Genomic DNA, 288,358 nt, shown 5'->3' with positions numbered 1-288,358 from the left:
AAAACTCAGTATGTTCTCGACGGCACACACTCATCCACACAGGTCTTGATGGAGTTGGTGATGGCCATGGCATATTCATTCAGATCCGAAGATGAATCCCTAAATATAGTCTAGTCCACTTATTCAAAGCAGTCCTGTAAATGCTGCACCGCATCCCTTGACCATACCTTCGCGATCCTCACCACTGGTGTTGTGGTCCTCAGTCTCTGCCTGTATGTCAGGAGTAGAAGTACAGTCAGGTGATCAGACTTGCCAAAGTGTCACGAACCAGCAACAAAAGAAACACACTGAGCATGATTTAGTGTTAAAAACTATTTTATTAATCACTACTTATGATAATACGTAAAATAAAAGTAAAAATGTTAGTATGTTAGAATTCAAAAATGTTAAACCTCGAACGTTAACCCCAAAACTAAACTCGTCGTGTGTGTGTGTGGCAAAGTCCAAAACTCCCAGTTCCGGAATGGTTCTTAAAGTTCAGTTCTGCAAGCCATAAGGTGAAACATGAGCAAGGGCTTCTTCAACAACCACCATTGTCTGAAGATAAGATGTAGATATAGAAAAACATAGAGAGAGTACATACGAAATCCAAATGTTCCACGATGGAACCCAAACGGCACTCCAGTGTTTACTCGGTAGTGACTTCCTCACCCCGAAAAGCATCCGAATCGTGGTCGTCCACACAAATATACCTGTTTCCTTCTACAGGTCAGCAACAAAGTGAACTCCACCGGATTACTTCCAACTTCCATACATGGATTTCAGTAGCAAACACAGTTATTGTTTCTCATCCATCGGTAGAGAAAACAAGCAGGCTGGTGTCTCTCTCCCTTCTCTCTCTCTCTCCTTCTTCTCCTTCTGACTTCTTCAACAACGTCATTACATCCTTTATCTTCTATTGACGTAAGCACGCCCCACACACACATACACACACACTCTCTATCTGAAAGGGACTTTCACTGAGTCCGTAACAAAAGTGCGGGCGCGGGATGGCAAGGTAAGCATTCTTAATGGTGGTGTAGCAGTGATTGAGTGTGTTTGCTCCTCTGGTTCTGAAGGTGATGCGTTGGTGGTAGTTTGTCAAAGACTTCTTCAAGCTGGCCTGGTTGAAGTCCTCAGAGATGATCTGGAAGTCATCAAGGTGCACTGTCAGGTGACTGTTGATCACGGTGCTCAGCTTCTCCAGTGCCAGGATGACAGTGGAGAACTCCCTCGGCTGATAAAGCGGATGAAACTTGATCACTAGATGTTCCAGGTCGGGGGAGCAGGACTGTGACAGAACTGCCATGTCTGTGCGCCACGAAGAGTTAATCATGAAGCAAAGGCTGCCACCTCTGCCTTTACCTGACGCCACTGTCCGGTCCATGCGGTGGATGGTGAAGCCCTCAGGCTGGAGCACTGTGTCCGGAGTGCCTGGAGTGAGCCATGTCTTTGTGAAGTAGAGTACACAACATTTTAGTATCAGCATTCCTGTCCAAGCAATCATGTTTGACTAACACTCTCTCACCAGTTCCCGTTGCTTTCAATCCTGCTCCTAAAAGAGGGCTTCTGGAGGATTGACAGCATTGAACCAATGTTTCATCTCACCATGCAGCCTTATTCATTTTCCTCTCTCTCTCATAGAAGTCCTTCCCTCACAGTTGTTATCATAAGCATTGTAAGAGCAGAGAGCAGACAAAGATGCTGAGAAAGGAATCAACTTCACATTGGAGGTGATGTTTAGTTATTGCCAGAACAGTATGGTATCTGTGGCAGCAGCCAAGTTATTTCATAATCACGTGCTCTAATGCCATGTGGTAGTCATTTGTGACGGCAAAACATCACTCGCTATTGAGCAGTAATCACTATTTTCCTGAACCATATTGGCACGAAATGCATGACGTTAGAAATCTTACCAGCTGATGCAATTCAAGGAATGCAACAACACCAAAACATTCTGCACCAGTGTGACTTATCTCTCCAGTGACATGTACCTTAACTAAAAAGGTGGGTATTGAGAATCATTTGTGAGCAGGGAAAATCAAATAATACATAAATAAATGTCATGATCTTCCTTGTTATAAAGTTAAACATCCTAATATGCCTTTCCCATTTGACAACCTTTTGATGGGTTTTGGTGTCCTAGCACTATGTCACTGCGCCGCCTTTGTGACAGCAGTTTGCCTGCTGAAAGGCTGCTCCATTCCTCTTTGAGTCTACACGGTTGTGCTTGATGACCAATACACGATGCCCTCGATGGATCAGCTTCAGGCTGTTTGGAACAGACAGTGATGGTTGGATGTAGGATAGGTGAGCAGACTGCCTGGTAGGCCATGGTGGGAGATGAATTGGTGCCCTCAGAAGGAATGGGCATCATATCCTGAACATGCACACCAGGTGATCTCTCATCTCTTCGGCAGTGCAGATACTCCCTTCCAGCAAGCTTCCCACACCAGATTCCCTATATCTTGTGCCATACTGCAGCCTGCTAGTGTCTCTGTGACACAGGTCCTTCTAAACTAATCTGCTCATAATGCTTGGTGCCAGTTTCTAAGGGTTGCTATGAAGTGTCAGGCTCAATGAATCACTATGGCCATCATCCTCCTCCTCTTCTCCACTCTTCCCTCCTGCTCCTCCATCTGCTGTGTCTTCTCTTGATTGTATCATGCTGTTCAGATGAGGGGGAAATGAGGGAGCCTCTCCTCATACCTTACAAAGACAGAATTGAAATAAGAGGAGCCAAATGTGGAGCAAAAAAGCAACACAGACAAATTAACTCTTTGGTTTATTTCTCTCCTGCATGAAATGTTTTTTTCTTGTTTTGGGAATGAGGAACATTTTTAAATCCAGTTTTCTCATTTGCCACTTTGTAGGACAGCAATTGTTTTGAACTGCAACAATTTCACAAAAGGTGGCTAACAATTTTGCTAAACAAAACTAAACTGTTATTTGGACAAACTGCTGAAATGTTCATTGAAGGAAAAATAAGATTGCATTGCTAAAATGTCTTAATATGTCACTCAAGTATCCTGAAGTGTTTAATTTATGCTGAATTACTTTTGAGATGTTGTAACTACTATTATGTACACTAATACAGCAGATAGTTTCCACATAGATAAATTCCATCCCCAAAAAACAATGAATGCAAGTTTACCTTTATATGGAATGCAAGATGCTGGGAGAGCTCACTGTTCTTTGAAAAGTTTCATGGGATCTTTAAATAGCTAACTAAACAGTAAAAAGAGAATAATTGTCTAAGTTTAAAGTTTGACATGAAGGGGAATTGTTTGGTAATTGCCACATTGCTTCAAATTGATTTTAGGCATCACAATCTTTCAAAATATTGGTAAATACTGTTTTATCATCTTACTTGCATACCAGAAGAAATCATAAAATTTATATATAATTGATCTTTTTAAAAATTGTTTCCAGGTGCGAGAGACATTGTCAAGCCCTGCATTTTCTTTCAGTATTAAAGCCTGAGGATGGACTTGGGTGGAAAGCCTCGAGCAGCTCTCGGTCTGGAAGTCATGGTTTTGGACTGCAGTTTCTAAATGTGAGCAGGAGTATTCCGTTAGATGGCCAACAAGATTGGCATTGGCAAAGATGAGATAAAAGATGCTGCCCCTGAAGGAGAAAAGCAAAGTTTTGATTGGAAGACACTGCCAATTTCCTGGACACTGCCTCAGGAATTCAATTAATATGCTGCAGAACAGAATGATGAAGCCTTTGTAAGTCTTTTTGGCTGCAGTGGGAGCTTGCTTGGCAGAAGTCAGTGATTCAACTACAGACATTGAGACAATCAGATGCTACATGATGCAATGCACTCAAACAGCTCGTTGGGCCAAATCAGTACATTCCATCACTTTTCCTTCACTTGAGCCTTTTCCTGTCTTTCCTCAAATAAATCTTTCCATGTCACCCTATATTCCCTTGCTCCTCACATGCTTCTCCAGGCTCCCCATCTATAATAGTGGCTTCAAGCACTCTGCAGGAGCAAGTTCCACATTTCATTCACAAGCACGCAGTTTCTTTGGGCAATATATCGAGGGCCCAACTAGGGAGAGGGTAAAGCTCGACCTACTCTTGGGTAATAGGGCGGGGCAAGTCACTGAGGTGACAGTGGGGCAGCACTTTGGGACCAGTGACCACAGTTCAATTAGCTTTAAAGTAGTTATTGGAAAGGGACAGAACTGGTCCACAGGTTCAATTTCTAAATTGGGGCAAGGCAAATTTTGACGGTATGAGACAGGAGTTTGCATAGGTTGAGTCTGCATAGGTGGTTTGCAGGCAAAGGGGCCATAGGCAAGTGGGAGGCGTTTAAAGGTGCCATCGTGAGAACTCAAGGTAGGCATTTTCCCGTTAGAGTGAAGGGCAAGGCTGGTAGGAGTAGGGAACCCTGAATGATGAGGGATATTGAGGCCCTGGCCAGGAAAAAGGAGGCATGAGTCAATACAGACAACTGCGATCAAGTGAATCCCTGGAGGAGTATAGGGGATGCAGGAGTGTACTCAAGAAGGAAATCAGGAGGGAAAAAAGGGGGCATGAGAAAGCTTTGGCAGAGAAGATTAAGGAAAATCCAAAGAGATTTTATTAGCAAAGGAAAAAGAGTGACTAAAGAGAGAATAGGGCCCCTCAAAGATCAAAGGAGATACCTTTGTTTTTACAGTGGAGGAAGACATGAAGACTTTGAAACAAGAAAAAGTAAATGGGAAAGTCTTGGGGACAGTCTGCTTGGCAGCACAGGAGGTGCTGGATGGATGTTTTAAAAGGTATGAAGGCAGACAAATCTCCAGGGCCTGACCAGGTTTATCCGAGAACACTGTGGGAGACTAGAGAAGAAATTGCGGGAGCCCAGGCTGAGATATTTGCATCATTGTTAGCCATGGGTGAGGTGCCAGTAGACTGGAGGGTAGTGAATGTTGTGCCTTCATTTAAGAAAGGCGGCAAAGAAAAACCTGGGAACTATAGGCCAGTAAGTCTAACGTCTGTGGTAGGTAAGCTACTGGAGAGGATTCTGAGGGATAAGATATATGTAGATCTGGAAAGACAGGGGTTGATTAGGGATAATCAGCATGGCTTTGAGCATGGGAGATCATGTCATATGAACTTGATTGAGTTTTTTGATGAGGTAATCAGGAAAGTTGACGAGGGTAGTCTGGTAGACGTGGTTTATATGGACATCAGTAAGGCCTTTGATAAAGTTCCACATGGTAGGCTCCTCTGGATGGTTAGATCACATGGAATCCAGGGAGAGCTGATGAATTGGATACACAATTGGCTTAACGGTAGAAAGCAGAGGGTGATGGCAGAAGGTTGTTTCTTGGACTGGAGGCCCGTGACTAGTTGTGTGCCTCAGGGGTCAGTGCTGCGCCCATTGTTGTTTGTCGTCTATATCAACGATTTGGATAAGAATGTACAAGGTATTATTAGTAAGGCAAATGGTATGCTGTTTTTGATTGCAAGACAATTTGACTACCAAAGTGAAGACAGCTCATTCCAATTATATAGGTCCCTGATGTGACTGAACATGGAACATTACGTATCGGTCTACAATCACTACCAAAGGAAGAAAATGCATGCAATGAAGATTCCTAGATTGACTTCTGGGATGGCAGGTTTGTCATATGAGGATAGATTAAGCAGACTGGAGATGCATTCTCTTGATATTTTCGAAAAATGAGAGCTAATCGCATTGAAACATACAAAATTCTTCTAGGGTTTGACAGGATAGATGAAGAGATTACATTTTCCTGGCTGAAGTGACAAGAAACAGGGGTCATACTCTCAAAATGAGGGGTCAGCATTCAGGATTGAGATGGCAAGAAACTTCTTCACCCAAAGGATGGTGAATCTTTGGAATTCTCTGCACAAGAAGGCTCTGGAGGTCCCATTGCAGAGTATATTCAGAGATAGAGACAGACAGAGACAGACAGGATTTCTTTGGAGTTTTTAAAGTATATATTAAGGAAATCAAGGGATTTGGAAATGCAGAAATGTGATGTGAGCCACTGAACACTGAAGCTGGTGGATGTAAAAGGCCTTTATTCATCACGACAAGCAGACATTCTCTACAGACATTCTCTGTCAAATTCATCTGAACTCAAAGTACATTGAACAAGAACAAAGATAACAGCAGGTGATTCAATACAATTTCAGTAGCTAAGATGACATTATTTACTTCAATATTTTGAATACGACAAATGGTTCCATTGAATTACATACATACAATGGAAGCACACTGTATCTGACAAGAAACCTTTGAATACTTTGCTGGAAGAAGTTCACATGGATAGTCGAAATGTTTCTGAGGACAATGAAACCAGACAGCTAAAATTCGTGTTGTGAGGGCTGATTCTCTGGGTACACAAATTTTCTAATTATTGATTGACATAGTAAATATGCCTATGACTCTGTTGATGTGCTAAGTGACAAAATAAGTCTAGTCTGGAACTTTCCTTGATCTCAATCACAATGATGCAAAATAAATTAGCTGAGGTTTTCTGATGCCTGGTTTGATGTAAGCCGATTAAAATACCCTCATTGTCCAACATTTGGCAGATGCACACAAGAATGTCTCATGCTCATGTCAATTTGCAAACCCTATCTCTTAAGTGATGCCCTGCTGTGGGACAGTAGTCTGTGCTGTTTCTTACAAAGCTGTACTTTTAATTTCAAAATTGTTTGTAGTGCATTTGAACAGGTTTTTTTGAAAGCCTGCTACCTACATAATTCCTGACAGATGCCGTATTTCTAACAATCTCTAACAGAGATAATGAGGTTATTGAATGGCAGTGCAGGCACATGGGACCAAACAGACTCCTGTTTATTTTTTGTTCTTATACACAAATATATTATTATGTATAACTATAAACATTCCTGTAGACTGCCCCATTGAACACTTTTCTGCATCCTTGTACATTCTTATCCAAATCCTGCAGGGTTGGTTATGACTGGTCATCTTGTTCTGCAAGAGAAAGGGAAGTAGTAGTACTGACTTGCAGTGGTAGTGGGAGGGTTTGAGTGTGATGAATCGTGTAAATGTTAGGTCCTGATCCACATTGATGCATGTCTTGTGAATATATTGGTGCACTTACTGGGATATGGCATTTGAAGATACTTTCAGTAACCTTAACCATTTGGATGGACTCTTCAATCCTTGCTGCACTAAATCCAAGTCTTTGATGTTTCACATCTTCAATTTATCTGCTCCCACTCCTCTTGTGCTTGTGCTTGTGCTTGTGAGTTTCACCTTGCAGAAGTCTAAAAGAGGCACATTTGAGAGTTTTTAATAGTTGATTGGCTCACTGGCTGATTATCAGCTGCCAATAATAAGAAGTAAGGGTCTAGCAGAACGGCCATTTTGGGAGTGGCCATTGTTAGAGTGTGCCAGTGTTAGCGTGGGGAGCTGAGGCTTTGGCTCAAGAGGCTTCTGCAAAAGAAGGTGGAGGCCAAGGAGTTGGGTGACTTGGAGCAATAATGGGAGAATTGAGAAGAAGTGAGTCTCCTTGCTTGCTTGTGAGTATCACATTGTTAGTTAATCGGCATTTGGCTAATTAGCTAATTATCAGCAGCTAATGAAAAGAAGTTAGGGTCAAGTGTAGTGGCCGTTTTGGAGCAGCCATCTTGAGAGGGGCTGCTGTCTAGTCAAAGTGCTATGGGTTGTCTAAGAGTGGGCTTTGATGAATACCAGGCTTCAGTGAGGAGGGCGAGCAGCACTAAGGTAAGGTGAGGGAAGGTTCTTATTCTTTTTTTCTGTCTTTTTATTTTCACCCAAAGCTTTTTAGTCATGGCAGGTGAGCTCAGACCCGTGTCATGCTCCTCCTGCGCAATGTGGGAACTCAGGGAGGCTGCCAGTGTTCCTGATGACTACGTGTGCAGGAAGTGTGTCCAGCTGCAGCTCCTGACAGACCGCATGACGGCACTGGAGCTGCGCATGGATTCACTTCGGAGCATCCACAATGCTGAGAGTTTTGTGGATAGCACATATAGTGAGTTGGTCAAACCACAGTTTAAAGTCCCAGGAAAAGATAGGGATCAGGTGACCAAGAGGCTGAGCAGTAGCAGGAAGGTAGTGCAGGAGTCCCCTGCGGTCATCTCCATCCAAAACAGATATACCATTTGGATACTGTTGGGGGAGATGCCTCATCAGCAGAAGGCAGCAGTAGCCAGCATCATGGCACCATGAGTGGCTCTGCTGCACAGGAGGGCAGGAAAAAGAGTGGCAGAGCTATAGTGGTGGGGGATTCCATGGTAACAGGAATAGACAGGAACTTCTGTGGCTGCAAACAGGACTCCCGGATGGTGTGTTGCCTCCCTGGTGCAAGGGTCAGGGATGTCTCAGAGCAGCTGCAGGGCATTCTGGAAGGGGACGGTGAACAGCCAGTTGTCATGGTGCATGTAGGTACCAACGATATAGGGAAAAAGCAGGATGAGGTCCTACAAGCCGAATTTAAGGAACTAGTAGATAAATTAAAAAGTAGGGCCTCTAAAATAATAATCTCAGGATTAGTACTTGTGCCATGTGCTAGTCAAAGTAGGAAGAGCAGCATAGTTAGGATGAATATGTGGGTTCAGTTATGGTGCAGGGGGGAGGGTTTCAGATTCCTGGGACATTGGAACTGGTTCTGGGAGAGGTGGGACCAGTACAAGCTGGACTGGGATCAATGTCCCAGGGGGATTGTTTGCTAGTGCTTTTGGGGTGGGTTTAAGCTAATATGGCAGGGAGATGGGAATCCATGCAGAGAGACAAGAGGGAAGCAAAGCAGAGACCAGAGCAAAAGTTAGAAAAGAGAAAAGTAAGTGTGAAGTTCAGAAAAGTCAAATGCAAAGGACACAAAGGTTACTAGATTCTAAAAGGACAATGAGTGTAAGGGCACTTTATTTGAATGCCCGTAGTATTCAAAACGTCAGTGAACTTGTGGCACAAATCAGTGCAAAGGGGTATGATTTAGTGGCCATTACAGAAACGTGGTTGCAGGGTGGAGATGACTGGGAATTAAATATCCAAGGGTATCAGGTAATAAGGAAGGATAGGCAGGAAGGTAAGGGAGGTGGGATAGTGCTCTTAATTAAGAATGAGATCAGGACGATAGTGAGAGATCTAGGGAGCAGAATGTTGCGCCCATCTGGGTAGAGAATAAGAATAGTAAAGGAAAGAAATCACTGGTAGAAGTCTCTATAGGCCACCGAATAATAACATCACAGTCACACAGGCAATAAACCAAGAAATATTTGATGCGTGTAAGAATGGAATGGCAGTTGTCATGGGGGATTTTAACTTCCACATAGATTGGGCAAATCAAATTGGTTGAGGCAGTCTTGAGGAGGACTTCATAAAATACATCCGCGATAGCTTTCTTGAACAGCATGTTAGTGAACCTACAAGGGAAAATGCTATCTTTGATCTGGTCCTGTGCAATGAGACAGGTAAAATTAATGATCTTGTAGTTAGGGATCCTCTGGGAAAGAGTCATCATTGTACGATTGAATTTCTCAAACAAATGGAGGGTGCAATAGTTCAATCTAAAACCAGTGTATTAGGCCTGAACAAGGGAGACTACAATGGAATGAGGGAGAAGTTGGCTAGCGTAAACTATATGGTGAGATAGTTGAGGAACAGTGGAAGACTTTCAAAGAGAATTTTAACGGTGCTCAACAAAAGTATATTCCAGTTAAAAGCAAGGACTGTAAGGGTAGGGAGAGCCAGCCTTGGATAACTAAGGAAATAAAAGAATGCATCAAGCTAAAAACTCAGGCATACAAAGTCGCCAAGAGTAGTGGGAAACTGGAAGATTATTATTTAAATGGTGAAAGATTGCTGTATGCCGTTGTGCAGAGGGACTAGGGAGTGCTTGTGCATGGATTGCTCAAGGTTGGTTTGCAGTTGCAACAGGTTATCAAGAAGGCAAATTGAATGTTGGCCTTCATTGCTAGAGGGATTGAATTTAAGAGCAGGGAGGTTATACTGCAACTGTACAGGGTACTGGTGAGGCTACACCTGGAGTACTGTGTGCAGTTCTGGTCTCCTTACTTGACGAAAGATATACTGGCTTTGGAGGCGGTGCAGAGAATGTTCACCAGGTTGATTCCCGAGATGAGGGGGTTAGCCTATGAGGAGAGATTGAGTCATCTGGGACTATACTTGCTGGAATTCAGAAGAATGAGAGGGGATTTTCTTGAAATATAAAATTATGAAAGGGATAGATAAGATAGAGGCAGGAAGGTTGTCTCCACTAGTAGGCGAGACTAGAACTAGGGGACATAGCCTCAAGGTTTGAGGGAATAGATTTAGGACGGAGATGAGAAGAAACTGCTTTTCCTAGAGAGTAGTCAATCTGTGGAATTCTCTGCCCAGGGAAGCAGTAGCAGGGAAGCAGCATTTAATGAGACTACCTCATTAAATATATTTAAGACACAGTTAGATAGATTTTTGCACAGTAGGGGAATTAAGGGTTATGGGGAAAAGGCAGGTAGGCAGATTTGAGTCCATGGCCAGATCAGCCATGATCTTATTGAATGGCGGAGCAGGCTTGACAGGCCAGACGGCCTACTCCTGCTCCTATTTCTTGTGTTCACTTTGTGTGAATTGGGAGGTTTCCAGTCTCCAACTGAGGAATAACATCCTCCTCTCTTCCTCCTTCACCAAGGCTTCCAGTGCAGTGTCCAAAAATATAGATCCCATTCTTTCTAGTTGAATAGGTAACTGTACATTGTAACCTTGGTGCTGTTTTCAGCCAGTATCCAATTATTCCATTGAGCAAACCCAGAAAATTGCAGGTTTTGTGGATTTCACACCTTATAAACAAAATAACATCAAACTGCAATTTAATCCAAAAATCTCTGCATAAATAGTAAACTATCTTAAAATGTGACACATGCCGACCCCAGAAAATGACTTTGTGCACTAAATTCTTGAGGGAGTTGGTAATTTTGTATTGTGAAATGCTGATCTTCAAAAATTGTTTGGTGAGTATAAAAGTGCTCTTTAGTTCTGGTAGAGATTATTCTTTATTTTGGCTCACTTGACTATGAGGTGTCATCAGAAGTGACTTCTATGAAGTACTTTGCTTCTAAAAGTAATGTATTTTATGCTTTGTGTTTTTTAAGTAGAATTAAATTTGCAGTGGTGGCAATGCTGAGTTCATTAAAGTCAATTAACCAACCTTCTTTAATACAGCTCTCAAAAGTTGACTCAAAGGGCAACACTTTTGATTCATTATCTTAACTTCTATTTGAACTTGGCTGCCCTGTTTCAGTTGTTTCCTAACAGACATGCAGACAAAGGGAGATTCCTCTGAACACAGCAAGTTGTGAAAAGTGGAAGAAAATGCAAACCTCTGTGATGTCTTGTGTCATTATATTCACTGCACACAGCATGAAACAGTTCATTTTAATTGGAATGCAGACCATTTTTAAGACCAATTTAAAATCTGAATTTTTGAGAAATACTTATTATAAGATGAGAGCACTCTTTTCTTTGATCTATGTTAAGATCAGGGGAGAGTGTTATTTTTGAGTGTATTTTTTAATAAATCAGGTTCATAAGATAGAAAGCATTTCCATGGAACTCAAATGTCCTCTGCCAAATCATTTATCTGTAATTCTTACAAGGGAAATGAATACTTTGGCTGCCCAGGTTGCCCAGGTAGAAACCTGGACATTACGCATAAATGATGAAAAACAACTGGCAAGCCTTCACTACAATTTACTGTAAAGGATAAACACTGCAGTGAAAGTACTGATGAGTTTTAGTTCCCTGTGAAGTTGAGCCTCTCTGTTTTACAGCCATAGAGTTATACAGAATAGAAACAGGCCATTCTGCCCACCCTGTTCATGCTGACCATCATGCCTTTCCATATTAATCCCATTTACCTGCATTAATTCCATATCCCTTTACGTCTTGATCATTCAAGTACCTGTGCAGATGTCTCCTAAGCGTTGTTACTGTTCCTGCCCCCACCAGCTGCTTCCAGATACCAACTCCTCACTGTGTGAAAAAATTACCCCTCAGATCCCCTTTAAACCTCCTCTCTCTCACTTTAAATCTATGGCCTCCTGTTTTAGACACCTCTGCCATGGGAAACAGACACTTGCCATGTTTCTTATCTATGCCTCTCATAATTTTATATACCTCTATCATGTCACCTCCCAGCCTTCTTCGCTGCATGGATAACAAAGTTAGTCTTTCCAATTTCTCCTTATAACTCAAGCCCTCCAAACTAGGCATCATCCTTGCTTAATCACTCCCTTCCTATCATGTGGCAACTGAAATTGCACACAATATTCCAAGTGCGGCCCAATCAATGTTTTTCACAACTGAATCAAGACGGCCCAACTCTTATACTTCATGTCTCGCCAATGAAGACAAGCACAAAACGCCTTCCTCATCACCCTGTCTATCTGTGTTGCCGCTTTCAGGGAACTATGTACTTGTAGCCCAAGGTGTCATTGTTCAGTAATGTTCCCCAGGGCCCTGCCATTCTCTGTGCATGTCCTGCCCTGATTTATCTTCCTAAAATGCATCACTTGTCTAAGTTAAATTCATCTGCCATTCCCTTGCCTACTTTCCCAGTTGATCTCTATCCTGTTATAATCTTAGATAATCTTTGTCACTATTCACTATACCACCAATTCTGGTGTCATCTGTTTTATAATAATAAAGGCATTGATTCCCAGTGGATAAAGAAAAAACGTATTATTACAGATGGTAGGAGAAGAGGTAATAAATGATGCAAATATCAATCATTTCTATCAGGTGTCATTTGAGTTTAATCCAGAAATGTATTGTTCGTCAAATTATCATGATTGAATCATAACTTGCATCTGCAGTATGTTATTGTTGCACTTACTCCTTGTAATCATGTCACAGAATAGTCAACACTTGGAATCCCTGCCTGTGTAGCATTCAGTCATTAATAGTTCCATGAGGAGATTTTTCCTTTCTTGCTCCCTGTGTTTCACTTATGAAAAATTAGAACACAGAGACTGAAGACAGCAACTTGTCAACTATTTATTATTATGCCAAATAGGGCATATTACAGTTATAACCCTTTTGTCACATCATTTGTGAGTAATTAGATGTTCACTAATTTTGCATCCTGATTCTAATTGCTACTGAATATTACATATACCAGCATGCATATGCCAGCATAGGAAAATAAACTGACAGTGAAGCAGATGTTGTCTTCCATCTTTCTACTTCTAATTTCTAGATTTTCTTCTTATTTCTGATACCAGAAATATATTGAGGCCTGATGCAGCACTCTCCCATTTAAATAGAGCTGTGCCTCACAGTGGAAGTGACCCAGTTTCAATCCTGACTGCTGGTGCTGTCTGTGTGGAGTTTGCATGTTCTCCCTGTGACTGCATAAGATTCCCACAGGTGCTCTAGTTTCCTCCCACATTCCAGAGATATGCAGGTTGGTAGGTTAATCAGCCACTGTGAATTGCCATTAATGTGTAGGTGAATGGTAGAATCTGGGGAATTGATGGGAATGTGGGGAGAATAGGTTACAGGTAAAATTAGTTAAGGAATGGGATTGCCCTTTGAGCCAGCACAGACTGGAAGGACTGAATGGTCTCCTGTGTTATAAGGAGATATGGAAACATGGAAAAATTAAATGCATTTCAATAGATTCTCTGGTTATTGTCACATTGATGTTTATGGGAGCTTGCTATACAGAGATTAACTGCCATGTTTCTGATGTTATCACATGTCTATACCTGAAAAGTATTTTGTTGGCTGCGAAGTACTTTGAGATGACCTAAGCCCACAGTTTGTAACAGATCCCCACATTGCCTAAAATCTTCTTCCTTCATCTTCTCTTCAATTGCTAACCCCTGTCAGAAGGTAGTGATCCCCATGTAGGAGAAAAATTGATTAAGAGATTAGATGGACAAAAAGGGGCCATGAAATGACTTTGGCAAGTAGGACAAAGGAGGAGCCTAAAGCCTTTTATAAGGACATTAGAAGCAAGAGGGTAGTTAATGAAGGAATAGGTCCCCTCGGGGACCAGAGGAGTAATCAATATATGGAGCCAGGTTTTATGAGTAAGATCCTAAATGAATACTTCTCATTGATATTTATAAAGGAGAAGGACACAGAGGATGATGAGTTGAGGGTTACACTGATACTCTGGAGCATGCCTGTATCAGGAAGGAGGAGTTGCTAGAAATATTGGATCATATTAAGGTAGATAAATCTCCAGGGCCTGACAGGATCTCTCCCAGGATACTAATGGAAGCAAGAGAGGTGATTGCTGGGACTCCAACATCTTCATTAGCCATGGGTAAGGTAGCAGAAGATGACAGGATAGCTGTTCCCTTGTTCAGAAAGGGCAGTAGTGATAAGCCTGGAAACTACAGGGTGGTGAGCCTTACATCAGTGGTAGGAATGATGTTAGAAAAGATTCTGAGGGACAGGGTTTATGTTCACCTGGAAAAGTAGGGACTGATTAGGAGGAGTCAGCATTGGAGGAGAGATTAAGTCTTATAAATTTGAGGTGGGGATGAGGAAAACTGATGAGGGCAGGGCAACCAAATTGGTTTAGATGAACTTTTGACAAATCCTGCAGAGTAAGCTGATCTAGAAGATTAAGGCACAAGGGATCTGAGATGTGTTGGCAAACTGGATCCAAAATTGGTTTGTTTATAGGAGGCAGAGGGGAGTGGTGGATGGGTGTTTTTCTGCTGAAAATCGGTAAAAAGTGGTGTACCACAGGGATTGGTGCTGGGACCTTTATTGTTTGTAATATATATACATGACTTGGATGTGAACGTAGAAGACGTGATTAGTAAGTCTGCAGGTGACACGAAAACTGATGGAGACATAGATAGCAAAGAAGCTTGTCTCAGAATACAGCAGGACAGATCAGCTGGAAAGTGGGCAGAGTGGAGGCAGATAGAATTTAATCCAGACAAGTGTAAGGTAATGCACTTTGGGAGTTCAAATTCTGGTAGGACATATAGAATAAATGGCAGGGACCTTAGAATGTACAGAGCGATATTGATGTGCAAGTCCATAGCTTGCTGAAAGTGACAACACAGGTGGTTAGGGTAGTGAAGAAGGCATTTGGTATGCTTGCCTTCATTGGTGGGAAACCCATGCAGAGACAGAGAGGATGTGCAAACTCCAACATAGACAGCAGCAGATCGTACCTGGGTCTGTGGTGCTTTCCTTCACAATTCAAGCACTTCTCCACATTGTTTTTAAATGTTTTGAGAGTCCCTGCCTCCGTCACCTTCTCAGGTAATGTGTTCCATATTAAAACCACTCTTTGAGTGAAAAATATTTGCTTAGATTCCCTCTAACCCATTTACTTCTCACCTTAAACCTACGCCCTCTGGTTTTAGACTTCTCAGTTTTAGGGTAAGGTTCTCATTATCCACCCTACTTGTGTCTGTGGTCAGTCTCAATCAAAAGCATCCAGGTGAACTATAGTCTGCCCAAGTTTGGCTTTAGATCCCTGGATGACAGTGCACAGACCTCCAGTCATCTCATATCTTCCTTGGTGGAATTATTCATCTGTTTTTAAATTTCTGATTTTGAATCCAACAATAAAAATCAATAACAAACGTGTTTTCAATCATGATAAAAGAAGCACACTGATTATCAGTACTATTTTCTGAAATTGGTGTCATCATCTAGACAATGGGTCTGGTGGAACTGGAGTTTCTAAACATTTAAAAACTTTTAAGATTGTTTAAATAATTGAAAAATAAGAACATAAAAAGATAAAGTTATAAAAAAATTAAAAACACTAAATCATGAAGAAATAAACAAGACTTGCCTTCTCTCATCCAATCTACAGGATTCCCAATTCAAGGCAGTGTGGTGGCCATTGCTATGCTTGGTTTGGCTGCCATAAGATTAGAGGGGAGGATACCCCATCATAATGCTTGTTATTCCATGTGGAATCCAGCAAAGGAGCAAAGTGAAAGATGCACAGTAGTCTATCACTGAGCCCATACACAGCTTTACAGCAGGTCCAGGAGTCTGAAACTCATTTGCCTGGGAATGGCTGAACACTAGCAGCACTGAGAGCACAACCAGCTCGATTTGACCCATTGATTCTTTCTTGATGGGTGTTTCCTTTGCTGTTACTTTTACACATGCATGGTTTATAGGCGCTTCTGATTTTACATTCTCAGTAAATCATTGAGGATTAATGCAAGGATTAAAGGAGTGGTGAAGCATATAACAAGAACAGTAATGCAAGAAGGATTAGTGTAATATTTCAGGGCAAACAAATGGGAGATCACTAGAAACTCCTTGCAATTAACTCATCCTTTACACCTTTTGTTGAAAGGCACTGCAGGGGAATTGGAAGAAGGAATAATTAAACAAATTGCACCTTTGCAATTTAATCACCATTTTAAAACCTACATTCTATCCTTAAATTCTTCTGTACACACTTAGAATAGAAATTGTTGTTGTAAAACTGTAAGCAGTATTTACATTTTCTCCCCAAGTTGTAGCATTTCAGTACTTTCATCATGAGAATGCATTGTATCAGCATTAGGTTACACAAGCAATTTCCATTTGTGGATTAAGAAATAAGAATTCATTGTCAGAAAAATGGCACATAGCACAACAGAAATGACAAGGGAAGTGAGTTTCACAACAAGAGGAAATGCAGCTGTTGTAAGGTTTTGAACCTTGGTAAATAATATGAAATACACTCGGATGTTTTGAAATGTACCAATGAAATCTTCCACAAAGGATAATAATTACATTTCATTGTGCATTTATCCAACCACTGTCCTCTCTTACTGAAACAAGAATCCTCCTAATATCAAGAGATTACTTTGTTTAAGTGAGAGTACTAGCAATGATAATTTGTGGCCAATTTTTATCCCTCAACCATGTTAACTGGTAATTTGCAATTTGCAACTTGGCTGTCATGTCTCCCACCCTTCAACTAAGAGTATATTTCAAAATTACTTTATTGCCTACAAAATGCTTCTAATTTAAAGTGAAATCCACATTTTCAAAAAAAAGCAATGCAACGTATTTTAATCTTTTTCTATCTGTGACACCACCACCAAAGCGATGCCTTCGGAAAAGCAAAATTTGTGTACATTCTCTTATTTAATGAACATGCCATGAAAATGGGAAAATAACTGTTCAGATACAGTATAGCCATTACAAAATCTGGTATAATTTTGTTTGGAGCACTTACAAGGCAGCTTTGCTCAATAATTTCCCTATGGTAATAATTTCCTTTGTGTTTCCTATCACCTCATTTTTGGTTGGAAGTGATAAGTTCAATGTAAAAAAGTTATCTCTATAATAGTTTTACAGTCGTGTTCTAAACCAGGTGGAATATGATTGTGCTCATTGATAAATTCCCTCCAATTTGTTTCATATAATTGTTACAGAGCTCATTCTAGATCTGGGAAAGGTTTTAAAAAATGTTTTAGCATTAGCTCCTTTTGACACCTCATTTGGTTTACTCAGTGCGCTGCTCACTCTTGTAGACATGAGACACCTCAAATCTGATCTAATAACTGCAAATTAGACCAAAACATTTGTTTTCAGTTCACATTTGTGAGCATCAGATAAAGGCCAAATCAACATTGATTGTGATCAATAACCCACATGCCAACATCCTACCAGCATTCACGATTAGTGAACTTGCTGACAACTGCTGTAAAAGCTCATATAAGTAATAATCATGTGTGTTTTTGTGCAAATAATAATTATGATTGTTTTCATGTAAATAATAGTCATATTTGTTCTCTATGTAATTTTGAGTAAACAAGGAATACGAATTCTGAGATGTTGTACATCACTGCCAATTTCCAAATTTGGAATCTCTGGTAGAGGACAATTAGGGAATATCATTGCAACCTTCCCTGAGTGAGCACTCATTGAAACAAATCTTGCTGGCTGTGGCCAATGATTGCAAACAGAACTGTTGGTATGCATCCACTCAAATTGGATTAACTCCCAGACTTGTGCTGTGTTTTCAGGGCTTGCTGACAGGTTCAGGGGACAATGGAATTCAATGCTGGGGCCCAGTCTTGCCAGGAGAACTCAGCACAATGCTGGAGCATGATCAATCAGATCTGACACCAACCAGTCAGATTAGGCATGAGTTCTGAAGCTGAGAACTGTGATTTTAATGAAGAAACAATATTAAATGTAATTATTAAAATATGTTTTACTTTAATTACCTTCTTTATTTTTCAAATTGATTATTATTTCATTTTAATAGTTTTTAAATGTCTCTGATTATAAGATATTTTAAAGTTATTAAATTCAACGACAGCTTTGACAGCTGGCAGAGTATCCCCTTCTTTATCTTCCATCAAAACCTGTGGGGCATTCCGGGTTCTGGGCCTCTGTACTATGCTGCCTAAGGCCCTGTTGCTTTTTGAAACTCACTGCCCAACTCAAACGGGTGCAGAGCCAGTGAGATTGGCTCTCTGCATCTGGCCCAGATAAGCACAGGAGTGCAAGGTCCATAAGCAGTGAAACCAGTCCCTTACGATTTGACCCACTGGCTAAGGAACAGAGGTACGCAGATTTTTTTAACTCATTAATACTGTGAATTTCCTATTGCTGCACACTTATAAATAGTGCAATTGACGGCAATAATTATTTTCAAGACATATTAATGGCCACTGCCATACAATTTCCTTAAACTAATTAATCTTTAAGCCTTTCAGAATAAATACACCAAAACTGAAATATGAAATTCCAAACTCACTTAAATTCAGTTAATTATTTACGTAATATTTCTCTAAAGATTTACATGATCATTACAATTTTCAAAGTTATCAATAACAAATTGAAATGGTAATGAATTACCAGAAGAACTTTTTCTCAATCTATCTGACTTTTTTTTGCTCTATCAGATTAGCACAATTGAAATATTTTCGTCTAGTCTCAAGAGCAGCCCCTAACTTCTAAAGTTCATATTAGTTTTTTTAACTTATTGATATTCACATGAAATCTTCCATTACTGTACATTTGAATCCCATGTACCACTTCCAAAAAGCACTTGTCTCTCAGAAGCCACTTGTGCTTTTGACTGCCTACCCTGAATAAATCTGAGATATCAGATTCTGCACAAAAAAAAACTTCCTTGCGGCTCCCTTTTGATATGCTACCAGGAGTCTTTGTATCTGGTGTCACACAATTTGCATACAGGGGGAGTAAAATCCCATTTCATTTAAGAAAATCAATTGCAGTATGGTATGACCCACGATGCAATTTATTTCCCACTGGCCTGTGGGGAGACTAAATAATGTAAAAGAACTGAGTGATTTTTTATGTCGTTGCCTTCAAAATAGATCAATTGCCCAACCCTACAGAGAATAGTGTGAGTAGCCTGTCATCTACAATATTGCCAGATATTAAGTTGTCCCATATTGCAGTTTGCAAGAAGATTGGGAGGATCTTGCAACCTGATTTTTGACTGCCAACACTGTGCAATGAAAGGAACCATTCATCTCTGGCTCCCATAATGAATCAACATAGCAAAAGTCAACATTCTGCAGCCTACCGCCTCATAAATTCATTAGTACTTGTGAACTTAGGTGATGCAAATGGCTTCATTCTTCATGTTCTCCTCCTCCATCCTCTTGCAAACAGGTTAATTCCACCATAACACTCCCCATCAACCACCCAAGATAAACCTATGTTGATCCATAATAGCATTTTAATGTGGGTGATTTGTCCTTTCAATAAAAGCTGTGGATTGGAAGATGCTTGCTTACATGGTTCAATTATGGAACTCGTAGCAGCACATCACTGCTTTGACTCCCATTCATCAATCGTGAGGAGTACAAATTAGGTGAAAAGCAAGATTTTGATGCCTCGATTGATTTTTAGTGACACCTGCCCTTGAGTTTGCTTCTTGTATAATAGTTGCATGACAGGCTCTTCCTGATTTAGAAAGGATTGGCAGCAGAATCCCAGGAACACATTGGTCAACTGATGTGGATATTACAGAATGCAGAGCTGAGCCTCAGTGAATATAAGCATAGAGACCAACTTAATTAGTGTTTCAAGGGAAACAAGACAAGACATCTTTATTAGTCACATGTACATTGAAACACACAGTGAAATGCATCTTTTGTTCTTTGATCCCTTTGAAGACTTTCTTTGCTGCACTTCCCCAGTAATTGCACAATTAAGTGATTGTAGGCTACACACAAAATCAAAGGATGTTGAACAATCCATTTCGGAGCCAGATGAAGAAGAGGAATGGAGTTGGCAGCTGAAGCGACGCGTTTGTGATAGGAACTGAACACAGTAGCTTCAGTCTTCCCAATATTTAATAGGATGAAATTTTCCGCCGATCCAGTGCTGGATATTGAACCTGCTGTATGATGAAACTGAGACTGCAGAAAGCACTACTGGGATAGTCATAAAAACTGACTCTCTTATGACAGATGATGTCACTGAGAAGGAGCAGGAGGGTAAGGGATGAGGGTGTGGGTTGGGCGATAGGGGTAGCGGCATGTAGCTAATAAACTGGAAGGGGCCAACTATAAATCAAATCTATTAATTATTAGCCATGATCATCTAATTACTTTTTCTTCCTATACCTTGATGTACTTATTTTGTTTTTTTAACCTTTTTTTGAGTTTTGTTTAGCTCCCACCCATGAGTTACTGTCAGAAAAGCTGAATTGGCTCTTATTCATAGCCCCCAAGATCCTTGTTGGACATACTTGTCTCATCTTTTATGTAACTATATAATCAAGTTGGTTTGGTAAAATAAGACCGGAAAAGGCATACAGAGTCTGGAAAAATTATTAAATAAATTAACCTCAGTGACAGGACACCGTTCAAAACTGCCTTCTTACTTTTGGCCTAAACACCTGATATGTCGGGTAATACAAATAAAAAATACTCCATTCTCAAACCTTGTTATAAACCCGTTCTGTGTAAGAAATGAAAGAAGGAAGCAACTTGATCCAAAACCTTGAAATGGCTTTTTTCTTCATATTAGAGTATAAACAAGGTTTGCTGGAAGCAAATGATAAACTGGTCCCCTGAACCTCAGAAGGAACTCCTAGCTAATGGGAAAATGTGCAAATAGGAGAACATTGTACACTGAAGCAAGAAGAAAAAGTTGTTGATATTCAGGATCATATCTCAGAATAAGTAAAGTCTTCCATAATAGCCAGAAAAATGATACCAACAATCCAAATCCCCATAAGATCAGTAAGAAGACATTGCTTTGTAAAATGTTTGCCCAAAGCTTTTTTTAAATTAGTTTAGGTTTATAATGTTCTGACTGGAGTTGGAAAAGTGAGCCTCGTGGCCAACTACCTGCAAATAAAGAGATTAACTGCAAATTTATGAGCAGGCAACCCAGTCTCTCTGAGGAGATTGTGTTAAATCTTTTTTTATTATTTCATTTTTTTCACGTGCAGGTGCATTTCATCAGCTTATATGCCTGGAACTTGTTTCACCACAGGTATTTAGGCCATTTAAAACTCAAGTTTCGAAAACCCAATTGTAGATTGAGATGGGGAAATGAAACCTGTGAAATGCTTAAACTGACAAATGACTGTACATTCAGAAGAGAAACAGAAAATGCTGGAAATGGTTAGCAGGGCAGACAGCACCTATGGAAAGAGAAACAGAATGAACATTTCAGGTCCGAGATCCTTCGTCAGAACTAGGAAAGAGAGAAGATAAGTTAGTTTTCATTTGCAGAGAAGGTGGAAGATAAAGGTGGATAGGATAAAGGAAATATCTCTAATGGGGTAAGACCAATGGATTAATGTGCTTGTTAGAAACAGATGTGAATAACATTCCTAATAACAAACCTGTGGGACATGCCCAGCAGGTCAAGCTGCACTTATGGAGAGAAAGAAAAACTGAGGCACTACCACAGGTGCACAGCTGGCAGAAATTGCCAGTTGTGATACAGACAGAAAAAAGGTGTGTTACCTAAAGAATTCAATATTGAGTCCAGAAGGCTGCAACATGCCCTGATGGAAGATGACTTGTCATTCCTCAAGTTTGCATTGGACTTTGTTGTAACAGTGCAGGAATGGGATGGACAATTAAAGTGACAGGCAACTGGAAGTTCTGTGGACTGAACACAGGCACTCCACAAAGTAATCACGCAGTGTGTGTTTGACTTATCCATTGTAAAGGAGACCACATTGTGAACACCAAATGTAGTGCACTAGATTGGAAGGAGTGCAAGTGAATTGCTGAGTCCCTGGATGATGGGAAGAGAAGAAGTGAAAAGCTAGGTATTGCATTTCCTGTACATCCAGGAAAGTTGGCCATGTGTGGCTTCCCTCTAATGAAGCCCGTGGAATACATAGGCTGTAGCAACATGGACACAAAAATAGCCAAATGACATGAAACAGAATCCGTGAGCAATGGTTTTTCAGATAGGAAGTAACTACAGTATGGTATTCCCCAGGGGTCAGTATTAGGATTAGCTTTCCTTAATATATATTAATCCCTTAGACTTGGGTGTACTGGACATAATTTCCAAGTTAACAGACAACACAGAACTTGGAAACGTTATGAACTGTGAGGAGGATAACAATAGATTTCAAAAGGTATAGAAAACCTGGTGGATGGGCAGACAAGTGGCAGATGAAATTTAATGGTGAAAAAATTGAACTGCTAAATATCAGTCAGAAGAATGAGGAGAGGAAATATAAATTAGAGGGTTACAGCAGCATAAATGTATAAGACGAAATGTGCATAAAACATTGAAATTTCCAGGTCAAATGGAAAAAGCAGCTACAAAGATTGTACAGGATTCTCAGCTTCATAAGTAAAGGCAAGGAGTACAGATACAAGGAAATAACGTTGTACTTCTCTCAAACACTGGAGTCTTGTGTCTATTTCTGGGCACTACACTTCACAATGCATGTAAAGTCTTTAGAGAGAGTGACAAAAGAAGTTTAGTAGATCGAATGAAAAGACAAGAGACTTTAGTTATGTGGACAATCTGAAGAAACTGGAGTTGTCCTACTAGGAACGGAGGAGTTTGCAGATGTTAAAGTAAGCTAGTTTGTGCCATCACCTACTTTCTGAGAACGTACTGTGAGCAATTCAACTGTAGTCAATGCTCAACAGAAATCTATTTTGCAGTTGTATAATGAGGCAATGACTGATACTGCTCTTTGACCACTTCTATAGAAACACACATATTGATGCTGGTATATAAAAAGGAAATGACGATCAAGGACAAATGTGAGTCCTTTACAGAGAAAGATGGAAGAAATTAGAACAAGGATTAAAGAAATGTCAAAGGGCTTAAACAATTGATTTGTCTGTCTTCGTGAAAGAAGACACAAAGTATCTTCCAGTGATACTGCAGAAGCAAGAGTCCTTTGCAGATGAGGAAGTAAAAGAGATTAGTATCAGTGAAGAAATACCTCTAGAGAAGCTAACAAATGTGGAAACTGATAAATTCTAAGGACCTGATTATCTATGTCCCTAGAGTTTAGAAAGGGGTGATTTTGGAAATGATGGATGCTTTTGTTACTATCTTTCAAAATTCTATTGTTTCTGGAATTGTTCCTGGAATTTAGTGTGGAGTAAATGTAAGCCTGCTATTTTAGAAAGATGAAAGAGAAAAAACAGAGAAGTGCCAACCTGTTAGCCTGATATTATTAATTAGGAAAATGTTGGAATCTTTTAGAATGGAAATGATATCAAGAAACCTTAGAAACTTAGTAATTTATAATATGATAGAGCAAAGTCAGCATGGATTTATGAAAAGGAGATCATGTCTGTCTCATGTATTGGAGTTCTTTGAGAATAGAGCTAGCAGAGGAAATGAGGAGGAACTTGTGGATGTGGTGTATTTGGACTTTCAAACTGCTTGCAACAAAGTCCCACACACTGAGGTTGGTGAATAAAAAGAGTATATGAAATGTGGGGTAACTTACTCATGTGGATTGACTGTTGGTTAACTGAGAGAAAACAAATGGAATAAATTGTTCTTCTCTGGTTGGCAGCCTGTGACTTGTGAGCTATCAGAATGTTCTGTGCTCGGGCTCCAATACTTCATAACCTATTTTGGTTATGTTGGTTATAACCTATTTGGTTGAGGGAACTAAATGCTGATGACATGAAACTAATTGGAGATGTGATGAGGACACAAAGAAACTTCAAGGGGATATAGACAAGGTAACTGAATGAATAGGCAACAGCATGGTTGATGGAGTACAATGAAGAAAAATGATGAGATCATCCACTAGGTGGAAACAAAATACTGTATACTTTTTTAATTGTGAGACATTGGAAAAACCCAACGTCCAAAGAGACTTGGGTGTCCTAGTACAATGGTTGCTTAAAGCCAACATGTGGATGCAGCATGTAGTTAGGAAGGAACTAATATTTTGGCCTTCATTGCAAGGGGATTTGAGTACAAGAGTAAGAATGCCCTACTACAATTATATAGGGCCTTAGTGAGGCCACACGGAGTATTCTGCAGGATGTTGGTCTCCTTTCCTAAGAAGGGAAGTGCTTGCTATAGAGGGAATGCAGAGAAGATTCCTGGGACACAGATCAGTCATATGAGGAGAGATTGAGTAGGCTAGGCCTTTATTCTCTGGTGTTTTGAACAATAAGGGCTGACATCATTGAAACATACAAAATTCTGAGAATCTTGGCAGGATAGATAGAGGGATGAGGTTTCCCTCTGGCAGTGGAGTCCAAAACTAAGGGGTCACAGTCTCAGAAAAAGCGGTTGGCCATTTAGCACCGAAATGAGGAGGGTGATGGATGTTTGGAATTCTCTACCCCAGTGGCCTGTGAAGGCTCAGTCATTGATTGTACACAAAACGGCAATCAATAGATTTTCAAATATTAAGGAAACCAGACAATATGAGGGTAGGGCAGGAAAGTGGTTTTGAGACAGAAGAGCAGCCATGGACGTTGAATGGCAGAGCAAGGGCTAAATAATGAACTCCTTGCTTTCATATTTTATGTCCTTACGGCAATGATCCTCATTTCCTGGTCGTTGCTACATTCTAGGTCTAATTTGTGAGGAATATTTGTGAAGGTTCATACAAGGGACATTTTAGTAATGAGTTGAACATTTTAATTAATATTACAAATTATAGGGCGGGAAACTCTCGATGTGGTTTGATGTGAGATCAAGATTGGAACCCTCAAGGAACTTTAGTAACTGTGAATCAAAGTGGTTCCACACATAGTTCTACAAAGTGATGTTTAGGCATTATGGGCTATTTCTTGATAGACTTGATACATGTTAAAAAGTTCCTGGAGGAATTGTCAGAGAAGCAAGATGCATTAGAAAGATCATAGGGAAACTTATGTCTTAGAATTGTAAGGAATTACCTTAATGCAGTGCCTTCACCATCACCAGAATCTCTCAAAGCATTTCACAGTCACAGAATTATTCTCGAAGTATATGTTAATTTTATAGATGCAAATGCAGCAGTGAAATTCTGCTTAGCAAAAGTGAAGTGATTTGCCAATTAATCTAGTTTAGCTTTGGATGTATAATTATTTCTTCTTCTAAAGGATATGGTTCACATCTGTAAACTTGAAAAATTATTACAGCATTCTGGGCTACCATGTGCATTGTATGCTACATACCTCAAATCAGAGAAAAGCAGCTGAATGATATTTTTGATAAAATTAACATAACTGAATGGAATCAAAATGCTTGCTGAGCCTGCAGTTTAGTAAAAGTCACATTTGACTCACTGTTAATACTAAAAACAAGATATGAGGACACATTCACCTGAAAAGAGCATCTGTCAGTTGAGAGAGAAAAAGTGATGGATATTATCATTGAATCTATTCACATAAGTTCCCTGCTGGTATCTGAAATAAACCTGAGGCAATCAGAAAAAGTACTTGAGTCCTTTATCACAGGCAGGTTGTACTCTGACTTCAGACAGCTTTGGTTTTGATGTTCTGTATTGGTTCATGGAGAGAAATCTACTACCCTTGGTCAATAAACCTAAATGTCTTAATGATGTTGTCTCCTTCCAAGTGCTTGAACACCCATCAGTGGGCAGGAAGTTCTCTCCCTGGTGGAAATAACTATGGAATTTTCTTCATTAGATCTCTTTGTAACTTGGCAGCACTTACAAGATGATGGGTTCAAGCCTACACCAGAGGCTGAAGCACTGAAGTCTAGAATCACACTCTTGTGCAGTGGTAAGGGATGTTTCTCTGTTGGCAATGCTCTTTTTCAGATGCAATTTTAAAATGACGCCTTGTCAGCTCTCTCAAAGAGACTAAAAGATTGCATGGTACCAGTTTGAAGAACAGCAAAGGAGTTCTCCCATTTGTCTTAGCTTACATTTATCCGTCAAGAAGCATAACTAAAGGTAGATTACCTGGTTATATCATGGTTATCAACATGATAATAACCAGGTAATCTACCTTTAGTTATACTTCTGTGGCAGCTTGCTGTGCTCAAATTGCTGCATTTCCTCCTTTACAGCAGTGACTTCACTATAAAAGTATTTCAGTAAAGCACTTTGGGACATGCTCAAGTCCTGAAGAGTATGATATCAATGCAAACCTTCTAAGTCTTAAATACAAAGGAGTCACCAGGTAAAACAAACGTCTATTATTATGTAATTAACACCAGTGTGGGACTGGAGAGAAATTATATATTTTCTTAATTGTCTCCTTTTTTTGGAAAAATTGCTAGTGCAAATTGAACAATCTTTCAGGTACAAACAAATACTCAAAATCTGAACCCTTCAGTAACTGAGATAGCATTTCTGCTCAAGAATAATTAATAATTCATCTTTCTTTGTTCAAAGCAGAAGGACCATAATCTAAAAAAATGTAATCTCTACTTTCATCCAATTCCACTTTTAATGCTTGCTTTAATTAATTTAACCAAAAGACTGCAATGAATTTTGCACAGAGTTAACATCAGTGCAAACTGTGAACCAGTTGGTATTTCCATAATTCCACAGTCTGTTGGGGAAAAAGAAACATTTTCACACAATAAAATTAATTGGCAAAGCCTTTCTGCAGAAAACTTTATTTTAAGCACAAAGCTTTGTAAATAGATGGCATAAGCCAGATAAAAAGCCTAAATACAGCCCCAGAAATTGTAATATCAAGAAGATACCATCATAGCCAAAGCGTCTTTTCTGATACAAATAAGTAATTTGTTTCAAATCCTACACCATACAGATCTTTGAGATTTTGTCCAGGGGGTTCTACAGTAGCTTGCATTTCCTATCATATAATGCTTACAGGACACCAGCAAATTTTAACAATATTTGAAGCAAAACCCTATTACAAATTCTGTATCTTCCATTTGCATTAGGAAAACAAAATGTTGTTTCTTTAATATACTGTCAGATTTTTAATGGATGAGTCTTTTTGGCAAACCATATGCCTTTAGGAGCAGCACACAGTGAAATTGACAGTTCATTATTCTCCTCCTCCTCGACACACATTCTTATCTATTTCCCCTTGAAATACATGAAAGCAGGAACAGTGCACTGTTAACTCTTAACCTTATCAAAAACACACTTTAAACAACTAAGAGAAGTATATTCTTTTCATTGATATTTGTGCTGTTTGTTTTGCATACTATCTAAACCATAAACTGGCAGAAAACCTGATTAATTTTTTGCTGATTCAAAGTCCTCATTTTCTTCAGAACATGCTCTTGATACCAAAACAATGAATTACAGACTGGTGCTCAGAGTGGCAGTCTGTTTAATGTGTCATCACAAACTGAATGCAGAAGCATTATAAAAAAATTGCTTTATGTGCATATACTCCGTACATCCAATGTCTGGTGAGAATATTTATCACAATTATCAGCTGTCAAAGCATCTTTAGTAATCTTTTAAACAGTCCTAAACTTTTAAAAGGGTTGGTTTTACAAACTCACATTCTTGATGAAAAGTTTCATGCATGTGCAAATGTATGTGCGGACATGAGCAAGACTTTCAAGGTCTTTATTCTTCATAATAACAACAAATAATATTGTGATAAAAATGGATAGTGCTGAAAACTCTCAGCAGGTCAGGCAGCATCTATGGAAAGAGAAACAGGGTTAATATTTTAACCTTCATCAGAACAGCATTTTCTGTTTTTATTTCAGATTTCCAGCATCTGCAGTTTTTTTGATTTTCAAATAATATTGTGAGTAACTTATTTGCATGTTCCAGATCCTCAGATGACTTTTCAAAGTATCAAATTAAGGCATCAAGTTAACAAAATACCTCCTTGATATGCTATATTTGAGGTTTCCACTGGCTAGGATGTCTAGGACCAGGACTCAGCCATTCAGTACAGATACAAGGAGAAATTACTTCATCCAGAGGTTTGTGAATCAGTGGAATTCTCTGCCAAGATGGTTGTGGAGGCTTAATTACTGAAAGTATTCAAGTCAGAGATCAATAAATGTTTAGATATGAAGAAAATTTATTGGTATTGGTATTGGTTTATTATAGTCACTTGTACCAAGGTACAGTGAAAAACTTGTCTTGCATACCGATCATACAGGTCAATTCATTACACAGTGCAGTTACATCAAGTTAGTACAGAGTGCATTGATGTAGTGCAGGTAAGAACAATAACAGTACAGAGTAAAGTGTCACAGCTGCAGAGAAAGTGCAGTGCAATAAGGTGCAAGGTCACAACAAGGTAGATCGTGAGGTCATAGTCCATCTCATTGTATAAGGGAACCGTTCAATAATATTATCACAGTAGGGTAGAGACTGTCCTTAAGTCTGGTGGTACGTGCCCTCAGTCTCCTGTATCCTCTACCCGATGGAAGAGGAGAAAAGAGAGAATGACCCGGGTGGGTGGGGTCTTTGATTATGCTGGCTGCTACACTGAGACAGCGGGAGGTAAAGACAGAGTCCAAGGAGGGGAGGCTGGTGTCCGTGATGCGCTGGGCTGTGTCCACAACTCTCTGCAGTTTCTTGCGGTACTGGGCAGAGCAGTTGCCATACCAAGCCGTGATGCATCCAGATAGGATGCTTTCTATGGTGCATCGACAAATGTTGGTGACTGCCAAAGGGGACAAACCGAATTTCTTTAGCCTCCTGAGGAAATAGAGGCGCTGGTGAGCTTCCTTGGCCATGGCATCTATGTGATTTGACCAGGACAGGGTGATGTTCACTCCCAGGAACTTGAAGCTCTTAACCCTCTAGGCCTCAGCACCGTTGATGTAGACAGGTGCATGTACACTGCCCCCTTTCCTGAAGCCAATGACCAGCTCCTTAGAAATATTGGATTGGTGCAGGAAAGTAGCATTGTGGTGAAAGATAAATCTTGTTGAATAACAGAACAGGCACGAGGGGCAGAGTGGCTTCCTACTGCTTCTTAATTTGTGTTTTTATGTTCCTTGACTGATTAACTACAATTAGGCAAATTAAGAGAGCCTCAGGAATGCAAAATACTTCACATGTACTCAACTAATTACATATAAAGTGCTGTTCCATCACTGTTACTGATAGCAGATCCTGCAATCGAGGCGCATATACCAACTCATTTTTGTTCAAATTTCCACAGTGGATCTTAACTATTCCACCACAACAAATGGTGCGATTGATGAAAACTCTGGAGAAATGGGGTAAATCACCAGATTTCTACTAATCTATCGCCAAAGTCAGACAATATCAGCAAAAGTGTTACCAATTGATTATATATATCCAATTATGATCTGAACATGATTTGGAATTGGAGGAAGATAAAGGCTAATGAAATTTCTATAACATGTCAGCACGTAATAGTCCTTTGCTCTTTCATGAGTATATCAATAATTATCATCTGAGTGAATGTTAGCAATGGTTGCTGGTGTTAAATGTGTGCTTGAATATCAACTCCCTTCATACATTCGCATCCATTAAAGTCAATAGCCCAGCACATATTTAATGCCAGTGGCCAAAGACAAATGTTCTCTGAGTACAATAAAGACCAAAGTGAACTCAAGCCAACCAATTCTTTTCTGACATTGGGCTTTCTTTCACATTTCCCAGTATCTTCTTTGGAATCAGCCAGTCAGTGTTGTGAGAAGCATTTGGTTGAATATGTTTCACAGTGGGAACATAAACTGTGAGGAATGTACAAAGAGCCAGCAAAAGGATAAAGAAAGATTTAAGTTAGCAGGGAAGAAGGTAGCAGAGGGTTTATAATGTGTGGAAATGTGACATTATGCCTTGGACTGGATGAATGGAAAAATGGGGAGGTGAGTATATGGACAAAAGGCCATTTTTATTTTTACCTCCACCCCACATATCATTCCAAGACTCAAATACTCTGACCAGGTGATGCAGCAAATTACTTGTTCTTCTCTCAACTTAGTGCATTGTATTTGGTCCACATGGTCCTCTATCTTTGATTACTTCAATGAAACCCAATGTATCTTCAAGCAGCAGCATCTCATCTCCAGGCTTGACATATTACAGCCTTCGTGACCCAAAACTGAATAATCAGCCATTCCAGTCTTTCATTTCATTCACAGTTCTTGTGCTATCTCTTGGTAATTTCAAATGTCCATTCTGTCTTCCGAGTTACATGTCCTCCAGACACAGGTGGTAATATCACCCCTTGGTCATTCAATTTATCTTGGTCTCCGCCCTTACAAAGATCTTTCCTTAGATATTTCTACCCCTTCCCCTTTACTCTGCAATTTCTAAGCTTTTTCATTTCTAACTTTGTTTGGTTCTGATGGAGGGACCTGAAACATTAACTTTGTTTCTCTCCTCACAGATCCTGCCAGACCTGCTGAGTACTTCCAGCATTCTCTGGTTTTATATGAAAACATAATACACGGTGGAGTGCAGATTGATCTTAATGCACTGGCTCGTGAGACACAGAAAGTAAACATGCAATCAGCCAGGAAGAAAAAAGATATGCCAGCCTTTATTGTAAGGAAGTCAGAATCTGAAGGCAAGGATGTCTTGTTAAAGATACTGGACTTTGCTGACACCTCATTTGGATGGGCGTGTGCAGGATATATCTGGCTTAGAATCAGTATAGAGTGGACTCGCTAAATTTATTTCTGGGATGAGTGCAGTGTCCTATGTGGGGAGATTGACTGAGATTGGTCTGAGGTCACTGGAGTTTAGAAATTTGTGCTATGAAGCCCAGTTGTCTAATCCAGGTTCTCCCCACCTCAGTAAACATCAGTAATCCTGCCAAACTCCCAAATGGATTTAGCATATTGCCCCAGTGGCGTAGTTAGTGCCTTGCTAGTGGCATCAAAGCATAGGGGTTGTCACATGACAGTTTGGCTGAGTGTATCTTGAATGCTGATGGCACAATGTGGAAGACACATCTTTCAAAAACTGAGAAGCAGGTAAAATGGGCAAATAAGAGATTAGCAGAGTCTGCTCCAATTTCTTCCATAACTGCAGATCCCTAGAAAAAGCACAAGTGCACAGAAAATGAAAAGATTTAAACATTAATGCCTCTACCGGAGGGTTGCAAACCGGGCTCAGTTTTATTTTTGAAGGATTAAAAAGGCTGTAATAAGGATTGAAAAGGGATAAAGTTAGAATTCAACGGTCAGACAATCAGTTGCTATTTGCATTTGCCATTACTGCACCTCCCGACCTGTTAAAACACAATGAAGACCTAATGCTGAAATTGTGCAACCGTTCAGAACAAAAAAAAGCTCCTAAAAAGTGACTTACACAGTGGAAAACCAAAAAGAAAGTAAAGGGCATTAGCCAAAACTGGTCATTATCTTCCTCACTCAGTTATTTTTCAGCCAGAAGAAGCAACATTGCACATCTGTAACATTGCTCAGAGCACGTCTCCATTGAAAGCAACAATACAAAACAGGCCTACAAATTCAATAGTGTTAATGCAGTTATTTCTGTACATTGTTGCCTTTTAATCTTAAAATTATAATGTCTCCACCACCTAAATGCAGAATATCCCAGGTTTTTTTACCTCTTACTTTCCACCAAAATAAAAGAGAAGACAGAATTGATGTTTACTTTTTACATTTTTAAAATAGTGATCTTCAGGTCCACTTATAGAACTTGTGCTCATTACTGTAATAGTACAGAGTCTAGCACAAGAGCTGCAAAAAAAACATACAAAAATATCCAGAAAGATACTAATTTCCTTGCACTGATGGCAATATAAAACTTAATATGCAAAATAATTCTGTACAGTTATTCCTCAATTTACAAAAGAGTTGCATTCCTGGAAAACATTTTGTTCAGTGTAATTTATGAATTAAAGAGGTTTTTCCCATTTGATTTGATGTAACAACTCTGTTTGCATTCCCCAGCTTAAAAATTTCAGTCTTCAAGACAAGAATCTGAAATAATAAAGTTTCATTTAGATTAAAAATTAATCTTAAATTAGCTAATAAAATATACATGATGTATTCTGTAAGAATACTCAGCATGTGAAACAAACAAATATTTTGTGAAGGTCATGAGTCTTTAGAACTTCCTCAAGTTCTCAGTGGTTGACTAAACAAGGCTTAACTTTAGTCACCCTTGGCATTGCCTCCAAGGTGAAGAGTAACATGATCTCTGGCTGCATTGAAGCCTGAAGCAGCTTTCTCCTCCCCCATGAAAGACATACACAAGGGCATTCTCTCTCAAATGAGCCCCATCTCATCCACTTTAACCATTTGCTTCAGAGAGTAGTCACTTTCCTTGACGATTCATTAATTTCCTCTGGGAAAATTTCCTGCTGCCACAATATTTGCACTTGCTGACTCCCCACATGATGGGTATCATACAGTAAAAACAAAACATGTTGGAAACACTCAGCAGGTCAGGCAGCATCTGGAGATTGTTTGCACTGGTGATGCTACAAGATTTAACAAACAACTCATGTTCACCAAATGCTCTTTAATTACATCAAGCTTAGTATTAATGCTTATAGCTTGCCTTATTTCTTAAAGGAGGTGTGATCCTCAGAACTGCTGGGGTGTTTTGAAGTCACCTTGAAAGATTTGCATAATAAACTGTGATGAATCCCAATGACAAGTAGCGCGTTGTGACCTCAACCATCTCCATAAAGACAAAATAGCATGGGAGGGAGTACGAAATGCAATATGAGTGGAGATTGGTATACTTTTAATTATAGCAATAAATGCTTTACAAATCAAGCCTAAACATCCAATGTCATTATAGCAAAAATTCAAAAACTGAGCATTTATAAATTGAGGGATATCTATAGTTTGTAATAAATTTTTGTTATCTAAAATATAAAAGATCCATTATTTCTTAGATAGCTTGCCTCGACAAATAACTACAGAGTTGTAATAAGATAATCACTAACTGCAATTACTCCAGTATTCTATATAAATCCGTAAAAAAAATTACTTCAAATAAGTAAGCAGTTGCATTGTTCTTATATTACTGTATAAGAAAGGATAAGCAAAATAATCATTATAAATAATTAAAAAAATAAAAATCCAGGAACAACAATGTGTTATTACTGAACAATTGTGAACCTTCTGCAGTGGGTAATTACTGAGCTGAGGGTACTTGCATGTCTCTGCCTCCAAATTGGCAATAATACAATGTATGATACACATTTATGCACTAAAGCACACACCTGAATAGTCAGCTCTCATTCTTCCACTGCAATTGGATAGATGTGGTCTGCATTTCATGAACCTGTTTAAAGCCATTATGTTGTCATGTTATTCCTTGCACATCAATTCTTCAACATTTGTAAATGTACAACACCACCGTGCAATGGCTGCTTGTTAGTCAAGGGTGAGGAACTTGTTCCAATTTTAGTCCAAACTCTCAAAGGTTCATTGCATTTATGTCTCTGCATCAATATGGCTTTAACTCAGGTTATTATGGATTGCTGCTGCAATTCAACATTCTAACAGTGTTGTAACTTAGCATAAGGAAAGAAATTGCATTGTAATTTAGCAAACTGAAGAAACACGTTCTTATTTTCAAGGTCAGGAAGGAAAAAAACGATCTTATTTCAAAAGAAATATGAACTGGTCTGAAACAGAGTTGGAGGTATTTGAATTATGCATGGTAAATAATGAAGTTGCAGTAGGTGTGCAAAATCATAAAAATAACTTGGCTTTGTTAAGCAACGTATTAAATGTAATACTGGTTTTGAACAATAATCGTGGCTGTCATCTGCTTCAGGATTGTGCCATGTGACAATTGCAAATGCTCCTGGGTTGAAAGTTTCACATGCAGTCCATGGAATGTATTTGAATAAACCAGACACACCTTGTTTGAGTTCCGAGTGCCTCATACAGTATGTAACAGTCTGTACAGTCTGCAATGGATCTTGTTTAGTAGCTAAGAACCCAATAATTATTTAATCCTTATAAACAAGAAGAGTTCTAAATAAATCCATGAAGCCACAACATGAATTACAAATCAAGATCAGCTGAGATCACACTGAATTACATTTCTGGTTTGACCATGAATTTTCCAGCAGGTAACGTAGACCTAACTTTTGTAATAAAATCTTAGTGCCGCATAGGATTCCATTAAAGTAAAAAGAGCTTGCTCTTATATTGTACCATGACATATCTCCAACTGTAGTATGGAAGGCCATGGCTGTCAGATGACAGTGACAACACTACTGACCACCATGGTCGGATGATAGCATTGCCCATCAGGTCGGAAGCGACACCACCGTCAATCAAGGGTTCAGCTCTGCCCGACCCATCAAGAGCACACCTAAGGATTGGCTTTGTAACACACCTTTGTTCTTGACCCTGAATCATTGACTTGTTTGAATTACCTGAGCAGGCTCCACCCAGCTCCAGCCCTATAAAAGATGGTACACGTGGGCAGCTCTTTCTCTTTTCCGATTACTGCTGGGGTCGAGACCACAGGTGAGAGGGTGCACTTCCACAGGGGTCTAGGAGCATCCTAAGTAGATTCCCAGTAGCATAGAGCTGTTGTTTGTCCAGATTCAAGGGGTTCAGACAACGTATTTGATCGTTCCCTGATCATTCGTACTAGTTCGTTGTGTGTGTGTGTGTGTGTGTGTGTGTGTGTGTGTGTGTGTGTGTGTGTGTGTGTGTGTGTGTGTGTGTGTGTGTGTGTGTTGTTGCGGCTCCCCTCACGATCACCCGAGTGCAAGTGTGCGAGTGTGCATTTGTTCCTTCCCATTCTGTGCCCGCGTCTGTCTTTGTAAATAAAATTCTCCTTTTTAAAGTACAAAGACTGTGTGTCCAGATACCCCAATCTTTGAGATCCAAAAGAACCTTTCTCATAACACCAACATATCCAAAATGTATCAGAATTAATGAACTGCTCTTATGTTGACATGCAGCCAATTAGCAACTAGCACAGCTCTTGCAAAGCAGCAAATAAGAGAAACAAGCATTTAATTTGCTTTAATGGTGTTGGCTGGGGAGGAACACTGGCCAGGATACCACACAAATCTTGATTCTTTGAACAGTGCCATGAGATTTTTTGTTTGTTCACCATTCCAGTCCAACAACACATAAAGCATGTGTCTTCAGACTAGAAAAATATTGCCTCCCAAGCACCGTATTTTTCTGCCTTCAATCCAACTGATTCATTCTGGGTCAGGAAAACCTCAGCTGGAGCCAAAATCACTTTTGATTTTCCACCTGAGGGTCTGTGTTACTTTTGCTGAAATCATTAATCTTTGAACATGCACTTTGTTGAAGAAATTGTCTTACCTTGAAGGTAAACTGTTATGAACTGGTGAAGGCCCCGGAGGATACAAGGTCAGGAGAGGCCCAAGAATGTAAGATTTTGCCTTGTTTTATTTTCCATGTCGAAACAAAGGCAGCAAATGTGCCTCCTCATGCTCCAAGACTGAAGTCTGCATTGCATTTGCCACAAATTTACCATCGCCCAATCACACATACAGGAGAGACTCTAATGGAATGACTACCACTTACCTGTTGTCAGCAGGTGCCAAAACATCCCACATTTAATTAGTATGAAGTCGGTAACCAATAATAGGGGTTGTCGGGTATGGGACATCTTTCAGGAGTTATGGGATAGGGGTAGCAGCCAGTTAATACAAAACCTGTTCACATCCATTGTGACATCCATTGATACTTCAAGGACATTGAAACTAACCATTTGCTATGGGACATTTTGATTTTGCACCATTGTAACTACACAGGGGAAAAATTATATTTTTTTAATATTAAATTGGCCCTCATTGAAACTCCCAGGATGAGATCAGGGATAGTATTAAAGTGGACGTCTCCTGTATTAATACATAATATATACTTAATACATTTAAGGCATATCACTGCCACTTAACACATAGTTCAAGATATACTTGTTTAGTCGATTAATATTTTGGGTGTTGGTACATACAGGGAGCTATAATCAATGCTGTAATAAAGTAACAATACTTTGGATGTCTGGTGTTTTGTGCTCAGAACCATTTGGACCATTCCCCAGTATTTGAATATTCAAAAGTGTTCACTCAGTTGAGATGTGCTCCCATTGTAAGTATGTAATTCTTCAAAACTACCTGTCTACACCAAAAATGTTGAAGTAGGTAATAATAACCATTTAAACTGTATTTCATTACTTATTGTTATTTTTGTATTTTAAAAGCGTAAAACCTAAGTTTCTCCAAAGTTTCTCTGAGATCAATTCTCCAGAATGCCCACTTGTCATACTGAATAAAGATCTTTTGCATCTACAATTCCAGTCTCCGCGTGGCTCATTGACAGTCACAACAGCCAGGATTTAAATGAGATCCAGTCAATCAAGTTACCTGTTTCTTAAAATGACATGGAGAGATAAGAAATGAACTCAGCAACAGCAAAAATCCACAAATATGAAAATACTGTAAATGGTCCTACAACAACTCCAGTTGAACTTTTTGCCCACAGTCTGTTCTCAAACCCTGATAAGGGTTAAATGAAAGCATTGTAATCAACGCTGCTTTTCATAAACAGGAAGAAGACACACAAATTGTCTGCTGAGATTAGTCTGTGACATTCCTAAAATAAAGTCATTTATATTGTCTTTGAAATTCCACCTGTCTACCTTCATTTCAAAATACTCATTACCTAAGCATTGTCAACAATGTTAACAAGCCTTTTAACTCAATTACATAATCTACAGCTTCTTATTTAAACAACATTATTTATATTTGTTCAAAACATCAACTACATGATTAATTACCCAAGAATGATTATACTCTAAGGCAAGGGCAAAAATATTATTAATGAGTTTTCTGTCTTGTACAAGGTATTGTCAATTTCAAAATTGTTACTTGCTGCAAGTGTAATTTGTTATTTGGTAAGCATCAGATATTATGTCTGTAGCAAAGCTCCATGAGAGTTTAGTCCTTTATGAATGTGAAATGCTCATAAATCAGAACCTTCAACAGGTAACGTTTATTTTGTGAATGACTTATAATGGGTTTGTAAGGGAAAGAACCTGTGAAATGCCCCAGAATTGATGCATGTTTTATTTATTACAGAAGTACCTTGACATATGTCCTAGAGCATGCAATGTTATTGAGACAAGGTAGCAGCATACATGTCTACAACATTTTTCACTTATTGGAAGGTGTTTCAATGTATTTAATATTGAACAGGAAAAAAAGTACCTACAAAAAGAGTGAAAATGGAGGGACAAGTGATGAAGCCATTGGACAGAGCCAAGTGGCTGAAAGAGCAGTTAATACTGAAGGATAAAGGGAAACAATGGGCAGAGGGTATGTGCAATTATCAGTGAGTGAGTTTGCTGTCATTGTATTTAGAACCTCTCTTCAAATTATGCCACATTTATAAGCATGGTATGACCTATTCATGGTTCTGAATATTATGGCAATAATTTTAAGCATTTTATTTGTCCTCACTGGATCCTGCTCTGTATGAGTTCATTTTATAGTATAAATATTAGTCACAATAAAAACTGAAAAGCTTCCTTCATTATAGTTCAAAAACAAACATGTGTCTATTATGCATGAGCACTAGCTAAATGGGTTTGAACTTCAAAGTGTAGCGGTTAGCGTAATGCTATTACACTGCCAGTGACCCAGGTTCAATTCCGGCCACTGTCTGTAAGGAGTTTGTACGTCCTCCCCGTGTCTGCATGGGTTTCCTCTGGGTGCTCCGGTTTCCTCCCACATTCCAAAGACGTACCGGTTAGGAAGTTGTGGGCATGCTATGTGGCGACACTTGCAGGCTGCCCCCAGAACACTCAATGCAAAAGATGTATTTCACTGTGTGTTTCGATGTACATGTGACTAATAAAGATATCTTAATTTCATACTTGCAGAAGAGATATATGGTGAGAGTTCAGCACTCTTTGTTTTATACTTAAGTTGCTTAATTTATGCTTAATTTGATGTTTGAGCATATGTTAGTAATATTGTCAGGAATTTAAGCATAGTTTGAATTGAACTTTATTGGAGCGAGATTAGTGCTAATTTTACGTACAGTGACAAGAAAATCATAGCTGTTTTTGTTGCACAGTTACAAAGTGAAACAAAGCTTTGAACAGATTTGTTCTGATGGCAAATAAATATCACTGCTTAAAGCAGAATTTTTTTCCCCTTGTGTTGGGGTCACTGATGAGGTTAAAGCAGATGAGTATTGCTTTATCTAGTAACTGTGATGAAGTATTTTTATTCATTAAGTGTTTTGAACTGACTTTCACTGAATGGACAAAAAGTCAGACTCAAGCCTGTTCTTTTCATAATGTCTCTTTAACTTGCGCCTGGATACAGATGCAGGTCCTCCCCAGTTTATAAATGCCCGAGTTATGTATAACCCATATTTATGAGCAAGCGTTTGGGAGACCAGCAGGATGTTTTTGCCAGCTGTTGTGGATCTGCAGGCATCTGCTGACCTGGTTCGCGGCCGCATTTCCAACTTGCAAACTGTTTGGATTACGAATGGTTCACAGGAACAGAACCCTGCCGTAACCTGGAGAGGACCTGAATCAGAGGATCTTTGGCTGCTCGAAACAAATCATGAGCATTTCAGTCACCAAACTTAGCAAGCTCATGAATATCTAAATTCTCATCTGTGATATTTTCTTGCCCTTTCTCAGAGGACATGTCGAATTATGTAACACTGAAGAACTTTGCTAAAGAAGAATGGAATAATAGGACAGAAGAATTTGAAATGAGGTGATTTTTTTTTAAACAATACACCAATGCCAGTTGAGTTTGGAGAAGGTGGCCAGCTTTTCTCCGGTTAGTTGATCAAGGGTCTTCAACCTGAAATTTTAACAGTTTCTCTTTGTGTAGATGCTGCCTGACCTGCTGAGTGTTTTCAGCATTTTCTGCATCTTTTTCCAGATTTCTAGCATCTGCATTTCCTTTTTTGTTTTCATTTCCACCAGTCAGGACCTGACCAAGCTGTGTTTTGATTGTTGCATTTTCGAGTCATCCATACTCTTTTACATTTTTATTTGTAACACTCTATAATCGTGCTGATATTAGTTTCTTACCATCAAATCTTTTAATCATCTTAAGAGCCTTTAATTGGATAACACCTCATCTTCTATGCTAAAGATATTATGCCTAGTCTAAGCATTATGTATTCAGGGGAACTTTAGCACTCTTTTAAGCATGGATTAAAGGACTCATCCCTGGATGTCCAGTTTGCAATCATTGTTTGAACAAATTTGTCTAATCAATCTTAACCCAGGTTTCTGCATCAACATCAATGCCCCATGCCTACACCCAGGTTTCAGATGTTATGAGCCAGTTGGTGATGTCTCACAATGGCCGTTTTTCTAATAAATCATCTTGGTGGAACAGTGGGGGAGCTGTGGACCAGCTCAGTATGAAAACATATCTAACATTAAGAATTTGGGCACAATTGTGCATGAGGCACTGTTGTAACAAACAAGCTGAATGTTGAATGAATCTAAGTTCCTCCTATTGAAATGCAGGGCTGCATAAGGTAATCTATGATGTACTAACCCTATGGGAATCCAGCAATATCAACATACTCTAGGACTCTTTCTTCCTGCTTGTCAGCCCCTGGTGAAAGATAATGAATTGCAGATGGTTCACAAACAAGGTATCAGCTTCCTCCCAAATGATTGTGTACATAGTAAACTGACTAGTATTCTTGATTTTGCCAAATGCAGATGGGTAGGAACCAGAGGGCCAATAATTTAAAGTGCAATAACTTTAACTACCAGAGAGAACAGACTGCATGCCCTGTATGATTCAAATGGATGTTGCAAATATGTGGCTACAATTCCTTCTGCGATAATCAGATCTGATGATCTATTCCTAAGGATGCTGTAAGATTCCCGGCAACCACCTCCTCCAAAATATTTGCTACAACTCCAGGGCAAATATAACTTAACCTTCTTCCCAGCACAGTTATGTAAATTCCTTACGATTACAATTGTATCAAAAAACAGAGCTTCAACCACTTTCTTACCAGTATATCATATTGGCCTGTACTAGTTTACTTTCACCTTTGTTGTCACTCCTCCTGCTTTGGAAGCTGTAATGGTAAAACTCTGTAATATTTTCAATGGATAAGCCAGAACAAGCATCCTGCTTGAGGAACACTCAGCAACACAGCTAAAATCTAGTTTAGCATTTCTCGCAGAGACTCAGGTAGGTGGCAGTATGAGCTTCTTTACATTCATTTGTGAAAGCTACTTGCTGGTTGTTCCATGCAGTAGCTTAAAAGTGTTCTTCCCAGCACCAAATATCTTGCTGTTTATCAAACCTCATCATGCTTCACCATGTGAGAACCATCTAAGGAGTTTGTGTAAAGTCATCACCTTCTCTTCACAGGAAGTTCCTTTTGAAGCAATTTCATTGCCAGGCATCCTTTTTCATTCAACTTCCTCAGCTGAAATCCCACTTCATTAAAATATGAGCTTTTTGTACTTTTTGTTCTTTGCTATGAAATGTAAATTTGCAGTCGAATCACAGATCTGCCTCAGAGTAGAATTTTGTTGGTTGGAATTTGGCTGTGGTTCAGTGGAGGATTATTGGCACCCACACACAAAAAAAACAATAATTTGGTAACAGATTTCAATTTTTGGCTTAATTCCAAAATAAGGATGAATGTGCAGTAAATTCACGTCTGCAGAACTGCACGGTTTTATATCTTATGTTAAGAAAATAATCGGTCACTGTTTCCAATGTGGCACACTTTTCCTCATGGACTTTAAAACAGACTGTGAGCTGAAGGAAATGAACTGTTGTTTGTCCGTCCACAAGAATTGCAAATCCACAGAGGAAAGCAATATTGGTTCCATCAAAACCGGATTCATCTCCAAGGTATTAGGAAATATTAATCCTCAATTTGTTGCTGGAGTGAAACATATTCACAGCATTTCAAAATGCAGATATACTCAGAACCATACCCATCAAAATAATTTAATGTGTTATTGGTCGAAACATCAAACAGGATAACTCCCATTGAGTGAACAATAGATTCATTCACTGACTCAGATGTGTGATGTTTTCAAAAACTTAAGCAAAAGATAAAATTAAGATGAAGATAGGACATGTTATATTCAAAATCATTTTGAGTTAAAGAGAACTGTACATGTGATTAAAATTTTGAGGGCAGTTTGCAAGGAAAGTATGGTTGATGTGATGGCTTGTATGGGAAAATGAGATCTCTGACTGATTATCATGTGAGACAGAGGTAAATTTATGGTTAGAGTTAAGAGTTAATGCTGTGTAAAATCATTAGAGTACAACAGTCATATTAATGCATGATATTTTATATTATTTTATATTATATAATCCTTGGTACTTTCCTGTAACACGGTATGTTATATGTCATTTGTAGAATTTATTCACTCTCAATAAGACTTTAAAAGTTATGGCTTGTGCTGCTCTGTGAGTCTTGACTAGTTTTATGCCACATGGATGGATTAAGATCAGACTCAGAGAAGAGGCATAAAAGACAACTACCTACACTCCACCACTGCCCCTGACTATTTCTCATTCTATCCAACTGCAGCGTAATTTTTTTTGTGTGTCATGTCAATTTTGGGTCTTTCTTCAGTCCTCTTTATTTTACACCCTCTGATTCTTGAGCCTCCTGCCAAGGAAGCTGAAATATAGTCTAATGGTGGTGTATAAGCTGAAAGACTTTTATACATTAGATAGAAAGAAGAGATTGCAAGCAGGCTGGAACAAGGGACCACAATTACAACATAGTCACTCATAAATCCAATAGAAATTTAGGAAAACAATTCTCTACTTAGAAGGCACTTAGAATATGGAACTTTAGTCTACATGGAGTGCATGAGGTGTTTAGCATGGATGCATTTAAGGCTAGCTAGATATAAACAAAAAAGACAAAGGAATATTGTTGACTGGATTAGATGGAGCAGAGGAGGAGGTTTATCTGGAATACAGTATTGACTTTTTGGGCCAAAAAGGTCCAGTTCTTTGTTGTAAATACTTGACGACTGTATTGGATGAATAAGGATATTCACTGGTCCCTTTTGCATATACATCCTTTAAACAAGGCACTTGTACTAAAAGGATGCCTAGAGACTAGTGCAAAAATAATTAAATGTAAATAACTTTCATGTAAATAACTTTCATCTTATTTCCAATCATCTGTTTGCAGTAACCTACATTATTCTCATTTTATTGAATTCCTTGATAAAATATGCAACATGCAAAGCATGTTATTATAGTGTTTACAATTTATGTTCCTTGGAAAAAAAAATCAAAGGTGCACTTTTTTAGGCTTGAGAAACTGTCTTTGGTCAAACACACTGGTTTTTCCATCCAGTTGTGGCACTGTTTCACCCAGAGAAAAGGTAATTTTGAAGAACTTGTTCACTGCTAAATTAATTAAATTTATTCAGCTGAATTAATATCAGTCTTTGATAGTCAATATTCTATTCTTAGTTTTAGTTAAAAGATAATACATGCAGACTATTGCATGTGCACATCTCAACAAATTCTTCTAAGCAAAATAAAAGCATAATTTTAACTGAAATATATGAATAACTAGTTGGAGAATTCTGGTAACCTTGGCAACCTAGTAGCCATAGAATTTTCCTCTATTGACTGCGGTTCTTTTTATCTTACTTGTAATGTTTTCACTGCAGCTTGTGGAATGATTTTATCTTCTTTTGTTAATACTTAAACTAAAATGCAAAATAAACATTCAATTTTCCAGTACTCCTGTTCTAATAAATTCTTCCTGAGAATATATACTCAGAAGCATTGTCCTCAGCTTTGTTTCTGTCAGTAGAAGATAGCTGAGTATTGCACAAACCAAAATAAAGTATATCCTTATTAGATAAGTGATGGAAAGAACATTTCTATAATGCTTTTAATACCAAGAATAATTCCATGCAATTTTAAGTGTCAGCTCTGGATCAGATGGTGGAGATTTGGGACATTCAGGATATAACATGCTTGGTATTAGATAAACACGTCCTTTCTTCTATTGGCTTTCAATGGATAATTTGAATTCTCATGGCCCAAAACACTGAGAATGCTAAGATAATTAGAGTAATTATAGAGTAAATTGTAAATTGAGACCTTGGGGTGCAAGTCCATGACTCATTAAAAGTGGCTACACAGGTGGATAGGGTGGTTAAGAAGGCTTATGGAATGCTTGCATTTACTAATCGAGGTATTGAGTATAGGAGTCAAGAAGTTATGATGCATCCCTGTAGAACTATGGTTAGGCCGCATTTAGTGTATTGCATGCAGTTCTGGTCACCTCACTACAGGAAGGATGTCGAGGCTTTAGAGAGGGTGCAAAGGAGTTTTACTAGGATGCTGGCTGGATTAGAGGGCATGTGCTATCAGGAGAGGCTGGACAAACTTGGGCCCTTTTCTCTGCAGTGGCGGAGGATGAGGGGTGATCAGTTGGAAGTGTATAAAATTATGAGGGGTGTAGATGGGGTGGACAAGCAATATCTTTTTCCCATTATTGAGTGATCCAATACCAGAGGGCATGCATTTAAGGTGAGAGGCGGTAGGTTCAGAACAGGCGTGAGGGGTACGTTTTTTACTCAGAGAGTGGTGGATGCCTGGAATGCGTTGCCTGATAGGGTGGTGGAGGCAAATTCATTGGGGGCTTTAAAGAGGGACTTGGATGAGCACATGAACAATAGGAAAATAGAGGGATATGGGCATTCTGCAGGTAGGAGGGATTAGTTATGTCAGCAAAACATTGTGACTGTTCTATGTTCTAAAACTAGTTCCTAGTTTTGGTTCATAGGGTGACAAGGTTGTCCAGTTACCAAGGAAGACTGGATGAGAATAGTTGGCACACCATGGGCTGAGCCGAGTCTGTATGGTGTGGGCGATTTTCAAAATAAGGCATAAGTTTTAAGAAAGCACAACATCAGGTTATTTGTTAATAAGGAGCACTAAACCCATGATCATTTGTTGCTTTTAAACAGAGAGTACTGCGTACTTTGGTTCAGGAGTTTTCTGGATGAAGGCATTCTTATGAAGTTGGTGAAGTTGATCTGAAGCAACTATAGGCCACAAGTAGTTGAAACTGATGGCATCACACAGATCCCCAACCAATGGATGAAGGAGGTAGGAAGTAGATGGTCTCTTCTGAGAAAAGAACAGATAACAAAGGATTCTGTTGAAGAGTCATTAATGTGAAATGTTAACTTTGTTCTCTCATCATAGATTTGCCTGAAACTGCTGAATATTTACAGACAACAAGAATTCTGAGCAGGAGGGATACAATGAAGCATGTTAAGAAGCAGGAGCAGGAATGGGAGGAAACTGAATTGAGACTGAGTGAAGGCAGTCGTCTTCAGAAAAGGAATAGAGCTGACTAGGGATAGCTGGTCTGTCCAGGTTATACTCTGGGAGATGTTAAGGTTCTGCAGGACTAAAAGGATACATTTGGAGTGTTGGGATTGCCATGATTTGACAGTGTTGAGGGTTCAAGGCTAAATTTTCTGTGCACCAAAGGTGAATACTGGAGAATTAAATATTCTAATAGTGGAGAGTTCCACTGTACCTTGCTTTGTCACCACTGTCATTTCCTAAATTATCATCCAGCTCCCATCTTTAAGGATGTGCATTAAAACACATATGTTTATTAAATTTAATGATATTAGCAAATTTTTGACATGCATTTCATGACATCTCACAAGCTCACATTGGTGAATTTGTGAAGTTATGTAGACATCAATAAATAAACATTGTCTTAAAACGTCATTAAATACTCAAATGTTATAATTTATGCACTTTTCAACTCTTTACATAAAAAGACATTTGTTAAATCACAGAAAGAGTTTATGTCTATTTCTACAACCAATAATGAAGATTAACTTAAAAATACCCATTGCAGAGATTTCTAGCTTTTTTCTCTGAACAACGATGAACCACAAATAGTGCCTGTTACCGTTCCCATGTATTGCCCTTTTTTCTAGGAAAAATATCTTATTTCTATAAGTTCATTATTTGTATAAAATAAAGGTTTTGAATGTTTAACTCCTTATATATGACTTAACGATAGCAAAAACACCCAAAGTAAGTTTTACTTCAACAAAGCTTTTTTAAATATGGTCCTCAGTTTTTTTCATTTCTTAATATTGGGAAACAAAAATATCACACATATGAAGAATGTATAATATAAATTGACCTCAGCATTATACATTTTGAAAAAGAATATAAAGTCAAACTCCAGAGTTTGTGTGAAGTGCATGAGATTACAACCTGAACATCTTTGTCCCTGTTAATGTGAGAAGAGTAAATGTGTGTTGTAATTGTAAATAATAGGCCTGGTATTTCCTGAGAGCAGTGAACTGCCTGGACTCACATCCAGGAGCAATTTTATCGACAAAGCTGACTGGGGAGGCTCTGTCCAGTGCTTCAGCTTCTGACCATAGGTTGCTAGCCCACCCTTAGAAATGCTTTGACAGCTGGTTAAGTCACATAAGTCCCTTACTGACGAACAGATGTTCTGGCATTGGAGGCAGTCCACATTACATTCACCAGGTTTACCAGCTGTCGAAGAATATAAACATGCATGATAAATAATCAGACAATTAAATAAAGTTTAAAATATTAAATTGATTTTTTAAAATTAATGACAGACCCTTTAATTAAAGAAAACATGAGTATTTAAGCTAATTTAAAAAAAAAGTAAATTTCCTTTAGTTCACTTCCATCTCTATCCATTAAAATCATATTAATGACCTGGAGAAAAGGGCAGAATGTTAGGCAGGCAGACTTACCAATGACAATAAAGCAGGTGTGAGGGCATGTTGCGATAAGGATTTCTGGACTGCAACAGCTTATAAATAGATTGAGTGAGTGGGCAAATCTTGCCAAATGGAGCTTAATGTGAGAAAGGCTACGATATCAAATTTCAGTAAGGGAATCAAAAGGCAGACTGTTATCTAAATGGAGAATGACTGTAAATGAGCAAAGTACAAAGGATCTAGGTGTTCTTGTATATGAATCACAAAAGTTAGCAGGCATTTGCAGCAAGTGGTAAGGAAGACAAATGACATATTGGCTTGTATTACAAGGGAGTTGGAGTTTCAACATAGGGTACTGGCGAGGCCATACTTGCTGTGCTGTGCACAGTTCTGGTCCCCTTATTTAAGAACAGACATACTAGCATTGGGCACAGTCTGTATTACATTCACCAGGCTAATTCCTGGGATGAGAGGGCTGACCTATCACAAGTAGCTAAAGAAGATTTTCTGTATTTGGGATTTGGAAGAAATGAAGGTTAACTTATTGAAACATAAATAAAGATCCCAAGGAGGCAAGACAGGATAGATGTTGAGATGTTTCTTCAAGTGGAAGAGTCTCATACCACGGGCCATAGTTACAAGATAAGGGGACGGTCATGTAAAACTGAGGAGCATCAAAATTCCTTCTCACGCAGGGTGGTGAATCTCTGGAACTAGTCTACCTTTGGTGTGTAGAATCTAGATCAATGGAGGTATTTAAAGTGGAGATGGATACATAATAGAAAAGTCAGGGCATTCTGGGCAATGAGAATTGGCACAGAAGTACAGACCTGAAGCAGACCAGCCACTGTTCTATTTAATGGCGGGGCCGGGCTTGAGAGGCCATGTGGCCTTCTTCTGCTCCTATTTTCTTGTGTCCATGTGCTTTTAAAATGAATGGAATCACTAAACATAAGCTGGGGAGTTGGTACTCTGTCCAATACCAGCTTGCACTTGGAAGGACAGCAACGAGGATCTCTGAGGAAATTTGTGGCTTCCACATGTGTGCACGTTCATACAGGAGTCTAGCTGCTGTGCCACCATGCCATTGTACCATCTGAAAATGCAGCAATACTCAAAAGTGAACTTTCCTGAAATATGTGCCCATATGTCAAATGTAATATACAATCCATTGATAAATATTTATCACTTTATGTTCATTTTTATACAGTAATGTAAATGTAAATATGAATCATTGATTTAAAATGCAATTTTACTTTTATTATTTATTGGTGCATTAACCCATAACAGCTTTGCTTTAAAATGTTTACATTCATTTAGTAATTAATATCATTAATGAATAATTCATCTGGTCACATTAACAGCAACCTATGTGTCATGTATTTTATTTATAGTTGCTGGAAGCACAGAAAGAATTAGGACCTTTATAATGATGTACAAACAAGCAACAGGCATCCCACAGTCATTCTGTGGCCAACAATCCTATCAAAGCTGTTTTTCTAAGATTGCAAAATATCAGAAACCCTATCTCCCTCAGAACAGTCATCACGTTGTACCCATTTCCTATGTTACTTCCATTTTATGTATCCACTGATCGACTATTACAGATTTGACAGGTTGGACATTTTACTATCTATGCAGCAGCAGTGACACCTACAGGTGAAAGCCCAGTGACTCAGAAATCTTCATGTATTTCATCATCATTATTGATCCAGCTGATAATAAACACCTATCTTGATGCTCACTTTCACATCACCGTGGTTAGACATGATGATATTGCTTGAGAAATGCACGAAAGAAAATATTTTGACCAATATCACCAACTATAAGAACAGTAGTAGAAGCAGGAACAAGCTGTGTGTGTCTCCTCGAACCTGCTTTGCCATTCTCTGTCGATATTGCCAATACTCTATCTTGTCTACTTTCTCTTCTGATGCCCATATTCCTCAGTCATTAAGAATTTGAAAATCTATTAACTCACCCTTGAACACGCTCAGCAACTGAGCCTCCTCGGGCCTCTGGGTTAGAGCATTTTTATTTCAAAGATTTACATCCCATTGACTATAGAAATACCTCTAAATCTCTGTCTAAATGGTCCACCTCTTATCCTGAGACTATTCCTCCTAATTCTTCACTCTCCAGCCTGAAGAAACAACCTCAGCATCTACATTGTTAACCTCTGTCAAAATCTTATATGTTTCAGTGAGGTCATTTCTCATTCTTCTCAACTCCAATGAGTGTAAATTTATCTTATTCAATCTCTCTTCATTTCTCCTCATCCCAGAAGCCAGGTCCCACCATCTCTCCTACTATCTTTTTTGAAAGGTTACAAAACAAAAGAGAAATGACACCATGGGAAACACATTACAAGTATTTATACATCCTGCAGTGATTCACTGTTCATGGACCCATAAGACCATAAAGACCCATGGAAATGTACCTTGCACATAACTATTAATAGCCTCATTAACACTGAATGTTTATTTCAATTGGATTCCCCATTGATTCAAATGAGGATTCATTCACAGCAGACACCTTGTCTACATCAAGCAGATACAATGGTATTTTTGGACTTGACCTTTCTACGTGAGCATTGAAAGAAATCCAAGTATCAATGCAAATCTAAAATCCAAGTCCTATTCTCAATTTACATTGATTTTTTTGCCATTTGCAATTACATTTTGATTCATTCAATGGTTGGTTTTTAAAGATAATAAGTAACTTTTTGTATGTTTGTGTTTTACAGTAATGTTTTCAGAATGCATTGAGGACCAGCAAATATTCAATTAATAATTGGCTTATTATTGTCACATGTACTGAGATACAGTGAAAAACTTTGTTTTGCATGCCATCTAGACAGATAATTCCAAACATAAATACATTGAGGTAGTACAAAGGGAAAAGCAATAACAGAATGCAGAATATAGTGTTACAGTTACACAGAAAGTACAGTGCAGGTAGACAAATAAGGTGCAAGAGCCATGACAAGGTTGATTGAGAGATCAAGAATTCATCTTTATCAGACAAGAGGCCCATTCAAGAGTCTTAAAACAGTGGCACAGAAGCTGTCCTTGAGCCTGGTGGTGTGTGTTTTCAAGCTTTTGTATTTTCTGCTGGAGAAGAGAGGATGGCCAGGGGTGGGAAGGGTCTTTGATTATGCTGGCTGTTTTCCCAAGACTGTGGGAAATATAGACAGAGTCAATGGAGGGGAGGCTGTACTTTCATGATGGACTATACAAAGAAGTAGAAGTTAGTATTGCCGCCCAATAGAATTACAATATAAGTGTACATAGATAGAAAGCAGCATGGTCTGTACTTTAAGATACATTACACTTTCATTCATGGTTGCTGTTACCATTTAAAGTGGTGAATATAGTGATTCTATTGATATAATTGAGGAAGGTAGATCTACAAGAAATGTATCTTCAACAGCTCAGGAGGCATTTTGAGTACTATAGCAATACCCAGCAACTCATCCTCGCAAATGATCCTCAGCTTGTTGAAGGAAACCTGTCTTCCCTACTTCTGCTCTGCAAATATGGTTTGCACAAATTTGCACCCTCTGCTATAGGATGATCTACAAACATATCCAGAGAAGGAATGTCTCTTCCTGTAAAAGTAGGACAGCACTCGTCTTTCCAATTCACCACAGGGAATGCCAACTGCATTTGGAAGTCAGTCAGCACATGCATCTCAAGCAATTGACAAGAACAACATTTACAAGGGGCAATACTGCTATCACTTCCCAATAGAAGAAGGTTGGACAGAGTCTGAACAGTCAGTGTTTGCAAGGATTCCCTGAAGTGCAAGTTATTTCTGATTGTATACAATTGGGCTTCAATACACCCTTCTGGCCTACATAAACTCAAAAAAACATTCAGGGGACAGTGACCACATCATTGAGCATATCAATTGTTAAGTCCCAAGAAGCAGCTATATGACCTCAATAACAATACAATGACTGATGACACCTGGAAGTCCCAGGTTAACTTGCATCTTCCAGAGAAAAGTGCCTAAACTCCTATGAGCTGTCATTACTGACTCCCACTACAAGAAGATCACATGATTCAGCTTTGCAGTCATGTACTAGTGTGCACAGAAGGGTATTGCTTGTGCATTTTGCTTTGCCTGCTGCCTCATCTCGCTTTGTGTCATGATATACAAACAATGGGTGCCAAGGTTAGTAGCATAGTTACCTTTACCTGTTTGATTTCAACATTCCACCATCTCTGTTGCCAACCTTTACCAGATGGCACTGGTATTGTTAATGTTTTGCTGTGTCAGTAGATTCCCTTTTTATGTTTATCACATGTGCATTTCCTCTTTAAGACTATGTATGGCTCTGAGCATGCCCAGTTTCCCGGGTGTGAAATTAAAGAAAGCAATCATTTCACCTTAGTCATGAAGTAGTTGAGTTTGTTTAAGTCATTACAAATGCATGGAGTTACCACTTGTAGTCTACAAACTGGAATATCTGTAGCAGTTTTCCATCTTTTTTTCTCATATTTTCCAAATTACTGTCATTTGAGCTATTTTCCAAGTATATTGGTAATCCAGCTCTATACAAATGTTGAGCCATCGATCAGGGGAAATAAATTGTGGTGATAGTCTATTTTTCCTCTGTTGGAATACCTTGCATCTGTTGATATAGCTTAGTATGACATAATACAAACCTGTTCATTCTCAGCACTAGGAAGAAGGTGTGAATCTGGGAACTGCCATATCAAGTAAGCAACTGTCAGTACTTTTGATCAGACCAATCATTATTCGCTCTGATATCAGACAACCTCAAACAGGAAAATCAAGATGAATTTCACCAATCAATATCAAATATAAAATTTTATGTTCTAAATTGGTCCCAGTTTGAAATAGATATGGTTTGGGGGTGTGTTTAATGCTGAGATTAGTCTAAAACCAATGTAGAGTAAGTAGTAAACAGATACAGCATTTACTTCTGTCTAACCCATTCTCTGTGTCCAAAATATTCATTAATCCTGACAACTCTATTGGCTGTTATCCCAGCAGTCATACTTCAGGACAATGCCAGTGCTGTCCCTGATGCACTGACCCACTGGATTTGGAAGGACTAATTAGGTTATCCAATTTGGTCGGAAGAAAGGAAAATCATGACAAGATAAATGCCGAGTGAATGTTTTCCCTCATGGAATCCAGAAATAAGAGGCATGGTTTCAAACTAAGTGGTTGACTATTTAAGGTGGAGAAGAGGAGGCATTTCTTCTTTCAAAGAGTAATTTTCTACACCAAGGAGACTAAATCATGGAATATATTCAATGCTGAGATAGATTTTTGTTCAGTCAGTGAGGCAGGGGTTATGGGAAGCAGGCAGGAAAATGGAGCTGAGGCTAAGATCAAATCAGCCTTAATCTTATTGATTGGTGAAGCAGGCTCGAAGGGCCCTCTGGCCTTCTCCTGCTCCTATCTTTTACGTTCTTGGTAGTATATTTGATTTACATCTGAGTGCCAGGCACCAAGGATGTTGTTCGCTTCATGTAGCCATAAATGCTGATACCTGACTGCGCGGGTAATTCATCCTTTTAGAGTTGAGGAAAAGGGCACAGATATAATGGGCCAGGTCATGCTGCCACAGGCTCACCACCCATCCTTACCCTATGCTGTCATTTCACAGACCGGAAGTCCTGCTCTCACTTTTACTAGCTATAGTAGTAAGGCTTCTTAAATGTCATCAAATGCTTCTGACATTCAGAGATATTTTAAAAACTATTAAAGGACAGAATTTTTTTTATTTTAAAAAATAAACAATTGAAAAGATTTTTAAATCAGTAAAAGTTAAAAATACCTTCACCTATTCAATGAAGAACATTTAACTAACCCAAAATCCATTCCCCATTACTACTCCCTAAACACCTCAACACCTATTTAATGAAGAACAGTAAGTAATCCAAACTCCCTTCCCTATTGCTATTCCCGAAACACCAAAGCACCCAAAGCACCTAGTTAATGAAGAAAATTAAGTAACCGAAACCCCCTTCCCCATTCTAGTCCTACAATCCCCATGGAAATCAATGTAGAATCCTAGCTGAAGATCCAAGAAGCAATTCCCCAAGGTAAGTGCTGGGGAATCCCAGCAAGATTGAGCTCTGCTCCTTGGTTCCATGGTGTATTACAAATCTGTCAGTAAGTTCAGAACTTTTGCATTTGACAATCCGTGTGAGAAAGACCCAAATTTTCTTCCATTTAAATGGATAAAATGCTGCTGGTTCTGAAGCATTTACATGCCAGATCAGGTCTCATTTTCTTTTACAAGACTCCAACACAAGAACCCTTCCCTTCTCCCCTCAATTTTGTCTCTCAGAACGCCAAAAGATTCCCTCTCCCCCACAATCCCCTGCACACACACTCAATTCTCAGTCAATCTACATCTTACATCAACCAAGATAGAGCCCGGGAAGCATGAATGTCCAGATGATTGAACTCCACTTTCTATGATTAATGATATTTACCTTGTAAGGGACAGGTAAAGATTTCTGCTCCTTATAAGAAAATTAATGAATGAAATTACTAGAACTAGTAGGATTCCCTACCACGTGAGTTACAACTTAATTTGAACAACACTCCCTAAAGAATATGACGCAGAATCTAATAAGTAACATGTTTACATCCTCACCATCAACCTCTTCCTCTGTTCTGTATAACTGCCCAAACCATCTTCTCTTTGAGGACAGCTGAAGGACTTACCTATGAGACTAGCAATAGATATGTGAGGGTAGAGCTCACAATTCAATCTGGACAGATTTGGATCTGAAGAATAGATTACAGAAGAACTCTAATGTACTTCAGTCAGCTGTGCATAACTGTATATTTAATATGCACTCAAGAGAGGCCAGTGACTTCTGTTAGCTGCTCTCCGCTGTCTTTTTATTCATTACATGATGTGAACATCGGTGCGAGGTCTGCATTTATCATACTTCAATTTCCCTTTGAAGTTAGTAGACATGACTTCAAATCCCACCAAGTCTACTGGAAAATTTTAATTATAGTATTTAAATAAATCCATTGTTTTTTTTTTAATCTGGCATCAGTTCTGGTAACTGTGAAACAACCAGGAAGATAATCTGTCATCCTAACCTGGTCTGACCTAAATATGACTCCGGACCCAAGAATATGTTTGAGTCTAACAGCCTTCTGAAATGGCCCAACAAACTACAATAAAGCTCCAATAATCCACTATCCACCAATTCAGAAGTCCCGATGGTTCAGCATCTGGCTTACCAGGTGATGTTTGTCAAGCTTCCTTTCAATTCACCGGGGCCCTGGTTACCACACTCCCTTTCAGCTCACCAGGGCCCTGGTTACCACACTCCCTTTCAGCTCACCAGGGCCCTGGTTCACAAGCTTCCATTAACACACTGGGTCCCTGGTTCCTGCACTCCCTTTGACCCACCAGGGTCCTGGATTCCTGATGAGTCCTGATGAAGGGTCTTGACCTTGTTCCTGGCTTCACTGGGTTCAGGGGAACATATACTACAATACTGTGTAACATCTAAAAACTGTGAATTCAAAGTATGTTGGAATATTATTAGTTTGGAAAATCCGCCAGCTTGGCACCTCCAAAATCCTAAGTATGCCAACTATTGGAGGTTTACTGCATTCACTTCTAGATCAATTTAGGGATGGGAAATAAATCCAAACTTTGCAGTAATGTCCATTTCCTAGAAATAAGTTATAAATAAATCAAAAGAACAATTGCTGTACTGTACCTCACTAAGAAATAAAGGTATCGAGTAGCAAAAGGTGATAAAGTATTCCATGTTATAAAACTGATTAGCATGCATCCAGATTATACCCTGGGTAGTATGTTTTACAATCAACCTAGTGCCAAAAGGCTCTAAGACACTTGATTCAGAAACATGAATTTTCACATTTCTTTGCAGCTGTTTGTGGAGATAGATATTGCTGCATTTTTTCAAACATATCACACAAAGTTCAGAATACTCATGGTTCGAATCTTGCAATGAAATGTGTAGCCTCTAACCCAAGATTAGAATTCATTGCTGGTTTGAGCTCCTATTTTGCCTCAGAAAGGAAACTGGGCAAATGAATGGCAAACTCATCCTAACCTCGAGGGCAGATGTTGCCTGCCCAGCACCATCAAAAATTGGCTGTCTTTTTTCTGAAATACTTCATTGTGCCCTCTGATTTTATCTTTTCAACCGATGGGAAACAATGAGTGGTTTCCCTGCTCAGACCACTGGTCAAAATAGAGGTCAGCTCTGCATGACAATACTGGAGCCCGTACAAAGACGGATCCCGTCAGCTTACATTGCACATCAGGAGAACAGATTAAGTTTGAAAACTACAAGAAGGTAACAGAATAACAGGCAGAAGGTAACAGGCACAGTAGTGTAGCGGTTAGCGTAACGCTATTACAGCGCCAGCAACCCGGGTTCAATTTCGGCAGCTGTCTGTAAGAAGTTTGTACATTCTCCCCGTGTCTGCGTGGGTTTCCTCCATGTGCTCCGGTTTCCACCCACATTCCAAAGACATACGGGTTAGGAAGTTGTGGGCATGCTATGTGGGCGCCGGAAGCGTGGTGACACTTGCGGGCTGCCCCCAGAACACTCTATATAAAAGATGCATTTCACTGTGTGTTTCAATGTACATGTGACTAATAAAGGTATCTTAAAAAAGACTTAAAAAGGAAAAAAATGGAGAGACCAAAATATTTGCCTATGAATACTCAGAACTCTTGTTTAGAAGGGAAAATACTCAGACTTTTTTGAAGTGTGCCCTTTGACAAGTATATATAGCATAGATCAACTGAAGTTGACAGCACCCAAGTTGTTCTTTCTCTCTTTATGACTCTGAGACAGCTCATCCATTGTATTTGTTTTCTTTTTCTTTCTAATCTGAGTTGTGAATACTCACATCCTTCAGAGTAAAAGTACAATATAAATAATTTATTGCCCGTCTGGCTATTTATATTTATGACAGCCGTACACCATACATTCTCTGTTTCTTTCTTTTCTTCTTCTGAGATTTACCTGCATGATGTACAGCTTACTTTAGGTCAAAATCTAAAGCACTTGTTGTCCATTAACACAATGGTGCTCCGTTTCTTTCCCATTCCCTGTCAAGCATTAGAGTAATGTCAACACCAATAAGACAGGAAGAGTAAGATAATTTATCTGTTGTGATATGGGAGAATGGGAGCACATGGATAACAACATCAGACTTAATTAATAGTACAGTCACCAGCATAACAAGAAAGAACCATGGATTTCTGTGAGGCACAGAATATTCTCTTACCAGTACTTTAAATAAATATGTCTTTTCATGGCTCAAACATGGTTTGTGCAGACAAGTAAATACAGATGGTATTTTGAATTTTAGCTGGTTATATTTGTACAGAAGACTTCAAAAAGGAACATTTGGACTTGGATTGTCCAAACTCAGTGATGTTTCTGGATTAAACCAAGAGGTTTTGAGCAATGGTTACTGTTGCTTAGAAGATGGTTCCAGCAAAATTGCTTGAAACATGATACCAACTGCTATCTGAATTTACAGAATAAGGTAAATAAATCATCAGATTATAATTTTGTACTGAACTAGACCATAAACATAAATAAAGACCAATAAATAAATGCAATATTAAACTTGCATCTCCATTTAAAATTACAAGAGACCAATATAGTAATCGCATCCCTTTGCCAACTTCTACAATTCCAAAAAAAGTCATATTTAGAACTGAATAAATAATGAATCAAATGAATTGCAACTACAGAATGATCTTCAGAAGGAGCAGTGTGGTTTATGATAATGTAGAAGCTGCTTTACTTGAAGCCCTATAATAGATACACCAATTGTTGTAATGTTTGTGATGTGGGAGTACCATGTAGCCATATAAAATATTTTAACATCACAATCAAAATTCCCAATCCACCTGGGCCCCTTCCTCCGGCCTCTTACCTCCTCTCAATCTATTTATTGCTAACTGCCTGTGGGACAATGACTGCCTTGACTGTTCCATTGCCTTCACTTCCACTCGTCTCTTGCCCTCTGACTTTGCCTCACTCACTAAGAACCAATCCTGACATTATTATCAAACCAGCTGACAAGGGTGGTGCTGTTGTAGTCTGGCGAACTGACCTTTAATGTACATCAGCTCTCCGACACTACCTCATGCCTCCTTCTGAACTGTGACTCCACCATGGATATCAGGCTAATATCTCCCACACAGTCACAGACCTCATTTTCTCGGGAGATCTTCCTTCTACAAGTTCGAGCTTTATCATGCCCCAGTGCCACACAGCTCGCTCCTAGCTCCTGCCCAAGATTCACAAGCAGGACTGGCCTGGCACACCCATTGCTTCAGCCTGTTCTTGCCCCATTGAACTTATTTCTTCCTATTTTGACCCCATTCTTTCCCCTGGGTCCAGTCACTTCCCACATACATTTGTAACTCTTCAGATGCCCTCTGTCATTTGACAGTTTCCAATTCCTTGGTCTCAACCGGTTCACCTTGGCCATGGATGTTCAATCCCTCTGCACCTCCATCTCACATCAGCAGGGTCTGAGGGCCTCCTGCTTCTTCCTTGAACGGTTCCCCTCCACTAACACACTGGTGGAATTCATCTTCACATTGAACAGCTTCTCCTTCAGCTCCACTCACTTTTCCAGATCAGAGGGGTAGCTGTGGGCACTCGCATGGGCCCAAACTACACTTGTGGGACATGTGGAATAGCCCTTGTACTGTCCTACTTGGGACCATTCCCTCAGGTTGTTGCCCAGTACATTGACAACTGCAGTGGTGCTGCTTCCTGCCGAAGTCGTGAATGGCATCACTTTTGCAGCTGGTTCCCACACTGCTCTCACCTTCACAGGGTCCATCTCTGACTTCCCTTCCCTTTCTGCACCTCTCTGTCTCCATCTCAGGGGGTGGACTCGCCACCAACGTCCACTACAAGCCCACAACTTCCCACAGCAACCTTGATTATGTTTCCTCCCACCTTGCATCGTGTAAGGATTCCATTCCACTCTCTCAGTCCCTCCGTCGCTGTCACACTTGCTCGGATGATGAGACATTCTGCACAGTTGCCTCTGAAAAGTCTTCCCTCTTCCTTAACCATAGCTTCCCCTCTACCAAAGGGGACAGAGCTCTTGACCACATCTGATCTACTTCTTGTATCTCTGCTCTCACCCTTTCTCCTCCTGGACAGAGCAAGAACAGTGTTCCCCTGGTCCGCACCTCCCAGCCCACCACTCTTCACAGTTTCTGCCAGCTCCAACAATATTCCACCACCAGACACAAATTGCCCTCCTCTCCCCTTTCAGCATTTCTAATGAATCGTTCCCTATGTGACTCCATGGCCAACACTTCCATCTCCGCCAACCACTCCCACTTTCCCATGCAACTGCAGGAGATGAAACACCTATCCTTTCACCACTTCCCATCCCAGCATCCAGCGACCCAGTCTTTCCAGGTAAGGCAGTGATTCACTTGCACTTCTTGCAATTTAGTGCACTGCATTCAGTGTTCACAATGTGGCCTCCAATGGAGAAATGGAGAAACCAATCACAGGTCGGGCGATCGCTTTGCAGAGCGCCTGAGCTCAGCCCACAGGAGTGACCCTGAGCTACCAGTTACCTGCCGTTTTAATTCACCATCTCCCTCCCACTCTGACCCCTCAGTCTGTGGCCTCCTTCACTGTTACAGTGAGGTCCAAAGTAAACTCAAGGAACAACACCTCATTTTTGTCTGGGCACATCACAGCTTGCAGGACTCAATGTTGAATTCTCCAGTTTCAGATAACTTGCTCTTCCAAACACTGGACATTGGTGCTTTTCATCCTTTTCTCCCTTTTTTTATATATAATCTAGCCTGCTCAGTAGGTCAGACTATACATCACCAGACTTTACGACGTTAGCAGCACATTACAAAGGAGCTTAACTGTTCATTCAATAGCTCCGTCATTTCACCCTGAGGCAGGCATTCCCTCCCTTTGCTTCACCCATTGCCCTCCGCCACTTTCTCGGCCACTTACACTAACTTGCTTTCTCTCTTTCCCAGTTCTCATAAATTCCTTTGACCTGAAAAGTTCCTCTTTCTATAGAGGCTGCCTCAACAGCTGAGGTTTTCCAGCAATCTTTGTTTTTTTTTACTATATAAAATATAGTTTCCTACAGATATGTTGGCTTATAATTGTCAAGTTTCTTCTGTTCACAACTAAATCCAATTTTACCCTTTATGACGGCATAGCACTCTTAACTTCATTGTCTAGTGATGATCAGAAAATTCGCTTAACACTTCTTCACACATCGTGTGTGTTCTTAATGATGAATACGAACAGGCTTATTTAATCAACTATCTACAGCAACAAGAGTGTGCCACTTTTCCCAAGATCTGATTGGTTGGTTATTTGCAGTCAATGCTGAAACCCCATTAGTTGAACCTGTGCTGAGATGTTCTTTATTACTGTGTTTTCTCTTTAATTATCTTTAATTTCTGAACAATGTACTGAAGGAGGAATGGCCCTACAGTGCCTGATACTAGGTCAGAATATCCTTGTTTATGGTGTTCTCTGGGATGGTCAATTGGTAGCGTAATGGGACAAAGGAAACAGAAACCAGAGGAGCTTAGCAACTGTTCCAGATGACATGGAGCCATAGAGTAATACAGCATGGAAACAGGCCCTTCAGCCCAACTCGTCCATGCCAACCAAGTTGCCTCTTATCCTATTAGCCCGTGTTTGGCCCATATCCCTCTAAATGTTTCCAATCCATGTACCTTGTCTCTTAGGTGTTGTTATTGTACCTGCCTCAACTACTTCCTCTAGCAGCTCATTCCATGTACACTGCACCCTCTGCAGGAAGAAGTTGCTCCTCAGATCCCTTTTAAATCTTTCCCTTCTCACCTTAAAGCTATGCCCTCTAGTTTTTGATTCCCCAACCCTGGGAAAAAGACTGTGTGTATTCACCCTATCTATGTTCCTCATGATTTTATACACTATAAGGTCATCCCTCAGTCTTCTACACTCCAAGGTATAAACCTCTCTCTATAACTCAGGCCTTCAATCCTGGCAAAATTCTCACAAATCATTGTAAATCTTCTTTGCACTCTTCTCAGTGTAAAAGTGAGAATAAAATACAAATCATCAAGCAAAGACAAAGAAAGTTGTAAGTAACAGGTCAAGGATTTTTAAGACACCATTGCTTAATGAGAATACAGTCCAAAGTCCTTGATTTGATCAGGCCCCGTCTGCAGAATTAAATGCCAGACCTATAATACACTGGGAGAAACAGAGTGTTTGCTGCAGGCTGCAGAGTGAGGCCTGTGATGGATACGGACAGGAGAATCTGCTAGTGGGAGAGGGAAAGAGACACTCTTGAATCCTTTTATTTTAAAATTAAAACTGAAACGTTGTCCGAGCGATGGAACTTTTATTAAGAATTTTTCAAAGAAAAACTTGGAGACCCAGAACCTGTAAGTACTCAGCAGGTCAATAATTATCCATGGAAAGAACCAATGAGTTAGTGTCGTAGGTACTGACCACAGAAGTTGTCTAATCTATAGCATGTCCTTCTCTGCTCCATTCTGAATACTTCATCTGGGAGACCTTTTCAACATTGTGAAGTATACGTGCTCGTTGAGTTCTTAACTTTTATCACCATCCATTGCAGCATGTACAGACTTTATACCCAGGACAAACAGAACTCAGATAAATCAGGTACAGTTTTTTTCAACAGCTTGTCAAAGAATAACTCTCTGGAACTTAGAACATAGAACAGTACAGCACAGTTCAGGCCCTTCGGCCCACTATGTTGTGCCGACCTCTATAAACCTTATGTACGTTCTATCTACCCCCCTCTCCACCTCCCATAACCCTCTCTTTTCCTTTCACCCATGTGCCTATCTAAGAGTCTCTTAAATGACCCTATCACATCAACCCCTACCACCACCAACCTCCCCTCCCCCTCCAGCAGTGCATTCCAGGCACCCACCACTCTCTGTGTAAAAAACCTACCTGACATCTCCCCTGAACTTTCCTCCACTCACCCTAAACGGGTGACCTCTAGTATTGCTCATTACTGCCCTGGGGAAAAGATGCTGGCTGTCCACTCTGTCTATGCCTCTCATAATCTTATACACCTCTATCAAGTCTCCTCTCATCCTCCGTCTCTCCAAGGAGAAAAGCCCCAACTTGCTCAGCCTCTCCTCATAAGACATGTTCTCCAATCCAGGCGGCATTCTTGTAAATCTCTGCACCCTCTCCAAAGCTTCCACATCCTTCTTATAATGTGACGACCAGAACTGAACACCATATTCCAGATGTAACCTAACCAGGGTCTTATAGAGCTGCAACATTACCTGGCAGTTCTTGAACTCAATGCCCCGGCTAATGAAGGCCAGCACACCATACGCCTTTTTAACCACCCTATCAACTTGTGCGGCAACTTTGAGGGATCTATGCACTAGAATCCCAAGATCTCTCTGTTCCTTCACACTGCTGTAAACATTGTTGCAGACCAGAAAGTAGTTTGGTCTACAGTCATGTGAAAGAGGTAACAACTTATCAAACCCCACCCCCAGACTTCAAGGAAAAATGGTTGTTCACAACAATGTTATATGTACTGTAGAGATTATCAGCAATACAATTCCTGGGGCCCAACTCAAAAAAATGGGACAGTCCTGACTCTACTTGCTGGAAATTGGTATTGGTATATTATTGTCACTTGTACCGAGGTACAGTGAAAAACTTGTCTTGCATACCGTTCGTACAGATCAATTCATTATTCAGTGCAGTGATGCCAGGCCAGGCTGCCAGTGGGGGGAACTAATGGTGTTGGCTCTGATCTTCCACCCTTCCATGGTGGGAGCCCAAAAATCCCAAAGAAAGTAACCTTCTAGGGGCTTTGGCTCTCTGCTATGGAGGCTCCAATGTGCAGGATCGAAAGAGGCTGCAGAGGGTTGTAGACTCAGCCAGCTCCATCATGGGCACAACCCTCCCCACCATCGAGGACATCTTCAAGAGGCGGTGCCTCAAGAAGGCGGCATCATGAAAGACCCGGGACATGCCCTCTTCTTGTTACTACCATCAGGGAGGAGGTACAGGAGCCTGAAGACTCAAACTCAATATATTAGGAACAGCTTCTTCCCCTCCGCCATTAGATTTCTGATCGGTCCATGAACCCATGAACACTACCTCATTATTCCTCTTCTGCACTATTTATTGTTGTAACTTATAGTAACTTTTATGTCTTGCACTGTACTGCTGCCAAAAAGCAACAAATTTCACGACATATGTGAGTGATAAAAAACCTGATTCTGATTCTGCAGTCGCTCTCATGACCAATTCCTTCTGAGACCAGTTGCATTTTCCCAATGAACTGTTGGACATTTCAGAATGACCCATGGGTCATGGGCCTCATCACGAGTAATGTGAGCTCACTGAGGTACTTCTCAGCTGGAAAAACAAGAATATCTCGAGCAAGGAAGAAAGGAATTCCCTCACTTTAACGCCAACCCCCATCTCCCAGCCTGCACCCCACCAGCCCATTGACTTTGATGACAGACAGTCTGACAGAACTTCAAATGTAGTGGAGAGGGGAAGCAGAACATCTCACTCTCCACAATCACAGGAATTTCAAGGTCTGAGGGTTCTGACAGGTTGTTTTACAACAGCGGAAACCATGACTCAACGTTGAGAAACATTACAATAGAAATCATCTGCCTTTCAGTTGATAAATCAATTCCGTTCTTAAGCTGCAACAACCTACAAAGTATTTAAAACATGTGTCCAGCTCCATTGCCACCAACAGTGCCTGAACTCTGGCCCAAGTGCTCCACTACAATTCTTTATTTCTCCTACAATTCACCACACAGGCCATCCGTTTAATGAAGGGCTTTGATCTTCAACTGTTCTTGATAACTTGAGCCTAATTCTCCCTATTCTCCCACCCACTCTCATTAAGGTCTCCTGACTGGCTCTGAGCAGCCCACTCGCTTCCTGTTTTCCTCAAGGATCATGAAGTAATATTGCAGGAGATTATGAATATAAAATGTGACACTCAAAAGCTGACTTTTGGCATTCAGAGTTGACATTGTGATGAAGGACACCCATAATATTCAGCTGAATTTTAAATTGCTGGATGTTTGACATTAATTCAAAGGATAAATTCCTAGATGCTCCAATCCAAGAAATGTTTTATATTCTCTGCTTCTAAATCTGTGTGTGACTTAACATTGACTGCATATTTCACAAAAAGATTGCAGTGTTGCAAAGAGCTGAATTGTGTGCGTACAATGAAATAAAAAAAAATTAGAAATTGTTACTACGTGAACCAGTCATTGGAAATGAAATACTTTATTACTGAAGACAATTTCCCCCAGTTTGTGAAGTTCATTCAAAATGAGCAACAACTTAATGGCAAGAATTTTATTTATTCACTTAAAGTGAAGTAATAATTGTCATATTTCTATGTTCATTTTCGTATTTCAACATACAAATTGACTTTAAGATTAATGAACATGTTCAAGTTATTTATCTGACTTCCCAAACTTACTATTCTGTTTCTGTCCATGGCTAATGTGACTGGTCTCAAATGTGAATCCTTGTCTGTGAATCACTTTTGAACATGAGGACATGAAGATTGCAGCTTAATTGGAACTTTTACAAAGGCCAGATGGAATCTTGTTGGTATTTTAATACAATATAATACAGGTTTAAGATGCTGGGGAGGGGTCAGGGGTCAGGGGTAAGTTTTTTACTCAGAGTGTGGTGAGTGCGTGGAATGGGCTGCCGGCAACGGTGGTGGAGGCGGACACGATAGGGTCTTTTAAGAGACTTTTGGAGAGGTACATGGAGCTTAGGGCCATGGGTAAGCCTAGTAATTTCAAAGGTAGGGACATGTTCGGCACAGCTTTGTGGGCTGAAGGGCCTGTATTGTGCTGTAGGTTTTCTGTGTTTCTAATGACAGTGAAATGTGAGGTGATGCATTTTGGGGTGCATTTCAGCTTCCTCCTCAATTATGGCACTGCTGTTTATTAAGTATTTGAATTATATTTCATTATTTGACCAGTTCATTTATTTTGTTCAATCTATTCTGTTACTTAGAAGAGTTTCCTTTGACTCCATTGCCTTTAGCAATCTCAAATAATCAGCAGCTTGGCCACTTTGCATTAGATTTCTGAGTGCAGATCGTTTATACAAGGTAAGAGCAACAAGGGTGTCTCATTCACCATTTATCCACCACTCCAACACTCAACTGGATGTTCTTATCCATTACCAGGGTTTTCCTGGAATCCTACAATTTAGGACTTGATTAATAATCTTTCATATTGGGTTTTAATTTCTAGAAATGGGGACAAAGCATGCTTTGGGATGTTCTGATGTTTCCTTCTCAAAGTTTGGTCAGGCTCAGTTCTCTTCTTCTGAACCCAAGTTGGATGGTGTCTTGTTGATTGCTATTGTACAGGCACTCATAATATTTCCTTCCGATCATCATTTCCATTGTTTTATAGGGAATGGGTGGGAGACGAACGAATCAGCAGCCCGGTCCAGTTTCTTACTTTATCTGAAAATACTGTTTGTTGTTCTTAGAGAACTTTTTTCAAAAAATCCATTTAACCTACCACATCTATGATGGATAAAAAGAAGATACCAAGCTTAATCCCATCTTCCAATACAGGACGTGTAACCTTACAATTCTGGCCTCTACAAATACACCTTCAAATAATTGTCAGATGTGGTGATGGTTTCTATTTCTACCACTTTCCACGCCAAGTGGTAATAATAAATCCTGATAGCATTAACTAAGTTTTAAGTTGGAAACGGTCAGCAGGTCGGGCAGATAGAGTCATAAAGTCATACAGCACAAAAACAGGCCCTTCGGCCCAACTGGTCCACACTGACCATTTGCCGGCGTTTGACCCATAACCTTCTAAACCTTTCCAATCTGTGTACTTGTCCAAATGTCTTTTAAAAGTTGTTCTTGTACCTGCCTCAGCCACTTCTTCTGGCAGCTCATTCCACATGGATACCACCCTTTGTGTAAAGACATTGCCCCTCATGTTTCTCCTGAACCTTTCCCCTCTCACAAACCTATGCCCTCTAGTTCTTGATACCCCAACTCTGGGAAAAAGACTGAGCGCATTCACCCTATCTATGCCTCTCATGATTTTATACACCTCTATAAGATCACCCCTCAGTCTGCTACACTCCAAGGAATAAAGTCCTGGCCTGTCCAACCTCTCCCTGTAACTCAGTCCCTCAAGTCCTGGCAACATCCTTGTAAATCTTTTCTGCACTCTTTCCAGTTTAATAACATCTTTCCTATAGCAGGGTGACCAAAACTGAACACAATCCTCCAAGTGCAGCCTCACCAGCATCCTGTACAAATGCACCATGACCTCCCAACTTTCATACTCAGTGCTTTGATTTATGAAGGCCAGCTTGTCAAAATCCTCCTTCACCACCCTGTCTACCTGTGACTCCACTTTCAGTGAACCATGTACTCCAAGGTCCCCCTGTTCTTCAACACTCCCCAGGGCCCTGCCATTCACTGTGAAAGTCCTACCTGGATTGAACTTTCCAAAATGCAACACCTCGCATTTATCCAAATTAAACAACTGCCATTCCTCAACCCACTTACTCAGCTGATAAAGATCCCTTTGTAATTTCTGATAATCTTCTTCATTGTCCACTATAGTACCTATTTTAGTGTCATCTGCAAACTTACTAACCACGCCTTGTACATTCTTATCTTAATTGTAGATACAGATGTCAAACAACAACTCCTGAGGCACACCACGATCTGTGGAAAGCAAAACAGTCTTAATGTTTCAGGTTGAAGACCTTCCAGCACAATTGGCAAAGAGAGGGGAAAAAAAACGTTGAAGTTGTATGGAAGGCGGGGCGGGGGGCGGGGGTGGCTAGGACAACATATATGATAGGTTGATACCAGGGTTGCTGTAGAGATTAAATAAAAACAGAAAATATTGAAAAAATGCAGCAGGTCAGGCAGCATTTGTGCAAAGACAGCTTCTCTTTTCATGGATGCTGCCTGACCTGCCATGTTTTCTTTCCAGACTTTCTGTTTTTATTTCAGATTTCCAACATCTAAAGTCTTTTTTTTGATTTTCATTTGTTGTCGGAATGAGTTGCTAATGGGGCAGTTAGATGCTGACAAAGAAGTGTGATGCGCACAAATTGCCTGAATAATGTTCATCAGTACAACCGGTGATTTCAAAAACTGCATTGTATTTTGCATGTTCTTCTCTGTACTTAAAAAAAATACATCTTTTGCTATTGTTATTACATTCTATTAGAGTTTCAAAGTTAGAGTTCACACTGATGCTATAATTGCAGCAAAATAAGTGAAAAGATGAAACAATAATTGCAGGGACAAGAACGAAAGGCATCTCTCTCATTGTCAGTATTAGTAGTCCAAAGTATTATTCTCCTCACACACTATAATGCTACCAAAGCTGTGCCTCTCCCATACTCCCTGCAGCAATAATGATTACACAGCAGACCCTTTTACTTCTGTTTGTTTCCTGTTTAGCTGTAATATACCCAGGTGACAGATGTGCATTACCAGATCTCACAAGCATCTCAAAGTGGTTCATTCGTTTTGAAACGTACTGGCAAATTGAGTGTAGACAATGTATCATTTAATTCTGCAGATGCCAAAATCCCACAGGCAACAATGAACTAATTGAGTAGTCATAACAACATTGGTCAGGACAACAGGGAAACCTTTTGGTGGATCACCAAAAGAGCAGGAGTTGGCCCTGTTTAACATTGGATTGTTCACAATAACATGTAACAAAATAAAATCATTTTTATCTATGACATATCAGCCAACGACCCCTTTCTAAAATGAAAAGGATTAAACTTTTAACTCCTTTCAAATCCAGTACGTATTGCTTGTTTGACGAGAGGCTGCTTGAGCTCCACTCTGCCTTCTTCCTTTCAAGTCCGCCTGAGCTCCACCCTGCCGGGTCCGCACCCAGAGTCCCAGATCCACTCGGGATCATCCTGCTCCTTCTGCGCTTCTCCCTGCCGCCCGCTACCTCTGCCCCCTTTGTAGATCACTGTCACTTCGGGCTACCTTCAAAGTGAGCTGGTTCATGGTTCACCCTACTTTGTGCGCTGGCTCGTCACCCTGAACCTCCCCGCATTTCGCGAACTGCCTCCAAACCACCCTGCAGCAAACTACTCTCTGCTCTGTCCATCGCTACTCCCGGTTCACCACACACGGTGCGCCAGCCCAACACCCCTTCTGATCCGCTTGAGCCGCACCTTGACCTCCCTTTAAGATCCACTTGAGCTCCTCCCTGCCGGATCCGCACCCGGTTTCCCAGATCCACTACGGATCATCCTGCTGCCTCTGCGCTTCTTGCTACCACCCACTGCCTTTGCCCACCCCCCGCAGTTCACTGTCGTTTCGCGCTACTTTCCAGGTGGGCTGGTTCTTGCTTCAAGAACCTCGTCACCCGGCACCTCTTCGCATTTCGCGGAAAACTTCCAATGAAGCTTCTTCCCCCTGCGGCCAATTACTGTTGTTAGTTGCTCCTCGCTCCGACCAGCCCGGCCTCTGGTTCACCCCACGCGGTCCGCAAGGCCAACACCCTTTCAGGTCCGCTTCAGCTCCACTCTGCCGTACTCCTTCCAGGTCCGCTTGGGCCACAACCTGATTTCTCCCCTTCTGAGCTGCCTGAGTGCTACCCAGTCTCAAAACTGGTTTCTTTTGACTCCACTCGAGCGAATGAGTCGGTAATGAAAGACACGACACAAATATTCCAGTCGAGTAACTTTATTTAATTCTTAACTACAAATCCAAAAATCAAAAGTCAGAAGTCAAGCTTGCATGCAATTCTAAACAATATTTATCGGCCTTCAGCGGTAAGCAGCCCCGCTTGTGTACTCTTAATCATTTTGTTCTTGGTCGTCGGGGAACAGTGACACTTCAACAAGACTTGAGGTGACAGATCGCCAGGTACGGGTCGCGATATACCCATGGAGTAGTTCCAAAATCCCTTGAATAGTCCTTGTTATTATACCGTTCAATTTCTCACCTACAAGTGAATAAAAACTCCATACAATACCAGTGATAAGCAATAAGTGGAAATCATCAGATGTAAATCCCCGACAGGCCTACCCCTAAAACCAGAGCCTAAATCGAAACTTGTCAGCCAGTTTGTTAACATATTCGGCCATTTTATAGCTATTGCAACAGGGAAATCGCCAGTTCTGCTTCGTCTTACCGCACCACCCTACCATCTTCCTTTCAGGTCCGCTTGAGCCACAACCTGACAGGTCCGCAGCCAGTCTGCCAGACCCAGTCCGGATCATCCTGCTGCCTCTGCGTTGCCGTCCACTACCTTTGTCCCCTCGTAATTCACTGCCGCTTCGCGCTACCTTGAAAGTGGGCCGGTTCATGCTTCACCCTGCCTCATGCCCTGGCTCGTCACCCTGCGCCGCTTCCCATTTCGCGGTCTGCCTCCGATCACCCTGCGGCCGACTACTATTGTGCGTTCCCTCGGATAGTTCCTCGTCGCTCTGACCAGCCCTGCGCCTGGTTCATCCTACACGGTCCGCTAGGCCTTCATCCTTTCAGGTCCGTTTGACTCACGCCCTGATTTCTCCCTTTCACGTCCGCTTGAGCCACACCCATCTCGTCTCCCTTTCAGGTCCGCTGGAGCGCCACCCTGACTTCACCCTTCCAGGTCCGCATCCAGTTACCCTGATCCACTCGGGATCATCCTGCTGCCTCTGCGCCTCTCGTTGCCGCCCGCTACATTTGCCCCCTCGTAATTCACTGTCACTTCGCGCTACCTCTTCTTGCTGTATCCCCAGCTCATGCGCTGGCTCGTCACCCCGCGCTTTTTCGCATTTCGCGGTAAACTTCCAATGAAGCTTCTTCCCCCTGCGGCCGATTACTGTTGTTAGTTGCTCCTCGCTCTGACCAGCCCGGCCCCTGGTTCACCCCACGCGGTCCGCTCGGCCTTCACCCTTTCAGGTCCGGTTGAGCCACACCCTGACCTCTGCCTTTTCAGGTCCACCTGAACTCCATCCTTGCCAGGTCCGCAGCCGGTTTACCACATCCACTCGGGATCATCCTGCTGCCTCCGCACTTCTCCCTGCCGCTGTCTATCATTGTGCCCTCTTAGTTCACTCTCCCTTCACAGTGTTCACGCTCAACTCTACCTCCAGCGCTGGCTCATCGCCGTGCGCCTCTTCATATTGCCCGTCCCCTTCCAGTCACCCCGTTGACCCTGTTTCACCCTGCGGCCAATTACTGTGGCGCATTCCTCGGTTAGTTGCCCCTCGCCCTGTCCATCCCTGTTAACCTTACACGATCAGCAAAGCCAACACCCTTTCAGATCCGCTTCAGCTCCACTCTGTCGTACTCCTTCCAGGTCCGCTTGGGCCACACCCTGATTTCTCCCCTTCTGGGCCGTCTCAGCTCCACCCAGTCTCAAAACAGAGCTCTGGTTTCTTTTGATTCCACTCGAAGTCAAGCTTGCATGCAATTCTAAGCAATATTTATCGGCCTTCAACAGTAAGCAGCCCCGCTTGTGTACTCTTAATCATCATGTTCTTGGTCGTCGGGGAACAGTGACACTTCAACAAGACTTGAGGTGACAGATCGCCAGGCACGGGTCGCGATATAGCCCATGGAGTAGTTCCAAAAATCCCTTGAATAGTCCTTGTTATTATACTGTTCAATTTTCACTTACAAGTGAATAAGAACTCCATACAAGGTAATACCTGTGATAAGCGATGTGGAAATCACCATATGTAAGTCCCCGACAGGCCTATCTCTGAAACCAGAGCCTAAATCGAAACTTGTCAGCCAGTTTGTTAACATATTCGGCCATTTTATAGCTATTGCAACAGGGAAATCTCCAGTTCTGCTTCGTCTTACCGCACCACCCTACCATCTTCCTCTCAAGTCCGCTTGAGCCACAACCTGACGGGTCCGCAGCCAGTCTGCCAGATCCAGTCCGGATCATCCTGCTACCTCTGCGTTGCCGCCGACTACCTTTGTACCCTCGTAGTTCACCCTGCGGCCAATTACTGTTGTGCGTTCCCTTGGTTAGTTCCTCGTCGTTCTGACCAGCCCTGCGCCTGGTTCATCCTACACGGTCCGCTCCACCTTCATTCTTTCATGTACGCTTGAGTCACACCCTGACTTCTCCCTTTCACGTCCGCTTGAGCCACACCCATCTCGTCTCCCCTTCAGGTCCGCTGGAGCGCCACCCTGACTTCACCCTGCCAGGTCCGCATCCAGTTACCCTGATCCACTCGGGATCATCCTGCTGCCTCTGCGCCTCTCGTTGCCGCCCGCTACATTTGCCCCCTCGTAATTCACTGTCGCTTCGCGCTACCTCTTGAAGTTCTTGCTGTATCCCCACCTCATGCGCTGGCTCGTCACCCCGCGCTTTTTCGCATTTCGCGGTAAACTTCCAATGAAGCTTCTTCCCCCTGCGGCCGATTACTGTTGTTAGTTGCTTTTCGCTCTGACCAGCCCGGCTGCTGGTTCACCCTACGCGGTCCGCTTGAGTTCCATTTTGTTTGCACCCTTTCCGGTCCGCCTGAGCTTCGCCCTTGCCGTCTCCCTTTCAGGTCCGCCTGTACTCCACCCTGCCGGATCCGCACCCAGTTTACTGCGTCCACTGCGGATCATCCTGCTGCCTCTGTGCTTTTCCCTGCCGCCCGCTACCTCTGTGCCCTCGTAGCTCACTCTCGCTTCGCCCTGGCATCTCAGACTGTCCAAGCCTCACCCAGCCTGGTGCGCTGGCTCATCACACTGCACCTTTTCACTTCACCTGGTGCCCTTCCATTCACCCTGCGGCCGCTTACTGTTGCGCATTCCTCGGTTAGTTGCCCCTACATGGATTGCTAGGTCAACATCCTTTCAGGTCCGCCTAAGCTCCACCCTACCGTCTTCCTTTCAGGTCCAAGTGTAACTTTTAGCTGTGTTTCGTTCACGATTGTCGGTCACTCTGGAATTGACTCTGCAATTCATTCCACTACAGCAGGAAATATGCCATATTTCTACATTGGAAAATTATACCTCAACTAATGCATACGGTTTTTTTTGTGGAAGAGATCTGTTTTCAACAAATATGCAGTAAGTGAAAGATTTGGCTGCACCAACAAAGGCAATATGAAGATCATAGACTGGAAGGCTATGCATAGTATTTGTGAAATCCTAGTAGTACATGTTCACTGTGACAATTATTCCTAATTTGATCAGATTTACTCTTGTTTTCCAGCAATGTGCTTAGTGATGCCCATATGATTAGTAACTTATTTTTTGAAGCACAGTGATGCTGCAGGCCCAAGAAGTAGCAATAAGTTATGGTTATTGAAAGAGTGGTATGCATGTTTCACTGGCCAGTACCACTTGCAGTACATGAGGTGAATGCACCAGAAGGTGGGGTCCAAGTCCAGAGCTACCTGAAAGTGGCTGCACAGGTTGATAGGGTGGTAAAGAAGGCATATAGCATACTTGCCTTCATTCGTCAAGGCATTTAGTTCAAGAGTCAGGAAGTTATGTTGCAGTAGTATAAAACTCTGTTTAGACTGCATCTGGAGCATTTGATTCTGGTTGCCTCATTATAGGAAGGATGTGGACGTTTTGGAGTGGGTGCAGAAGAGGTTTACCAGGATGCTCCCTGGATTAGAGGGCATGTGCTATGAGGAGAGGCTGAGGGGAGACTTGATAGAGGTTTATAAGATTATGAGGGGCACAGATAGCCAGTATCTTTTTCCCAGGGTCAAAATGTCTAATACTAGAGGGCATGCATTTAAGGTGAGAAGGGAATGAGATGTGCGGGGCAAATTTTTTACACAGAGTGGTGAGTGCCTGGAATGTGCTGCCGGGGTGGTAGAGGCTCTTGATAGGCACATGAATATGTAGAGGATGTGGACTTGTGTAGACAGAAGAGACTAGTTTAGTAGGCTTTTAATTACTAGTATTATTTCAGCACAACATTGTGGGTCAAAGGGCCTCTTCCTGTGCTGTACTGTTCTATGTTCTATAAGTTATTGGTTAATCAGTTACCCACACCGATAAGAAGAAAGAAATACCCTCAAAGGAAGAATAATATAGATGTGTGAACTGAGTGATAGAGGAGAGATCAGAGGCGCTGTATTTGACATCAAGCCAGTAGATGACAAACTGTTGTAGTACTATATTTCAATCAACCTGCCTCTTGCTTTTCAACAATGACTGCACTTCAAAAATGTTTAATCGGTTGTAAAACACATTCCAAGGTCATAAGAAGTGCAATACAAATGGAAGTTTTCATTGCTAGGCATGGGTGTTACATCTTTAGAACTAGACTATTATTTTACTTTAAACACTAGTTTATTGTTAGGAGTGAAGATGTACTTTGTTTTGAAGACTTAATGTTCTCATCCCAAGACAAAGGTTTTAGGTTTGAATCAGTGTGATAATGAACACTACTGATATTTGCCACCAGAAGCACTCTTAGAAACATCGATCACTGGTAATGCCAGCGCCATTAACACCAATGTCATGGAGCAAAAGAATCATTCATATGTGTCCATAATTGTGTTGAACAGAGAAGATTTTTTTACCAGTTGCTGGGGACAGAGCAGGCCATAGAATCAGAGAGCATAGAAACAGGTCCTTCAGTCAATCACCTCAAGAGAGTGATCCACACATTTTCTTAAATTGTCAAAACATGGTATTTTCATACACGTTTAGAGATAAATCACAATGTCTTCAAAAATGTACAGACATTCAGTTATACTGAACCAACCCAACACAAGAAAGCGAGTGATTAGTTGCTTCTGACCACATTCCCTGAATGATGTTCAAGTACCTTACACCCCCTGGCTGTTCGGAGATTGGTCGTCTCATGCCTAAAGCATCCTTTTGTTCAGCTAAGGCCTTGTTACCATGGTGTTGAGATCAGGAGCAGCCCATCATCTCCGATTATCTATTCCTCCAGAAACCTTTATTGCCACATGTGCTCTGTTGTCTTAATTAACTGTATTTATTTGAGAAAACAGGTATTCAACAGTGCCACCCAATAAATCAATATTGTACGCTTGTCAATGTGCTCCATCTCAGTCCTTGTTACTACACAGGCTCCTGGTTACTATGGAGACAGCCTTGGGTGCCACTCTGTAATTATCTCTGCTGCCATAGAGACAACCCTGAAGGTGGATCCTTTATCTCCAAATAATTAACACAAAGACTGCTATGGTCTTGTAGCTTCCTGTCATAATGGAGTTATCTCATAGAGTCCCATACTGCTGAACCTGCCGGTTTAGCTACGCCAATCAGTTCTGACATATTTGGTGGGCAGACATACACATTTGCCTTACAACTTGCTTTATTGTATTAAATGCAAGTTAACCCTACAAGCTACTTACCCTGACCATGGTGTCTTCCCTCGCCAGCTTCTGAAGTCAATTCATAATTTGTGCACATTCTAAGTTTGTGTGCTTAGCAAAAATAAATCAATGGTTTAAAAGAAGATTCCTTGCTTATGTATCATTTTTAAATTGTTTTGGGCTTCACCGGCAAAGCCAACATTTATTTCCCATCTGCATTTGACCTTGAGGAGTTGGTGGTGAGCTGCAGTCCTTCTGGTGAATGTGGACCCACCATGCTCTAGAGAAGGGAGCTCCAGGATTTGGAAGCAGTGACGATAAAGGACTGGTGATATACTTCCAAGTCAGGATGTGTGCATCTTTGAGGGGAATCTGCAGGGGGGCAGTGTTTCCCTTGTTTTTCTTGGGTAGAGTACGTGGGCTTGGGAGGTACTCTCAGAATAGTTTAAGCAAGTGATTACAGTCATTTTTTTTGGACGATACACATTGCAGTTACAGTGCACCATTGGAACAGGGAATGAATGTTTACAGTGGTTGATGGGGTGCTAATTAAGCAAAATGGTGTTAAGCTTTCCTAGTGTTGTTGGAGCTGCACAAGTGAAGAGTATTCCATCACTCTTGACTTGTGCCTTCCATTTGGTGGAAGGGCAAAGATGAGTCACACAGCAGGATACCCCACCTGCTCTTGTAGTCACCGTATCTAGATATCAAACCATCCGCCTCTCCCCCCAGGATACTGATATGGGGAGTTGTCAATAGTAATGCCATTGAATGTTAAGAGCAGATGGCTAGGCTCTTTCTCTCTCTCGTTGGAGATGGCTATTACCTGGCACTTACATGACACGGATGTTACCCACCATTTTATGAGCCCAAGCCTGAATTTTGTTTGTTTTGCTGTATGCAGACATAAGATGCTTTCATTGCTGAGGATTGGAGGTGAATTTGAACATTATGTAATCAATAAAGAACAACCCATTTCTGACCTCACTATTAAAAGAAAGTCATTGAAAAAGCAGCTGAAGAGAGTTGGACCTAGGACATTGACCCAAGGATTTCCTAGAAGTCCAGGGATGATTAACCTCCAACAACCACAACCATTTTTCTCTGTACAGGATTTGACTTCAACCACTGCAATATTTTCCTCATGATTTCTGTTTTACTAGAGTCCTTAGGTACCACAATCTGTCAAATCTTAATTCCAAAGGCAGTCACTCTCACTTCATTTCTGGAATTCAGCTTTTGTTTCATACTGTTTTATAGGCACAGTAGTGTAGCGGTTAGCGTAACACTATTACAGCACTAGCAACCCGCGTTCAATTCCAGCCGCTGTCTGTAAGGAGTTTGTACCTTCTCCCCGTGTGTCTGCGTGGGTTTCCTCCGGGTGCTCTGGTTTCCTCCCACATTCCAAAGACGTACGGGTTAGGAAGTTGTGGGCATGCTATGTTGGCGCCGGAAGCGTGGTGACACTTGCGGGCTGCCCCCAGAACACTACACAAAAGGTGTATTTCACTGTGTGTTTCGATGTACATGTGACTAATAAAGATGAGATGAGATATCTTTATTAGTCACATGTACATTGAAACACACATATCTTATTTAGACCAAGGCCGTGATGTGGTATGAGCCCAATGGTCCTGGCAGAACTCAGGTTTTGAAGAGTAACTTCACCTGAGGGCATTACCAATGTCAACTTCCAACACTGTGATCTTCTGCTAGTCTGTTTAATTAATTACAATTTTAAACAACATTTTCTGCAAAGATCTTGGTCAGACCTGCTATTTACTGTTGAGGAAGTCAAATCACTTTGATCTATTTAGCTATCCTTGGTTTTTAGCTGTACAACATCAACCACTGACAGTCACCTGTGAATGCATTGGATAAATGATAGGAAATTGCTTCTGGCTTTTCAACTTCAAACAGTTGCCACTAAAAAGAATAGCTGACTTTTTCAGTAAAATTATTTTGCCAAGAAACCGGAATCTACTGTCTTTTGGTACACAAATCACACACTATGTTTGCCCTGAATGCCCAGACCCTCTGCAAAAATTGGTAAAGTTGGGCAAAATACATTAAAACCAGTGTTCTGTGGCATCACTAATAGCACAACTGATGCCAGGAAATCATCAGCCAGTCCAAGGCGAATCATGCACAACAGTGTACAAGCCAATGGATGCAGTTTCACCTTGAAATGATCATTAATAGGATCTACTCCAGACATTTATATCTCCCAGGCCTAACTTGTTATTTTGATGTATCAAAAGTTATGCTGTGCTTTATACGGACAGCAATTTCCTGTGTGCAGTTGGAAGATAAAGCAAATATTCAATGCAAAAGAGGGTGCAAGTGTATTACCTGCATAGACACAGTCAGATCTTCTCCTTTATCCTACCATTGAATTCTGCCCCTAAAAGTACCTCGACTCCTTATAATGCATGAGATTTTACTTCACCAGACCAGAGTTGCAAAACATGATTGTTTTGATTCAAAACAAAGATAAGGTTTAGCTTAGAATTTTAGGTGATGCAAGAAACAAAGACATTTTTCAGGTATTTTTGCTACCTTTTGAGAGATTTTTTGTTTTTATTTACCTTTTGTGAAACCTTTTTATTTTATGTTTCTTTGAATTCACTTTTCTGCATCATTATAAATCACAGTAAGGATTCAAAAGTCTAATTAGAATAACTGTAAACATGTTGGTCTAGAAATTGTAACATGGCTGAAAATGCGAGTTAATACAACACATAAATGGTCACTAAACCTCTTCTGACATTCAGAACAGATCCTAGAGGCAGCACTCCTGCCACTCACTGTTCTGGTTACCTCCTGCAACTGCTGTTAATCTCAAATCTGGAGGGTTACCTGGATCCAGGACCTCTGTCTTCTATTTTCAGGGCAGCAATTGAGAGCCAGGGTTGATGTGTTCATTATCTTTTTACATCACTTTAGTGGTTTTAAAATTTGTTTGTGATGTTACATGCTTAATTTTTTATTTAAAAGTTTTTAAATATCTGAATGTCAAAGACATTTGATATCAGTTAAATTCTTTGAAGGCTTTGGCAGAAATCAAAACTCCTGCCTTCTATCAGGATATTCCAAAGGGTGGTGCATCAGTATCAAGCAGCCAGAGGTCCAGTGACCACTGGGATCTCTCTGTGTCTGGCCAGATGGTTCCTCAATCCAGAGGTCCAGTAATGTTCCGCTGACATCTAGATGAGGTGTGGAGACAGCTTGGACCGCGATTCCAGGTAATAGGCCTCATCCGAGGAAGATTCTCTCTTTATGCAGTTTCCATTTAAAGTTTGTTTCTTGAAGTTTTTGGATTCATTTCTTGCAATTATACTTCTAGTTCATAGTAATCTTTGTTTAGGCACTATTTTTGTAATTGGATGCCCCACTGTAATATTACTCCCAATTTCAGAAGCAATAGCCCAATCTTACAAAAGGAGATTCCTTTATGAATTCCTCAGCCTGACATCTAAAGGCAAAAGATGAGTTTCAGTGAGGGAGACCCAATGATGTAGAATCTGTACACTCTTTTGTATTGCTGCTTCCTTAGGCAAATAATGGAGGTGGAGCTGTCAACAGAAAAATTTTATTAAAGGCAGTAACATTCAAATCAGGGATGGCGGCAAGTACAGCAATATATCACTGAATATACTGCACAGTATATTCAATTTCTAACAGTATCCTTACACTGACATACTTTATATTTCATCCATTTTAATAAAAGAAAATAAATCCATAAAAACAGAAAGTTATTTTACAGGTTAGATATTTGTATAATTGATTATAATTTCGACCAGTTATAAACTAAATTGATCACAGTCTTCCTAATCTCTGAGAGATCCTCAATTGCAAAGGTACATATGTCATTCCTGAAATCTCCACTCCAGTACCCTGACTTTAAAATGATTCTTCAAATCAAGGATTTTTCTTTCCCCTGGAATCAATGCAAGCTGTTTATTCACCTATCTTTGCCACCAGTGGTGGTGTATATGGAGGTAGTCTGTTAGTCAGACTGGTAAGTACAATCTACAATCTCCAATCTCAAGGCAACAGCTTCAGAACGCAAACCAATAGCAGTCAACAATGATTCAGAATGAGAGTATTCAATTTAAAATACCTCCCTAACCTCAGAATCAGGTTTATTATCACTGACATGTCGTGAAATTTGTTGTTTTGCAGCAGCAATACAGTGCAAGACAGAAAAATTACTATAACCTTGTTGGGGAAATGACAACCTGTAGATATTGTAATCCCTCTGATTAGGTTTTATTTAACTTCCAAAGAACTATTGATAAATATCCACAGAAAAGACAATTAATTAAACTCAAAATTGTGAAAATTGAAGGTTGATCCTGCAATTGGAAAAAAATGGCTCAAGCGTTGAAAGCAATAAATACTCATTAGAAGAGCTGAATTGGCATGGTGAAATTATTAATTGTGCCATCTCAGCAATCAATACTGAAAACGCTATTGTTTTAAATTACACAGGAAGTCCTAATTCAGAATTTCAAAATGAAGTAATTAGGTGTGCAAATTGTAATAAATTAGGAGCATTAGTGTAATCCTAATGGCAATTTAAAAAATACAGAATTATTTGGATGAAAAACACTCAGATACTGGAGGAACTCAGCAGGCCAGGCAGCATCCGTGAAGAAAAACAGGTGGTCAACATTTCGGGTCAGGACCCTTCTTCAGGTTTCTCCAGAATTATTTGGACAAAGTATAAAGTCAGATAGGAACCTATAACTGTCTCCTGCAAGGTGATCTTTCTGAAAAATGTAAGACTGAGGAGATTGACTGGGTAGACATGAAGAGGATGCTTCTCCTCAAGAGGGAAATATTTCCAGAATAAGGGATTGGCCATTTAGCATGGAGATGAGGATGAATTTCTTCTTTCAGGAGATTGTGATTTTTTTGGAAGATTCAAAGTTGAGATGACAATAGGAACAAGACCATTTTGCCTGTAATTTGTACCAGATTGTGATTTTTGCCCAAAGAGGAAACTCATGTCCTGGAAGTAAATTTAAAAGAAATTTAGCCAATCTTGTAAAAAGTGGCTTTAGGAGGAATATCAAGAGGTACTTCACTGAAGCAAATTGTCTCTTCTGGATGGGTGGTTGGTGGTGAAAGCCGGTGTGATAGCTTAACTGCTTCTGTTAGTTCTTCTGCTCATGAGGCAGGGTGGCATAATCTAGTTAAAGGATAACCATGAAGGTATAATGGGTGGACATAAATGGTCTAACAATGCGGGTTTACCTGATGAACAATGTCCCAGTTTATTCCAGGAAACAAGTAGTCATATTTAATGAAACTTGTATACCAGGTAAGAGAGGCTTCTAGTATTTTATCAGTGCCACACTAGCTTTACAGATGGAATGCATATTTCCAAGGATCCAAAATAGCACATCCCAAATTTATAATGTCTTGAATTGGTGACAATATTCATCAGGTGATAGCAGTACTGACCACCTGAGCATCCTGGAAGCTGCCACGTTACAAAGGGTAGTTTAGACACCAGGATTGCCAAAAGTTATTTGTGATTTGTAACAAGAATAAAAGCTCATCCCAACAGAAATGGGTGGTTTTTTTGTCACATCAAACATAATTACTTGCACTTTTTTCCCAACTAGAACATATTCACTTTTGTTAAAAGTACACTAACTGCAATAAGTTATCCCCGCCCTTCATCCATAACATGGCTGGTGACAGAATCTTTGACATAATTGGAAGCATTGCATGCTTGTTTTAGGGTTCTCGTTATGTCATAGTGAATCAGTACGGATTTGCTTTTCAAATTGCAATGATTGGTCAGACAATTTCTGTTGCATATCAGTCTAATTTCATTTCTTGTATTTCCTAAGAAGTTGAAAGAGTGTTCAGTCAGGCAAGAATCTGGAATAATATTGAATAATTTCCAGAATAGAAAAAAACTCCGCAATATTCTCTGGATGCTTGACTTTCATGAAAGCATCAGCCTTTCTTTGAAAGGTTTCAGTCCATTAGTGCCTATCTTCAATAGAAGCTCAGGTGCACCTTGCTACACCTCTTGCTATAGGAAGGTGCATTTGAACCTTTTTTCAAATCCACATTGAGATGGTAAATCACTTAAGGTACTTTCTCCAGAATATGGAGATTAATAGCTACACTAGCTGTAGCAATAAGAAGATTATCTTGATTGCACAGACAATTGTCAATATCCAGCAAAATCATATCCAAGGTAGACTCCATACAGGAATTTAGACCTTAACCTCATCTAGTTACATATAAGCATGAGGCAAATCAAGTTTTGTGAGAAAAATGAATTCTGCATACAGACTCTGAGAGATAGATAAAGGGTAGTGTTCATTGGCAGCTGTCTTTCAATCACCATACAATTTTATTGTTTGATTTACCTTCCGCTATTGGACTTTTCCATTCACTTTTCTTACTTTGACCAAAACCTCATTCTGTTTTTCCATTTTCTCAAGCTCTTCTTTCACATAGCTCTTTGGGACCTTGGCTACAGTAGATTGGTTTGACATAGATCTACTCCACATATATGTGATGATTTGGTGATCTGGACTATCCATGCCCACCACAACTATGGTTAACTCAAACACCGGCCATCATGGCATTCCATGCATTATATCTGCCAAGAGACTTCTAAGCGTGTCCTGAAACACTTCGCTTTGGATATCAGCTGCCCCTTCTGAATGAAGCTGGTCATTTACTTATTTGCATTCCTGGCCAATATTAACTAAAGTTAGTATAACTTTACAGTCAACAGACAAAAGTCCAACCCAAATTTTAGTTCAATATGCCACTCGAATGCATCATCTCACACATGCATTGAAGCCTGTGGAGATACCATATCAAATTTGCTTTATTAGTCTAATTCACATCTCAAAATGTTTTTGCCTCAGAGTATTTGCATCCAACCTCGAAGCTATAATGGTGCTAAAGTGTTCAGTAACGATGTTCAGCTTTTTAATAAAGAAGTCTCAAAAGATGAATTCAAATCCTTTTCCCAAACCAATGACAAAACCTCTTTAAGGTTCTTTGCAGGAAGCACGAAAAACTGGTCATCTTACACAGTGCAACGAACAAGCACCATTGCTATTATCAGCATCTGTAACTGAGAAGTGTACTGTGGTGCTGATGCTATCCGTTTTTTTCCATCCAATTTTAGTTGTTTTCTGTTTTCAATAGAAAAGGATATTAAAGTTATCAGCATGTATTTCTCTTAATTAATGCTTAATTTCTTGAAGTGATATTTCTTACCGCAGTGCTGAATAATAACTTAGTTTGAAGACTGTCGTTAGACATTAGTCACCTTGAAAAGCCAGGGGTCAAATCCCTGCAAACATCATGATATAGTTAACATAGGGTCAACAGGCAACTGAACATTTAAAGCATTTTGAAGAAATACTGCTTCATTTTTGCAGGAAAGCACACTTGAACATTTGGCACAATACATAAATAACTTCCATTTGAGTTATATCTAACGCAGATCATTTCTCTGTAGTAAAACTATGAGTGTATTCTTGGGAAGGAAATTATGATTAACTTCTGGTTACAGTGATAGTCACTTTAATTAGGGCAGCAATAAAACTGTGAGACTGAGACCAATTCAATATTTCAGTTGATTGATTTGTTCATCATAGAATCAACATTATGAAATATCGTTTCACTGCTGTATCAGTTTCGAAATGTGAGCCTCATCCAATACATCACCTTAGATGTGCTTACTCTTTGCAAGACATCTGAATAACTAATTTGCCTGGGTAACTCTTAATGACTGTGCTTTCGAAAGTGAAACATTTATTATCAAATATTTTTACTCTGTCTGAAGTAGTTATAGTATATACTTCTTAGATGGCAATAAGGCAAATTAAGTTCATATATTTATTTTCACTTTTGAATAATTGCCTTTTCAGACTAGCAAAGTCCAGTCCATTAGATAACAGGAGAGTGTCATAATTTTAGTTGATAGAACTATAGCCAACACACAGTAGCAAACTATGGGAACTTCTTGGATAAACTCTCCCATTGACATGCAGAACACAAGACTATTCCAGGCTTTTGGAGCACAGTTACAATGGAACAACTTAAGCACAGGGAAAGCCAGAAGTTCCAAGGGCTTTGCTGCCATGCTGTAGATTGGCATGGTATCACAAAATCCAGATTAGGGGCATGCCGGGAAGCAGATATTGTATTGGCAGCATTCAACTTCAAATACACACTTCCACTTGTTTATCCTATGTTAAGGCATGGGATGATCAAGAAGCAGGAGTTGGAGAGACGTGGATAAAGCTTAACAGTTGGAAGGATTTACTGAGTTAAAGTTGTTTGGACTGTGGAGGGTGGAGAGGTTTGAGAGTTTTAAAATTAAGACATTGCTAGGTCAGCAGGCACAGGGCTGATGAGTAAATAGGATGTTGTGAATTAACTCACAGGTAGCAGAGTTCTTGATGACTTCAAAATTATGGAGAGTAAAAGAAGGCAAGCCAGCCAGAAGTGCCTTAGGAGATTGCAAAGTAACAAAAGCACAGATGTGAGCCAGTGGCACAGCCTGCTGAGGAGATATGGTTTTGTTTATTCTCTGGACAAACTTTCTCGATTTCTTAGAATCTCTCCCCAAACAGTATCAATAGCTTGCTATTCATTTTTCTCCCAGATTTATATCAAACCTTCTCTTAACTACACCAATGCTGTCTCCCTTGTGTGGTAATGCTACCTACCATTTATTCCTACCATCATATGGAAAAGAAATTCTTCATACCAAATTAGTTATTTTTCATCAGTGCACTCTAGCCAGCAACTGACATATATATGATTTTGTCTGAAGGAAAAGAGGACACTTAACACCTCTCTTTGTATTTATGTAAGTTTTCTAAAAAGCTTTATTTTATAAATAGCAAATAACTGTACTTGCTTGGTTGCAATTGTGCACAATCAAATAGGTTGTGAAAGCATTTTTAATATGGTTCTTAATGAAAAATGTAGATTTTCTCCGTAACAATTGTTAATCCAAATTGTATTTTTTTATGCACCATGGTGACCTTTCTGCTTGTCCTACTAGATATCTCCATGTGTAGCAACGTAATTTGCTGCCAATTAGGAGTGAATTCTAGGCTGTTCTGTAGACTTGGCTGACATATGATAGAAATTGGATTTCATAATTATTGAAAGCAGCAGGCATTCATCCTGTTAGCCTGGACTGGATTCAAAACTCCATTAGTCACAGAAGACTGTTCTATACCACTGTTCCATTCATTGCTTCAATAATACATGTCCTTAATACACAACTTGGGTGAGAAACAATGTACATCAATTAATTGAATTTGTATGTTATCTTCTATTTTTTGCAGGATAAAATCTTTTAATAATGGTTCTCAGTGAGGAACTAGAGATACTTATTATTTGAAACTTGATCAGTGAGAAACTTGGAATCAGTTCAGCTGAGAGGCTATTCTATTGAAACAGGCTGTCAGCTTTGTTGATTAGAAAAAGAAGTTAGATAATAAAATTTTACTTGATCCTAACAGGTGTTATCATTAAGTTGGCAGAAATGGTATAATATATCTTCATGTGTATTGGCTGAAACACAGATGCAATATTTGATCTTGGTGCTGAATTAGCCTTCTCATAAACCATTGCATAACTGCCTGTATTAACAGTCTTGAATGGTAAATACTTGCATAGTATTTACATTACCAAAAATTGCCAAATAATTCTGTATTATTATAATAAGCTTATTTATACATATTTCTATACATCACAATTGATGCATAAATCAACTTCATAGCTGCATGAACTTAGTATCAACCCAACTCTACAAAGCCAGTATGACTTCAGATGTTCTTACTGCATCCTGACAATCAGCACATCATTTTCATTGAACATTCTGTAGCCAGTTCTAAGTGTGGTATAAGTCTTATTGCCAAACACATCTCGTGGATTCTGACTTTTCATTGGTCATCAGCAACCTTAAGAGATTTCTTTTCATTTTAGTAATTAATGGGCAGAGAATCCAAGAGCAAAGTGTTATATTGGTTGATTAGAAATGCAACAACATAGAGACTAATTTTGTGCATATCACCCAGGTCTAAGCTCACTATGACAGTGTGTTTACAGACACCAGTGAACACATACTTCCAATGTTTTTTGAATGTGAATAGTTCATGAGGTGACATTTATTGCTTAACCTTACTCATTCCAAGAAGGTAATGGGCCTTCTCTTTGGTGTCCATGCAGTTCTTGTGGTATCAGTACCTCCACTAAGATGTTGTGTAAGAGTTATGCAATTTTAACCAATCAACAGTGAAGGAATGATAATTTATACTCAAGTCAAATGGACAGGATTTCAGAGATGGCCTTATTCTCACAACATTGCTTTCTGTCCTCACCATCTGAGGCATGCCCTCTTCTCATTACTATAACCGGGGAGGAGTTACAGGAGCCTGAAGACCCACACTCAATGATTCAGAAACAGCTTGTTCCTCTCCGCCATCAGATTTCTGAACAGTCCATGAAGCCATGAACACTATCTCGTTATTCCTTTTTGTTTTGCACTACTTATTTATTTTTGTAATTTATAGTAACTTCATGTCTTTGCACTGTACTGCTACCACAAAACAACAAATTTCACATCATATAAGTCAGTAATAATAAATCTGATTCTGATTCATCAATAGAAGAATCACAAGTTTTGGAAGTGCTATCAATGTAAACCTGAGGAACTCCTGCAGCACACCCTACGGATAGGTTGGTCAGCAGCCGTAGTGAACCAGAGGAGACAAGTATTGCATCCAGAAAATGGAGGCACTGATTTGGCTTATTGTTTTACTGTCAATTGAAATTAACATTTGTAGGTGTTTATGCACCTGTACTCATGCAGATGAGTTGATAGCATTGAAATATATTTGATATATAACATTAGATTTGTATTTCTGCTCTAGTTGTCCAAGTGATCAGCACTCATTTCTTCTGAATATCAACAAAGGGAAGGTAATCTGTTGGCATCAAAATTAAATGTTCCTTTTGCAAATTGGAGTCATAAAAGTTTTAAATGAATTGGACAAGACACAGATTGTCACTACATGAAATTTGTGTTTCCTTTTCAGTTTACCACTAGTGAAAGAGATTATAAAATTACATAGATTTGGTGGTTATGTATTACAAGCCCCTTACCTGGAATTTCTCCAGAGCAAGTCCTGACGAAACAGCTTAACCAGCGAAAAATAGCTGTTTACTATGTTTCTCCAGGGCTTTCAGTGATCGTTTGCCAACTTCATGGCAGAAAGTTGGAAAAACACCACAGGAATTCAACCCCCTGGTTGTAGTGCAACTCCATCCATCTTTAAACATGCCTGTACTTATGGTGAATATAAAAATTAAATGCAGCAAATAAAAATTGAGTTGAAGAATTTTGAACATCTCGTCTTTCAGTCGTCTTTCACAGTTTAGTGTACAGTTAGCACTTCATTGGTACAAAATGTAACTCAAATCTAATGGTAAGGAATGAAGCAGCCAAGATAATCTTTCCTTAATGAGGCGTGAACAGTAGTCTGAATGGTTGACTCAGCCCAAATTTGAAAAAGTTTCAAATTTAAGCTAATATTTTTGCTCCCTGCCCTGTTTTACATTCCATTGACTTCAATAGAAATCATTTGCACTATCTGTGTTCCCTCAAGTGGGTGGCTCTGAGCTGCTCTGTGAAAGGAGACGGTGAATAACAGAATCGGGGAGTGAAAGGGAGAGGATGATTCTGTATGTCAACTATCTTTTTCCACCTTGTCCTGGGTTGGTTTCTGGAGCATAGTATGTTAACCAGCTTCTGTCTCCAAGAGAATACTCAGCAGAAAACATCTGCACAGCGTCCTTAAGTAAGGAAACTGCCCCCTTACTGCTCTTCTTCCCATACGTACTGGACTCCATTAGTGCATCAGGAGCCTGATGGTGGGACTTCTCCCCTAGGTTCAGTAGCCATATTTCAATACGCACTGTTCCCAATACTTTCAAATGTTATCGGTCTTGTGTTTCATTCCAGTGCCCCTGTGAGGTTGGAGCAGAGCCATGAGAATTTCCAGAATAACACACACAAAGTGCTGGAGGAACTCAGCAGGTCAAGCAGCATCTATGGAGGGAAATAAACAGTCGACGTTTCAGGCCGAGGCCCTTCATCAGGACTCATGAAAGGGAGTTCTGATTGTTTATTTCCCTCCATAGATGCTGCCCGACCTGTTGAGTTCCTCCAGCACTTTGTGTGTGTTGCTCCAGATTCCAGCATCTGCAGAATCTCTGGCGTCTCTGAATTTCTAGAACACAGTGTTTAGTGGAAATAGGTACAAATGGAAATATTTAAGAGGGGACAATACTTCCTGAAGTTAATTAAATTAATTCTCTATCTATATCTTTCTTGGACAAATCAAGTATCCCATGATGACTGGTAAAATTATGTAATGCCTTCTGCCAGCAGCAATGGAACACTGAAATGCAACTATCCTGACGAGCTCAGCCTATGATCAGTGTAAAGAATAATTTAGATTAAAATATGATGCAAGACTATAAATGCAACCACTTGAATATCCATTCCATTTCCTAATGCAAAAAAAAATGCTTCTAAGTGCTTCACAAAGGTTGAAGCAAAGAGGGAATTGGTGCCTGGGAGATGGCTAAAAGCCTGGTCCAAGGTGGCTGTTCGGGAAGGGATTAAATGGACAGAAGGAGGTGGAAGCAGAAAGGTTCATGGAGAAAATTAAAGAGTACGACATGTGTACATATGACTGTCGTTGGTGAAAAGAGACGGGGAATAAAGAAAAGGCTAGAATCCAAAGAATGGATACAAGGGATGGAGGAATTTTTCTCTCTGTGGTATGTTGAACTTTTGTAAATCATTTCATATAGAATAATGTCAATCAATTTAAATTCAGTGCACATTTCTAGTTTTCTAGTACAAATGAAGCTCTGTTCCCATTAATGTAAGAACTAAAAGAACAAGTCAGTTCCTTCAGAGAAAATCAACTCGCACAACGGCATCCTCTTGGCTTTTGTCCTCAACAGTACCCAAGAGGAAAGCTGTTATTTGTCAGAACTTCACTAAGCTTCAGAGCTATTCAGGTAGAATGCTAATTAAGTACTGGAGACAGTTTCCTTTCTGTTGTGGATTTCTTTGTACTCCTTACTCCTGGTCTGAAGTTCCTTTTTCAAATGAAACCGAAGGTCAAAGTTAGCCCTCCCTAAGAAATATCAACTCCCACACATTGGTGCAATGGGCAGGAAACTAAAGCCATTTTACTGCAGTACAACTGCACTTAAAGCAAAATTTCACTTTAAGATTATGCTGGTTAATGCAAAGGCAAATGGCATTTAGAAACACGAAATATGACACTTGTAGTAGGACCATAATAAAATGTGATCTCACATAATTGGTATCCCAATCCCCATCTGCCTTCCCATTTCATTCCACCGAGCCTAATACCAGCTGAAAATCCAGAGCTACATGACAAAGTAAGCTATGACGATAATGGAAAGAGGCTGCAAACTGATTCAGGCAACTAAGTGGGCTGGAAGGGTCAGATGGAATCCAGGGAAATGTGAAATTATGCACTTTATGGGAAGAACAGAAAAATGGAATATTTTATGAAGCTGAGAGGCCAATAAATGTTAAGCTGCAGAGAGATTTTAGGTGTCTGCACACAAAACACAGGAAGTTAACATGCAATTACACCAAGCATTTAAGGAAGTAAAATAGTACATGAGCTTTTATTTCAGGCGGGGTCTCTGATATCAACGATTTCTGCCCAGATGCCCATTTCCAACATCAGAGTATTCCATCAGCCACCAATCATGAGAAGTGCATCCTGCTAATCCTCATCACCTCAAAGTGGCCACACTATTTGAAGGGGCTGTTCTCATTGGAAACCAACGCTTTAAAATCTTCCGTTGCATTAGCCGATCAGGCAACAAAGTAGATGCTTTTCATATGACTTTCCAATGCAATCTAACATGCGCAATGCATTGCAGATTGTGTGTATAAGAATATTGCTCATATAGAAATACTACTGGTCCCATGCAGTGCAGCTATTACTTTTTATTTGCAGAAGAACTTCTAATTCATTATCTTTCAAAGTTTAAGAAAAGCTTGGCTGACTCAAGTCCTCAAATTGACTACCAATGACTAAAAAGGACTAATATCCCAGGAGTTCCCTTCAATTATTAAAACAAACTTCTTAGACACAGGGGACGAGAAATTTGTTCAAATACTCAGAAGAAATTGAAATTATACAGATCCTTAGTGAGACTGCACCCTTTACCTAAGAAAGGATATGCATGTATTAGAGGGGGCATAACAAATTGATTTCCTTGTGAGAGAATTGTCTTTTGATGATAGATTAAGTAGACTAGACATACATTTTCTGGACTATGGAAGAATGAAGTTATCTCATTGAAATATGAAAAGTTCTTACAGGGCTTTACAGAGATGACATTTCATCTTGCTGGGGTGTCTAGAATCTATGGTCACAATCACAAAATTAGAGGTCAGCCATTCAGAATTAAAATGGGAATAAGTTTATTCACCCAGAACGTAGTGAGTCATTGGAATTCTATACCCAAAAGGGTAGTGGATGCTCAGTCACTGAGTATATTCAAGACAGAACTGAATAGATTTTTGGATATTAAGGGAATCTGGATTTGGGGTTAGTACACAACACTGATGCCGAGCTACCATCTTATTGAATGGTGAAGCGGGTGTGAGAGGCCGAGTGGCCTATGTTTGCTTCTATTTCTCATGATGCACCATTGAAAATCATGTTAACCTGGACTAAAGTATTTCTGGGTGCCTTCGCGTCCACTGGGAAATTCATCTCCTCATTTTTTGCAAAATTTTCATCATCTCTCACACTTTTCGTATGAAAGTAAAACTCTTCCAGTCTATATCAATAGTTTTACAAGTGGCAAAATTCACCCTCGTTTCTCTCACTCGCAACCAAAATTCAACTGCAGTCAGATTTTCAAGTGCACTTATCTGGAAGTTGACAATTCTTATTCACTCACAGAATGATTAGGTTTCACTAACCTCCTTTCCCTTGAAACCATGCTCCTTAAAGGGCCAGCACTCACATTGCATCCTTTCTTCTCACTGAACTCTGTGACCTCCTGTGATCTCAAACACAAGCTCCTCATGTGTGCTGTGACTGTTTCTTCCATGGTGCCAGATTCCTGATCACACTCTGTTCATCTCTCCCATCACCCTCCCCCCACCTAGTTCCATCTGCATATCATCTCCTCCTTATCTGGTTCCATCAGTTACCTACCAGCCTCTATCACACCCTTCTGCCTCGCACTGCTATGTCCTCTTCCCCCTCAGCCCTGATGCAAGGTCTTGACCCGAAAGGTAAACTTACACCTTTTGCTTCTGCAGATGTTGCTTGACCTGCTGAGTTCTTCCAGCTTTCTGGTTTTTTGGTTCCAAATCCCAGCATTTGCAGTCTCTTTTGACTTCCTGGTCATTCTCAGCTTCCGAGGTTTAGGATCATTCCAGGCAACCAACTGTTCACTACTACATGTGAAAGATTACCGAATATTCAAAGTTAGGAGCCTTTGTCTGCTTTAACTTCAGCCACAGGAACAGGCAGACTACACATGGTCATTTGCTTGCATAAAATCCCTAACTAGAGCATTCAGAGACCACAAACCTATCCGTACTGGAGGGTCTCTTTGCGCCATCGGCACCCTACCCTTTGTACAAAGAACATGCCTTGTGTTCTGATTTTCACCAGCCTGTCCAGGTCCACTTGACCCCCTTGTAATACCGTCCCCACAACTCCCACCACTGCAACATCCATTCATTTAGTAGCAACACTCCCCAATAGCTAGAAAAGTGTTCCTCACACTGTGGTATCTCTTTAACAGCTGACTCCTGAGATCACACCTTCACTGCTACAGTCTGAGAAATTTTTGAACTTGAAATACATCAATATTGGTTCAGCCTCACATTGAATAGGAAATAAAACAATAGTCTTCTGTGAACCTTGCAATCACCTTTTACACAATAATATAATTTTTGCTACAGTGATCCATAATGCTTCTTTTAATCACAAGATAATATGGGGTAATTTCTGGACCCATGTATTAACAAGGAAGGAGTATGTGCTCCCTTCCAAAACTCCTGAATAATCTGTTGACTAACCAGAGACTCCCCAAGTATCAAAATATTTTTATGTATTTGAAGCATGCTACATTTCTTTGTTCCTGAGTATCTGTCCTTTGAGTCACTGCACAAATAATTGTATATGTGTATCTTAATGCTGTATTTTGTTTAGCATAAAAGATTTAGATACAAAAATATACATTTTGTGCAAAACAATGTCCTTTTCAATGTCCTTTCACAACAAGACTCAGTTCTGTAGCTGAATCCATTAACAAGACTGCCTTTGCATTTTATTGCCATGGGAATGAAGAACCATTAACATTTTGTAATCACCATTTTTTCACAGTGTGTTTTCGGTGCTTTGCAGTGTTCAGAGCTTGATTTCTGCTATTTGTCAGAAGTGAGCATTGTGGTTGTGTCAAATCATTGGTATCTTATTGTGAAAGAGAAATACATTGATCATTTTATTTTTTGATATCAACTTCAAGGTCATCTTCATCAACTAATGAATTCTGACCCCAACAGGTTATTCTATTGGCACTAGACCAGGGAATAAACCACATTCTAAAACCAGCTTAATGTATCAGCAACTAATTATAGCATGGTTCTACCTCAATAACACCCACTAATGACTTCATTATTGCATCTTAATTATCTTCTTATTCAATTTATGAATAAGTCATGTTCTAATTGGCACTAATGCTGATTTTCACTAAAAGCAGGTTTACATTATAAGTGCATTAACAATAAGTCATCAATTAATGTTTCATCTTGCAAATATGTTGTCTTGTAAACTACTTTTGTCTACATGTTAATTATTTACTGTTTCCATCTCCCTTTTGCTGAGCAAAAGGCAACAACTGCTCTGTCACAATCCCTGTTTACACCCTGATCAACCAGCAGGACACCTTCAGCAGGGATGGCAGTTGAGTGGTATACAGGCAGGAGAGCTTTGTCCTGGGAGTCCTCAACATTGACTCCAGACCCATTGAAGTCCCACAACTTCAGGCTAGATACGCGCAAACATCCTGTTGATTACCAACCACCGTCTTCATCAGTTGATGAATTAGTATCCCATATTTTGAACAAGACTAGGGAGATAAGCATGGTCATGGAATGTACTCTTGGGTGGGGACTTCAAGGTCATTCACCAAGAGTGGCATGGAGCACCAGCACAGGCTGAATTACCTGAGTCTTGAAGGATATGGCTGGCAGGCAAGGACTATGGCAGGTGGTGAGTAAACCAAAATAAGCTAAATCCTATGATGCTGGAGGAAATCAACAGGCCAGGCAGCATCTGTGGAGAAAAGCAGGTGGTCAACATTTCGGGTCAGGACCCTTCTTCAGGACTGAAGATAGGAAAAGGGGAGGCCCAATATATAGGAGGGAAAAGCAGAGCAGTGATATGTGGACAAAAGAGGGGGAAGCTGGGTGGGCACAAGGTGGTGATAGGTAAATACAAGTCAGAGGTAGTGATAGGCAGGAGTGGGGGAGGAGGGGAGAGCAGATCCACCAGGGGATGGGTCAAAGGTAAGGAGAAAAAAAAAGAGATGTAGAAGAAAGACAGATAGGCTAGGAAAGGGAAGAAAAGAAGAGGCATGGTTGGGTGGGGTGTGGGGGGTGGGGAGGGGTGTGGGGATTACTTAAAGTGGGAGAATTCAATGTTCATGTCATCAGGCTGCAAGGTTCCAAGACGGAAAATGAGGTGCTGTTCCTCCAGTTTGTGCTTGGAATTCTCCTGGCAGTGGAGGAGGTCGAGGACTGACATATCTGTGATATTGTGGGAGGGGGGGTTGAAGTGACTGGCAATGGGGAGGTGCAGATCGCGGTTACGGATGGAGGACAGGTGTTCTGCGAAATAGTCACCTAGTCTGCATTTGGTCTCACCCACACTTGGAGCACTGAATGTGGTAGATAATATTAAGGGAGGTGCAGGTGAATCTCTGTCTCACCTGAAAGGACTGTTTGGGTCCCTGGATGGAGGTGATGGAGGTGGTGTAGGGGCAGGTGTTGCACCTATGATGGGGGCAGTGGAAAGTTCCCAGGGTGGGAGCGGGATGGGTGGGGGGGGAGGATTGAACTAGGGAGTCCTGGAGAGAGCGGTCCCTGTGAAAGGCATAAAGGGGTGGGGAGGGGAAGATATGCTTGGTAGTGGAATCCCATTGGAGATAGCAGAAGTGGCGGAGAATGATGCGTTGGATACATCTTGGACCCATCTTGGAATCTTGCAGCCTAACGGCATGAACATTGAATTCAACCACTTTAAGTAATCCCCACACCTCCCCCAACCGTGCATCTTCTTTTCTTCCCTTTCCTAGCCTATCTCTCTTTCTTCTACGCCTCTTTTTTTCTCCTTACCTTTGACCCATCCACTGGTGGATCTGCTCTCCCCTCCTCCCCCACACCTACCTATCACCATCTCTTACCTGCATCTACCTATTACCACCTTGTGCCCACTCTGCCTCCCCTCTTTTGTCCACCTATCACTGCTCTTCTTTTCCCTCCTATATATTGGGCTGCCTGTCTTCAGTCCTGAAGGAGGATCCTGACCCAAAATGTTGACCGCCTGCTTTTCTCCACAGATGCTGCCTAGCCTGCTAATTTCCTCCAACATCATAGTGTTTTTCATCTAGATTCCAGCATCTGCAGTCCTTTGCTTCTCAAGCTAAATCCTACTTGACACCATGGTAGGAATGACCAATGCACAGTACTTGTGGAGACAAATCCCACCTTCACAACAGGGATACCCTCCTTGTCACACTGCCAACATACTATACAGGATGAACTCAGAACAGCTTGGGCAACTCATCCATGAAGTTTACAGCGCCAGTGACCCAGGTTCAATTCCCGCCGCTGTCTGTAAGGAGTTTGTACGTTCTCCCCGTGTGTCTGTGTGGGTTTCCTCCGGGTGCTCTGGTTTCCTCCCACATTCCAAAGACGTACAGGTTAGGAGTTGTGGGCATGCTACGTTGGCGCTGGAAGAGTAGCGACACTTGCGGGCTGCCCCCAGAACACTCTACGCAAAAAGATGTATTTCACTGTGTGTTTCGATGTACATGTGACTAATAAAGATATCTTATCTTATCTTATATTATCTTGTTGTGAATACTGGTGGACAATTAAAATGTTAACAGGAGGAGGAAGCTCCAAGAACATCCCCATCCTCACTGGTGGCTGGGCCCAGCATGTGAGAGCTGAAGACATGAATGAAGCATTCATAGGCATGTTCTACCAGAAGTGATGACAGGATGATTCATCTTGGCTTCTTTCTGCAATCCCCATCATCACTGGGCTGGTCTTCAGTCAATTCAATCCACTCCACATGAAACAAACAAATAACTGAGAGCAAAGTATACAACAAATGTTATGGATCTAGACAACATGCCAAGTCTAGTACTGAAGTCTTGCACTCCAGAACAGCCACACCTCTAGCCAAGCTGTTCCAGTATTGTTACAATGGTGGCATCTACTCAATAATGTGGAAAGTTGCCCAGATAGGTGCTGTTCACAGCATGAAGGACAAAACCAATCTGGCTAAGTTACTACTCAATCTGCCAGCTCTCAATCCTCAACAATGTGATGGAAGGCATTGTCAACAGTGACATCAATTAGCACTTACAAAACCTAGACCTCCTCACCAGTACTCGGTTTAGGTTTTGCCAGGTTGACTTGGCTCCAGGCCTTATCACTTTTGGCACAGACATCAAAGAGCCCTGGTAAAACTGAATTCAAATGTCATTGAGTCTAAAATGCTCCAGTGATTGGATGTTGGTGAATTATCGCAGCCCACAGGAATTTCTCAGGGTAGTGTTATAAGTCCATGTTTGCATGAAATATTATCTTACGACATAGAAGGGGGCCATTCAGACCATCCAGTCTATGCTGGTTCACAGAGCAATCCCATTAATTTTCCCTGTGACCCATTATCCCAACATCCCCATCAACTCGCACCAGATTTGACCACCTACACTTGACGGTAATTTATAATGGCCAATTAAATTATCAACCCACACGTCTTTGAGATGTAGGAGGAAACCAGAGCATTTGGAAGAAACAGATGTGGTCATAGGGAGAACATGCAAACTTGACACAGGTAGTACCAGAGGTCAGGATTGAACCCGGCTCGCTGGAGCTGTGCAGCATCAACTGTAATAACTGCATCTTATCTTTGTCTTAAGTGTGTTCCCCAACCATCTACGGTTGCTTCAATAACCTTCCTTCCATCATGAGGTCAGAAATGGGGATGCTTGCTATGACTGGACAATTCCATTTAAAGTTCCTCAAGAAATGAATCAAGGATCACAGGATATTGTTTAAAAGGGTCTCTCATTTAAGACAAAGATAAGATGGATTTTTTTTCTCCCAGAGGGTTTTGAGACTTTAGACTTCTCTTCCTCTAAAGGCAATGGAAGCAGAATCTACGTTCTTTATAGGGCAGAAGTAGCTAGATTCCCAATAAACATGCAAGTGAAAGGTTACCAAGGATAAGCAGGAATGTGGAGTTGAGATTACAGTCAGATCAGCTGTGATTTTATTGAATGGCAGAGCAGGCTTGAAGGGCCAAGTGGCCTACTCCTGCTCCTGATTCCTTTGTTTATATGTCTTATCCTAGAGCTAGACAATATTCAAGCATGGCCTGATAAGTGGCAAGTAACATTCACACTCCAACTTGCAGGCAATGGCCACCTCCAGGAACTCAGAAGCTTTGAAGTGGACAATGTCATACTGGGAGAAACACGCTGGGCAGGACATAGCCAGTTTAAAGAAAAAAGTGGTAGGTACATCTTCTTGACTGACAAACTGGAAGAGGAACATTCTCCTCAATGAAATGAGCTGTGTAATATGAATGAACTCCAGTGGAGTGTCATATAACCAAACACTTAAAGTCCTGCAGCCTCAAAAATAAATTATGCTGCAGATGTCTGAAACGAATGGTCTGTGCATCAAGCTGGAAGAGTAGCATCTGCTATATTGGATCGAGCTCAGTGACTCCCCCTACGGAATTCATGAATGTCTTAAAAGCTCTTTGGCTTGCTGTAACATGAAGCCAACATGCTATGTTGATCAATGCATGTGCCCCAACTCTGAAAGCTTCAGATGAGGCCAAGAAGGACTTCTAGTCTGTCCTTGAAAAAATCCTAATGCTTATCCCAAAGGGAGACAAGCTGATCCTCCTGGGTGACTTCCACATCAGAGTGGAAAGAGACGCAAATCTTGTAACAGTTTATAACTTTTAGGGATGCATGGTTGCACAGCCTCATAGTCCCAGCAAGGCGAGTTCAAAGCTGACCTCCAGTCCTAACTGTGTTTGTGGCCACATGAGTTTCCTTTCACATCCCAAAGGCATGCAGCTTGGTAGGTTATTTGGCCAGTGTAAATTGCCTCTAGTGTGTAGGTGAGTGGTAGAATCTAGGAGGAGTTGATGGGAACATGAGGAGAATAAAATGGGATTAGTGTAGAATTATTGTAAATTGGTGCTTGATGGTCAACACTGACTAAGTGGGCCTAAGGGCCTATTTGCCTGCTGTACAACTCTATAACTCTATGTCTCCAGCAAAGGGAGATCAGCAAGGAAGCAATGGGGAAAGCTAACTCCAGCATAGACCTTTTCTTGACAAGATGCTTGGAGAATAGCCTGGCTGTAAAGAATAGCTTGTTTCATCAGAGGGACAAGCACAAAAGATCATAGTAACACAAATGATTCAAGCACTGGCATATATAAGATTATATCACCGATCAAACACACAACTGAAAAGATATTTTCATCACCTGTGCCATGATAGGACTGGTGACTGTTGGACTGATCAGCTTCTAATCCACTCTTATTATCTCCATCAATCTGGCACCAAAACATTAGCGTCAACAGAAGTGTTGCCACAAGATCGATATCGAAGCTCTCAAGGACCACACAAGGAGATTACCATCAACAAGATACAAGTCAAGAGTGTGATGGAATTTGCCTCTTCTATTTAGGTAGCTCCAATTATACTCTAGAGCCTTGCCAGCATCCAAACCCATTTGATCAGCACAGCATTCACCACCTTAAAAATTCATACTCACCACTACTAGTGCACAATGGCTACAATATGCCAACAAAATGCACTGTCATTACCATCTCAGCCATTGGGGTGACTTGGAGGGAAACTTGTAGACGGTGGTGTTACCCCTTGAAAGCTCATGGTAATGCCACCATCTATAAGTTTCCGTCGAGATCACACATCATGCTGACTTGGAAATCCTGGCAGTCTGTACTCCAGTAGGAGCACCTCCAGCTGAAGAAGTGTGCTGGCACAGGAAGGTGGCTCTGCACCTCGTTCCAAGGGTAATTAAGGTTCAGCAATAAATGCTGTACTTACCTGCAAAATCTTCATCCCATAATAAAATTAACTGGGAAAACAGACATGAACATTTTGACGGTGTTATTAATCCTTGTGCACTAAATACTGTTTAATCACTTGCTAAGGATTATAGAATGCATGCATCAGTGAAATGAAATTATTCCTTTGGGTCCTATCACCTGCAAAAATGCACAATAGGTGGTCAAATAGTAATTGAAATCCTCTTTAAACGAACTCCCACATATTGGTCATGAAGTTTAAATTGAAGATGGATAGGAAACATAAAATATCAAATAAAAATTTCCATAATCAAATATGTGAGCTGTTAAGCGATTATCTTCAGCAGTTTGGACTGATGTGTATACCTACAGGTCATATGATTTTCTGATAGAAATTCAACTTAATGCATTACTGGTTCCAATACTACAAAACAGAAAATACAATGAAACAAAATTCAAAGGCAAGCAAGAAAACATGCCCAATCCAAAACAGATCTGACTTCTTTCAGTCCTACTGTAAATGGCTTTGCATCTCTAAAGCTAGTAATGACTTCTATACATAAAGGCAGATTGTCCCTTCACAACTTTTACCAGATGAATGCTGGAGTTCGCATTCACATGTGACCATGCATTCCTACTCATAATTCTGAACTTTTATTAGAATGAAACTCCTACAGATTTCAAAGCTTATTGAATCAATTGCCTGGAATGATATAGTCAATAATGGAAAGCAAGTCCACACATTGTGCTTATATTATTGATCTGGTCTGTAAAAACAAGCATACTGTGCCAGTTAAATCAGGAATGTCTCAGATTTGGACAGTTTGCAGAAGGTTAACTAAGGCATCCATACAGCTACAGGGTCTCATGTATCTTATGTAAAAGCAGTGGTTTTGTCTTGGCACCTTCATCGTTCCCTGTGGAGCCTTTCCACAGTTGGCTGTTGCATTCTGAAATGCTCTCTCAGACTTGCAGCTTGAGCTAACATGGAAGAAGCACTGTCTCTCAATGTTCAGCATCAGCTACATATTTAAAACACAAAGATGATTTACTGCTTTCATTGATGTACTATTTCCTTTAACCAATGTGATTTGTTATTTTTCCCAATTAAAGTGTAATTAACTATAATGAACAACTATCTCTGGTGAAATGTAGCCATTTGTAATCCATGAAACAGATAAGAAATATCATGATAGGTGATGGAAATTTAACACTGTTGTTTCTTGTTAATTAATTTCAGTGGAGTGTCATATAACCAAACACTTAAAGTACTGCAGCCTCGAAAATAAATTATGCTGCAGATGTCTGAAATGAATGGTCTGTGCATCAAGCTGGAAGAGTAGCATCTGCCATATTGGATTGACTCTCAACCAACCTGAAAGCAGTATATTAGGGAGGAGGATGGAGGGATGAAGGGGGCAGCACCTTTTTCAGGCTCTTCTGTAAAACTGTGTAGGCTGTGATCTAATGTTTTTAGATGCATTGTATTAAACCCCACAATTTATAAAGGCCCTCTGGGATGGTTCAATTAAAAGACCTTTAGTAACCCTTTCTTGGGGAGCCAGGACAAGCAGGAATCATTCCTCCTGAGAAATGGGCTGCTGTCAATCCCAAATCTCTCTCTCCTCCTCTCCTACAACCCTGCTGGATTTTTGGAAGGTCTCAGTGAACACCGACTGAGGGTTCTATTACAGCGAGGGCTCTAAACCAATTAGCCATCATCCTGCTGAGGGACACAGTTCCAGCCTTATTCAAGCATGATCCAAAATCTGGGCCAACATCTTAAAATAAACTGGAATATGTAACAAGATGTTCTTTTACATAGAAAAAATAGCCTTTCAGAAGTAAATGTCAAGAACTTTAATAGTTGTTGCTGGAGGGCAGTTACTTTCAAGATTTATTGCTGTTGCTTCACAACTTGACAGCAGATCATACTGAAGCCATCAGTCCTGAGGATACAAGGATTGCGGCATACTCTCATCTGCCTGTCCAGGAATGCCACAAACACACTGGAGCAGGCACTAATGTGTTATCATATAACTCTGTTACAAGCATGTAAGCATTCCTCACATTCGCAATATAAACTTGTTGAAATCTTTGTTGTTCAGTTCTCAGAAGTGTTACCAGAGATTTCTTTCTCAAGGTTTGATTCATTCTGCATTTTGCGGGTTTTGTGCCCCAAGGTAACAGGCAAACTGTCAAAATGATTGGTTCCATTTAGTGGCAAAAATGAAAATGAAATGTCCTGATAAGAAACCCCTGTCTCATTAATTGGTCTTCACCTGATTTGTTTATTCAGGACTGAAATAGATTAACAATATTTTTAAATAGAATTTAACACCTGTTTTTTCCAAACATTTTCCAATTACCTTGCAACAAATCACAGCACCTTCATAATATGAATGACTGTACACCTTACATTCACCCAAAGAGCAGAATATTACAGTTATTATTCTCAAGAGATTGGTCAAGATTAATTCGATATAAATCTATAGCTCTATTCCATTATCCTCCAGTTCTTAAGTAACATGTTGAAAGGTTGGTAGAGTCACTATCAGGATGAAAACTGGTGAGTGCACATTGATACATATGCTTGAGTCTCTTTGGACTGCCATCACACAGCTTTTCCAATAGTTTTAAATTAAGATCTCAGCAGCCAAAGTTTGCTTTCACAATTTTTTCCTTGGTAGAGTTCATTATCAAGAATACTGCAATAGAAATTGAATCAGCTCTGATTTTAAGTCAACTTTACTTCTATTTGTTCATGGGAAATGAATGTCACTTGGCAGGCATTTATTGTCCATCCACACTTGCTCCCCAGACAACTTGAGGTTCATCGTGCTGTGAATGCTAAAAACATTTGTTGCACTACAAATATAAAAAAATACAAGATTATCCTGATTTATCCATGCTGCAGCAATTTCATTTATCATGGCCCAACATGTGATAATGATGAGAGCAGATTCTCTTCACTCATATCATAGCTGTGTAAAACTTATAACGTCCACAAATATGCGATTTGTGACAGAACCCCTGAAGTTGGCACCAGTAATGCACTACTCCTTCATCAAGTAAGCTGATGCTTTCCTTGCAGAATAATCAATTCATTTTATGAGTGTTCAGGGTAATTTTCTCCATTCTATGATAAGAAATTTAATGTAGATTTTTGAAATAATGAAAATTTGTTCATATTTTTTGAAGCAAGTCATTAATTCTTTGTAGTCATTCTGATTTTTGTTTTCTGTGAAATGGTAAGAAGTTAATTTTAATCAGTGTTTTTTACTTATTGGCTGAAAGAATACTTCAATCTGATTGGTAGGTTAGATTGCTTAATGGGTTCTCTGCCCTAGGATGCCATAGGCCTCCATTGGATGGTACTGGACAGAAAGCCACAGGAGAATAAAGAAAATTAGCAACACAGGGCCCACAAACTAATTTGTTAGCACCTTTCTTTGAACTCATTGTAAGCACCATTTCTTGACCACTGACTCCAAAATTCAGCCCCATATATTTATGTTGTTACAGTGTTGAGACGGTGGCTTAGCTACTTTTTTTGTTGCATAATTTAATTGAAATCTTCTTTCCCTTTTAATTTGAGGAGAGTTGACTCGAGAGGTGACTGCTCTTTTCTTGAACCTTGTTTGTCCATGATGCAATTTAGCTATTGTCAAATAGTCACAGAGCAGCATTAAAAGGGGCAGGGATAATAGAATATAAAGGGAAAATCCATGTTTATATCATTTTTATATGAAAGCAAAAAAGCTGGAAACCTGAACAAAGAACAGAAAATACTGGAAATGCTCAGTAGGTCAGGCAGCATCTGTGAATCAGAGAGATAAAGAGTTAGTGATTCAGTGAGCTGCTCTAGTGAAAGGTTACTGAGTTATTATACTTCTTAATCAGCACCATATTGTTATACTTAGATGTCAGCTTGCCTCTGTGTCAGGAGCATGTGATGAAGACCCAGTTCAGGTTAAAAGTAGATAATTTAGGTTGAAAATTGTGTGTAAGTATTAACTTATGTGTAAGTTGGCATTATAGTATAGTGGTTAGCATAACACTATTACAGCACCAGCGATCCGGGTTCAATTCCGGCCACTGTCTGTAAGGAGTTTGTACGTTCTCCCCATGTCTGTGTGGGTTTCCTCTGGGTGCTCCGGTTTCCTCCCATATTCCAAAGACGTACGGGTTAGGAAGTTGTGGGCATGCTATGTTGGCGCTGGAAGCATGGTGACACTTGCGGGCTGACCCCAGAACATTTGATGCAAAAAAAAGATGCATTTCACTGTGTGTTTCGATGTACATGTGACTAATAAAGATATCTCATCTCTTTCTCAAGAGGTGCTGTGCCATTGAAGCCACCTTCCTTTGTCTGTAATATTCATCAAAAGCCCAATTTGCCTTTATCAATAATCCTAATGTATGTGAAGACATTGATGAACTCTCCAGGCCTACAGCCTTATTTTACTCCATCAATTATCACCACCAAAAACAGACTAATTGTAGTTCAATTGGTTGTACTTTGTGGAACATTACTGTATTTACTCAGATAACTTAATGGCAGTAACTTCCCAAGAACACAAAAACATAAAAAAACAGGAACAAGAATAGGCCACCAGGCCCCTCAAGCCTGCCCCACCACTCAATATGGATTAAACTACCCCAGGCCTCAACACCTCTCCTGTATCCAGTTCCTCACAGTCCTGAATTCAAAGATTTATCTATCTCCTCTTTAAAAACCCCCAATGATCCAACCTGAAGGGTAGAGAATTCCAGAGATTCACCATCCTTTGCAAGAAGAAATTCCTACGCACCTCACTTTTACATGACTCCCTTCTTAACTTGTAACTATATTCCCTTGTCCAAGATGGTCCCACTGGTCAATACATCTCAGCGTCAAAGCTGACTCATCTGACCAGATATCCTTCAACATATTTACAATATACACAGACTTAAAAATTACATTTCAGGCCACAAATAGTACTCACTGGACTTGATGGTGACCCTAACCCTGAACCACTTTATATCAATGATATCTTGTACTGGAGATGTGAGAGGGAAATTCTCCGAGTATCTGTGAAAAAGCAAGTAATTGTGCATCTATTTAACCTATCAGATTGCAAGGTTTTTAAATCAACAACTATGAGGAGGAAACATGATTTAAAACAGTGAATTCAATGTCAAATCAATTGTAGAAAGAAAAATAAAATGAGGTAACAAAAGACCAGATGAAAGGGAGAAAAGGGAAAGAAGAAAAATCTTTTCTTTAATATCTCCAATAACAAGTAAAACTTCAAGGAGTAGAGCTTTACACTTGTAGTGTTTAACTCTCACTGGTAGTTAACTTTTGTCACAGCCAGCACTTTTTGAAGATCATACAGAGAATTGAAATGACATGGCTTAGCTCTTTTTGGTGACATTGCTTCATATCCATTGTTCAAACACAGCATCTCTCATTTTGAATTTGGAGCTAGGATGCAAGATGTAATTTTTGCAAAACTAATGGCAGAGTAGCACATCTCCAGGAATATCATTACAATTTTGCACTTAATTGTGCATTTCCCTCATTTGAAATTGCTGTGATATCGGTACATAAATAATGTTCATTGTTATTTGGTCAACAGCATTTGGGATTTTATAAATACAAAGCAAATACTCTGATACCAGAGATTGGAACAGTTTGTAAGATTACTGATGTAATAGCGCCATCAAGTGGAAAGAAAGATAGTGAAGAAAGTTCTCAAAGGAGACAGCAGGATATAAATCCATTGGAGATACGGGTGGAGAAATGGCAGATGGAGTTTAATCCGGACAAAAGTGAGGTGTTGCACTTTGGGAAGTCAAATGTAAGTGGAAAATACAGTAAATGACAGGACACTTAGGAGCACTGTACAGCTGGATCTTGGGGTGCAAGTCCATAGCTCCCTGAAAGTGGGAAGTACATAGGATGGTGAAGAAGATGTACGGCATACTTGCCTTCATTGGTTGGGTATTGAGTATAAAAATCAGGAAATCATGTTGTAGCTGCATAATGTTAGGCCACATTTGGAGTATTGTGTGGAGTTCTGGTCACCACATTACAGGAAGGATATGAAGGCTTTGGAGAGGTTCACCAGGATTTTGCCTGGATTAAATATAGCGATAAGGAGAGGTTGGACAAACTTGGATTGTTTTTGCTCAAGCATCAGAGAATGAGAAGAGACCTGATGGAAATTTATAAAATTATGAGAGGAATAGATAGGGTAGATCATCAGAATCTTTTTCCCAGGGTAAGGGCGGCATAGTAGCATTGCAGTTAGCGCGACGCTATTACAGTGCCAGCGATCAGGGTTCGATTCCCATCACTGTCTGTAAGGAGTTTGTACGTTCTCCCGTGTCTGCGTGGGTTTCCTCCGGGTGCTCCAGTTTCCTCCCACATTCTAAAGACGTACGGGTAGGTTAATTTGTGGGTTTAAAATGGGCGGCACGGACTCATTGGGCCGGAAGGGCCTGTTACCACATTGTAAATAACATTTTTTTTAAATTTTTTAAAAATGTCAAATACTGGAGGCCATAGCTTTAAGGTGAGAGGGGGGACATTTAAAGGAGATGTGTGAGACAGGTTTTTCTTACACAGACAGTGGTGGGTGCCTAGAATATGTTGCTGGGGGGTGGGGGGGGGTGGAAGCAGATATGATAGTGATGCTTAAGAGGCATTTAGACAGACATTGAACATGCAGGTAATGGAAAGATATAGCACAGGCAGATGGGATTAGTTTAATTTGGCTTCATGGTCAGCACAGACATTGTGGGCAGAAGGGCCTGTTCCTGTGCTGTATTGCTCTATGTTCTAAATGTTAATGCACCATATATTGAGAAGTTCTATTTGAATTTGATAATTCTTGACAATCCCATGAGAAGATCATTTCAAAATTACATAGAATTCCACTGTTTATCCACCACAGAAACAAGCCTTTTGGGACCAGCTTGTCTGTGCCAGTGTTTTGGCTTTGTATTGCCTTCCCCCACCACTCTTCATCTGATACTGTAATTACAATATTCTTTTGTCCCTTCCTGTCTTTATTTAGCTCTTCCTTAAGTGCATCATCACTTTTCACCCTAACTACTCATTGTGGTAATGAGTCTATATTACAACCAGCCTCTGAGTAAAGCAGCTTCTGCTGAATTCCTATTGTTTTTATTGAAAACTATTTTATACTTACAGCCTTTACTTTAGACTTTTTAAAAAGCTTTTAATAATGAGCACATCCTCTCAGTTCTGGGATCAGAACCTACTCCACTTTGTAACTTCCCAGAACAGGAGCGATTCAACCAGTAAATGCCCTGCTTAAAGTATGAGCAGAAGGTTGTGCTTAGTTCCACTGCTTACATAAATCTAAAGAGGGTGTTAAAATGAAGAACAACTAAGCTAGAAGGTTTAATTATTCCCTTTCCTGTTAGAAGGGTGGTTCTTTCCCATGAACTTTAACAACTATTGACTGGTTAAGCATGACTACCTGTCTGCACGTTGCCAGACTTCAAAAGCTAAATCAAGGGGAGCGAACTCAAATCTTACCCTCTTCATCTGCATTAATCAGTTATATTCAGACAGCTTTGTATACAATCCTGGAAGGTAAATTAATTTCATGTGTTTGGATACAGTCATAACCTTTGAAAACACACTGTTGCTGTTAGTATCGGGCTTTATGCATCATATCAATCAATATATCTTGCACAAATATTCACTTAGTAAATTCTAAGTCACTGTTTTGATAACATATTTTAAATATTATGTTTCATTCAGAAATATTACTACAAGATTTGCTAAGAATTAAAAATCTAGCTCTAATAAAATCACAGTATCCTTCAAATTGTATGGCAACTTCTCAGTGTGTTAATTAGAAGCCAAATCTATTCAGGATGATTGTACAGTTCGACATGAACAGTCAGAACCAGATCTTGTAGATGTCCACTGGAACAACTGCAACTTGATTTTATATGCAGTTACCTTGATTGCACCTCCTCCCACCCAATCTCTTGTAGGTCCACAGCCCTTTACAGTAAAATTTTTAGACAAAGTTTCATACTGAGCCACATAAGGAGATCAAAAGCTTAGTCAAAGAGATGGGTATTATGGAGCAACATAAAGGAAGAGAATGATATGGTGAAACCAAGAGAGCTAAGGAAGGATGTTGAGTATGACAAAAGGTCAAAAGTAGAGGAGTAAAGAGATCTTGCCCCGCTGAACTTATCTCCTCATATCTCAACTCTACCCTGTCTTCCCTTGTCCAGTCCCTTCCCACCTACATCCAGGACATCTCACATGTCCTCCACCATTTTGACAACTTCCAATTCCTTGGCCCCACCACCTCCTCTTCACCATGGACATCCAGTCCTTATACACCTCCATCTCCCATCAGTAAGGTCTTTGGGCCCTCCACTTCTTTCTGAAACAAAGGTATAACCAGCTCCCCTCCACTAACATTCTCATCTGCCTTGTAGAACTTGTTCTCACCCTGACAAACTTATCTTTTGATTCCTCTCACCTTCTACAAATCAAAGGTGTAGCCATGGGCACTCGACAGACCCTAGCTATGCCTGTCCTCTTTTTGGCTATGTGGAGCAGTCCTTGTTCCAAACCTACTCTGGCACCACTTCCCAGCTCTTTCTCTATTATATCAATGACTGCATTGGTGCTACCTCCTGCACTCATGCAGAGCTCATTAATTTTATCACCTTCACTACGAATTTCATCCCACCCTTAAATTTACTTGGACTATTTCTAACACCTCTCTCCCTTTTCTGGATCTCTCTGTCTCCATTTCAGGAGACAAACTATCCATTGACATTTACTATAAACCCATTGACTCACACAGCTACCTTGATTGCACCTCCTCCCACCCAATATCTTGTAAGGATGCCATCCCTTTTTCTGATTTTCTCCATCTCCACTGCATCTGTTCTCAAGATGAGGCATTCCGATGCAGAACATCTAAAATGTCCTCCTTTTTCAGGAAATGCAACTTCCCTTTTACTGTGGTTGATGGAACCTTCACTTGTATTTCCTCCATTTCCCAAACTTCTACTCTCACTCCACCTCCCCCCAGACAGAACAGAGGTAGACTTCCCTCAGTCCTCAACTTTCAGTCTACCAGCCTCCGCACCCAGCACATCACCAGCCCATGCCTCATCCTCCCTTTCACCTCTTTATACAGGCTAGCTCCCCTCTACGCTCTCAGTCCTGATGCAGGGCTTCGACTCTCCACAATTGCTGCCTGAGCCGCTGAGTTCCTCCAGCAGTTTGTTTTATGATCCAAAGTATAGCATCTGTAGTTTCTTGCGTGCCCAAAATAGTCAGGCTGGAGAAGGTTGCAGAGATGATGAAGGAGAAATAGGAATTAATGTTAGTCAGGATCTGGGAAGCAGGTTAAAGGTGAGTGAAAGTTAGGAAACTGGTTATGAGAACATTAGAATAATCAAGGCTGGAGGTAACATTGGATGAGCAGAGGCAGAAAAGGAGATAAAAAATTATGAAGCAAGTGAAGGAGAGGATAGACTGAAGCTCAACTTAGTGAAGCTCAAGTAGGATGCAGAGGTTGCAAACAACCTCAGACAGAGGCCAAGGAGGCAAATGAAGTCAATGAAGGGAACAGAGTTCATGGAAAGAATAAAGGCTAATGGCTTTGATCTCCCCAGTACTGGACACGTTAGCTGGGCAATATTAAGTACAGAGTGCTTCTGTACCTTATAACCTCAGACCACAGCCAAACTAAGTGCACTGGAACACCACATTAATGAACACAGGACAATCAGCCAACAACTGCGACAATTCAGTGAAACCTTTCCTCACAATTACCCTAGTCAATCAGCAAGGGTAGGATCCTATCAACAATAATGGGAATTACCAAGAACTTGCAAGATAATTTTAATAAATGTATGAATCAGCACTGTTACAGAAGAACAGATTTTCCCCTTATAAGAAATTGTAACCATGGCTGCAAGTAGATTCAGACATTTTATATTTCTCTTTGAGCAACAGTGCAATTTTCCTAAAATCCACTTTGTTGTGCTCCATGTCCTAATCCATAAATTTATCAGATAAAGATAAATTGAGTGTATTATCTGTCATGCCGAGGGCAAACATCAGTCTATTGTGCACCAATTCAGCACAATTTACAAAGGTTATTTGGATCTTTATCTATAATGTTATACTGCATGATTCCAATATGTGTGTTTTTTTTAACTCTCCTTTTAAATGCAACGTTATAATCTTTGTAAGCATGCCCATAACAGGTAAGACATTGGAATTAGCTGAATGGCCAAAAGAAACTGTATTAAATGAATTACCTTCCTCTGAATGAAAACCTGTTAGTGTAAACAAAATGTCTGCAAAGACAGCTCTTCGAAAGCTGTAAATTGCATGCTATCATTTGTCTGGAGGTGCAATAACATTGCTAATCATGCTCATTTGAAGTGGTATAAAAGGGTGGCTAATCTCTCATAAATGGAAAAAGCAGCTTTGCTAAATGTGCTAAAAGATGCTGTCCATTAGCCAAAGAGTCCTGTGAGACAAATTCCACCGTTCTAACGTAATAGTAGATATAAAGCAAGTGGTCATATGGACTACTTTTTCTCTCTTGGTATAAATTATTTTGATATTATCCAATACATGCCTTTGAACATGTGGGAAATGTCATTAATCTGAAAATTCTTATCAAACTCTATGGTTTTTGCAAAGTCAAATGGTCCTGAACTGTTCTGTGAATTTCCAACTTGCAAGAGATTCAATTCCTGGGAGTACTGCCTTGGATTGTAAAGAACCAACCGACTACATTGACGTGTGGAAGTTTGATTTTGGCTCAGTAACCTCTCTTCCTGACATTACAAATAAAAGTGAAGGCTATCAGATAGTTGACAAACAGTGCATTTAAAATATCCTTTAATTGTAGCCAAAAGCAAGAAGTATCCCCGTTGTAATTTTGTAAAGTGCCTTCCAGAGAGTGGTGTAGTCACAGCTGCTGGATGTGGCCCTTTGGTGAGATGTACCCTGCTTTGACCAGTTTTCTTCATTTCCTGCTGGAGGAAAGAGATGAGGCTACTTTCATTTACACAAAGAACACAGTTGGAAAATATCGGTGGGGTAAAAAGGCATAAGGCTGGAAATTTGACCAAGTAATATATATTGTCTTTCTTTTATTTTAAGGGAATCTGTTGCAATTACTCATTTAGGTGTAAATGTGACTTTAAATCTGCAGCAATGGTGTTGACTCTTCACCGCCATTTGAAAAGGCCTGATCAGCAACTCATTGTATCAAAAAGTTGTATTTAAACATTAGTAGAAAAAAATTGGACTGACTAGGCAACAACAAGCTTAGATTTGGAACCCATTCAACCTTACAAAGGACTTCTGATTGGTACTGGTTTTGGTATTGGTTTATTATTGTCACTTGTACCAAGGTACAGTAAAAAGCTTGTCTTACAAACCAATCGTACAGGTCAATTCATTACACAGTGCAGTTACATTGAGTCAGTACAGAGTGCATTGATGTAGTACAGGTAAAAACAATAACAGTACAGAGTAAAGTGTCACAGCTACAGAGAAAGTACAGTGCAATAAGGTGCAAGATCACAACAAGGTAGATCGTGAGGTCATAGTCCATCTCATTGTATAAGCGAACTGTTCAATAGTCTTATCACAGTGGGGTAGAAGTTGTCCTTAAGTCTGGTGGTATGTGCCCTCAGGCTCCTGTATCCCCTACCCGATGGAAGAAGAGAGAAGAGAGAATGTCCCGGGTGGGTGGGGTCTTTGATTATGCTGGCTGCTTCACCAAGACAGCGAGAGGTAAAGAGAGAGTCCAAGGAGGGGAGGCTGGTGTCCGTGATGCGCTGGCCTGTGTCCACAACTCTCTGCAGTTTCTTGCGGTCCTGGGCAGAGCAGTTGCCGTACCAAGCCGTGATACATCCAGATAGGATGCTTTCTATGGTGCATCTGTAAAAGCTGGTGAGAGTCAAAGGGGACAAACCAAATTTCTTTAGCCTCCTGAGGAAGTAGAGGTGCTGGTGAGCTTTCTTGGCCGTGGCTTCTACGTGATTTGACCAGGACAGGCTGTTGGTGATGTTCACTCCCAGGAACTTGAAGCTCTCAACCCTCTCGACTTCAGCACCATAGATGTAGACAGGTGCATGTACACCATCCCCTTTCTTGAAGTCAATGACCAGCTCTTTTGTTTTGTTGACATTGAGGGAAAGGTCGTTGTCATGACACCATTCCACTAAGCTCTCTATCTCCTTCCTGTACTCCGACTCATCGCTGTTTGAGATACAGCCTACGAAGGTGGTATCATCAGCAAACTTGTAAATGGAGTTAGAACAGAATCTGGCCACACAGTCATGAGTGTACAGGGAGTAGAGTAGAGGGCTAAGGATGCAGCCTTGTTGGGCACCAGTGTTGAGAATAATCGTGCCAGAGGTATTGCCACCTAACCTCACTGATTGCGGTCTGTTTGTTAGAAAGTCAAGGATCCAGTTACAGAGGGAGGTGTTGAGTCCTAGGCCTCGAAGTTTGGTGACAAGCTTACTTGGGATTATTGTATTGAAGGCAGAGCTGTAGTCAATAAACAATAGTCTAACGTAGGTGTCTTTACTGTCCAGTTGCTCCAGAGCTGAGTGTAGGGCCAGGGAGATAGCATTTGCTGTAGACTTGTTTCGGCAATAGGCGAATTGCAATGGGTCCAGGCTGTCTGGTAGGCTAGAGTTGATGCGTGCCATGACCAACCTCTCAAAGCACTTCATGGTGGTGGATGTCAGAGCCACTGGTCGGTAGTCACTGAGGCATGTTACCTTGCTCTTCTTTGGTACCGGGATGATGGTGGTCTTCTTAAAACAGGTGGGAACCTGAGCTTGAAGCAGGGAGAGGTTAAATATGTCCGCAAGTACTTCAGCCAGCTGATCAGCACAAGATCTGAGCACACAGCCAGGGACACCATCTGGGCCAGGTGCTTTCCTTGTGTTCACTCTCTGGAAGACTGATCTTACGTCCTCCACTGTGATCACAGGTTCAGTTGCGTTGGTGGCTGTCAGGGTGGATGGTGACAATCCACTTCCGTTCTGTTCAAAACACACATAGAATGCGTTAAATTCATCCGGAAGGGATGCGCTGTTGTTAGCTATGCAGCCCAACTTCATCTTGTAACCTGTTATGGCATGTAAGCCCTGCCATAACTGACGGCTGGTCAGGGACTCTATTTTGAGTCGGTATTTCCTCTTAGCATCCCTGATAGCTTTCCGAAGGTCATATCTCGATTTCTTGTACAGATCAGGATCACCAGATTTGTGTGCAGCAGTTCTCTCCTTCAGTAGGGAGTGGATCTCTCGGTTCGTCCATGGTTTCCTGTTTGGGAACACCCGGATTGTCTTCTTTGGTACACAGTCCGCCACACACTTGTTGATAAAGTCTGTGATGGTGGTGGCATACTCATCAAGGCTGGCAACTGAGTCTTTGAACATAGACCAGTCCACTGTCTCAAAGCAGTCACGCAGGAGCTCATCTGTTTTCTCAGACCAGCACTGCACTACTCTCCGTACCGGATCCTACCGTTTCAGTTTCTGTTTGTATGCAGGGACGAGGAGCACAGCCTGGTGGTCTGATTTCCCAAAGTGAGGACGAGGGGTGGCTCGAAAGGCATCTTTGGTGGTTGTATAGCAGTGGTCAAGGGTGTTGGTGCCCCTGGTGGAGCAGAAGATGTGATGATAGTACTTTGGTAACAGGTTGGCCTGATTGAAGTCCCCTGCAATGATGAAGAGGGCCTCAGGGTATCCTATCTCAAGGTTGTTGACCACGGAGTATAGCTCATTGAGTGCAGGCTTCATGTTCGTCTGTGGTGGGATGTAAACTGCCATCAGGATAGCTGAAGTGAACTCCCTTGGTAGATAGAATGGTCGACACTTCACTGTTAGATATTCCAGGCTGGGTGAGCAGGAGCTCGCCAGGACCGTCACGTCTGAGCACCATAAGTTATTGATTAAGAAGCAGACGCCCCTGCCTTTAACTTTGCCTGAGGAATGTCAAAGGTCAGGTCTTCCATCGACCCCAACATCTCTTGCCCTTGGATCATGCTGCTTCCTTCAGTGTTGTCCTGGGTACACTCTACTGCAGGATGGCTAGTTCCAGCTCGGAACCATGACCAGCACAATGTAATACAGCACAAGGTCACCCTTGTTGAAGCCATTAGCTGCAGTCACAGAATGTTTTAGACAGCCAGTGAAACCTCACAAGTTTGTCACTGAAAAAAAGACATTTGTCAATGTCACAAATGTCCAGAAACTCCCTGGAAGTATCAAAAAGCAAAAAAAGAAGTATCTATTTTAAAAAATGGAATAATTGGAAAATTAAAATTAAGGTACTAAAAAGTACTCAAATAAAATCAAAATAATAAATAAATTAAATGAATTAAATAAACGAATTGAATTACATCAATTAAAAATGTCTACGTACCTTTTTCTGGCAGTTGCTTCTTCCCATTCTTTGCAACGGAGCTGTTACTTAACTCAGGTTTAACTTGATGCTGGCTCAGTAGGTTGATGTCCCTGCCTGGGACCTTCTACCTCACCACCATTTCCTGCCCTATCATTATATCCCTTGATTCTTTCAATATCCAGAAATCTATCAATCTCTGATTTTAATGGAATTAATGACTGACCGTCCAAAACCAACTAGGGTAATGAATTCCAAAGTTTTACCATCCACCGAGTAAAGAAATTTCTCCTCATCTCAGTCCTAAATGGCCTGTATCTTATTTTGAAACTTTGCTAGTTTTAGACTCCTTGTCCAAGGGAACTATGCTCCCAATATCTAAGCTTTTAGTCTCTTTAAATATTTTGTATATCTTAATGAGATCACCTCTCATTCTTCTAAACACTAGAGAACAGAGGCCTAGCCTACTCAATCTTTCATACGATAAACCAACCATTCCAGGAACTATCCAGTGAATTTTCGCTTCACTCCCTTTATAATAAGGATAACCTTCTTTCGGTAAGGAGATCAAAATCCCACACAGATGCAGCTTCACCAAAGCTTCTGTATAATTGTAGTAAGACATCTTTAATCTAGCACTCAAATCCTATCACAATACATTACAACATACAATTTGCCTTCCTAATTGCCTGCCACACCTGCTCAATTGCTTTCAGCAGTTGGCACTGTCCCATTGTACACAATAAGGAAAGTAATCCTGAGAGTCCACAATATTGGCTCTGAATCCCATGACATTTCATGACACCAGGTTAAACACAGGAAAGGATATCTCTTGCTGACATCCACCTACTACCCTCCTTCAGCTAATGAATCATTACTACTGCCTGTTAAACAACACTTGGAAGAAGCACTGAGATTACTCCGAGGAACTTCAGTGATAGTCAGCAATCTGGCTTAGAAGTAGAAACACTGTGAGCCAAGTTGGCTAAGATGTGCAGGATATGGTTGCCAGATTGGACCTGCAGCAAGTAGAGAGACAATCAACACAACACAGATACTTGGCCTTATTATCAGCAAGCTGCCTGAGTCACTGGTCTGTGAAAGTATTAGGAGGCTTGACCACAGCACAGTCCTTGTAGAGACAGCATATTCGATTTACAACAAGCATCACCTTCTGGGTATGGTGTTGGTGCAGTGGTTAGGTTGCCAAATTAGTAACCCAGAGGCCCAGTTATGTGACTTCAGGTCCCACTATAAAAGCAGTGGAATTTAAATTCCATTAATAAATTGTTTTTTTTAACTACTCCTAGTAATGATGGCCACAAAATTACCAGATTGCCCTAAAATCCAGCTGCTTCATTAATGGCCTTCAGGGTAGGAAATCTTCCATCCTTACTTAGTCTGTTCTATATGTGACTCCAAACCCATAACAAAGCAGTTGACACTTAACTGCCTTCTGAAATGACTTACCAAGCGACTCAGTTCAATCACTACCACTATGTCAAAACAGGAGAAGGATAAAACCAGGTGAACTACACAGCATTTGGACACAGCATTGTCACTCAGATCAGGTAGAGTTGATGTCCAGAGTTCAGCAAAACCCAGGTGAGTTCCATGGGTCAGGTGCCAGGTGCCTCCACCACAATCCCTGAGTACAGCCTGCTCAACAACCTGACATCACAGTACTCACAGAAATGTAGCCTACAAACTGCCCAACACCAATATCACCATCCCTGGATATATCCTATTCCACTGGTTTCCCAGTGGAGACCAAGTTATCTAGCTTTTGATGTATGCAGGTATGAACAGCTTTATTTGCCCAGGAACTGAGAATGGAATTGAATATTGTACAACCATCAGTGAACATCCCCACCTTTGATCTTATGATCAATGGATCAATTGATTTGGTTGATGAAGTAGCTGAAGATGATTGGGCCTAGTTTGCAGCCATGAAGAATTCCTGCAGTGATGTCCCAGGGCTGGGATGATTGGGCTCTGATAACCACACCATCTTTCTTTGTGTGAGGTATGACTCCAACCATTGGTCTGTTTTCCCCTTGATGCTCATTGACTTCAGCTTTATCATGGCTCTCTGATGGCACACTTGGTAAAATGTCTCAATATCAAGGGTAGTCACTCTTAACCTGTCACTGAATTCTGTCTTTGATCCATGTTCGAATGAAGTCTCCAATAAAATCAGGATCCCAAACTGACCATTTGCCTGGGTCCCATAGACTTTGCTGTATCCAGTAGACAGCCATTTCTGGATATAATCTGGAGTGCATTGAATTGGCTGAAGACTAGTTTCCATAAAGATGAAGATCCCAGGAGGAAGTCAATGTGAATCATCTATGCTGCACTTTTGGCTGAACATAATATTGAATTTCTCACCCATGTCCTTAGTACTCACATATTGAGCCTTGCCACTGTTGAGAATAGAGATCTTGGAGTCTCTTTTCATTGCCTGTTAAAAAGGCCACCATACTGTGGCCATAATTATGTTCCATTTACAAAATGTACTTCACGTATGTGCCTAGGCTACACTAACAGCACCTCCCAAACCACCAAGAAACACCAACATCTGAATAGTCCTTTCCAAGTTTTTCATTGCTTATACCTCAACATCATTTGAACCTCCTACACAACAACATTGTGGGACTTCCTTTTCCAGAAGAATTGCCGCACTACATGAAGGTGTCTCACCATCACCTTCTCAATGGCGAATAGGAATGGACAGTAAATGCTGGTCATGTCAATAATGTCCACGTCCATAATGAAAGAAAGAATTCTGTATCACTTCCATCACACTTAATGGAACAGATTCAGGATGGAGCTAGCACTCCAAATTGGGCATCCTTGATATGTTGTAGGCATGAGCGGAATTGTACCTTGGCCCAGCATATCCTTCACTTTACCATTGCTTTCAGGTGAGGGAAACAACCATGGTAAAGTAAATGGTAGGGCATGCTGGAATACCATAGGGCATGCTGGAATACCACTGGGCATACCTAAAAATGAGCTGCTATCCTATTAAAATGCACATTACATAGAGAATGTAGCATGAAATAGTCAGAATGAAACAACCAGATCAAAGTTTAGTGGTCCTGCCAGAACCCAGTCACAAAAGGTGTAGAAAATTAAGCAGCCAACAGAAGGAAAAGACTCCAGATCCTCTCCATGCCCAATGATGATGGAGCCAAATATGTGAGCTTCAAAGATAAAGCTGAATCATTTGTAACCGTCTTATCTACTAGGCTTCCTTCTGAGGTCCCCACTGTCAGAAAGACAATGATCAGCCAATTTGATTTGCTCCACAAGATAGCAAGGAATAGTTGAGAGGCAAATACTGGGTTGAGTAGAAAAGTGGTTAAATTACTGGACCACCAACCAGAGTTCTGGACCATTGATCTAGATGAATGAGTTTGAATCCCATCAGTGTAGCTGGGATACCCAATTTGTCATAAAATCAGATCTGGTTCACTATTGTCTAACAGGGAAATAAATCCATCATCCTTGATTCATCAACTATCTGTCAATATGATTGACTCAGAACTGCATCCTTAGTAAAGGGGGACCCAGGAATCATCAATAAATACTGACATTTCCTGTGATGCCGTGAGTGAATTTAAAAAGGCAATAAAGACATTCGTCATAATGACTGTAGTACAGAAGATTTGTGCTCCGAGACTAATCATATCTGTAGCCCAGCTGTCTCAGCATAGTTATAACACCATCATCTACTCAACAATATGCTCCAGGTGACTGAACAATGGCAGAATACACTATAATTACAACATGTAAAAGGCATTTAGACAAGTACGTGGATAGGAAAGGTTTAGAGGGATATGAACCAAACACAGGCAAATGGGACTAGCTCAGATAGGCAAATGGGACTAGCTCAGGTAGGCAACTGGTCAGCATGGATGAGTTGGGCTGAAGGGACTGTTTCCATTGTGTATAACTTTATGACTATCAAAATTGCAAATGCATGTCCTGTCCACAAAAACAGGGCAAACCCATCTGGGTTAATTACTGCCCAATCAATCTACTCTTGGTGATCAAAATGGTGCTATCAAACACACTGGACCAAGACCACAAAATTCTAAACATAATTATAAGCTTTTCCAGGCATGAGAAAAAAACCTGAATTCCAAGTATGAGCTGAAACCAACTGTCCTTGGCATCAAGGCAACATTTGACTATGTGCAGTTTCAAGGATCCTTGGTAATGCTAAAGTCAATTGGAATGAAAGGGAAAATTCTTCACTGACAGAACTCATATGAAGCATAAAGAGAGATAACTAAATTGTTTTCTGTCACTTGTACTGCAGAAGTGCTGAAAACAGGATCTGTGTATTGTGTCCAGAATCCAGCTTTTGGAAGCAGACTTGGAAAGCCATGCACCTGGAAGGCGCCCAGCTAGCATGAGAAGTTGGAATGTAACAAAATATAATAAAAGATTGGCAATGCTGACATGTGAGTTGTTGCATCAGGTGACTGATCAATGACAGAATACGCTCTAAGTAAAGTTAGACATCTAACAACTCTGCTGAATCCATTCAACAAATCCATTCTGTCACCATCTTCCTCAAAGCAACCTTCTTCCAACTTGTTCATATCCTACGATCTTCATGGATGAGGAAACAAATACTTCATTAACATCACTTTTGCCAGTGAAAATCATAACAAGGTTTACAGTTAATCTCCTAGGACTTGAGTTCCCTATTTCATTGCAACATGTTTTATTTCATGGAGCATTGCCAGTGCTCTGTACATTTCTGAATTGTCACTCTTGTGGAAAAATTACAAAGATCTATTTCTAAATATCCACCAACACAGGAAGAAGAAGAGTTAGCAAAGATTTAAAAATGTAAGTTAATCATACTGACTCTGGTTACCCATATTTCATGTCATTATCAGAATAGTGGATGGAAAAATAGGCTTTTGAAATATTACTGTTTATAATGCCAGAAAATGTTTCAGATCTGCACTATATGTGATTGAAATAATCTATCACTGTTGTATTGGCTTGAGAAACAATTATAAAATACCAAACAATCCAGCTCAAAGTCTGTAAAAATTTGTCTTTGTCCCATTTTGCTAGATGTTTAAGATTTCTTAATCTATCCCTTTCAAAAATGAAGACAATTATTGTCATCTGCTCTAATATTAAAACTTTTCTGGGGGTCCAGATAACAAGAAACCCTGAGCATCAAATATTCAAAAAGGGTGGTTTCCAATTCTAGCAGCAGTGCTTCTTCTTTTAGACCAGTTATAAAATCTTGTTCCATTGGGAACTTGCATTGCGTCAAGGCATCCTTGTGGGCTGACAGTTATTAGTTGTTCGGTATTTTCAGCATTATTTTTTTCCCAGAGATATTCTTTACCAGTATTATGAACCTGCAATCTGCTCTAGCAAGTATCGCCAGAAATTCTTAACTTTTGTCATACGTCAAATTAATATTGAGGATGTTGCACAACACAGATAATAGAGTCCACTCAAGCAAAAGCAGGCCTTCGTAGTGCTTTGTGAGACTTCATTGAATGCACTTAAAAGATATTTGCCTGGACAAGTCCTAACTCATGGAATCCAATGCAGGAACCTCACCTCAGATAGTGTCCTGAATTTAAGATGTCTCATCAATGTATATGCCCTGGCTGTGAAGAACGAATGGCTGGCCATCTTGCAGTAGCTTCTGCCACTGCTGACAATGTCCTGACTGGTCACTCTGGTCAGTGACTTCAACTGCATCAACAATGCAGCTGACCGATCTGTCAGGAAATTGGACTTCACATCCAGAGTCCTGATGGTGCTGATGTGACATCTTTAGCAACTCTGCAGATAGTGCATTATAATAATACACCTTGTCAAGACAGATCAGCTCATTCTGTTCACGGATAGATTTCCTCTTCATGTCCCAAGCACTCACAGGCAGATCCACAGCATCATGCTGGTGTTCTTGTCTAGCCACTGCCTCCTGCAGGCTGACTGTCATCTAAAGGAAAATCAGAAGGCCAGCAGGGGAACATGGAAGCTGAACATCAAACTGCTGACCCCAAAAAGCACAAAAGAAGTACTAAACAGGTTGGAGAACCATGAAGTCTGTTTTTCATTCACTGAAGCACTGCTGGAAAGCAATCAAAATGAACATCAAGAAGTTCTTTATCCTTAAAGGTGCTCAGAAAGTGAGAGAAAGTCCAAAAGAATTGCATTAACTCCAGAAAAGCTTGCAGAATCTGTTTCCGCTGCAGTGAATGGGGATAAATGTCAGTCTTTGCCTTGGACTCCTCCAAGATTATCTTCCAATCTGGAGTACATTCCATGGAGCAGGATGGTACATGTTCACACTTCTTCCAAAGGGCTCACAGGGAGAGCTCTGTGATCAGTAGCCTTAAGAATGAGAATGGCTGGGTAATGTTCTTGCAGTTCATCATATTAGAGATCTGCTAATCTTTCTATGCAGGTCTGCATGACTGGAAGACCACAGATGGCAGAACCTCCCAGAACTTCATGTCCTCTGTCTCAGAGGTTTTAATTGACGGCAAACAGGAGAGTCTGGATCAGCCACTGACTCTGAAGTAGCTGACAAATTCTATCATTTCCATTGATATGAATAAAATTTCGCCCCCTGTCAGATCACCTGCTTCTGTTCAAGACCCACTACTCACTAATTTGCCACCCAACTATCTTCCCCCTACCAAACTGCAAACCCAGGTCAAACCACTCCATTACCCTACTGCTACTCATCTTCAATCTCCAGGCTAACTCTCACCCAAATAACCCCACTCACACTTTCTGGGGCCCTTACCATGAATTGCCCCACCCACACCCTCATAACTGATGCCCATCTACTAATCTTTCGACCCAATACCTCTTCCAATCCTCAGTTACCACTGATACCGATTACAGAAACCTGCCCCATCTCCCCCCAGCCCCTAGTCCTCTGTCATTATCCCACCTCTATTTCCAAAACCCAGACCTAGACCCAAACTACCTGATTTCCTCTGTACTATCCACAATGGAAAAGCATGGAAATCAGTGGCAGGTAAGACTGTGAACCTCACTGAAGTTTGTAGGGGGGATGCCCAAAAAAGCAAAACATTCATTGGCCCATCATGCAGTATCCCATTGAAGTATCTTTCTCAGCACCATTCTAGCACTACTTTGATAGGTCCTTTCTAGTTTAAACCGAAGTGTTCTGATAATGCAGCATTCAGAAGGTAAATAATAATTATTTCATATCACTTTGAAATCATTGGGAACAGAATAAGATGCATCATTCACTCCCTTGACTATCCAATTGTTAAAAATTCTAGAGTGATTATTCTGGTCATTCTGGAAAGCAAATCTTATGTCACCAATAAAGTAGGAAGAAACATGACTGTTGAATATACAGTGAAGCTGTAAAATGACTGAGAGACTCCACCTATGGGACAGATGGTGCTGCTCTTCATTTGACAGTTCCATAGAGAACAGCCAGTTAACTACAGTGTGTGGGTCGGTGAGTTCCCAACTCCTGCATCTGTGTATCACAACAAAGGCAGAAATGAGCTGGAGGTCAGATGGCAGCAAATCCGAATTACTGCTCTACCAATGGACTCAGCCAGTGACTATACCAGGACCTTACACCTACATCCTACACTTACTACCCTAGCCCCTCAGGTTTATGCCAAGGGTGGCTGGAGAAGGTAATGCGATGTTTAGAGTCAACAATTTTGATTGAAAAGGTAGATGCAGTTAGGTGATTTGGATTTTTTATTTCACTAATGCTATTAATTAATTTCTAACACATATATGTGTTTTTTAGTAAATAAATGTTTTATCCTTTTCACATTTTTTTAATTATTCAAACCTTACAAAGGAACAGACATTTAAACATACTTCAAGACCTTTGAGAGCAGAGAATTGTCAAGAGGCCACTATGCCAGTCAAGGGTAGAGTTTAATTACCTCTTTCCTGCACTAATCCCATATCCCTTGATTAGTATTCAAAAATCTATCAATATATCCCTTGAATATACTCAGTTACTGGCCCTCTATAGTCCTCTTGGTATTGGTATTGGTATTGGTTTATTATTGTCACTTGTACCGAGGTACAGTGAAAAGCTTATCTTACAAACCACTCGTACAGGTCAATTCATTACACAGTGCAGTTACATAGAGTTAGTACAGAGTGCATTGAGGTAGTACAGGTAAAAACAATAACAGTACAGAGTAAAGTGTCACAGCTACAGAGAAAGTGCAGTGCAATAAGGTGCGAGGTCACAACAAGGTCGATCGTGAGGTCATAGTCCATCTCATTGTATAAGCGAACTGTTCAATAGTCTTATCACAGTGGGGTAGAAGTTGTCCTTAAGTCTGGTGGTATGTGCCCTCAGGCTCCTGTATCTCCTACCCGATGGAAGAGGAGAGAAGAGAGAATGTCCCGGGTGGGTGGGGTCTTTGATTATGCTGGCTGCTTCACCAAGACAACGAGAGGTAAAGACAGAGTCCAAGGAGGGGAGGCTGGTGTCCGTGATGTGCTGGGCTGTGTCCACAACTCTCTGCAGTTTCTTGTGGTCCTGGGCAGAGCAGTTGTCGTACCAAGCTGTGATACTTCCAGATAGGATGCTTTCTATGGTGCATCGGTAAAAGCTAGTGAGAGTCAAAGGGGACAAACCAGATTTCTTTAGCCTCCTGAGGAAGTAGAGGCGCTGGTGAGCTTTCTTGGCCATGGCATCTATGTGATTTGACCAGAACAGGCTGTTGGTGATGTTCACTCCCAGGAACTTGAAGCTCTCAACCCTCTCGACCTCAGCACCATTGATGTAGACAGGTGCATGTACACCGCTCTCTATCTGTGGATAGAGAATTTCACAGTTTATTCACTATGGGTGAAGACATTTCTTCTCATATCTGTCTTGAATGGCCAATGCTTTACTTTGCAACTGTGACTCCATGTTCTAGGCTTCCCAGAGAGAGGAAACATCAAACCCAAATCTACCTTGTAATGTGCCCAGTTAAAACTTGAGCTTCTGTTCCTCAAATTTATATTGAGCATTGTTGGAAAAGTGTGGGAAACCAACTACTGTGAGGTTGGTGTGGGAGAGACACAGAGAATTAAGTTACAAGCAAGGGGTAGCTCAGGGTTGTGCTTGCGGAATGAACAGAGATGTTCTTCAAGATAATCACTCACTCCACATTTGATGCACTAGAAGAGGTGAGCTCATCATGAGCAATGATACAGTATGCTAACTTGAAAGAAATGGAGGGTAATTTGTTGTTTTACGTGCATAGTATTTGGGAGCATGTACAACAGGAAGGGAGAAGGTAAAATGACATCTCCTGCAGTGGTACAGAAAGCTATTGTGAAAGGGGTGTGGATAAGTGTGGAAACGAAGAGGGGATCAGAGTGTCTCAGAATGAATAGTCCCTTCAGAATGCTGAAAGCAAGGGGAGGGGAAGATGCGCCTTTGAGATACTGGAAATTGTGAAAGATGATTTGTAGAGAGTAGAGGAAAGGGAGATTAAGCCTTGATCCCAGGAAAGCAAGCATAGGCTTGTTTAGTTTAAATTAAGAATCAGTTACTGTTTGAAAAAAGGTCACGCAATGTCTGCAAGTGCATGAATGGTATCATGAGTGATATCGTTGATGCCATAGATTCAGTAAACAACACGCAATTAAGAAAAGTTGAGTCTGCCTCGCCATCTGGTGCCTTGTGTTATTTTGCGCCCGGTCCAACTTGTGCTGGAAGATGGCATCTGTTGTCTCAATGATGCAGCTTGGAAACACCCCATGTTCACTTTCATTTTCACTGCATGCTTTCCAGACTTTACTCTGTGCCTGCAGGTCAGTTCAAGTAGCTGACGCAGGTGAGATCTACCTTATACCATGTTCCTGTGTGAATTTGGCTAGGTGGTATGTTAGCAGTGCTCCTGCTACACTGGACAATAAAAAGGGCTATAAGACCACCTACAGGAGCACAATTCTCCTGTTCCTTCTTCCTTGCTTCCTCTGCCAAAGTATCCAGCATCAGCATAAGACCTCTGTACACATTAATTCCTGCACTACTCTTGCTAATGTTTTATTGCCACCTCTAATGGAAGAAATTAGCGCAACATGAAGTAAATCCAAATAATTGTTCCCTTTCCTGACAGATAACTGTTAAACATACAAAATGAAAGCATTAGCACATCAGTATGTGCACTTACAAATGTTAAAAATACTCACTCTCAAGGGTAGGTATAGACTATGGGCAGAGGTTATTGTCTATTCACAGCATGCCAACACATAAAATGAAAACCAACTAGTACATTCTCTATCTCCAACATACAAAGCAATTTAAATCACATTGTGTTTATGAAAGTAGATTTTTCTTTGAATAATAGTGCATTAATGGGACATTAATCCCATTCATTGTATGAATGCACATTAATGCGTATTAATCACCAACCCTTTGTTAAATAGGGGATGAAAGGACTAGGGTCATTTCATCATCTTCAGGCAAAAGCTAATGAAATGCCACAATGTTTAGAATTTGAAAGCTTGAATTTTGTGATAATGATGATAAACAATCAAAAAAACATAATGAAGAAAATTTGCTATATTTATATTAAATAGAGATTTTCAGCTTAAATCCTAATATTGAACTGAGAGCTGACATTCTCTACATTCATGATAGGTTTAAGTTTTATCCTTCAATTCTCCACAATTCTCCTTTCATCAAATTGAGGACAGGTACAGAATTCTAATGCAGGGGTTGATGTTTGAAACTTCCATTTGTGCAACCAGGATATAATTGTAGAAGATTTTCTCTGCCCACAGTCTGTATATGATTTCATATCACCAAACACACAAATGAAATCTCTCCAGTCAGCCAAGGTACAAAAATAACAGATTAGTTACAGACATTAGAGTAGAAACCAGGATGAGTTGTATCAACTTTTTGGGTTTATAAGTGGCCACAAAGTACAGTAAAATGCATCCAATTTTCATGTGCATTTCTCCCACTCCCAGGTCTGCGGGGTTTATTTTCCAGGCATCCCAACAGTTGATTAAAATGTGTAAGGGTTAGGATTGGCATATAAATATATAAATTAGTGACCAAAGGCCTGTGAAAGAATCCCTCTAACAAGTTAGTCACTTCAATGGCAGGAAGGGTGCCTTCCGTGTTTTCAAGTTTTGGAATTTGTTTTTTTTTTGGAAGCACATGGGGTGCACAACAAAAGCACAAGGGGTCGGAATTTTGCTACAAGACTAATAATTGTTCCTCCTTGGAGATTCCCCCATGCATATTCCCTCTTGGATTTACCTGAAAGCTGCTGCCAGCAAAGAAAGCAGCTCAAACACTGGTTTCTCCCATGCAGTGAAAGGGCTATGGAAGTTCAACAGGTGCCGGCCATTTAAAAATATATAAATAGGGAGTAGATCAATCAGCCCCTCAAGCCTGCTGCACCATTTAATAAGATCATGGCAGATCTAATTGTAACCTCCACTCTACATTCTCGTCAACCTGAGTAACTTTTCACCCCCTTGCTCATCGCATATCTATCTACTTCAATATTCGATGAACATATAGATGGGCTAGGAGACTAAATTTTACTGAAGTTTAGGTGCATATCTTACCATTCTAGGCCAAGTTTCTGCCTCACTGTAGCACAGTCTCGCAGCTCCAGTGACCCAGGTCCAACCTGGACCTGTCTGTGGATTTGCACCTTCTTCCTGTGACAACATGGGTTTCCTTCAGGTGCTGTGGTTTCCTCCCACATCCTAAAGATGTACAGGTTGGTAAGTTAATTGGATACTGTAAATTGCTTCTAATGTGTAGTTGAAAGGTAGAATCTGGGGAGAGTTGATGGGAATCTGGGGGGGGGGGGAGTAAAATAAGTATAAAATGCAAAACATAAAATATAAAAACAATAAAATAAAATTACTGTAAAATGGGGGTGCTTGATGGTTGGGGGTGGACAGTGCGCCAAAGAGCCTATTTCCACAGTGTACAACTAGCACTCATTGTTTTCAATTAAAGGAGAAAGTACTTTAACTTAAAAATGCCAGATTTTGGATACTTTTACAAAGGGAGATTAACTAATGTACTAGCTATACCAGTTATTTTATTGGGTTTAAAATGTTTGCTGCATGCTGCATAAAAATATGGTATTCCCATTGATTTTCTAAAATATAAATAACAATCACACTTCCATCTCTCAAACAGCACAAAATCTTGTAAATTCTAATGGTTTCTGACAAAACCTAAGAATTTGTGATAGATTGTAGATTCATAATTATGGAATGATTAGCAGATGCTGAATACAGTGAGTCAATGCACATGGATGTCTTGACACAGAGCAAGCTCTCATGGAATATCCTCTCAGAGTTGAATCCATGGAAAGAATCACAACTAGCAAAATTGGAAATCATCTTCTTATGCATTTGATGCTCAGGTTCTCTTGTTATATAGATCACCAGAAAAAATGTTGATGTCATAGCAGATGACATTAATTTTCATCATTTTTAGAAGGAACTGATCAGAAAACCATAAATGAATATATAGCAAAATGGGATAGAGTAGATATAGTCAGCTTTTTACAAGCATTGAGCTGGATTGGTATTTATAGCTGTTTTACAAACAGGTACAACAATGATAGATTATTGCAATCATATTCAGTGCAGATATATTTATCCTTCTACCATAAACAGTAATCTTTCAAAAGCTTTATTTTTCATTCATTATTCTGAAAATAACCTGGCATATCAGGTAACCAGAGCCAGTATGATTGCTTCATTTTTATATCTTCGCCATCTCCTTTTTCCCTTATTTTGGTGGATGTTTAGAAATAGATTGTGTTATCGTGTTTGCGATTTTCCCATAAAACTTATAATTCAATATTATACAGAGCACTGGCAATTCACCATAAGACAAAATGTACCTGTAAGTTGCAACAGAATGGGGAAAATAGCCCCAGTGATTTACTGCAACCTTTATTGTCTTTTTCACTGGCCATAATGATATTCCAGTATTTTTTTTTAATTCATGAAGATGGTAAGATCTGGACAAGTTGGAAGCAGGTTGCTTTGAGCCAGTCGTTGACAGAATGGATTGTGTCCAGAAAAAATGTTTCAATCTTAACTCTAATTATATGTCCAGTCATTGTTCAGTCACGTCTTCTCATTACATACAAGATGCTACATTTCCAACAGAAGACTCTTCTTAAGCATTCTAAATGCTGCACTCACAAAAAATCACCAGCCTAGAGGGCATCTTATCAACTTAAGAACAATAACATTTGCACTGCTATTGCCAAATCCTTCACAGCATTTTATTTAATTCACCAGCTAGCTCCGACTCTTCCTCTGCAAGGCTGAGTTCTCTGATCATGCTTGCTGCAAATTAATTTCCAAACTTTGGATCTGGACTCAATAAGCAATCCTTCTATCCAACAATACTTCAGTACAAATGGTGCAAAATACAGCAAAGGTTCTCTCATTTGTTCACAGGTAGTCACTGCCTGCTCACTCATCGATAGCTGCACTTTTCTTGAAGCATACTGAAGAATGCATCATCACCCACTGCACCATTTGACTTTGTGATATAGCCAGTTTTTGTCTTCATTGTCATATTCCCTTTACTAGATGAATCATGATGTGTTTATCAAGGGATCCCGCCAACACAAAGTTGTCTCATTGCTATCTGCAGAAAGACGTATTCTCCCACTTTGATTGCATTTAGCGCTGTAGCCCCCACCTAGAATAGGTTCTCAACATTTTCATTTGCCAACAAGTTATGTTTGTCCTCCACCTGGAATTGAAATATTATAAATGCAGGACCCATTTTTGGAAACTCAGGCAATACAATTTTTCTGGAGAACAATTTGGAGGGTGGATAGTTTTGTTATGAGGTGTGGGAGCATTGCTGGAGAAGTAACCAAAGAGAAAAGAACAATGCAAGAATGATAAGCCAACTGCAAAAGCCTTAAATATACAGGCAAAGGATTAGAAAGGCTACATGTGGTCAGAATATTTATGGTACCTAACCCAAATGAGGCCCCAAACCAAAAACAAATAAATGACTTAAGTCCTTAAGACTGTATGCCTCACAATCAAATGAGAATCATGCCAGGAAAATCTACAGCATCCCCATAAAAGTGCCACACATTTAGTAAGCTCACTGATACATTATAAGTACATATGAATGCATACTCTTGAAAAATATAACAAACAAGTATGTAATATACTTATATGATTTGGATATGGATGTAGGATGCATGATCAGTAAGTACACAGTTGACACTAAAATTAGTGGAGTTGTTGACAGTGTGGAGTGTAGTCTTAAGCTACAGGGTGATATCAGTGCAATAGTGAAATGGACTGAGAAATGGTAAATGGCGTTTAATCCTGATAAATGTGAGGCGATGCACTTTGGGAATACCAATGAGGCTAGAACACACACCATGAATGGTAAGGTCCTACAAAGTATTAAAGAACAGCGGGATCTTAGCATGCAGGTCCGATGATCCCTAAAAGTGGCAGCATAGGTCGATAATGTGGTTAAGAAGATATATGGGATACTGGCCTTCAGAAGTCAGGGTAGTGAACACAAGAGCAGAGAAATTATGCTTCAACTTTATAAAACATTGGTCAGCCCTCAGCTGAAGTGTGTGCTGTTCTGGTCACCACACTATAGGAAAGATATGACAGCAATGGAGAGGGTGCAGAAGAGATTTACCAGGATGTTGCCTGGAATGGAGCATTTGAATTATAAGAGACTGGAGAGGCTAGGTCTGTTTGCCCTGGACCGGAGGAAGTTAAGAAGGCACATAACTGAGGTATATAAAATTATGAGGGGTATAGATAGGGTAGACTGCAGCAAACTTTTCCCCTTATCAGAAGTGAATAGAACTAGAGGACATAGATTTAGGTAAGTGGTAAAAGACTTAGAGGGGGTCTGAGGGAGACCTTTTTCACCCAGCGAGTGGTGAGCACCTGGAATGCACTGTTGGAGAGAGTAGTGGAACCAGAGTCACCGGCAGCATTTAAGAAGTGTCTAAACAAGCACTTAAATTGGCTACGCATAGAAGGTTATGTGCCAAGTGCTGGAAGATGGGATTAATATGGATGGGTGCCCATTTGTCAGCATGAATGTGGTGGGCCTGTTTACATGCTGTATGAATCTATGACTCTTTGAGTATGATCTTACATCTTGAAGTAATTGCTCAATGACAGCATAATGAAACTAAATTAACATCAGTGGGTATATAGCCATTATCCTAAGTTACCCAAATAGCTTTGTCACTTTAACTTTGCTGGTTAATTTAGCTCTCTTAAACAGTAAATTATTGGCCTCTTATCAGATGAAATAATAAATTGAATTGTATGGTTAATATACCACTGACAGCTGGCCTTTTGTTTCAGAGCTGGGTAATGCAATAGTTAGTTTAAAATCTTTGGGAGTCACACTTATAAATCAGCACTTTTGTTTTTTATGGAAACAGTTCCCTGAGTTTATTAGTGCAAGAGTTAATCACATCATGTCCTGCAATATTTAGGGAGGCAGCCATTATTTCATGTGAAATATTTAACATGCTTAATTTAATTGTCCATCTGTATAAATATTGTGTGCAGCAGACTTCAATATTTATCTCATTGTTATAGTGCTTCAAGACTAAGACAAAATTATGGTATATTATTAAAAGCATGCCATATTTTGTTTCAAATACCAATCTGTTATTCTGTCATTTATTTTGAGTTCATTAACATTGACAATAAAATAAGACTGATCAAAAAATCGAGACAAAATGTTACTGTTTGAAGAAGTTTAAGAGGGCAGTTAGTTGACAATCTTCTAATGCTATCCACGCACCAGTAACAAAACCATTTCTAATTTTTTTTTTACAAGAAGCAATTTAAGGCTTGCTAGCAAGTCCATATCATACTGCTGTCATAAACAACAACTGTAACTATTATGGTAGTATGGGATTGATTCTACCCTGCCTGACTCATGGCAACAGGAGGAAGTGTTTATAGCCCCAATAGATACTCACCTGTTCAGTCCCTATGCATGTAATTCTCTACTATTTCTTTGATAATCTTCTTGTTCTATGGAAAGATTTATTATCTTTTGCATCAATGCATTTTCAGATTTCATTTTACCCTTGAACCATTCTTTAAATGTATTTATGAAAAATTCTTGCACTCCCTCTCATGATCCCCCCATCCTATGAACAGTTTTATTCCTTAATTCAGTTTGCATGCTTTGTGCCAACTAATGTCAGACGTGCATTTACCTTGGATTTTTCCGTACATGTTGGCCTGAAAAGAATTGGATTTGTCCTTAGCCTTATGTCGGTTGACAAACCTCTTGCTAAAGCCCTTACTTCATTCCCTTGGTTAATCTTTAAATTGTAAATGGTACCTGGTTTTGGTCTTTGGTGTAGAATCATGGAACAAGTCAGACTCCATCAGTTACCAAAAGAGGCAAGGCTCCATTTCCCTCAATGTTACCATCACCATACAATCAAAATGTGCACTGCCTCTTGTGATTTCTCTGTTGTATTGGCTGATGAAGCACTCATGAATTCTATTTACTACTCTAATTCTAAACCACTTAGCCACTCCCAATATAGATCTGATTGACTGAAGTCTTGATTTAAAATACCCTTCTCTTTTGTCACACAGCTTGCTTATCTCTTCATGCAGTAAGCTATTATCTCTCATATTCTGACAGTCTGTAACAAACCCCTGTTGTTAGCTTTGTTATTTTCATGTAAAAAATATCAAACCAGAATAGCTTATTATGTAGTTTTTCACCTCCCACATGATCAACATTTTAATTTCCCAGATGTCCCTGATGTTGACTATTTTCCCATCCATCTTTCCTGAGCATTTTGTACTCTTATATGTTATTTTTGTTTGAGACTTGTTCTGATAACATATTATGATCTACTTCACTGATGTTCCAACCAGCTCTTTTAAATATCTAATACTGCTTCTAGCATTTACACTTAACCTTTCAGAAACATAGATTTTCTTTTAGGATTGCCTAAGGCTATTTCTTAAAACTGGTTCTAATATTTATCTCTGGGTTAAATGTGCATTTATTATCATTTATCTATCATCTATTAATCATATTTTTTCTGTGCATTCACCATGTCATTTCATATTTATATTTCATAACTCATATTTCCTTAAGACTCTGAAGGAGACCATTCAGTCTACCTATGCCTGATGTCAGAATATTCCCAACAATCCCATTCCCCCATTTATTTCCCTGTAGCCTATCTCAATGGAAATCTCAATGGCTGTCTCAAAGTCCCTTAATTGTCTCTACTAAACAGTGTTTCTTGTCTCATCAGTGTCAGTTTTGTATCCTAAATGGTCTTGTATCAATTTGTCAGCCACCTGCAGCTTTAAATTTCCTTGGAGAGCACTCCGTTACCAAATAGATGAAATGTACCATAATATTAATTGCAGCAAACAGAACTTTGAGCTATATTCTTCAAGCTTATGGGTGAGGTAGTCTGTTTTAATTTTATAGGAAAAAGAGTTCTTTTTTTCATATTTTTCAAAATTCTCTTATCCCCTTCAATAAGTTAGGCTGTTTTCTACTGCCATCTTGTGCATGCAATAATCTTTGCATCAGATTAGATTAAAGAAACCTTTCAGTTAATTTGAAAATAATAATTTAAATATAAGGCAATAGAGATAATTTACAATAAGAAACTATCTTCAAGGAGGCTCTAAAAATTGTTCACTTTTTTTGAGCAAACAAAGTATTTTTAAATCTTTTTAAACATTTTTGATTAATTACAGGAAATTAGACAATTGCACCCAGTAGAATCAATAAATGCATACACACATAAATTTCACTTCTAGTCATTTAAAATCAGAGTCCTTATAGGCATTATCAATCTTAAATTTTATAAGGAATATTCTATGAAGCAATTACTTTTTAAAATTATTTTCTGGAAATTTTAAATTTTGTGTTGGTTCAAAGAAGATTTTTGCATTCAACTATATGTAAATTAGTTTAGGCAAAATGTTTAAGCAAAATCTAGTTTTCAAATTGTGCAAAGTGTTGGGCACAATTTGCTCTAGACTTGCCAATCGCATCAAAATGGAAATTCCACCTGAATATATTTGTACAAGGTAATGTACTAAACGGAGAAAGAAGGCATAAGGAGAACAGGCCTGAGCACCTGTATGAATTTCAAGTGTTCAGGGAATACCACACTATGTCTGTATGAAGTTATCTCGAAGCAACTCCATTGCCTGCGTGTGCAGAAAGACTCTATTTAATTAATGTGTATCTAGTGCTTGACTGCAGAAGCATTGCAATTCACGTAAATACTTACTATCAAGGAGGCAACCATGATGATTTTGTGAAGACAGAAGATATAACTGGAATCTTGGGGGAGGGAAAAACAGAACGCTGGACAAACTCAGCAGGTCAAGCAGCATCCATGGAAACATCCTGTCCCATCCCTGTCTTGTACTACTATAAAAAGGCTATCTTTTCTCTTCTATTTCAGTCCAAAACATACACCATTTGCCTCCATGGATGCTGTTTGACCCGCTGATTTCTTCCAGTGTTCTGTGTCATTATGATTTCATTATGTGTCAGTCCATAGTGACAGGATTATTTAAAGGATCGTGCAGACAGGACATCTAGCTGCTGGAAGCCCAGGACTGCACTTCACTTGGGTACTAATAACTCTAACTGAGAAACTCTGGAATAACAATGCAATATTAACACAACAAGGCACAGAATTACAATGAAGCACACCTTTGGGATGATAAAGCAATGATTCTGTTGGTTGGATGGCAGAGAAAAGACAGTGGATTGCTGAAGGCTGCATAGCTTTACAAAATAATGAAGGGTAAGCATGCAGAAGTGTGAATAAGAGACCTTTGGTACAGCAGTAGCATAAAATGAGAAAACTTTTGAAATTAAAGCTCAAAAGACAAGAAATTTGCTCTTGATCATCAGCACCAAGTGTGTGAACGAGTTTCAGTTGCTGATTGCACTCATCTCGTTGAAGTCAACGGAGCTGTGTAGCACTGTATTGAGATCCTTATAAACTAAATACGAAGATCCTTCAGGTTCCTTCCCCCCCCCCACCACTCCCCCCCCCCCACAATACTGAACCACCAGCCTCACTCCCAATGCCCGGAGGCACAGGTCCTGCCCATTGACCCTATAATCTCCTGGCAACTCCCCTTCCCAACAAACTTCCTATCTTCCTAATTATCTGATCTCCTGAGATTCATCTGATCCTCTTAGAACCCCAGAATCATGGTAGGGTTACAGCATAATGAGAATCCATTCAAGCTATCAATTCCACACTAGCTGGTGCTAATCCTATTTTTCAGCCCTCTTTTCATAGCCCTGCAAATATTTTCTAATCCCAGTATTTATCTAATTCCCTTTGAATCTAAATCATGATTGAATCTGACTTCGTTATTCCTACTAAGCAAATTCCTGATCCTAACTATTTGCTTCCTAAAAACTTTTTTCCTCATAACTTTTCTGAATCTTTTACCATTTATCCCTCTCTATATCCTAAGGTTGAAAATTTTTCTTCCCGTGGGAGCAATTTCTCCCTAACTACCTGTTTTCTCCCTTGACCCTTTGTGATTTTAAATACCTCTATCAGATTCCCTTTCAATCACCTCTATTCTGAGGAGAACAAACCAACTTATCCAGTCTATTCGTGTAACTGAAATACTCATCCCTGGAATCACTGTTGTATACCCCTTATGCATAGTCACTAAGGTCTTCACACTTTCCTTAAAATATGGCACCCAGAAATGGATGAAATACCCAGCTGTGGCCAAATCAGTGTTTTATAAATATTCTTCAAGACTTCCTTGCTCTTTATCGATGCACCATAGAAAGCATCTTATCTGGATGCTGTATCAAGCATACAGCTTGGTACGGCAACTGCTCTGCCCAGGACCGCAAGAAACTGCAGAGAGTTGTGGCACAGCCCAGCACGTCACAGAAACCAGCCTTCCCTCCATGAACTCTGTCTATACCTCTCGCTGCCTTGGTATAGCAGCCAGCATAATGAAAGACCCCACACACCCGGGACATTCTCTCTTCTCTCCTCTTCCATCGGGTAGGAGATACAGGAGCCTGAGGGCACGTACCACCAGACTTAAGGACAACTTCTATCCCACAGTGATAAGACTATTGAACAGTTCCCTTATATGATGAGATGGACTCTTGACTTCACAATCTACCTTGTTACGACTTCACAAGTCAATATGAAAGCCTGCTTGATTACCCAGTGCCATCTGCTAACCTTGCACCTTATTGTCTACCTGCAATGCACTTCCCTGTAGCTGTGACACTTTACGCTGTATTCTGTTATTGTTTTTAACTGTACTACCTCAATGCACTCTGTACTAACTCAATGTATCTGCACTGTGTAATGAATTGATCTGTACGATCAGAATGCAAGACAAGTTTTTCACTGTACCTCGGTACAAGTGACAATAATAAACCAATACCAATACCAATGTCTCTCTTTTTAATGCCCAACATCCCATGTGATGGTTTATTGCTTCCTCAACCTGCCTTGCTACTTTCAACAATTTATGCACATATGCTCTCAGATATCTCTATTCCTGAACATTTTTAGAAGTGTGCCTTCTAGTGTATGTTGCCTCTGCTTGTTCTTTTTTTTCTATCCTGACCACACACAAAGGAAAATGTGCAACAACAGTTTCTAGATCAAAGAGATTAAATTAAGGCTGAGGAGCGGGCAAGCATAGTGACATTTTTTGTCAAGAGAGAGTAAGGAGAAATATTTTCAACATGCTTTCCCTGTCTTTGGAGATTGCTCTCACAGTGAAGAATGAGTACATAGTTTAAAGCGAGTCTTTCTGTTAATGGTTCCAAGTGCAGGACTCCATGTATTCACCAGCTATGTGCTTTCTCATATTTATTTTGTTTTCTTATCACAGAGGCCATTTGACCTGAGTTTATGCTGATTCTTGGGGCAATCCCACCAGTCACATTCCCCACTTATTTTCTTCATAACCTATTCTCTTACATTTAGTTACAGAGGTCCTCTTTTCGTCTTACTGAAGCAGGCTTCACAAGTCAATATGAAAGCCTGCTTGATTACCCAGTGCCATCTGCTAATCTTGCAAGAATGGCTAACTTAGACTTAACAGAGACTCAAGAGATTCTGCAGATGCTGGAATCTGGATGCTGCAGATGCTGCCAACACACAAAATGCTGTTTCTACCCTCTTCATTTCCAGTCCTGACAGAAGGTCTCAACCTGAAACGTCGACTGTTTAGTTCCCTCCATAGATGTTGCCTGACTTGCTGAGTTCCTCCAGCATTTTGTGTGTTGACTTAAACATAAATTGGATATAATTTATGTTTAATTTATGTTTTTCCTGTGAATGCTGCTTATATGATGCTATGTGCCTGTGATGCTGCTGCAAATAAGTTTTTCATTGCACCTGTACATATATGTACTTGTGTAGATGATAATAAACTCAACTTTGACTTTAGTGGAAGTGATATCCAATAATGCATTGCACACCATTGGATAAGAATCTGCACGTCCTGGTGCCTCATGCATTAGGCTGACATTTTTAAGGAGCACCCAGAACAAATTTGGTGACATGAAAGGGCTGAAAAAGTTTCTCTTTCCACCACAGATATTTGTAGTATTTTCGGTTTTTATTTCAGATTTCCAGCATCTGCAGTTTTTTGATGACCAATTCGCTGACTCCGCAAAGACTCAATAAACACTATTCTATTGTGTAGTAGACATAAATGTTACACCCTATGATGGAATTTCAAGGTCAATCTTTCTTTCTGCAATGCCTCTCTCTGGGAACTTCAAAAACTTGCAGAAGATTTGGAAAAAGATTAAGTGCTACTTTACTCCAAAGCACATTCTACAAATCCATCAGCAACAAGTGTGTAAGGATCTAATGATGCATTTAAATAGCATAGGTGGGACCGTCTTTCCTGCTGCTAAATGTTGGATCTTCTCTGTATGCTGAACATACATATCAGCTCTAAGTTATGGCCCAAGTACAGATATATCCTGTAGATCTGGTACCTCAATCATCTTGGAGATCGTTCAATGTCAAGCATTCTTAGACTACTGTTCACATACATGATGATTTAATCCTGATGTGGGAAGTGCATGTGAGGAGCAGCAGCTATCTAATCAATGCTGTTATCATGTATTAGAGGCCTCTGCAACCCAGGTTTATTTTAGTCACGGACAAATGCTGGGTAAGAAGCATTCATCTTCTATACAGAAGGTCAATAGAATTCTATTGAACAGTCAATAAAAATTCTGAACTGTTGTGACAAATAGCTGTATCATAAATACACCCTCAGCTGGGAAAGGGTTTCTTTGGTAGATATAAATATGGCAAGGGAGCAAAGGATATCAGGTATTTCCATGTCCATCTGACAAGCTCTACTTGTCTAAATAAAAAGGATTCGACCTTGCTTTATGTTTGTAAATTATTTATCTTCTGATACTCCTCCCATATGGTTATAGATTAAACCATGTCATATTAATGCTGGTCTAGTAAAGGTGCAACTGTAGCCATCCATAGGGTCATAGAATACTTTGCTGCAAGGCTAGAAGTGGTGCAGAAACAATAATGCTGTCAGATAACATTAGGCTCTAGGAGCAGAAGTGAAAGTCCCCAGCAACAGATAGTTTAAGATCTAATAGACAGCTCACAGAATGTTTACCAACAAGGCAAGAAAAATAAAAAATGAATAATTTATGAGATTCAGTTACTCTTCCTAGAATTAGAATAACATGATGTTTATGGCTTATAGATTTCTCTAACTATCCTATAGCTATAATATTGCATACATCATGTTGGAAATAGCATTTCCTCAAGGTTGTTTAACCCCTGCCTCATAACTCCAGGGACTTGGGTTTGCTCCTGATCTTGGGTGCTGTTCATATACTCTCTCCATGACCGCATGAAATGCCACACACACCCTCCCCCGCAACCACCCAGTACTCCGGTTTCCTCCCATATCACATTAATTAATTGTTCAATTGGCTACTGTAAATTACCTCTTACTGAAGGCACACAAAGCCGCAGATGTTAGATCATCCTGGTGCATGGTTTCGAACCGAAACGTTGTCAACTCCTTTTCCCCCAAAGATGCTGTTCAATATGCTGAGTTCCTTCGGCAGATCATTTGTTGCTCTGTGACTTATTTTCCAGGCTACTTATGTCAGGCAAAAAGGTTGGTAGTTTTGTGCTTTCTTTCTCCTTCCTTTCTTAAATAGTGGGGTCACATTTGCTCTCCTCAATTTGCAAGAACCATACCAGAATCTATAGAATTTGGAAAGATGGCAATTAACACATTCACTAACTCTTTAACCATTTTTTTAAAACTTAGGATGGAGATGATCGGATCCTCGGGATTTATCTGCTTTCAGTGTCATCAACTTCTCCAGTATCTTTTTTATCAATACTAATTTCCTTCAGTTCCCTCATTCTTGTTATAAGCTTAGTTCTCATGCATTTCTAAGTTTTTTTCAGAGAAGACAAAATAAGAAATTGTTTAATTTCTCGGTGACTTTCTTAAAAAAATACGATGTATATGCTTGTGTTTTCAATACTCATGTTGTTGAGATGTGTAAGGGGTGACTAACACTGGAAACGATGAAAACTCCTTCATTTGCCCAGCGAGCTCACGCACATTTCATGGAGGGCAGTGCCTGTCACTGTTTGTCCTCCGGGCCTGCAGCTGGCGCTGCTGAGTGAGAGTCCGGGTCCCGCTCGTGGCCGTTCTCGCGAGGCTTCCTGGTGACTGACGGGCGGCGGCGAGCGGTGCGGCGCCAGTGACCCGGGAACAAGAGAGTCGGTGTTCGGTGTCACATCGGCGGGGAGGGGGGAAGATTTGTCCTTGACGGAAAATGACGACGGTGGAGGAGCTGTACCGTAACTACGGGATACTGGCGGACGCCACGGATAACGTGGGCCAAGTGAGTGCGGCAGGAGGGAAGGGGGGTGGGGGGAAGCGGCAAACGCGGTGGCGGCGGGCGGCAGGCCCCGAGCGCGCTTCGGCCGTGCAGGCTGCCCGGGGAGGAGGAGCCGACTGGACGCCCCGCTGCTTCAAACAAAGCGGACAAGATCCGTGCCCGGTGGCTGGGGTGGAGGTGGCAGCTGCTGCCTTGTTCAGGCTTTGATTTGCTCCCTGGACCATCCACGCGTTGCCCCCCCCCCCCCCCCCCGTGTTGATTTGGTGGGACGGGAGGTTTGAGGTGGGTCGGGATTCTCTGCGAGTTGCCTGCAGTATTGTTCGATTGTAACAGCACATGGTGACTCGCTGTGGTGATTTGAAAACAAGTGTTGTGAGATGGCTTGAAACTTGTAGGTTAATGCATTGTGAGTCCTCTTCGTGTGGTCACTCGGGATAGATGGTCGACGTGTGTCTAAATCCAGCATGTTTCTTAGTTTAAAAGTCGACTGTCAATTGTGTAGCATCATAATAATGGAAATTGTTCTTAAATGATTATATTAACACACTTTGTGGAACATCTTTGCTAGTTACTGAAGTAAGAGCAGGAGGAGGTCATTTGGCCCCTTGAACCCATTCTGTCATTGAGTAAGTTTATGGCTAATTCAGTTGTGACCTCCACATCACCCTCCTGTTCTCTCTGCTAGAGTCCCCTGTTGTTTCAATATCTATCAATCTGCACCTTGAACTTGTTGAGTGACTGCCTTCATAGCTCTCTGAGGCAGATTTACAACTCTGAGAATAGAAATTCCTCCTCATTTCTGTCTGAAGTGGGTGACCACTTATTTTGAAAATCTGCCCCCTTGTTCTAGGTTTTTGCCACTAAGGAAACATTCAGCATCCGCGTTGTCAATTCCACTCAGAATCTTGTGTTTCAATAAGATCACCTCTTATTCTTCTAAACTTCAATGACCACAGGTTCAATCTTTCTTCATATGACAGCCCCTTCAACCCAGGAATCAACCTAATGAACCTTCTCTGCACTGCTTTCAATTCTTTCCTTAAATATAGAGATTAAGGCTATACCCAGTATTCTAGCGACAATCTTGTCAGCGCCCTGTAAAGTTGCATGAAAGTTTTCTAAGTTTTGTATTCCATAATTTGTTATACACAATTGCCTTTTCATTAAACCATGTTGACTCTGTTGTGCTGTCTTGATTTTCTAAATGTCCTGCTGTTCTTTCCTCAATAATGGGGTCTATGCTTGCTGGCAACACCTTTTGATCTGAATTTGATAAGTGCTTGGCAGTAGCTTTGCTAGAGTTCAGAAGAATGAGGTGATCTTATTGAAACATAAGATTCTGAGCGGTATTGACAAGGTGGATGCTGAATGTTTCCTTAATAGCAAAAACCTGGAGCAAAAGGGCAGATTTCAGTGGCTAACGAACATAGATGATTTCCATCCTAATCGCATAGAAATCATGCACAAGAACATAAAAGATAGAAGGATTGGCCGATCAGCCCCAGATGCTTGCTTCTGCTGTTCAACATGATCAACATCAATTTTCTGCACTAACCTCACATTACTTGATTCCCTTCCAGGGTATTGTGTTCTGTATATAAACAGATAGACCTAATCGTAGTTAACCATTCTATTTATATATTTCTACAGCCCTTTTCTCCTTCATCTGTTTATCCTGCTTCATCTTTAATAGCGGCTTTGTTTCTGCCTCAACCATTAACCAAAAGGGAATTCAGCCATTTAACAGTTTAATGTAAAGAAAATTGCACTATTCTAATTGCCATACATTTATTTTGTATCTGTGATATTTGCTGTATGAAATGTCAACCACTACAAGCAGCTCACAGTTGCCTTGATGGTATTTAGGCTCTTTACCAGGTAGCAATGATCCCTGCCCCCTATGTCTCTGAGATCTTGTTTGCTTATAGCAGGCATCTCAAGGCACTGGAAAAGTATCATCAATGCTGCCTTTCTTGACTGTTTAGAGTGGTCAATGAGAAGCCAATTAAGTGGTCAGCTTTGGCCTGGATGGGGTTAAGCTTCTTGAGAATTATTGGAGCTGTACTCATCCAGGCAGGAGAACTCCATGTTCTTGGCTTGTGTGTCATAAATGGTGGAAAAGTCTTGGGTATCAGGAGATGGGTCACTTGCCATAGGAGACCCAGCCTCTGTCCTTCCACATTGTCATAATATTTACATGGCTAGTCCAGTGCTGATTTCTAGGACGTTGATGGTAGAAGCTTGGTAATGCTATTGAATGTCAAGGATAGGTGCCTGGCCTTTTGTTGGAGATTGGACATTGCCTGGCACTTTTAAAGTGCAAATGTTACTTGCCATTGGTCAGCCTTTGTCAGAATGTTGTCAAGGTCTTGCTGCGTTCAGGCATGGGCTGTTTCATTTGCTGAGGAGTTGTGAATGGAATTGAAAAATCATCCCCATTTCCAACCTTATGATGAGAGGAAGCCTGTTGATGAAGCAGCTCAAGTTGATTGAATCTGGGACAGTGCAATTTTGGCAGAGATGGTCTGGGTTCATTGACCTCCAACAACAAGCATCTTCCTTTGTGCAAATTAGCACTCCAACCAGTAATCTATTTTCCCTCTGATACCCATTGATTTCAATTTTGCGGGGGCATCCTCAACTCAGTCAGCTATTGCCACAATGTCACTCTCACCTCACGTCCAGAATTCATCTCTTCAGTCCATGATTTAACTGAGGCTGAGAGTCTGGAGCTGAGTGTTCCTGATAAAACCCAAACTGGACATTAATGAGTGGGTTATTGTTGAGTGGGAGCCACTTAGTTGCTCTGTTAATGACAGCTTTGATCACTTTGTAGTGAACACACTGGGTGATAATTAGCTATCCTGGATTTTATTAACTGGACTTACTGAAGCAAGTTTCCACATTGCGGGATAGATACTATTGTTGTAATTGTACTGTAACTAGCTTGGCTAGAAGCCCACGTAGTTCTGGAATGCAGGTCTTTAGTATTAAAGCAGGCATGGCTGGTTGCATAGATTTTACTGTATCCTGTGCTTTCAACCACCTCGTGTTTTCATGTGGAATGAATTGAATTGCCTGGAAACTAGCTTCTCTGCTGGAGATCCCAGGGGAAAGCTGACATGAGCCATCTATGGCTAAGACTTTTGGCTAAATGTGGTTGTAAATGCTTTGGCCTTTTAGCACTCACGTGCTAAGCCCTGTTATTGTTGAGGATGGGAATGTTCTTGGAGCGTCCTGTAGCTGTTTAATTGTCTCACCATTCATGACTAGATGCTGTAAGGTTGCAGAGCTACGATCTGATCCATCGTTTCTGAAATTGTTTTACTCTGTTATGTGCATGTGCCTCCAGTAGATTGATGAGATGGAAGTTATCCCTCCTGTTAGTTCACTCGCTATTACATCAATCTGACAGCTATGTTTTTTAGTGCTCTGTCAACTGACTGTGGTGCTGCTGCCAAGCCGTTCTTGGTGATAGACATTGAAATCCCCCACCTAGAATACATTCTGTGCCATGGCTGCTACTTGTGCTTCTGCGAACTGTTCAATGTGGAGAAGCACTGATCCATCATCTGAATCAGAATCAGGCTTATTATCACTGACATATGTTGTGAAATTTGTTGTTTTGTGGCAGCAGTGCAGTGCAAGACATAAAAATAAGTTACCAAAATAAATAGTGCAAAAGAAGAATAACAAGGTAGTGTTCATGGACCATTCTGAAATCTGAAGGCAGAATGGAAGAAGCTGTTCCTGAAACATTGAGTGTCGGTCTTCAGGCTCCTGTACCACCTCCCCGATGGTAGTAACCTGAAGAGGGCATGTCCCAGGTGGTGAGGGTCCTTAATGATAGATGCCGCCTTCTTGAGGCACCAACTCTTGAAGATGTCCTCGATGGCGGGGAGGGTTGTGCCCGTGATGGAGCTGGCTGAGTCTACAACCCTCTGCAGCCTCTTTAGATCCTATGCATTGGAGCCTCCAGGTAGTGATGGAACCTGTGTGTAGAGCTTTGCAAGAGTCTTTGGTGACGTACCAAATCTCCTCAAACTCCTAATGAAGTAATGCTGCTGGCATGCCGCCTTCATGATTGCATCAATGTGTTGGGCCCAAGATAGATCCTCTGAGATGTTGACGCCCATAAACTTGAAGCTGCTCATCCTTTCCACCACTGAACCCTTAATGAAGACTGGTGTGTGTTCTCCCAACTTCCCCTTCCTGAAGTCCACAATCAATTCCTTGATCTTGCTGACATTGAGTGCGAGGTTATTGTTGCTGATGGATGAATGTAGGTGGTACTCAGGAGGTAGTTCCTTTCACATGTTTGACCTGATGCCATGAGACTTCATGGGGTCTGGAGCCAATGTTAAGAACTCCAAGGGCTACTCGATCCTGCCTGTTTACCATAATACTGCCACCTCTGGTGCATCTGTCCTGTCAGTGGAAGAAAAAGTACTGAAGAAGTGTGGTGAAGGATTCTTACACCATGTCTTTAAGGTCTGATTCTGTAAGTACAGCTGTTACTTGATGATACAGCTCTCCCAATATTTGTACATTCTTTGTAAACTTGACTGGGTTGGGAGCAAATTTGCTGTATCCTAAATCAGTGCCAGGTTTTATACTTTTGCCACTGAATGTAGCAGTAATGGTTCAACTGAATAGCTTGATAAACCACTTGGGAAGGTACTTAACTGTCAACCACATGGGGTAGGTCTAGAGCTGCATGTAGACCAACCTAGATAAAGATGGCAGATTTCCTCCCCAAAGGACATTGGTGAACCAGATGTGCTTTTAGGATAATCCGATTAGCTTTCGTGGCCATCATTAGTAACATTAATAATTTGTTTGCCTTTTTTGCATGTTCAGATTATTAACTGAATTTAAATTCACATAATGTAAGTCTGTAAAATGAAGAAAGGTTTTAATAGTGAATATGGAGGAAATGTTCCCATATGGGGGAGAGCATAATTAGAGGCCATCAATGTAGAATAGTCATCAGGAATTCAGATAAAACTTCCTTACCCAGTGAGGATTTAGAAGGATACCATAAATTCAAGGGAAGTTGGAGATTGGGCAATAATTCTTATATTGTATAGATTGATGAAGGGGAGGGAGCATCAAGGGTTGAGTTTTTGTGGGCTGAGTGATAGTAACAAGTCTAAATGATAGTGGTGAAGGATTGTGGGTGGGGAACAGTAAACAATATCAGTTAACTTGAGAGCAAGGAGGAGAATTCAGCTGGTCAACAGATTAGTAGGAAGAGGTGTATGCTGGATAGATGAGCTTGAAGGGGGAGTGGAAGATATAGGAGCGAGAGGAAATATAATTTTAGGACTGTGGCACAGAAATCTTGGAATTTAGGTCCTCTGTGCAAGCAGAGATGTAGGTAAGCGGCAGAGGCAGCTGACTGTGGTTATAATATTGGTGTTGAGGTCCATGAGCTCTTTACACTTGGTGATGGGGGTGAAGAGGAGAGGTATTTGGGAAGATTTCGCAGTTCCAGAATGCCTACGGAACAGTGAAGTTTTGGCAGGTGAAAGCAGGGCTTAATAATACTGTCTAGAATAAAGTATATTCCAGAATTTTCATCAGAAAGCAGCTTGTATTTTGATATCTTCAGCTTTTGGGAAATATGTGATTATATACCCCAGAACATTAAACCAAATGAAATCGTTTATTTTATCACTGGAATATCAGCCAAATGTTGACATTGATCCCTAAGGCTTAAGATGACCCATCCTATGCCTTCATCTCCAATTCAGGGGCTTCTAGAAGCTTATGATTTTCACATGGCCTACATTTTTGGTTTTGAACAGTAAACATGAAGTGAGTTTTATTCAAATGAATTATCTGAATATTTTGTGGGGCTTTCAGTAAATTATGACTAAATATAACTTTTCCTTTTGCAGTACAAGGATTCATATCAGGCTATTCTAGATGGTGTGAAGAGTGGCGCGAAGGAGAAAAGATTGGCAGCACAATTTATTCCAAAGTTCTTCAAACACTTTCCAGAGTTGGCCGATAGTGCTATCAATGCTCAGTTGGATCTCTGTGAGGATGAAGATCTTTCAGTAAGGGTTTTCATTTGTTTCTGTTATATTCTGAACTCAGGTTGGTGGGGAGGCAGAGAGTTTAAGGTAGAGTGAGAAGTTGTTTATACAGAGAGGAAGGAAGGAATTGACCAAGTTCTTTTTTTATTACCTTATTTTAAGTTGTCTGCTTGGCACTGTTTAACTGTTCAGTTTGTTTTAATACCTTAAATTCCAATATATTTTTGAATGTTTATATAAAGGGATATTAATGAAGAAACATCAGAACATGTAAGAATGAATGAAAAGTGAATTTATTAAACTTTTTACATTACAATAAATAACAAAGTGCTGGATCTTTTTAGATTCGCCGTCAAGCCATTAAGGAATTGCCTCAGTTTGCAACAGGTGAAAATCTTCCAAGAGTTGCAGATATATTAACACAGCTTTTACAGACTGGTAAGAGAATATTTTGACATGAAAGAGTTTTAATACTGTTAGTTAAAATTTTATTCTTCCTATGTTGCTGTTCAATTTTCTTATGTGAGTAGGTAAAGGTTTCTATAAAATAAACTGATATTTAAATAACTAACTTGTAAGTGTTAAAATATTCTTTGTGTCAAATGGCTTTGTTATATTCCAGTGAGTTTTAGGCTGTGAAGTTTAGCAAGTTGGGTGGAAATTGGACAACTAATGACGAGCATCAGATTTATCTTTTTGCAGAGGTTAGCAGGGTAGCAACATTTTGAATGAACCCATGTCATTATGAGTTAGAAAAAAACAAACCTAAGCGTGTTATGCTTTCACAGGTTTGTTTATTGAGGGAATGTGACATTTCTGATTTATTAAATTCTGACCTTACAAATGGCTTTTCAACTTCACTCTGCTATTACAGCAAAGTTAGAATCTCCTGTTCGGGATGGACCACTGTTCTCCCTGCTGGTGTCCTGCCTGTATCCTGGTTGGAGTAGTGAGGCAAGCTGCCAGTGATAGTAATTTTTTTTTACAAAAAGAAAATGCTGGAAACACTCAGCATGAGAGACAGTACCTATGAATGGGATGAGATAAAGGTAGTATTTTGGGTCAGAGACCCTTTGTCTGAAGTCAACTTGTTCTCTTCAGGTGTTTCCAACATTTTCAGTTTTTATTTCAGACTTCTAGCATCCTTTATTATATTTACATTTTCTGCCACTTGTTGCTAAACTTTAGGACTTTAGTTATGGGGAGAGATTGGACAGGCTGGGCTTGTTTACCCTAGAGTAAAGGAGGCTGAGAGGTGACCTGATAGAAGTATATCAGATTATGAGAGGCATAGTCAGAATCTTTTTTTCCTATGGTAGAGATATCAAAAACAACAGGGCATGGGTTTAAGTTGAAGGACTTTTAAAGGGGATTCAGGGGAAAGGTTTTTCACATGGAGAGTGGTTGATGTCAGGAACTTGCTGCCAGAGGAGGTGGTGGAGTCAGATATGATCACTACATTTAAGAGGCATTTAGGCAGTTATTTAAATAGGCAAGGAATAGAAAGATACAAAGCTAGCACAGGCAAATGGGATTAGTGTAGATGAGCAAAAATGACAGTCTGGATGCAGTGGGCCCTCAGGCCTGTTTCTGTGCTGTACAACTCTAAATAAGCAAACATCTATCAATTAAGGCATTTTTTTAAACAGTGGCACAATATTTATGAACAAGTTTTCAAGATCTTTTATTAAGGTAGGTAGTCTAATAGTTTTCTGTACCACGCTTCACAATTGCTTTGCATGATCTTACATCTCAGTTTTCAGACCACCTTGTCTTCAGCCATCTTAATCCCGCCAATAGACCATATTAATAGATTAAAGATAATTCATAGAAAGAATTTGAAGTGTATATAGCTAATTGAAAATATTTGTTGCAGAATAATCATTTAGAGGCCATATGCTAGCAACTGTTTCTATCCATGCGGGGCAACTTTGTACGAGTTGCATGGTAGTTTAGTGAATAGAGTACACATCTTGTGAAACTCAATAACTAGATGCTCAGTAGTAAAAGATTCATTAGGATAACAATGATACTTCAAATAATAAAGAATGATAATTTCAGTGCAAAAGTGAAGGAGGTTTGTAACACATCATATTGTACGATGATTTATCTACTGGAATTTTAATGTCAATACATCATTCTGGTAAATTAATTTGATTACTGTTGACTTAGTACATTTAGGTTAATTGAAATGTTCAAATAGTCTATTTCTGGTTGCACACTACATTGTGAATTGCAGGATTTCATTTAGTGCCCTGCAAAGGTATGCTTTTTTTGTAATCTTTCAATTGAATGGCTCATTAGCCACTTTAGGGGGCATCAAGGCTAAACTGTGGGAATGAAGTCACATTGACCAGACTAAGTTGAGACAGCAAGTAGGATTTTTGTTCCTGAAAAAACATCTGTTAATTCAGTTTTTACCTCAACCAACATGTAATTTTTGTTACCAGTTCATAAATGATGCAACTTACTAATTCTTTGAATTCAGTATAGTCTACTATTGTAACTCCTTTCGTACCTAGATGCTTAAATTGTGATATTGGAGTTTCTTTTGATTATTAGCAAGATTAGAGCCCATTAGGGGGGACAAAAAATAAAAACTCTTACTGGTCAACAGATTGAGACCAGAAGCTTGCATCCATGCAGATCTGATTAACTATTATATTTGAGCATGGTAAAGAGACAAAGTTAATCACTTGGAGCTTACAAATTGTCAGCATACACCAAAGATTATCTTTAATCCTGTGGATAGTTTACAACTTGGTGAAAAATATTTTTAGGTGCCTTTTTATGTAAGAAGAGAGAGGTTGGTAGCTTATTCACTCTTTGAAGTGAGCTGCTTTTTTTTCAGCATTCAGAAATTGTTAACTCTGGTGCATTCAGCTAATCAGTTTTGACTGTCTTATCCCTCCAGGCGACTGGCATTAGTTTCAGTTGATTTAATCAATACATTTTCACAAATAAATGTTTGAGCACCCAGTCAGGCAACACCCATGTTACAGAGACAGGGAGGTAGTTGCGTTCCTAGAAAATGGTCCGTATCACAATTTTCTATAATGCAAAGTTGCGTCGTCTGTGCATGTGTCAAGAAGTGAGAGTTGGAAAAAAAATTACATTGTTTATTTACTTTTTTTGGTATAAATTCCATGACAGCAAATTTTATTCAATATCTCAAATGTTTGGGTAGTGATTTATGAATTCTGTAAGAGCAAATTTTCATTAACCAAATGGCCATATTGTGGGGGTCGCCTTTAGTTGAAGAAATGTTCCAAACTTGATTTTTTACCTAGCATTTCGAAGAAACAGTTGAAAGTGGTCAAAACTGAGGTGATCTTTCTGTAATATGTTCTAAGCCAATGATATTAAAGCTAACTGATAACTGTTAAATCTGATTTTTAGGTACATAACCATACTCTGAATTGCAGTTCCCACTTTGTTTTCTTTCAGATGATAATGCAGAGTTCAACTTGGTTAATAATGCATTAATATGTATATTCAAGATTGATGCTAAAGGTAACTGCTATTTTCTTGTAACTGTCTATTTAGATTTTTTTTATATATATAAGCATTGTTTTGAAGTATGCTGTAAAGAAGTCATTGAAATTTAGTACTTTAATTTTGTAAGATTGTTCTTACCAACGGGTGAGCGTGTATTTACATTTCATTTTAAAAGACAAAGTTGAAAAATTTGTATGTAAAATATAGTGTATGTAAAACAGTTGTAATGATTGAAGCTGGAGGATGGTTTGCTATGGTGAAGTACCGTGCAGTAATATTACTTTGTAAAGACTTGATTATTTACCTGTGGTAATTACAAGTTATCAGTTGGAAGTCCAAGAAAAATTAGTGGTGTAGTAGAGACAGAGAAACTATGTATTAATAGAAAACAATGAGTGAAAATATCAGATCAGGGAGAAGGGAAAGAAGTATAAAGATTTATAATATAAAATTTAATGTTTGGCAGTGTGGAGGAAGAGGTGCATAAAAAGAAATAATATCTTATCTAGACATAATCAAGTTGTGGCTATTGGTTGAAATTGAAGTAGGTATCAGGTGTGTTCATTGGGATACAGTGAATTGATTGTTAAAGGTTGTGGACGTCTGATGGATCAATATAGCATTTGGAAATGTAGATTTGAACTTGTGCTTTTAAATAAGAGGTCTCTTGCAAACTTTCATACAATATGTGCATATTAAGTTTAAAATTAGCTTTTAATTTTTTTTTCTCCTGAAAGGAACCTTGGGTGGTCTTTTCACACAGATAATCCAAGGGGAAGATATTGTGCGAGAACGTGCCATAAAGTTCCTTTCCACAAAACTGAAGGCACTACCAGAAGAAGTCATGAACAAAGAAGTAGAAGAATACATTTTTGTTGAATCTAAAAAGGCAAGTGAAGTAAAATTATTCTGTAAATTCTAATTTTTTTGTATTTAAATAGTTGGCAAGTTTTCTCAGTAATCCGTCTCAGATGGGTGTGAAATATTCTATGCATTGTTCAGAAAATGTCAGGGAGTAAAAGGAAGAATATCTGTGATAACTAGATGGTTTTGAGATTTTGGTTAGAGTGAGGCTAGTTATCAAATTTAATTGTAAGCTACATAAACTAAAGGAAGAAATCAAAGAGCACTGTCTTTAGAGGGGCAACATTTTGACAATTGGTGCTCCCAGTGGTTAATGAACAGAGGTCTGGAAATGGGCACAAGTATTGTGAAGAAATTTGAGAAGTGAATATCATGGAATGTTCTTGGCTTACAACCGGAAGTAGTAGTTTCAGTGACAATTAGGATTTTTAATTTGTGGGATCAATTTTCCGATGATGTCCTGCTGAATTCTGTGTTCAGTTTTATCCAGCAGCCCCTTGCATTTTCAGTTGAGAACAGCATATCTTTGGGGCAAATTGCATTATTCCACAAGATGAAGTATTACTTCAGACCAGTTCCCACTTCACTGCCAAAATGAGGCTAAATCCTAATTTATGCATGTAGCTGAGGTTTCTGCTTCACTTCCAACAAGGGTTTGTAAACAAACTGGAATAGCTCTTGGGAATTTCCTGGTCCATATTTCTATTTATGGATCTTCTATTAAATGTACTTCTAAAATTGTAACTCTCAACTGAACTCATGCCAGCTTGATAGCTTTTCGAGCCAAAACATGATCCAAAGTAAGTGCTATCACACTGGCTCATTTCACCTTAAGATTTGTATAAATTCAACTGGAACAAATTTAAATGAAGCACACAAATTTTATTCTCTAACATTAGAAATAACCTTAGCAAGTGTCAATAAGCAAAAAATTGTCACTGTACTGCAGTACTTAATTGCAGATCTATACCTTGAACAGGATCATAGTATTCTGAGGATGTACTTAAAGTGGTGTCATCAAATAAGAGAACATTTTTATTGTGGTTGTTTGTTGCCAGCATAGAAAGAATTGTTGACCCAAACTGGAAAAGGGTCGTTTATCTTGTCATGCGCATTTCCTCAGGTGTACTATGTACAACTCCAGAGCCATGGCTTTCACCTAGTTTAATCCAAAAATGCCTAAGATGCAAACTAAAGGGTTTTGATCTTGGTCATATACAGTGGCATGCAAAAGTTTGGGCACCCCTGGTCAAAATTTCTGTTACTGTGAATAGTTAAAGTGACTAGAAGATGAACTGATCTCCAAAAGTCATAAAGTTAAAGATGAAACATTCTTTTCAACATTTTAAGCAAGACTAGTGTATTATTTTTGTTTTGTACAATTTTAGAATGGAAAAAAGGAAAGGAGCACCATGCAAAAGTGTGGGCACCCCAAGAGATTTGAGCTCTCAGATAACTTTTACCAAGGTCTCAGACCCTCATTAGCTTGTTAGGGCTATGGCTTGTTCGCAGTCATTGTTAGGAAAGGCCAGGTGATGCAAATTTCAAAGCTTTATAAATAGCCAGACTCCTCAATCTTGTCCCAACAATCAGCAGCCATGGGCTCCTCTAAGCAGCTGCCTAGCACTCTGAAAATTAAAATAAATGATGCCCACAAAGCAGGAGAAGGCTATAAGAAGATAACAAAACGTTTTCAGGTAGCCGTTTCCTCAGTTCATAATGTAATTAAGAAATGGCAGTTAACAGGAATGGTGGAGGTCAAGTTGAGGTCTGGAAGACCAAGTAAACTTTCCGAGAGAACTGCTCGTAGGATTGCTAGAAAGGCAAATCAAAACCCCCGTTTGACTGCAAAAGACCTTCAGAAAGATTTAGCAGACTCTGGAGTGGTGGTGCACTGTTCTACTGTGCAGCGACACCTGCACAAATATGAACTTCATGGAAGAGTCATCAGAAGAAAACCTCTCCTGCGCCCTCACCACAAAATTCAGCGTCAGAAGTTTGCAAAGCAACACTTAAACAAGCATGATGCATTTTGGAAACAAGTCCTGTGGACTGATGAAGTTAAAATAGAACTTTTTGGCTGCAATGAGCAAAGGTATGTTTGGAGAAAAAAGGGTGCAGAATTTCATGAAAAGAACACCTCTCCAACTGTTAAGCACAGGGGTGGATCGATCATGTTTTGGGCTTGTGTTGTAGCCTGTGGCACAGGGAACATTTCACTGGTAGAGGGAAGAATGAATTCAATTAAATACCAGCAAATTCTGGAAGCAAACATCACACCATCTGTAAAAAAAAAAGGCTGAAGATGAAAAGAGGATGGCTTCTACAACAGGATAACGATCCTAAACACACCTCAAAATCCACAATGGACTACCTCAAGAGGCACAAGCTGAAGGTTTTGCCATGGCCCTCACAGTCCCCTGACCTAAACATCATTGAAAATCTGTGGATAGACCTCAAAAGAACAGTGCATGCAAGACGGCCCAAGAATCTCACAGAACTAGAAGCCTTTTGCAAGGAAGAATGGGTGAACATCCCCCAAATAAGAATTGAAAGACTTAGCTGGCTACAGAAAGCGTTTACAAGCCGTAATACTTGCCAAAGGGGGTGTTACTAAGTACTGACTGTGCAGGGTGCTCAAATTTTTGCTTTGGGCCATTTTCCTTTTTTGTTATTTTGAAACTGTAAAAGATGGAAATAAAAAAGTAATCTTGCTTAAAATATTAAAGATATGTGTCATCTTTAACTTAATGCATTTTGAAAATCGGGTCATCTTTTACTCACTTAGCTATTCACATTAACAGAAATTTTGACCAGGGGTGCCCAAACTTCTACATGCCACTGTACTTACTACAAATGATGGCAACATCATTTTTAAAATGAGCATAACTTCAAAGATGTTAACTTTCTGGAAATAGTTCAAAAAGTTGCGTCATTTATATTGCCCTATTTTAAAAAAAAATGCTCAAAAGGGACAAGCAAATTTACATAAAGTAATTTTGTTTTCATTTTTTTTATTTGATTCCCTTTGCTTTCTCCTCCTTCTCCCCACCCCTTCCATCTTAAAACAAAGGAATAGTGAAGGGATATAAATTTTAAGGAGCAGCATTTATGTCAAGTATTTTGTTTTTAGGTACTTGATGATGTTACAGGAGAGGAGTTTGTTTTATTCATGAAAATTCTGTCCAGCCTGAAGAACCTTCAGACAGTAAGTGGTCGACAACAGTTGGTCGAGTTGGTGGCTGAACAGGCAGATTTAGAGCAAGTGTTCAATCCTGCAGATCCAGATTCAGTGGACAGACTACTACAATGCACAAGACAGGCTGTTCCTCTTTTCTCGGTAAGGGTAAACTTTAATGTATTTCAGAATTGCTAACCAATATTAATATGTCTTGTCCTCTGCCATGTAACAACAGGAAGTCCCCGGATTACGAACGAGTTCCATTTTTTGAGTCTGTTCATAAGGTGAATTTGTATGTAAGTCGGAATAGTTACGTACAGTTCACATCTAGCGTCAATTAGTCCTAAATCACTATAAGCTTCAGTTATTTATCACTATATATTAAGATCCAAATAGAATTTTGATTCCAGTTTCATAATAATTCCACACATAATGTGAAGCAATCTAAAATACAGCATAACTTGTTATCGCTGGGACATGTGAAGGCTGTCATCGGTCTTGGGTGTGTTTGGTGTCATTCATTACAGTACAGTACTGTGGAGGTACAGTTACCACATCGAGTGAATTTTGTGTATTTTCCAACTGACGGACAAAATCAACTTAAGGACATCTGTAGAAATGGACCTCGGTAATTACCCGGGGACGCCCTGTCAGGGAGCGCGAGTGCTGGATTGATAGGGAGAGGGAGATAGATATGGTGGGTGGGGGCAGCGGGAGAGGGGGCTGGTGGAGGGATGTTTACTGGCCATTCACGGCACCCTCATCATTTGGAGCTCCTCGAACATCTCTGCCCCGAAATAGCGGTACAGACCGTAACACATGAAATCCACGATCCGGCCGTTCGCCACCTCCATCACCTGGAAAAAGTCAACACTGACAGGCAAACCGTTCTGCACCCAATTCCACGCTTTCTTCCGGCCATTCATAAGTACGGGCGTTCGTAACCCAGGGACTTCCTGTATTTCATTTTCCAGATACTTGGAAAACGTTTGAACCTTTTTCACTTTTAACAGTTTCTCTAGCATGAACATTGGGATGATTTTTGCTTCAAATAGTTAATTGTCTGAAAGTCAGTGGGCAAGTTGATTAACCTAATGAACGTGAGCCATATGAAGAGTCTTAACAAAATACTACTTGAAGTTCTTTGTATTTTGTACTAGGAAGCAATTTAATAATGTGTATACATTTTAAATGCATGTATTTAATTAAGTTAAGTAAAAAGAAAATAGTCTTGTACACACCTTCCTCCAATCAAAATGAATGGGTCTGCTGCACTTCCAGAGATTCAGCAAGTGGAAGATTGTGCTCTCCTGGTCTCCACGAGGGATCCAGTGACAGTGTAGTTATCCTAGAATTGGTAATCAGTAGGTGGAAGTTCAGGAATTCTACTTTTTGCAAGAGGAACTATTAATTTTTAATCATGAAATCTGGATCAATTTGTTCAACTATGTTACCTGAGCTTTAAGAGATTGACTTGAATATTTCATATTGGTCTTGAAGTAGGAATATCAAGATGGACAGTGAAGCACCAAAAAATATTTTAGAGTGCATATGTTTTCAGAAAGTTATTTGAAACAAGTCATAAGTTTGTAAAGTGGGGAGGCCAAATGATAGTGGAAGATCATTGATGAAGGTTTCATCCACAGTTATAGGAGTGGAAACAGGATTGGCAGTGTGCAGCTTTAAAGTTTGGCTTAGCAAGAGAGCAACAATGTGAAATATTGGGTTTGGTGAATAGCCTATTGGGGTAAAGGGGCTTTAGACTAGAGTGACAAACTTCTCAATAATATGATGGCTTTGTTCTTGCCAATAGCTGGAGAAACTTGTGGCTTAATGTTGGCGCATAGCCAGACAATGGCAGTTATGAAATTAAGCATGATGGCAGAAAGACAATGTTATGAACTTTAATGTGGATCAACTTTTATATATTGTACAATGTTTATTGATGCCAAATGATTTGCCGAAATTACAAGAAAGGATTAGGTGCCATGTAAGCAACAACACCACCAACAGAACTGGAATACTGAAACCTATCATCAGTCACAATTACAAGATGAATAACATCTTGAGATGTTATGTATATTTTGGCTTTAGAGGTGCCATGCAACGTACTTAAGCTGTATAAGTGACAAGCATTGGAGTATTAAAGACTGCTGCTGTAATCTTGTGACTATGTGATTCTATTTAACCAGGTTGGAAGGTAACTTTCTGAAGATAGAAAATGTGTTCTAAATAAAACCTTGGATTACATCTAAAAGAACATACTGATTTAAAATTGTCTGAAAATGTACTAAATAGAGAAATAAATATTGCCTCATATTATGTTATTTATGCTTATCTTTCAGAAAAATGTTCATTCAACCAGGTTTGTCACCTACTTCTGTGAGCAAGTATTACCAAACCTGAGCTCCCTTACTAATCCAGTAGAAGGACTTGACATTCAGTTAGAGGTAAGAGATAGGCCAGCTTAATTTGTTGTTTTTTTTAAACTTTGTTCAAGGTTTTCGTAAATTTGAGTCTGAATCTACTTCAGATTGACTCTGTAAATTGACTAAGACAATAGCAAGAGTTCTTGTAAATACTTATTTGGGGAATGGGTATGTAAGTGGAAGAACAATTTTGCTAATAAGCATTACATTTTGCTCACAATATGTGGAAAGTAATGTTCTAAATAAGGTAAAGGAAAAGGAACTGAAATCATATACATTGGTATAAGTAGCAATGCCAACTAATAGAGCCATTTTTAAAACCAAGCATTGAAGTTCTCTTCTGGAGGGATAGAAATGGCTTAAATTATGCTAACCTTTGGTTATATGACCTTTGGTGTTAGATACAATTCCAGTCACCATTATAGGGACAAAAAAGTGTATGAAGGCGGTAGCAAGAGGGTAAAAGAGATTTACAAGGATGATACCAGAAATTATGTGTATCAAGAAGACTTGAACTAGCTGGGTTTAGAATGCTTTGCTCACAAGAAACAGAAATCTCCTTGCCTCGAGTTTTTATTTAGGAACAATAGGGTAAAAGTTGTTCCAGCTAGAGGTTACGAATATAGTTACATAATTTGTGAACCAGGGGCTCTACAGAATTCCTCATAAAAGTATATTTAAAGTTATTAATGTTATTGCCAAATCAATTATTTTCAATATCGTAAGTAAAAATGTACTTTTTTAATTTTGTAGGTTTTAAAGTTGCTGGCAGAAATGACACCTTTCTGTGGTGATATGGAAAAGTTGGAAAGTAATTTGAAACAATTATTTGAAAAATTACTGGTAAGCATGAAATCTTTCCTGAAATTATGCCCCTTCTATTTCTTATTCCATTGTAATATAGTGTACCACTGTTTTATAGCAGTTCGGTTAACAGAAATTCACAAATCACTACCAAAAAAGTTAATCTCCCCTCTATCATCCAGTTCAGATAGAGGGTCTCAACTCAAAATGTCAACTGTCCATTTCCCTCCATAGATGCATTTCACTTTGTGTTTCGATGTACATGTGACTAATCAAGATATCTTAGATGCTGCCTGACTGGCTTAGTTCCTCCTGCTTTTTTGTATTGCTCCAGATTCCACCATCTGCACTCCCTTGTGTTTCCAGTCATTTCTTTTATTCTCGTTATTTTGTTATAATTTCAGAATACACTAAAGGTTCTTTAAAAATGAAATACTTTGCAAACTATCACAAATGATGCAATGCATGAAACCTCATCAAATTTTGCTATTTTTTTTCCATTGTAGATAACTTTATCAAACACTGATTGTTTTAATTTGATGCAATTTACTGGGATTGACGTGATGCGTACAACCTTATCAAAGCCTTGTGCAGCTTACGAATGCTCATCATCAAAATTCTGTTCTTGTGAATAACCTAGCATTTCTGAAATGTCTAGGAATATATGCCATTACCCCCAGAAGAAGCAGAAAATGGTGAAAACGCAGGCAACGAGGAGCCCAAACTGCAATTTAGTTATGTTGAATGTCTGCTTTTCGGCTTTCATCAACTTGGAAAGAAACTTCCTGATTTCCTTATAGCAAAACTCAATGCGGAACGACTTAAGGACTTCAAAATCAGGTGTGGTGAATTGTTATTTGCTTATACACTGAAATTTGTTTCTCTTATGTTAAACACTAAATCAATTTTGTTGTATTTATAAGATTTTTATTGACTTGCCTTTTCATAGACTATGATTTTAATGCAGTTATTAACTTAAAGTATAAATCAATTCCAGTTATGTTAAAGCATTTTGAATGACAGCAAGTTATCATCAGTACACCCTGCTTGAAAGGGTGATGGAAGCTGATTCAATAATAACTTACAGTGGAAATATTTGCAAGGCTGTAAGGAAATAACAGAAATATCTCAGCCAAGGGGCCAAATAACCTCCTGCTGGATATTAATCAAAAAACTGGCAGCTTCTATGGACAAGATGCATGGCAAGGAACAGAATCTCATTAACAACAGAAAATGTAGTAAACATTCAACACATGAGCCAGCATCTGTGGAAATAATGGTAAACATATCAGGTACATGGCCCTTCATTAGATCTGGGCAATTGTGAAAACAAGTAGATTTTAAGTTGAAAGGGTTTTTGTTCTTGTGATTCTGTTCATATTTATGCATCCCACCTATAGGAGAAACTGGTTAAGCTTGGATTATTGACATTTGTACCTTTTTATCTCTGAAATCTGTAGCTCAAAGTATTATATGTATTCCTCTCTGCCATCAAAGTAGTGACACTGCTCACTTTGCTTGGTCCTTTTCTTCTAACTTGGCTTCCAGTTTTCATGCATTTATTTGGAATGCACCTTCAGTTGATTAATCACTTGTAAATATGTTGTTGTTCACATGTGACAGCAATTTTTGCACTTCTGTCACAAACTATCCAAATTACAGTTGTTGGAGATCAATCCAGTGGTCACAAAGCCAGGATGTTACTTGTTTAATTGCAACCCAATAACTATGGCAGGGATATTGTAGCTGGACCACAGAAAAAGAATGCATTTGAATTTGATCCAAGATCTGGGGGAGGAAAAAAAATCACATTGTGCTACCTTGTCTCTTCGTGTCTTAACTCTACAACGTTATGTTCAGGTTACAGTACTTTGCAAGAGGTTTACAAGTCTACATCAGACAGTTACGACTTGCTTTGCAAGGGAAAACAGGTGAAGCTTTGAAAACAGAGGAGGTATGTATTCCAGTGGATTGGTAGTCTTTTAGGCTTAAATAATGAGGCAGATAGGAATATGCTACATAATTGTACATGTTACTACTAGTGTCTGAGGCAGAACTGTGAAGGTTTTATCTCTGGGTATTCCTAGATTTATGTTGCATTCTTGGAGAATGTTTCATTAAGTGAGAATTTGTAAATTGGAAAGCATTTTCCATTAATTTCAAACTTAAAAGGTCCAGCTGCACTCCAGAACTCAAATCTTGATCAAGAAACCCAAATACTTAAAGGTACACTTAACACATGATGAAGTATGTGTTAGGTGTACCCCCCCCCCCTTTCTCATTTCTTTTTCTTTTTTCCCTTTTCCTTGGAGCAGACTCGATAGGCTGAATGGCCTACTTCTGCTCCCTTGTCTTGTGATCTTATGAACAATTAAATCTTAAAATAATATAAAAACAAACATAATATACTCTCCAACTGAAACATATGAGATCCTGAGAGGTCTTGCTCGACAAGATGGCCACATTTACTTGTGGGAGCATCTGGAACAAGAGGTCACTGTTCCAAAGAGTTGCCCTTTTTAAGATACAGATGAGGTGAATACCTTGTTGAAATGTATAATGATTACTCATAAAGCACTGGGCTACTGTCCAAAAGGCTGCAGTCAGTAGACCTCTAGTCCTGATCCACATCCTGCTGGACTTGCAAAAAGAAGTCCACTGGTTTGTGTCAAATAGTTACCCAAGCCTTGAACTGGGTGGACTTGTGCACAAGGCTACCACCGACCTCTTCCAGGAACCTTTCCAAATTGGAATTTGTACAACGTGCCTATGTGGGTATTTCCAAGGCTTCCAGTTTAGGTGCAAACTGTCCACTCCTTGCCCTCTGAGATCACCAGGAAGGCTTTCAGAATGTAAGCATTGTGAATGTCAAGAAAGTCATCATTGTGTTTCTGTTGTGCACTACAGATGTAATTTCATTTACTGTTACAATAGAGTTTAGAGCACAGTTGTGTCAACAAAGATTGCTATTGGCTATGCTCCACTGAAACAACCTGTGGACTTTGTTGACATGGCTATGATTGTAAATGCTATTGTAGCAGTAAGTGATATTGCACCCTTAATGCACAACTGAATCACATTAAAGAGTAGTGCCTAGTTATTATACCACTATTACTAATGGCTCCTAGATTTCGTCAATCTCTCTCTGCCCTCTAACCATGCACTTAGTTATCACAAAAATAAATTCTTAAATGAAAGGCACAGTCTAAAGAGTCAATGGTGTTACAGTAAAAATTCATAGCCTTAATAAATCAAGGAACATTTTTATATATTTGGGAATTATGTTGGGATGAAAATTTCACTTTTTTTATATGGTACTGTTTCTATTCCACAGAATAAGATTAAGGTTGTTGCATTGAAGATAACCAATAACATTAATGTTCTTATCAAGGTAATCTTTTTTCAACTATTGATTATAACCTTTGCACAGAGAGCAGGAATGTTTGTTATTTTGGGATCATACAGCTAAAAGTATAGCCTGTCGTGGTTACCTGCATACATCACTACTACTTAACATGCTATTATAATTTTCAAAAGTAAGCCATGTTTGAAAGCAGATAAATCTGGAGTAGAAAAGTTAGCCTGGACAGACTAAATGGTCTACTTCTGCTCCTGTGTTCCATACACAAAATATAGATGGCAATCTGAATCCCATTATTTAATATCTTGCCATTTTCACTTTTGTACAATTAGCCTAATAAGAGTATGGATGCATTTGAGTGAAGTAGATTGGACTTAAGCATTATATAACCTGCTCATTTCTTTTGGTTAGGATCTGTTCCATAATCCTCCCTCTTATAAAAGTACAGTCACCCTTTCTTGGAAGCCTGTACAGAAAGTTGAAGGAGGGTAAGTTTAAATTTGTATTTTACATTATATATAGTTTTCAAATCTCACTTGGAAGCTAACCTCCAATTCTAAATAAAAATGAATGCTGATGCCCTGTTCCATAACAGATGGTTCCACAGCTTACAATTACAGTACACCCCACTGTTGCACAGGGGTCGCATTCCTAGAAAAGAATACATATTGCTTTTTTTTTTACAAAATGAGAGCCCTTGACAAAAATTGACAGTTTTGTTTCTTTCACATTTTGTGTTTGTTTAGTTTCTCTCTCTCTCTCTCTCTCTCAAATTCCATAAGAGCAAATTTTTATTCTGTATCTGAGTTTTAGCAAGTGATTTGTGAATTCTGTAAAGATGAATTTCCATCACATGGACTGGCATTATTGGTATTGGTTTATTATTGTCACTTGTACCGAGGTACAGTGAAAAGCTTGTCTTACAAACCGATCGTACAGGTCAATTCATTACACAGTGCAGTTACATTGAGTCAGTACAGAGTGTATTGATGTAGTACAGGTAAAAACAATAACAGTACAGAGTAAAGTGTCACAGCTACAGAGAAAGTACAGTGCAATAAGGTGCAAGGTCACAACAAGGTAAATCATGAGGTCATAGTCCATCTCATTGTATAAGGGAACCGTTCAATAGTCTTATCACAGTGGGGTAGAAGCTGTCCTCAAGTCTGGTGGTACGTGCCCTCAGGCTCCTGTATCTTCTACCCAATGGAAGAGGAGAGAAGAGAGAATGTCCGGGTGGGGTCTTTGATTATGCTGGTCGCTTCACCAAGACAAGAGGTAAAGACAGGGTCCAAGGAGGGGAGGCTGGTGTCCGTAATGCACTGGGCTGTGTCCACAACTCTCTGCAGTTTCTTGCGGTCCTGGGCAGAGCAGTTGCCGTACCAAGCCATGGTACATTCAGATAGGATGCTTTCTATGGTGCATCTGTAAAAGTTGGTGAGAGTCAAAGGGGAAAAAACAAATTTCTTTAGCCTCCTGAGGAAATAGAAGCGCTGGTGAGCTTTCTTGGCCGTGATTTCTACGTGATTTGACCGGGACAGGCTGTTGATGTTCACTCCCAGGAACTTGAAGCTCTCAACCCTCTCGACCTCAGCACCATTGATGTAGACAGGTGCATGTACACTGCCCCCTTTCCTGAAGTCAATGACCAGCTCTTTTGTTGACATTGAGGGCAAGGTTGTTGTCATGACACCATTCCACTAAGCCCTCTATCTCCATCCTGTACTCCGACTCATCGCTGTTTGAGATACGGCCTACCATCCGCAAACTTATATGCGGGGATACATTGTATTTACATTCTATCATTCTATTCCATGGCTTTGGGGGGGGGGGGGGGGAAGAAAAATGTCATTTGCACAAGTCGGCCAAGTTCCTCAGATTTGGCAATGTATTTCACTGTTATGATTTTATGATTTTGCCCAGTAAGGCCCTAATTAAATGTTAGTGTATTGGAACATCTGCTATTTAACTTTTCCTTTCAAATTTTGATATATTCTTCTCCTGAATTGCAAATGCTTACCACTTACTGATGTTGTATGCCTACCCGTTAAATCCACTGTTGCAAGCAAAGCTTGATTGGCTTTTAAGCAGAGCAGGGCCTTGCCCAAAATGAAATTCCATCACTTGAACAAACTGCTCCACTGAAATTCTTTGACAAGCAATGAAACTACACCCCAGCTGAATCAGCTATCAAAAAACTTAAATATGTATGCATGATTTTGCTGTTCCCAAATTCAAAAATACTCAAGAACTATTAAAAATTATTTATAAACTTTTTTCACTTATGAATTAGAATCCACAATTAAATGCATTCAGCTCAATTAAATCAAAAATGAATTATCTGTAATAGTCTCTCTACCTTGCAACTGTTCTTCATTACACTGAATGGGGTCACTGATTCTGTGGCAGGTCTAACTTGATGTAGAGTCAGCAGCATATTTTTCAACATAACTGCTGAGAGTCTGCAGAAGTTCGTGCTTCATGACTGGACAGTTGGAGCACAGTCAGAAGGAAAGCAATAATTGGCCCTGTAAATATATGGGAGTCCTAGCTTCTGCACATTTACGGAGGCGCATGCCAGCAATTCCATGGAGAACTACCTACTCCTTACTAAAATTTAGGGCCATCAACAGTTGCATTCTTTTGTAATGTTCTCCTAAAGAATATAATTCACATAACATAGCACTTTCTCATATTCTTGAGTTACATTCTTTGGAAGAATTTGGGGTGAGAGGGGAAAGATTTAATGGACTTGAGGGGCAACTTGTTCACATAGAGGGTGATGAGTATATGGAATGAGCTGCCAGAGGAAGTGGTTGAGGCAGGTACAATAGTATCATTTAAGAAGCACTTGGATAGTTAGATGCAGGAGCAGGTCATAGAGGGATATGGGCCAGACACAGGAAATAAGGACTAGATGGGTGGGCACCATGGTCGGCATGGACTCGTTTGGCCGAAAGGCCTGTCTCCATGCTATATTGCTCTATGCCTCTAATTACTAGTGGGCCTTGTTACGGTTCGTCTTGAAGAAGCCAACACAGCCAGGTAGCTACAATATTCATAAGACTATTTTGGTGGTGTTGATTTAGGATTTCTTTTATAAAAAATATTCTTAGACGGAATGGGGCTGTCTCCAACTAGGCTAGCATTTGATGCACATCCCTAATTGTATACAGTGGCATGCAAAAGTTTGGGCACCCCTGGTCAAGATTTCTGTTACTGTGAATAGCTAAGCGAGTAAAAGATGACCTGATTTCCAAAAGGCATAAAGTTAAAGATGACACATTTATTTAATATTTTAAGCAAGATTACTTTCTTATTTCCATCTTTTACAATTTCAAAATAACAAAATAGGAAAAGGGCCCGAAGCAAAAGTTTGGGCACCCTGCATGGTCAGTACTTAGTAACACCCCCTTTGGCAAGTATCACAGCTTGCAAACGCTTTCTGTAGCCAGCTAAGAGTCTTTCAATTCTCGTTTGAGGGATTTTCGCCCATTCTTCCTTGCAAAAGGCTTCTTTCTAGTTCTGTGAGATTCTCGGGGCGTCTTGCATGCACTGCTCTTTTGAGGTCTATCCACAGATTTTCAATGATGTTTAGGTCAGGGGACTGTGAGGGCCATGGCAAAACCTTCAGCTTGTGCCTCTTGAGGTAGTCCATTGTGGATTTTGAGGTGTGTTTAGGATCGTTATCCTGTTGTAGAAGCTATCCTCTTTTCATCTTCAGCTTTTTTTGTTTTTTTACAGATGATGTGATGTTTGCTTCCAGAATTTGCTGGTATTTAATTGAATTCATTCTTCCCTCTACCAGTGAAATGTTCCCCGTGCCACTGGCTGCAACACAAGCCCAAAACATGATCGATCCATCCCCGTGCTTAACAGTTGGAGAGGTGTTCTTTTCATGAAATTCTGCACCCTTTTTTCTCCAAACATACCTTTGCTCATTGCAGCCAAAAAGTTCTATTTTAACTTCTTCAGTCCACAGGACCTTTCCAAAATGCATCATGCTTGTTTAGATGTTGCTTTGCAAACTTCTGATGCTGCATTTTGTGGTGAGGACGCAGGAGAGATTTTCTTCTGATGACTCTTCCATGAAGTTCATATTTGTGCAGGTGCACCACCACTCCAGAGTCTGCTAAATCTTCTTGAAGGTCTTTTGCAGTCAAACAGGGGTTTTGATTTGCCTTTCTAGCAATCCTGCGAGCAGTTCTCTTGGAAAGTTTACTTGGTCTTCCAGACCTCAACTTGACCTCCACCATTCCTGTTAACGGCCATTTCTTAATTACATTATGAACTGAGGAAATGGCTACCTGAAAACGCTTTGCTATCTTCTTATAGCCTTCTGCTTTGTGGGCATCATTTATTTTAATTTTCAGAGTGCTAGGCAGCTGCTTAGAGGAGCCCATGGCTGCTGATTGTTGGGACAAGATTGAGGAGTCAGGGTATTTATAAAGCTTTGAAATTTGCATCACCTGGCCTTTCCTAACAATGACTGCGAACAAGCCATAGCCCTAACAAGCTAATGAGGGTCTGAGACCTTGGTAAAAGTTATCTGAGAGCTCAAATCTCTTGGGGTGCCCAAACTTTTGCATGGTGCTCCTTTCCTTTTTTTCACTCTAAAATTGTACAAAACAAAAATAATACACTAACCTTGCTTAAGATGTTAAAAAGAATGTTTCATCTTTAACTTTATGACTTTTGGAGATCAGGTCATCTTCTACTCACTTAACTATTCACAGTAACAGAAATTTTGACCAGGGGTGCCCAAACCTCTGCATGCCACTGTATATCCAAGTCACAGTGGTGTGTGCCTTCTAGAGTAAGTAGTATTTGCATTTTCCTGCTGTCCTTGCCAGGTGTTATGGGTTTGGGGACTGCAGTGCAGTTTGTAGATGTACACATTGCAGCCATTGTGATTTGGTGTAGGTAGTGACTGTTTAAGGCAAATGAGGTGCCAGTCAAGGGGTCTGCTTTGTCTTAGATGGTTTCAAACTTCTTGTGTACTTACGGAGCAGCACTAATCCAGGCAAATGTAGAGTAGTCTACACTCCTGTAGATAGCAAGAATGGTTTGGGGAATCAGTGCGCAATACCAGCTTCTGACCTGGCCCAATTAATTTCCTGGTCATTGAGTAATCAGGAACTTTTTCCTTTTGGTTTTCACTTTTTTTCTCACCTGTGTGAAACCTACTCTGGTAGCTCTATCTTTAGGACTCAACTGCCTGTTAGGACTCACCACCTCATAGTGGTGCCACCAAGACGCTCAGTGATAATTTTTGAAATTTTCCATTTTATAAGTTCCAATTTGTATTTCTGATGCCCTTGCTATGCTAGTGCTTATTTTAGATAGATTTAAAAATAGAGTAGTACTGATTTGTCAGAGACTTCTGTCGATTCCAGAGATAATTTTGCCACTGCCTCCCGAATTGTACCACACTACCATCATCTCTGGTGGGTCTGACTTGCTCTTGAAACAGTGCATGTTTCTTCATACTGCCTGGAGTATTGACTCAAAGGCATGAATCGGAATGGATCAGTGAAAACACTGTTTTGAATAATGCAGTTAGTTTTCTGAATGTTCAGGTGAATTTTTATTTAGTTAAATGAATGGTTTTATGTGGGCCAAGCTGAAAATTATAACAGGAAATGAAGGAAATATCTGTAGTGAGAACAAAAGTTGACCCATCAAGTGTAATGGCCCATGAGAACTTGTGATGAAGTTCCATACCAGGCACTTTGTCATGTCTGTACATATTGCCTCCCTGATTTGAAAATACTTCCATAATGTTGAGTATTGTAACAGATGTCCAGCTGTTGTCTTTTTGTTGTTTACATTGACAATGTATGCTGTTGAACTGAACTGGAAATGTTTCCAATTACTTGATTTTAATACCTGGTGTATGTCGTCTTATATATCTTCCTTTTACTTCCAAATTAAACCCGTGCAAATTTTAAGAGGGAGACTAAATTCATAAACCTAGAATATCATAACTTGGGATTTTCATTGTCTTTAGAAATTAATTGCCTTAGTTGTACTATTTTGAACATGTTGCCACTTCCAAAGTTTCATTGACATTTGTGGGTTGAACCAGAAATGTTTCTTCAGTTATTTTGGGTAATTTTTTAAAATAAATTTCTTGTAATGGATGAGCTTCAAATATTGTTATGTTATTATAATTTGAAGTTGCATTTTAAGATATTAATGATTAAATTCTGTGGTAGCTATCAATAGATGTGTTTGTGATTGGCCAGTTTTTTTTCCTGGATTTGCCAAAGGAATCATGAATTACGGTGAAGCTTGTAATGATCCGTAATATTGCACAGTGCATATTTTTATGTAATTATTTAATCTGATACACAACTAATTCTTTATTAAACACAAAATTGAATTCCATGGAGAAATCACAATTCTTGTGCCTCTAGTTCTTCCTTGAAGAAAATTAATGCAAGTACTACTTTCAAGCAGACAATTCAAGAGAAAAGTATTTGGTAACATTTGGATTTGTATATGTCATGTCAGGCCAAGTGCCATTTTCTCAAAGCAGATGAAAAGTTTAATTGACAGTTCTAAGCTATGGCAGAGAGGTGAATATTTACAAGTCTGTGATAATTCAGTTTTAATAATTCCACTTAAAGACTAGCATTTCTGTGATATTCAGAGAAAATCCAGTGTGTACATTTTATATATTAAAAGTGTATCAACATTTAGCTATGGTTTAAAAAGTATGTGAGCAGCATGTTTATTATTTTGTATATACCAGAAAGTGTAAATTAATCAAAGGAATATTCAATAGTACTTTTCCACAATTGCCTCTCATTCTGTCAATATTGCAGGTAGTATGCTGTCAGCTTAGCAGTTCCTTTTGCAATACCATGGCTTGTTCAATGATACAGTATCAATAATGATGCTCAATCATCATTTTAACATCCATTAATCTAGATGTTTTTGTTCCACCCCCTTTGCTTCTTGCTTAAACATGTACCCTAACATATCTCTTTAAAAGTTTCTTATTGTTAGGGCATAATGTCAAGCTTTGCAAAAATGATACTGACATGATTAACTGGATTTGGTGTTGTGCAATGAACCAGATTTGATTAGGGAGCTTAAGGTAAAACAAACCTTAAGAGACAGTGATCATAATATGATAGAATTCACCCTGCAGTTTGAGAGGGAAGAGCTAAAATCAGATGTATCGGTATTATAGTTGACAAAAGGTGACTACAGGGGCATGAGAGAGGAGCTGATCAAAGTTGATTGGAAGGGGACCCTAGCAGGGATGACAGTGGAGCAGCAATGGCAGGAGTTTCTGAGAGTAATTCGGAAGACACAGGATCATTTCATCCCAAAGAAGAAGCATTCTAAAGGGAGGATGAGGCAACCTTGGCTGACAAGGGAAGTCAAAGACAACATAAAATCAAAAGAGAGGGCATACAATATTGCAAAAACTAGTGGGAAGCTAGAGGACTGAGAAGCTTTGAAAAAGGCAACTAAAAAAGCAATAAGGGGAAAAAGATTAAATGTGAATGTAAGCTAGTCAATAATATAAAAGAGGATACCAGAAGTTTTTTCAGATATATAAAGAGTAAAAGAGTGGGCATTGAACCGCTGGAAAATGATGCTGGAGAAGTAGTAATGGGGAGCAAAAAAATGGCGGACAAACTGGATAAGTATTTTGTATCAGCCTTCACTGTAGAAGACACCAGCAACGTGCCAGAAATTTGAAAGAGTCGGGACAAAGTGAGTGTAGGTGCTATTACTAAGGAGAAGGTGCTTGGGAAGCTGAAAGGTCTGAAGCAGATAAGTCACCTGGACCAGATAGACTACACCCCAGGGTCTGAACAAGGTAGCTGAAGAGGTTGCGGAGGCATTTGTGGTGACCTTTCAAGAATCACTAGAGTCAGAAATGGTTCCAGAGGACTGGAAAATCACATGTCACAAGCAAAAGACAGGAAATTATACGCTGATTAGCCTGACTTGGTGGTTGGTGAGATGTTGGAGTCCATTATTAAGGGTGAGGTTTCAGGGTCCTTGGAAGCACATGATAAAATAGGCCGAAGTCAGCATGGTTTCCATAAGGGGAGATCTTGCCTGACAAATCTGTTGGAATTCTTTGAGGAAGTAACAGGCAGGATAGACAAAGGAGAGTCAGTGGATGTTGTTTACTTGGATTTTCACAAGGTGCCGCACATGAAGCTGCTAAACAAGATAGGAGCTCGTGGTATTAAAGGAAAGGTACTAGCATAGATAGAAGATTGGTGGACTGGCAGAGAGCAAAGAGTGGGAATAAAGGGGACCTTTCTGGTTGGCTGGTGGTGACTAGTGGTGTTCCTCGGGTCGGTGTTGGGTCCACTCCTTTTCATCTTGTATGTTAATGATCTGGAAGATGGAATTGATGGCTTTGTAGCCAAGTTTGCAGATGATACAAAGATAGGTGGAGGTGTAGGTAGTGTTGAGGAATCAGGGAGTCTGCAGAAGGACTTGGACAAATTGGGAGAATGGGCAAAGAAGTGGCAGATGGAATGCAGCGTAGGGAAGTGTATGGTCATGCACTTTGGTAGAAGGAATAAAGGTGTAGACTATTTTCTAAATGGGGAGAGAATTCAGAAATTGGAGGTACAAAGGAACTTGGGAGTCCTAGTGCAGGATTCCCTAAAGGCTAACTTGTATGTTGAGGAAGGCAAATGCAATGTTAGCATTCATTTCGAGAAAACTAGGATATAAAAGCAAGGATGTAATGCTAAGGCTTTTAAGGCATTGATCAGACCACATTTGGAGTATTGAGAGGTTTTGGGCCCCATATCTAAGGAAAGATGTGCTGGTGTTGGAGAGGGTCCAGAGGAGGTTTATAAGAATGATCCCCGGGTGAAAAGGCTAACATATGAGGAGCGTTTGCACCTGTACTCGCTGGAGTTTAGAAGGATGAGAAAGGGATGTCATTGACACCTACCAAATATTGAACGGCATGGATAGAGTGGCCGTGGAGAAGATATTTCCAGTAGTAGGAGAGCCTAGGACCAGATGGCACAGCCTCAAAATAAAAGGACATCCCTTTAGAACTGATATGAGGAGGAATTTCTTTATCCAGAGGGTGATGAATCTGTGGAATACATTGCCACAGATGGTTGTGGAGGCCAAGTCGTTGGGTATATTTAAAGTGGAAGTTGATAGGTTCTTGGTTAATCAGGGTATCAAAGGTTTTGGGGAGAAGGCAGGAGAATGGGGCTGAGAGGGAAAAATAAATCGGCCATGATTGAATGGCAGAGCAAACTTGATGGTCTGAATGGCCTAATTCTGCTATGTCTTCTGGTCTTACTAAAGAGTACTGTAGATGACCTGAGGGCAATGTAAAAGGTTATTTTGTAAAAGTGTCAGAAGTATGGGGTGCTGCATTTTAGGAGGAAAAGTGAGAGCAAGTAAATTAAATAAAACTTCAAACCTGGTGGTGCAGCAGGGAGATTTTAGGATTCAGATACCCATCTTAAAATATGGGAAAATTAATGCTATCTTAAAATGGGGAGTTAGAGGTTTTATAAATGGTGCATTGACTAATGATTAAATATTGGTTAACCACAATCTATCTGGTGGAATGTTTAAAATTCGAAGCTTCATTTTTGTTGGTTGATCTCTTTGGCACAAACGTGGATTTCAGAGTTTCAGGTTTGCTGTGATTTTAACCTTTGTTGACCTAAAAATTGGCAGTAAAATTAGTGCAAAGGGAACATGGAAAGATAAGGGATGATGTTGTAAAGCAAATAGTTTCATGCAAGACTCCCTTTTAGCATGTCCTATCTGATTCTGCTGTTAACAGTATCGTACTACATTTTAAGTATGACAGTAGTTCACTTGTATAAGAAAATAGCAAATGTGTTGATTGTAATCTGACTTGGAAAAGTTTTTTTTTAAATGACACCTATGCCAACAGATCTATTTTTGATATTTATAAACTACATTGAATCAATGTGGGGTATTGCTTCCCAAGCCCTTGCCCAATATTCTTCCCCCCGGCCCCCATGCACAAAATTTAACAGTAATGTGGTTTCAGACAGAGAAATGTTGCAGGCATTTGTAGCAAGTAGTTCTGAGTGGGTTTAGTGATTTTGCCACCCCAGAAATTTGCACTTCATTATTGTCGCATACCGTGATAAAATTAATTTTGGCCATGACTCCTTGTGAAAATATGATTGTTGCTGCAAACAGAATGTTGGGTTGTCTAGGTGATTAGGAGAACAATTAGAATGGTTTTATGGTGCTTGTTCTGGCTGATCTAATGTTTTTTTTCCCATGTGGTGAATGGATGTGATGTTTTTGCATGCTCAGAATTTAGTTTGTATATTGATACAATTCATCATGATAATTGCAGTTATCTCAGCCAGTATCTAATTTTTTTCCTTGCCTTTGGCATTATTAGTTTTGACACTGTGGGCATAAGCTTGTAAACAAAACCTTTTAACATGTTTTCAATTGAAGTTAGTGCTTTAAGATTGCTTTTGAATTGTGCAAGATATAGCCACAGGGAAATAACAGCTGTAAGTAACTGAAGGGAAAAATAGCCCATAACAATTGAACACTTTATAAGTTTTGACAACCTAATATTTCTAATTATTTATTTAAAGTAATAATCTATAACTATAATTGATTTTAATAGACAAAAACGAATGGCTGAGGAAAACACTTCATCCCCTCCCAAGAAACAGCCACCAGCACAAAAACGGGATACCAGGCAGATCTACAATCCACCTAGTGGCAAATACAGTGGTAATCTTGGTAACTTCTCTTATGGTAAGCATTGTGAAGCAAATTGTAGATTTGGGTGAATTTCCTCTGATCATCACCCACAATAATATAATGGTTGGAGCTGAGAAGTTTCTCATCCCAGCTTTGTTGCAGTGAGGAAAATACCAGAGAGGACATCATGCTCCACCCTTGGGAAGGAAAGGCCCAAATTCACCACTTGGAAACTGGATATAAGCAGCATTTATTAGATTTGGGATCTAGTTATCTCCCCTGAATTTGTTCATGTCCCAGGTAAAGGAAGGACATAACTTGAAAATGAGTCTATTCTTAGGAGGTGGCGGAGCAGGGAATTTGTGACTTTGGAGGAGTTCATTTGGGAAGCAGGGAGTATGATGGGATCAGTATAATTTTCAATCTGGAGACGTTTAGTTCTGTAGATTTTTATACTTTGCTCATTTTACAAGTAGATACCTATATAATTGAAACTGTGCATCTTTAAAGTCATTAAAATTGCAAGAGAATATGAAAATACTAAGAAAGTAATTTTCTTTCTTTACAGAACAAAGAGGTGGTTTTCGTGGAGGCAGAGGTCGAGGCTGGGGTGGACGAGGAAATCGTAGCAGGGGACGCCTCTATTAGAAATAAATGTTCCTTCACCATTGCGTGTTGTGCAGTAGTTACTGTGTACTATATTCTTGGGATTGCTACAGAGCACCTGCAAGAACTGCGAGTAGCCTTCCAAAGAGAATTCTGTATTTAAGCAAACCTAATTTCTAAAAGATACTTTGTACAATTCAATCTTTGTTTATATTTCGGTATGTGAAGCTGTTTCTTCCAAATCCACACCCTTATTCTAAAAGTACTTTTTAATTTCCTTTTTAGTGTGTACTACTCCGCAGATATTTGCAGTTATAGATTGGAAGAAATGTTCAAAACATAAAGCAGCAGTGTTTGACATTCCAAAGTCCATCTTTCTAAGGCACTATGGTAACATCAAAATATAGTAGAAAACATTCGCGTTCAGTGCTCATTTGATGCAATCAAATGATGCATTCACATGGTTGTGTCCCAGCAAGGTGGTGTGTAACCAGATTGAGGTCACACTTAAAACTGTACTTTTGTGATCCATGACTAAATGTAGGAACTTCCAAGATATTCTGGCATACTTTCCAAATAAAAATGTGCTACCAGAAGAAGTGGCATTACTATAAAACTTGTGTTCACTAAAATACCACAACAGGTAATTCAAAATTTTGGATCTGATACTTTCCCAATTGAAATGCTTGTTGAACGTTTTAATCCTATTCAACAGGCTCCTACAAAGACAGAGCAGATAAGTAATGTTTCTCTGGGCCTAAGTGGCATTTTACAAAAAAAAACTCAAATGGGTCTTGATTCCCCATTTTTTTCGCCGATGTTTTATCAGTGCCCATTAATTTTCCAGTGGAGACTAGGGGGTTTAATTGTCAAAATTGCAGACAGAAATGCACATACTTATATAGTGGTCTATTAATGTACAGTATTTTAGTGGGGTCCGGAAATTTGAAGCTCTGAAGCTGCAACTGAATTTCAACTCGATTTGTCCCATTCAGTAAACAAAAGACACTATTCCTATGGATGAATATCAGGTTATTTGTTGTGATAAACTTGTGATATGTGCAGTATTTATGTAATTTGTTCCCTCTTTATGGTCTGTACAGATTTACTGAGAGTGTTGTAGAGTTGAAGTACTGCATTCAAAGAATAATTGTAGTTGAGAGAATTTGTTTGATTCCATAACTTGTCTGCATTTTGGCTTTGATTCCCTACTTCATTGTCCATCTCCATGGCCAGTCTTGATATCAAATATTATCTCATTGTGCCTTTGCAGTGTACAATGGGCTTCATTTTGATGTCAGAAGACAACTGTAATAGAGATTTTCTGAACTATATCCATCACTTCCCAAGTTTGTATTCCTGCCCTCAATAAACCAGTAGTTAACAACTTGTACGTGTTAATGTTTCAGCTGGTCATCTTCTAAATTTAAAACTTATTTTGAAGATTTGAATCTACGTTGAGAAATTGTTTACTGTATGACTGCAAGTACTTGTGAACAAACTGTTACCCAGCAGTGATTTGATCCTTATTAATATATTTCTATTGGAACTTTAAAATGTATTAAGTAGAACTTACTTCAATGCTAGATTAGATGTACATTTTTAGGAATCATGTAGACTCGATCACAATATTATGATTCCAGTTAAAATGCTGAAGAAATACTACTTGCACCAGTACCGCTGAACAACCCATACTGGCCTTGAAATATGCCTGTTCTGGATTACTGCAGAAATTATCTGGTAATATATTTATTCCTCTGTGCTGAAATTTGGGAAGGTGTCTTCATTGAATATACAAACTGTTTTGAGGCTACAGTGGAAATGTTAAATGTTGATAAAATTTGAATAATGAACTAATATCAGAAATGACAGAAACAAAAATCTTGGGAGTACTGTTCAGATAAATATTTTAGTGTTTTTTTTAATACAAAATGCGAATGTTAAGTATTTCAGAATATTTGAGCAATGCTAATCTGTTTGGATTGCTGTTTAACTACCAAGATCTTAAATTTACCATTGTGCAAATCGATATATTAAGGTGTATTTTGGAAGCTTGCTTTTGGAGGTTAATGAATACTTGTGCAGTGAATGTCGGCATGCAGTGAATATTGGCATGCACAATGTTTATATATTCACTTTTTGACATCCAGTCTTTGTACAGTCTTTCCTTGGTGGAAGCTAATTAATGCAGTAACTATGAAGGGAAAGATGATTTTTCTCTTTCTTTTGTTATACAGTTGAATCTATTTCTTTATTTTGTCTTTGGTCTGCAATATAACAGTGCCAGAGCACCTTTTAAGCTGTGCAAAACATTCTGCTTGTCCTTGTATTGTGCAGAAAGATTTATTTCAATACTTGGATTTAAAATCTCAAACTTATTTAGAAAAGCTGTAACTGTGCATGTGACTTTTATAAGGGTGTCTGTACATATTTGAGGGAATGCTTTTTGTAGGTGTTTGCTGGTTTTATCAATGTCATTGCAGCTTCTGTTGAGAAATGCAACAAAGTTTGCAGCAGCATTTTCTTTCAGTAGAAGGAAATGCAATCCCACCCTTTTTGGAATATATGTTTTATATGGTAATGGTGCACACTGAATAATATTTTTATATTGTGCATCTATAATCAGTTAGTAAACAATGATGAAAAATAGCTACATGGTCAACAGATTTTCAATAACTTGGCATAACCAATATCTATTGAAGAGATTTAAATATTTTTATAGGGCTATTAATTTCAATCTTGTGTACAGTTGGGCAGTTTTTTTTTCAGATTTTTTTTAAAACAAGTTTTGAGAGAACCATTGAGAGTGGCAGGGATTGCACGAACTCGTGGTCTGGTAGATCTCAAAAATTAATGTGTAATTAAGAATATCAACATTAAATATTTGAGTATGCAGCATCAAAATTTAGTCATTGACACTAGCTAAATGGAAATGAAGTTTGCTTGCTTAGCTGCGTAATAGCCCTGGAATTCAAAATTGTGTATGTGCACTGGGAGGGGAAACATAATTTATAGATGTGAGGATCGATTTGTTAAAATGGTGTTAAAATGTTGATACATAACTGAAACTGTATTAGAAGTTTGGAGAGCAAATTGTTCCCTTTGTAATTTTCAAAAATATATTGGCAGTGAATCTGCTCGTCAGGAATTAATGTTTCTTGCCTACTTTTTTGTTCTTGTTCTATTTAACTTTCAATTTATTTAAAAATACCTACCAGACTGTCTTGTGTTAAATCTTGTTATGCCCTTTCAGTACCTTTTTTAGAATGGCAGTGGATGAGTGACATAATTTACCCGCACAAAGTATGACCTTCTGGTTGTACCTTTTTTTATTATGAAAGCAGAAATGTTGAATGTAAACATGATTGATGGAAGAATCATCTTGGATTTCTGGACAAAGCAAGAGTCCTGTGTGATTTAAGGATATTTGAATTATTTGTTCTTTCTGCTTGGTTAAGTTGCAACCATGACCGAAGGATAGCTTGTTCCCTACTATTGAGGGCTTTATTGGAATATCCCAAGCCAGAAGTGATTTGGCAATTCACCATTCCCAATAACATTTTGAAATGTTAATGCATATGATGTCCCTTTTTTTTCAGCTTCTGAGATCTGTGAAGGAGTGGAGAGGGCAACTCCAAAGATTTAGGATCTAGTTCTATAATTGTTTAATTAGGGGTAAAACTTTGAAGTTACTTGTTCATTGCTAACTAATGCAGTCTCTTAAACGATTCCAGAGTTTCGCCTTTTTGTTTTTTTTTAAAAAAGGCAAAACTCTGGGGAAAATGTTACCTTTTCTTCCTTTCAAAGCAGGAAAAGCAAGATTTTACTGTTTTTCCTCTTCGTACGTTTGGCACTTGATATCGGCATTGTGGCTGTTGGAACTGACGTTTAATGTTTTAATGTTTTCCTTGGGTGGGTTATTAACAGGAGTTTATTTCAACAGGACTTTATCACCTTAACTTTCATGTATTACTTTCCTGCTTATTTACCATTTTGCCTAGTGGGATATGGGCATCACTGGGAAGGCCATTTATTGCTGATGCATGATGGCCTTTAAAAAGATGATAGTGAACATCTGCCTAGACCCATTATAGTCTACCTGGTGAAGATATTCCCAAAGGTCTGTTGGTTATGGATTTTGATGCCAACTATTTTGTTAAATGGCAGTTACATTTTAAGATCGGAATGGTGTGACTTGGGGAACCTAGAGATGGTGGCATTCTCAAAAATATTTTCCAAGCTATTAGTTTTATGAATACTCCACTCATTTTGGTCAGATGAAAAATTTATTTAAATAATCAATTTTGTAAGTTGGGAAAATAGTAGGCCCAACCCCAAATCCTGCAGGAATCTACTTGCCTTGCAGCACATCTTAAGTCAGGCAAACACCTGTGTGGCTATTTGCACAATCGATGACACCATGTATTCCCACCATCTTGTATTTTTCCTTTACTTGGAGATGAGAGTAGTTATGGAAGTTAACACATACGAAAATTCAAAACTCAGATTTTCATTTTCGTTACGTGTGCTAATAGCAAAACATTTTTCATAGCAGTTCACTGCATGGGTCAACATGATCTTAAAAATACCTGTTGTTTTGCACCTTCCTTGCGATTTTCCCTGAACCTCCACACCTGATTGACCATTTATCAGCAGCCTTTTTCAATGTCTGGTCTTGCCTCAGATTTCAGTTCAAAACTGTCAAGGAGCTTGGTCAGGTATAATCTTCCCATCCTGAACCAATACTCACTGTTGTTTATCATATTATTACTGCTCAGATTTTCTTTGATTTTTTTACAATTGAATTGAAGGAAAACTAATAAGTTTCTAATTTTGAACAGGATCTGCTTGCAATCTCCTGGCATCTCTTCAACATTGGGTTATTTTCTGTTTCAATACCTCAAGTGTCCTGAGTTTCCCCTGGATGGCATTGTCATTGGGCTTTACCATTGGCTTGATTAGTATCTCATTTCCTATATGGAATTGTTCATTTTACCTTTTTTTTTCCAGGATGAAACATTACACGTCTTGTAGAAAATCATTGTTTTCCTGTTTATCATTTTACAGCCTGTTGTATATTTTAGTTCTCACTTTGCTATTAAAGTTCTCTTTCTCCTACAATTTTTTTTTCCTTCTGAATTTTTTAAAATTCTGTATTTTGTGTATTAATCCCAATAAATGCCTTTCATTTCCTTCCTTTGGAAGATGTAGTCTTTCCTCATTTGTTTATTCAATTCATTTTTATAGAACAGTACAGCACAGGAATAGGCCCTTAGGCCCATGATGTCTGCCTGCATGTACGTGGTCTATATCCCTCCATGTGCCTGGCTACATGCCTCTTAAACATTGCTATTGTATCTGCTTCTACCATTTCCCCTGGCTGTGCATTCCAGGCATCTACCACTCTGTGTCCAAAAAAAAAGCTGCCTTGTAAATCTCCATCAAATTTTTCCCTTTCACCTTAAAGGTATGTCCTCTAGTATTTGACAGCTCCATATTGGGGGGGGAAGGCTCTGACGATCTATCTATGTCTCATAATTTTTATGTACTTCGATCAGGTGGTCCCTCAGCCTCCGACATTAGAGAAAACAATCCAAGTTTAGCCAAGTTCTTTTTAGCTAATACTCTCCAATCCAGACGTCATCTTGGTGAATCTATTCTGCACCCTTTCCAAAGCATCCACATCCTTCCTGTAATGCTGCGACCAGAACTGCATACAGTACTCCAAATGTGGCCTGACCCAAAGTTTCTGTTCATACTTGTACTTGTTGATCATTTATATCAACATTGTTCCCTAAAGGGGAGAAATTGATTGAATCACTAAAATGGAGGTTTCAACATGTGTGTAGCAATTACAAACAAGAGGTCCAGGCATAATAAAAGTGAAAATATAGGAAAATCTCTTGGAAAAAGTTTGCAATTAGGAGTAGGTAGTCCAAAAACTTCCAAAGTAGATGAAAGTGAAGAGATATTTAAGGACAAGTGGATAGGTATAAGAAATGGATGTAATGTGCAAATTCCAAAAAGGTGCCAAAAATTCTGCTATGACAATTGGGAGAGATTATACACACCATCTATTTACAATTGTGCATTTTACACTCTGATAAATTTGAGTGAACAATTCATATTCTTTAAAGTAAGTCAATGCACTAGTAATTACTTCAATATAATCATGAAATACGTTCAAAGAATCATTGATGACATGACTTTTTAGTTTGTACAAGGTTGCTTTGACTTAAGATTTCATAAGTTTATTCCATTGAAGCCAATGTGAACAGGACAGGAAACAATTGTAAATTATCTGTAGTTTGCTGTCTTAGTTAAAAATAGTTCAGAATTTTGAGTTTTAAATCTGGTAGAAAGAAAATGTGTTTGTGTAGGAAATACAAGAATTTAAAGTAGTTGTTCCATGGTTGATAGTTACATATTGTGTGGAGTTTAATCTTCTGTGCAATGTGCAGTTGAATTACTTGTGTACAATGAACTATCCAGGTATCTCTTAATATATTAAAATTGTGTCTGTACACATTCACTCTACAGAATTTGTCATTTTATCAACGTTTGCCATAACTCCATGTTTATGATGGAGATTGCTGTTGCAAATAAGTCCCATTGTAATTACAGGTGCTTGACACTGGTGGTGATAAAATATCATGGAGTTACATCTTGGCTTCTCCTCCAGAGAAACTCATCTGTTCCAAACAGCTTTCCCACTCTTCCAAACTTGGTGTTTTTTAGTTAAGCAAGCAAAAGATCAAAATATATATTTCAAGAAAAAATTACATTCAGATACTCTGGTCCAGTTAGCCCCCACTTTAGTTGAAGACAGAACTCGTTTTTGACTCTTCATATTCAATAGACTATTATCACAGTATACTGTTTATGCTGGTGTATAAAGTATTCTGCATTCACAAGATTTTCAGAATGTCTGTTGATTGCTATGCAATTCTTATGTTCAGATTAAAATGTAATTTCCTGTTCAACCATTTTTTGTTCAAAAATTTCCAAGACCTCCAACTGTAGTTTGGTGTAATGTACTTTGGAACCAAAAATTAAACAGCATCTGCGGCTACTCTCCACTACTTCCTATAATGGTGCTATAATTCTGTGCTCTTTTAGTCCAAATCCTTCTCTGTTCAAATGTCTAAACTCACCTCAATGTTAGGTTTTACCAGACCACATGTCACAGATGGTATGCACAGCAACCTTCCCACTTATCTGCCCTGACTCTGCTAAACCTTGAACTTATCCCTGGACCCTTGTTCCCACTCCTCCCTGCTCCCATCTTTTATCACCATTTTAATACTAGTACCCTAAACTGGATGTGGGGTCTTGCAGTTAGAATAAATAGAAAGATGTAAATTGGTTCTTTTCACAGACAATGGAATTTTGGAATAGGTTACTAGCTTGTGTGATTTACTTTTTCTGTAGCCAGAGAAATGGACCAATTCTTAGCTGGTAACTAAGTTGTACCTTAAAAAGGTAAGTCACTTAACAGCTAATATTAGCATTGTCTATCTGATTTCCTGGACTGATTCTGATTGTTGGGATTAGAAAATAGACACAAAATTGCCAGAGATCAATACAGAGAGTAAGTGCACACCTTAATCTTTCAACTGATCAAAAAATGTCATCATGGATATGGGTATGTAAAGTGACAGTGATATTTGATAAACCTGGCTGAATATTTTGACTGTTGACTAAAAGAATAGATGTGAATGGCTATAGATGCTACCTATACAGCCTTCCAGAAGATTTTTTAATAAAATCCCTGTTTTGATCTAGCGATTAAATGATCCCTAATCTGTCCTGCTGCTGAGGCATTATAACTGATATCTTGCAGGCATCTGTGTTGGGAATGGAGTTATTCATTAATCATGCAATATACAGTCACATGCAAATTATGGGTGGGACTGTAACTGGTGTAAATGGAATCACTAATTTACAGAACACTTAATAGGTGTACCAACCTGACGACTGCAGCAAATGAAATTCAATGTAGGTAAATTTGAGTGATTCATTTCAAATCTGAAAACAACACTTTTTAAATTATTAAAGAAAAACTAGATCGGGTGGAGCTCCAAAGGGACGTTATAATGTGTGATCATTAGAATTTCAAAAATGTATGAAGAAACAAATCGGGCTGAAGTAGGGAAGTTGGCCCCTCAAACCTGCTCCTCCATACAATAAAATCATGGGTGATCTTATTGTAATCTCAACTCTGAAAATCTTTCGCCCTCTTATTAAGAACCAATCTAACTTTTAAAAAATTTCATATACAGGCAACTCCCATATTACTTTTTTTTCCACAAATTCTGTAAGTAATTCGTATTTTGGGTAGGGAATCTGTGATTTCTGTACAGGTGTATTTCTGTTACCTGAACAACTGTTGTGCAGATGTCACCTGTATTCTAAATGCAGTGACCTTTGTGGAAGAGTTCTCCAAAGAATCATTACCCTCAAAGTTCACTTCATCTGCAAAATAGGTGCTCAGTTGTTTTTAAGTAGTGACTTCCTAGAGGATGTACAACTCCCTACATATCCACGCTATTAAGCCCCATCAGGATACAAGCCGAGCCTATCTTGTTTTACAAAGATTTGTGGTAGGCCTGAGGATTGCTAGTATCTGAAAATTTCCTAAAGGATGACCAAAACAAATTTCTAAAGAGGGAGAAGATAAGCTATGATAGTAAACTAGCTAATAATATAAAAACTAAGAACTGAAGGTATAGAAAAAGGAATAGAGTCCTGAAGGTAAATGTTGGTCGTTCAGGATGAAACTGGGGAATTTAATGATGGTTACCAGAATCGGCAGGGATTATAAATATTTATTTTGGATTAGTCTTCACAGTAGGAGATGCTGGGCATCCTAATAGATGATCAAGGGGTTAAAGGGAGGAAGAAGCTTAAACAATGTCCATTATTAGAGGAAAAGAAACTAGCAAACTAATGAGGCTAAAGACTGACAAGTCCCCTGGAAATGACTGCAAACTGGGGTTTTAAAGGAAGTGGCTACAGAGATACTGAATGAAAATAAAACTGCACATGTTGGAAATCTAAAATAAAAACACAAAATGTTAGAACTATGCAGCAGGTTAGACCACATCTCCGAGAACAAAAACTGTTAACATTTCAGGTTGAAGACCCTTCATCCGATACTGGATGAGTTGGTTGTAATCAGCCAAAAATTCCTGGATTCTGGAGATGGTAGGATTGGAAAACTGCAATTTAAAGGAGAGATAAAAGCAAGAAACCATAGACCTATTTGCCCAATATTTGTTGCTAGGGGGCAAATGCTGGAATTATTATTGAGGTGGTAATAGGATATTTAGAAAATCATAATGTAATCAAATGGAGTATCGTTTTATAAAAGGAAAATAGTATTGGACAATGAGTCAGAATTCTTTGAAGATGTAACAGGATGGATAAAGGGGAACCGGTAGAAACGTATTTGATTTCCAGAAGGCATTTGATAAGGTGCTAAAGGGCGCTACTAGTGAAAAGTGCATGGGATTAGGGCTGTGCCTAACGAACAGAAAACAGTTGGCATAGATGGGTCATTTTCAAATTAACAATTAGTAACTTGTAAAGGGTCATATTAATCAGTGCTGGGCCTCAGTAATGTATCTATATTAACGACTTGGAAGAAAGAAAGGAGTATACTGTGGCCATATTTTCTGATAATACAAAGTTAGGTGGGTTAGTAAACTGAGGAGGACAGCAGGAGCCTGCATAGGGATAGAGATAGTTTGAGTGGGCAATAGGTCGGTACATGAAGTTTCATGAGGAAAAGTGTGGAAGGAAGAATTATTTAAACAGTGTGAGACTACAAAATAATGCAGTACAAAGGTACCTGGAAGCCCTATTGCATGATACACAAAATGTCATTATGCAGTTTCACCTTGTTCAATGTCTCATGTTAGCTACCTCGCACTCCATTACCCTGAATTCTAGTTACTCATTTCTGCCCTGCCTTGGAATTTGGTGATTAGTCAGATTGCTACTCAACCATAGATTGCAATAGAGTGGAGCCAAGGGCACTCGCTTCAAAGGCATTGTTGCAGTCGAGGTTTTTGAAGTGTTCCTCCCTGCGGGTGGCTGATTGCACAGCAAAGAGGAAGTGGGTGGTTGAAGATCAAGATCTCGAACCTGACACGAAATTCATGACTACTTAGGCAGAAGTGATCCCTGCCCTCATACTTGTGAGATTTGGATTAGTAACAACAGGCACGTCAATGCCCTGGAAAGATACCACCAAGACAGTCTTTGCAAAACCCAAGCAAAACAATGTCAACTTCCTCTCCCAGGTCATCACAGAACTAGTGCCCTAATTATACTCAAGTCAGCTGTGTAGGTAACATCCTTCAGATGTCCTACACCAGCTTCCCAATACAGACACAACTCCGAGCTCCGTGACGGGAAGAGGTGACCAAGTGAACAGTCGAGAAGAAATGTGAAAGTTCTTAACGTTTCCATGCACGAATGCAACACCCCCGCCCCGCCCGTCCCTGACCCAGGCTCAGGAATGCACTGGGAACCTTGGCTCCAGACCCTGGCATCATACAGTGTCCATTGGATCGGATGGCAGGAGCGCACCCGCCCCACAAACCGCCGACCCGCCCGTATATCAGGTACCAGCTGCCAGCGCCCTGCATAGCTTCCCACCCGCCTCACCCAGTCCCGCCAGTGGAAAGATCCCCGGCGGACGGCCAGAGCAGCAGCAGCAGCAGCCGCCACCCCGTCTCCTGCCCCGCACAATGATGGAGGGGTTTCCGGCGTCGGGTGATGCGCTTCCGGTTCGTTGTGCGGGAGGTTGAGAGGTGGGAGCAGTGATTAAACATGGCGATGCGTAGCGAGGAGGAACACGGTGGCTGCTGCTGCCGCCGCCGCCGCCGCTGCCTCTTGCTGGCGGTCCTGCTCTCGGCTTTGAGAACCTCGCTGGCCACCACGCACTGGATTGTCACCGAGGACGGGAAGATCCAGCAGCAGGTGGGGCTTCGTGGGTGGGGCTGGGGTTGTTGTTGGTGAATGGGGCGGGTGGGCTGACGGGCCGGCCGGGCGGGCGGGCGTCGTGCCGGCCGAGGCAGGCAAGGGTATCGGGGCGGCCGGGCGGAGATCTCCGAGGCCTGCGGGGTTTTATTCTGGGTTTTGACAGACGGGTCGGGGAGGGAGCGATTTCGCAATGTAGCCTGCGAGCAGTTTTCCAGCCCATCCCGCGGGGCGGTTTCGGTCATGATTCATGAGAACGCTCGTCGTTCTCGAAAGATAACCAGAGTTTGGGTGGTTGATTAGCGACGAGTAGCATCGGAAGCTCAGTATCCTATTCCCACTGAGCTGTGGCTTCCCCTCCTCCCCGCGCCACCCCCGCTCAAACAAAAAACACATGAAATAGAAGGGGCGCCTCAAGCCCGCTCTGCTATTCCCTACGATCATGGACGATCTTTCCATCCCAGCACGACTTTTCTGTATTGACTCAATGTCCCTGGAATACACTCAGGAACTGAGCTTCCACGGCCCATCTTTGGAAGAGAATTCCGAAACTCGACCCGCTGAGTTCCTCCAACAGATTGTTCGTTGCTCGCAACCGGCGGGTGAAGGAATTTCTTCTCACCTGTTCTGAACGTTCATACCTTTTTTTTTCGAGACTTCAACCCCTGTTTTTTTTGCCACACCAGCAGAGGGAAACATTATACCTGCATCTACCTCTTGGAACCCTCAATAATTTTGTACACTTCATTGAGATCACCACTCATCCTTCCAAACTGGATAGAATTAAAAACCAGTCTGTTAATCCTCCACTAGCAACATATCAACCATTCTTAGGAGTCAAGGTGGTGAACCTTTGCTGCACTCTCTTTATCTCAAATATATCCTTACTTAGATAGAAGGGATCTGTACACAATATTCCAGATGTGTCCTAATTGGAAGGAGGATACCTCTGCTCTTGTACTCGGATCTCTTGCAATAAAGGCTAACATATTATTTGTATTTCTACTTGTTTGCAGTGACTCAATGTTAACTGTATGTGATTCAAGTACAAGGCACTCTCTGAATACCAACACCTCTTAATCTCTCACCATTTCAAACTATTATGCCAATCTATTTAGGGTATTCACTTTTGTACAGATAGTCGTTATGATGATGCACTTTTCAGAATTGCCCTGAAGATTAAGCATAGGCACAGAAATGACAATGAGAGGTTATTCCTCACGATACTGCTTTTTAGGATTTACCTGAAAATACACACATATGTATTATGAAGTAGAACAGATAAGCACATGCACCAAATAATGATGATTATGGCTAAGCACCTGTATAGCACATGGAGGGAAATCTGCTATCTTTACTTGGTCTGACCCATGCATGACAACGGACTCCGCAATCTGATTGATTTTGAATTGTCTCCTCAAATCCTCCCCCCAATCTCCCCCATCTAATCCTCCACATTCTCCCTCTAATCCTTGCTGCTGCAACCCTACACCTTGCCTTGCCATTGTGACAGGCCAAGGATGGGTGCCACTATCCACTCTGCTTGAGTTCTGGACAGAATTTGATAAATTGGTTTATTATTGTCACATGTACCGAGGTACAGTGGAAAAACTTTGTTTTGCCTGCCATCCATTCAGATAATTTCATCACATCAGTACATCGAGGTAGTACAAGAGAAAACAACAGAAATAAAGTGTGAGGTTGTTGCCGATGCTGAAAATTACACCTCGATTTTTATTTTGTACTCCTTCATGGGATGTGGAATCGTGGGTGAGGCTGGCAGTTATTGTCTATCCCTAACTGCACCTGAGTAGACCTGGCAGTTCAGAATCAACCAGCTTGTTTGGTCTGCAAGCACATAAAAGCCAGGTGTGGTAATGGTGACAGATTTCCTTTCATGTGTGCCTTGGGTTGCCTGGCCACGTTTAAAAATTTATTTATTTTGTGTATTTTTATTCCTGTTATTTTGGAACGTATATGTTCAGTCAAATCTTAAAAGGGAAGGAGTAAATGACTGCCAGCCTAGGTTGCATCTCTGATGTTCTTTTGGGTACACATGCACAGAAGTGCATCATCATTCACACTAAAATGAATAGTGCTATAGTGTAGCTAGAAATATAATCATTTGATGCCTTTCAATATGTGTATTTTGAGTTTTCAAATGATTTGCACTTTCCTCAATACATAAAAAGGGCTATGATTGGGTTTTGGGATTTTTCTGATCAAGATTATCTTAAGTTTGTGGTTTTGATTTAATGAAGCAACAGAGCTCTCAGTTGTCACTGTTCATATATTGTGATACTTGCCAACGTTCCTTTGGGGTGTTTTTATGCAAGAAATAAAATTCTTAGTTGATGTGTCAATTCTTTAATAAATCAGGTCATATATGTACCAGCATGGATTTATACACTCGAGTTTTACTTGACATTTTGGCAGTCAAAACAATATGCTATTAAATTAACATTTCAAAAAATTGTATTGCATGCAACCTACCAGATATATTACTACAATTCTGTACTGATTCTTCAACAATTTTATTTCTATATTGAATAAGACCACCTTGTTCACCTTTTGAATAAAGCAGTGAGGACTAATCTTAATCTGGTCTACATTTGTATTGTTTAAATTATCACCTTTGTGTGCATAAATCAACTACATGCCCATAACTGTTTTTCGGGAGGAAGTGTTTAGATTTCAGAAACAGGAGTTGCTAGGTTGTCACATTTGGAAGTCATTCAAATTGCTTGATGCTTTAGTATTTTGCATTGTTGCCATGAGACCTCAATGAGAGTTGTAGATGGAGGTTTATCAAGCTGAATAGTGTAATGGAGCATTTCAGTTTATTTCACAAATCCCACTGATTGTAGAGAGCAGTTGTAGAGCAACTGAACGGTACAGATGAATGATCCACTTCCTTCCTAAAGTAGTATTTTTGATGTTATCTGAGAATATCTAGGTAGGGAAGATACCTTTTGAACTGTACTGATGAAGGACTAATACAAAATTAGCACCAATAGTTTACTGAACTTTGTCAGGTTTTCATTTTCATTCCATCTTTCCAGATCAGAAGGCAAATTCATAAATTATGTAAATCACTTTGATTTTTTTAAAAGATGTTTGAATTGTTGAAGTATAGATTAAATCTAAAATGTACAAATATTCTGTTGGATTACAACCCAAATGTGAAAATGAAAATTGCCTTTTGTGCTTCTGATCCATATTCTCACTGACCTAGCATTTTTAATATCATCCATGTGATGTTGGAAGAAAAATATTTTCCATTATATGTGCAATTATGACTTAAAATTGATATACAGATTTTTCTTGCAATTTTTTAAATGACAAAGTGAATACTTTCAATTCCAAGTACCATTCCATTTACATAATTAGCAATCAGTTTCCTTGGTACTTTTACACCTGATGATCCTCATGGTTTTTTTTCTTCGGAACAGTTCAGAGTTTTCCCTTACTTGCTTATGAACCAGTTTTTCAGCCAGGGTGAATTTGGTTCATTGTCAGAAAATACATGTGCATATAAATTTAAATGCAACAGTAATTTCATTGTGGGTGATTTGCAATTTGTTAAAATATGAGTGAACTATGTGTATTGCTGTTGTAATGAATTATATTAACATAGTTTTGAATTAATAAATGCACAGGCATAAAAGTTAGTAAGGAAATGTATAGTACATAACAATATAGAAAACGCTGGAAGCACTTAAGTTGTCTTCTCACTTTTCCAGTCCTCAGCCCAAAACATTATCTCTGTTTCTTTCCCTGGTGATGCTGCCTGACCAGCTTGAGCACTTCCAACATCTTCTGTTTTGTTTTGAATTTCCAGAAACTGAAATTCTTTGCTGCAAGTAATAAGCAATCTATGGTAGAAAGAGATTCGTATAACATAAGTGTGTATTAAACAAGTATGCATGAAAGTCATGTAAGGTGGTGTAGGTTCTGATGGCACCTGCAGTGTCCAGATCTCAGCATCAATTATGTTCTGATTTCAGCATAATACTTGCTCATTTTAAAATTTGTCAGGTTGAAATATGATTAAGTGCATGAGTTTCGTGCACTCATAACTTAATCATATTTTTATCTGCAAGAATCGTGATGTGAATGTTTAACACATTTTCGTGTGAATTGAATTTCTTGTTCTGCATCTGTACAAAAGAAATCTAGAGATGCCTTTGATTTCTCGTTGTTAACAAGAAAAATATATGAAAAGTTTAAATTCACTTTAACTATCTGGATTTGTTTTACTCTATAACAAAAATAATCTAGCAAAATAATAGCTTGAAAGCTCTTCAAATTTTCATTTGCTAGTTCCCAGAATGAAGTTTAATTTCATATTTTGCAGCGTTCAGCTAGACATTGGCATCCAATGATCAGGAACAGTGTGCTTCAGAATGGTGATTTTTTTTTATATTGTTAAAGGGTAGCAGCATCAAAGACATATTTGGTGTCTTCTAAAGCTACCATATCTACTATGTCAAATGCTGCTAATAAAAAAAGTCAGATGGATTTAAAATAAGTTCCTTTAAAATAAAACTAATTAAGCGATGGAATTTAGGGTGATTGAAGGCACAACCACCAGCAATATGTGAAACAGGGTTGCTGGGATTGATGTAGAAGATGCCATTCTCAAAGGAAAATAGGCTCAGGTAGGCTTCAGAATTCAGGGTGGGTGAGACCAGGCAGAGGTTTAAACAGAAGGTTGAAAATGTTAAAGTTTGAGCCACTAGAGTTGAGGGTGAATGGGTCTTTAATAAGGAAATTGTTTTGCATGAACTGCAATTTAGGAATGATAGACAGTGAGAGAACATTTTATTCTGGAGATGGAGACTTGAGTGAGGGTTTTGACAGATGGGGTGAAGTGAGTCAGCTCATCGAGGAAGTAGATTTGTGATTGGAAGTTCAGCACGGTGCTATGATTGTGAACAGATTGGTTCAACCTGAAGTAGTGGTCTCTCAATAATGTGGATTTAAGTGGCAATTTATGATGGGGGCTAAACACGATGGCTTCCATTTTCCAAAGTGTAGCTTGCAAAAATTGTGGCTCATCCAATAGTGGATGTTGGGCAAAATGATTTTCATGAGTATTTAGATTATAATGAGGTTCTTACTATTTTATTCTTTTTACTTGAAGCAATGTTAATTTATAGCTTTTAAATTGCAAAAAAGAGTGGCCTTTAAGATTATAATGTTTAGAAACACAAAATGTTTACATTTGTCAGTGTTTATTAACAAATCAATTTCACTGTCATGTTCTGATAACTAGCGCGTGAATCTATTACACTCTAAAAGCTGTTAAACAAATACCTATAATTTGGAAGAAAGGGCCATTGCCCAATTCTGAAAATTTAGTTCAACTTTAGCATTTGTAAGTTAGTATTGCTCTAGGTATTACCAGTTAAACAAAGGTATGAAGGAAGAGTTGTCTAGGGTGAACTGTGAAAATAGGGTGAGGGAAAAGTCAGGAGATGGGCAATGGGAGATATTTAAGCAGCTGCTTCATAACTTTTTGCAGAAATTTATCCCAACCAGAAAGAGGATCTCAGTGATAAAGTTGAGGTCAATGAAAATATTAAATCAAAAACTACAGCACACAAAGTGGCAATAGCTAGTGATAGAACAGAGGACTGAAAATTTTTCAGAAACCAGCAGTGGAAGACTTAAAAATTAATAAACAGGGAGAAAATTGATAGAGAATAAACTATATAGTAATATGAAAACAAACAGCAAGAGCTTCTAAGGACATATAAAAAGGAAGAAGGCATCTAAGTGTGGGACCCCTGGAGAGTGAGAATGCGGAATTAATCACAGGAGACAAGCAAATGGCAAAACATTTGAACCAATACTTTGCATTAGCCTTCATGGTAGAGGATGCCTGCAAACATCCCAAAGGTAACAGATGAGCTAATTTCAAATAGGAGGGAAGAACTTGTAACAATCCCTTTCATGAGGGATAAAGTATTGGAAAAACTAACAGAAGGCAGACAAGTCATCAGGACATGATGCCTACAAGGCTTTTAAAGGAAGTGGCTGCAGAAATAGTAATGCCATTGTTTGAAGTTTACAGAACTTCTCAAGTTCAGGAAGGGTAACAACAGATAGAAAGCCACAAAAAAAAACACTTTGAAGGGAAGGAGATAAAAAGCTGAAAATTATGGACTCGGCTGGCTTGACATCTGCACTTGGAAAGGTACTGAAGTTTTAAGAAGAAATAGTTACAGAATAAAGCAGTGGTCATGAAAAATGAGGTACATAGGAATTTCTTCTCGCAAACGGGTGAATCTCTGGAATTCTGTACCAAGAGAGTTGTGGAGGCCAGATCATTGGAGGTATTTAAAGAGAAGTTAGATAATTTTTTTGGCAAGAGTGGGGAATTGAGAGCTGTATGGAACTGGCATAAAAGAGGTATTAAGGCTCGGGGATCTGCTATGATCGTGATGAGGAGCCTGCTCTTATTTTCTTGTATGTATTCTTCTCTATTGCAGATTGGTGGGTAATGCCTTTTTATGTTTCTACCTGAGGTTTTTTTTCCATCTGTTAAAGCATAGCCATGCCTGAAAGTTTTCAGTAAGTGAAATAGAATCAGAATCAGGTTTATCATCACTGACATACGATGTGAAATTTGTTCTTTTGCAGCAGCAGTACAGTGCAAAGACACAAAAATCTATAAATTACAAAAATAAATAAATAGTGCAAAAAAATGGAATAATGAGGTGGTGTTCGTACATTGTTTCTGATGGTGAACAGGAAGAAGCTGTTCCTGAATCATTGAGTTTGGGTTTTCAGACAACTGTACCACCTCCTTGATGGTAGTAACGAGAAGAAGGCATGTCCTGGATGGTGAGGGTCCTTAATGATGGATGCCGTTTTCTTGAGGCGCCACCTCTTGAAGATGTCCTTGATGGAGGGGAGGATTGTGCCTGTGATGAAGCTGGCTGAGTCTACAACCCTGTACAGCCTCTTGTGATTCTGTGCATTACAGGCTCCATACCAGGCTGTGATGCAACAGTCAGAATGCTCTCCACCATACATTTTTAGAAATTTGTAAGTGTCTTTGGTGACATAACAAATCTTCTCAAACTCATAATGAAGTAGAACCACTGGCTTGCCTTCTTCATGGTTGCGTCAATGTGTTGGGCCCAGGGTAGATCCTCTGAGATGTTGACGCCCAAAAACCTGAAGCTGCCCACCCTTTCCACCGCTGACCCCTCAATGAGGACTGTGTGTGTCCTCCTGACTTCCCCTTCCTGAAGTCCACAATCGGTCTTGCTGACATTGAGTGCGAGGTTGTTGTTACGATACCAGTCAGCCAGCCAATCTATCTCACTCCTGTACGCCTCATCGCCACCTGAGATTCTACCAACAACAGTGGTGTCATTGGCAAATTTATAGATGGCATTTGAGCTGTGCTTAGGCACACAGTCATGAGTGTAGAGAGAGTAGAGCAATGGGCTAAGCACACATCCTTGAGGTGCACCTGTGTTGATAGTCAGCGACAGGAGATGTTATTGCCAATCTGCACTGACTGTGGTCTCCCAATAAGAAAGTCGGGGATCCAGTTGCAGAGGGAGGTACAGAGGCCCAGGTTTTGAAGTTTGGTTATTAGTACTGAGGGAACGATGGTGTTGAATGCTGAGCTGTAATCAATAAACACTAGCCTGTCATATGTCTTGTGGTTGTTTAAGTACTCCAGAGTGGAATACATTAAGAGTGAATAGTTTTTGTTTGAGTCAGTATTATTTCCCTGATATTATCACTTTTAGCTCTGCTTTCCTTTTAACCAAATCCACTGTTGCCTAATAAATTCCCATTTAGTTTGCACCTGTTAGTATGTCAATTCAAGTACTTCCTTGGCAACTTAAGTATGTGCAGTGGAGATTCCTTCCAGATCTGAAAGAAAGTAACTGGCCACCAATAATCAGTTCCCTCTAACTTTGTGGCTTATAAAGCTAGATTATAGTTGAGAACATTTCTACCACACTGTGATACTGAATGAATATGGGTGTCAACACTAACATAAGATTGTAGTTCTTGTACAATAAATTTTAATATTTTAAGAAGTCTTTTGCATGTGAAATCCCTCACTATCCCAGTACTCTTGAATTGCTTTCTGCTCTTACACCTATAATCCTACTCCTAATGCCCCAATATTTATTTTTCTGTTGACAACATAGAACAAATTGTCTCGTCATTATCACAAAGCTCTTTGTAAGATCCAATTATCTGCTGCATTTCCTACATTACAGCAATGACTATAGTTCGAAAAAAATACTTTTGATTGTTGTAAAATAACATTGGGCTATGTAAGGCACCACACCATGTCTTTTTCTATGTCATCAGAAATTCAAGTTGCAAGTAGGCTGGGAATAATACTATTTATTTATTGAATTCCCTAAATATTTATAGAACATAGAAAAACTACAGCACAATTCAGGCCCTTCAGCCCACAAAGCTGTGCCGAATATGTCCCTACCCTAGAAATTACTAGGCTTACTCACAGCCCTCTTTTTCTCAGCTCCATGTACCTATCCAACAGTCTCTTAGAAGACCCTATCGTATCCGCCTCCACCACCGTTGCCGGCAGCCCATTCCACACACTCACCACTCTGAGTAAAAAAAACTTACTCCTGACATCTCCTCTATACCTACTGCCCAGCACCTTAAACCTATGTCCTCTTGTGGCCACCATTTCAGCCCTGGGGAAAAACCTCTGACTATCTACCCAATCGATGCCTCTCATCATCTTATATACCTCTATTAGGTCCCCCCTCATCCTTCGTCGCTCCAAGGAGAAAAGGCTGAGTTCCCTCAACCTGCTTTCATAAGGGATGCTCTGCATTCCAGGCAGCATCCTTGTAAATCTCCTCTGCACCCTCTCTATGGCTTCCACATCCTTCCTGTAGTGAGGTGACCAGAACTGAGCACAGTACTCGGGTGGGGTCTGACCAGGGACCTATATAGCTGCAACAATACCTCTCGGCTCATAAATTCAATTCCCCAATTGATGAAGGACAATACACCATATGCCTTCTTAACCAGAGTCAACCTGCGCAACCGCTTTGAGCATCCTGTAGACTCGGACCCCAAGATCCCTCTGATCCTCCACACTGCCAAGAGTCCTACCATTAATACTATATTCTGCCATCATATTTGACCTACCAAAATGAACCACTTGACACTTATCTGGGTTGAACTGCATCTGCCACTTCTCAGCCCAACTCTGCATCCTATCTATGTCCCTCTGTAGCCTCTGACAGCCCTCCAAACTATCCACAACACCCCCAACCTTTGTGTCATCCGTAAACTTACTAACCCACCCCTCCACTTCCTCATCCAGGTCGTTCATAAAAATCACAAAAAGCAGGGGTCCCAGTACAGATCACTGAGGTACACCACTGGTCACCGACCTCCACACAGAATATGACCCTTCAACCACCACTCTTTGCCTTCTGTGGGCCAGCCAGTTCTGGATCCACACTGCAATGTCCCCTTGGATCCCATGCCTCCTTACTTTCTCAGTAAGCCTTGCATGGGGTACCTTATCAAACGTCTTGCTGAAATCCATATACACTACACCTACTACTCTCCCTTCATCGATGTGTTTAGTCACATCCTCAAAAAATTCAATCAGGCTCGTAAGGCAGGACCTGCCCTTGACAAAGCCATGCTGACTATTCCTAATCATATGTTCATAAATCCTGCCTCTCAGGATCTTCTCCATCAGCTTACCAACCACTGAGGTAAGACTCACCGGTCTATAATTCCCTGGGCTATCCCTACTCCCTTTCTTGAATAAGGGAACGGCATCCGCAACCCTCCAATCTTCCGGAACCTCTCCCATCTCCATCGATGATGCAAAAATCATTGTCAGAGGCTCTGCAATCTCTTCCCTCGCCTCCCACAGCAGCCTGGAGTACATCTCATCTGGTCCCGGTGACTTATCCAACTTGATGCTTTCCAAAAGTTTCAGCACCTCCTCTTTCCTAATATCTACATGCTCAAGCTTTTCAGGCCGCTGCAAGTCCCCACTACAATTCCCCAGATCTTTTTCCATAGTGAATACTGATGTAAAGTATTCATTAAGTACCTCCGCTATTTCTTCCGGATCCATACACACTTTCCCACTGCTGCACTTGATAGGCCCTATTCTTTCGCATCTTATCCTCTTGGTCTTTACATACTTGTAGAATGCCTTGGGGTTTTCCTTAATCCTGCCTGCCAAGGCCTTCTCATGCCCTCTTCTGGCTCTCCTAATCTCCTTCTTAAGCTCCTTCCTGTTAGCCTTATACTCTTCCAGATCTCTAACATTACCTAGCTCTCTGTACCTTTTGTAAGCTTTTCTTTTCCTTTTGACTAGATTTATTATAGCCCTTATAAACCACGGTTCCTGTATCCTCTCGTGACTCCCCTGTCTCATTGGAACATGCCTATGCAGAACTCCACACAAATATCCCCTGAATATTTGCCACATTTCTTCCATACTTTTCCCAGAGAACATCTGTTCCCAATTTAATCTTCCAATTTCCTGCCTGAAAGCCTCATAATTCCCTTTACTCCAAGTAAATGCCTTTCTAGTCTGTCTGTTCCTATCTCTCTCCAGTGCTAATGTAAAGGAGATAGAATTATGATCACTATCACCAAAATGTTCACCCACTGAGAGATCTGACACCTGACCAGGTTCATTTCCCAACGCCAAATCAAGCACAGCCTCTCCTCTTGTAGACCTATCTACATATTGTGTCAAGAATCCTTCCTGAACACACTTAACAAACTCCACCCCATCTAAACCCCTCACTGTCTGGAGATGCCAATCGATGTTTGGGAAATTAAAATCCCCCATCACAACAACTCTGTTATTCTCACACCTTTCTAGGATCTGCTTCCCTATCTGCTCCTCAATATCCCTGTTAATATTGGGCGGCCTATAAAAAAAACACACAGTAAAGTTATTGACCCCTTCCTGTTCCTAATCTCCACCCACAGAGACTCCATAGACAGTCCCTCCACGACGTCCACCTTTTCCGCAGCCGTGCCACTATCTCTGATCAACAGTGCCACTCTCCCACCTCTTTTGCTTGCCTCCCTCCTTGTCCTTTCTGAAATATCTAAAACCCGGCACTTGAAGCAACCATTCCAGTCCCTGAGCCATCCAAGTCTCCGTAATGGCCACCACATCATAGCTCCAGGTATTGATCCAAGCTCATAACTCAGACAAATATTATCTCAGATAAACATTAAAAAAATCTATGTGAAGAATTCCAGTGCTTGAAAATGACAAAATAAACTTTAGCAGTTTATTACAAAATAAACTTTAGTAATATTAGCAGTCACTGTTTTCTTATAGCTGATTACAACTTTTAAATTGGACCTTGAAGCTTTCTTGATCAAGGTGAAGATACATGGTACTAATTAACAGATAAAGAATCTGTTTTTGTTTCACAGTTAATAATGGGTTGAAAGTACAATTGTTATTGTGATAGAATTTGTAAATTAATAACCTGTACTCGTGAAGTGTTTGGGTCTTGCTTAGCCAAATTGAAGGTAGCCGTGACGAATGAATGAAATCCTTCTGATTTTATTCCATTAACATAAATAATTTGAATGCGTATTCCCTAAAGCCATGCAGATAAAGTGCAGATTGGCAGGGTGCATTTGGAATCATGCTTTCACAGAAATTAGGACAGCATGCGGTTTGATTGTGCATTTTGTTTTTTTGTTATGAATTCCTCCTAATTTGAAACATCCCCATGACTTGTTCAAGTTATTTTAATCCTGAAAAGTGACCAAGGCAACTTTGTGGAAGTATTTCAGGAACTGCTGTGCATCAAAGACTTGTATCTGCAGACTTGAAATCAAGCAAGCTCAAAATCTGTGGCAGATCTATTTCTTCAATATGAAACATGAATTAAATTTGCACTTCGGATATCTTGAACACATCATACATTTCCCGTTTATTAATATATTCAGATGTTTAATTCCCTTTAATAAATCAGAAGCAGCATCACAAGACAAAATTGAAGTAGGAAGGTTGCCTGTTGTTTCATTTATTTATAGCCTACCCTACAGAATTTATAAATAGTTTGGATGAGCATAGATTTATTGGAGCTAGAAAACTAAAGAAGTGAGGTATAGAAATGATTTTTACCTGTAGCCCAAATGGAAATCTTCAGTTCAGCTGGACAAAGTGAAAACTGAAAACTTATCCTAATAAAAATGCTGAGTATTATGCACTCTTCTAGTCTCAACGGTGACACTGATCTCTGATCATGAGCTCAGACACAGATCTGAGAAAATCATGGATTCATGCTCCACTCCAGAGACTTAACCACGCAATCAAGATTGATTCTTAAGTACTGAATGACTGCGGTCCTGTCTTTCAGATAAGGCAGTCTTTCAGATCTGACGCCTTAGGTGATATTTTAAAAAGATCCATGACAAGGGGAAGTCTCTCAGTATCCTGGCCAAAACTTGTCTTTCAGCCGCCAAAGTGAAAACAAATTCTTGATCGAGTATCTATTAATCTTGTGGGATTGTTTTGTACACTAATTGAATGTTCTCTTTCCCTACATATGGCAGTGACCAGACTTCAAAAGTAGTTATTTGACATTCACATCTTCCTACGGTTTTGAATGATCGATATTGTTGCAATTTTTACATGCTTTAAACTTGAAATTGCATTTAAAATTCTAACTTTTGCTCATTTTATTACTACAAGCATAAAATAATGGGATAAATGTAAAGTTTACAGGAACATTTTGCTTACATGCATCATGCATAGGGCAATGCATTATGCTTGGACTCTAATCATAAGCTGGATCCACAAAGATAGAACATGCATTTCTGAAAATGATCCTTGCAGCACAAGCTTAAATCTTTGTGATCATCAAAATGAAACATTTCTGTGCTGAAAAAGAAATTATCACATTTATACTCAAATGTCAAAAAAAAGCCATCTGATCTTTGCACCAGTAAGGACCCTTAACTCTAAAGTCAAACCACCTTTGCCATGGGAGGTGTCGATCGTGTCCAGAAGATCATTTAATTTTGTCTTTTCCTTCTTTCTGCTTCCATTATTGTTGTACTTTCGCTCTCTGAAGTTAATAGAACCAGTAAAACCTGGTTGGGGAGATGAGACAATGGCTTATTCCGGTGACTTCATAAGGCACATTCTCATTAGCTGTGCACCCAATATTTTGAGAGATTTGAGAGAAATGATAAAGTACTAAATGAATATCTGCATATAACGTAGTGATAATTTGGCTGCGCACCTGTGGAAGTACATTCTGAGATGATTGAACATGTTGTAATGTTTTTTGCCAGGTGGACTCCCCTCTTAATTTGAAGCATCCCCATGATTTGGTGGTGTTTATGAGACAAGAAGCTACAGTTGACTATCTCAAAGAGTTGGAGGTAGGTTGAAAAATCATCTTTTTATCTAATATGCATGAAATGAGAGAAGGTGAATTTGAAGGAAAACAAAGTTTAAGATCTGTAAGCAGGGATTACTGTCTTTTAAAGTATTATACTATAGACTAAAGAGTAATAACGAAGCAAATTACTATCTGATTACCAGGTTGAATAATCTTGTAAACTTATCCATTTCAACTTTTAATAAAAACAGAAAATGTTGGAAATACTCGGGTCAAGCAGTGTTCTGGAGGGAGAAACAGATTGAATGATTAGTGTATCAGATTGATGGTCTTGCATCAGAACTGGGAACATTTCAAAGAAAATTGGTTCTAACTTTTTCCACTTCTGATGACAGGTCATACACCTGGAGTATTAACTGTTTCTCTCTCCAAGGATGCTGCCTCACTTGCTGAGTACAGTAAAACTCTGATAATTCATTATCTTTCGGGAAATCTTGATGGATTGGCATCTGGCCTATCCACACTCCTTTCAAACCCACCAGGGCCCTGTTTCCCATGCACCCTTTAAACCCACCTGATTCACAGTAAAAATTATTACACTACTATGTAACATCTTATGAAAATAAGTGAATTAAAGGTAGGGTGGGGTGTAAAAAAAAAATCAGGAAAATCTGCCAGTCCAACACCACCAAAGTCCCAAGGGTGATGGATTATCAGATTTCCACTGTATTTTCAGCACTTCCGTGTTTTAATTTTAGATTTCTAACATCTGCTTTTATAATCTCAATGAATAGCTTCTTCTGATATTTTATGTTTTGTTTTACAAATAATGTCACTAAATTTGTTCTGTTCTCACTCAAATTTTGTATAGTTGGAGACATAGTTAATGCTTCAGTTAAAAAAAAGTACCATTGACTAGTTAAATTTTAGTTGGTTTGTTCTGCAGATTTGGATTTGCATAGATGAAATCCAAATCCAGACATGAAGCATCATGTGAATTCATGAGGTAGGAGATATAAAATATCACCAAACCTGATGTACAAATGAAAACTTATATCAGATTACAGTCTCATGCACATAACTTCAGTGTCGTTCCGGAGAGGAGATAAGAGAACCTACTGTGAGACTTGAAGGCATGCCAACTTTTGGTGTATTAGCTGCCAATGAGCTCACAGCAGGAGATGCAAGTATTTTTCGGTGAAGTTGCAGGCTTTTAAAAACATGAGCAAGGTCAGCTGTAATTCTAATGTAATGGCATTAGTAACCAAGATTAAAAATAGGAGGCTGTGCCTTACAAACAGAAGATCAATTGAGCAATCTTTATTACATAATGTTCACTTGAATCCAGAATGACAGCTTTAATATACAATCTAAAGCTTAAAGTCAGTTTGTCTGAAGTTCCTTTTAATAGTTAATGTGACCCATATAAACAAAGTAATTAAATGAAAAAGAAAAATAAGTATTAATGCAAAATTGAAAATAATGTAATTTAATTATTAGCTTTATGTTTGTTTAACTCCTGTAAATTGTCAGCATCCCTTTCTGACATTAAGTTGGCAAACCAGTCATTGAACAACTTATGACAAAAACAGTTTGGGGAAAAATAAGTGACTTTTCACATTGGATAAAAAGTGAAATTGCAGCCTCTGTGAAAACTTGAAGTTGGCTACTATTTAATTTTTGAAAATTGCAACCAAAGACTTTTTGCTCATCTTGCTGATTCCAGTTTCATTGTTTAATGTTTTGATATAAATCTTAAACCACGTTTATTATTAAAAATTACCTTATTTTCTGAGGAAATTTGGAATAATTTATACATAATGTTTTGATTGTTTAAAAAGTTAATGGCATAAAGTTTAGTGTTTAACCATTAAAAGTAACCATTCACCTTCTTTTCTCTGTGCACAGAAACATTTAGTCGCTCAAAAAATTCATATAGAAGAAAATGAAGACCGGGACACTGGTTTGGAACAAAGACATTACAAAGAAGATTCTGACTGTATTAAAGCTAAAGTGCCTCTTGGGGACCTTGACCTTTATGATGGAACGTACATTTCTTTGGAGAGCAAGGACATCAGGTGTTTGTTCTTTTTTTAAAGAAAGCATTTTTTACAATATTCTTTGTTCAGCTCCACAATCTTGAAGTGGACCATTTGCCAACTTAACTACAGGAAGGCAATCTGTCCCCAAGCTGTTGATAATCAAAAGGTTTAGAGACCAACATTTGAGATCTTCTGTTTCTGCTCTCAATGTATTGATAAAAAGCATGAATGAGTAAAGAGAAATCTGGAAATTGGAATCTAGAAATCTGGAAATTCTGGAAATTAACGTGAGGGTTGTGCATTACAGGTCTCTCTGGTTAGTGAACATTTACTTAACAATCTTCACTATAATGATGTGTTACCTAATTTTATTTGCCACTTAATGAAGATTTGTTCTCTACAACAAAGGCTAGGAGCGCATTTGGACAGTATCTTCCTAATACTGGTCCATGAAAACCGGTAACATGTGGTTAATGAGGAGTCGTCTGAAATAACAAGCTGCTTAAAATGGGGAAAAACATCTCTCTTGGTCACTTCACTCTTCCATCAGGCAACAACAGCCACTGACTGAATGACTTGTAATTTCAGCTTCTCAAAACAAATGCAGTTTGCTTTTGATTACTGCCATCCTTGCTGGGAGGAGATTTACTAACTTCTGACTTCCTTTATTGCCAGCCACGGCAATTGCCAGTTCTAAACAAGTCAAGGGTTTACTGTACCTCCCGCTATTCTTTAGAAGCCTAACCCCTTCATTAACTAGGGTGACCTGTACTGATATTTGAGAAACATCTGGGAAGGAAAATATTTGCTTACAGCTGTTATTTTCTAAGCCAGAATTATCCTTTTGTAACTCCTAATTAACATCCTTCCATTGATTCCATAGAGTTTTATAGAACAGTACAACACAGGAACAGGCCCTTCAGCCCACAATGTTGTGTGCTGAACCAATTACATTAGTAATAAAATCCCCAACTAAACTAATCCCTTCTGTCTACGCAATGTCCATATCCTACCATTTCCTTCACATTTACGTGCCTATCCAAGAGCTTCTTGAATGTCCCTGTCGTATTTGCCTCCACCACCACCCCAGGCAGCGCATTCCAGGCATCTACCACTAAAAAGAAAAGTGGTGGGTGCCTGGAGTTCAAATCTCCTTTGAACTTTCCCCCTCTCACCTTAAATGCATGCCTTCTGGTATTAGATGTTTCAACCCTGGAGAAAAGATATTGGCTGTCTACTCTATCTATGCTTCTCATGTAAACCTCTGTCAGATCTCCCCTCAGCCTCTGCCGCTCCAGAGAAAACAACCCAAGTTTGTCCAACCTATCCTCATAGCACATCCCCTCTAATCCAGACAGCATCTTGATAAACCTCTTCTGCACCCTCTCCAAAGCCTCGACATTCTTCTGATAATGGGGTGACCAGAACTGAATGCAATACTCCAGGTGCAGCCTAACTAAAATTTTATAAAGCTGCAACATAACTTCCTGACTCTCGAACTCGGTGCCTCGACTAATGAAGGCAAGCATGCCATATGCCTTCTTTACCACCCTATCGACCTGTGCAGCCACTTTCAGGGAGCTATGAACTTAGACCCAAAGATCCCTCTGCTCATCAACACTATCAAGGGTCTTGCCATTAACAGTGTACTGTGTCTTTATGTTTGATCTCCCAAGGTGCCACAGTTCACATTTGGCAGGGTTGAACACCACCTGCCATTTCTCCACCCATATCTGCAACTGATCTATATCCCACTGTCTCTTTCCCAGTCTTCTATGCTATCCACAACACCACCAATCTTTGTATCATCTGCAAATTTACTAACCCACCCATGTAACATTTTCATCCAGGTCATTTATATACATCACAAAGAGGTCCCAGTACGGATCCCTGAGGAATGCCACTAGTCACAGACCTCCAGCTAGAGTAAGTCTGATCAACCACTACCCTCATCTATGGGCAAGCCAATTCTGAATCCAAACGGCCAATTCACCTTGGATCCCATGCATCTTAATCTTTTGGATGACCCTTCCATGAGGGACCTTGTCATACGCCTTACTAAAATCCATGTAGACAATATCCACAGCTTCATCAATCACCCTTGTCAAAAAAACTCAATCAAGTTAATAAGGCACAACTTGCCCTGCACAAAGCCATGTTGACTTGTCCCTAATTAGGTTATGGTTTTCCAAATGCTCATAAACCCTATCCCTAAGTATCCTCTCCAGTAACTTCCCTACCACTGATACGAGACTCATAGGTCTATAGTTACCAGAATTATCCCTGTTTCCCTTCTTGAATAATGGAACTCACCAGTCCTCCGGGACCTCGCCTGTGGCTAGAGAAGTCACAAAGATATTGGTCAAGGCCCCAGTAATCTTATTTCTTGCCTCTCTCAATAACCTGGGGTATATCCCATCAGGCCCTGCGGACTTATCCACCTTAATGCTCTTTAAGAGACCAGACACTACCTCCTCCTTTATCTTGAAATGCCCTAGCATATTAGCATGCTCCACACTGATCTTCCTATCCTTCATGTCCTTCTCCTTGGTAAATACTGATGAAAAGTACTCATTAAGGCCTCACCCACATCCTTCGCTTCCAAGCACGTGTTCCCTCCTTTATCCTTGAGTGGTCCTCCCCTCTCACTAGTTATCCTCTTGCTCTTGACGTATATATAGAATGCCTTGGGATTCTCTTTAATCCTACTTGCCAAGGACTTTTCATGGTCCCTCCTGGCTTTCCTAATTCCCTTCTTGAATTCTTTTCTGGCTTCTTTATAATCCTCGTGCTCTGTTTGATCCTAGCTTCTTACGTTTTACATACTTTTCCTTTTTCTTCTTGACTAAATTCAACACCTCTTTCAACATCCAAGGTTCTCTTACCTTGCCATCCTTGTCCTTCATTCTTACTGGAACATAACTGTCCTGTACTCTGTGCAGTTGGTCTTTAAACACCCTCCACACGTCAGATGTGGACTTGCCCAAAAATAGCTGTTCCCAATTAATTCTCCCTCTTTCCTGCCTAATGCTCCTGTAATTTGTCCTGCTCCAATTTAATACTCTCCCACAAGTTCCATACTTATCTATAGCTATTTTAAAAAGGAGTTGTGGTCACTATTGCTAACTGTTCTCCCACTGAAAGGTCGGTCACCTGGCCAGGCTCGTTGCCCAACACCAGGTCCAGTACTGCCCCTCCTCTCATTGGACTATTGACATATTGATTTAAGAAACCCTCCTGGATGCACCTAACAAATTCTGCCCCATCTAAACCTCTTACACTAAGGAGGTCCCAGTTTATATTAGGGAAGTCCCCCATGACAACAACCCTATTAGTTTTACACCTTTCTCTAATCTGCCTGCATATCTGTTCCTCAGTAGTTATCGGGGGGGTCTGTAGTATAATCCCATCAGAGTGATTGCACCTTTCTTATTTTTGAGTTCTACCCATATCTTTTTGAAAAGAGCAAAACCCTGGAACATTAAGCACCCATTCTTGTCCCTCTCTCAACCAAGTCTCTCTTATAGCCACAACATCATAGAGCATTAATCGGTACATGGAACTAAGTTCATCACCCTTACCCATAATACTTCCAGCATTCAAATATACACACTTCAAACTATCCGTCCCATCATGTCTATTATTTTGTTTTTACTGGCCCTGACATCTGCCTTCCTCTCAATCCCTCTAGTTGCTGACCTGGTGTTCTAGTTCCCATCCCTCTGCCATACTAGTTTATTGAGTCCAATTATGTTCATAATTGATTTCAATTATGTTCATGATTGATACCATAGAATTAATTCCAATTATATTCATGGTTGAACCATAGAACAGTACAGCGCAATAAAGGCCCTTCGGCCCACCATGTTGTGCTGACCTTTAAACCACGCCTAAGACTAACCCCTTCCTCTCACATATCCCCCTATTTTAAATTCCTCCATATGCTCATCTAACAATCTCTTGAACTTGACCAACGTACCTGCCTCCCACTACCCCAAGCAGTGCATTCCATGCACCTACCACTCTCTGGGTAAAAAACCTCCCTCTGATATCTCCCTTGAACTTCCCACCCATTACTTTAAAGCCATGCCCTCTTGTATTGAGCATTAGTGCCCTGGGAAAGAGGTGCTGGCTGTCTACTCTATCTATTCCTCTTAATATTTTGTATACCTCTGTCATGTCTCCCCTCATCCTTCTCCTCTCCAAAGAGTAAATCCCTAGCTCCCTTAGTCTCTCCTCATAATCCATACTCTCCCAAACCAGGCAGCATCCTGGTAAATCTCCTCTGCACCCTTTCCAATGATACCATTAGATTGGTTGCCTGATAGGGAGGAACACTGGAAAGGTTGGGTCTTGCATCAGAGCTGAGCTTGCATTGGGAATGACACCAAATCCCACCTCTTTTTCTTCAAAGTGCTATGTAGAAAGTACTAATTTATTCGTGCTATTCATAGAACCTTACAGCTCAGACGGGCCAATTCAGTCCACCACATCCATGCTGACTGTAATCCCAGTGGCCTGCATCTGTCCTGTGTCCCTCTACGCCTTTTCTATCTCAGTACCTGCCCAAATAGCTTTTAAATGTTGTAATTTTATCTGCCTCTACCACCTCCTTTGGCAGCTCATTACAGATAATTACCACCCTCTGTGTGGAAAAACTTACCCCTCAGATTTCCTTTAAATTTTTTCCCTCTCATCTTAAACCTGTGTTCTCTAATTCTAGGCTTCTCTGCCCTGGAAAGAAGACTCTGACTCTCCATCCTATCTATGCCCCTCATACTTTAATAAACTTCAAAGGTCACATCAGTTTCCTATGTCTCAGTGAGAAACCCAGTTAAAGCTGCAATCTCTCCAACCTATGAAGTGATGAATTAATAGCATTTTAGGACTGTAAAGGCTGAACCCAAGAATTATATAACATGGTATCCAATTGGTCAAGCACAGTACTTAAACCTGCATCCACCACGTTGAAAAAATTGATGCTTCTATTGCATAACCGGACTATTTCTAAACTGCTGGTTGGATGTACAATATCCGGCAGACTGAAAACCAGACATTTGTTCTTAAATATTCCATTTAATATTGAATTAATTTAAATATTCAGTTAAATAAAATTTGGACAATGTCCAAAGGCTGAGTACTGATAGACCTATTCTTGGGTCCTAAAAAAGAAGTGGCTGGTGAGATAGTTGATCCATTAGTTTTAATTTTCCAAAATTCCTTAAATTAGTTTGGAAAATAGCAAATGTAACTTACTTATTCAAAAAGGGTCAGAAAATAGGTCAGTTACATTAACAACTGTCATGGGGATAATCTTAGAAGCTATTATTAAAAACATAGTAACTGGCAAAGTCAGTATGGTTTTATGAAAGGAGAATCATGTTTGACCAATTTATCAGAGTTCTTTGAAGAAGCAGCATGTTCTGTAGATAAAAGGAAACCACTGGATGTGTTGTATTTGGATTCCAAATGGCATTTGATGCTTCAAAGGTCATTGAAGAAAATGGAGCACATGATGTAGCAGGTAATATACTGGCGTGGATAAAAGATTATCTGGCTCGCAGGAAATGTGGAGTGAGCATAAATGAGTTTTTTTTTCTGGTTGACATCCAGGGAATTGGTGCTGGGCTTGAAGATTTGCAATTCATATAAATGACCTGGATGAAGGGATCAAAGTTATGCTAAATTTGAAGATGATACAAAGATGGATAGTAAAGTAAGTTCTGAAGAGGACATTAGGAGACTGAAGGGATATAGTTAGCTTAAGTGAGTGGGCAAAGATCTGGCAAATGGAGTATAACATGGGAAAATATGAAATTGTGCACTTTTGCAGGAAAAGTGGGAAAAAAACTGTTATTTAAGTAAGTTGCAGAGCTCTGAGATGTAGACTGATCTAGATGTCCCAGTGCATGATTCACAAAAGGCTAGTATGTAGATACAGCAAGTAATTACAGAAACTAAAGGAATATTATTTATTACAAGAGAAATTATTTAGGGAGGTTATATTTCGGGTATGAAGGGCTCTGGTGAGACCAGATCCAAGAGCACTTAAAATCCTTCCTTAAGTAAAGAGACTAAATGTGTTGGAAACAGTTTGGAGAAGATTTACAAGACTGTTAGCTGGAATGGGTGGGTTGTGTAATGAAGAAATGTTGGATGTCGTAGGCTTGTATCCAGTGGAATTTGGAAAAAAGAGGTGACTTGATTGAAAGATGTAAGATCCTAAGAAGACTTTACAGGGGGGATGTGAAAAGAATGTTTCCTCTGGTGGGATAATCTAGGACTAGGGTTTGCTGTTTAAAAATAAGGATTCGCCAATATAAGACGGATCAGATGAATGTTTTTCTCTTGGAATACTCTGGGTCATTGGAACCCTGCTTCCAACACCCTTCGAAGAAGAGAGACTTTGAATGTTTTTAAGATAGAAGTTGATGCATACATGATGTGGATTAAAGGTTGTTGGTTTATAAGCAATAATATGGAGTTATGGTTACAATCAGATCAGCCATGATCTTACTGAATTACAAAGCAGCTTAAGAGATCAAATAGAGTCACAGAGCAATACAGCATAGATACAGGCCCTTCGGCCCAACCAGTCCATGCTGACTACGTTGTCCACCCAGCTAGTCCTAATTTCCTGCGGTCGGCCCATATCCCTCCAAGCCCATCCCCCCGATGTACCTATCCAAGTGCTTCTTAAATTATACTAATGTACCTGCCTCAACCACTTCCTCTGGCAGCTCATTCCATGTACTCACCACCCTCTGCGTGAAATAGTAGCTCCTCGTCCCTTTTAAATCTTTCCCCTCTCACTCTAAACCTATGCCGCCTAGTTTTGGACTCCCCTACCCTAGGGGAAAGATTGTTACCATCCACCTTACCTATGCCTCTCATAATTTTAAACACTTCTGTAAGGTCAACCCTCATTCTCCTACATTCCAAGGAATAAAGACCTAACCTGGTCAACCTCTCCCTATAACTCAGGCCCTCTAGTCCTGACAACATCCTCGTGAATCTTTTCTGCATTCTTTCCAGTTTAGCCGCCTTTCCTATAACAGTGTGACCAAAACTGTATACAATACTCCAAGTGCGGCCTTACCAATGACTTGTACAACTGCAACATAATGTCCCAGCTCCTATAGGGAGAAGTTGGCTAGGCTAGGTCTTTATTCCTTGGAATGTAGGAGAATGAGGGTTGATCTCATAGAAGTGCTTAACATTATGAGAGGCATAGATAAGGTGGATGGTAACAATCTTTTCCCCAGGATGGGGGAGTCCAATGCACTGACTGATGAAGGCCAGCTTGTTAAATGCCTTTTTCATCACCCTGTCTACCTGTGACGCTGCTTTCAACGAACTGTGCACTCGTACTCCTAGGTTCTTCTGTTTCATTACACTCCCTCGTGCCCTACTATTCATAGTCTAAATCCTACACTAGTTTGACTTTCCAAAATGTCATTTTGAAAATTTCACCTCAGAGTTATCTGCATTGAAATCCATTTGCCACTTCTCGGCCCATATCCCTAACTGATCAAGATCCCCCTCTAAGCTACGATAACCTTCTTCACTATCAACACCACCACCTAGTTTTGTGCCATCCGCAAACTTACCAATCAAGCCTTGTGCATTCACATCTAAATCATTTACAGTATATAAATAACGAATAACAAGCGTTCCAACAATGACTCCTGCAGCACACCACTAGTCACCAGCCTCCATTCTGAGAAGTGGTCTTCAACCACCATCCCCTGCTTCCTACTTCTGAGTTAATTTTGAATCCACCTAACTAACTTTCCCTGGATTCCATGGGACCAGCCTGCCATGCGGGACCTTGTCGAAGGCCTTGCTAAAGTCCAAATAGACAATAAAGACTGCCCTACCCTCGTACCTTTTTGGTTACCTCTTATTCATCAAATACGACTTCCCACACACAAAGCTGTGCTGAATCGTCTTAGTCAGACTCTGTCTACCCAAATGCTGGTAGATCCTGTCCCTCAAAATTCCTTCCAGTAACTTCCCCACCATTGATGTCAGTCTGAATAGCCTGTAGTTCCCTGGCTTGTCCTTGCTACCCTTCTTAAACAATGGAATGACATTAGCCACCTTTCAGTCTTCGGGAACTTCACCAGTGGCTAATGATGAAGAAAATATCTCCCCAAGGGCCTTTGCAATTTCTTCTCTAGCCTCCCACAAGATCCAAGGATGCACTCGGTCGGGCCCTGGGGATTTATCCACCTTAAAATGCCGTAAGGCTGCAAGTACCTCCTTCCCAGTAATATGAATGTTCTTCAAAACATCTCCACGTGTTTCCCTTATCTCTTGAGCAACCATGATTTTCTCCTCAGTAAATACCAAAGAGAAATGTTTGTTAAAAATCTCACCCATCTCCTGTGGCTTGAGACATAGGTGGCCATGCTGATCTCTAAAGAGATCCACTCTCTTTCTAGTCACACATTTAATATATCTATCGAATTTCTTAGGATTTTCCTTGCCTGCAAGATCCGTCTCATACCCTCTCTTTGCCCTCCTGATTTCCCTCTTAAATGTATTCTTAATCTTTTTATAATCATCAAGGAATTCACTTGTCCCTGACTTCCTAAACCCAATGAAAGCTTCCTTTTTCTTGACCAGAACCTCAATATCTCTTGTCAACCAGGGTTCCCTAAACTCAGCAGGTTTACCCTGAACCCTAACAGGAACATGCTCTCCCTGAACTCTTGATATCACACTCTTAAAAGTCTCCCATTTGCCTGTCCCTTCTGCTAACTCATATGTTTGTGTGTAATTCCATTGAGTGCTATTTCTCAGTGGCATGTTGGACTAGTTAATGGCTCCACTGTTTTGTTCACAGTAATACATCTGTCTAGTTCTTGTACCTTGAGTTAACGCATAGGCTTTTTGGTCCCACCTAGCCCAGACTGCCCAACTTCTTTGATTTCCTGTGTTTTATGTCATGACATTCATGTACATGTAAACTTTCGATTTTTTTTTCGTACTTGCTCACAGATATCCCCTGTAAGTCAATATAAAAATAAATTCTAAAGTTAACATATACTTTGCAAAATCTGAGATGGTGTCAGTCTTGCTCTGCCAGATTTTGGACATGGGACCTGTAGATCATTGCTAAACAAATGGCGAATTTATCTGCAGATGTCAATTTCTATATTTGCTGAACTGGTATTGCCAATTTTTTTTTTATAAATAGGAGTTGTGTGTATTTTCAAATCTGATTTGTTTCCAGTGGTTTTCTTTATATATTGCTGTAGCATTTTTGAAAATGTGGTTTGATAAATTGTTCTATTCTTCTAGCCCTGAAGAGTATATTGATGCAAAGACCCCATCACCTCCAGACCTAGAAACACCAGATTGTACAAAAGTAATGGAGCTTCCATTTAGTATTCATGCCTTTCAGCACTTAAGGGTAAGTTCTTTTCTTTTAAACAGATGGAGTATTTTAGAGATGGGATATTTTTAAATTCCTGACAGTTCCAAAGCAAAATTAAATAATAAGTAGCATTTGTGTAGTATTTTTCATAAAATATAACATCTAATTGTTATTCACTAAAGACATAGTATAGACTGAAAAGGTAAGAAGAATTTTATTGCGCATATGTTGGCAGCAGTTGAAGACTGGATTTATTGTAAGGATGAAAAGATATTCAAGATGAAGTGACTTACTGGATCTAAATGTAAAACTATATTGTATACACAGGTTTTTCTAAACTAATCTTTTATATGCATCTTTGAAACCATATTTTCTTTGTAAAGACCAGAGTTCCTTGAAAGGAAGTATGTGTTAATGGCAACTTAATTTTATGTTTCAAAAGAATCTGAATATATGAAATAACTATGTAATGTTATTGAGACTGTGTTTAATCCCTTTTTTCCTCTTGTACTCTTCCACATAAATTTTTGGGATAAATGCCATTTTCGCTCTTGGGACTTGTGTTCAAATCAGCCAAGTCTGGAGAACTTAAAAACTGCTCTTTGCTGGTTGTAAGATACCAACATGAAATCTTTCTAAACTGCCCCATGTTATTAGTGAATATAATATATATTATTCCCTTGAAGTATAAATTTATTCTGTTTTTCATTGTACAGCATTTTTAAGAGATTGTAACAGTGATATTAGGTAAGCCTCCATTGTATGTGGGAGTTCTGAATGCCAACAGAGAACATTTTAAACTTCTTCACGAGCTAATCAACTTAATAGTCCATCTGTTCCAAAAATACATATGTAGTGACTGTTGCTGTTATAGTTGTATACTCATAAAGGGTAAGAAAAAGTCATCTGTATCCTTATTGGTTTATTGCAAATGGTATGAGCTATTTAAATATAACAGTATAGATTAGGTTTGCGTGGAAAATATGTGAAAAATTTGGTACGTCCAGGATTGGGATTTGAAAATTAAAGTGACTAGTAGTAAATGAAAAATTTGTTTGTAGGGTATCCAGGAACGAATTAACCTCACAGCACCAGTATTATCAAAAGAGGATCCAATCTTCATCAGCTTGTCAAGAAGATTAGGCAGAAGTATTGAAGAAATAGGCCATAGAATTAATGCAGCCTTGCTGAAGGTATAATTTTAATCTTTGTTTAACTATTTGTTTTATCAGCTGGTTACAGTTCATCATTTAAGATGACCTGTGTATACATATGTTCCTTGTAATGTGCCCAGATGTCATGGATCAATGCAGCTATGTGGTTCATTATGCTGATTGAAAGAGTTATATAATTAGTCATATTCCATGTACTTGTCCCATTGCTTTGTCATCTTTTTCAATTCCCTTTTTTTAATCCAATTCCCTTTTGAAAGTTGTTATTGAATCTGTTTCCACCACCTTTTCATGCAATGGAAATCAGATTAGCCATAAGTGCATTATTGTAAAATACCCCTTTCCCTGGTTCTCTTATAATGCACGTTAAATCTCTGTCTTTGCTTAGTGACTCTACTCCCTCTGGACACTGTTTCTCATTATTATGTCACCAATACTCTTCATGATTTTGAATAGCTCTATCAAATCATAACATTTTCTGGTGAACAACCAACCTTTCCTACTTAAATACTTTACCCATGGTACCATTCTCATAAATCATTTCTGTTTAAAATAATCAGTAAAAGGATTAGAGGGCAGATTTAGAAGAAATTCATCCACTCATGGTGTTGGGTTGGGTGGAATATTTGTAAAAGGCAAAAATCCTCATGGCACTTAAAGAACTTGCATCTGTTTTTTCAACTGTTGTAACTTACACACCTGTGAGCTGAAGAACTGAAAAGTGTGAATAGGCCATTTAGCCATTTTTCAGCCAATGTTGCCTCATGGGTTCTTTTCAGTGATTAATTAACCCTCTATTATCAAAGAATTCTGTCAAACTACTGGAAACCCTCACATGACCATTCAGGTTATGGAAATTCACCCTTACAGAATTCATAAGTCACTACCTAAAAATATGAGGCAAAGTAAAATTCAATCTCACAAAATTTATGTGGGGGGGGAATAAATAAAATCAACACCTTTTTTTCAACTCTCATTTCTTGACATGCACAGATGACACGGCTTTGCATTACAGAAAAACACAATACGGACTGCTTTCTAGGAACACAAACTGTCCGTAACGTGGGGGTGGCATTATTTGCTTATAAGAAATCCGTATTATCATTTTCTTAGCAGCAATTACTTTATAAATCAGTAGATTGAACCGTTTTATGATAGAATCTACAGTTTACTTTTTCACTAAATTGCACCCAACCAGATGTCTGTGTGTATGATGTGGCAAAGCCATTGAAATAACAAAAGCAATTGCAGTATACTTTTACTAATTTCTTACTTACAAATGAGTTGTTGAAGTAGTAAGTACCTTGATCTGATATGTCCAAAATATTATTTGAAAACTAATCCAATTGTGGATTTGTGATTGCAGCAAACATCTGCAGTCACCTCTAGTCATATCACTTTACATCTAATTGAATGTTAAGTTATTTCTCCATTAATCTTTTGGCCCTAAGGGGAAGAGTTGGACAGGGTTTGACCTCTGCAGCTTCTAATAGTATTGATTTTCATCAGCCAGAAATGGAATTTTTGTTGGAAGATTGTGTCATGTTTGACAAATTAGCCAAAATTGGTGGTTAAAGCAGTGTAATTAAATTAGGTATTTGATGCCATGTTCCAAGGAAAAAAATCTAATAAATATTTGTTTTTAAAATTTCCTTAATGTTACTGAAGTTTTGCAAACATAGTTTCATAATGAACAGTGTATATGAAACATTTTATCACTGTTTCTCTTCAGTTACATTGTTAAATAGTTTTCTTAAAAAAGAGTATGTGGGAAGTCAATTACTTTCTGTTGTATACTGAACTTATATTGAATAGAACATGACCATAGTCCTTAAAGCAATTCTAAAGTCTGTTATTTGAATGTACCAGTAAATCATTACATTATAAACTTTGCAGTCTTGGTGTAGACAACACTTAAACATTTAATTGTTCATGTATTGCATTTACATCATTTGCAATGGTGTACATTAATCATTAATCAAGGTAAAATCAGGCAAAGAATTAAAATGGCAGATTTCAAATGTCTAGATTTATCTGTTGCTGTTAATTCAACTCTTAATGCTGTTTCCATTATTGAAATGCTTTTTTAGAATACATCTTCTTGGGTGCTGTATAACTTGGCTTCCTTTTACTGGAGGATGAAAAATGAGCCATACCATGTGGTAGAATGTGTTATCCGGGCACTACACTTTTCTCCACGGTAAGCTTCCAGACAAATGGGGGAAAGGTTCTATTAATGAGAGCCATAGTACCTGCATGCTGCTATCTTCAACTTCATTTCTCCCTCAACCAACATAACCAAGGGATGTAATGATTAATTGCTTGCCACATTTGCTTTCTGTAGAATGGTGAAGGACCATTTTTTGTAAAAACAAAAATTATTGGATGTCCCAGTTTGATTCTGTACTCAAGCTTTGGGACATGCATCTTATTTTAGTAACAGTTGTTTTATCTGTGGCGGGAGGGAGATGCATTCTGCGCCACAGGTCAAGAATATAGGACATATCTTTATCAGGAGAGAGATGCAAGGATACACAATGTTGCCATAATCAGGCAGGGCTTTAAGAAGATTGAGTTAGACATGACGAGTGTTCAAGCTTATGATTCTTAGTGTTTTCTCCTGCCACCCCACCAACTGACAGAAAGTAATAGAATGCATAGCATAATTAGCTGCACAAGGAACTGTCTAATGCTCCATTGCTTTCTGTTTGCTGGAGGGAATAAAGTGTTAGGTTTGTGTACTGCCATGAACCTGACGTATCTATTTTGGCCTCAGCATTCTGGTGACTAGAACTACATCACACTTCTAAAATCTCAATCCTAAAATCAATCACAGTAGTTTTTCAAAACTGTACACTTCTAAATATGGCTGAATGTACAAATCCATAATTGGACCAATCAAAACAAATTATGTTTGCGTCTGATGCAAGTAGACGCAATAATCCATGACTTTATATTTAAGAAATTTTCTAGTTACGTATTGCAAGCAGCAGCATTTAATATGTATTCTCAAAAGCATTGTGTGACAAAATTTGTTGACAGACAACTGAATTCCACTTATTGCTCTTATGTATATTGTGTGTCATCTGAAATAATTTACTTGCTCGTGTACATTTTCTTTAACAGACAACATAAAGATATAGCATTGATGAATTTGGCCAATGTTTTACACCGGGCCCATTTCTCAGCAGATGCAGCCATATTGGTTCATGCAGCACTTGATGTATCCACTGACTTCCTTACAAGCCATTACACTCTTGGAAACATTTATGCTGTAAGTATGTGGAAAATCTTTATCAATTTGATTTCTGTTCATTTCAAATAGTTCTGTGCAGCATTTTTCTTTATATTATTGTCTAATGTTCATATGAAAGCAAGACGGAAGAGAAATTTTACTGCTGTCTTATGGATTTGTTTCATTTTCATTGGAAATGTGCATAGCTTTTGAAAGTTTATTATGAAGTACTCATACCCAAAATCTGGTTGATTATGCATAACTCAAATCATTATTTGTAGTGTTGCCAGAAAATATTCTGAACTGCTTTGTGTACTATGTCATTTGAAGTGGATTTTTTTAGGTCGGTGTAGTCATGGAAAGAGCTTTGGCATTTTTCAGCTGCAGTAAAAATTGGGACAAGTGATTTGGAAAACAAGGTTTTATGTCCTTTCAAATGGGTTCACTTAAGTTGTGTTTCAATTGGAAGTTGATTAATCAAAGAAAAATGAAAAAAGTAGGATGAAAGGAAAGAGAACATGTTTGTTAGTTTTGCAGGTTGGTGTTGGTTAGTGTACGCCATGTGATAATGCAACTGAAGCCAACAGTCAATGAAGCAAGAAAATAGAACTGAAGAAAAATGTTGCATTCTCATCCAACCAAGGTTGGGTGTTCTTTTTTAGTTTGCCAAGTTTTGTTAGTAATGTTCACAAGGCTACAAAATGTTAGGAGAGAAACTCAAATTTATCATACCAACTGATTTTTTTTTGTGCTGGTCTATGGATACTTTCCATGACGGTTACTTTACAAAGTTTGATGGAATGCAACACTGGTTGTGAAAGACATTTAAGAGTTGAATGGCTTTGAATTGTATCGATGAAGAAAACCATACATGTAACTTTTATGTTGGACTACATTTCTTTTTTTTTAGACATTGAAAATAGGAATTTGTTATTGAGGATAGGGCAATCTTTGTCCCACAAATGATGTCATGGATTGGCATCAGTTGCTTTTGTTTAAATGAAAAATATAGGCAACCTGTTCATTTTTTCCATCCTTGTTATCTCCCCTGCAACCCCTCCCCCCCACCCAAACACGACCTCCTCTAACAATAGAATACTACAAATATTTTTCAGAACAACACAACTGGAAGTAATATGTACTATTGCTTCCTAATATAATTCAAACTCTTGAGTCTCATAAATAACTTTCACGCTGTACTTCATATCATCACTCCCAGAGTCATCACTGAAGGAGTTCCTCAGGGCAGTGCCCGAGGCCTAGTCATCTTCAGCTGTTCAATCGCTAACTACCATTCCATCATAACATTAGAAGTGAGCATGATTGCACAATGTTCAATTCCATTCAAAAGTCCTCAGCAATGAAGCAGCCCACACCTGCATCCAGCAAGGTCTAAACAATGTTCTGGCAAGCAAAAATAAAAAAAACCACAGATGCTGGAAATCTGAAATATAAACACAAAAGTCTGGGAAAACTCAGCAGGTCAACCAGCATCTCTTGAAAGAGAAAGTTGACATTCAGGTCCGGAATCTTTACCAGAACTGAGAAAGACAGAAACGCTTTGGTCTAGGTGGCAGAGAAAGTGGAACTACAATATTCCTAGCCAGCCTTGTCAATTCCAGAAGTCCCAGAACTGAAATGTTAATTGTTTCTCTTTCCACATATGTTATTTGACCTGCTAAGTTTTTACAGAAATTTCTGTTTTTACTTAACGTTCTGCCAAGGGCTGTTAAGTGGCAAGTAACATTTTTGCTACGAAATTGCTAGCAGTTACCATCTTCAATCAGAGTTTACCATCTGTCCTTGACATTTAGTGACATTACCATTGCAAGGCACTGAAATAGCCACATAACTAAAATAGTTAATAGCTGTAAAATAGCTTACCACCACTATTTCAAGGCCATTAGGGATAGGCCTTGCACAGCACCCATCTCCCAAAAATGAATTATAAAAAATCATGCTTATGAAATATATGGAAAAAACCTATTGGCCAAAAAAGTTTCTGATTTGGATGCCATTAAGACAACAACAAAGTGCTGTCAAATCAACATTTTTGACTGTCTGCTTAATGATTGTTCACGTAGCAAATCTATAAGTGAAGAACCTGCAGAGGGTGCAAACCTGAAATCATGGAGGGAGGGATAGTAAATAGTGATGAAGTAATCAATATCCAGAAATTAAAAGCAATTTCAATTGCTTTTGGTACCAAGAACCATCCAGAGAAGCGTGATATACTATAGCCAGGTGTCCTGGATCTTTTTATTTTCATTAAGCGACGTGGTGTTTCTGGTAAGACCGGCATTTATTGCCCATCCTTTAATTCCCTCGAGAAAGTATGGTGAGCTGGTAAAGTGAATCACTATAATCCTCCGGGTGAAGGTACTCTTAGAGAATTCCAGGGCAATGAAGGATATTGATGTATTTCTGTGGGATTTGTGTGTGACTTGGTGGGATCTTGCAGTTTGTGACTTATACAAGGTAAAAGTTGCAGGTCTGCAGAGTTGTTACGGTGTATCTCATAAATACACATTGCAGCTATGGGATACCAGTGGTGAATGGTGTTAATGTTTCAGAAGGTCATAGAGTCATAGCACAGATACAGGCCCTTTGGCCAAACCAGTCCATGCTGACCATGTTGTCCACCCAGTTAGTCCCAATCTCCTGCATTCTGCCCATATCCCTGCAATCCCCACCTCTCCATGTACCTATCCAAGTGCTTCTTAAATGATGCTATTGCACCTGCCTCACCCACTTCCTCTGGCAGCTCATTCCATATACTCACCACCCTCTGTGTGGAAAAAAATTGCCCCTCAGGCCCCTTTTAAATCTTTCCCCTCTCACCCTAAACCTATGCCTCCTAATTTTGGACTCCCCTACCCTGTGGAAAAGACTGTTACCATCCACCTTATCTATGCCCCTCATAATTTTAAACATTTCTATAAGGCCGCCCCTCATTCTCCTGCATTCCAAGGAATAAAGTCCTAGCCTGGCCAACCTCCCCCTATAACTCAGGCCCTCTAGTCCTGACAATATCCTCATAAATCTTTCCAGTTTAACCACGTCTTTCTGATAACAGAGTGACCAAAACCATACACAGTACTTCCAAGTGTTTGAGAATTTTTAAAATATTGAAACTGTGATTAACTGTGAATGAAATTTGAAATTTGTTTTTTTTCTTTTCTAGATGTTGGGAGAATATAACCATTCGGTACTGTGCTATGATCAGGCATTGCTTATAAGGCCTGGCTTTGAACATGCAATGAAAAGGAAGCATGCTGTCCTGTGTCAGCAGAAGCTGGAGCAAAAATTGGAGGCACAGCACAGGTATGGTATGGTGGAGAAGTACGGATACTAATTTGTTCTTACTATAGAATATAACAGGCATTCTTCTGATGAGCATTTCTGTTCTTCCGAAACTCCACTAGATCCATTTGCCTCTCTTATCCTGTATCATTGACCTTTATTTCCTCAAAGTATTTATTCAGTTTTCTTTAAAGGCAACTGTGGAAGCTTTTTAACTCTTTGAAATGTTCTTTCCTGCCATTGGCTTGCTGCAATCACTTTTGCTGCTTTTATGGGGGAATTCAATGGAAATGTATTTTTTGTCTTCCCATAGTGCATGTAACTAATTCCAATTGACAATAACCTTTTACTGTTTTCTAACAATTGTACATCAAAGATGTTTATGTGAAAATTGCAGGGCAGAAGCACGATTTCCAATCCTGTTTAAATAATCTTGTAAAAAGATGCAATTTAAAATGTTAATATGGAGCACAAGTAAATTCACACATTTGTGTGATTCACACCTTTACTGCATTTACACTTTTTTTGCATTTGCATATTAGATCTATTACATTGTTTCATTTATTTAGATCTCTGCAGAGGACGTTAAATGAACTGAAGGAGTACCAGAGGCAACATGATAATTATTTGAGGCAGCAGGAATTGTTGGAGAAGCACAAAGTCATGCAAGATGAACAGCTGCTGAGAAACATAATCCATGAAACGCAAATGGCTAAAGAGACTCAGCTAGGTAAATTCAATCAATGTTTGCATAGTGCAACATTTTTGTGAATTGCACACTATCAGAAAACCATCAATCAACAAATCCATTTGAGCAAGCCATATTTCTGAGGAATGTTTTTAATTCCTTTCACAAGATCACAAGACAAGGGAGCAGAAGCAGGCCATTCGGCCCATCGAGTCTGCTCCAAGGAAAGGGAAAAAAGAAATGGGGAATGGGGGAAAGAAAACAAAACCTATTCTAATCCCAATTTCCAGCATTGTCCCCATATCCCTTGATATCCTGACTATTTAGATATCTATCTATCTCCTCCTTGAACGCCCCCACTGATCTGGCCTCCACTGCTGTACGTGGCAAGGAGTTCCACAAATTCACCACCCTCTGGCTAAAGAAATTTTTCCTCATCTCTGTTTTGAAACTGTACCCTCTAATTCTAAGGTTGTGCCCTCTGGTCCTGGACTCACCCACCAAGGGAAACAGCCTAGCCACATCTACTCTGTCCTTTCCTATCAATATTTTAAATGTCGCTATGAGGTCCCTTCTCATTCTTCTGTACTCCAGTGAGTACAGTCCAAGAGCTGACAAACGCTCCTCATAAGTAAGCCCTTTCATTCCTGGAATCATCCTCGTAAATCTCCTCTGAACCCTCTCCAACGTCAGCACATTCTTCCTAAGATGTGGGGCCCAAAACTGCGCACAATATTCCAAATGAGGCCTCACTAGTGCCTCGTAGAGCCTCATCAACACTTCCTTACTTTTATACACTATACCTCTCGAAATGAATGCCAACATAGCATTCGCTTTCTTTACCACCGATCCGACCTGGTGGTTAACCTTTAAGGTATCCTGCACGAGTACCCCCAAGTCCCTTTGTACTTCCGTACTTTGAATTTTCTCTCCTCCTAGATAATAATTTGCCCGCTTATTTCTGCTTCCAAAGTGTACAACTGCACATTTCTCAACATTGAATCTCATCTGCCATTTCCTTGCCCATTCTCCTAAACTGTCTAGGTCCCTCTGCAACCTTCCTATCTCTTCAATACTCCCTACTCCTCCACCTATCTTGGTGTCATCCGCAAACTTAGCCACAAAACCATTTATTCCATTATCCAAATTGTTAATGTACAAGGTAAAAAGGAGCGGTCCCAACACCGACCCCTGCGGCACACCACTAGTAACAGGTAACCAATCAGAATGAGATCCTTTTATTTCCACTCTTTGCTTCCTGCCAACCAGCCAATGCTCCACCCATTCTGTTATCCTACCCGTAATTCCATGACCTCTCATCTTATTAATCAGTCTCTTGTGAGGCACCTTATCAAAGGCCTTTTGAAAGTCTAAATACACAACATCTACCGCCTCTCCCTTATCCACCCTACCTGTGATTTCTTCAAAAAACTCCAATAGGTTGGTCAGGCAGGATCTTCCCTTCACAAAACCATGTTGGCTAGGACCTATCTTGCCTTGCGCCTCTAGGTATTCCGTAACCCCATCCTTGAGGATAGATTCCAATAATTTTCCCACCACTGATGTCAGACTAATAGGTCTGTAATTTCCTTTATGCTGCCTCCCACCTTTCTTATACAACGGAACTACATTTCCTGGAACGTGGTCATCACTGACAAGACTAGCAATTATTGCCATGAAAAGGTGGTGGTGAACACCATCATGAAGCTCTGCAGTCTTCCGGCAAGGGTGTTTTCTCACTGCCTTTTTGTAGGAAGTTCCAGTAATTAGATTCAGTAGTGATGATGGAATGGTGATATATTTACAAATCGGCATGATGGGTGAATTGAAGGGGACGTGTAGGTGGTGGTGTTCCCATTGCACCTGCTGCCTTTGTCCTCCTGGCTGGTAGAAGTTTCCTTGTCTCAACACTGTCTGAAAATGTATTTTCTGAACTTGCTTTCGGACTCCCTTGACAAGTGCCTTTAGGTACAAGCTGTCAAACAATTTGGCCACTTTCATTATTGTCAGCTCCCTATAGTTAGGTTGATCTTTTGGAGGGAAACACTTCAGAATTAGTGGAGGGGCCAAATTTAAACATGGAAATGTCTAGAACCAGTTTGAATTCTTGAATTGACTTTCAGGACTGATGAAGGATCTCAACCCGAAACGTCACTGTTTATTTCCCTCCATAGATGCTGCCTGGCCTGCTGAGTTCCTCCAGCACTTTGTGTGTGTTGCTCCAGATTCCAGCATCTGCAGAATCTCTTGTGTCAAATTATAATGCCATTTGTGCTAATTAACAATAAAGAGAGGTTAATGAAGTACCACAACAAAAACAGATTTAGTTTTTAAATTCTTGTTGAAGAGATTTGAATACATCTATTTATATTATGGCTTTTACATTATATGTAATAAATTATCCTGCAGCCAATACTTAGTTGCCTAATTTCTAAAAACGATCAGATAAGCAATATAGATCATGAAATGTATAAAATAAAATCTGTGATACTCCAAAAACATAATATCAGCAAAGTTATTCATTGGTCAAATTAGGTCAGATTTTGTTTTAATTTTCCAGGAAACCATCAGATTTGTCGGTGGATTAACAAACAGCAAATTTTATACTGCCAGTGGGATCGTCCTGTGCGCTACACCAGAGGAGACCTATTTGATACAGTTGAACATGTACAGGTATAAAATGAAAAATATGAGCAATTTAAGGAAAACATAGTTGATGTAATTTACACTAGTACCTTGCTTAGTCCTTCGAATGTGTTTCTAGGTACGAGAACATTAATGAAATTAGCGCCAAATGGGTCACTCTAATATTATATACAGGGATGTGTTATTGACTGTGTTGATGTACTGGGAACCTGGCAAACTCCTGCCTTCCCCACTGTAATGAGTGGCACATGGTTTGGTGGCAGGAGGCTATATGAAGACAGGTATTGGTCAGACCAGGTGAGTAGTGCAGCCACTCAACGCTGAGGTGTGGAGCTCAGGGATGCACCTTGGCTGGCAGGGTGTGAGCAATTGCTGGGAAGTGGGGGCACCTGCTTCATGTGCTGACAGACTGCTTGGATCTTAAGGTTTCTCTCATCAACTGTTGAATGTTATGGAAGATGCTGTCTCTCTTTCTCATTGTTTAACTGCACAACTCTCCACAGCCCAGAGATTACTCTAATTCAACAATGGCCAGCAATTGCTGCAGTTTGAATTTTCACACACTCTACAAAAATTCATGCTGCCAAAAACATTTCCCTTTATTCAAATCAACTATCAATTTTGCCCTCCCCTGAAGAAAGCAACCCTTACAAACTGCTTCCTCATAACCAGTCTCCCTTTCCTCTTGAATGTGTTGTAGCCACCAATATTTGTGCTCGTCTTTACAGAAACTCTGCATTTGAATTCCATCCATTAGGTTTCTGAATCTTTAATAAGATGGTTCTTAATAAAGTCATTAATTACATCCCACGTGATGTAAAAGATCATCTTTTGCTTCTTATCCATCTAGACCAGTCTACTGCTTTTGACAATATTGACCACGCCAGCAACTTCTTCCCCCTTGCACTGATTTTTAACTGCATGGGACTTTATTTGTCTGACTCCAATTTTTTTCCATCAACTCTTAGCCAGAGAATCATTGACTCCTCTCTCCATGCCTTTACTATTACCTTTGGTGTCCCCACCAATTCTAACCTTTCTCCCCATCTCATCTAGGTCCTAGCCTCTTTTTTTCTACCTTTTGTTTCCTCTCTCTCCTTACCTTTGACCCATCCCCCGGTGGATCTGCTCTCCCCCCTCCCCCCCACGCCTGCCTATCACTATCTTTTACCTGCATCTACCTATCACCACCGTGTGCCCACCCTAACTCCCCTCTTTTGTCCACCTATCACTGCTCTGCTTTTCCCTTCTATATATTGGGCTTCCCCTTCTCCTATCTTCAATTCTGAAGAAGGATCCTGACCCGAAACCTTGACCACCTGCTTTTCTTCACAGATGCTGCCTGGCTTGCTTGAGTTCCTCCAACATCATCATGTTTTTCATCTAGACGCCAGCATCTGCAGTCCTTTGTTTTGCTCATCTCTCATCTATATCTATGTGTTATCCATACAGCAGCACGTGAAAACAATATCAGTTTCTACATGTATGTTAATTGTACCTCACCATCGTCTCTCAACTATTCCATTATTCCCAAGTAGTCAAATTGTTTTTCTGACATCCAGAAGAATGAAGAGTAATTTTCTCCAAGTAAATATTGAGACCACAGAAGCCATAGTCTTTGGTTCCACCGCAAACTCTGTTCCCCAGCTACTGTCTCTGTGCCTGTGCCTGTACCTGGTAATTGCCTGAAATTGAACCACACTTTTTGCAACCTTGTATTGATCCTGACATGATTTTCAGGGCATGTATTGGTGCCATCAGGAACACTTTTTTTTTTGCCTTTGTTATACCACTTGAATCCATGATGCCTCAACTACAGCTCATCTGGTGCTGAGAAGCTTGTTAATTTCTTTGTTACTCTGGACTTGACTACTCTAATTCACTCATGGCTGGTTTTGCTTGTATCACACTCTTTAAATTCAGCCATTTGCGGCATGTGTCCTACCATGTAGTTTATCTTTCATCCCTGTGTTTGCTGACTTGCCTTGAATCCTGAATAAGCAAGGCCTCACTTTTTTTCAAAAACAAATCCTCATCCTTTTTGTTTCAGAAACATCTCTCCTCTAAATTGTGCACCCTCCCGCCCCTGCCACCCAGCCATACAACCCTCCAAAGACATCTGTGCTCCTCTAATTCTGGATGCTTGATTGTTCCCTGGTTTGATTGTTCCCTGGTTTAATTGCTCCACTATTGTTAATTAAGCCTCAGCTTTCAAGGCCCCAATGTCTAGAATTCTCTCCCTGAATCTTTCCACCTCAGTCTATTTCTTCCTTTAAAATGATGCTTAAATCCTATCAGTTTTGCCAAAGCTTTGGTCATTTGCCATTATTTATCTGGTCTGGTGTTAAAGTTTATTTGAAAATTCTGCTATAGGGTAACTTAAAAACATGCCCTCAATGCTCATTGCTGTTTTTTTTTGTTTTAGTATAATTGTGCGCCAAAATTTGTAATTTTTGAGATTTGACCCATAGAAGTAATGTTTTAATTGCACTTAATTTTTAAACTGACTTCAACAAACAAATAGACTACATAGATTGAAATGTTTGTTAAACATTACTAATGGTGGATGTTTGGCAATGTACAACTAAAACAAAAATTGCCTGTTCAAAATGTGAATACTGCTAGATGGGATATTAAACTGATGTAATTCATTTAAAATAAAATAATATATTTTGAAATTAGACATTTAAAATTCAGTTTATGGATCTCATTAACCGTTTATGGTTTGTGCCCATGAAAAGCATTTAGTAGCATTGTCATGGTCAGGCTTCGTTTTTTAATTCATACACAGTGACCAAAACTTAATGGTGATCATTTTATTTGCATACAGGTTTAGTTTCTTTTTCAGTGATTTGTGAATTAATTCCTCTTCACTTTGCATCACTCATAGTATGCATAAATCCCTAATCAGGACACAGGTTAGATTCTCATTCCAATAGCTTTCCCATCTTATTTGGTCCTGATTCCAATTGACATGAGTTGATTCTCCAACAAACTTTCCTTTATTTTTTTCACTTTTGAAAAGCTCTCACTTGGCACCTTTTCCAGAAAACTTATCTGAATTTGAGTTATCAGTGGAGGAACTTAATTGGACCATTCAGTTATTACATTAATTTCGAATTTTGGAACATTGCATTAGCTCAATATTTTTGTTTTTAAATAAACAGTAAAAGAATATGTATTTCTTCTTTTAGTTTGGTGACGATAGTTCTACCTCTAACATGATGCCTGTTGAGATGAGATTTGCAACAAACGTGACGTGGAGCAGCCTCAAGCATCAGTATCCATCACCACCAGCAAGTCGATCTGTGCTGAACGTATGGGGAAAGGATCTCTCAAATTATAGTGTGAGTGGAGGTGGGGGAAGCATGGCACTGTTGAAATGGTCATGTTTTACCTTTCTCCTTATGTCAGGTACTTTTATCCATGGCATACTTCTTTTGAAGGAACAATATGCTTAACCAAAAATGTATTTCTGTACTATATTTTTATTTCAATATTTTACTAATTTGTAATCCATTTTAAATTTTGTTTTGCATCAATTCAAGTAAACACCTTTTACTTTTTATTCTTTCCCACTGAAATCTGAACTACTTTTTCTAATCTGATGCAGATGTTACTGTTTATTGTCAAAGCCACAGATAAAGTTACCTTTTATACATTTAAAAAAAAATGAAGACCTGAAAGGAATACATGTAGAAATTGTTTTGGCTCCAAGCTCATGAGGCTTGGCATACAATGGCAGTGAGTCTACTTTCCTTTTGATATATAGTATTCTGCTTTGGTATAATCAACACAAATGACTCATCATGGTCTTTTTTATGAACTTCAAGGAAGGGAACTGCTTTCAAGCACACTGCTGTACAGAATAAAAGGGCATTTTCAGTATTTCTGATTTGTTTGTTGTGCAGCAGATTTCGTTTTAATATTTTTCTTATTGCATTCACAGAAGAAAAAGGCAGTTAAAAAGAGGGTCTTCCCCAGCTTACACTGGGATACCTTAATGCAGCCTATTACAGAATAGTCAAGCTTATGTTAGGAAGTTGTGTGTACACTCTTGTTTCTCCCCCACCTCTCCCCATTTCAGAGAACATTTCCTCTTGTAGGCTTTCACTTTGTACAGAAATGATAGAACCTAGAGTTCAGATATTTTTCTTCGATATAGACATTCAATAGAAAAAAAATTTGATTTCAATAGAAGTAGATGAAATTACAAAGCAAACGCCACATTAAATAATGCAGTATTTGTGCGTTGTTTATGCTGGCAGGATGTGTTATGGCCTAAAAGACTGGATTGTATGCGCACTTATCCTACTCTTCCCACTGCAGCTGATCTACCAACGTACTTTCTACCTCCGGAATACAAAGGTTTTAGGTAAGTATTTGGATGCTGTTGCTAAAGAGCAGCAACTCAGGAACCATACAGTGATAATACAAAGCAGATTTGTTTTCTAGATGGCTTAATCTTATGTCAGTAAATGTTTCTGAATATGTTATAAAACTGGGGTTTGTGTTACATAAATAATGTCATATTTGAGTAGTTGTCAATTAATTAATCTCTAAAATATCTTTTATGCCATTTCTTGAGAAAATTTTCATGGGTCCAAAATAACTCTCTGATATCCTCCAGGTGCCCCAGATAGTGCTGACTGTTAGCCACCTTGTGTCATGTGGAACAATATTTAAATAGTTTGGCGATATAGCTTATACAGACTGATAATTTGTTGCATGTTAATATTATATCATTAATATCTTGCATTGCTTGAAAGGAATTTGACACTTTAAGTTTCTGCTGAATTTAACCTGTTCTATTAAGCTTACTAGCCAGTAAAATGTCGAGATTAATTTTATTTTTTTCCAGTGTCCGATCACTTTTGATAACTTCAGAAGACCAGGAGAGGGATGTGACTGATCATCTTCCAGACTGTTCTTCAATGACAGATATCCACAGTAACGAAAAACTCTATCAGATGGTGAAAGAATTGGAAAACAGGTCAGATTTGAAATCTGGAGTACCAGACTACTATGCCAAGCAGGTAATATTCTTAACTAAACACCACATTGTGGATGAAAGTCTGAAATAAAAACAAAAAATGTTCTAAACTACCACCACTTGAGAAAAATTATCAGTGCTGAGACATGAGGTTAAAATAACCTGTTATGCAATCTTCAATGAAAAAAAATGAATTGATTTCCCCATTGAGTCACTTTTGTGCAAGCTAAGGTAGCCTGGTTGGGTGTTGGACAAAAACCTAATGGTTGCAAGTTCAAATCTCATTGAACAATGTGAAGCTAAAGTCAATGAGTTTGAATTTGTGGGATGGTACTGCACCACTGAGTGTGAACTAGGAATAGAAAAATTTGGTCAAGACACCTAAGGATTTTATTATGACTTATTTAAGGGTTTAAGTGTTCTCTTCTGTTTGTGTTTCATACCATGGACATCTATAGATAACATATTCTCTTCTTGCTGATGTTTCTTGCACATGTTGTGGTTCCAGACAGGCAATACAGCCCAATTTTATATCATTTCTCTTCACCTTAAAAATTGTTTTCTAGTAAATAAATCACCTCAACCAAATGCCAGAGGTATGTTAAAGAACCATACCATTCCTGTTAGTATAGCACAGCGACTTGAAACTGATTAAGAGATATGGTAAAAGTTTTATAAATGGTATGTGTAATTATCAGTTGAAACAAGTTCAAAAATTTGTGCTGAATACATCAAGTTAAATAAAAACATTCAAGAAATTTTGCAGTTGACTGACTTAATGATAAGAACTTGTAGTGATGAAGAAAATACTTAACAGCTGTAACATTTTTCTTATTTCTAGTTTATTAATTTGTTATCAAATGGTACACCTTTGTCACATTTCATCTGTCAAATATTTTAATTTTTATATTTGTCATAGATATTCAAATTGATTGAGATGTTCCACTATACTGAGTGACAATGCCACAGTTTAATTTTGCTTATGTTCGACTGTGAAACATTCAATATGCAAATGGTGTACAATGTATTATATAGGATGCTTTTTTCCACCTTATGATTGTAACTGCAATTTGCTTTTATTTGAATAGGCTCTTTTCTCTCATTTAAATATTATTGAGGATCAAATCGGAAAAGTGATTTCGCAGGCTATTGAAAAGGTGAGCTAATAATTGTTACGTGGGATTAGAGATGGGTAAAAGTCCATGCATTCTTCAGTATTTTCTTCTTTTTGACTTATGTCCTTGGTAGAAATATGTAGAACATGATCGTTTGTTCACCATACAAATTTATTAGAAAGTCAAACAAAATTTTACATTGTTTTGTTTTATTCCACATAGATGTCGTTCTTCAGTCAAAATTCACGTTTCATTTTAGATGCAGTAAAAAGGGAGCATAAACAAAATACTAAAGGTGGTTTGCAGCGTATGTTCAAGAAACCTAAAAAACTTACATGGGAGACAAACCAATTACAGTGTAATAGTCATTTATTATACTGCCCAGTGTTATTCTAATGTGTGCAAATTTAATGAGAAGCCTAAAAAAAATTGTTACTGCTCAAAAATAAATTTGCATACAAATTAACAATGGCCAGTTAACCTATCATCCCACATGTCCTTGGGATGTGGGAGGAAACTGGAGTACCAACAGGAATTCCTAGTAGTCGTAGGGAGAGCATGCAAACTCCACACAGACAGCATCCAAGGTCAGGACTGAACCTCGATCACTGGAGCTACGAGGCAGCAGTTCTATCAGCTGCTACACTGTGTCTTCCAGTATAAACGTAGATACATGTGAATAGTTATTATTCAATTTTCATTTAGATGCTGCCAATGATTCTGCTTCCATTATCCTTTTAATTTCAGTTAAGAGCTGGCCTCTGTCTCTTGTGTCAATCATCTTGGATCTGTGTTCTCAGATTGGTTTCTGATCTTCATGCCGCTGGAAACTACCTTTGCATACTCTCGCAAAACCTTCCAGAACTGATCGTTCTCTATATGAGGCCTAAACTGTGATTTAGAAAGGCTTGGCATGCGTTCCTTTCTTTCTTAAGTGTTTTGGGGGTCCCATATATTTTGATCATAAGTTGTATCAACCCATCAAAAATTTACACATGTACATCCATCTTCCCTGTTCCCACATCCCCTTAAGAATTGCATCCTGTTAGTTTGTATTGCTTCACTTCATTCTTTCAATTAAAATAGATGTGAATAGCTATTTCTAAACTACTGTTCACTAGCCACCTTGACGATTAGCCACTGAAAGTAGATTTAAGTTAATTGGTTTATTTTGCAGTCATGGGATAATTGTAAGAGAGCTGTGCCTTGCAAAGAGTGGGCAAATTTTATTTTAATAGTGTTGTTAATACCAGGCTTCACTGTACACTCATACACCTACAAGATAGAACATAGTACTTTCATTATACTCATCTATAATAAATATGTTAGATTATAATATAGATGTGACTAGATAGAAATATTTAAATTCTTGTAATTGTTAACTGTGACTTAATGAACATTATTTCTTCATTGATGTGAGCATTGATTTTGATGGCCAAATGTACTGCTGTTTTACTTGAAAATCAGAAGATTTTTTTTTATTTCTAGCAAATTGCTCCAATGTGGTTACTGTTGAATGAAGCAGGTCTTTATTGGAGAGCAGTTGGGAACACCACCTCTGCCCTTGCCTGTTTGAAGAGAGCCCTGAATGTGGTTCCTGAAGATTACATGGACATTCCACTGGTCAACTTGGCTAACCTACTAATTCATATTCAGCTGCATCAGGATGCTGCTGCTTTTTTGCAAAAAGCACTTACTATTAACAGTACAGAGGTAAATTAGACATGAAATCAATTATTTGTGCTGTATTCAACCAATAAATAGTCAATAGTTAATCTTAAAGTACATAATCTAAATGATATATTTTTTTACAATGACTGTTAGCTTTGCACAATACATATGAAGTAACGTCACAGTAAACATTTTAGGAAGCTGCTTCATACTTCAAAATAGCAATAAGTGTCCACTGGTTGACCTGTTAAACTTGTGGATAATGGAATAAGTCTTGATTTGCTCCTGAAACATCTGGTACAGAGGATGTAAAGCAGTAGCCCAAATCTTGCTGGAGTAGTTGTTTCACAATGTACACCTTTAGACTCTTCTGCATTCTTCAGGGTATATTTATTTTTCAGCCTGACTTGTTGGTTCAACAGGCCGATTATGGACTAATGAGATCAAAGAGAATTGGAAAAAGAGACAGCCATTAAGTGCAACCCCTCAGACAAAGAGATTCTAGGACCAAGAAAGAAACAAGAACAATGGAGAGTGGAAATAGCGACAGAAGCTGGGAGGTGATAGGTGGAGGTGACAAAGAGCTGACGATGATAGAGTCTGATAGGAGAGGAAGGAGTTGCTTGGAATCAAGTGAGGGAGGTAGGGAGGGCAAATGGGAACAGTGGGGGAGGGGAACCTGTGGGAGGAGTGTGTGGGTGATGGGCAGACGGAGCGGGTGGAGGAGGGGAAAGAAATGGTGATGCGGGTTGGGGTGACCCTGGCAGTGGAGGAGCCTGAGAACAGACATGTCTGTGAGAATGGGGAGGAAAATTAAAATGGTAGTAACCGGGAGCTCTAGATGGCCATGGCAGATGGAGCGCAGGTGCTGGGCAAAGCGGTCACAAAACCATTGCCTAATCCAAATTATTGTTCCCTTTTCTAAATTGCAACATTGGTGAAAATCAATTAACTCAACACAAACTAAAGATCAAAATCAAGTCTTTAATGTGCGTGAGTTTGTGTTACACCAGTGACTTTAATTTACAAATCAAATCATGTGATCAAAACAAAGTGATAGTGAATTTACACATGCCTGTGCACATGGATCATACAAGAATTAATTCATCATTTTCTCCTCTGCTAAGTACCAAGTAGTACAACTGTGAAAGGACAGAAAAACTGTTTCAGTTGGGGTTTATATTCTACTTTAATGTAATCAAAGTATGAATCATTTTTTGTCCATCTGTTTAAAAACATGTTTCTCATATTTTACATTTTCTAGTTTGAACTGTGAAAATTGGTGTGTATGTTGACCTAGTTTACTTTGGAGGCAAAAGGGGTGGGGAGGGTCTTTTACAACAGTGAGATTTGTACATTGAGACTTGTACACCAATTTGCCTAATAAATTCAGGCTTAATAGAAGGTTTATTTTTAATGTTCAGATTTTACTAGAATCAACAAAGTTGTAAAACATTGCGGTATATTATTTATTCAAAGAATAAGATTCCAAAACTTGATTTTTTTAAATTATATCTATAATATTGTTGACCCAAATTTCTTGGGGGAAATATCAATTTATTTTAAATTAAACAAAAGCGCATTTCTAAAATTGAAGTCTCTGAAAGTTTGGGGTGAGTTTTTTTGGGTGATTGCACGCTTGGTGTAGGCAATTGTAGCAATATATACCCCAGCTGTCGAATGTTTAGTTCAGCTTTTGAGATTGTAATTACTAGCAGAATGTACATTTTTTCTATAAAATTGTGGCAGCATGAAATTACTGCAAATATTTTTTTCTCACCCCTTCACTCCTGCCACACACACACTTCTTCACCTCCAGCCACTAACCTTCTTAAGCTTGGGAAATGCCTACCTTGCCCTGAAGAATGTTAGTGCCGCTCTTCAAGCTTTCAGAACAGCATTGGACAGAACAACTAGATGCCCTGATTGTGATAACAATCTGAAGTTAATCCGCTGTCTACAGTTCTATCCTTTTCTATACAACCTTACATCTTCGAAGTGTGCAGGTAAGCAGATATGAACCTTGAAGGAAGGTAAGAGAATCTGGAAAATCATTCCAACTTTTAAGTGAATTTTATTTTAGAAGAAAATATACAAGATATGCACATGCTCAGACTTCATAAGCTGCCCTAATGAAACCTTGCTAATAAGATCTGCCCATATAGAAGAAGAAAATTTTAATATTGTGTCACATTGCATGAAGACTTAATTTTCATTAAAAGTTAAAGTGATTTCAAATTTATTCACACTATTTGAGGATGTGGTTTCTCAATACTGTAATAGAAAGTATTAATTCTGCATTAGATTTTAAATACAGTTATTTCTCACGAATGTACTATAGGATGAATTCTTAAAATGTGATTGGATGTATGGGAAAAATACTCTGATTAGTTATTATATTTGTGACTTTATCTGGTATGAATGTGCAATGTGAGAGTCAAGAGTGATTACAATGATATAAAATTGCATTATGATGGCTGTTATTTTCAAATTGACAATACGAAGTCACTATCACTTTGAAAGCAAGTATCTGAAAGAGTTTCATTTGACTATACATGCACTCAATGGCTCAAACCTTCTGAGACCTTTTGGCAATTAATTGGCATACGCTTCATATTACAGCTGTGTCTCATCATACTTTTTCATGTAATCCTGCAGAAAGAGAACACATGTCAGTCATTAATATAAAAGGATAGAATGAAAGAGTTTGCATTTGTAGTGCATTTATATTGACCAGTGCACTTGCAATTTGGTTCCCAGCCTTGCAATGGAGAATATCGTGAAATTAGGCTCGGAGTTATCAGCTGTCTCATGTCCTGACACATCCAATCATAAAAACTGTTCCTTGTGCCTCTCTTAATTTTGCATTGAGTAAATGAGTCAGGAGGTTAGAATTTCCATCTTTGTTTGATAGTGTACTAATTTAACTGATCATAGCTCACCTGCTCATGATTACAGAGATTCTTGAGAAAAGTGAGGGAGTGGAATATTGATGCATAATGGTGGGGAACCTCTTCGCATCACCAGATTTATTTAAAATCAGCTGCTCCGTGTACCATTGAAATAGCAGCAAAATTAAACCTCTGTCAACTTAATACCTGTTGATAAAACAGCACCATAGATAACACACTTTCTCAATACATTGTAAACATGTTGGCCTAGATTATGCTCTGGAATGGGACTTGAAAGAAAGAGCTGTGTTACAGAGAAAATCAAGCCCAGACACTACATTAAAAATACTATATAACTACATTAATGATATATAAAGGTAAGTTTTATATATCCTAGGCTTTGAACCAGTTACCTGATCAAGATTACTGTCCCTTCACTTTGCGTTATTATGAAGTGTCTACATTTGGATTGCATGATTTTGTTTTATTTATGCTTAATGCATGTTGACCTATAAAAATGTTATTTTTATTAAATTTTACATAAGTAGAATTTTAGTCAAAATACTTATGTGCTATAGCAGTTTTACTAATGTGTTTTTCTGTAGTTCTTCCAGTATCACCATGTCATGTCAGTAGGACTTTCAATTTTAAAAATTGGAGCCAAAGTATGCACCAGTGCCTGCCATGGAAATTGGGCTTTTTATTTGTAATTCTGAGTTAAAATTAGTAGCTAACTCATTGAAAAATAGCAAGGTGGATTTGACACAATTATCAAGTTACAGTATTTCAGAAGTCTCTAGGTTTAAGCAATCTGTGTTTGTATATCTTATATTGAAGAATATTGTGGTTTTGTTCTACCTTGTAAAAAGGCACTTTGTGATGATAACAAAAATTAAAATTCAGCCACTGTTTCTAGTCAGTCTACATCACAACTGCAGTACTATTACCCAGTGTGCTTAATCTGCTATAAGAACAGTTACTGGAAATACCCAGCACACCTGGCAGCATCTGTGGAGAGAGAAACTGAAGTTGCACTTGTTTACTCACATCTTCAGTTCTGTTGAACAATCTTTTGACCTGAATCAGTAACTTTGTTTCTTTCTCCCCAGATGGTACCTGACAGCTATTTAAATTACTTTGTTTTATTTTAGATTTCCATCATTTATACTTTTTAAATTTCTGTTACAGCTTTATTTGCTGCTTATTTTAATTCTCATTTCTCTTTTATAACTTGTCACCCTCCAGAGTTGACTATGTCACCCTGTTCCAATATCTCTTCACTATCATCTTGCTCGGTGGGTCTGCATTTGCCTGATTCCAGTTTTGTCTGAGCAAACTTGTTCAGAGAATCACTGCAGTGCCATCTCCACCTGAACCCTTGTTAGCTCCACTCAAGTCTTAATCCTTGGCCCTCTCCTACTATTCACCTGCAAGCTGCCACTGGTTTCACATGTGCACTCTTGACACCTGTTTCTACTTCACCATCTCTCTACGCCTCTCATTTGTCTAAATTGTCAACTTCAAATACTGATTGAGAAGAAATTTCATCCTGCTAAGTATTGGAAAGGTTAAAGCTATTGTCTTTGTTCCCTGTCACAAATTATTTCCTGACAATCAATTCCATCACTTGTCCTGGCAACTGACTAAATCAGGACCAGATTGTTTGTATTTGACCCCGAATTGAGCTTCAACCAAATATCCATGTCTGAACTGAGACCACCTCTTCCCAATCCTAATATTACCTCTATCTATTTGCCTCTGTTCATGGCCTTGAATATATGCAAAAATTCATCTTCCACAGCTCTCTGGGACAGAATTCCAAAGATTCCCAACTCTTGTAATCTCCATCTGAAATGGGTGATCCTTTTTCCTGAAACTATGTCATTAGTTCTAGATTCTCCAATGAGGGCAACATCTTAGTATCTACTCCTCGGATCTTGCGTTTCAGTAAGGTCACCTCTCATGCTTCTAAATTCAAGTGACTATTGGTCCAATCTGCTTAGTTTTTCTTGATATAGCAACCCATTAATCCCAGGAATCAATCTGGTGAACTGCTGTGAACTGTTTTCAGTGCACTTATAAGCCTCTAAAACTGTACTCTAAGTGTGATCCAACCAACCCTTTGTAAACAATATACTGCAATTTTTTTTCCTCCTGCAAAAATGGATAATCTCTCACTTTCCTGCATCATGCCATATTTCTGCCTACTCACTTACTGAGCTGTATCCCCTTTGCATACTCTTTACAACCACCTCTCAACTTGCATTCTAACCTACCTGAGAAAATTTGGCAACAATACTTTCATGGTGATACTGGAAGTCCTACTGAAAAACACATCGGTAAAACTAGTTACAGCTTGTCAACCTAAAAATGGTCCATTATTCCAATTCTGTTTTCTATGAAAATCATGAGTTCTTATCATGTGCACTAATCTGAAAATACAGCATCAGTTTTCAGATGTACACTGGCAACACCCAGCTTTTGCATTTGTTTGCTTCTAAATCCATATATTCTTAGAACTGTTCTGATCTGTTGTAATCTGATGCCCCTTCCTAGCCAGCTTCTCTCATTGTATTCTCTGCAAACTAGAAGTCAGAACTTTGATGTTTTTTGTATAAATCACATTTCTTCATCACAGTCTTGCTAAATTTCATTGGCTCTCAGGCCTCTTTTTAAATTTCTCTTCCTTCAATTTTTTTTTCCTGTATCTGTAATTTCCTCCAGACATACAACCCTTTGAGATGGTTGCGCTCATCCAATTTTGGCCTCTTGATCATCCCAAGCTTTGTTGCTTCAGCTTGTAAAGTCACAAAACTCTATGGTGTATTAGTTGCACCTTGGGATCTTTCCTCTTCTGCCGTTTTAATCGACTGGAGCTTGTTGGAAAATGTTGGAGGGAAACATCCATTTTCTCCACTACCAGCACTCTGTGGCTGCAACATGTCCTTCAGCAGAATGCATTGCATTTACTCAGCAAGGCTACCTGACAGCACCCCTCCAAATCCGCAGCCACTATCACCAAGGGCTACGGGTAAATGGGGACACCGCCGCTTTTGAGATCTCCAAGTCACACACCATCCTGATATGGCAATGTATCATCATACATTCTAAGTCACTGAATCTAAACCCAGGAATGCCACAGTCAACAGACTGTGAGAGTACCTTCAGAAGAACTGAAGTATTTCAGAAAGGTGGCTTGCCACCACTACGCTGAGGACAGTTAGGGTGGGCAGTTCCACAAGGGACACAGTAGATCTCAGTTTAAGTGCTGCAAAGTTTGGAATTCACTTAGAAAGCAGATGTTGCAAACTTACTGGTTTGCTCATGTTTTCAATTGTTTAAATGTGTTCTTAAGGCTTTTGGATATTCTTTATTGTTAATATTTTTAGTCTGTTTTAATTACTGTAAATTCTTTTTGCATGTTTCTGAATGTCATGGATGTAGAAACATATTCATATTCTTTAACTATTTAGTCCCAGGGCATGGGTTTGCTAGCTGTCAGTCTTTTATGAGTGGAGTATTGCATTGTATAATGCCCTATAGATGGCCTCTGGCATCAGTGGATAAAGCAAAGTTCATTGGAACGTGACGAAGAGTATCTGGCTTGAAATGTTAACTCTTTTCATAGATGCTGCTGACCTGAGTGTTTCCAGCACATTGGTTTTATTTCAGATATCCAGCATGTGCAGTTTTTGATTTTCATTTAAGTCCATACTTGCTCTGTTCAGCCAAAGCAAGCACAGGCATTGTGTAATGCTTGCCACTGAGAGCAAATTCTGGCATATATTTTTGTAAATGAAAAAAAGCATTTGCACATCAGCACTGATTTATGAATTATTAATGTTGTCAGATACCAAAAGTGGTTTGTAGGTGAAAGCAGTCTTTAGATTATTTTGCTTTTTAGGATCAATATAATGTATTTTTCAGAGAACTCATTGCGTAATGCTGTAGGTGGGCCGGGAGTTCAGATGCAGTAATAGTATCAAAGGTTCAAATAATTTAATCAAATGTAATAGCTGTTCTGTGTATTTTTATACAGGTTATTGCAATCTGAACTTGATGCTTTTAATTCCTTGTACTTGTTTTTCTTGCACTGAAATTCAGTTTGATTTTAATTAAAACTTCATCACAAATGCAACGTAAAGGTGTGAAGCTGTAACACAGGATTAAATCCTTGCTTAGTGGCTAAACCAGCATATAATAGAGATAAACAATCCCCCAACTAACAAATGAGATCAAAGTTCTCCAGTCCTGCCACATCTATTTCATCAATGGCGATGGAGATTCCTATCCTCATGTCCTGTACACATTCTTCTGTGAACTTAAAAGTTGTTTAGGCCCCCTTCCTCCCTGAATTTTCTTCCACCTACAATGTGTGTATTTAAAAACTGAAACTTAGATTCAAAGGATTGCAATTTCCTGAATTGTCTGTGCTACTTCATTGATGGTAGACCGGAGTGATTTCGAATAGCTGGAGTTGTGATTGGAGGCGATCATTAATATGTGAATGCAATCAAGCCTTGGGATCCCTAAGCTGAGGGAAACGTCAGAAGATAAGCAGTCAGTAGCAAAAAGTCAATAAAGTTGGTTAAATGCATTATACCAGTCACATCGTGCAGTTCATTTGTTAAGTTAAATGGGTTGGGACTGTATGAAGTAATGGTAGAGCAAATTGCTATTTTGAGCTTTATTATTGTTAAGTTATTGAAGGAAGATAATAAAGGATGGTACTTGTAATACTACTTCTGCTGGAACCAGGACTTGCTCTCAGATCCGCTGAGTCCAAACTGTCATCCTGGATGAACATAAAATTTATTCAAAAAAGGATAATGAGCACAATATCTGTCAAAAAGAAATTGTTTGATGCCTTTATTAAAGACATTCTAACAGGACACTGAGAAAATCCAGGGTAACATGGCAAGCTGGCATGGTTTTGTGTAAGTGCAATCATGTTTGATGAATATATTGGAGTCCAATGAAGGGGTAACATGTGCTATGGATAGATAAGAATCAGTGGATATGCTATTCTTAGATTTCCAGAAGGCATTTAATAAGGTACCACATCACAGGTTATTGCCGAAAATAAAAGCTAATGGTTTGGGAAGTAACAAAGTGGCATGGATAGAAAATTGGCTGACCATCAAGAAACCAAGAATAGGCATAAATAGGTCATCTCACAGTTGGCAAGGTAATACAAGCGGTCGTAAAGATTGGTGGATGTCCTCAATGTCCTACAATTTATCTAGCTGACTTAGATGAATTTGTTGGTGACACAAAAATATGTAGGAAAGTAAGTTGTCAAAGTGAACATAAGAAAGCTACAAGGAATATTGATAGGCTTAATTTAGACAAAGATGTAATAAATCAAGTACAATGTGGGAAATCGTGAATTGTTTTCCATTTTGGTGGGAAAAATAATTAAAAGACATCTATATAGTAGTAGCTTGCAGAGATGTGGGTGTTCTAGTGCATAATTTACAAAAGGTATGTAACAGAATATTATTGTTTACTGTGAGGGGAATTGAATACAAAAGTCAGGGACCACTGGAGAATTGTGAATGGTATTGATCTTCTTATTTAAGAAAGGATGTAAATGTGTTAGAAGCCCATTCATTAGCAAAAGTTTACCACAATAATACCTGGAATGGGCAGGTTATCTCATGAGGAAACATTGAACCAGCTAGAACATGATGTAGTTTAGAAGAGTGCAAAGGGACTTGATTTAGACATTAGATTCTGAGGGAACTTGACAAGGTGGATGTAGAAAGAATGTTTCCTCTTGAGAGAGAGTACAGAACTAGGGGTCCTGATTAAAAAATAAATTGTCACCTATTTAAGACAAAGATGAGGCACAATTATATCTCTCAGAAGTCATGACACGTTGGAACATTTTCTCAAAGGACAGTGGAAGCAGAGTCTTTGAATATTTTTGAGACAGATTTTTGATGACCAAGGAGTAAAGGGGTGAAAGATTACAAGGTGTAGGTGGAAATAAAGTTAGAATCAGATCAATCATGATCTTATTGAATGACTGAGTAGGCCAATTGGCCTACTGTTTCTCTTCATTTGTATATTCATTGGCTTAAAAAAAAGATTACCTGAAGGGAATTGTTAAACTTCTGTTGTATTTTGCTTCCAAACCTTTTTTCATGTGTTATAGATTTTTCCAAATATCTAAATTTCAGATATGCAGTGTGCTTGGTTTAAATTTCAAGTATAATTGTTATTGGTAAGACTTTGAATAAATTGAGGAACATTTTATATTCCAGTCTACCTTATGAAGGACCAGGGAGACCACTTCCTTAATACCTATGTCAGCACATATAACACATAGCAACACAATCTTGTGATGCGGTTTAGTGTGCAACATCATGAACATTTTTTTTGTTTATACTTCAAATAGTACTTTCACTTGAAATTTGTGAATAACAAGTAGCATTATCCAAAGGGTGCTGAGTAGGAACTGTGCTAATATACTTCTGCTAAAGGAAAAGAAGTTGAAGTTGGCAGTAATACTTCTTAAGGAAATAATTATTGGTTTTCATGTTGGAGCACTCTACATGTTTCTTTGCTCCTCATTCTAAATAAGATGATCTTAAATGAATCAGTATCTTGTAAAATTAAGCAATCTAAGGTCAAAGTTATTTTGGCACTTGAACATTAAATGGCTCTCATACTATTTAACCTCATTTTATTCCCAAGATTAATGGCCCAAGGAGTTAGACTTTCAGGAAGAGAAGGGCAGATCTGTATAAGGATTACTTTGGTGACTGTTATTACAGTTATATAATTTAGAAAAAAACTAATAAAAGTCCTCAGTTTGAGTATATTCTTAGAAATTCCTCATCTGTATTTATCCTGGAAGATGTAAATCTAAACGCCTGTAATTACATCTATCACCTGGTTCTGTAGCACCTGTTTTTGTGTCTTCCAGCTATATAATGGGAAAGGAATGCACAAGCCTCCATTCAGTTTTAAGTCTCTGCTTCTCAAAGTCCTGTTAAATTCTGAAAGTTAACTAAAATTATTTCAGAATTTATTAATTATATAAATGGGTCAACTTATTTCATCTTCAGAACTTATTTCACCTGATGACTGTTGCTGGTCATGACACATGGACTGAAAGATAAGTGGAGGGGCAGGTAGTGTTGAGGAAGCAGGGAGTCTGCAGGACTTGGACAAGTTGGGAGAATGGACAAAGAAGTGGCAGATGGAATACAGCGTAGGGAAGTGTATGGTCATGTACTTCTGTGGAAGGAATAAGGGCATAGACTATTTTCTAAACGGGGAGTGAATTCAGAAATCGGAGATGCAAAGGGACTTGGGAGTCCTAGTGCAGGATTCCCTAAATGTTAACTTGCAGGTTGAGTCGATAGTAAGGAAGGCAAATGCAATGATAGCATTCATTTCAAGAGGACTAAAATATTGAAGCAAAGATGTAATGCTGAGGCTTTATAAGCATTGGTCAGACCACATTTGGAGTATCGTGAGCAGTTTTGGGCCCCATATCTAAGGAAGGATGTGCTGGCATTGTGGAGAAGGTCCAGAGGAGGTTAACAAGAATGATCCTGGGAATTAAAGGGTTGATGTATGAGGAACATTTGATGGCTCTAGGCCTGTACTTGCTGGAGTTTAGGAGGAGGAAGGGGAGTCCCATTGAAACCTACTGAATATTGAAAGGCCTGGATAGAGTGGACGTGGAGAGGATTTTTCCAGTGGTGGGAGAGTCTAGGACCAGAGGGCACAGCCTCAGAATAGGACTCCCCTTTAGAACAGCGATGAGGAGGATTTTCTTTAGCCAGAGGGTGGTGAACCTGTGGAATTTATTGCCACAGACGGCTGTGGAGGCCAAGTCATTGGGTATATTTAAAGTGGGGGTTGACAGCTGCTCGATTAGTAAGGGCATCAGAGGTTACAGGGAGAATGCAGGAGAATGGGGTTGAGAGGGAAAGATAAATCAGCAATGATCAAATGGCAGAGCAGACTTGATGGGCCAAATGGCCTAATTCTGCTCCCATGTCTTATGATCTAATATACTCTGAATGACTTAAATGTCCATCAGAAGAGTGGCCCAGTAACATTGGTATTGACCATAGCTGGTCAAGTCCTGAAGCGCAGAGCTGCTAAATCATCCTTGCGATGATAGTAAACTCAACCTTTCTGAAGTAGATGGTACAAGTAGAGTCATATCTGTCCTCTACAGTATTGGTAGAAGTGATAACTGCATGGTCCCTGTGGAGATGAAGTCCCAGCTTTCACTGAGAAAACCTTCCATTGTGCTGTGTGTCACTGCTACTGCATAAAATTCAACAAATTTGGGACTGATCTGACACCTTAAAACTGCTGCTGTGGGATATTAGCAGAAGTGTGGTTTCTGACTGCATTCTAATCTCATGCCCAGGCATATCCCCTACTCATTCATTGCTGTCAAGCCAAAGAACTCATGCTGATTCAATGATAAGGGATAATTGTATGCAAGGGACACTACTACACATACTTTAAAATGAGAAAACCTCTTAATGCAACAAACACTACAGGCCTTGGCACTATCCCAGCTGTAGTGCTGAAGCTCTTTATACCAAACTAACCTGATTACTTGCCAAGTTGTTTCAGTAGAGCCACAACTGCCATCTTACCGGCAGTTTGGAAAATTACAGAGGTGGACCTGTCTACAAAGACAAATACAATTAATGCCCAGCAAGGTACTCTCAATTATCAGCAAAGGTTTTGTCAATAGTGCTATTAAGTGATAGTTAGCGCTCAATATCCCAATATATGATGCGCAGTTTGGATCCACCAGGACCAATTGGCATCAAGCTTCATATCTGTCTTGTCCAAACAGACAAAACAGTCAAGTTCTAAGAGGTGAAGTGAGAGTGACTGTCCTTCAAAACTGCATTTAACCAAATGTCACAAAGATGATTTAGAAGATTGTGGTCAGTAGGAATCTGAGAGGAGAGAAAAATTCAGTACTAGTTGGAATAGTACATTGCTGGAAGCCAATCAGCCCAGTCCCAGGACGTTGTAAGAGTCCTTTGTGGCATCCTTGGCCTAACTAACTTCATCTGTTTCGTCAAGTCATAAATATTCATTATAAATAGTCTTGATGCAGGACCTCGACCCAAAACATCAACCATCCCGTTGGCTCTACAGATGCTGCCTGAGCCCACTGAGTTCCTCCACCAGTTTGTTTTCTGCTCCAGATTATAGCATCTGAAGTCTCTTATGTCTCCAGAAATATTCATTGATCATTGCAGCGTTCAATATCAGTCACCAGACCTTGGATAATGAAGCAGTTAATGCCCACATTCACCAACATCTGAACAGAATGCAGGCTTTAGCTAATAAGTGGAAGTTAAATTAATGGCGTACAAGTGCCATTCAATGATCATCTCTAATAAGTGACATTTAATAATCTTCCCGTGATATTCAGTGGCTTAACTATTGCCAAATTTTCAACAACTTCCATGTATTACCATTGGCCAGCAACTGAACTGGGCCAGCCACGTAAATACTATGGCTACAAGAGCAAGTCAGGACCTTATTGCCTATGACAAATGCACCTCCTCCACCAACCCCCCCCCCCCCAATGTTCTCAAAGCCTTCATACAATTTAAAAGATACAAGTCAGGTATGTTCTGGAAAGCTCTCCACTTGTCTGGGTGAATGAAGCTTCAAGAAAGGTTAAGTTGTGAACCATCCAGTACCAAACACGTCACTTGTTGGCACATCATCCACTACCTTAAACGTTTACTCCGTCTACTACTTTCTCTCCTAAGTTGCACACCATTCAGACTTTTAATTGTTGGATCAGAGTACTTGCCTATCAGCACTAGAGAAGTATTTTCATCATGGCTGACTCACCAACATTTTAATTAAGACAACTAACAATAGCTCATAAATTCTAGCCTGCTGGAAACATCTATATCTGATGTATTTTTTAACAAAATCACCCTGGATAACATGTATGCTTGTGTATGTTTACATAAGTTTGCCATTTTGTATCTGTCAGGTTCATTTTAACTTGGATTTGAAGAAGTAGATTTGGAGCATATTCAGGAATGTCTATTGGTTTGCCAGAACTCTCAGGCAGGGTGTATATGAAATTGTCTGATATTCATTGTTTTCAAATCTAAGTAGAAATAGCTGAACCGAGAAACATTTATGTGCACTACTGAATGCAATTAAAAACAGGTAGGTACCATGTTAATTGTGAAATGCAGTTTTCCTTGGGTTTTCTATGCATCTGATATGCTCACAAATGGAGGCAATTACACATCAGAGACTTCCTTTGTTTTAACTGCAAGATGGTAGGGCCCCGGTAATTAGCTTCAGGTTGATCTACCTTAGCTTGTAAACTTTCTCCTTAACAATGACTACCACAGATTCCCTAATTATAGCCCTGAACATTGAGGTTCTAATTTTCTGCTACTGCCTCTCTATATAAGAAATAGGAGCAAGAGTTTATTTTTTTCAGTATGTGGACATCACTGGCAGTACCAGCATTCATCACTTGTTCCTAATTCACCTTTAAACAAGTAATATGCTAGGCCCATTTTATTTAAGAGTCAACCACAGAGCTAAGGGCCTGGAGTCACATATAGGCCAGACCAGGTACAGATAGCAGATATCCAGCCCCGAATGGCATTAAGGAACCAGATGGATTTTTTTTTAACAACAGTCTGGTAGTTTCAGTCCCAGACTAGATGATTGTGAGCCATTTATCCAGATTGTTTTCCATTAGTAACCAATCCTTTATCCATGCTTCTGTGTTCATCCCCAATGTCATGACCTTGTACGGTAACCTTTTACATGATACCTTGTTGACTGCTTTCAGGAAATGTAAATACTCTATGTCTAATAGTTTCTTTTTATCCACCCTGCTTGTTACATCCTCTAAGAACACCAATAATTTGTCAAACAGTGCTTGATTGTATTATGATTTTCTAAGTGTCCAGTTATTTTATTATAATGGATTCCAGCATTTTCCTAATGACAGATATTGAGCTGACTCGCTTTGTCTTGTCTCCTTTCTTAAGTGGGCCTTACATTTTTGGTTTTGCAATCCACTAGGGCCTTTCCAGAATCTAGGGAATTTTGGCAGATTACAACCAATATATGCAATATCTCTCCAGCCACTTCTTTTAAGAACCTAGACTGCAGCCATTGAGTCCAGAGGAGTTAAGAGCTTCATAGCCCAGATTGCATGCCTGTAATGATATTGTTTCCCTTTTGCTCCAAGATTTTGTAAAATTATTTGAATACTTTTTAGTGACTTCCATTGTGCAGACAGATACAAAATATTTACTTGAAGTCTATGGGTTTCTGTTTTGAAAATTAGTAATTCCTTTGTATCATTCCCCAAGAACACTTAGCTGCTCTCCTCTTTATATACTTGAAGAAGATCTTACTGATTTTTATACTTCTTACTAGCTTACTCTCATTTTTCTTCCTCTTTTTTTTTTCAGCATTCTTAACTGATGTCAAGAATATAACTAGTCTTTTAACTATCAATAATTTTCACAACAATGTATGCCTTTTCTTTCAATTGGACACTATTCTTAACTTCCTTAGTCACAGATGGATCACTTTTCTTGCAGAGTCTTTTTCTCTGAGGACTATACCTTTGTAGGGAACTGTGAAGTATCTCCTTAAACATCTGTCATTGCTTGTCCACCACCATACTTAATCTGTTTTCCCAGTACAGTTTAGCCAATTTTGCATTCACGTGCCTTTATTAACTTTGACATGCTGGCTGTCAAACAGTCTATGAAATTCTACCATGCATGATCACTCTTAACTAGAGGATCCTTGACAACAAGACCCTTAATTAGTCCTGTCTCAGACCTTCAGCCTGGGAGGGAAAGCCATTCATCTGTGGATGTCCTTCCAAGTAGTGAAGGATTTCTACATTCTGTTGCTATCTGATTCACTCGAAAATGAAAGTAAAAATAGGTATGCAAAAACTTACAAGTTATATGAAATTTAGTTTTTGTAATCAATTATTTCATAATTAAGCAATGCTTTTATGATTTCAGTATAATTAATAAACAGAGAAAACTTTTCATTCTATGACTTGTATTTGGCAGAAAAGCTCAGGTTTTCACACACAAAGCAAATACTGAAATGACCATTACAACTTGTATTTAAATACAGGCAGCAAAATGAGGCTAAAATTTACATTTTGAGTAAAACTGTGACTGATTTGTTTCAAAATTAATTGTGTTGAAGTACTTTTAGTCTTTTGTATAAGTAATGTTGCATAAGTTTTCCAAATCAAGTGTGATATAAAATATGCATCTTATTTTTTTTGTTCGTATTCCTAGAAAGTCATTGTTACGGCAGTCAGAAGAATGTATTAACTCATGAGCAGCAGAAGTATTATGCTGATCCAGAAGGAATAATCAAGTCCTCAGAGGAAAGAGTCATCAAGGAACCATCCCAACCACCTGGAGTCACAACTGTGGATTCTTCACCATCTGATGTTAAAAGTGAATCCCTTTACTAGTATATCGTTTTTCTGATGGATGATTTTAACTTGAACAGACTTTTGCTTGTGCAGGCTTACTAAACCCAAAAATCATATTTGTGTATTAATTAAAATTTTGAAATGCACTATGATGTCATTTAGCTGAAAACAATGATTTTAAAATGTCATTCAGATCAGGAGTGTACTTAATGAAAGCAACAAAATAATGGGAGCATTCCTCAAATCAGTAGAAAACATTGCAGTTAAAGGTACAGAAATTATTTAAAGGCGCTAAACAATTTTTGATTTAACACACGTTCACATCATGAACCCACCATCAGTTAGATTCAATAAGAGTCACAAGCCATGTAGATTAGCACCTACAAAACTGACATAAAAATATAACAAATAGAAGCAACAGTAGACCACTTGAACCCTCGTGCCTGGTCTTTCATTCAATACCATGTCTGGTCTTTTACCTCAGTACCAGTTTCATGCACTAATCCCATCTCCCTTTATTTTAATATCCAAAAATCAATCCATTTCTGCCTTGAATAGACCTGGCATGTAAGCCTTCATAACCCTATTGGGTGGCAAATAACAAAGCTATATCATTTTCTTGGTGTCAAAGTTTCTTCTCATCTTTGTCCTGAATGGCCACCCTGTTATTTTGAGACTGAGTCTTGATTCTGGACATCCCAGTCAGAAAATCATCATTTCTGCATCTAACCCGTAACTTTAACCCTAAAGAATTTTACATGTTTCAATTAGATCCCCTGTTATTCTTCTAATTCCTAAAGAGTTTAAGCCTGTCTGCTTTATCTTTCCTCTTAAGACAAACCGCCCAATCTCAGGAATCAACCTGATAAACCTTGGATGGGTTCCCTCACAAGAATATCTTGTTTATATAGGGAGACCAGACCTGCACACTGTTCTAAGGGGAGTCTCAACAAAGCCCTATATCATTCCTGTAAAACATCTTTACTCTTGCAGTCATATCCTCTTCTAATAAAGGTTGTCCGCCTTAGAAATTAAGCACAGATTGGTCATTCATTCTACAGATGTGACTCTGAACTTGCAGTTGCCTGTCACTTTAATTTCCAAGCCGCACAACCCTGATCTCGCTGTCTTTGGCAGCCTAAACTGTTCCATTGAAACCCAATGTAAGCTCAAGCAGCAGTATGTCATCTTCCAATTACGCAAGTTGCAACCCTCAATAGTTTCAAAGAACCACCTTTTTCTGGCCAGTACTAAGGTAAGGTCATCAACTTTTAACTCAGTTACCTTCTGACCTGATTATTTCCAGACTTCTTTATTTCTGATTTCCAGCAACTGTGTTCTGAATCTTGCAGTTCCAGCATTGTTAGTTTTCTCCTCTTTATGTTCGTTCATCTCCCTCAATGTGCATTTAATATGATCATTGATGATCTGATCGTTACCTCAATCCTGTATTACTGTCTACTAAAGGTAACCTTTCACACCCTTGCTTATCAAGAATCTGTTTACCTTTTCCTTAAAAATATTCAAAGACATTACTTCTACTGGGCTCTGTGGAAGGGAGCTCCAGAGACCCTCTGAGAGAAAAAAAATACCTGTGTCTTAAGTGGGCAGCTTCTTATTTTAAAAATGTGACCTTGAGTTCTAGATGCTCCTGCATGAGAAAACATCTTCCTCACATCCATTCTGTCAAAACACTACAGGATCTTGTATGTTTCTGTCAAGTCCCCTCTGACTCTTCTGTCTATCAACTAATCCTCAATCCATGCCTGTATATTACCCTGAATCCCTTCTGCTTTTATTCAATAACCTTATTATTGAAAATCTGTTTAAAAAATCCACATGTACCAGAACACATGAAAATTAGAGCAAGAGTTGGCCACTAGGCCTGGATATACCCACTTATCTGTTCTGTTAGTTATTTTTAAAAAAAAAACCTCTGATTTGTCAAATATGATTTCCTTTTCATATATCCACATTGACTCTACAAAATCCTGTTGTCATTTTCTCATTGCCTTGTTAATACTTTCTTAATAACAATTTATATCATTTTCCTCTGACTGGTGACAGGCTGGCTGGCCTGGAATTTCTCCTCTTCTTTCTCTCTCTGAAATAGTGGGGTTGCGTTGCTGCCTTCTAATATGTGAGTGCTGTTCTGTTGTGGCATTTGAGGATGACAACCAGTATATCCACTATATTTATCTATCTATCTATCTATCTATATATATATATATATATATATATATACACACACACACACATATATAAATATCTTTATAAGCCCTTGATGCAGTCATTGAATCTTATTGGCTTTCAGCCCCATTAATCTCCTAATGCTTTATCAATGTTAGTTTCTCTCTGTTCCTTATTCTTTTAAGACCTGTTGTTCTGCACTATTTCTGGAGGATTTCTGCATCTTGCTGTGAAAATGGGCATATCACATTTTTCTTTTCACTTTCTCTGCATTTCCTTATATCCCAGTATAATTTTTCCTATATCAATCTGTAAGGGACCCACATGAGCTAAACTTTTCCTTCTTACATCTCTTATGTTTGTTGCTGGATTATTCTCATATTCTACCTATTTCCTTATTGATGTTTTCGTCCTCTGCTAATTTCTGAAATTTTCCGAATCCATAAGCTTTATTGCACTTTGTTGGCCTATTTGATCTAATACTATTATTAGATAGCCATGGCTGAACCACTTGTCTATTTGGCTGTCCCCAGGAAATGAAAAGGTTCTGTTTTTACATACAAGGTTCTGCTTGTCCTTGGGTCAATTTTGTCTGTAAGTTGGAAAAGACACAAAAATTACTTGATTAGGTAACCCTGCATCAACAGTATTCTAATGAATGACATCAAAAGCGCATAAGACTGATAAGAAAGAACAATTACTAAAAGTGGGGAGATAGAGAGGAAACTAGTCCTACCATTCGTAGGAACGAATGTATGTATGTACATCGGACTTTTGAACTTAATAAAATGGGAGCTCATTCATATGTACAGGTGTCCATAAGTTGAGCATTTGTAACCCAAGTTTGGCCTGTGCTCTAAAGGGAAATATATTTGTTGCAGACTATGTGCTGATCTTTTAATGTTAAGCTTTTTATTGCCATGCCTTTTAATGTAGTTTTCAAGTTCATGTCTCGTTCCTTCATAGTTTGCCTTTTTTAGTGTTAAGACTCAGACTTCAGATTGATCAAAATCACTTTAAATCATTGCATAAATTCTATCATATAATGTTCCCTGAAGTCCCCTTAACTACCAGATTATTAATTAACCCTTCCCCATAGCACAATACTAGATCTGACAGCATGCTAGCTTCTAATAAGAAGCAAAGAATGAATTCAGTTTCCCATTCTGTGCAATATATTATGAAGGACTTGCCTAGCAGGTTGTATCTACTGGGGAGGCAAAATTTTTCTAACACTATCAACAGCTATCAGGAAAAAACAAGTTTCGGTAGATATTTTTGGCTGAAACTCAATTCAATTTGCATCGACTAATTCTTCAGTCAGTTTCTTACTAGTCTCAAGAGTAGGCTATTCATCTCTCATATATGTTTTGCCATTCAATGAGATGATTATTCATCAGAAAAACCTGTTGGTCCAAACAGCTTGTTTTTATGATCTTTTCATTTCTCAGTGGCAGCATCCATATTGTAATCTCCATAGTAAGTTCTGGTTGACTCTTGGGAGCTAACTAATTCTCTAGTCTTGCCATGATTACAGCATAGAAGATTTCTAAAAAATGGATAGCATAGTCACTGCATTGTCTGTGCCCTTTACAATATTTTTATGAAACATTTATTTTTGGATTCATTTGAAAAGACACTTCATAAATTTAAGGCTGGAAAATGAAAGGATTAGTATAACTGAGTACTTGGTGGCTTGTATTGACATGGTTGGCCAAAGGGTCTGATTCAGTGTTGTATGAATCTATGACTCTAGGAGACACGCTGTTCAGGAAAGCAACTTGGACAACATAAGGAAGGATTGCTTTGATCACTGTGGTAAAATCAGACCTGGATGAATTGGAGTGTCTTTACAGACAACAATCAGAGCAGTTCTTCTGTAATTGATTGTTAAAAGTAATTATCATAAGATGTTTAACCATCTCACTCCTCGTTAATTACAAATGAATGCAAGATAACAAGCATTTTTGGTTAAGATTCATCTTTAGATGTACTAATCTTGCCAACACATCTGGACCAGCAAGGATAAACCTGAAGATGTTTGATGCTTTTTACCTTTTTTTATTGTTTTTCTGAATGTTTAGCTTGGTATTCTTTTCCAGTTGAGCACTCCAATATATTTTCTGAACATTATTGAGAAGACCTAAAATAAGTGAAACTACATCTAAGCTGTCTTGTTCAAGCTAAAATCACCAAATGTGATTACATCCAAGGGATCTTCTGTTCTTGATCGGAACTCACTGGATCAATGCACCTGACCATGCTCCTTCTCAACCACATATATTTTCTCCATGGTGTGGCAGATGCTAGAATTTAGAGTAGGTTTGTCAAAGATTGGCTTTAGTTGTGGAGGCCAAATGAAAATTTCCAGACCTTTTTTACCAACTTACATCAAAACTCAAATAGTAGATGTCACAAACTTTGATTAGACTTCAGAAGAGTGCCTGTTTTTCAGAGTTGCTCGTATTAGTAATATGGTAATGTACAGTAGATTTTGTTTGAACGGAACGCTATTTCCAAATAAATCAAGGTTTTAAACAAATCTCTTCAATTTCATCAAATTTATACTTAGTACACTTTAGAAACAGGATTAGGATTTTCAACCCCTCTTCTCACCATTTAGTGAGATCAACACTGATCAAGTAAGCATATTGGACCAAAAAATCTTTTATTTTCATGTTCTTATCAATTCCTTGGTGGCACAATCCATGTTGTTCCTGTACTTTATATTTTTCTCACCTTTTGATACTATTAAACCACTCACTGCCTCCCAACCTAATTGTTCCTGTAGTACAGATCCCATTTCTGTTCAAGTCCAAATTTGAATCTTTTATGGTGACAATTGTGAGTCATTTATTGGTGGACCTAGCTATTATTGGCAAAATGCTAGAGTTAATAATGAACGAAGAAATAGCCAATCATTTAGGAAAGCTGAATATAATTAAACCTAGTTAATGTGGTTTTATGAAAGGTAAGTCATATTTGACAAATTTTCTTGAACTCTTTGAGGGTGTAACTGGAAAATTTGGTAGAAGGAAACCTGAGATGTAGTGTAATTAGAATTCCAAAAGGTATATGACAGGGTGCACATAGGAGGCTGGTGCATAAGTTAAGAGTCTGTGGTATCGGAGGAAACATGTTAGAATTGATTGAAAATTGGCTGTCTCATAGAAAACAAATGGGTCCTTTTCGGACTGGAAGGAGGTAACTAGTGGGGTACCACAGGGATCTGTTCTTGGCCCGCATTTGTTTACAATTATTTTGTAAGGTTAAACCTTGTGATGTTGTGCTTCTGCAATAGGACGTAGATTGAGTGAGTGGGGGGAAAAGGCTGACAAATGGTTTTTAATGTGTGTAAGGTCATGCACTTGGGTAAGAGAAATCAAAAGATGGATTATTATTTAAGTAGAGAGAGACTGAAAGTGATTGAATGACAGAGGATCTAGGTGTTGGAGTGCATGAATTACAAAAAATAGAAGGCAGGTCCACAAGTAGTTTAGAAAACAAATGGCAATTTGGTCTTCATTGCAAAGGGGTTGGATTTAAAAAGAGAGAGATTTGTTGCAATTGTACAGAATGTTAGTGAGGCCCCACCTGGAATACTGCTTACAGTTTTGTTCCCCTTACCTTAAAAATCTAATAACATTGGCAGCAGTACAAGGGAGCTTCAGCAGGGATGAGAGGGTTGGCCTTGCAGGAGACACTAAATAATTTGGGCCTGTATTCCTTTGTGTTTAGATGAATTAGGGGTGATCTTTTACAAACATACAAGGTGACTTGACAGAGTAGATGTTGGGATATTTTTACTAGTGGGAGAGTTTCAAAGGGACATAACTACAAGATAAGGGGCTGGTCATTTAAAACTGAAGTATGTAGAAATTTCTCACAGAGGGTGGTGAATCTCTGGAATTCTCTGCCCGGCGGGTGATGGAAGCTGGCTCATTAGAAGTACTTAAAGTGGAGGCGGATAAATATTTGATAGATTGAGGAATGGAGGATATGGAGAAATGCACAGAAGAGTAGTTGAGGCCAACATAGATCGTCCATCTTCATATTAAATGGGGGTGGGGGGGTGCAGGTTTGAAGGGCCTGATGCCCTACTCCTGTTTCTATGTTCTTGTGTTTTTGTTTTCCTTTGATTAAAAATTGCTCACTACCCCCAATATAAACCTGGAACCCTAACATTGCAACACTCTAACCCTTTTCCCCACACTTTTTTTTCCATGACAACCAACCAACCAACCAACCACAATTTTTAAGTTCTTCTCCCTGATCACATCACCCTCCCCTCCATCCTCTGTTTCTAGATGACATTGTCACTAATACTGAGATCAGCTGTTCAGCTGCTGCAGCATCCTTCCCTTTCCTTAGCCTGTTAGGATAAACTTCCATCATAGTTCCCTTTACTCTAGTCCTGAACTCCCATCATTTGCTAGTTTTTCTCCCTACCTTTTTCTTGTTCTGCTTACATTCTTGTTAATGAAGCAACCTCTTTCTCTCTCAAAGTTATAATGGCTAAACTACTGACCCCACACCTTCCTTTCCTGGACCTCATGGCATTTTAAATAGTTTCTTTTACTGTAGAACTACCTCCCTTTGCAATCTGCCATCATTACTCTGAACCTCAAAAAAAATGCATTCGACTCTCTTATCCTTGCAAACTAGCACTCTCTCTCCAGCATCCTTTTCCTCTTTAGGTCCATGGCCATCTTTCTGATGTCTCCCATATGTGAACCTGTCCTATTAAGGCATCTTTCCCCCGCCCCCCCCACCACCACCACCCTCCCCAGCCCCTTATGCTCTACCTCACTGCAGCAGCATCGAGATGACCACAGTCAGAAAACATTTGTGCTGTTTCTATTGCTGTGGTGCACACTTTACCTCTCTGGAGCTTTTAACCATACCAGCCTCTTCCAACACTTTTCCATGATTGCCTACTTGTATAGGTAAACACCAACTTAAACATAACAAGACTCCACAGGCACCAGTATGGCATTCTGTTTTTGGAAGTACTGTTTAAATGTAAATTTTGATGAGGGCATTAAAAGCTATCCCTTGCTCTTCAGGTAGTGTCTCCCCTTAATGTTTCATTCAAATGATGGCACCTGACAATTGCAGCACTTCCTGCTGTGTCAAAGCACGGTCCTAGATTGTGCATCTTCCACTGGACTGGCGCTTGAATGTACCATCATCCAATTTTGTCAAGAATGCTGCAGTTGGAACAAACTGACCCTTGCAGATGTAGCATTTTCATTGGTGCTTCTATACAGACAACTGGCTCATCACTATTTAAGGAGATGTTATTATTTATGAGCTATAATCTTTGAAAGGAATCAGTCCCAGAAGTCTCATAGGGATCATAATGAGAGCCTTCTATTTTTGGGCATACAATTCAGACAAGATTTCAGATCGTGATATTTCTGATTGGCTCAAGAAAGCACAGTTGTGCAAGATCCTGCTCTCTATTGGAACGCTGTAATTGTGCTCCTGCCAAATTGAAAGGAACTTCTTTAGTACAATTGACAGTACCTACAGAGTGGGCTGAAATGGTCCATAAAGCAGATCAAAATTTGGAATTGAGACATTTGACTAACACTGCAGTAATCTCAGTGGGTACAAGGAAAGCCTGTATACATCTGATACACAATACTATGTCCAACCCATTTGTTATCAAGAAATGCAATAACTCATTTTTGTGTAAATGTTAGGGCACAGTCAAGCTAGGTGTTAGTACAGTAGAACACTAAAAACATTGTCATCTCATTGTTTTGTACAATGCATGAAGCATGTTTGGTAGCTTTTTTTAGGGTACCAAGTTACTTTTCTGCATCTTTAACCTAATCATTGGCTTGCCTTTGTTCTATAACTAATATAACTGTTTGTAACTACAATCATGGCAGAAAACAACAGCACTGATGAACAAGAAATTTCTGATGAAAATCCATCTGCTACAGCAGAAGCTTTTGAAAGTACATGGCCCACAGAAAAAGACCTTTTAGGAGCTTTTGAAGGAGCATTTGAAGCTAAAGGTCATCGGGTAGATCTACAGGGTATTCGGGTTTTAAAGAAAAGTGTTCAGGATGGAGTACCTGGATCCTGTTTTGGAGATTGTGAAGATAATGACGATGAGGTTGAATGGGTAAGTGATAGTTCTGTAAGAAAGGAAACTTTTGTTGTCATGGTGTTCCCTGTAATTAATTGTCATCAGGATAGGTAAGGAAGTTTAGTTGGTAACACTTGGCCATATTTTCCCAAATCATTAATTAAGTTCCTTTCCTTCACCAATAGTAGCTTTTGCAAGGCTTATTTATACCTTAGCATAATTCTTCTACCTTCTCTTATTCTTCCTTCTCTCCCCACCTTCTTATTCTGGCTTCTGCCCTCTTCCTTTCCAGTCCTGATGAAGGGTCTCAGCCCGAAACGTCAACTGTTTATTTCCCTCCATGGATGCTACCTGACCTGCTGAGTTCCTCCAGCAGTTTTTGTGTATTCTTCTACCTCCTGTTCAGTTACTATGATTCAAAAGTACTTTATCAACTGCAAAATCTGGACCTGCATTAAATATGATTGAACTTTCTGACAGCAGGTATTACTTTGCAAAAATGTATGCAAATATTTCACAACCATGGTGTGATTTTTCTGCTAGCCATCTGTAACAAGGAAACACTGAAGTCATGAAAGGCTTTACATAAATGCATATATATTTTTTAAAATCCTTTTAATGCTTGAAAAGTAATGAAATTATCCTCTTGAATTGTATCTCAGAAATTGGAAACTTTTTCCTAGATTTGAACCTACATAATTATTTTAAAATTCACATTTTTTTAATATCACTGAAAACAGTTATTGAGATTTATTAATCTAGTTTGAAAATCCCCTGACTGTAATGCACATAAAGATGAAGCTCCAAAATCGGCTGATTCCTTCCTCACACTTTGTAGACAACTAACTAAACTTGAAACATCAAAATTGAATTAAATTAAAGATTTTGGGAGTACATACCTAGCTTATGGTCACTCACTAAAATTTTCCTCTATGTTGAGATTTAATCATTCACTGAAGCTTTCCTTTTTGTTGAGTTACTTGATCTCTTCCTTGCTGAGATCAAGTAATTCAACATGATTATAAAGAGATCAAGCCTGGTAACTTCGTGGGCAATGGTTCAAATAGAATTTGGATGAAATTGAGCTTTTGAGAAGTATGTATTTTTATTAAAAATTACCTGCAATTAAATTCTTCTATATGAAAAAATCCTGCCAAGGTGAAGAAACGCATGATTCTTTAACTCCATCAGATGCACAGATTGCCAATAAATTGCAAACTATGTATATGTATATTGTGCGGTATATATTTCAATGTCTATTCGAGCATGGTGACTGGATATTTGACAATAACAAATATCCTGTTACTGATCCATGAGGGAATCAGAGATATTGAGATATTAAAATTCAATGAAGATATTAAAAGATAGTTCGTTGAACAAAATTAATCATTTTAGAGTAGGTAATTTGACTTATTTTATTTGAAACTTTATTTTGGACATCAGGATATATAGTTGAAGGACATATGCATGTGAAGAATTTACATTTTTTTTCAAAGTTGAATACTGGAGTTCCATTGTTTCTATGTTGCCTTCAGGCATAGAAGAAACCATTTGGCCCATGTCTTTGCTGGTTCTCAGAATAATACCATTCCCCCACTTATTTCCCTGCAACTTGTCCAGTTAACCACCCCCCCCCCCCCCTCCCATTTTCCCATCAGCCACTTACACTAGGAGGATCTGGGAAGAAACCAGAGCACCCAGGACAACCCAAAGGCTGCCACAGGTAGAACATGCAAACTCCACACTCAGCACAGTCATCAGAATCAAATGTGGGTCGCTGGAGTTTTGGGACAGCTGTCCTACCTGCAGCATCACTGTACCATCCCATTCAACATTAATAAGTCCAGATTCTTCAGTAGTGATTCGGATTAAAATATTGGCATTTGCTGATTTAATGACATCAATGCAGAAATCCTTAAGTTGCTGCGAAACCTGCAATAACTTAAGGATTTCTGCATTGTATAATTTAACATTGAAATCTCATTGTTGCTGTAAGTGATTCTGCTTTCCTCCACAGAGTGGTGCTATTTGCCATTGCCTTCAATAAAATAAAGGCAAATGAGTTGAATTTATGAGAATTTAAGCTATTCATTAACTATTAACACTACAAAATGCATTTGAAATCCAGTGCTTTGTTGCATGTCTTTAATGGTGTCCTTGGCTGCAATAACTGCCCAGCAAATTATTTGAACCTTAAAAGACATTTTATACAGATTTGTAACTTCCTTTTAAATACTTAAAATATGAGAGAGTTCAAAAGAACAGATTTTTAAGTTTTTTTATGTTAATTCATCTTCATCCGTAGTCATATATGTATATTTTAATTTTTTTTTAAGCATAAGTTGGGTTTTTTTCCCTTCCTGGTATTGGGAAGAATACTTTAATGTGGATCACATCACAGCTGCTGGCTTGTGGGGTTTTCCCCGAACTGATGTCTGACAGCAGAAGTCATTGGCAAAAGGAAAGTTCTCGCCACAGATGTTGGGTGATCTTTGTCGGGCATTTTCTTTATAGTCACGAGCCATAGCATTACTCACTGTTAACAGCAAGCCATTCATGGCCATTGATTATAACAAAGATTACATTTGCAATTGAACCAAAATATGCTTTGTCTGTGTTCTATAAAGTTTTTAAATCTTGCAACTGTTCTCCCCCTTTTTTTTTGGAAAAGATAACTGTTCAAGTTAAACGTGTTAAGAGGTCGAGGATGGAGAGCACAGATGCACAGGATTACACTACTCAAAATGGTGAAAAGAGTGAGAATTATTTGGTAAATGAGGACGGTGTTAGCCATTACCAGTCTGCATTTGAAATCAGTGGGCCTAAAGTACCCTCTCCAGGGCCACAAGGTAAATTGGTACATTGTGTAAGTTTGGGATCTAGTATTAATTTATCCTGCAGGTGGTTTATTCTTCTCATAAGATTAGTATGGGTTATTTATGGATGTATTCCAAATGGAAATTTGGCAGTGATTCTTAAAAGTAAGCTACTGATTGTAAATGCTTTTTGTTACTGTGTTAAGAATTGATATGTGCTGCATTCTGAAATAATGCAAGAGGAAACATTTTCTGATCATTGCCTATTTAAAAATGGGCCTTCAGATTACATCATATTAAACTCTTTGCTTTAATCTCAGTAGGTAGGAGTTTATTTGAAACAAATTCATATATTCAAAATAGCAGGTGAAGTAATTTCATAAATTTATTTTAAGTTTAAAATATTACTCCAGTATAATTTCCAAGTCAAGTAATTTTAACCTTTTGAGATGAACATGCATTGCAGTAATACTCCAGAATCTTTGTTCTTTCATTAATCCAAAAGTTAAGGAAGTTTATAATATTTACTGCTGCATTTTAATTGTCTTAATATCATTGCACCTTTCAGGAAAGAGGAGAGATTACGCTAGACTTGGATGGCCTAGTCCTGATGAATGTCTGAAAATCCGAAAAGTGCAGCTCACAACGGTTGCAAGCACATGGCTAGCAGTTTCAACCAAAAATATAGAGTAAGCTGGCTTCCTTTGCTCCTCCTTTAATAATCCATACCTGCAACATTGCATTTATAATATATACCCTTGAAAAAAGAACAAACATTTCATTAGGGGCTCGCAATTTAACTTCTTAAGAGGCAGTATAGTTAATTGTATTCATTGGATTTCGCAACACAATGTCTGAAATTCTTAAGGAGTTTTGGTTATATGGACTGGAAATGTTATAATTCAGAGCAGATAATAGAGCTGAAGTAACATGATTTGCATCGATGTTGGACATGCTTAAAGTAAATCAATTCAATAACCTACTTAAAACCTAACCAGGCTGTAAATATAAATGATAAAAAAATTGCAGATACTGGAAATCTGAAAGAAAAAGAAAAAATATTGGAAGCACTCAGCAGGTCAGGCAGAATCAGTGGAAAGAAAAGCAAAGTTAAAATTGGAATTAGAGAAAACAATGTATTAAGCTGCAGGGAGGGTGGAGGAAGAATGTATATTAAAAATGGTAATCAGTGCACAAGGTCAACGGGTCAGTGGATTATTGAAGGTAGGTAGGCAGAGAGAACTTGCTCTTTGGCATTAAACGCTTTGAAATGAGGGAAATTAGAGAATGAGAACACAAAGGGATATAGAGTTGCAAAATGCAGAGTTGCAGGACAAACTATAAATATGTTCTTATTTGAGCTGGATTTTTCAAAACAATCATTTTGATGAAATTGATCACACGCTCCATCTTGAAAGAGATTATTTTCAAGACATGAGTATATCATGGGTTCTACTGATTGCTGTTACCAGGTCCAGTCTGGTGATCTGTCAGATTTAGAAATGCCAGAGGGACTGGTGCACTCAGGGACCAATGGGCCAGTCTTCAGGAGAAAAATTAAATAGCAAATGTAATCGAAGTCAAAATTCAGACCTTCTATCTACTTATTTTTATTCACTAGGATTTATATGCATTATTCACAATGAAATTATGCTACTAAATCACGTAAACAATAATCTTTCAGCAACTCAACTTGGGCTGATTTGCTTTAAATGCCAAGGCCTATTTTCAGTCCCAATTCATCATTGGTTGTTACCTTATCCAAACTATTCGTGTTTAATTTGTAGCATTGTTACTTGTTAGAATGAATTGATTGAATAACTAAAAGAAAATAAAGGGATAGATAAGTCATTAAACTTTGAATGAGCATGATACTTTATTTGCATTTTCTGTAAATCATTAAGAAGAATAGCAACTACAGAATTTTTTCATTTTAAATGTCATTTTTCTAAGCAACTTGTAGTTACTTTGTTGATCAATCAATTTGAGTTAGACAATTCAGATATAAATAGAAAACTCCATAATAATAAATTACTATTTTTTTCATTGTATGAAAACCTGGCTAATTTTTGGGGTAAGAATAAAGGTCCTGATATGAGATTTATTTAACATGCCTATGCTGTTCAAACCTTGATCATGTTATTTGATTTTCAGAACTTTTATTTACCTCTTCTAATATATTTAGCAACAATACCTACATTATTGTCTCACAATTAATTTCCGTACTGACACAACTGCCTTTTAAAATTATGAATGCAGGAATTTACCACCAACTTACAGCCTTAATATGTGGTATTAAGCCACTTTATTTGAATTGAAAAATAATTTTCCTCTGGATACTGCCTGAATTGACATGTCGTTGTCACACCCTGCAGTCAATGCCAAAAGCCGGCTCCTCTTCCTTCTCCTCCTCCATCCCCCAAACTTAGATTCTCCCATTCGGCCATCTTCATTGCCCCAGACTTTTGGGTGATATTACTCAAAAGTAACTGAACTGATTGCTAGGGAAGTTCAAGTGGTCAGTATCTGCTGCTGTGGTTACACAAATCTGTGGCACAGCACATTAACAGGATGCACAATTATATAACTATCATTGTGAAGGAGTTAAAATGTGTTCATTGTGCTTTTCACCCTCTTAATAGTTTAGCTGTAAATAAAATACTTCATTCATTTTTGGGTGTCCTACTTTAGATGTTAGACACAGAGGATATGGAAGAGAAGCATTAAGATAAAGCTCTTAACTTTACCTACAAAAGACACTGATAACTCGAGTCTCTTTAGAATGATCAAAGGTTTTATTGAAATAGACCAATGCAAAAGATGTCATGTGCTAATGAATGGAGGCAATGATTACAAAAGCTAGGTTATGCTAAACCCATATACCATTACCGCTCTGTCTGAAATATTGGGTATGAATCTGGGCACCACAATTTAGAAAGGGTAAGAAGAGGAGAGGTAACAGAGCAGGTTTACTAAAGTTGTTCCAGGGGAGAATTTGGGTGGTTTATCTCAAAATGGAAAAGTTTTGATTAAAGTGTTTAAAATCATGAAAAGTTTAGAGAGATACTAAATTAAAAAGGAACTATTGCTAATGGCCAGGGGACACAGATTTTAGGTAATTGGCTAAAGAAACTTTGGGCCACATTGACAACATTTTCTGCAACAAGTGGTTAGAACTTGGAATGAACTGCAGATTAGGGTGGTGAATTTAAATGCAATGAGGAACTTCAAAAGAGAATTGGTCATATATTTGAAGGAAAATAATCACAGAAAGAGCAAGAGAGTGGACCTAGTTAAGACTCAATAGCTGAATTTCTTCCTTCCATGCTGTAAAATAGAATTTTTACACAAACTAAACGGTTCTGTTTACAAGAAGGTCTACTGTTCAGACGTTGGTTAAAAAAAAACAGAACTAATCGAAATATGGGTACAGAACAAATATGCCAGTGGTGCTTCACAATTGGCTAAATTTCACCACGTTGACTGTTGAGAAAGTCTTATGCATGTCACTACAACTTGAACACAAATTTCATTGATTTGCTAATTTTCAAAAGTTTATGATAGAACTTTAAACATAGAACATTACATCACGGCACAGGCCCTTTGGCCAACGATATTGTGCCGACATTTTATCCTAGATCTTCCCTCCCATATAGCCCTCCATTTTTCTATCATTCATGTACCTATCTAAGAGTCTCTTAAATGTCCCTAATATACTTCTGCCGGCAGTGCATTCCACGCACCCACCACTCTCTGTTAAAAACTTACCTCTGACATCCCCGTTATACTTTCCTCCAATCGCCTTAAAATTATGCCCCCTCATGTTAGCCATTTTCACTCTGACTGTCCACTCGATCTATGCCTCTTATCATCTTGTATACCTCTATCAAGTCACCTCTCATCCTCCTTCGCACCAAAGAGAAAAGCCCTAGCTCATTCATCCTATCCTCATAAGACATGCTCTCCAATCCAGGCAGCATCCTGGTAAATCTCCTCTGCACCCTCTCTAAAGCTTCCACATCCTTCCTATAATGAGGCAACCAGATCTGAGCACAATACTCCAAGTGTGGTCTAACCGGAACTTTATGATGATATACCTTAAATTTTCTTTCTAGTATTACAGAACATATTGACTTTGCCACATCCCTGCAAGAACCAGCTGTGGAACCTGTTTGTAATGGCAACCTCCATGCCAGCATGCACACCTTAGATCATTTATATGGAGTGGCAAGTCGACTCAGTATACATTATACTGGAGAAAGGCAATTGAAGGAGGTACGCTGAATTGCAACAGCGGATTATCTGTCTTGAAGCTCTCAAAATGTTCTTTCTTCATGATTTCATTAAACGTGTTGAGTTAAACAATGTTTTGAAAGTGCTGTATTGATCAACCATGATATTACTCTGCAAAAACCCACATTCCATGCTGCAGAGTAGTCAAATAGTTTCCATTATGTGACTGATGGTGAGGATTCTATTGTACACTATAGTGTCCAATTGCCAGTATACCAAATTGTGCTCATCTAGAGCCACTGACTCTGTGCAGAACCACGTCTTTCAACCATTCTGTGTCCAGTGCAGCTTGGACTTCCATGTGTGCAGAAACGTAGAAATCCAAAACTGGCATTTCACCTTCCGCAGTGCCACTGGACAACAGAACACTAACCTGCTGGAGAGGGTCTTAGCATTCTTTGTATCCAGCCTGTCAGCTTTATGCCATGAAGGGCTGGTGTACAACCCATGTGGAAGAATGTAAGTGCTTAAGTTATTTCATTAGCATATTTTTAATCTTTGTAAATATTTAAATGTATCATCCCCACTGATTGTTGTGATTTTCCTGAACCATGCTCACTCATAATGGAGAAAGAGTATTCAGGATGGTATTGTGAACTTTGAGTCCATCCATTGGGAACACACAGAAGCTTTTCAATATAAACAATGGAAAGAGCACACTACCTCACCAACAGTCTCTCCCCTCTCCCCTCCCCTACCCCCCCCCCCACCCCCAATCAGTCATCTGTCCAATCTGTGGAAAATACTGCAGTTTTCACTTTGGCCTCCAGCGACCTCAGAACCATGGTGGAAGTAAGTCATTCTTGACCCCGAGGGTCTGCCTAAGAAGGGTATTTTAATACTTCTAATTTATTTTTAAATTTGTATCTCTTTAAGTAATCTTAAGCATCTCTGACTATTAAAGATTTAAAAATTGTTCAAAAGCCTTTGGCAGCTGTGAACTGTCAAAGGCTATCAGAGTGTTCCAGTAATGTGGCCACAGGATATGCTGACAGAGGCCTGCTCGCTGCTCAGATCTCGCTTGGGTGTGATGGGTTAGCTTGATTAGTCTTCCATATCCGGAAAGGGTAAATCCATGTGGGTGAGTACTGCAGGCAGCAAGGCTAGGCAGTTTACTTAGTCCAGGATAATTCAGTCTAATCTCAAACCACAACAGCAAGTAGGACATCAACAATAATCTTATACTATGGATAGACAAAATTAATTCAAGTATAAAAATCATAAAAATATGACTTCATAGTTATTGTTTAGCACTCTGACCTCTATTGTTGCTTACACTGCTTAAGCATAGCTTGATATAGCCCTCCTTTATCCTATATACAATATATTTGGATTTGATGGATGTTGTTTGTAATAAAGTGTTTCTTTCAATGTATTGCATTCTTTTGTTTAGCCTTGTTTAAAGTTTGCATTTTATTTGATTTAAAAGTTTTAAACTGTACAGATCTATGTGCAAGTAAAACAGAATGCTGGAAACACATTTTGCAGATGTTTTGAAATCTCTGCACAGATGTCTTGTGAGAAATGCTAATTGTTTGAAAACTTGAGGAAAAGGATAGCGGGCATGAGTTTAATACTTATTCATAAAGTTGAATAAGTATTAAACTCATGTATATGCAGTTGTACAGGGTACATTAAGACAGTTATTTAGTCATTAAAATCAGTTATTTAAAATGAAATTTAATTTAAATTTTATATGCCAAGTGCAGTAAATTTGTTCACTATCTTCCCTTCAGGCTTGACTTTCATTTACAATTTTAGCAAGCATATCCTTGATTATAGTTAAAATTTCAGTTTTTTTGAAAAGTCCAGATAATTTCAAGTAGAGAAGACCAATGGGAAATTTAAGAGATTTTAGGATGAAGAAAGAAGTCTCTTTTCATTAACAAATGGATTGCAAATCAGAGGACGTGAATTTAAGAACAAAACTAAAATATGACTCTTAAGATTGCTATTTTACATTAATTTAAAATGTAATGATGGAGTGTTTTGTTTTCCAATAGGCTTTACAAAACCTGGGCAAAGGAAAGTATCCACCTCAACCTTTTGAGCAGGTTGGAACACGAATAGCCAAAGAATTAGAAAAAGTAAGTAACAATGTAATTTTCTTTGGACGATAGTTTTAGAAGTCAAAGTACAGCATTCAAATTTCAAATGCTGTTTTTATAAATGTATCTTTATTGAGTATAAAATTAATCATGGAAACAATTTAACATGCATGTTAAATATGAAAATAAATTAAGTACAGAAAAAGCAGGCTGTATCCCACAGAAATAAATTACTAATTTTTAACTGTTACTCAGCACTCCATGGTAACTGGTCAAAGCATTCTCTAACTGTTGCCAAACAGAAAGATGCTCTTTGATTTCTGTCTATGCTAGAGCATGTCGACATGAAGAAAAAGGATGTGCTGGAACTTTTGAAAAACATTAGGATAGATAAGTCACTGGGGCCGGATGAGATATATCCAAGGTTATTATGGGAAGCGAGGGAAGAGATTGCAGCGCCTTTGGCGATGATCTTTGCATCCTCACTGGCCACGAGAGTAGTGCCAGGTGAATGGAGGATGGCAAATGTTGTTCCTTTATTCAAGAAAGGGAGTAGGGATAACCCTGGGAATTACATACCAGTAAGTCTTACTTCAGTAGGGGGCAGATTCCTGGAGAAGATTCTTACAGACAGGATTTAAGAGCATTTGGAGAAGCATAGGCTGATTAGGGACAGCCAGCATGGCTTTGTGAGGGACAGGTCATACCTCATGAGCCTGATTAAATTCTTTGAGGATGTGACAAAGCACATTGATGGAAGAAGAGCAGTGGATGTAGTGTACATGGATTTTAGTAAGGCGTTTGATAAGGTTCCTCACGGAAGGCTCATCCAGAAAGCCAGGAGGCATGGGGTCCAGGGAGACATGGCTGTGTGGATTCAGAATTGGCTCGCTCATAAAAGACAGAGGATGGTTGTAGATGGAGAGTAGTCTGCCTGGAGGTCGGTGACCAGTGGTGTTCCGCAGGGATCTGTTCTGGGACCCCTGCTCTTTGTGGTTTTTATAAATGACTTGGATGAGGATGTGGAAGGGTGGGTTAGTAAGTTTGCTGATGACACAAAGGTTGGTAGTGTTGTGGATAACGTAGAAGGTGGCTGTAGGTTACAAGAGGACATTGATAGGATGCAGAGCTGGGCTGAGAAGTGGCAGATGGAGTTCAATCTAGAAAAGTGTGAAGTGATACACTTTGGAAGATGGAATTTGAAGGGAGAATTCAAGCTTAATGGCAGGACTCTGAGCAGTGTGAAGGAACAGAGATCTTGGTGTCCACATCCATTGATCCATCAAGGTTGCTGTGCAGGTTGATAGGATTGTTAAGAAGGCATATGGTGTGTTGGCCTTCATTAGTCGGGGTACTGAGTTCAAGAGCCACGAGGTAATGTTGCAGCTCTATAGAAGACTGGTTAGACCATACTTGGAGTATTGTGTTCAGATCTGATCGCCTCATTATAGGAAGGATGTGGAAGCTTTAGAGAGGGTGCAGAAGAGATTTACCAGGATGCTGCCTGGATTGGAGAGCATGTCTTATATATAAAGATAGGTTGAGCTAGGGCTTTTCTCTTTGGAGCGAAGGAGGATGAGAGGTGACTTAATAGAGGTGTACAAGATGATAAGCATAGATCGGGTGGGCAGTCAGAGACTTTTTCCCAGGGCAAAAATGGCTAACACGAGGGGGCATAATTTTAAGGTGATTGGAGGAAGGTATAGGGGGGATGTCAGAAGTAGGTTTTTTTTTACACAGAGTGGTGGGTGCATGGAATGCACAGCCAGCAGAGGTAGTGGAGGCAGATACATTAGGAACATCTAAGAGACTCTTAGATGGTCACGTGAATGATAGAAAAATGGAGGGCTATGTGGGAGGGAAAGGTTAAATAGATCTTAGAGTAGGATAAAATGTCGGCACAACATCGTGGGCCAAAGGCCCTATGTACAGGGGAGTGATTGAGTCAACCTGCCTGTGTACACATTATACTATGAATAATATGGAATGTGGGTTTGAATCTACAGGTTGTCACACAGCAATTTGTGATGTGGATAGGAGATCAAAGCATCATACCAGTTGGAAGCTTTGCACTTGATAATAGTACGGGGAAAACAAGAACAAGTTCTCGTGTCCAGTCTTGTATATCTTCCATCCTGCATTCTTTACAGGGCTGTACGAGCTCACATTCTTTATCTGTGTAGTTTTTTTTAATGGCTGTAAATATTTATTTTCATGTTTCTTTAGGAACCGTGGTATGCACTTCAACCTGAACTTGGCACAGCATTGAAAGTATTGTTTATAGGGACAAAATACACAGCAGAATGAAAAACTAAGTTTTCTGTGAAAATTTACATTACTTGAATCTGAACATTTTCAAATTGTTTCTGTCAACTCATTTCTGTAATCCTTATTTTAATAGAATCAAACATCCTGGGTGATTACAAGTATGGCAGCATTGTATTGGAGGGTTAAAGGTCAAGGAAAAAAGGCTATTGATTGTCTACGTCAAGCACTACATTTTGCTCCTTACCACATGAAGGTGAGAATTGGCTTGTAGCGTGACCTAATGAGGTATTGTCAAACTTTAATATGAGGTTAATGTAACCTGGGTCAGTGGGACAGATACTGCTTCTATGAAGAAATGCTTTTACTTAACTGTCCAATATATATAGGATTGCTGCTAAGCCAGTCCATTTGTGATAAAATTAGAAAATCTGGCAGGTATGTTTATGACATATTTGATTTTTGTTGTAATTGGTGCTAACTTGACACAAACCTTGTACTTTTGGTTTGACCGCCACACATCACTCGGTGTCTTTGGTGTGATATCCATGAGTGCAAGCTACGGTATTGAGATGTGGTCCATTTCTCTAAGGTTGCCGTATCGTATATTTCACTTGGATAAAAATCGTATTTGATTTCTCGGGACATGTTCAGCCAGGGACCAGGATCCGAGATGCACAAAAACTGAGGGGCACAATTCCAGAATTAGTAATTACCTTCACAGGGCATGAACTGTGCACCATACACAGTGCTATTCCAACCTGTTGCAGAATTACATTACTGGTCTTCAATCCTCCTTGCAACCCTTCTACATTATTTTGATCATCTTTCATGTGACAGATGTTTCCAACAGCTGTCCTAACTTTTTCTTTCATAATACTCAACCTGTACCATCTTGTCCCCAACCCATGCATATCATAAAATTGTGTTTTTATTTCTATATCATGCCAAGTATCTGAAAGAGTTTTATCCTCTCTGTGACATCTGTTTTTCACGACGAAGAAGCAGAAGCAGAGAACTTTACCCAGTCCTTTTATTTGGGTCATCCTCAACATTTTTAATAATCCTAATTAACGTTCTCTTTATTCTGTAATGACCCCTTGCGTTGCATCATGTTGAACTGTGCATACTTTTCCAGGTATAACTTAACCATGACCTTTAGAATTTGACTCGTTGGAATAACTTGGGATTATATGACAGGTGGAGGCAGGCATTGTAAATCATGACCTGGTGTGATAAACACCTTTAATGTCCATGAGTTTACTTTGTTCCTACCTCATGTTGAGTAACAAGTAAACCAAACCCATCTCCATGACTGAATTTGCCTTCTATATATTTGATCTTTGTTATTAATCAGCCCAGTCAAACCTATTGGAGTTCTAAGAATTTGTTGGCATCCTCCAAGACCACAGTCATCTTTTTGGCCAGGATTTACGAACATGGGGCATAATTTCAAAGCTTGCAGGCGATAAGAAACTCAGAAATGTAATAAGCTGTGAGAATACTGATAGATTCCTGGACAAACCAGTCACTTGGACTTGGCAATACCAGATGTAATTTAATGCAAAGAATTGAATGCAGTGATGCACTTTGGTAGGAAGATTGAGGAGAAACAATATAAACTAAAGGGTGTGGATTTAATGTGTGTGCAGGAGCAAGGAGATGACATGAAAAACAAAAGCTGCGATCTGCATTGGACTAGCTGAAAGATCGTTGGAAGCAGATGCAATTATCTTTCAAAAACGAATCAGATTCATTATTAAAAGTAAAGATGTGCAAAGGTTTACAGAAAAAGCAGGAGTGCCTTACCAAATGGAAAGGACTTTTTTCTCTGACAGAGAAATTGTAATAGGGGTGGGCAGAAGGTTAATTGGCACAATTATAGGAGAGTTGAAAATAAAATATTGTCACACAAGTAATGCAATCCACACTGCTTAAGAGTGACAGAAGCAGCAAACCTCACTGCATTTAAAGAGTACCTTGATGAGCACCACTATGGTATGTAGGGTATGAACCAAGAGCCAGGAAATGGGAGTAACTTAAGCAGCTCCATTTTGGCTGGCACGGACTTGTTGTGCTGAATAGCCTCCACCTTGGTTGCAAATTTCTATCATTTCATGAGCCTTTAAGTTATTGATTAAGTAAGTTTTAATTGCCTTGTCTTTTCATTCTTCTGTACTTTTTATACAAAGTTATAAGGATGTAGAATACAGTCGGGATGCCAAAATGTTGTACATCTTTAAAGGAAAAATGATAACTTTAATGTGCCTTGATATACTGCAAAGATAACTGATCAAGAATCTTCATTCACAAAGGTCTCATTCACCCTTAATCTCTCTCTTTTCCTTTTAAGTAATTTAATGCTGTTTTATCTTGCATCACATCATAATTTATTCACGATGTTTACTGCCTCCTTCAGTCAACACATAAGGGTACTATTAAAGGAAGCAAAAGGTGAAGCCATGAAAATTCAGGAGGACATGTCCCTTCAAGGGGAGATGTTCCCATTCGACTTTATCCTTTGAGGGCTGAAATTATATCAAAAGATTGGAGAACTCCATATTCCTCTTTTTTTGTTTGTAAGTCAATTTAATTCTTTACCAGTATCAAAGGTACGTTCCCAAAAGCCCAAAAGGTAAAGGAAGTGTGTAATTCTGAATTTGTTTGTTTCACATTTCTTGCCAATAAGAAAGATTAATGCTACACTCTGTTATTAAGGTGGGCTCATTCAAGTCACAGATGCCTAAGGCACATCCTAGGAGACAAATGTTGTCCACAAACTGCATTACTCCAATCTGCAAAATTCCTGTGAAATTATTCCCCAATTGAAATTAGGCAGTGTGGATCACATTATTTATTGTGCGCAGAGCCAACTTCAGTACCTTCAAATTGTTTGACATTCTTGGCCCTGGTCCTGAAGGCATGGAAAAGACAGCTTGCTCCTTGGCAGGTGGGGTTTGATCAGGGGCCAGCTTTTACAAGTACGTCACATGGATCATATTTATAGACCTGAAGAATCCTCTGTCTCCACTGGTGTTGCTTTGTCAGTCTCAACTTCATCATTGATATCACCAATGAGCATTGAAAATGCATCTTTTATAACAGAGGCTGTATTCCTGAAGACAATACAAACTTTTTCTGAATTGGCTGTGACATAAAAGGCGACATGGAATCAGAGGGAATGAGAACTAGGGAGGCCATATGAAGAGATGAAGAGACGTGGGATGTTGGGTGGGAGAGGATTGTTAAGAAGAAAGAGTCAACAAGAGTCCAAAGGGGATCACGGCCAGAAAGGAGAATTGTGAAAATAGCACGTGAAATTTAAACCAATCATAAAAAATTGAATAGTCTTCTGCTTCATTCTCTGGAGGAGAGAAAACCGAAGGGTGGTCTGATGGCCTTCAAGATTTTAACTGAGATTTGTAGGGGGAATTGTAGAGAGGAATTTGGGGTGCTACGATTGTTATTAATAATTTCAGTAGGAATTCAGAAGAGGCTTCTTCACTCAGTGAGTGGTTAGGTTGTAGAATTTATGTTTATAGAAAATGATTGAGGCAGACTGCATAGATGCTTTCAAAAGGAAGCTGGTTAAGCGCACAATGAAGAAGGGAACACGTTCATGGAATTAACTGAAGTGGGTGACGAGGAGGCTCAAATGAAGCATAAACACTGTTGCTTTTTGTGTGCTGTAAATATTTGCTCATCCTTTGTGACAAATAAACCAGGATTTGAGATGAGAAATAATTGGGGACCAGAAGAGATGCATGAATCTGACGGAAGGGGAAAGAATGATAAGTGTTTCAGAAGGTTTAAAATGTTGATGAAATTGTCATCTCGTGGCAAGGATTCCTTGCCCTTTTATGTAATAGAGATGGTGTGGGAGGTGGACAGGTGGAGGCTGTGGTAGTTGGGTGCAGTGGTGAGTTGTTGCTTGTGTTATTTCGTAATATATATGTGGCATATTCACAGGTTTTGAAAAGAGTAAGCTATGAGCTCCAAAAGGCTGGACATTTTTGATCAACAAAATGTTGCTTCATCAGTGTACAAAATATCATTGCCTTTTCAGATTTCATAATGCTACGGTTGCACCCAAAAGACCATCTCACCTGATTGCCAGTCACTATGTTGTTAAGCTTTTAAAGAATTTGGCGGGGGTGGAAGCTGATACCGTCCTGAAATCTGAAAATATGGAAAGCATGTAATTGTTTCAAACTTAGTAGAATTACATGAGAAGATAGATAAAGTGAAACTATTGTTAATTCTTTATTAATGATTCTATAATTAGTAAAAATGAAGCATCTCTAGTTTCTAATCAGCATCACTAATTTTTGGTACATCATTTTTGGGACCTGCATCTTTGAAGTTTGCAGATCAATTGATGATGCCAGTTGCAAAGTGGTAAGCTGGTCTTAAACCTCACAATTACACTTCCTATGTTAGTGTGGTGGTTGCATGTAAATGTTTCACTGGTTGGAAAGTGCTTTGGGTCAGTCTGAAATTGACATGAAAGGTATTATACAGATACAGCTCTATCTATCCTTTCTATTCATTTTTATTTGAGCAGGACGTACCTCTCATAAGCTTGGCAAACATTTTTCACAATGCTAAACTGTGGGACGATGCACTTGTTGTCGCTTCTATGGCAGTGGAAATCGCTCCACGTTTTGTTGTCAATCACTTTACCCTGGCAAATGTCTATGTAGGAATGGTAAGTGACCAAAATTTGTTGCTACGCTGTTCATGCTCAATTGGTATGGCTGAATTCCTATTTACATTGATTTCAACCAATTGCATTTTATAATGTGTTGTCTTGAAGTGCATTCTCTGTTTCAAAGTACACATATGTTTGAAGAACTGACGTGGGGATTTTTTTTGTATGTAATTGATTTCCCTCATTACATCTAATCTACATCGTTCTTTATCTCGCAGTGGGAAATTTGAAGAACCTGGTTTACATTGCTGTTTGTGCCTTAACATAACATAGTTTTCATGTGATAGTTAGACGAAACACACCCAATAGCTATAGTTTTTGGTCACCAATACGAATACAGCTAGAGCTTTGAAAATCAATATGGTACCACCTTGAAGAAATTGTCGCTATGTATGGTTTCCTTACAGGCTCCAATATAACATAATAACCAAATATCCCTCTTGCCAGAAAGTGACAGACCTCCATCATATTATGAATACATTGACTGTGAACCACATAGGGGATATAGTTATTAAGGAAGCCAGAGTGCCCAAGATGGAATCCTCATCCCTCTGAGTCTGGTAGGGACAGTGTAGAGACCAAAGGAGAACTGGGAGGTGGAGTTGTTCAAATGGACCACATACATTAAGATGATATTTTCAGAGAGAACACAAATATTCACAAAGCAGTCACCTAAATTGTCTCTGCAATGTGTGGAAACACCCTTTCTGTGCAGGAAATGCTGTACTCTGGATTAAATGAGATGAGCATAAATGAGCATAGTTGCAGTAATGCTTAGAATAGAAGAAAGCCTATCACCAGCAATGAAGCAAGGCACATCTAGATAGGTTATAGTTAGAGATGTACTATGTATAGCTAAGGGATGAATATGTATTGGAAGCAGAGTGCAGTAAATTAAATTCACTGGATCGGAGAAGGAGAAGGAACAAGCACAACAATATAAAGAATCTAATAACACAGGATGTTCTGCTTGTATTTGGAAGAAGGACGGTTCCACATATTCTAATAAAATAATAAGGGCTAGCTGGGATTCAGATTCCCACAGCAAAACCTTACACCTGATGAGAATTGTGAGAAGTAGTTTAAGATGAGAGCAAGTTGAACCAAGGAGACTATACTTTTCAGACCTGACACAGAGGTCCTGAAGGCAGATCTGGTAAAAGTTGTTGGTTTAAAAGGGTCATGCATCTGTAGTGAAAAGATGATGAGGGCTAAAAAAAAACTAATTTACTAAATTAGCAGAGGGATATAATAGTCAATGAAACACTTAGAAAGTTCTTTGATAACATGAAATGATGATTCATTGCTCTCAGATTGTTATAGAATGTCTGTCTGGTTCACAGGAAGAGTACGACAAAGCAATGCAATGGTATGAGTCTACTTTGAAACTACAACCGGAATTTGGACCAGCAAAACATGTCCTTCGCACAATCCAGTGTCATTTATTAACGAAAAAGCAGAGACGCTCTCCATAAGGGTAAACATTAGATAAAAATATCTAATTTCTGCTTCAGACCATTTTAAATTGGCACACATCTAGTTTCATTTGGGGTTGGGGGTGGGTTCATTTGTGCGAATTTATTAGATGGAAAATAAATGAGCTGTGGAACAAAGCTTAAAAAGAGTATTATAACTATCACACCTTTAATATAATTACTGGAAGGAAAATAAATTGTATTAAAACAATGACTGTTGTATTGATTGTATATTTCAGATGATAATGTATAAAATGGTTCTCAGATGTTTTTTATGTCGGATCAAGTCAAGAAAGTGCAGTTTTAAATCCTTGTGGGGAAATAATGGGGACGTGTGCAGGTGAACAATAAACCATTTTTTAATGACTGAAGTTTTTATTTTGTACTCTTCTGTACGTCTGTTGTGTAATAATTGAAAAATCCAGCAGATGCTGCTGAAGAGATGGCAAACTCCTGCTTCATATTCTTAATGGACACCAATCCCATTCAGTAGAAAAAAACAACAAATTACTTCATTCACTTCACAATATTTAAAATTCTGAAGCACTGAAGTCTCATTACACATTAATTTAGTTACACTTGGTTTCCACATTGAATTCAAACCTACAAAATGCAGAGTATACTGACAATCCAGTTTGTAAAGTACAGCTTTCTGCATATTTTTTTTTGTTTTTTAGCATGTCCTAATAAAGTATATTTAATTTCTTTATAAAAATAACACAATTGCTTTTAATATTCTTGTCTTCTCAAAAATGTAAGATGATTTACACAAGGAACTGAAGAGTAGTCCCAAGCTATTAATTATTGTGCATTTGTGAGAATTTTATGATTAAATAGTAACTCAAATGTAAAAATTGAATGTTTCTTCCGCTAGTTGTTACATAGATTGTTTCACTGAACAAATATAACCAGAAGATATGATTCAGTCGACTTAAGTTGCTTCCAATTATATTTACAAAATGCAATTTTGAATTTAAAATTCATTTTTGCTTTGGATACCCAAAAAGGAACTTCAGGTTGAGAAGCTAAACATTACTTGTTGACGATACTATTGTTAAGCTCTCTCAATTTTTTTTTCCTGCAGGTGGTGCTCTTAATCTAAAATTAAAGCTTGAACAACATTCTAAACAAGACTTACTTCTCAATAAACTAAATCTGTTTCTTCTTTCTGTGCATATTGATTTTACTGCAAAGGAAGTGATAATAATACTTTCATTTTTTAACTTTCACTTTTTAGATCTGTCAGACTAGTATTAGGTCAGTTTTCCTTGTTTCACATGTTTGGGATGGTATCTGGGGAATTATTGTCAGTGTTCCATAGTTACGTTGTGGACTATATGTGCAGGGGATTTATTGAAAACACAAGATTCAGAATAAGTCATCAAATCTGTACCAGTCAGCATCTGTGGATGACTCGATGCCTCTCTAATGTGCACCAGCATTACAGTAGTTATTCCGTAGTTGAAGCAATAGTGAATTCCCCTCCTAATCTTTCTGGAAAAGGTGGGAGGAAGCAATCAAATCTATTTACTTTCAGAGGTATCCTTTATTCTGATGCTGTTATACTAGCAATGACTCTTGTTGCCTCTTTTCCCACAGATGCAAACAAGCTCTATATATTGCACGTGCTGAGAGAACTGAAATTAAAAAGCATAAAAAGGAACTTTAATTTCACTTTCCAATTAATGATGAGCCTTATTTTGTAAACTCCCACAATTTATTACTAAGATTCTAGCTGAATAGCTACTCAATTACTGTAGGAATTTAGTATAATTCCAGAAGTTTCTGGGAAGTAATACAAAGTTTAATGTCCATGCCAATTAGTCTGAGAGTAGCCCAGATACCTGCAATAAGGAAAAGAAACGGCATGAGTGGCAAATTGCCATAACTTTCTGGGCCTTGTGCTCTCTTCCACTGTTGGCCTGATAAAAGCAGGAGCTGCCTTAAGTGTTACAAGAAATTGTTCTGCTCCCATAATCTTAGTTAGTTAAACTTGCTAGTACTTTTTTTTAATTACATGATTTATATTTTGGCAATGCCCCTTTATCATGGTTCAGAAAAGGTATGATTAATTCTATAGAGCTTTATTCCTGTAGGCAGTAAATGGTTCTTTGATTTTAAAAATGTTTTTTTTTCTTGGTATCTCTTTTTTCCGTCATTAATAAAGTATGGGTGAAGAAAATTATCTAAATAGGGCATCCTGTGAAATTTCTCATTTCAGCAAATTCTAGGCTGATAATTCCAGCAACCAATAACTGTTTCTAACTTGAAGGTGCAGTATATTGATATGATTTTTTTTCTCTCTCTGACCTCTTTAACCCCAATAGATCTGAAGAATTTCCAAGTAACTGGGCTAGGCTTCATTTCTATGCTGGTTAAAGTTTAAATAAAAATTAATGTTGCAGTAAAAGTATGTAATTAAAATATACTTTAATAGATGAGTTGCATACTTTTACTGTAACATTAATATTTTGATAACTAATATTTTACTGTAACATCTATACTTTGATAACTGGTCATTAACTAGGTATGGTCAATCACATAAAGTCTTTCTACTTGTCCTTTTTTTCTAACCTAATTGTATGGTTTTATTTAATTTTTAAGATCAGATATGTACATTTTGCTGTGATGATTAATTTATTTGAAGCATTATACAGACCAGTAGGCTATGTAATGAAACTAGAATGAAAATGCAGATTAAGCATAAGATAGACCAATTGATTTAGAAAATAGATCCATTGTATTGAAGTGTTATTCCACTTCCACCCACCACAGGCGCACAGTCACACTTTTTGTCAAGTTCATTTTAGTACTGAATACTTAAAAAGCTTCACTATCATCCTTCACTTGTAAATAGATCCTTATAAATGTGCCAAAAATGGTTATTGGGTGTCTTTGCAGGTTTAGTGTAATTAACGTTCATCACATGAATTGTACGTCCAGGGTTTCTCAGCACGGTTATTCTGAAGTGAGATTTAATTAATTAAATTGAATGATAACATGTCCAGCTGTTACTTAACTGCTTTTGAGTTTTTCTTTCTCCTTCACTAGTTGCTCAGCAGCCTAGCTGGCAATTGGTACGGTGTTATGTTCTTCCCTCAATAGTTTCATGGTGGGTTTCTTCATGCTGATGCCTCTATATTTTTGTTACATTTTTAAGTTAAACAACTACTGGAGTTCTACAAGAAGATTCGAGTTGCAGCAATACTGATCTTGATTTTCTACTTAAGCTTGACTATCCTGCCCTATCTCTTTCTTCCATTAATAACCAGAAATATATCATTCTCTCTTTCGGATATGCTCAAGGACTGAGCCTCAACAATCCCCTTGGGGAGAAGATTACAAAGATTTGCCAACCTTCTCATCTCAGTACTAAATAAGTCAACCCTTTGCACTGAGACTGATCCCTGGTTCAAGACGTACTACTCAGGTAGGGGAAATATTCAGCCTGTCAAGCTCTGTAAGAATTTTGTAAATATCAATGAGATCTTTCATTCTTAATACTAGAGAATGCAGGTGTACCCAATCTCTCCTTGTACAGCAGACCTGTCACTCCAGGAACCAGTTCTGTGAAATTTTGTCTCACACTCTCAATTGCGAGTATATCCTTTGGGGGACCAAAACTGTACACGTTACCCTATGTGTGGTCCCACCAAGGCCCTATACAAATTGCAGTAAGGCATCTTTACTCCTGCACTCAAATAAAGGCCAACGTAGCATTTTCAATCTATCACCATTTAAAAAATACTTGGCTTTTCTGGGGTTTTTTGCACCAAAATAAATGACCGCAAATTTTTCCAAATTATATTCCATAGGCCATCTTCTCACCTAATTATTTAGTTTGTCTGTATCCTCTTGAAGCCTCTACATTGTCATCCCTTCTCGCAATCCCACCTAGATTCATTGCATCTGCAAACACAGGCATATATTTGGTCACCTTAGCCAAATTATTGATATAGATTTTAAAACCTGGGGCCCAAGCTCCAATCCACCAGTCACAGCTTGCCAACCTAAGAAATACCCCTTTATTCTATCTATGTTTTCTGTTTATTAACCATTTCTCAGACCATGCCTGTATACTACTAATTTCACACATTCAGACTTTGTTGACCATCTTCCTCAGTGGGACCTTATCAAATGCCTTCTGGAATCTAAATGCACCAACTGGATCCTCATCTATTCTAGAAGTCCCAACGTCAAAGAACTCCAATAGATAAGTCAAGCATCATTCCCCTTCATAAATCCATGCTGACTGCTTAATCCTATTATTTTTTTAGGTATCCTGCTATTAGGTCTGTCATTGTAGATTCCAGGATTTTACCTTTTATTGATGTTAAGCTAACAGATTGGTGGTTCCATGTTTTCTCTCTCCCTCTTAAATAGTACATTCACATTTGCTACCCTCCAATCTCCAGGAACCATTGTAGAATCTCTGGAATTTTTAAATGTTTTATTCATCCACTAACTGTAGCTGACACTTACAAAGCTGTTCCCTTATGCCTTTGGAGATGCTACATATCCAAAGTTCTTTCACATCCATTCCACGTCCATTCCAACCCTTCTGCGGTTCTTGGCCATAAACATCCTAGCCCATCTGACACTAGATCTGACAGCATGTGGTACTGTGTCTTCAGAGACAGGTGGAAGAAGCAGTCAAATTCTTCATTTTACCTGTCCATCATAAATGTACTCAATATTCCAAAAGCTATAATGCTCCATAAATATTGCAACCGCTTGCTCTTCCACTTGCATCACTGGCACGGTTTCCTATTCATTTTCGTCCTGCTTGGTCTCCAAGTCTCCCTGGATGGTTGTAGACATGAAGTATTATGAGAGAATAACAGTGTTCTGCTAAATATTGCTGAATCTGGAATTTTACCAGGATCCAGATTGATGTTTTTAAGCCAGTTTAGAATGGTATACTGATAAACTACCTTAAAATATAGTTTCCTTTTTTGATTGGATGAAAATGGCTTTTCCATAGAATTCTGGTTCCAGTGTGTGCATGGCCATCAAAAGCCTTTTATTCAAAATGCAAGATAGGGGTCATTAGCTATGAAATAGTATCACCTTTTAAAATCAATGCACGGGAAGGTGCTTGGGATTTGGGGTGAATGCACCCCAAATGAGTGAGGCCACCTACTTGAAATAAACATTTGGAAAATCGGTCACCGCCCAGGAAGGAAAGCTGTTTTCAGAGCTGTATGATAACCATAAGGGAAAAAATACTCAAGATATGAATTCATGGAAAGAGACTGTAGGACTGCAAGAAGAACATATGGTACTGTGTCTTCAGAGGCAGGTGGGGGGAAATAGTCAAATTCTTCATTTTACCACTTACTGTCATAAACACACTTAATACACAAAAAGCTGTAATGCTCCATAAATAAAAATGCCTTAGCCTCATGTTCTCTTCTACTGCTAACACTTAAAGAAGCACTATGCTTTCATTAACAATAAATAATATTAATTATTGTAAACTCAGATTACAAGGCCTTGGATAGTTAGCCTCCAATTTGTGCACATATGTACATGTTGGAAGAAGCTCTGCAGATAAAAGTCTCCAGTCTGAATTCACAGATTCTGAAATGAATCTCATTCTTCAATATTTTTAAAGTAATTTTTAAAAAGGTTTAGATTAGCATACTCTCAAATTCATAGTTCCCTTGAACCCTACAGTGTGGCACTGACTAAAGTAAATGTGGGCAGAAATACACAAATGAAACCTTCAATTTAGCTGAGATAAAACCAGAATTCTGTTTAGTTACAACATTGGAAACATAGGAAAGTGCAGGTCCAGAAAACCACACACAGTCCATCTAACCATTCTTAAATTTTATCTAATTCTCTATTAAATTTACTTGCACCATTTGTCATATTTCCAATATGGTTCACAAGGTTATAGCCTTCTGCATAAATTAATACAAAATAAAATGTATGGGAGAAGCCAGAAATCTGATATACAAAAACTCTGGTGATATTGGTCAGCATCTGTGGAGGGAAAAAAGAAAATTAAACCTTCATCACTGGCAATCAGTCCTGATGTGAAAATTCTAACTTGTTAAGTTTAAACTACCTATGTTTTTTATAGCTCAAGTACATGTCCTCAGTTCAAGAGTTCATGCCTGTTACAAATTTCTATTTTGGCTCAGGCATTAATTCAAATCCAGTTGCACTATTCTGTAAGCAAATGCTGTGTCTTGTGTCTGCACTTAATTCACACTACCTAATAATTACATATACAATAAGATTGTCCATGATTCCTTCACTGAAATCTCCAGTAGGATGGACTTTAGACTAAACATCTGGAAGAAAAAAGGTACTTCATCCATCTTCCTCTGGTAAGCAAGATCAAAAACAACGCCCTGGTCAACATGGATCACTTCCTATTCTGTGGGAGCTGCCTCTTAGTGATGAAATTCATAGTTGTTGAAAATTTGTTCATTGATGAAATTCACCAATCTCTACCAAGCAGCCATGATCCTTACACTCCTGTACATGAAGTCCACCAACTTAGACTGGGCACCTCAAAGAACTGGATTGCTACCATCAATGTTGACTCAACAAAATGCTACAAGCCCATCAACAGGATAGTTAAACCCACGTCTGTGTCACCTCCCAGGCCTACATCCCCAATGTCGAGTCTCTGACCACACTCTGCTAGTTCCAATGGCCAGGCCACGTTGTCCACATGCCTGATATCAGATTGTGAAGCAAGCACTCAGCTCTGAGTTCCAAGTAATTTCAGAAGAACGGAAAAGAAATGCTTCAATGTGACCACTCACATTGGTGGAGAAGTATCTGGAAAGGCACCAGGCATTTCACCTCTCCAATGGGAGCATGTGGAAGCCAGGCAAAGGCAGCAGAAGAAGTTTCCGACGGTCCAATCCACTCTGTCAAGCTTCACATGTCCCTTCTTTGGCAATCTGCAAATCCCACACAGGACATATTATTCACCTTGGAACTGACAGAATTGGAGTGCATCCAAGTCATCCTTGACTTCAAGGGCTTGACTGTGAAGAGGACAATACATCCCTTTGTGTTCTGTGAATAATTCATGAGATTTTTTTCTGAAACAGTTGCCCTGCAATCAAAGGAACAGGGCAGGCAGAAAATAAACTATGTTTAGGAGACTTTACTTGTTAACCATGTGATGCTCAGTGCAAACCAAATCTTGAATGGAGTGATAAATCTTAAGAAGAAACTCATAAGGATCTTTCCATTCCCAGAAAGTAATAGCTATGTGGAAAGACTCAACAAGCCAGGAAAATCAAAAAACTGCAAATGCTAGAAACCGGAACCAAAAATAGAAAATGCTGTAAATACTCAGCACATCAGGCAGTATCTGTGGAGAGAGAAACAGGGAATGTTTACAGTTATGATGACAGGTCATTGACCTGAAACATTAACTCTGTTTTTCTCTCCACAGGTGTTGCCTGACTTACTGAACATTCCCAGCACGTTCAGTTTTTTTTTTATTTTGAGAAAGATAGGGTCGCTTTCTTTGGAACAGAGAAAGCTGAGAAAAGACTTGATTGAGGTGCATAAAATTATGAGTAAATAGCAGAGAGGGGTCAAAACCAGGGAGCAGAAAATAATTGGTAGAAAGGTTGGAGGGGAGATGAAGAAAAATGTGTTCACTGCCTGATAGAGGCAGACAACCTCATCATATTTAAAATGTACTTTGGATGTGTATCTGAAGAGCTGGGACCTGCTAATGGATCTCCTGCTGGAATGTGAAAGTACATTAGGTAGCTCGTTATTGATAGGTACAGATGTAATGGGCCTAATGGCCTTCTTCCACTTTGTAAAATTACTTTGAATTTCTGAATGACAAGAACACATACTTGAAGTCAGGATGGGATTGTAGATTGAAACCACAATGTAGGGAAACCAGGAAATGAGGAGTGAAAAAAGAGTGGATGCAAGGAGAGGTGTGGACCACCTTAACTATTAATCAACTATCTTTGAAGAAGCATAGAGGTGTATGGTGTAACCTTCAGAAGATCAAACACCTCCCAACTTCTTGAATAATGCAAACCAACAGTGTGAACTGTGAAGTAAACTTAATTCGTAGGTTTTGTTAATCGGTTTCTATGGCTCCACTTAAAAAAAAGTTAGATAAATCTTCAAAAATAAATAAAATCTGAACACATCAGCAGGAATTAAGATTTAGTGTTCCTTTAAAAATTAATTTTTACTTTAAATGGATAAGCCTTAATATTTTCTGGAGTGTCTTAGTGCATCTCTAGTGGATAAGTGTGCCAGCCTTTGCATTATGTATTGTTGTTGTTGGTCACAGAAGGAAGAACAACTTCCTGACTTTCATGTTTAACTGTACATGTGTGACTGCTAGAAAGTTCTATCCTATTATGGCAAAATAATGATGAGCATGAATAGTCTTAACTATGATTCAAAATATAAAATCAGGTTTATTGTATCTTCAGAATGTATTAAGACACAACATCTGTATATCCATAGTGGTGGTGGCAGTGGTTTATTTCCAATACAGCACATTTACTATTCACATATTGAGACCTTTGTCTGACTGACAGAATGCATGTGAAACTACTACATTGTTTGAGAATGCTGCAGTGGGAGTTAAAATGAGATTCTACATTGCACATAATTCCACTTCTTTAGGAACAAGCTGTCTAAGCATCCCAATGTTAGTTCCCCAATCAACCAAAAACTTGGACCACCTATTATCCTGAGACCCTGCGGTTCAAAGTTCCATCCTATCACAGACCTGTTAAAACTTCACTCCACAAGATCATGATTGGCAGATTTGCAGTAGTGCCAGACATCTACACATTGATTTCAGAGCTCAGTGACAAGATATGTGACAGGAAGCCTACTTGAAGCAGTTGTGAAAACAGCTGAGATGAGCCAATTGCAAACTGTACTGGCTCAAACAGGGTAAGCAAAATGTACTCTAATGCAAAAGCAAAGCCCACTGAAGGAACTTTGGGCAGCAGGTTAAAAGATATGATAGTCGAACCAATACCCTTCAAGGCCCTTTTCCCATAGGTAACGTGAACAAGGTGATTGTGGAATAAAAGAAAATTGTACCATTTTATGCAGCTTAAACCAGTTACCAACCAGAAATCACCCCCACTAATATCCATAAATGATTTCACTGTATCCCATCGCAGGAATTTCTTTATGTTGGATGGTGACCATCTTACCCAGAGACTCTTCACCCTTACCAGAGAGGGGAAGTAGAATTCAACTGACAAAGAAACAACTTTCTTCCTCTCTCCATACATAGGATGTAATAAAAGAAGGGGATCCTGGAAGGAAATCTGAAGGGAAAGAGAGTAAGGATTAAAAGTAAATAAATAACAGGTACAAATATTCCCCTTTTTCCTTCTGCATCTATTGTGCGAGAATAAGTTTGCTTCTGGTGAATTTTCAACCCAAAGCTGTCAAGGTTGTGAGTATATCAAGTTTGGTCATTGGAAGTTGGACAACTTTTGACAACCACGACTTTCCACAACATATCATTAAGTGGTGGGAGGTTGTTTATACTGCTGGAAAAGATGTGTGAATCAGGATTGCATCAATGTTGTTTGTGATAATTCTGATTGTACTGATGATCATTACACTATTGACCCTGTAACATATCTTGCTGGCAAAATGACTTCCTTGGACTGAATCATAGAGTCATGCAATGGATTTAGAGAGCCCCAATGTCTGTGCTGTTGTCTGAGTGCAGCGTACTGCAAAGGTTTCCACCAGTAATTCATTTTTACCCCTTTAGTATGGGGGCAATGAATCAACATAACCAGATTTGTAAATCACTTGCTCACAGACAGCTCTGTGCATCTAAAGATAGCTTCCTTCACCTTGGTTCTAGATTCCTTTCAAAACAAAAATAAAGTGACAATTTTTTTACAAAATTAAGTACTTTGTTACCTGAAAATATACATATATACAAATGCAGAGTTTGTACTTTTCTCTGCATACATTTTAGCTTGTGACCACATGTTCACTGGAAGATGGGGTAGGCTGATGATGAATACTTACCCTTTGCTGATGCAAACCCTCTCCTTTCCCAGATGGGAATGCATCAGGGAGTTGCAAACAGATGGAATGGAATACTGTTGTCTGTGGCTCAGTGGGCAGCACTATCACTTCTGAATCAGAAGTTCATGGGCTCGTCCACTCCAGAGATCGATGCAAAAATCCAAGTTGACACTCCAGTACATGACCGAGGGAATGCTGCACAGTTGGAGATACCATGTTTGGGATGAGATATTAAACAAATGCCCCAATTGTTTGTTCAGGTAGGTAAATGATCCCATCAAGCTCTTTTAATGAAATTGGTAAATTGGTTTACTATTGTCACATGTACTGAGGTACAGTGAAAAACTTTGTTTTGCATGCCATCTATGCAGATCATTTTATTGCTGCAGTGCATTGAGGGAGCACAAGGGAAAACAAAACAGAATGCAGAATAAAGTGTTACAGAGAAAGTGAAGTGCAGGCAGACAATAAGGTGCAAAGCTATAACGAGGTAGATTGTGAGGTCAAGAATCCATTTTATCGTACTAGGGAACCATTCAATAGTTTTATAACGGCAGGATAGAAGCTGTCCTTGAGCCTGGTTGGATGTGATTTCAGGCTTTAGTGTCTTTTGCCCAGTGGGAGGTGGGAGAAGAGAGAATGCCTAGGGTGGGTGAGGTCTTTGATTATGTTGTCTGCTTTACTGAGGTAGCAAGAATTGTAGACAGAGTCCATGGAGGAGAGGCTGGTTTCTGGGATGTACTGAGCTGTGTCCACAACTCACTGCAGTTTCTTGCAGTCTCAGGCAGAGCATTTGCCATACCAAGCTGTGATGCATCCGGATAGGATACTAATAGCAACAGAGGTCAGACTTTGTCCTTGTGACAGAACCAGGACTTTTTCATTTCCTCTCATCTCCCCTCTGTGTAATAAAAGTACTGGGGGCACTTGGAATTACTTGGCAAAGTAGAATTCAGGACAGATCTTTTCTTCATACCTTACTGAGCTGAAAGCACAACCCATAATTACAGAATGAATGGATATGCATCTAACACTTTTTATATGTGTCAAGGTCTGCTACATAGTTGTGAATGGATAACTATTTAGCATAACAATACAATGATAAATGTTCTCTGAAAATAATTATGACCATTCAGGCTGTTTAGAACTTCAACCCCAAAGTGTGTTTTTGAGCAATAACGGGAATAGTTGGTGAATTTATTTTCCTGCCATGGTCCACCAAAATACTTTATTCTTCTTTATTGCAACATTCACTTACATTCAGCACCATGCAACCTGAGCACCTACTGGGGGTCTCAGTATAGTCCAGGCCACAAAGCAGATCCACATTCGAGTGAATGGAGTCGTCATTCATACATTGGTCCTACCTGACATAAACCTAAGGGACCAGATGCAAGGTGCATGCACCCCTTCTCCTTGGCACCTCTGCATTCTACCATTTGACTCAGTGTCCAGCAGTGGAGTGGAAAATCAGATGTGTCAGCATCTGGCCTTAAGGATGTTTCAGACTTCTGTGGTTCAATGCACATGTATGGAAGTCTAATGGATAAGTCATTCAATTTCATACTTACTTGCTATGAGGTTAAAAGCTACCATTATGGACAGCCAGCTCAGAAAATGCAATGCAAGATTCTGACTTGCAAAGTCCATCCTAAAGATTAACTTTACAACAAATCTTAACTTACACTGAGGTCCCCACTTGCTCTTGTAAAATGGTTGATGATCCTGAAAGGCAACAACACTCACAAAATGAGGTTTGTTCTGGCTTTTGTGTCGGAGAGGTGGGATGTGGGATCTACAACCTGGTGTTAGTGGTTGGACCTTGGAAATTCAGCAATAGTGCTGCATATTTATAGATTCTCTCCAAGCATTGTGAGATTGATAGAGCTGAGAGGTTAATGTTCATCTGAGTTGATAGTATATGTTCAAGTGGAAAAATTGACCATGTGGGAAACTATTGATAACCCCCCCCAATTATGTCAAAATGTAAATAGTCCATAATTCAATTTGACACAACACACAGAACAAGAACGAGACATTTTTCACAAAGCTGAGAAAGCAACTTTTAAGTTCCCCTTTAAAGAATTAATGCCTTGCCTAGCAGCATAAGAACAGGAGAGAACCATTTAGACCCTTGTGGATGTTCCAAATCTCAATCAGACCCTAGAGACATTATTCTCAACATTCCCCTTATCTCTCAATACTTCTGCTCATCAAAATTCTGCTAATCTCATATTTAAAATCAACAATTGGCCCATAATCAATCACTGCTGTGGCACAGAGTTCTGAATGTAGCGTTGTTTCCTAACTTTATTCCTGAAGGGTCTGGATCTAAATTTTAGACTCTACCCACCAATTTTAGGTTCCCAATCACCAAAAGCATTTTCTCTATCTCTTCTATCAGTTTCCCCAAATATCTTAAATGGGTCAATCAAATCAATAACTAGCCTTGTAAATTAAGTTAGTTTAACCCTTGGATTCCAGGTATCAATTTAATAAATTAATGCTGGACTTCCTCCAAGGGAAGCCACAACTGCTCATATTAACCAGCAGTGATTGAATCAGACCTTTCATATATAATCTCTAAGCCCTTATACTCCAGTCGTCTGGATATAAAGCCCAGAATTCTACCAGACTTTGAGCTGAAGTTTGGAACTGGCGATATTCAGCCATTCAAACTGAGCTCAGTCCTAGGTTTATGCAATTCTGGGACCTAATGAAAGATGCGGAGGTCAAATCTGTCACTACTCTCTCTGAAGTCAAGCAACCATGCTCAGTATTGCTGGGATCTCTCAGTGTTACACTGGCGAAATCACCTCTGAGACTCTGCAGGAGGATCTGAAATCCTATCTATTTAATGTTTTAAATTGATTCAAGTGTTTTATGTGTTTTAATTAACTTTATTTTGTAAATTATTTGAAAATTTTGCTATTTAATTATTTACTTTAATTTATATGGAACTTAAGTATCTCTGAATATCAGAGATATTTAAAAGCTGCTGAATTCAAAGACAGCATATACCAAAGAAAGAAATCTGCCCCTGGTTTTGTGTTCAGGGTGTCAGGGCCTCCACACTCTGTTGCCTGGGGTCCAGGATCTTGCTGCTGGACTTAAAGATGTAAGGGGCTGAGAGCAGGTTGAGGGGGTGGGGGAACTGGTGGTTGTGAGGTGTGTGGCAGACAGTGAGGTATACTCTTCTCAGCTAGCCATGGTAAATGCTGGTAGTTTTTGTTTCGTGGTAGTTCATGTTTTTCCTTATATCTCCATTCAAGGGATGTGAGCTTCACAGGCTGAGCCAGCATTTAAATTGCCCATCTCTGGTTGCCCTCGAGAAGGTGGTGGTGAGCTGCTTTCTTGAACCACTACAGTCCATGAGGTGTGGGTGTACCCACAATGCTGTTTGGGAGAGAGTTCCAGGATTTTGACTCAGTGATGGTGAAGGAACAGTGATCTATTTCCAAGCAGGATAGTGCGTGGCTTGGAGGGCAACTTCCAAGTGGTGGTGTTCCCATGCTTTTGCTGCCTTGTCCTTCTAGCTGGTTCAGGTTGTGGGTTTGGAAGGTGCTGTCTGAGAAGTCTTGGTGAGTTGCTGCAGTACAACCTGCTGCTATTGTGTCAGTGGTGGAGTGAGTGAACAGTTGTGGATGGGGTGCCTATCAAGTGGGCTGCTGTGCCCTGTATGGTGTTGAGCCTTTTGAGTGTTGTTGAAGCTGCACTCATCCAGGCAAGTGGAGAGTATTCCATTACACACCTGACTTGAGTGTTGTAGGTAAAGGCAGGGGCGATGGCATTTGCTTCATGATTAACTCATCGTGGTGCACAGCCATGACGGTTCTTAGTCCTGCTCCCCTGTACATGCCACCCTGGCAGATGTCAAAGTGGCTCTGGAGGAGCTGAACATGGTGATCAACAGTCATGAGACAGCACACCTTAATGCCTTCCCAATCACTACAGAGGACTTCAGCCAGGCCAGCTTAAAGAAGTCTCTGACCAGCTACTATCAACATGTCACCTGCAGAACCAGAGGAGCCAACACATTTAATCACTGTTACACCACCATTAAGAACACTTACCGTGCCACCCTGTGCCTGCACTTTGGCAAATCCAATCACTTCTACTCCCAATCCCAACATACAGGCAGAGACTGAGGACTATAGCATCAGTGGTGAGGACAGCAAAGGTATGGTCAAGGGAGGCACAGGAGTGTTTACAGGACTGCTTTGAATTGGTGGGCTGGACCATCTTCAGGGATTCATCTTCGGATCTGAATGAATATGCCACGGCTGTCACCAACTTCATTGAGACCTTGCGTGGATGAGCGTGTGCCTTCGAGAACTTACCGAGTTTTCCCAAACCAAAAGCCCTGGATGAACCAGGAGATTCACTGTCTGCTGAGGGCGAGATCTGTGGTATTCAAGACCGGTGATCCAGATTCCTTCAAGAAGTTCAGGTACAACCTACAGAAGGTCATAATGAGAGCAAAAAGGCAACTCCATGTGAAGAGACACAGTCGGATGCACGACAGCTGTGGCAGGGTGTGCATGCCATTACTTCCTACAAGGCAAAACCTAACAGCATAAATGGCAGTGATGCTTCACTCCCCGATGAGCTCAAAGCCTTTTATGCACAATCTGAAAGGGAGAATAACACTACACCTGTGCAAATCCCCACAGCATCTGGTGACCCTGTGATCTCTGTCTTGGAGGCTGATGTCAGAACATCCTTCAAGAGAGTGAACCCTCGCAAGGCGTCAGGCCCCAACGGTGCAACTGACCAAGTACTGAAAACCTGTGCTAACCAACTGGCTGGAGTGTTCAAGGACATCTTCCTCCTCTGCTGTGGTCTGAGGTTCCGCCTGCTTCAAAAGGGCATCAATCATACCGGTGCCCAAGAAGAGCAGGGTGAGCTGCCTCAATGACTGTCGCCTGGTAGCACTCACATCTACTGTGATGAAGTGCCTTGAGAGGTTGGTCATGACTAGGGTTAACTCCTGCCTGAGCAAGGACCTGGACCCACTGCAATTCGCCTACCACCACAACAGGTCTACAGTGGATGTAATCTCACTGGCTCTCCACCTTGCTTTGGAGCACCTAGACAACAGGAAAACATACGTCGGGCTGCTGTTTATCGATTACAGCTCAGTGTTCAACGCCATCATCCCCTCAGTACTAGTCACCAAGCTTCAAAATCTGGGCCTCTGTACCTCCCTTTGCAACTGGATCCTCAACTTCCTTATCAGGAGACCACAGTCAGTGTGGATCAGTAACAACATCTCGCTGACAATCAGCACAGGTGCACCACAAGGATGTGTGCTTAGTCCACTGCTCTACTCTCATGACTGTGTGGCTAAGCACAGCTCAAATGCCACCTAAAAATTCACCAATGACACCACTGTTATTGGTAGAATCTCAGATGTCGACAAGGCAGCGTATAGGAGTGAGATAGATTGGCTGGTTGAGTGGTGTCGCAACAACAACCTCATACTCAACGTCAGCAAGACCAAGGAATTGATTGTGGACTTCAGGAAGGGGAAGTCAGAAGAACATACACCAGTGCCCATTGAGGGGTCAGTGATGGAAAGGGTGAGCAGCTTCAAGTTCCTGGGCAGTGACATCTCAGAGGATCTATCCTGGGCCCAATACATTGATGCAATCACAAAGAAGCTACACTAGGGGCTCTACTTCATTAGGAGTTTGAGGAGATTTGGTATGTCACCAAAGACTCTTGCAAATTTCTACAGATGTACGGTGGAGAGCATTCTGACTGGTTGCATCTCAGCCTAGTATGGAGACTCCAATGTACAGGATCGCAATAGGCTGCAGAGGGTTAGAGACTCAGCCAGCTCTATCATGGGCACAACACTCCCCACCATTGAGGACATCTTCAAGAAGCAGTGCCTCAAGAAGGTGGCATCCATCATTAAGGATCCTCATCAACCAGGACATGTCCTCTTCTTGTTACTGCCATTGGGCAGGAGCTACAGGAGCCTGAGGACTCACACTCAATGATTCAGGAACAGCTTCTTCCCCTCTGCCATCAGATTTCTGAACGGTCCATGAACACTACCTCATTATTCCTTTTTTTTTGCACTATTTTAGTTTGTAATTTGTAGTAATTGTACATCTTTGCACTGTACTGCTGCTGCAAAACAACAAATTTCACAACATACAAGTCAATGATAATAAATCTGATTCTGATAGATAGTGTATAGGCTTTGGGGAGTTAGGAGCTGAGATACTCACTGCAGGATTCCTAGCCTCTGACCTGCTCTCATAACCACATTGTGTATATGGCTATTCCAGTTCAGTTTCTGGTCAATGGTAACCCCTGGGATATCGATAGTGCAGGATTAAGTGATGGTAATGACATTGAATGGCAGGGGTGATGGGCAGATTTTCTCTTGTTGGATATCATCAATGCAGCAATCCCAGAGAGCTGCCTGCCCACAGGATCCAACCCATTATTTTCTCTGGAGATAAGAGGCTGCAGATGCTGGGATCTGGAGCAACAAACAATCTGCTCAGTGGGTCGAGCAGCATCTGTGGGAGGAAAGGAATTATCAATGTCCTGGGTCAAAACCCTGCGTCAGGGCCGAGAGTGGAGAAGTGAAATGGGCAGTGTGAAGAGGGGACAGGAGTCTGGGCTGATTGATGGACTGAGGAGGGGTGCAAGATGACGGGTAGTTTGTGCCAGGTAGGGGAGGGGAGCAGTGGTGGAGTTGGGAGACAGTGGCAGGTGAATGATAGATGGAGGCAGACAGAGAGAGAGGAAAAAAGATATTGAGAGGCAGATGGAACAAGGTGGGGAGGTGCAAGTGTGAAGATTAGAGACAACTGCTGGAGGGAGACAAGCAGGAATACAAACAGTACTGGTGCTGAAACTTGATAAGTAAAGGAGGTGAGAATGGGAACCATCAGGGGAGAGGCAAATGGCGGATGGAACCAGAACCAGATTTGGGGGGGGGGGGGGGGTGGCGTGTGGGAGGAAAGTGATCTGCCTTTTTAACACTATGGACACTGACCTTCAACCTCCAGCCTCCACTGCTTCTAGCTTTTCACCATTAGGAACCTTCTATCATGTTTATGTCCAAACATTTACCTGCACTGAAATTCATTTGCCATAGTTATCTCAATTTATTAGCAGCTCTGTGAAATACTGCTTCCATCCACACTGCTTACAATGCTACCCATCATCACATCATTGACAGATTTGGTTACATGGCCTTCCATCCAGTTATCCAACCCATTTTATAAATATAGGAAACATTTGCTTGCAGAACAGCACACATCACATCCCTCCATTCTGAATGGTCTATTTTCCTGACTCTCCATCTCCTGTCTCACTAGAAATTTTCTTGCCAGGTCAAATAACATGCTTCAGTTCCATGAGCTTTTGCTTTAGCTTTTTCAGTGGGACCTTATCAAATGCCTCTGGGAAGACACAAATAATATCCCCATCAAATAATTTCCTTACCTCTTCAAAAAAAAAATTCAAATCAGATTGATCAGGCACAATTTATTCCTTACAAATCCATGCTGACTGCCTCTAACCGCTAAGACAATAGGGTAGCCTTGTGGTTAAGTTACTGGAGTAGTAATCAGAGCTTGGACCGTTGACCCAGAGACAGAACATAAAACATAGGACAGAACAGGCCCTTCGGCCCATGATGTTGTGCTGACATTTTATCCTGCTCTAAGATCGATCTAACCCTTCCCTCCCATATAGCCCTGCATTTCTCTATCATTCATGTGCCCCCAACAACCTCTGCCGGCAGTGCGTTCCACACACCCACCACCCTTTTAAAAAAACTTACCCCTTACACCTTCCTCTAATCACCTTAAAATATGCCCCCTCGTGTTAGCCATTTTCGCCCTGGGAAAAAGTCTCTGTCCACTCGATCTATCAAGTCACCTCTCATCCTCCTTTGCTCCAAAGCGAAAAGCCCTAGCTCACTCAACCTATCCTCATAAGACATGCTCTCCAATCCAGGCAGCATCCTGGTAAATCTCCTCTGCACCCTCTAAAGCTTCCACATCCTTCCTATAATGAGGCGACCAGAACTGAACACAATACTCCAAGTATGGTCTAACCAGTCTTCTATAGAGCTGCAACATTACCTCGTGGCTCTTGAACTCAGTACCCCGACTAATGAAGGCCAACACACCATATGCCGCCTTAACAACCCTATCAACCAGCACGGCAGCCTTGAGGGATCTATGGATGTGGACACCAACATCTGTTCCTCCACACTGCTAAGAATCCTGCCATTAACCTTGAATTCTGCCTTCAAACTAGATCTCCCGAAGTGTATCACTTCACACTCATCCGGGTTGAACTCCATCTACCACTTCTCAGCCCAGCTCTGAATTTTATCAATATCCTGTTGTAATTTACAGCAAACTTCTATACTATCCACTACACCACCAACCTTTTTATCATCAGCAAACTTACTAACCCATCCTTCCACATCCTCATCCAAGTCATTTATTTAAAAAAATCACAAAGGCAGGGGTCCCAGAACAGATCCCTGCAGAACACCACTGGTCACCAACCTCCAGGCAGAATATGCTCCATCTACTACCACCACCCTGTCTATGAGCAAGCCAATTCTGAATCCACACAGCCAAGTTTCCCTGGATCCCATGCCTCCTGACTTTCTGAATAAGCCTTCCATGAGGAACCTTATCAAATGCCTTACTAAAATCCATGTACACCATATCCACTGCTTTACCTTCATCAATGTGCTTTGTCACATCCTCAAAGAATTCAATCAGGCTCGTGAGGTACAACCTGCCCCTCAAAGCCACGCTGACTGTCCCTAATCAGCATATGCTTCTCCAAATGCCCATAAATCCTGTCTCTAAGAATCTTCTGCAGTAATCTGCCCACCACTGAAGTAAGACTCACTGGTCTAACTCCCAGGGTTATCCCTACTCTTTCTTAAGAAAAAGAAGAACATTTGCCACCCTCCAATCACCTGGCACCACTCCTGTGGTCAGTGAGGATGCAAAGATCATCACCGAAGGTGCAGCAATCTCTTCCCTCGCTTTCCGTAGTATCCTGGGATATATCCCATCCGGCCCCGGTGACTTATCTATCCTAATGTTTTTCAAAAGTTCCATCACATCCTCTTTCCTCACGTCGACATGCCCTAGTGCATCAGCCTGTTGTACGCCATTCTCACAAACATCAAGGTCTCTCTCACTGGTGAATACTGAAGCCAAGTATTCATTAAGGACCTCCCCTACCTCTTCCGACTCCAGGTATGTTTCCTCCTTTATCCCTGATTGGTCCTACCCTCACTCTAGTCTTCCTCCTATTCTTCATATAGATGTAGAATGCTTTGGGGTTTTCCTTGATCCTACTCACCAAGGCTTTCTCATGACCCCTTCTACCTCTCCTAAGTCTATTCTTAAGCTCCCTCCTGGCTACCTTGTAACTCTCCAGAGCCCTGTCTGATCCATGCTTTCTAAACATCAGGTAAGCTTCTTTCTTCCTCGCGACAAGATATTCTACGAATCCTGTCAACCACAGTTCCTTCACTCTGCCATCCTTGCCCTGCCTCAATGGGACATACCTATCCAGAACCCCATGCAAGTACTCCCTAAACAACCTCCACATTTCCGTTGTGCACTTTCCCAAGAACATCTGTTCCCAATTTACACTCCCAAGTTCCTGCCTAATAGCATCATAATACCCCCTCCCCCAGTTAAATACTTTCCCATATCGTCTGCTCCTATCCCTCTCCAAGGCTATGCTAAATGTCAAGGAGTTATGGTTACTATCTCCAAAATGCTCTCCCACAAGAGATCTGAAACCTGATCAGGCTCATTGCCTAGTACCAAGTCCAGAATGGCCTCTCCTCTAGTCAGCCTGTCCACATACTGTATCAGGAATCCTTCCTGAACACACCTAACAAACTCCGCCCCATCTCTCCCCTTTACACTAAGGAGGTGCCAATCAATATTAGGGAAGTTGAAATCACCCTGACAACAACCCTGTTATTTCTGCACCTCTCCAAAATCTGCCTCTTGATCTGGTCCTCAGTGTTTCTGCTGCTATTGGGGGGTCTGTAGAATACTCCCAATAAAGTGATCGCTCCCTTCCTGTTTCTGACTTCCACCCACACTGACTCAGCAGATGATCCCTCCAGGACATCCTCCCTTTCTACAGCTGTGACACTGTCCCTGATCAGCAAAGCCACTCCCCCACCTCTTTTACCTCCACCCCTGTCCTTTTTGAAACATCTAAACCCTGGAATATCCAGCAGGCATTCCGGCCCTTGCGACAGCCAAGTCTCTGTAATGGCCACCATGTCATAGCGCCACGTACTAACCCACGCTCTAAGTTCATCAGCCTTGTTTCTGATACTTCTTGCATTAAAGTAGACACACTTCAGCCCATACAACTGACTGCAATTTTGCCCTTTCAACTGCCTATTCTGCCTCACAGTCTTTCTACACTCTGCATCTACTTGTACACTATTTGCACCAACCTTTGACCTATCACTCTGGTTCCCATCCACCTGCTGAACTAGTTTAAACCATCCCCAACAGCTCTAGCAAACCTGCCCACAGGAATATTAGTCCCCCTCTAGTACAGGTCGTACCTTCCCCAGAGGAGATCCCAGTGATCAACAAATCTGAAATTCTGCCCCCTGCACCACTTTCTTAGCCACACATTCATCTGCCAAATAATCCTATTCTTACCCTCACTGGCACATGGCACAGGCAGCAATCCAGTGATTACTACCCTTGAAGTCCTGCTTTTCAGCTTCCTACCCAACTCCCTATATTCCCTCTTCAGGACCTCATCTCTTTTCCTACCTATGTCATTGGTACCAATATGTACCATGACCTCTGGCTGTTCACCCTCCCCCTTCAGAATACTGTGGTCACAATCCAAGACATCCCTGACCCTGGCACCCAGGAAGCAACATACCATTTGGGAGTCTATTCCATGTCCACAGAATCTCCTGTCTGCCCCCCTTACTATGGAATCCCCTATCACTACCACTATCCTCCTCTCCACCACACAACCAGGCTCAGTGCCAGAGACCTGGTCACTGCAGCTTTTCTCTGGTAGGTCGTCCCCCCCCCCCCCCCCCCCCCCAACGGTATCCAAAGCAGTATACCTGTTATTGAGGGGAACAGACACAGGAGTACTCTGCACTACCTACCTATTCTCCGTCCTTCTCCTGACAGTCACCCAGCTACCTGCCTCCTACAGCTCAGGAGTGACTGCCTCCCTGTAGCTCTTATCTACAAACTCCTCATGATCCCATAGGAGCCAAAGGTCATCCAGCTGCAGTTCCAGTTCCCTAACAGGGTCTGTAAGGAGCTGCAGCTGGATGCACCTCATGCAGATGTAGTTATCAGGGAAACTGGAGGTCTCCCAGAATTCCCACATTTCACAAGCTGAACACACCACTCACCCTGGAGCCATTCTCACTACTCTGGCCTGGAACTAAAGGAAAGACCAAAGAAAGAAAGAAAGGAATTTACAAGAGACTAACCTTCATCTCTTCTCGCCAAAGCCTCAATACCACCCCCCCCCCCAATATACAGAGACTCACCTCTTTTCAAAGGTCCCACTCCAAATCTCGCTCCAACCCCTGACTCTGCAAGGTGAAACTCACAAGCACACGCACAGAGACTCACGTCTTTGATGTTCAAATCCCACCACAGCAGCCAGGAATTTCAATTCCCACAATTAAATAAATCTGGAATTTAAAAAGCAAAAGGCTACTGATAATATTGAAAAGCTACTGGATTGTACTACTAATAGTATTGATAACAATGAAATTACTGGATTGTTGTAAAAACTGAACTAGTTCATTAATATCCTTCAGGAAAGGAAATCTTGTGTCCTTACCTCTCTGGCTTATACATAAGTTCTGGCCCCCTGGTTGACTGTGAAGTGTGTCCTCAATTCAGGAGCAATTTGAAATGGACAATAAATGCCAGCATTCCCAGCAATGTTCGCATCCTGCAAAATAAAAACATAAGTGAAAACACTCAACCTGTCTGGTTATCCTCTCTTATTTTTCAAACGATGGAGTTACATCCGCAATTTTCCAAACTAAAAAGAAACTTTGGAAAATTATAGTGAGGGCTCCCTTTATAGAGGCCATCTGATCCTGTGAACATGCCCTAGTTTGGTGTCTTTATTTTCATTTTCACTTTTTTTGGTTAGTTAAATTTTGGTGACTCCCTACTTTCTCAGAATATACAGAACTCTATCCTTGTTCTCTATTGTACATTAATGCAAAGTAAGTCATTCAACATACACTCCATTACCTTATTTTTATTTGCATTATCAACTACTTCTACTTTTAAGGGATCCACTTTGCTTGTGGCCATTCTCATTTCGATAATATAATTTTAAAAATAATTTGGGATTATTTGATGTCTCTGGCAAGTTTCTTTTCATCCTTTCATTTTGTGGCACTTACTTTTCTCATCTGCTGTTCTTTGTACTTCTTCCATTTACCAGAATCTGCACTGACCAGAACCTTTCTTCATGTTTTATGATGTCCCTTATCTCTTTCTATGCCAATAAGCATTGTCTTCTCGATCAACAGCCTAGAAATGAGTCTGGGCCCCAGCATAGTCTCGTGCGAGTAGCATATGCTCAAAGCATGAGATGTGAGGATTAATAAAAATTGGTCTTTGAACATCATTTACATACACAGCATGAACTGCCAGAGCTCGTCTTCCTGCCAAAGGCTCCTCACCTGACTGAGGTATCATTTTGGGGCCTCCTGGTTGGCCAGTAGCATCCCTATGCAAGTATGGAAGAGGGCAAGTTGATTATTCCTTAAGGTTTTCAATGTGTATTTTGTAGGCAGAAACAAAGGCCATGAAGTAACCTTAGGACATAGATCTGCTGCCAGTGCTTTCACTGCCAATTAATTTTTTTTACATATTTAATAAGATATCTTTATTAGTCACATGTACATCCGAAACACACAGTGAAATGCATCTTTAAGTAGCCTAACTCTTTTTGTAATTGTTCACTGTGGTATGTAAACAAAACCTGTGATGAATTTAGCAATGGGACTATAGTTTGCACCATTTTATGCTCAATAAACAGGGTAGTCTATGCCTACAACCTTTAAATACAATATATTTACTTCAAAGTTATATTCAGTTCTGCATAAATCTACCTTATGTAACAATTGAAGTATCTTCCCATAAGCAAACTGACGTTGACTTAATGGTGGTAATTTTAAGCTGGACCTGATGGTTTTGGGGGAGGATGAGAAGTAAAAATGTTTAAAATTACACTAATCCCAGATCAGTTACTTCAATCTGTGTGTGGTAGGCAATAAATTTGCTCCTAGGAGACAAGTCAATCCATCAAAATTTAAGGAGGTCACATATTACATTTTTATAGATGTTTTTATTATTTACTTAGTTTAGCAGAGTTTTTTGGGGTCTCAGGAATTGTGCCAGATACCAGGTGGTGAGGAAGGCCCAATCTGTACACTCAATGCCCTTGCACTGCTTGTGAACCAGGAGAGTGTTTCCTTTGGCTCAAAAAACTTATTCCCACCTTCTCCATGACTGGCCAATCCCACCCGCTCTACCACCCACACGGCTTTGAACTGGCTAAACACTCCATCATGTACCATCATACTACAGTCATGCAGCTCAGTGTCTGGCAATTCCCTACCTCTTCCAATCCTCGTTCAATTAGGGGTGCAGAAGGGCATGACAGAGCAGCATCAGTTATCCTTAAAAATTGTATGCCAACTTTGCAAAGCTGCCTTGCCAGGCTGTGTATGCTAAATGCCTAAAGCTGTATGCAGTAGGCAGGCTTAATCAATACCAAAGCCAATGGATCAGCTCGATGTTCAGCAGTTACAATAATGGTGGATAAGGAGATAACTTACAGGAAGATGAGTCTTAACACAGAAAATTAATACAGATATCTAAAAAAAAACATGTTGTGATCACCAAACATCCTCTGTTCACCATCCTCTCCCAGTGGAAATCTCAGAATCTTCCCTCCACCAACCTGTCACCCTGCCCCGCCAAACCATTCCCAGCTGCAATCACACAAAAAGCCGGAGGAACTCAGCAGATCAGGCAGCATCTATGGAGGAAAATGGACAGTCGAAAATGGACTTGAAACATCGACTGTCCAGTTCCCTCCATAGATGCTGCCTGACCTGCTGAATTCCTCCAGCTTTTTGTGTGTTGCTCCAGATTCCAGCATCTGCAGACTCTTGTGTCTCCCAGCTGCAATCTCTGCACTATGAATGAACAACCTTCATGTGGTCAGCATTTTCCAAAAGTTCTTTCTTCTCTACAGTCCTTTGTTGCACCCTTTTGCCATAGCCTTTCCTGAGCAACAGTTTGATCACCTTCAATCAAATGGCTTGTTGGGCAGGAAAATACTACAAAATAATGTCAGGGGAATATCTGAGAGCAAATTTCCTCACCTGAACTCCTAACCTTGAACCTTCCTCCACCTCAATACTCTCTCCTTGTAAGTATCAAATTCAGCCAGTCTAGAATACCTATCTTCTTCAGAGCAACACCCTTATAACTATAATTAGATGACATTTAATTTAAATGGATTTGCATAACCTATCCCTATAACATTGTATATTTGTGATGCTGCTAAGTATTTGAAGTCCACATGGAACTGAAATTATTTAATACTGCATTTACAAAATGTAAAATTAAGTTAAATAGATTGCGCAGTTAAATAAATAATATACATTATTACCAAATATTCTCCAGAATCACTGTTAATACAAAGTTGCTGCATTTATTTACCTACTCATGCAATTCATTTATCAGAGAAAAACACCTTCATCTTATTACTGCTGTGATGCTTCAAAGCATAAAATATTCATTCATATGAAAACAATTTTGCTAAGTTCCACCTATGTTCCATAATAGTTGCACACATCTTGCCTCAGCAGCATTCTGTGAATCAATTGTGGTATTATCTACTGGTTTTCTTGTAACATCAGCTTAGTTTTGTTCTATCTTGGTGTACACTGCTTGGTGCGCTATTGAGCTATTTATAGATTTTTTTCTATATCCAGCTGCTGCTTTGTAAGATCTGCAACCAATCTGAAGTCCATTGCAGAAATGAATAGCAATGAATATGTGAAAAAAATGGGCAGTATAATGATCAATTAGTTTGTATATTACATTTTATTCCCAGTATTTTAACACACAGTAAAAAGGATTTCTTGTGCAAAAACAATGAAGTGAAAGGGTGCTCAGTTAAAAAGCAGTTTAAAGGGCATCCATAACATCTTGTGATGTTTAAGATCTTGAGCAGATATTTACAACTGCTTTGACAATTTAGTCCAACAAGAAAGCATTTTCATACCAACATGAAGAGGATGGGATTCCAGTTCACTTTTTATTCATTATCATTGCAACAAGTGAGTATTGGTTCTTATGTTATATGGTCTGGATTACTGAGTGAGAAAAAGCATAGAAAAAGAATACTGTGAACTACTAAATGTTTATAATGTTAAAAGCCCATAATATTAGCAAACATAACCTGTGGTAATTTAAAATTTTGTGCACTGCTACTTAATTTGCCAATCATTAATTGTATTTTTCAATGAATACTTTGCTCATTTAAAGAGACGTGGCAGTTTTAGGAATAAAAATGTTTTTCTTCTTTGCATCAAATATCAGTCTCAACCACAATAGCAAAATTTTATGATACACTTATAATTGAAGATATTTTTGTTCCAATTTTCATCAGAACCATTCCTTGTTTTAATGTTTTAACTTCCTTGCTAGCATGCATCTCAATAGGCAGGAATCCTACTTAAGCACCATTAATCGGTAGGTAACCAATAGACAATCACAAACAACATCATTGATGAGCCTGATCTTCTGCTCATAGTGGAAAAAAAATGCATTGCAGGGGTCACAAGATAGCAAGCGGCATATTTTCCCATTCCTACATCAGGGATACTGCAATTAATTATTGCCTCTACTGCTGCCCAAGTTGAGGAAAACTGAATCAGGGATTAAATCTTTTTTAGTTTTGTTTGTCTGATTTTCTATCGTTTTGTGAATTGAGTACTGCTCGTATTACAAGCTAATATAACGACTTGCAAACATGTTTCAATCACATAGAAAACTGTCACAAAACCCTTCACAGAACAAGGCAAAGAATCAATTAGAAGTGATGGCCAAGTATGGGAGGGACATAATTTTAAATGAAGCAATTGCCACTTCAAAATGGGATATGCAGCAAATTACCTGTTCTGACATAAAATTGTAATTTTCCTTATGTACAGAAAAGTAACATTGAAGTATAAAGCACCTCTAACTATTGAGATGCCTTGCATCTGACTCTAGATGACCCTGAAAAATCCATTGTAGAGTGTAATATATCCATCCACCACTACACATTTCCATACATTTTCGAAAGTACACAACAAGTTGGAGAGAATGCAGCATAGATTTACCAGAAAGATACCTGAACCTCAGAGGTTAAATTATGAAGCAAAATTAAAGAAATTAGCCTTGTATTCCTTGGAAGAGGTTACGTGGTAATTAGACATGTTTTCAAAAGATTAAGGGAAAGAGGGTAGATAGAGAAACCATTACTGCTGTTTGGGAAGTCAAGAACAGAGGTTATGGTCTAAAAACTAGAAGCAGGCTTTTAACAGTGAAGTTAGGACACATTTCTATATGTAGAGGGTGGAAGAAATTTGGAACTTTGCTCCACAAGTGGCAAATCATGCTACATTAATGATAAATCTTAAATTTAAGATTGATAGGTTGTTGATAAATGAAGGTATTAAGGGAAGTGGAAACTGGCAGGTTTTTGTTGTTAAATTAATAAATGGTGGCAGAGGCTATCGCCAGGGACCATGGTGGGTGTGTAAATGGCCTACTACTGCATACTGTGTATGCAGAATAAATGCCCTGCTCAGGCTTTGGGTCTTATCTGTACCACTGGAGAAATATCATTTGGCTGTTCTATCATAGTTCCTAACTGCTGGCTTCACTGTTTCAAGCAAAAATGATATTTGCAAATGTGGGTCTCACTTAGAGTGAGTGAACAACACATGGAAACAAAAGAGAATAGGCAAGAAATAATTGCATTAAGATTTGGTAGAAAAAAACATTATTATTTTGAAAAAGAGTGTATAACAGAAATTTCATATTTATCTGATGATTAATGAATGTTGACTCAAAGTTACACAAAAAACATGGGGAAATGTTTCAAACTCGATGAGGTAACATACAAATAATTAGTGATTTCATCAGATATTCCCAAATAATGTCCAGCTTTGCAGCAAAATGTTTTTACTGCTTAAAACTCTAAGAATCTTATGTTTGATTTAAATCTAAATAAAATATCCCTCCCAAACAGTGAAATTCCACTGACCTTACCATCAACTAAGGACGTGATTTAGAGTGTACTGATGCTTTGGTGAGAATACAGTGTGTTCTATATGCAAATTTGTTATGATTCTGCTTTGCGCATAAAAAAAACTTGTGTCCTTGAATGAATTGGTTGAAGTCACAACATGTAGGCTTTGTATCCAGACTGAGGTGCTTTTTTAATTCCTTTAAGAAAATCATAATTATGAGGTTTCTGGTCTCATTAAAGGTAAAGCAAACCCTTGTGCAAGATTTCCAAGGGGACCTTATGTGATAT

The 288,358-nt window shown here is 39.4% G+C and overlaps 2 protein-coding genes across 3 annotated transcripts; both read left to right on the top strand.

Annotated features, from left to right (window-relative positions):
• Positions 1–132,999: 132,999 nt before the first annotated feature.
• api5 (apoptosis inhibitor 5) lies at positions 133,000–171,858 on the top strand. Its single transcript, XM_052029235.1, has 14 exons — positions 133,000–133,280; positions 139,181–139,342; positions 139,666–139,759; positions 142,769–142,834; positions 143,557–143,708; positions 146,817–147,023; positions 149,210–149,314; positions 150,047–150,136; positions 150,756–150,937; positions 151,958–152,051; positions 153,432–153,488; positions 153,870–153,946; positions 164,101–164,234; positions 164,749–171,858. Exons 1-14 carry the CDS (start codon positions 133,212–133,214, stop codon positions 164,826–164,828), a joined length of 1,569 nt encoding a protein of 522 aa, XP_051885195.1. The 5' UTR covers positions 133,000–133,211; the 3' UTR covers positions 164,829–171,858.
• A 3,715-nt stretch (positions 171,859–175,573) lies between these two features.
• Positions 175,574–261,035, top strand: ttc17 (tetratricopeptide repeat domain 17). 2 transcript variants are annotated; one of them, XM_052029440.1, is made up of 25 exons: positions 175,574–175,775; positions 189,108–189,197; positions 191,066–191,235; positions 200,509–200,620; positions 201,646–201,777; positions 203,847–203,956; positions 204,883–205,030; positions 208,176–208,315; positions 208,864–209,024; positions 211,543–211,655; positions 214,823–214,975; positions 215,897–216,003; positions 216,490–216,664; positions 217,710–217,778; positions 219,225–219,449; positions 221,227–221,413; positions 234,625–234,789; positions 242,858–243,096; positions 245,732–245,909; positions 246,445–246,565; positions 249,992–250,151; positions 252,173–252,256; positions 254,619–254,738; positions 259,047–259,190; positions 260,537–261,035. In XM_052029440.1, the coding sequence occupies exons 1-25, from the start codon at positions 175,626–175,628 to the stop codon at positions 260,666–260,668; spliced, it is 3,585 nt and encodes a 1,194-aa protein (XP_051885400.1). In that variant the 5' UTR covers positions 175,574–175,625; the 3' UTR covers positions 260,669–261,035. The 2 variants fall into 2 exon arrangements, with proteins under 2 accessions (XP_051885400.1, XP_051885401.1); XM_052029441.1 differs by lacking the exons at positions 249,992–250,151; positions 259,047–259,190; positions 260,537–261,035 and having other exon boundaries at positions 175,625–175,775; positions 254,619–254,739.
• The last annotated feature ends 27,323 nt before the right edge of the window (positions 261,036–288,358 follow it).

Source organism: Pristis pectinata, chromosome 14 (assembly GCF_009764475.1).
Source record: "Pristis pectinata isolate sPriPec2 chromosome 14, sPriPec2.1.pri, whole genome shotgun sequence".
Taxonomy (NCBI): domain Eukaryota; kingdom Metazoa; phylum Chordata; class Chondrichthyes; order Rhinopristiformes; family Pristidae; genus Pristis; species Pristis pectinata.
Note: the sequence above shows the minus strand (reverse complement) of the source record. Positions and strands in the feature narration are given on the sequence as shown.

Coding starts and splice junctions, on each gene's coding strand:
- api5 (XM_052029235.1), top strand. CDS start 133,212: ATGACGACGGTGGAGGAGCTGTACCGTAACTACGGGATACTGGCGGAC. Junction 152,052..153,431: donor AAGCTTTGAAAACAGAGGAG/GTATGTATTCCA, acceptor TCTATTCCACAG/AATAAGATTAAGGTTGTTGC. Junction 153,489..153,869: donor ACATTAATGTTCTTATCAAG/GTAATCTTTTTT, acceptor TCTTTTGGTTAG/GATCTGTTCCATAATCCTCC.
- ttc17 (XM_052029440.1), top strand. CDS start 175,626: ATGGCGATGCGTAGCGAGGAGGAACACGGTGGCTGCTGCTGCCGCCGC. Junction 216,665..217,709: donor CAGACTACTATGCCAAGCAG/GTAATATTCTTA, acceptor TTATTTGAATAG/GCTCTTTTCTCTCATTTAAA. Junction 252,257..254,618: donor TAGCCAAAGAATTAGAAAAA/GTAAGTAACAAT, acceptor TTATTTTAATAG/AATCAAACATCCTGGGTGAT.